Source organism: Ixodes scapularis, unplaced genomic scaffold (genome assembly GCF_016920785.2).
Source record: "Ixodes scapularis isolate PalLabHiFi unplaced genomic scaffold, ASM1692078v2 PGA_scaffold4__175_contigs__length_147842914, whole genome shotgun sequence".
Lineage (NCBI taxonomy): Eukaryota > Metazoa > Arthropoda > Arachnida > Ixodida > Ixodidae > Ixodes > Ixodes scapularis.
This window is the reverse complement of record NW_024609879.1, coordinates 65023497-65311854: the sequence shown is the minus strand read 5'-3', so window position 1 is coordinate 65311854 and position 288358 is coordinate 65023497. Positions and strand designations below refer to the sequence as shown.

The following is a 288358-nucleotide window of genomic DNA, read 5'->3' as shown; positions in this document are numbered from 1 at the left end:
CTACTTGAGTGCCCCAAATATGACCAAGATAATTTTAAAGAAACTTTTCGCAAATATCTAAAGAAATATTTAAATCCACTGGATTTAATCAATTTATTTGGCAATCAGCCGCTGATTTCGGATGTTGGACTGTTTATTTCCTTAATGACGTCTGCCTTATACACCGACTATGATTTTAATTAATAATCGGAACTCATTTTTGATCTTCAATACACTTATACAATCTCATATACATAGTTTCATCCCATCAACTACTATAGCTCTTTCTTCTTCCAAACCTTCACCTATATAATAGTTTCAACACTCGGCGCATTTTGGCCTTAGAAATCCTTTCGCCGAAAAAAAAAACACAATCAATCAGTCAATCAATTAAATAATTAATCAATCAATTTCTCTTAACTTGTGACTTTTTTGTGCGTGTGTAAATCTTTGAACCTGGCACACGTGACAGCGATTGGCTGACCTCGAATTGTCTTTTTAGTCTGGGGTCGAAATCTCTACGTTGAATACAAATCGTCTTGTTCCCCCAGCCCAATGGTGGACATTGATCGCCGCTCATCGTTTGCTTTGGCATCTTTTCTTAAACCTTTTTTGTTTGCGTATCAAAGAACTTAAGATACAAGCGCGCAATTCCGCAATCTAGGGTCGTCATCCTTAAACGCATGAACGGTAATTGTTCCCTACATCGAGCCAATACGGGGTTGTGCTCTTAACTCCCGGCTTCCTAAAACAAACAAACAAAAATATCCTGAAATGTATATATATATACAAAGTGGGGGTACCTTTTAGTCGCTCATTCACTCGATGCCCTTTTTATGTCTATGCATATGTTCCGCTCTGTGCCTATGTGTCTGGTCTTTTGCGAGATGAGTACACACGGATATAAACAAAGGTCACGGCAAGACAAGATCTTGGTTTGTTAGAGTATAAAACAAAATGATCATTCAGAGTTTCGCTATAAGAAGAAGACTCTCCGGGAGAAGTTAATTCTTTGCGTTTCTTGTTAATTGGCAAGGCCAGAAGTCGAAAACTGGTGCGTGCATATCCGATGAAGAGTCATTTATTGTTGCTCGGGACTGGTAAGTAAAAAATCCCGCACGAGGTGAGAACGACGGGGCGTCTCTTTTGAATGTCTGGCTTCCAGATCAATCTGGTTTCCTTACGCCGCTCGTTGGCTTTCCGTCAAGCCGAAGCATTGTATAAGGTAGTGAGAGCGCATTGAAGGCGGGACACTTAAAGCTTTTCCATGATTTTCTCATATTGTGAGTGGCTACTGCTGCTTTTCATGAGCAGTTGCGTAGGAACGGCCCGGGGGGGGGGGGGGGGGTGCATTCACTTTCCCGCAGGTATTTCATACCTTTATTGTAAAAAATACGGGGGAAGCGACGTAATACTACTCTACCACTCTATCACCATTACTCTATGACCCTAACACCACCGTCGTCACCTCCCCACCCCCTCCCCCCCCCCTCCGACGGCATATTGTTTGACGGTATTCAGAACGCATGCTCAGTTGCTGTCCAAACAAGATACTTCAGAACGCGTGAAGCGGCACTTCAACGCCGTATAAAGTGAAAGTTGAAGTTCGGCCGTCCGTCTTCTTTTTGATGATTCTCTAGGCAATCCTCCCGGGTTTCCTACTTGCCTTAACTTTTTTTTTTATGACGTCGGTGATCGTCAGATTTGACGCATCAAGCAGCCTGCTAATTGTGTGTTTTGATCATGTCTTCTGTTGTGACCAATGCCGCCGTTGCCACGGGACTAAGTTGAAAACAGTCCGGCCGTTTTGGTTCTACTCGCGCGAAGAGACTTCGCCTTCTCAGAAAAGTGTCCTAACCTTTTCCCTCTCGCGAGGTTCAGCTTAGCTCGGCTTTGGACAAAGGTGGAGTCCTTCACTAACAGGCAACAGAGCGTGTGAGTGGCTGCCCGGACCCACGTCATGAGCACGCTCTAGGCCTCGGTGAAGGAGAAAAGGGTACGTTGGCGGAGGGAATCTTTCCCCCGGCAGAAAACGCGGACGGTAGCGGACTGCCGCACGGAGTTGCACGACGTCACGCATTCTGAAGTCTACTGATCGGGAAGATTTGGGGAAATAGGTCCTTTTTTTTGTCTTTCAAGGACAACGATCTTCAATGCGTGGAAAGTATGTTGGACCTGCATACCCATCTGTTCCTCACAGGCATAGAAGACGAGAACACTCTGGGTTCCCATGCTCCCCAGACGTTTGAACGCCGATCAAAGCTCTAGACTTGCACTCTTCACTCTTGAAAAGCAAAGCAAATGTCCCCGTGTATGGTTCTGAGAATGCAGTGCGATCGCTCAACAATATGGTGAACCTTGAATATCCCCTATAGCACAACATACACTTACATGTTACAAGTGGCCGCATCCAGTTACTATAGTTCACATTGAATTGAGCAACTGTGTTTTGTTTTTTCGAATCGAATCAACCACAACGCCTCCAGCTTTCAGGGAGATATGGTGAAGTTCAGCAACGTCGTCCTGAACGTGACCGCTGTGCCGGTAAGTAATACCACTACGGTGCATAGAACGCGCCTCTGACTGTTGTGTTTACCGCGTCAAAACAAAAAGTGCTCTCTAGATTCTTCCTGATGACGTCATAAAATATTCATGCTGCCACCATCCGCAATCCCGGCGGTGTCAGAGCAGCGGTAGTGGATGTGGCAGGCGTCTGTTCCTGCTGCAGGTTGCTATCCATCGTGACAGTCCATGGAAACTTCGAGAGCCAAAAGTTGGAACGCCATAATGCAACGACACTCGGGTTCTCTAGTGCTCTTTTATGTAAAATCTACGCCCAACGACAGGATCACTACAATCTTGCGGTTGGACGTGTTTATGGTATGAGAGTGCGGCTTTTGTGACGCTAATTGTTTCCACTTCGGGACCATTTTGGTGCATCGGCTGAATAAGGCGCTAAAGACAGCAGTAGAAAACACGTTTCGGGCACCATAAGAGCAAAAGCGGATTGGAATAGGGTGCAGTTAATTCAACTCAAGTTCGCTGTTTTCTTCAATTTCGTAGTTCATGCCATACGCTATGTTGTATGAGAAGAATGGAAAGATGCAACTGCACGGTTTCACCGGCTCAGTCTTTGACAACATCAGTGCAGCATTAAATATCACGTAAGACTGGTTCTCCTTGTATTCTCCGCGCACGCCTCTACTGAGTTTCTTGACTACATTAGGATCTTGAGTGACCATCGTGGCAGTAGTAACTTGACCGAACGCCATTCGGTGTGCAGAGACTATGTGCTTAAAGCAGATGTGAGAACTATTATGATTCATCGTGCGTGAATCACATTTTAAATATTAAGGCCGGCGCGAGTGACACGCGAAAGCGCCCTAGCGGGCGGTTTCAGCCTCTATAGGGTAAAAGAAGCGCGACGTCCACCCAGCTCAAACACACGCCGGACACTAGGTTTTTTTAACTTTCCCTTTACGGTCTTGTATGCACGAAGGCAGCGTTTTTCAGTTCGCTCGAGTTCTTTATTATGATCAATTGCGCCAGACCCTACTGAAAAAAAAACATTTGAAATTCAAACGGGTCGCAAACTGGTCGACCAGGTTTAAATCAAACGTGATTATGGGATACGGGTAGCCGTTTGAGACGGTACCCGCTCGAAACGGTACCCGTTTGATACGGGTGCCCGTTTGATACGGGTGCCCGTTTGATACGGGTGCCCGTTTGATACGGGAGCCCGTTTGATGCGGGTGCCCGTTCGACCTTGCACGTGACCACACGTTTGAACGTGATTCGAATCGGGAAATTATGCGCTAGCCCTAAATGGGGATCGTCTGGTAGGTTGGTTCTCTTAAACTTATTTAGGACGTTCCGAAACTCATAAACCTATTTATAACGTGGAGGAAACACGTAGAACAAATGTGCTCACGTAGGTGCTTGCAAATGGACAGGAAAAAATACACAAAAGATTGATTTCAATTCTCCTCATAGTTTATTACGTCTTCTGTAAACAAGTACAAACGTGCAAGCGATCTGTGAAATGTGAGAGGCACTATAAGTTTTTATACAACTGAGAAGATACCAAAGCAAAAAAGAACCGAGGTAATTCTAGACTATGAAGGTAGACTTTCGGGAAATTATTCGCCCGGCTGCCGCGAGAATAGTGGCTGCATAAGAGTACGAGTAGAAGAGCGGTCAATCGTTGCCAAGAAGTAGGTTGCAGTGCGCTTACCATAAAAATAGCGGACTTGAAAGATGTAATCCGTGATATTTGTCGACACGGTCAAAGCAGGACAACCACACAAACACAAACGAGAGGGAACGGCTCCTTGGAAGTTTCAGCACGATGTGGCGCACAAGCTGTCATTTGCCGAACCCAACCAAACCGCAAGTATTCCTGACTTCTTTGAAGAATCGCCTGTTGCCGATATAGGCGGAGGACGTTTCGAACACTGATAGCTTTGGTGTACATCCAATACGTTGTCGAGAGACATCCTAATAAGACCACAGGGTTAGACGTCAGATCGAAGCAGGTGGACGAGCGAAGTTCGAGCTGGAACTGACAACAAGCAGACAAAAAAAAAATGAAAGCCGTTTACAAATCCCTGTAATGCCGAATTGGAGCGCAGCTCTTGAGGAGGAGTAGGGAAGGGTACTGAGGGGGGTCACGTCACCTGCGGGTAGTCACGTGATCTCGGGGGGGGGGGGTCACGTGACCTTGGGGGGGGGGGGTCACGTGACCTCGGGGGGGTCACGCGACCCCCCCCCCCCCCCCCGGTTACGACGACGCCGACGGCGACGCCGTTCAGGCTGGAAACGGGCCCCCAAGAGCTGCGTTCTAAAAGCGGCTGCCAGGCGCACCCTTCAGCGCGATCCAAACCAACGCTTCTTTTTGTGGCTGTAGGTTGTGCGCGCCCCGGATGTGACGTATCGATGTTTATCAGCGTGTAGCTCGCGCGTTGCTGCGGGTCACGTGACAGGGGTGACAAGAGAGGAGGGAGGGGTATTGGGTCAAGGCGCCGGGACCACCGGGACAGCCCCTCTCCCTCTCCCCAGGCATTACAATGAGATGTGTTTTTGCAGCCTCGAAAAACAAACGCACGCATTTTAGCACGCTCAAACCTTGGAAATGGCGGCGGGGCGGCCAAAAGCTCGGCTTGCACCCGAGCGAAGAAAGTAATCAGCGCGAGCTCGTAGTTTGACTGCTGCAACGGCGGGCGTGCTCTCGCAATGCTCGATGTTCTTGCAGCCGCGTGTACGCGTGCTACCTTCGCTGCGTCTTGAATTAAAGTGAAACGAAGTCTAGACGTACATTCTTTCGCGCGGTCGCGTCTTCTGCGAGAGAGATTCGAGCTGAATAAGTAAATTGAGGCAACAAAGATGGACAAACTTTTAAAGTTTGTCAAAAATATCGTCTCACCAACGTCGTGCGTTTACGTAAAACAACAACAAAAAAGGTGTTAGTTTTAGTTGCAGTATAAGCGAACATCAGCGCAATTGAAATATAAATATAACTACTTGCATTACGCGGACGATCTGAAATCGATGAACCGGCGCTCCCAGCGTTCCGGAAAAATTGGCTGCCACGGCTGAAACGCTAGGCGTGCCCACGCCGCCGATCTGTACGTTCAATATCAAACGGGCTCCGGAGAGCCGTTTGATTAAACCGGTACAGTTTGCAACATGGTCACCGGTTTGAGCAAACGTGCGACAACTTTGCTCAAACGAGTCGCCCATTTGCCCAGACGAGCGACCCGTTTGCCAAAGGAGTGATGACCTGTTTGTTCAAATAGGTGACCGTTATGGCTCATACGGGGTACCCCTTTGAGCCATACGGGCGACCCCTTTGACAAACTGGTGACCGGTATGGACCCGTTTTTTTTTCATATAGGCGCCAAATGGTCTTTTTTCAGTAGGGGAGTAGTAGGGAACATAAAGGAGCACAGGGTGCTACTATGGTTTTGTACATACCGGTTTTATACGAACTTTAGGCGAGCGTGCCATCGTCAAATCTACACATGTGTGGCCAAAGTAGCCCCAATGCATGCCGACAGAGTGTCTTCGTGGAAAGAAACAGCGATTTAAACATGATGTATGCCACGTAAATACTATCCCGGTCGTGCATACTGAGATCTGTCGTCGACTGAGCTACTCTACATGTTAGCACGCTACGCAAACACCAAAAAACGACGCAAACAACTAATCGTTTGCGTACACAAGATCGGTAAAAGAAGGGTGCGCTCTTCATAAACAGGGGGAGCTGAAAGGTGTTTCGTAAAACCGCCATAGAGCCCAGAGCAGCCGAATGATGATACTTCTTGCAGGTTAGCTAAAGATAAGTGATCGAAATAATTTCCTCCGAGACATGTGCGCACAACCAAGTTAGAATTCGCTTTAAAAAAATAGTGTCTTACGGAATTGATGCACAAAGTGAGCGCGCAGATTTGATTGCAAGCTTTTGCCTTCTAGCTACGACGTGGTTTTCCCGGAGGATTCGGCTTGGGGAGCCATATTAGAAGACGGCAGCTACACGGGTATGCTCAAGGCTGTTCACGAAAAGGTGAGGCGTTACATATGCCAGTTCTGCAAAGCTGGGGTTAATTTTGTGCAAAGGCAGCGGTAACACTGTGTATTAGGTGGTGCTTCGCGGTTTTGTTACAAGGTGAACTTGGTGCGCTATTGATGCCTCGACCACGCGATCGTCTTAGTGCGTATCATCCAGGATAGAAAGTTTTTTCAATACCAGCGTTGCGATGGAAATGAAAAGCGAAGTTTCTCCCGTGCAGTCGTATATCATGACCAGCTATCCGTTCTCCGTTCTCTATGAAGCAAGTGCCTGTTCTCTTTCCTCTCACCCCCTGCGCACTCTGCCATCATATGAGCGAGCGCGCTCGATGAACACATGGTAAATAAGTCCAATTTCCTACAGTACTGTTTTGGCTACGTTTAACCAGGTTATGACGGATCAGGTCAAGGTATACGCGAAGAAACAGAAGGAAGGAAGGAGATCGAAGTGTACGGCGACGTCAGAGCGTCCAGCTCTGATTGGAAGGATAGTGGGTAGGCACAAACGCCTCTATATTCTTCGGGGAAGCGATTCATGAACCGCGGTGCAGATGATTGATAATAAATCCACAGAGGCTGGCTCACACAGTAGCGGAGGTTGTGTTCTGGGCTACCCGAAAACATGCTTATGCGACAGTAATAACAGAGTCATCGAAACGACTGTCCCATCGCGCCAACCTGCGGCAACATGTAATCACAGAGGCTACAAGGGAGGAGCAGAAGTTGGAAAAGTACCGGTCTCTTTCTTTTTTTTCTAGTTACCGGCTTTCCCGTTAGGCGCGGTCCGTCTTGCTGGAGGCGCGAATAGTCCCTGACAAGGTGAAAACGGCAGAGAGGAGCTTCGGTTGTTCCGCCTCCAGAGCGAGCTTCTCTCGGCAACTCTGTAACGGTGCTGACCATAGCGCTCTGGCAACCTGCAGCACCGTTGGAAACGAAGCCGCGCAATCAAAGGGTATTAAAGCACATCACATGAAACTTGGTCCCCTATTTCCGATCCAACTGTCTGGCTTCTGTCATTTTTCGATACATGATTTACGACAAAACCGCGAGCACCTGTACGTTTGCCACTCCATTTGGGCGGTACCGGTACATGCATGCGACTTCCATTTGGAACGGCGTCAGCTCCGGAACTTTTTTCAAAAACAAACGCCAGAACTACTCGAAGGTCTATCGATAGTCAAACTGTATATTCACGACATACTTGTCTGGCATAGAACAGAAGGGGAAGGCAAGTGTCACCACCATGAAGAATAATTTTATGTGCCAATCACTAGTTGAACGCAGAAAAACGTTTAGGTTGAAATGTTTACATAATATATATGTAGCGGTCACCTTTTAATCAGTCGAGAAATGTTTTTACACGAATCTTTATATATATCACGAAGGGCGGACCACCAGAACAAAATCCGACACTACCTTTGCCTTACTGATGTTTTAGCGTTTTCTGTTTTTCCAAAAACTATAGAAGAATAGAATAGGTTGGCTCTTGAAGAATGTGTTTAACGTATAAACAAGCTTGTTTGTGTTTTGATGTTATTATTAGAATTTAATGTATTTCATGTACTCACCCCTGTTACAATGCCGAAAGACGACGCAGGTGTCTATGTAAATGAAAACAAAGAAGCCGTATATAACGAGCATCTTTCAGACGACTCCAAGCCTAGTGCAGGATGTCCACGACTTTCTGACCTCAGATTACAAGAAAGAGGCACAGTGCTGGCTAGTGATTATTACCTATTGTGCCAAGTACAGGGTGTCACCAAAGAAAATTTATACGTTTTTTTTTTTTTTTTTTTTTTTTTTACCGTAAAAATAAACTAGGCATCGCCGAACGCTCATTTTCCGCCCAAAGGTAGAGCTAGAGGTCACAACCAGATGCCAAATTTTCAGCCCGATCCGATAACTTAATCAACAGTTGTGAGTGATTTTCTGAAAATTTAAATAGGAAAATAAAGCCAATTTTTGGTCCGTTTTCGGTTTCTGGTGCCATAAAACCCCATGCACTTGAAAACTCCGTCGGCCACCATTTTCCCATTGAGATTTTCAGAAACTCACTTATAACTTTTGATAAAGTTATCGGATCGGGCTCAAACTTTGGCATCTGGTTGTGACCTATAGCGCTACCTTCGGGCGGAAAATGAGCGTTCGGCGATGCCTAGTTTATTTTCCCGGTAAAAAAGGCAATGTAAAGTTTCTTTTGTGACAGCGTGTACATTCCAAGTTGGCCGTCAATGAATAAGCTACCACTTGGTCTCAGAAAACGAAAATAATGTGCGTGAGTGGACTGGCTTGAATAAAACATTGTGGAAGGTTTTGAAGACTCTTCGAGCATCCAACCCCAAACTTGCAACTAGAAGCGACTGGGTGGCGACCAGTTGCTTACGTATCGCGAGCCCTTTCAGGAACCAAATCAAGGTAGTGCGAAATTGAAAAGGAAACTGAGAGTCACTTATCGATTGGAGAGATACCATGCGTTGGTAGATAGAAAGAGCGCTTTAGTTAAAACTGATAAGAAATGTAGTCTTTTAACGCGAAAAAAAATCTGTAGGAGACAAGCCACCTGAATTTAAGTGTCTTTTTTTACTGGTGAGGTACGCCTTTGAATTAAAGTTTCTTCCTGAAAATGACCCCATGCAAAATGGGGTCATTTCCCCATTATGGAATGTAAAAAGGAAGGCTATTCAGATTGAGACGTTGATATACATTCTATAGGGATTCAATAGAGCATGGCCACTCTAAACACCTAAGAATGGCTACTAGCCCAGATGGCTAAAGATGGAAGTTTCACACAGGTGATCCTTATTGTCGAAAATCAGCATTCTGTACAAAGTCTTTATGGGCCTTTGCGGGAAAGCTAACTGTAGTTAATGAAATTCTATCTAATGGCATGAAAAGTGTCATTCTTTACACCATGAGGAATAACATTCCCTTGAGACTTGCGAACACCTCGGAGTATATAAATTCAATGCAAAATCAAGAAATATAGTGTCTTGGCCTGGTTTCAATTAAGGCATGAAATCCTTTGTTCAGCGATGTCAAATATTTTAGCAATACCCGTATAACCTGCCAAGTGAGCCACTTGTTAAGCTACCGGCTTCCCACCTCACATGGAGTGAAATTCGTGTTGACATTTTCAAGCACACTGGTTGCTCTTACCTCCTAGCCTATTGCGTACCCTCGAACTTTCCGGAAGTCGAAACGCTTTGGGAACAAAGTCACCGGCTGTGGTGGATAAGTTTAGCAGTACGCTCTCTGGACATGGAGTACCACTTGAGGCATGCAGCTGATGTGCCACGGTTTCCAACGCGCGAATTTCAGCAATGTGTTGACAAGTACGACTTTGCTTCACTCTACGTACGACTTTACGTCACTCTACGTACGACTTTACGTCACTCGACTTTACGCCACTCTACGTCAAGACCACAATTTCCACATTTTTACAATTCAAAAAGCGGTTAAATTAGTCTTAAAAAGATTGGAAGGACATTTTTTAAGCAAATAGTTATTCATGGCTGTGATTTTAAATTACAGATCTACACCCCTACACCCCAGAAGTCAGAACCAGCTTCTAATGGGTCAAAAGTGAAGGTCTCTCATTGCCAGATTTTCAGCAGAAGCTCCACTACCACATCTCAAGCGTACTTATGGCGCCCATGCAGGAGCTACAAAATTTTCTCTCGGTGAAGGTAAAGTCCTAAGAATCCCGGAAAGTGGGGAGTGGGAGGCTTACGCGGAACAACGCGTAACGCATCGTTCTTATATGGCCGGTAAAGAAGGTAGAAAAGAGTTGCGACGAAACCGGACGCAACTTTGTCCCTCCCACGAGGATTTAGCGCCGAGGGATAATCATTTTGAAGCACATAACACAACACACACTTCACCTTCCTCTGGCACTGCACGTGAACATGAAGGAACTGACGCTCCAGAGCCTTCCTCTGGAAGCGTCATTAGAGGCCGACCCGTGAATACAGAGTAATCGTCTACCTCCACGAACATTCCTGTCGCATAATCAACACGTGTTTGAGCGCCAGCACACTGGCTATGTAGGCAACAATTCAAAACAACAGTATTGAATTCAATTGTTTCACCCTCACCTTTAGCGAAAAGGAAACGTGACAGTCCCGGCTAATGCTTTGGCAACTTGCGCGATCGTTTCAATTGCCCCCGCGCACTTACAGAGTACTAGAGCAACAACACACAGCAACGTAATCCTATTTCTTCAATCCAACTTCCTGCCCCTTGTCATTATTAGATACGAACTCTTCAGCGTAGCGTGCGCCTCGAGCGCGTGCCGCAGCCAAAGAACGACGGGGGTGTGGAGCACGCCCTCGAGGCTACGGGTTCAAAGGACTGGCCCTGCCGTTCTTATTTACCCACTGTGTCCATCGAGTCACGGAAGACTATAACGTTTTCACATCTCCGCATTAGGTACCCCGTTCGTAGTTCGAACGTCAGACCCTACGTCGCCAGACGCTGTGCTAAAAGCAGACGACACCCCTGCTGGCTCTGATTGAAGAGAGACAGTGGATAGATAAATTCGGCAAGCCTTTACGGCTTCCCATTATCCATCTAATCAAAACTCGTTGCTATGACGTCGCCTCAACCTTCCATCTGTCCCTCTTCTTGAGTTTATATCCGTAAAACGGCTATGTAGAATTTTTGAACGTATTGTATTAGAATACTCGATTATTCAGTTTTTTTTATTTATCGCATACTGCAGATCATTATCGTCCACGCAGGTGTGAATACAACGGAATATGTTGTCCGCATCACAACAAAATATACACCCCAAACTCTTCTACAAAATGCAACAAAGTGAAAATTATACCGAAACACAAGAAACAACCAGCAGCAAAACGTGAAATATCAATAAGAAACCAATGCAGTTATGAAATACAGCAAAAAGAAATTATTCTAAATAATATAGAAAACAAACTCTTAACGTTGGGGATATTTATCGATTTTTCAAAAGCTTTCGACCGGATAAATCATAAAATTCTATTTAAAAAAATTAAATTTCTATGGCATTCGAGTGCATTCTCTTGTTTTAATTGAAAATTACTTAAGCGGTCGGATGCAAACAGTTGAAATTAATGGTTTTTCTTCTATGCTGAAAGCAGTCCGAACAGGGGTACCTCAAGGTAGTGTTTTGGGGCCACTGCTTTTTAATTTATTTATAAATGATGTAGTCGCTATTGCAAGTAACGCCTCATTTGTCATGTATGCCGACGATACTAGTATATTTTTTTCAGGGAACAATATTGATATAATGATAGCCGATGCAAACACATGTCTGCAAAAGCTTAGTTCATGGACTGTCTCAAATTCCTTAAAATAAATGAAACCAAAACAAAAGCCGTTATCTTTAAATCAAAAGGTAGAGTGTGCAATCCTAACGTAAAGTTAATGTTGAATTCTGCGGAAATGGAATTTGCAAGCACTGTTAAAACTTTAGGCATAATTTTTCATGAACATATGTTATGGGACTCCTGTATTCAAAATCTTACACTTAAGCTTTCAAATATCGTAGGAATTCTATATAAACATCGCCATACATTACCATTTAGTATTAAGCTCTTAATTTATAATGCATTGTTCGATTCTGGTATATCCTACTGTAACCTGGTGTGGGCAACCACGACCAGTACAAACCTTAATAAACTTTTTTTATTGCAGAAGAAAGCAATTCGAGTCGTAGCCAATGCGTCGTATTAGGCACACACCGATCCACGTTTCTGTGAGCGTAAAGTAATAAAAATACAAGAATATTACAAATATAAGCTTGCGACAGTATACGCGGCATCCCTTAAGTATTTTAACCACCCATTACTGCGGTTTTCTAGACTAAGTGTTAAAAATACGGTATACGGACTACGTAGCGCCGGGTCCCTGAGAGTACCTCGTCCTAGAACAAATTATGTGCTTCAAATGTTACAGCATACATTGCCAACATTACTGAACTTTTTAAGAGACCACCATGTCTGTCTTGATGCACTAAATAAGAAAACAATACGCACAATATTCACTTAAAACTTTTAAACTTTTTTCTCCTGCATAGAACTGTCTGTTTTGTTTTTTCGCCTTTAAAATGTTTCTGTTAACGTTTCCTGTCTGCCGATCTGCCGATAGGGGGCAGGGGCTTTGTCAAGCTGCACATTTTGCAGCTTTTTTCCCTGTCTCCGTCACCCATAATGTACAAATGAGAGTAAATAAATGAATTGAATTGAATTGAAATGAAAAGAGAAAATTTCCTCATTAGGACGAGAATTTAAGTTATTTTAATCGACCTTGGAAAAAAAATTTAGAAAGGTTGGTGCCAGCGAAGTATGGAGTACGTGAATATGTCTGGTCTGTCTAGTAGTGGTGCGTATTAGATATGCGTTGCGATTAATAGGGAGCTTATGATCTAGAAGAACAAACAAAACACTTCAGCCTTGCTTTTTTCCTTCGTTCCTGCAGCAATCTAATTTTATTAGTTTGCTTCTGGGAGAAAAGTGAGTCCAACCACTTGATCTTACTTTAAGTAAACATAACTGGCCAACATTGAACTCTTTCTATACTCCGCGACAACTTTTCTTGGCAATGCAGAGGAAGGTACGTCCCGCGTCCCCTCTCCCATTTTGAGTGTACGCAGGCTCTCCTCCTCTCCCATTTCCGGGGAGAGGAGGAGAGCCTTCGTACACTCAAAATGGGAGAGGGGACGCGGGACCTACCTTCCACTGCATTGCCAAGAAAAGTTGTCGCGGAGTAAAGTTTATCTATATGTTTTTGTTTAGTGAAAGGATCCTGCTCTATGCTTCCATATGCAAATTTAGGACTGACAATCGTATTGTAGACTAATAATTTTGCGTTACTGGGTATGTTTTGTGGAGCGTCCCTACTATAACCAAGCTCTCCAAAAGCAGCAGATGTAATGTTAGTTATGCATCTTGACCAGTTCAAACGCTTGTCGTTGCTCAGCCCAAGCTACTTGTAGTGATCTACCTCAGCGGCATTATAATACTTAATATCATACTGCAAAGAAAGACGCTTCTTATTCATGATTCAAAAAAAAAAACAGTTTTATTCCAAGACTCAAGGATATCTTTTAATGTTCGCACAATTGCTGTATAAAGTGCAAACTCTTATGTAGTGGAATATGATCGTCAGTACATGTTATATCCTTAAATGCTACGCAATCATTCGCAAATAGTCGCCTCCTTACAGCGGGGACATCACTAAAGGTAATATTATTGACGTAGATTAAAAACAATAGTGGCCCCGGGACACTTCCTTCAGGTATTTTAGAAGCCACATATACGTGGCTTGCACATGACGTCATTTCCGATGCCCTCCAGAGAAAAGGGGAAGAAGGATCTCCCTTCTTATCTGTAACCTCCCGGATTTGCACAGGCGTCACTATTGTCCTCCCAGAAGATTATAGAAGATTAACCTGTCACTCAAAATTCTTACAAAAGATAGCTTCCCTCTCATCCTTTTATATGGTGTTCAAAAGTATGCGATGTGACGTCAGTGCAAGGAGACTGTAGGGGGTATTCACTGGACTCCATATTTGAGGTAACTGCTCACAGCGCATGTCCGGAAAGAGTTTCTGGTCAGCTCTCGGACAACCGCTTGAGAAGAGGGGAAGATGAAATCCTCTTATCACCGGGACTCTCCTTTCTGGGTCCCAGGCTTCTCCAAACGTCGCTATTCTTCCTCTAGAAGGTTATAGAAGATTAACTTGCCGCTCAAAATTCGCACAAAAGCATCTTTCCCCCTCTCTCTCTTCCCCCGTGGTCAGGAAGCAGCAGCGAGCTCAGCTATGATGGCCAGTGAATACTCCCTATAGCATCTTTGAGCAGCCAGCGCCAGCCTTGGCTTATTGGTTACGGCCATGCCATTATGAGGCGATCTTTTTTACTATGACCGCGTCAAGACCAAGAATTTCCAGTTTAAATATCATTCTCAGGTGAGGTACTTTATCGAAAGCCTTGTTGAAGTTAAGTAAAACAAGCTCTACTTGGCCGGATTTATCCAAAGTGGCTGCAATTTTAAGTACTGTGCTAACTAGTTGAGTCAATGTCGAATGAACTTGTTGAAATCCATGTCGAAACTCTGTGATCTTATTATTTTTGAAGAGAACGTCACTGATCAAATTATAAGTAACATGTTCCAGTAGCTTCAATGATGTACGTGTCAGCGAAATTGGCCTGCAGCTGCTCAGAGACCATTGGTCACCCCTTTTGAACAGCGGCACACTTCGTGCCAGGGTCCAATCAATCGGGAGAACACCGGACAAAAATGAAGCTGGGAAAATCCCAGTTAAAAAGTTAGCTAAGGACTCTGCAAAAAAAACAACGAAAATGCATAGGGTATCCTATCAGGACCAAACTATTTTTTGTAATGTTTAATAGCATTAAAAAATTCCACAGCGAGATATATAATCAGCGTCAAGTAATGACGAAACAGTTTCCACGCTCATATCTTCAGTGTCAGAAAAAAGAGTGAAAGAAATGATTAAAATGACGACCGATTTATTTTTCATCAACAACCACGATATTGTCAACATATATTTTGTTCATTGGTTTACTTTTTTTTGTTGCTGAAATGGCAGTAAGCGCATAAAAAGAAAAACAATAATAACAGGCTTGTTGAACAGGTATTTCCAACTCGTCCCGCGTGTTCTCACACGACCGTTATTATAACGTCTTGTCTCTTTCAAACATTTTATCGATTATTTTAAGGGTTAGACTTCCTTCCACGCTTATTGTTGCTCGGGATAAAATGATCAATACAATGGTGGTGAATTGTCGTAAACTTGTTCAATAAACCATTTATGTCTAAATATTTAAAACTATCACATTTTAAATAAAGGTAGTTCAAAATACTTTCGTCTTTAGATTTTCCGAAGTCTTTAGCGGTTTTAACTGCGCTTTATGTTCAGCATCTTCTTTCGCTGAAGTACTACAGAATAAAGAAGCTTATAGTAAGAAATCCTAACTAGTATACTGACCTTATAATAACATATACGTCTATACGTCTGCTAAGAAAACAATATCTGAAAGTGAGCACCTTGAACCCTGCTCCCGCGTGTTTTCGATTACAACTTGCCGCAGATTATGAGTAAGCTTAGCGTCAAAATAATCTCACTGTGCTGACATGAATCTGCTGACAAACGAGCCAAAACTATGATTGGGAAGTTGAAATCTCCAATAACTGCAAATTTATTGGGCCGTTTCAGAGACATATGGTTGTACAGCTGGTTTAGGACGCCGGTTTGTGAGTCGGAAGCTTTGTCAACACTGTATAAAGCAATGGTGGTGCCCTAACATTTCAGCTTCATTCACGAACTCTCATAATCCTCATTTTGATCTAAAGGCTCGGTATGGACCTTGCTTTTCTATATCACAGCCAGAGGTCGGCATTTTAGGTCGCCCTCACTCACCCTCACCCTCACAGCCACACTCACCTAAGCCCCTCACTCACCCTCACCCTCACAGCTACACTCACCTTCAGCCCCTCACTCACCCTCACCCTCACAGTCACACTCACCTTCAGCCCTTCACTCACCCTCACTGAACCTCACGGCCCTCACGCACTCACCGCCCTCACGGCCCTCATGCCCCTCACTCACTCATGGCCCTCACGCCACTCACCGCCCTCACCGCCCTCACGGCCCTCACCGCCCTCACCGCCCTCATGGCCCTCACCGCCCTCACCGCCCTCACGGCCCTCACGCACTCATAGCCCTCACGCCACTCACCGCCCTCACGGCCCTCACCGCCCTCACGGCCCTCACGCCACTCACCGCCCTCACGCCACTCACCGCACTCACGCGCCTCACCGCACTTGCGGCCCTCACACCCCTCACGCCCCTCACGCACTGATGGCCCTCACGCCACTCAGGCCAGCTTCAGATGGGGCAATTTCGCCCAGAAACTTTACGTCGCAACACCAGCAACACGGGCCGCCCGCGATCACACGCAGCAACCAATTGCTGCAATTTGCCATCGTCATAATAAAATTTTATTTTTCTTGTACTATTTAGACACAATTACGCGTTATAAACGTCTTTTTATGTATTTAAATCTCGTTAAGAATACTAATGCACCTTTCTGAAACAGTTTATTTCCAAAAAAACGATCGATTTCAAACCAGAACCAAGTCTTTCGGTGTCATCATCGCCGGCACGAGGTATCACGTGAAAATTTTGCGTCCCTGATTGGATGCAGCCACTTCAAACGCATTCGAATTGCTCCGAGTTGCTTGCTTATTTCGAGCCGGACACGATCTCAGCAATTCGTGTCGATCTGGGGAAAGCTAGAGAACAACCCGCCATTACCACCAAAATTGCTGAGAAAGATGCTCGATCTGAAGGGGGCCTCACGTACTCACCGCCCCACGCACTCATGGCCCTCACACCACCTCATGTACTCACCGCCCTCACGGCCCTCACGTCTCTCATGCCACTCACTGCCCTCACGCACTTATGGCCCTCACACTCCTCACGCACTCACCGCCCTCACACCACTCACGCACTCATGGCCCTCACGCCACTCACCGCCCTCACGCCCCTCACGCACTCATACCCCTCACCGCCCTCATGGCCCTCATGGCCCTCACGGCCCTCACGGCCCTCACGCCCTCACGGCCCTCACGGCCCTCACCGCCCTCACGGCCCTCACCGCCCTCACAGCCCTCACGGCCCTCACCGCCCTCACAGCCCTCACGGCCCTCACTCAGCCTCACACTCATGAATTTTCCTGGTTCAAAAACTCACTCACCCTCACCTCACCTGTGAAAATGAGGGTGAGTGAGGGTGAGTGAGGGCCCTCATGAGTGAGGTTTGCCGAGGTATGATCACAGCAACCTTGCCACCCCGTGATCGACAGCCTCTGCGGAATATTATGTAAAATGGGGAAACGATACTGTCATCACTTATGTTATCATGCGGCCGTGTTTAGTTTACCACAGGGATATGTGTATAGTAATTTAATAAAACAAGTTCAAGTTTTTAAGTTTTGTTCACGATGCTCTGGGCATTTAAGTTTACAAAAGGCGAATCTGTTTATGTTCGAGAGCACATGAGGATCATTCATCATAACGTGGCTGCAATGGTGGCAGCCAAGCACACCAGTCAGTAACGCCGTCCCACAATACCCTACTTCGTTTATGCGAAGCTTATCGTGTACCAAAAAATACATTCTTCCCCCGCTCCCCACGAGTCTTGGCGCTTAACCGAAGTGACCGACATTTCAGTACGGTGTGCTGGGAATGTTTTCGCGAGTATATATGCGTGTATTTTTCTGTTGCATTATTAGAGGAACGTAAATATTTAACAAGAATGTAAATGGTGAAAACTTGAGAAAATAACCGCTACATTTTTAATTACTTCACCTTTTCAAAAACGAAAGATGTTGCTTGCGGTTTAAAAACGGACTTTACGTACCGCTCAATATTGTATTAGAATCAACGAATGCTAAATTGTGTTCTTAATTCAACTTTATTCGTAAATCATCCTCCTGGCGGAGACTTGGTTCGAGGATTGTATGGTAGAAAACTTGCGCAAATGTCGCAATTAGAAAGGGGAGGGTAAATAGAAACTGTTAAAATATATATTAGTGCTGCCAAAATTAACCAAATTACTTTTGTGATTATGTCCTCTGGAATGTAATCGAATAATTAACAAATTGCTCCAAAATGTCATTCATTACAAGTAATTTAAATAAACGATTTGATCACAGTACAAGGCCTCGAGTCACCGGGGTTGTCCGCGCTTCACACGAAGTTTTTCAACCAATTTAGGACTTAATTAGACGCCTATGCTCTTATACTTAAGACAACAGCGTTGTGTGTTTGGCTCCCGGTCCCTTGTTTCACACCTGAGCCTCTGAGCTGCGGTAGTGGTGGGTGCAGATTTTTACAAACATGGGACCTCGGCTCAAAAGATGTACGTTTTTACTGGCTGGAATCGCCTTCCCTAGAGTTGCGAGTGTGGTTGACAATAGGTGCTCAGAAACAAGTTCATCGCCGTTCCGGACTTAGGTTTGGTTTGTCCACAGTCAAGATTTGGGATTACCTTCATCGATAAAAAGGCAGCCAGACTCGTTTGTCTCTCTTTCTGTGTGAGAGTGTGCGGTTGTGCACACTACTCTAAAAGACTAAAGTTTCGCGAGGACCTAATTTTTGCGAGTTTCGCCAATCGCCTACATTTCGCGAAAAATACGTCCCGAAAACAATTCGGGCAATATGTGAACGCTACGGAAGCTACACTTGATTCGCGAAAATTAGAACCCGCGAATAATTTCAAATTTTCAGCTTTGGCCCAATGCGCGAAAATTTGAGCCCGCGAAAATTGAGTCGTTTACAGTATATGTCAATTACATCGTTTACGGATTACTTATACTGATATCTGTTTGACACGCCTATTCGCCCAGCTTGTTGTGTCTATAACCAAATGTGATTTGCAAGCACCATTATTGCGAGAGTACGTCGCACAAAATTAACTCAAGGAACAGAGCAGCTTCAATGGCCTAAAAAAAAATTATTCAAAAAGCTTTTTTTTTGCATTTGGTGAGGGAAAACAGTTAAAAAAAGGAACATAACAGTTGCTTGACAGGTCTCCATCTCCGCTCAGTAGCAGCCGAGACAGCACATAAAACAGTTAACACAGAAAAAAATGGTTTAAGTACTTGTTCGTTTGATATAGAACAAAAGCAATTAAAAATGAAAATCACCACACGTCATGTAGCTATGCAATCACTGAAAGGTCAACAAGATATGAAAGCAACTATTTGTTTACCAAAGTCAAAAGTTGTATGTTTAATTCACCCAAACGATTTCAAAGTCGAGGAAGAGTATTTCGCAACATCTGAATTCCATAATTTGTTCTGGAATGCGGCACTAGCCACGTATCCGCGCTGCGTGTATGATCAATCGTGTCTCTAATTGTAATCTGTGAGATAAACAGAAATACGTTTTTTTGTGATGAAAAGCCTTTTTGTGTGTAATACGTATAATTATAGAAATTTTGAATATGCACAATATTAAGTTTTTTAAACAATGTTATTGTATGGGGATCGTATGCAGCAAAGCACATAATACGGGCCACGTTTTTTTTTTCAGAATTTCTAGCTGTTTAAGAATTGCGGACGTTGAACTCCCCCAAGCCAAAGCGCAGTAATTATAATGAACATCAAATAAAGAGTGACATATGAGAAGCATTGCTGACATGGGAGTGTATGACGATGTTTGTACATGATATCTTCGACCTTTGAGAGTTTTCGACATGTATAATATACGATTTCATTCCATAGCATGTATTGAATAAATATTACACCCAAAACTCTAGCACCTTCAACGGTATCTATCTTATGGATACCGAGGGAGAGAGCAGAGGTATGTTAGTAATTTTTATTTCTTGCCCTAAGATGAACGGCTTTAGTTTTACTACAATTAATTTGCGAGGAATTAGACACGGTCCAAGTACTTAATTAATCTAGAAATTTATTTGCTGTACTTTTAATCAGCTCAGTTTCCGTACCTAAAACAATACGCTGGTGCTATTCGCGTAAATAATAAACTGTACATATTTACTATATGTCATTGACGTATAAGTTAAAGAGGGTGATCCCGAAATACTAACTTGTGGCAATCCAGCTGGTTATGGTTGCAATTGAGATCGCTTTTTATCTATTTCAACGCACTGGTACGACTTTCAAGATAATGTTAACTATACATAGGGATCTAGCACGCACACCATTCTTATAAAGCTTTTGTAGCAAAGTATTATGATTGAGGCGGTCAACAGCCTTTGAAAAGTTTATGAATACTCCAAATATTGCTTAAGACTAACTCCGTTTGCTTCAATAATGCAAGTTCTGTAGATCTACCTTTTCTAAATCCATATTGACAATCGGTAAAAATAGAATAGTTGTCACAAAAAACTATACAACCTGTTATGTATAATCCTTTCTAGTCCTTTAGAAAATACAGGTGAAACGGACACTGGCCTAAAATTTCCCAAGTTGTCCCCCCCCCCCCTTTGTACAGTACCGTTACCTTTGCCACCGGCATGTTTTTTCGGAAACGTTCCATTCTCTAGTGCCTTATTAAAAGTATACGTCGGACATGGAGCAATCCATCGCAATGCATATTTTACAGGTTTAATTTGAAGGTCATATATATCAGTGCTTTTACTCTTCTTTAAATTTTGGAAAACTGAGTAAACTTCATCTTCGTCCGTTGTGAAGAAAAAGAAATTAGGAGAAATACTCTGCACCTCTCTAGAATCATCCGCATAGTGTACACTTTGAACAAGGTTAACAAAATACTCATTGAATGTTTAAGTGTATCCCGTAAAGTTAACACCTCTTATTTCCATTTCTGTTATCCGACGCCCATACGATCCTTGCTTAATTATGCCATTCAACATTTTCCACATAGCACCTGGTCGCCTAGTATCTAAAAAAAAAAAAAAATTAAAATAAGCACGTTTAGCTTGCCTGAAGTTTTTCCTTAGCTAATTTCGATCCTTTTTGAATTTAGACAATATGCTTGCGTCTCCAGTGCGCATAAATTAGTGGTAACGAGCATTTTTTTATCGTTCTTAATATTTCTGTCGTGACCCAGGGTTTACTAGATCTTCGGGAAACATTCATCAATTTGTAAGGAAAGCAGTGGTCGTACACGATACTAAAATGTTCAACAAAACAATCAAACGCCTCATCTGCCAACGGGCTGTACAGTACCGCACTCCAGTTTACAGAATTCATATGGTGTTCAAAAATTTCAATGTTTTTATCGCTTATATTCCTGAAGTATACTTCAGGACCACGAGTTTCTTTTAAGTTATAGTAGAAAGTAGATATATCGGAAGGTGATCACTAATTGTTTCTGCAACCACTCCGGCAATTGCTTCCGACGTAGAAAGGTTTGTTCAAAATAAGTCTAGTAATGCCTGCTGCTCAGGTGTTACACTAGTTGGCTGAAGGATAACATTGGACAACCCATATGATGGATATAAAGACATCAGTTCTTGTTTATGATAAGAGGGAGCACACATGCCTATGCTTAAGTCGCCGCCAAAGTATAGAGTAAAGCCGTTTTCCCCAATAAACAGAAAGAACACTACAAGGATTAAAAAAAAAGAGAAGAAATATTCCCACAAAGCGGACGATGAACTACTGAATATATAGATTTTTCATGTTGTAAAGTTAACATTTTGTAGTGATTTGAAATTATAGTGAAATTAGTAATAACAGAACATTTAACGTGTTTTTTACATACATAGCTATAGCCCCTCCTACCTTATCACTACAGTTTAAATCGAATATATTGTAACCCTCCAATCTATCCAGCTCATCAGTATTTTAAACCACGTATCTGTAAGCATGTTCACATCAAATTTAAAAATGAAACTGTCCAAAAATATGTTTTGTTCATCAAATGGATTCCGAACTGATTGTAAATTGAAGTGAAATAAAGAAAAAGGCACTTTTGTTTGCTCCGTAAAGAGGAGTCCAAGTTCTTTAGGTAACAAATAATCGTCGTCACTCATGGTATAAAACTAAAAAACGAGCCTTTAAATACAAAAAAAAACTACTCAAATTTTTCCATATCATCCTTCGAGTTCACCATACGTACTTGGGCCCCCTCTTTCTTTTTTACGAAAACTTTTCCATGTTTGTACCAAACATACTGGAATCTTTTCTTTTTCGTCCATTCCTTCACTTCTCAGAGTAGCGTCTTATCTTGCAGCGTCAGGCTTTTCGATATGTAAGCTTTGCTCCGAGCATTCCTTAGTTTAGAGCGTTTATCAAGCCATTGGGCTCGGGCCGCATGGTTGGCAAAGCGAACAATAATCCCAGGTATCTTGTCAGGACGGGAGCCAAGTCTATGCGCTACAATGATCTGGTCTGCTGTCAAAACAAGGACGTCCAATTTGCTTGCTACTTCGTTTATTCGTGCCATTAAATCTTCGTTTTTGGACTTAGGGATGGTATGTATTTCTAGATTTTGTTTACGACTCATGTATTCAAGGTCGTTCACCTTTTTTTTTTTTGGTTAAGCCTCCTAATTTCAACATCGGCTGCCGTCTTTTCTAGGTTGGCAATTTTTTTTAAGTTTTTAAGTTCCTCATAATGTTTACACATGCGCTTTAGTACCTAGTCATAGTTCGCTGAGATGTGCTGGAGAGACTCTTTCATGGGATCAACCTTTTCTTTTAGGTTGAGAAGGGTGTCCAGCTTAGAATTCATTGAGATTAGCATTGTGGCTACCTCAATGTCTTTGTTTCGCTTTGAGCTTTGGCTTCCCTGTGATTCAGCATTTTTACAGGTCTGACAGTGCCATGTCTTACGTGAGACAACACGCTAATCTTCGGAAACACTAGAGCATGTTCCTATGGGGTAAGGGTAGTCACATTCAGCACAAGAAATCGGGGAATCTTTTTCCTCTATTTCCTGGTTATATGAAATACATTTATCCTCTTAGCCCATGCCATATTTAGGTTTCAAGAATGTACAGTAACAATAAAGTATCCCAGTAGCAGCAACAGCAGCAGTAGCAACAGTTGGAAAAATAAAAAAAAATAATGGTTATACAGAACAAAACTTTACCAACCTGCATTAGGGAAAGGATGTTGTTTAGTTGTCAGCAACGCATGCCGCCGCTACCGCTGCTGCTGTGTAGCTGAACAGAGGACCGCTGGCTTTTATAACAGCGAGGATGAGGACGTAGGTTTGCAGGCATCCAATCGTCGCTGGAGGCTCTGGGCACGTGCTGGTGCCAGCTGATTCCAGGAAGTCGCCCTGTCACGCCTCCTCAGCACAATGGCAACTGGCAGTCAATAGTACATATCGATGAAAAAAAGACTCGATAAAGCTCTTAGTGCACGTTGATGCCTGGTGCTCTGCACTAGCGAAAGAACGTTGTTCAGTTGCCAGCAACGCATGCCGCCACTGCCGCGGCTGCTTTTCGGACTACAAAGTTACTAGTTCCAAACTACGACGTTTATTCGATTCGGGCATTCCTTTGCTAGGGCTCGTGAAAAGATCATAAAAGGTACTCAATGAAATGGCCACTAAGGTTTAATTACGGATTCTTTTGCAAAAAGTAAAAAAATAAGTCATAATTATTCATGATAAGGACTCACTATATTCGCGCTTTCACGTGCGTTTTATATCACGCAATTCAATCTTCGCTGCAATTTTGAATAAAATATCAACCATAAAAGATTCCATCTACACACTCTTTGAATTCAGAACTGCATTCTTACTAAACAAAACCCTGATTTCTTCAGGAAACGCTGTGCGCGTCCAGTGTTAAGGTTCAAGAGAGTCGGCCGGGTACAAAATACCTGCGTCACGAGCTCCACCGGTCAGGTGCACAACAGGGGGAGGAGGGAAGGGGGCGCGCAATGAACCACCGGAGAGTCCGCCGAGAGAACTACGAAACCCATCGCGAATAATTTTCACACAGTTTGCAGCTTTAAAAAGAGCAATATTAGAACACGAAAGAGAGAACGTGGTGACTATAAGTACGACGCCGCGTGCCTGGAACGCCGAGACTGAACTTGGCGTTAGCTACTCTCATCATAAAACAGAATTATGCTTATAACGATTTGATCGAAAGAATGGAATACACCTCAACACTTCTTCTTTCTTCCACCAGAAAGCTCATCTTGGTCTGGGCCCCTTCGCAATGGACGAGTCCCTCAGAACTCATTTCTTGACAACATCCATTTTTGGCTTCATCGAAATTGGCATTACCAGTGGAATCAAAGAACTGTCAGCGGCTAACGCTATGGGGCTACTCAACACCTTCGATCTGGCGGTAAGTACCTAAACCTCTTGAGGGGCCGCTCCTATTTGAGTTGTCAAAGCAATGATTTTCCTCTCATTCTTTTTTTTGTCTCTCTTTCTCTTTTTCTCTGCCTCAAAGGGAATATAATATTTTTTTACAAAAAAAAATTGGAACGAATTAAGCAAACAATGGTCGTGCAGACACCTATCACACAATTGAAGATACGGGTGATGCGCGAAAAAGAATGACCATGACCAAATTTAAGTGGACCTAGGATCGACAAATTGGCATAATTAAAGCCTTCCGGAATCATACTCTGAAAATATTTTCTAATGCTTAGAGTCCTATCCATTACAGGGATGAAAATGAAGTAGAGGGTGAAATGAGAGCGCGCGGGGGCTTTACAACTCCTAGCTCTGGTTGGAATGGCTAGTGGGCAGGCACAAATGTAGCTGCCCTTGTCTCTACTGGCTGTTCGAAATTCGAACGCCGGTCTGCGCCGCTCAGTGTTCGCTGTCGAACAGCGAGTAGAGAAGTCAAAAGATTGCTAGCTTTGCGTTTGTCCACTAATCATTCCAAACATAGATCGGTGTTCTTCAGTCCCCGAGCGATCTCATCTTTTCCTTTAACCCAGTTTGTATCATTATATTGGCGAAAGGTTCAGAGTCTAACAGACGTTGCGTCTCGAGCTACAGCTCTCTGCCTTGGATAACGTGCAGCCAAAGCGCGCTGGAAGGCAACGAGTGGCTATCGGAGGTGGAGCATCTACCGGGATCTCATCCTGTCGCCGACTATAGTGTCCTACAATTCTTTATTACCAAATGTATACGTGTGAGAATACGAAGGGTGAGAAACATATGAAGGTACCGCGCCACATAATGTGATGGGGATGACTGTTGAAAAACTTAATGGGTGCTGCAGTGTCCTGTGTTCGGGAGCCAGCCGTCACTTGCTACTTACGACCAGCCGCAGTCCTATACTCTGAGCAGAAAATGGATTTGCTTTGTTTCAGACGTTTCCAGATATATATTTTGTATGCCTGGTAGTCAGAAGACACTGACGAAAACAATGACAAAAACCAAGTTTTTTAGTTCGCCCTTTACTCCACGGCGGGCAGAATTTTAGTGGTTAAAGTTGGGCGGATCGTTATTTTGTATGCGAATTTTGATATTTGAAAGAGCTGGTGAGGTGCCTTATCATGCTCTCTAAATTTTGTATTGAAGCTTATTCTGTGTACCAGTTTATTCATTTGTTTTCTACATCATTATTAAATATCATAAATTTTCTTCGTTACAAAAAATATAGTTTCCCGCAAAAGTAGCATCCGTTACTGGAAATGAGCGCCAACGAAACGGGGAGAGGTGAAGAAGTGCACGACAACACGGGGCGCACTCGCAGGATTAACTTGTCGTCCACTTCTTCACCTGTCCCCGTTCCTTTGGCGCTCATTTCTAGTCGTGAACCAATAAGCTCAGCTAAACATTTTGTAACATCCGCTACTTTGACGCCGTCCTAATCCCGTGTAACGGCCGTCTACGGCACTTGCACTCGTACAGATGCCGAATATCAAGCTTTACGGGTAATGTAATGTATGGTACCGAATATGCATGCGCCATTTGATTACAGGATGAACTTGTGGAACACTGAACATATGAAAGTTATAGGGGAATTCAGTGTGCAGGGACAGCGATCGCTGTGACAACTTATGAGATCTAATGCATGCTTATGTTGTCTTGCACCTTACGTAGAAAGATGAAAGGTCTTCCCCTATCTCTGCTCCAGGGTGTCATACTCACCTGAACTACAGAACTGTCCACATGAGTGATGTAAGCTACCTACTAGTGTACGTCACAACGTGGACTCACAGGACAGCTTGACGTTCGGTGACTCCATAACGTTATGTGAGGCTATAAAGTCACATAACCCGGTGCGGTCACGTCACACCAGGAAGTTACGTGCCACCCTGACGTCACGTGACAATGCGACGTCACGTGACAGTCTGATGTCATGTGACAACGTGACGCCGCATGAAATGTCGTCACGGGACTCTAACGTCACGATATCACGTGACAATATCGACGACCGATGCCCTACGTAATTTCGAGGGGGTTGGAAGAGCCCATAACAAGCGCCGCCGCTAAAAGATTTCTTTAAGCGAACTACTGCCTTCGGGGCTGTCTCAAGCAGAAGCGCGTTAGTGCAAACCTTTAGCTGTAACACGTTACATTTTTTTTATGTGTAACTGGTAACCGTAGCTTTTTTAGGAACCAACGATAAACGTAACGACTTTATTTCTGGCGGTACGTTTTTAATTTTTTTTTATTAGGATATTATCTTTAGAGCATAATCTAGCCATTGATGTAATCTAACATTTCGAGTGTCACGTTCGCCCTGCACCAATTGAAACACATTGTTTATAAGAAGTCACGACGTGACTGTGGACAGGTGCGCAGGTGATGCAAAAAACCTAGTTATATTTAAGCCCGATTCACATCTGCGATTTTACTTTAAATTATAAAGCTGTGGTGTTAAACACCCCAGTCTGCACCGCGGTTTTTCTGGCAAGCGAGCGACGTGGCAACTGCAATATAGCAGGTACAATCGCACTATATGAATCGATATTACGCGCGCGCTTGTGTATTGGGACTGAACACTTGCCCGTTGCAGCTTGAGGCAGCATATTTGCTGACATTTTGCTATTCTTTCTGGGGAATTGTTAATCAGTCTTTATTTCTAAGTTAAGTAAAAGGCAGTAAAAAGTAACGCCATTACTTTTTACAGATAACTTTAACGAGTTACACTTTCATTCTAGTAACTCTAACGGTCCCTTCTATATTTTTCTTAAGTAACCATAACAGTAACGAATTTCTTTATTAAAGAAACTAACCCCAGAATGCTTAACGCAGTGTCCCCATTTTCTTGTTTTTTTGTCTCATCTAGACTTGGATCATGCTTGGTGTGTCTATCGTCACTCTGGCTGTGCTTTCTTTGGCCTTGCAAGTTTTCTACGGGAAAAGTACTAACACGGATGGAAACCTTGGCTGGAAAGTTGTAGATCTCCTATGGAATTACGTCTCGGCCCTTCTGAAACAGGGTAATGGCTTTTTTTTTTTTTTTTTTTTTGCAATATACTGACCGTTGGGGAAACGCTGAAACGCATGAAAGGACTCTTAACGTTAATAAAATAATCAACTGCCGTTCACTAATTGTACGCCAATGCTTATCTCTCGTTTAGCGCTAAGAAGCATTAAACAACTAACCGCATTGTTTCTGGATAGTAAATATCGGCAAATTTAATATCTAATGTCAAATGTTGTCGTCCAACGTACAAAAAATGTATCAAAGTCTACATTTTCCTGAACAGAAGAATATTTTTTTAAAAACCTTTCCACTGGTACGCGGCACTCTTCACACTGTAACAGTCCTCGGGAGTATAATCGGATCCTTAAGTCTCCACGTTACTTCCAGGAACGAGGGCTTTCCGTTCTGCGCACCGCAGCAAGTTCCTCGTGTGTGCTTGGCTCCTCGGCACTCTGATCCCGACGACGTACTTTACTAGCCTGATTGTGGCCTCACTCACCGTGAAAATCCCCAATCCGAGGATAAATTACATTGAAGACCTTGTTCGAGTCCCTGATGTGACGCCACTGCTGGCCAGAGGAAACCAATTCTTCACGTTGTTAGAGGTCAGTCAGATAACATGACTAGACGTGCGTCAAATATTTTGCTCCGGGGTACCGGTGGCTGTGTATGTTTGCGCTGCAAAACTCAGGGACCATGGGTTTAATCCCCACCCCTGCTCCTGTCGATTCGCACCATCATTAAACCGGCGTTCGGTCGGGTATCACTCTTGTGCGAAGCACGTGAAAGACCTCGGGCTAGCCATGGTAGTGCGGTGGCTAAATTTCTAATGTACAGCGGAGATATTAAAGGCCCATTGCACTCTTAGAAAAAAAGGTATGATAGTCCTCCCTTAGGGGAGGAACGGTCTTGTAACCTATGTTCCTTTGGAAAGGGAGAAACGTTCGTCCCTGAAGCAGGGGAGCAAAGTTCCTCCGTCGCTTGCATCTCAATATGCCGGCCCCGAATCGAGCAAATCGAGCCCAATAAGGCTTGACGAGGATGCTACGTCTCTTCTACGGGACGAGAGCAGGAGCAAATAAACGCGTAACACGAGCTTTCCGCAAACTGTGTTTATTTCCGAAACCAGATTTCCCCAGCAATGTCATACCTCTGAGAGTATTTTGAATGGCTCAGGGGATTAATCTCTTATTAAAACGTAAACGCTCGATCATGCCGTAATTATTTGAAAGCCAATAAATCAAGCCGCTCCAATGCGGTTCGAAACCAATAGTTTCTTTCCCCACACGGCACGTCGTAGCCTGTATTTCTATTGGTTTTTCTATTTGTGCTGTTCGCGCAAAGCTGCAATTGCCGTCTTGAATTAATCTCTGTAGAGCGGATATTCACTCAGCTGGAAGTGATGCTTCACGGGCTGAGAAATCGCTTTTCGATCAACTTGAATGCAGTCAAAGCCGCGACTTGCGGCAGCTGTTAAGTGTACGGAGCTACGCCGTGGCGAGCCCGAAACCTTCTAGCGCTCATCCCAGCGCGCCACTTGGAGGGCGGTTTCTCCAGGAGATATTTAAACAGCAAAATAAAGGGTAGCTTTTTTTTCAATTTTACCTACTATTGTTTTATTGCCGAAATTCCATGCTGAAAATATAAGTACTTTCCGTCACGATTTCGTACTGTTCAGTCCTTGCCCCAGAGCGCAATCGCTCTCGGGGACGAGACAATTCCGAGAGTCACATAGGCCACTGTACGATAGCGATAGGAGCTTCTACTGTTCAGACCAGCGTTTCAACAAGACTATCCGCAGGTTTCGATTCCACGTAATTCCTCAAGTGGTATTAAACTTTTTTAAAGTAAAGCGGAATGTCAACCTGCGACACCCCGCCCCCTCCGATCACGGCCCGACCAACGGCATCAATGCCCGACAATTTACGATCTCATCTTGTTGTTACACCACTGATACGCGAACACACGGTCACATCGGCGATAATTCCAGTCTTCTGTTCACAACCCACAACACTGTTATCACGATGATGCAGCTATGTTACTGACATGCACAAATACAGAAGCACGTTGAACGCCGGTTGCACTCGGCATCGGAAAACAGAACCGAACTCAGGACGGAAGGCACCCAGGCAGCCGGCAGCAAAACCTGCCTGTCTTGGACGCAGTTCCTGCTGTTTCCACAACGTCAAAAACGTCGACACAGTTCTGCGTGGTTTCGCTACTGTAGTGACGGTAGTGACTGTAGTTCCGTGCCGCGCGAGGCTCGCAATCCGGAGATGGCCATCCCCCAGTGTACGTGGCGCTGCTGGCACTGCTCCGGAACTTCGCTGTTTCTAGCGGCTTCGTTTGCTCGTTTGATAAAATTAGTAATAAAAACGTCAATGCAACCGAGATGTTCTGCACGTTTAGACTAGAAGATGGAATTATAGGCGGCCTTCGCTGCCGCTGAAGCTCAATCAACTCAACAGCATTTATTAAACAACGTGCGCGACCTGCTCGAAAAACGAAACCGAAAGAAGATCAGTCGGGAGGGCGAAAGCTTTCTCCCGCCTGCCTGGAGAAGGAAAAAAACGTTTCGTTCCTCCACTTTTCTCGTGTCCGCTTGGGGGCGCGTCAGTAGAAGGGAGGAAGACGCGCCGTTGCTACTTTTTTCCTCCATTTTTTCTTAGAGTGTGGGAATGACTACGTTCTCGCGGTCAAAGAGACTCGTATAGCATCTGTTTCCACCTAGAACGCATAACAGTTCTCTATCTAAAATGTAATACTCCATAAAGATCTGTGCCTCCTGTATTAAGCCGTTGCTCTCTACCCGGCTGTAGGAATTGCAAGGAGTCGAGGCCAGGGTCCTTTTTTTTTGCATAACAATTAAAATAGAATTGTGGCGCTTTTGCTCTTCATAACACAGAGCTTTCCCTCACGCTTGTGCCCCACATAGTATTGTCCAGCAATAGTTGCATAAAGTTCTTGTAATTCTTAAATTACTCATAAACAAGAAATTATACTTTTCTAAAAAAAGAAAATGCTTATTCATTGTTCCGGTTTTGTAGCAAACGAAATGCTCGGAAATGCCCCATTTCAGTTAATCCGACGAACTCATAGACATGCTACAAATTACCCCTGCAGAGTTCAGAGACAGATATGTACAGCAAGCTTCGGAAGATGATTACTCGCAACCGTGGCGAGCGAGACATATCCGAGCTGTACAATCCCGACGACATCAGCCTCGTAATGCAAGAAAAGGCGGTCATGCTCCAGGACAAGTACTCGCCGAAGATGCACCTGTCGCACATGTGTCCCTCGTTGAAAGGGCGATTCTACATAGGAAAAGGCTACCTCTACCTGTGGAACTCTGTCTCGGTCACACACAAAGACTTCCCCAAGGACGTCATGTTGGAAATTAACAAAAGGTTTGTATGCCTTCGTCATCAATTTAAATATGATGTAGACTGGCAAAAGGCTAATTCAGCTATTAGCAGTGTATATATATCTAATTCAAACGTGCCTTATTTCCCGGTGAATAGTCCTCAGGGTAACATTTCCGAGGAAGAAGAAATTTTTCTTTTGAGATATTCCGGGCGAAGAGCAAAGTCAGCACCTGTTACATGCCACGCCCATAAACATTTACATAACCACCAGGCCTTGAAAAATGTCAGCTGTCCTAACCTGCAGAAAAGATTGTATGATACATAAATCATCATCAACTTTTAGTGGCAATCACATAATCTTTCACATTCGTCATAATGAATCATCTTGAAAAATGCGGATGCGTGCGCAGTTCTCAACACGTAAAAGTTCAGTCTTTAAGGTCTATATTGCGTGCTATAGTCTTTAACATACGGATTGCTTATAATTAAGTGTAAAAATAATATCATTTTGGCAGCGACACGTACAATGCAAGACACTTTCCTCTTTTACACTTTAACCTTGTTTCGACCCAGCCGTGCGAATGTTATTTCCGCCTTCGTATGCAGCCTTCAATAGACTTTCCTTTCGCGCTTTCTCTTCGGAGGATGGATTCGCAGGATGTAACTTTCTTGCAGGATGACGTGGTGCCTGGAAAGTGGTGTGCCGTCAATGCACCCCTACGAACTGGACCCACCTCAAGCGACTTGCTTCGTTGAAAGCCACAAAGAAAGTTCTTACGTGTTTGGCACACTGCGTTTTCAAGATTTAACTACTGTGTTTCTCTTGTATCTCATGATGAGCGGAATCGCAATTGTAATTTTTTTCTTAGAAACTGCAGTGGGACATTGCAGTCGTGGCGAAAATTTCACCGCAGGCTAGTCATTTGCGTTAGGAAAGTCATTTAAAGAATGCACAACTTATAAATTCTCACTTTACACTTTCCTGCCGAACAGTGGGACCTATCCTAGCTGCATGGCCATACTTGTCCAGTGTCGTGGCAATGTCGGCCGAAAACAGCCTCCAAGATCAGCCGAATCTGCTCTTTCGCACTGCTTCCCGATTTCTGGCAGGTATTGGCGTACCGCAGTTTCGACACCGGCCTGAATCGGCGGAATATCATGCGAGTTTTGTTCAGCTCGCACTGTTGGTCAGGTATTGGTGAGACGTCGCAAATTCATCTGCTCGGTTTCAAATGGAGGTCGCCTATGCACTCGCTTGTATCGGCAATATCGGAATTACTGGCTCGCAGGTTAATCGTAGATACAGGGCTCCGCATAAGTGCAATGTAGCATTCTGTTTCAACAGGGAGTGCAACTGTTTCATGTCCTTTCATTAGAAGCGCAATATTATGATTCTCAGTACTGCAGAGTCACAGCAATGTGTGATATCATTGGACGTTTCCTAGCACTGCACTAATATGTACTCTGAGATAGAAAGTGTCTCTCCTTACACGGAGGTTTGTATTTTTTTACTTACTCTTGTATACCATGTTCAATCTCGTCCCCTTCAAGAAAACAGTTTCTTCATATTTGTCATATTCAAAGCCTCACTTGGTATTATATATGATATGCAGCAATATTGTGGGTATAAAGTCAAAACCGTACGGTTTTTCTGAAAAGTGTGGTTGGTGTGGGGCGTTTCATCTCAACAAGGTGCTGGCGTGAATTTTAGAGCGAGAATTAAAGTTGATGCATAAGGATTAGTTTAACATACTTACAAAATAAATAGTGAATGAACAGAAAAGGTTAAGTTTGTTCTAGAAAGGCAAAATTGAGATTACTTCTGGGGTCTCTGCTACACGGTGCGACCAAGAGGAACCAAGGAACCGGAAAAACGTCGTCTCCTGCGAATGGTCAGCGCCGCGCCGCCGACCAATCACAGTAGATGGCGTTGTTCCGATTCCTTGATTTCGTTTGGTCCCGTCGTCTATAATGGGACCCCTGGTTGCAATTTCTGGGTAGCCCAGCATTTAATCATATCCAGTCTTTATTTTATGTAAAGCAAAACAATTACAGGAACTGAACACTTCCTAACTAACAAAAATTGAAATTTTCACTGTTCAGTGGCCTTTTGTTTTATCGAAAATACCACAACTAAGAGGTCGAAGTAACACTCGGAGCAATGCATTGCTGGTGGAGTTTCTTCCTATGAAAAATGTACGCCCAAAACATTGCTTCGGTACCACAAGCTGCAACAGGAATCTCGATGCAGAGGCTTTAACAGCAAGCTCAGCTCTTTGAATGTTGTTTAGCATGTGGACGGCGTGCAGTGCAAGTGCCGTTCAGGGCAACATGCTCGTACTTGGGGTTTCAATTTTGTTTTGCCCTGAAGGGAAAACGGAGTGTGACAGTGACGGGATGATTTGTTGTGTCAGCCGGAGTTGCCTACCATTTCTATTGTAGGGTAATGAAGGCTACAGGGCATGCGAGAGCGACCTTGCGAAGTGCTTTCCCAGAACAAGAGCTTGCGGTAGAGCGTGTACTAGTTCTCACTTGCCTCAATCGACTGTGCTGCAACTCTGTCAAGCCATGGGCAACACCTTCTGAATGCTCATGCTCTTCAAGAAAGCCGCTATGTTGCGAATATACCACAATGCCTGGCTTGTATTTAAAAAAAGAATTACGGAAATTTTGAAAATACGATATACCCTAAGGGAGCTATAGTCTGTCGCAACAGAAGAACAGCAGTAGCAGCTCCGCCTCCAGTCCACGCCCATTACCCTCCGTACTGCTTAGTACGCGCTTGCTGATTCTGACTTTATCCAGGCTAAAAAGCTGGTGCTCGGACGGGTCTTATAGACTATAGATCTCTATCGAATTGTTTTAAATTGCCATCTCAGTTTCTTCTTATTCTTTCGATTCTTTATAGGTTTATTGCGACAAACGTTACCGTAACCTTAAACTGCCAACGTCCCAAATTTCAAAAGATCACACAAGGTTAGTGTATATTCAGCATGGGGTGGGGACATTTCACATGGCGGTACTACCGAAAACAAGAATGTAAAGGCAACCATTGGTTATTTGCTATATATTGATTTTTCAGATGTGTTGTACAATTTTGCATCGCCCTTTTCCCTCGAAGAAAGGAAGCAGTACATTTAAACAGGAAATTTTTAAAAGAGTCTTAAATGGATAGCCGAAGAGGGAATTGTATATATAGCATTGTACTGATCAAAATGCGCAACCGAAGCAGTTAACTTACATGTAAATATTGAACACAGGTGGTGGATTTTGATGAAACTAATATGCAAAGTATAAACAGGAGCGATAAATAGACATACCATTTAATGCCAGCCATCTCCGTTTATGTCAACATTTAATGTCAGTCATGCTGAGGTACTTTCTTGGGAATGTACCTCAACATAAGACAATTGACATTTTGTAGTAAGCTGAATTCCAGACATGGCGACAGAAACAATTTCGACAAAAGCAGTAAAAAGATTATATTACTCCAAACAGGTGCCTAAAAGTTTTCTCAATAAGGAAAACAAATACGGCTAGAGTAATTGATGAATATAAATTAATAAAGCTGGTAATGAATTGCACCATGCTTAGAGACACACACAACCTGCAGCCACCATCTCAAGAGAAACATCAAAGCCTTTTGAAATTTCTAAACGCGAAACAATCATGGCACAACTTCGGCGACAGCACTATGTGATCAGCAATTAGGCTACATAAGGGTTCTTGAATGTATTATTCGCCTTGCTTGCAACTGGCCGTAGCTAAGGGTAGGTTACAATAAGACAAAACCTCTTCAGAAGGCAGTTCTTATTGTATGTCTTCTGGCCATGGGCGAAGCCAAAAAGCCAGTAGGCCGCCATGACCGCAGTCAAGCCACCCTCCGCATCTCGGACTTCGCAAAGCCGAACTGTATCGATATGCAAAACCTTCTCTTCGCTGCTTCCACGTCGTACCTTGACAAGAAAACGCGGGATGTCGGGATGGTTCCCTCCTGCATATAAAAGCCGAATTTATGGAGTCAGAAAATTATGAAGGCTGCGCTGATAAGTATTATATTAAGGTGGGACGCTGCGCTTCACCTTGCTTTTGATGTTTGATTTATCGTGATGACATTTAGTGTGCTGATGTATTTCTAACTGGTGATTCCTAATATCAAAGTAGTTTTCAGATAGCGTTACAGATCCTGAGTTATCAATAAATGTGTAATTTAAGTAGGTCCTCCTTTATGCTTAAAAATATATCAAAAATGTTTATAGAATTGTCTTCACCAAGACAGGCTTGGTGCAATGACACTATTGATGTTGCTTTATGTGTTATCCAATAATTTAATTAATTAGTGTAAAAAATTAGCCTCCTGTTTTGTGCAACTTGATTGCAAATATTTTTACCATTATAAATATCATCAAATCAAGCTTAAAATAGCATCAACCCACAAAACATGTCTTGGTGAAGGCAATTCTATAAAACATTCCGATATATAGTATAGACTTTGACGCTAACGACCCATAAGAACAGCCTGAATAAAATTACAAATTTATTGATATCTCAGAATCTAGTGAAGCTATCTGAAAAATAATTGCAAATGTGAAATTACAACTAAGAAATATATCGCAATACTAAATATCAGTACGGTAAGCAGTAAATAATTAAAAAAGTTGGAGCAGCATTTTATCCCCCTTAAAGGGAGGCTGAAGCGAAATTTGAATTTCACAAAATGAGGTAGCACGAGTGTTCAACGGGGCGCAACAAAACTTGCAGCGCCACCCACAAAGCGATATCTTGAACAGATGGCCGTATTTTTGTAAAGTAAGGATGCGATTGAATGAGAATTGCGACGTCCCGTTTCCTCCAGAATTGTTGATGAGGAGGGGAAAGGGCCTTGCCTCCTCTCTTTGCGTCCTCGCGGAGTCAAAGCGAGAAGAGGAGGAAACGAGAATCGCTACGTCACGGGCTTTTCTGGCCTTGTTCAAGCGCGCCCTTCTTTCACAAATACACGACCCTCTGTTGGAGATATCGCTTTATGAGTGATATGCTATCAGGGTTGTAGCGCCCAGCTTAATGCTTCCCCGTTGTTTTCATAATTCAAAATTTATGTTCAGCATCTCTTTAAGCATAACATAATTTTATCTCCCGTTCTCGCCAAAGCGATTAAGTATCCCTTCGGAAACCGACTCCAAAAAACACTTCGAAACCTCCCAGGTTTTTTTAAATTGACTTTCGAGTTGGTTTTCTAAATCCAAACCCACTTTAAAACCTACTGGGTCTCTGAGTCAGTTTTGTATCAGAAAGGTTTGGACTAGCAAGGTTCAAAACTTGCTGGAGCCGAGCAAGCAGATTGCCTGACACCACAGCTCTCGACCATTAGCGCACGCTGTGTGGCGCGGTTAGATTTTCTGCAAAATACTGTGCGAGCGAGTGTGCCCAGGGGCCTTAACAGGGAGAGAGCCGCTGGTAATGTGCAAATTTCTACAAAGAGCGCGCTCACCCGCCTGTAATTGCTACCCCCTCTGGTGGCAAGAGAAAAAAACGTTATGCAATCGAATAAGTTTATGCGATCATGGTATGTATACTTAATCATGCGTCGCGTAAACATGAACTCTCATTTTGTGAAATACTGTGAAACCGTTAATGTTCGTGAGCCCATAAGTTTCGCGAATTGGAAAATTTTCAAAATTTAAGGACACGCTAAAATTAAAGCTCTTAATAGTTTCAATGAAGGCCTCTAGAATTCGCGAAATTTACTGACTGCGATTATGTCCTCTGGGACAGATTCTCGAAATATAGAGGCCGCGAAAAATAAACGGTTTCAGAGTAATGATTTTAGTTGCGATTTACTAGGAATGAATTAGTGCTGTTAATAATAGGTTCTATTTTGTCCGCTCCCGAGGTGTTCTTTCTGTCATTGCTGCATCCGCGCAGCGTGAGAGTGCCCTGCTCTATGCGACTTGTGGCATGCACACACCGTGACGCTCTACTTCACAGATTTGCGTGCGACAAAAGTCTGCACCAAACTTTGCTTAACTACTCCCTGCAGAGCATTTGTGGCGGCAGAAAAGATAGAAGGCAATTGGCTTGTCTTCGAGAGTATAGCATGTTGCTGGTAAGGGCGGTACTCTTAGGGGAAGAAGCTTTAGCCTAAACTATTTACACTTCAACAAAAATTATGCTGGAGAGGAGAGAAGAAAACCGCCAATAATGGCAAGGAAACCATTTTTGGAAGGCGGAAGTGGTGGGGAACACCTCGCAGAATGAAGAAGAAGGGGGGGGGGGGGCACTGCGAAATTCTTTACCAAGATTAGAATGGGGAAAAATGTGAAAGAGGTATTCGTTTGTAGATTTATTTTGCTCCCAGAGTTGTGAATAAGTACTGGCTGGTCTGGGCTCGACTCACAGTGCCGCAAATTATCACGAAAAAAAATAGTAATTGCCCGCCAGAGCTCTTTGGATTCCAAAAATGCCGTCACGGGCAGGTTCCGTTAACTGCAGAAAATGGTTTGTTCACCATTGTACTCTCTTCCCCTTCTTTAAAAGCCGAGAGCTCGAGATGCTTTCCAAGCACGTATGCAGTACAACCACCGTCCAGAAATACCAGCTTATGCTCAGAGTCGCTTTGGCTCGCTCAGAACAACGCAGAAGAGCTAGAATTAAACAGCTATAACTGGTCTTAAACAGTGAAGTTGGGGACAGTTCATGCCTTCATCATCCAGGGTTGTAGTGGACCTGATGACTGGTGCACAGCTGACAGCATGAAACAACTTCAGCAAAACCCCTACATGGCTTGCATGTAGTGTCATGTCAGTAAAAGAGACGGCTTTTGGGTTCTTTTAAGGGCGCCGCGCCGTGCAGGTGGACACTAGTTAGCACATGTCACGTACGGTTAATGGCAAAGGCTACTTATATGTGGTAGTGCTGGAATTTGTGCTCCTGCAGGCACATAGACTGCTATCATTGTCTTGTAGTAGCCTAGGAAGAAGTTTAAACCCTCAATTGATTGCGACAAAATATGCCCGTGTCTGTCCAATTCAGTACCCAGAAAATAGTGCACTGTGAGGTGGTAAAAATCGTCTGCTACTTACTGTTAACTGGACAATGATAGACATGAAAGGCGGTGGGCTTGAAAACCGGAGTGCAGAAAATTAAGAAAAATATGCTAAACTGCAGGCCGACAATTCCACCATATTCAACGTGTAATACCCAGCTAGGTGCGTCCTGTTGCCACAGCCAATCGCATCAAATGCATTCTGAAGTGGACGTTCCATATAAATTGCAGGCCTCCATTTTAGAATTGGTTAGCCAGTTTTGTCTTAGTATGATTCCCTTGTCAAGTTTAGAAGGGCGGGTGGCTGTGGTGTTGCCGAGAAAGTTTGGTGAAAGCTGGCTGCTGTTGGGAAACGGGACCGCAGACACATTCTTTTCGCAAACTCACACTTTGCCTAATTAATAACGTCTGTGGTCTTATGTGACACAAAACTCGCGTAACGACGTGTGGATGGCCTTTGCACTACATGGACACTTACGTTTTTGTGTGTCTCACTGAGATATCATCTAGCTAGAAACATCAAAGCGGTCGGACCTAGAACGCCCATGTTGGGAGCTAGCGACCAAGCACAACAATGTTTATCACAGCTTCTTCAACCGTCCTCATAGTTATGCACAGTAAAAATAGCGTTCTCAGTTTTATGGAATTGTTGAGACTGGCACAAATGCTGTCACTTTGGGCCACTGTAGATAGCATAGTTCACCATGATCAAAGCGTAGCAAAGCTGCAACCACAGACCATCAGTTGTCAACTGCATTTCTGTATTGACAGCACTCATGCGTAATACATGTCGATGACCTGACCTAGGAGCAAACCATTTATTATGGAGATGAATCCATAGTGTTTTTATACCTTTCATATGATGGGGGTGCAGCTGCCGCTTGTGTTGGATCCTCACTAGCACCTTTGTCCATGGCAAATGAGTCCGGGATAGTCCAATTAAACACGAGTTAATGTATAACAAATAGACAGCCTTTCTGGTTATGCATTTATGCAAGGCACCACTTCCTGCACCTTAGAGTCGACACATTTTTAAATTTTCTTTTACAGTTCAGGTGTCGGAGTTTCTTATGCGCAGGTTTGAAGAAAAATTACCCATGAGCTTCAGCGCTACGATTCAAACCTTTCAAAGAAACATTACGAGGCAGCATACTTGTTCAAAGTCCTTAAAATGAAATACACCGTCTCTATTCATAAACTATAGGCATATTCACTCTGAAAAAACGGGTGTAATCATTGCACCCCAAACCTTCAATTCTACGTACTATGCGGTAACGTCGAACTGGCGGGACCAACAGCTAAAATACGCATCAAAGAGTACAGAAAAAAAACACTGAGGTTTGGCTGCGTTACTTGAAAGGCAGCAGAGTGTCCCACTAAGTGCCGTGCGGTCGCAGGCGGATATTTCGTTCGTTCTTTTCTTTCTCCTGCAAGTTACGATGTAATTAGACTTCGGTCGCAGAGTTTGCGGGGGGGGGGGGGGGGGGGGGGTGAGATTGTATAACCTTTTGGCGAGTCACCACATTCTTCTGGCAAAGTCGTGGCCCCGTAAATGTGAACGCGGCCCCAATAGTAGCTTAGTACTTGATTTAGATAGATGAATTAGCTGCCAGGTACGGCGGTGTCACAACAACAATACCTTACGTCTACGCCTCTGTAGAAGTTTTTTTTATTGCTGTCCATCAGGTATCCGCCATGTTCCGGACAGCTGATGCAGAGACTCGCAGCTCCGGAGTGCTCTTCGCAAAAAGTTGGCTCGGCACTTCATTGTTTTTTGTGCTTTTTACAGCACTCTATGTTGACCTACAATAATTATCTTGTAACGAGGAACTTTTTTGCGTTTGAAGTTTGTTTTAAGATAGATGGGACAGGACTGTCGAGCTCGCACGAGATTGACTGCCCTTGCTCCGCTAACAAGAGGAATGCTCCTCCGGTTGCCGGAGTAACGGACGCTCACGTAGGGAGTGGGTTCCACGTAATAAGTACCACCTGAAAAGCATAGGTACGACAGGGTGACACAAAAGCTCCTTTCGCTCTACAAGGATTGACTCCTGATGTCTGTCAAAAGAGTGACAGACGCCAATCTTGGCAAGTACTCATGGCGTCAAAGATGTTGGTTTCGCAGTGAACGCTTTTGCTTGGTTAAGCTCTTTCTACCCCTACGTCACTTCTGGTTCTAGTTCCTTGAAAGTCGGACAGAGCTATCCAGGATTCTGCCCTGCTCCTCAAGTTCAGCGACGACACTCGGTTAACGTTTTCCACCGGACTGTCGTGTTGCCGCCGAGACGTAACAACCTTTTCGAAAGCCCGAGTGGACATCAAAAATTCCAAACTGAAATCAAATTTCCGTACAGGCACACAAGGACTTTATCCGTGACATTGCCGTCGGCCGTGACGATTCCCGTGATCTCAATGCAGTTTATCCAGCGCACGCGTTGCGATGACCTAAATTGTGTCACCTATATAAAAATACAAAATTCATTGCAAAAAATGTGGCGTGCTGGGCTAGTTGCGTTGAGGTGAACACCGTTGAAAAAAACAGCGGCAAAGAAACTTGGACAAGACTTAAGAAACATACACGACAGGATGGCGCTGAACAAACAAATGTGGTTTATTACACAAAAGTCTTTCAGCTTTTCCGCTCTCGTGAAGAGAGAATACGAGCGGAGCTGGTACTCGATACACTGTCTGCTTCTTCTTCGTCGTCGTCTTTTTTTCGCGCTGTTTCATACGATCAATTCCTACCAACGCGCCAAACTATCCATTCTTTTATTATAGCTGGAAAGGTTGCCGCCATCTGCGAACAACGGCGGAAACCATACTGGTTGTGTGCTGGCAGCCGTCGCTTATAGATGGTTGTAGCTGTCCAGGTAGGTTTGTGTCGACATACACGGACACGATACTGGGAAACCTATAGCCCTTAACAGCTCCGCCGTGAAAGGCGAAGGAAGAAAACTAGAAGCATCTTAATTAAAAAAAATGCACACACACACGCGCCGACCCAGCAGCATATTATGTCAAGATAGGCTAAACCAGCGGCTATGTAATACCCGTTATAGTCGATCGCAGGTACCCGAATTCTTTTTCAGATAACGCCACTGACGGTCGCTGACAGCGGACCGTCAGTGCAGTGATGGCGTCTAACACTTGGTTGACGTCATCACCGCGCCGGGATGGAGTTCCCTGCCAATTTAGTTCGCCGGCGATTGAAACTAGGCTCCTCCAACATCGACGTCTCGATGAAGTTTTCCCATCGGGTTTCCCAACATAGACACACTGTCGTAAATTATTTTCGACAGCTAAGCGTTTTGTTGATTGGCACGACTGAGCGGACGGCGCTGTTCTATCTCATCGTAAGACAAATCAAAACGTTTTAGTCGCATTCGCCCTGTCGCGCACGTACCTCTCGAAAACAATGCGCGGCGATCACACGACGTGATGCATTTAGGCAGCGACAGCTGCGTTAGTTTTTCAACAATATGATGATGGCGATCTATTGACATTGCGCCAATTGTGCGTCATACGGTGATCTGATGTCGAAAAGACGTTGCGTTGGTTTAGCGTCGATGCGTTGTTGATCAATAAAGGATTTTAAGGTCGAGATGTGTTTTCCTGCTAAATTGAGCTGGGTAACTGAATTGGTGCAAAGGTCACGCGATGTCAATATTTCCGCTAAATTTAGCGGCGAAAGTTTTCGTTTGAGCTCAAGCGGTCGCAAACCTGAGGGACGGGCTACTAACAGCTGCCGCAGCAGTACAGCTGTCGCTCGTTTTCCTTGCTTGGTGTGTTATGTTCTCAATGTCCTCGGGGAAGTACATACACCATGAAACGTAAACAACAGCTGGAAAATCCTGAAATGTAGCCGCGAGCAGTGTTTGATATTGTGCCTACGCAGGCCGCACCCATCTTAAACAACACTCTATTAGGTTAGGGTTTCCTACTGGAAAAAGTTAGCGGAAACAAACAAGCAGCTTATATACTTCTAACAAGTGTCAAACTAATCGCAATACATACAACCAACATGATTCCTAAATTTTGCCGTCTTTCTCATAAAATGCAAAAATCAAGATTCCACTAAGATGGCGTCACACATATATTCGTTATACATGCACCCATTATGATCCCACTAACGTGCCACTCTCAGTTGACCACTGCGAAGAAGCGACCACTATGTTTAATGAAGCACCGGTATGTTGTGGGACAAGCTTCTTTTATACTGACAAAGCCTGTCAAATCGCCGTGCGACGCGGCCGACAAAAGTGAAAAGGTAGAGTGGCAGGCAATGAATGAGACGAGAGGCATGTAACGGGCGCCCCGCTGTGGCGAGACGCCTAAACACACTTCTCCCGAGCGATGGAATATCCGCTCGGGCTCCTCGCGTTCCCGCTTCTTTTCTTGTCGAGATTGAAAACCACGTTTCGGGTACTCGCCGTTGCGAAAGCTGTGCGCTGAATACCAGGTTCCCCGAGAAAGGCTCTCTGCTACCAGATCCTCGCGCTCCAAATCTTCGACCGGGCACTCTATGGCTCCGTCGTCGAACTGCCAGGCTTTGTGAGTATAGAGGAGGCTATGGTTTTGGCCTCCTTTTAGCGTTCTATTACTGCGTCAGACATTCCCGATCATTCTACCTCCGAAGAGCATAGGTCAGCTTTGCGAATTTTCGCATTGTGGATGCTTGGGTATACCCCATCTCCACGATACGTCTTCGGCAATCAACGTGCTTCAGCCATTTGAACTACAATTATCAGCAAGAATCTCCGCCTAAGTTTACCTTCAGGAGGCGCTGTCGAGTTGAAATTCAAAGTCGTAGAAAGTTGGAACTGTTCTTTTTCTACTCAACCGAGCTAGCGAGAGCAGACGAGAGGTATCAAATTGTCTTTTGTTGAACTTATCTTCATAGCCGGTTTTGCTCAGTCTGTTCAACAGTCTTTCCAACGAATGAGGCATAAAAGGAATACAAGGCCTGTCTATTGCATTCCTGGGTAATAATTTAACTACCCCCGTCTTCATAGTTTCTCGGTGGCAACTCAATTTTTAACTATGACCCGATCGTTGGAAAGACAGTGGTAGCGATTGAACAAAACCGGTTATTAACAAAACCGGTAATTTGTTAATCCAAAGACATTTATGCCCACCAGTCACAGACAAAAGTGAAGGAGAACAGAAATAAAAAAACAAGTTTGCTGTAATATCATATTAGCACAAAAGATCACATAATCTGAACTCGATTGCAAAACAGTTCGGAGCAGACACCGTTTTCAGTTCAGATCTTTAGTCACTAGACTCACGCCATTTCACAAAGGTTAGAGAGAATGCAAAAAAGGCCCAAATGAGAGGTCGGTCTGCAAAAATGGAGTGGTCTATGAGATACCGTTGGCTTCTGGTTTTAAGTACGTGGAGCAAACTTCAAGGTGTATGATTGAGAGGTTAACGGAACACAAAAGAAAGGTCAACAATAATGCTGCAAATTTGAAGTTAGCTAAACACGTGAATGAATTCAATCATTGTAGGGCAAAATGGTCAGGAACAGAAAGTATGCACCTAGAGGTAAATAATATGAAGAGAGTTGTAAGAGAAACAATTCGAATAAAAACCGTAGGCAACTGTATTAGTCAGGCCTTTATGCAGCTTGGTGGCTCTTGAGAGAAAATTTTTCAACTCTAGTTGCCCATTGCTTTAGTTGCTCATTATTTGAAAATGTTTTGTTCGTTCTCTTGATGGTTGCTCCTCTACACTCTAAGACAAAAAGTGAGTGCGATTTAGTCGCTACGAGGACCAAATGCGCTGCCTACACCATAAGTCCCCTGAGGGACTAACGGGGAGGGAAGCGACTTTGGCGCGCTTCCCGTTAGTCCCTCAAAGTTTAAGCGTCAGGGCTAACTTTTGCACCAGTGCATTTAGGCCACTGGTACTGAATGTTGTGCCCTTACCTACTTTATTACTAAATTGCTTTGACATTGACCAGCGAAACCTCGGTGTCGCTGGTCAACGTCAAATTCAAAGTCGATAAAAGATATGTTAGCACTGGGGTAGATCTTTTCCAAGCTCATTACACTCACATATGAACAGCGGTTCTTTTACGACTGCATACGTGTTATACGTTTTAACATAGACAGGACATTTGAACACAGGTGACATGCGCACAACACACACACGACGACCTATTAATTCAATCGTCACGTCAAAAGGCTACCCACGCGACTTTTATGCTGACCATTTGAATAAGTCGTTTGGTCAGGGACTATCTAAACCGTGAACAATGTTACTAATATGGTGCTGCTTTCACACCAATATTGTTCTCCAATATTATTGCTAAACGTTCCAAGGATCGTCTTTAGTCCTTAGGCTCGATCAGCGTCGTCCTCGCTAAATATTTCGGTTCAGTCAGTGTTCTGACCGATCAAGAGTATGCTTTGAAATAATATCGGGTGTGTAAGGGCGCAATGTAGTAATATATTAGGTCAGGGCGCAACATTCAGTCCCAGTAGCCTAAATGCAAGGGCGCAAAAGTTTGTCCTGGGGGCCCAGCTTTGAGCGACTAACGGGATGGACTAAGGCGTGTCCCTCTCCTCCTGGCTGGAGAGATTGGTCGCTTTAAAGGTTCGGCTTTTGCTCGTTCTTTTCTTTGTTTTTTTTTTTTTTTGCTCTTAGTATTCATTTTTTGTGTGTTTCACTCGCTCACATTTTTGGTTTTTGTTTACCTACGTTCCCATTTTTTTTTCTTTTTTTTTTTTTGGGGGGGGGGGGGGGGGGAATTGCTACACTCGGACTCTGACGTATACAAATTGAGCATTTATTCGGAACACCATAAAATGCTTCGCGTGCATTATATCACTTTAACGCGGGTGGATGTAGCAGTTTTCAATTATCCGAATCAAGTTTCTAATTGAAATCGTACTTTTAAAGTTATTAATTAAAAATGTGATTTCTAAGTTAACTTTTTATTCAATTATACTAAACAATAGCACTCTTTATTAATACATACTTTGGCAGAGGCCATGCACTGTGCATCACCTTTTTTACTCCACGATGTGTATTTTTGCGTTTCATAATCACCTCGTATATTCGCGTAATTAGAAGCCAATTTAGTACGTAAGGTGGTTTCATTTATCTGAAAAAAGCGATTGTTTTCGGTGTCAAAGTTGATGCACTCTAAGGCAAGTCTCGCGAGAATCGAGAAAACGTTATTTGCGACGTTGAGGTTCGGATAAGCCTGTTTGTAAGCTTCGATCAGCGCCATGAGCCCGTCCTGGTGACGGATGTTATTATAAAGCGAAATCACATCCATGGAGACGAGAAACGCATTATCGAGAGTGTCTAGTGATGGGAGTTGAAATAAAACTATACTAGTATCCTAGACATTGGAGGAAAATGTTTTTAATTAACGTAGGCACGATACTTGAGATGCGTTCGGTTACTGTGCCAATTTTAGATTCTCCGGGACACCATACACGTATGGTTCTCGTCAATCGCAAATCGAATGAACGTTCGTAAATCAATATTATTTCATTAATTTCGTGGGAGTAAGCGTGACTCTCCCGGTGGGTAAACGTGACATATTGCTTAACATTTAGTTTGCGCGTACCCTGAAGAATGGGTACAAATAGAGGAGGTTTAATCTCACGCGAAGTGGGACGAGAATTGCGCTACATGGTGATGCCTCGGCAAAACAGAGTAGCGGTTCATGGGCTGCAACAGCTTGTGCGTGCGTGTAACCGCTCTAGATAGTCATTTGAGTTCTGCTTGGTACGGCTTCGTCGGATCTCGTGATCCAATGCGAAAATTCTCGATACTGCTTTATTTCATGCAGATGCAAATTACACCAAAGCGAATTGGTGCCTCATCGTGCTGATAAAAAATCGTCGATAACCCCCCCCCTCCCCCCCCCCCCCCCCCCCCGGTTCGCTCTTTTTTAAAACGTGTATCTCGTTGAGTTCGCCCCTTGAGCTAACACTTTTTCCCGTTCTCTGCTTCACGCATACTCTACTTCGTTTCACCGTAACTTGGTAAAGAGAGAACGGAACGCACCGTTGAGCCAATCATAGCAACGAAGGTGAGGCGCGTGTCACCTCTTACCAAAAGTACAGGTGTGAGAGGTAACCTAAACATTTTGAGAAGAGGAAAAGGAGGAAATATCTTCTCTTTTGTCTTTCTCAGACGTCGCTTTTCAACTTCTAAAAGATTATTCTGTCACTCCAGGTACGTACAAAAGCGACTTTCTTCTTTCTTTCGCCCGTGGTTTTGACAGCACTGCACGTAACTGGTGATATGGAGTATAGTAATCTCTTCCCCTTCGGAAGCGCTGATTGGCTGACTGCGACAGTAGCTGTAGCCATTTGCCAAGTTATTTTGAGAGGGAATATAGCAGCTGTTGGAGAAGGCTGCAGCAGAACTAAAACGTGACATATTTTTACCACTTGCGCCATCTGTTCGCCTGCTTCGTTTACTGAACAGTAAAACGTGCCACCACCACCCATTCTTTTCTTTTTTTTTTCTATATAATAACTTCCAAAAGAACACGTATAATCAAAAAATAGCTACGGGGCTTCTAAGAATAGTTGCAGTTAGTGCCGACACCATTTAGCGTAGCGCACACACGCGTGCGATCCCGACTCCACGGCACGAGCAACGCAAAAGGAGACTATGAACCACGAACAGCTTCGGAATGAGTACAGGCGCAAGTTTGTGGCTGCCAAGTTTGCGGACTTGGTCACCGAGAACAGCTTCCTGAGATACTTCTACCAGAGGGAACTGCACTTCATTTTTGAATCTCGTAAGCAAATATATTTCTGTTTGGTTTTAGACTTTGATATATTTATTTTCTAGAGGTCTGCGACTAAAATGCACTTGTAGGCTCTCTAAAAATGCGATTTGATCTTCATTGAGCGTAAATGCCACGTTTGTAACTTATGCTTGCTCAGTTGAGGCTTGACGTATAAAGCGGCGTTAATTATTATGATGTTCTCTTTGGTTAGTGAAATCCTTTAGGAGATACCAGGATTTTGCTGCGGTAATTCTAGCCTGCGTGATCACCAATTAAGGATAAGATCGAACTCAAAAAAGGACGCGCTTCTACAATAGAAAGCACGGATAAAATTTGTAAGAATTGTAGGTTGAAACTTTGAAACCATAGGTATTAACAATGGCAACTTTAAGCCGCCTTATATTAATTTCCCACTGTACCAGAGAGCGTTGGCTTGAAATGCACGCATTAAAGTGGGTAACAATTAAAGCAAAAATGTAAATAAAAAAAGAAAATAGTATAAAAGGATCGTGGCAAGGGGTGATGTCACGCTATCTAATGCAGCACCTGTCTAACCTCAAACTAAATGATCCATTACTGATCCCCAATCCTGAGGTGGTTGCACATGCATCACCTACAACTGAGTGATGCAACAGTACAATACGGGTTTTTACTTGATGTGGAGGACATTTTTTACTCAATCCCACACAACAAGCTGTTTACAGCTGTTAACGATTGTATCGAAGCCAAACGAATTACGTCGTTTCAAAATGAAAGTGGAGTACAGGCAGAATCCTTCCTAGAATTTTTACGGTTCTACCGATCTGCCACCGTGGTAACGTGCGAAGATACGTTTTACGTACAAGGGAAGGCATATGTATAGGGTATAGTGCGGCACACGTCCTCTGCGACATCTTCCTTCCAAATGTGATCGGTCCATCGCTAATGCACTCTCCAAAGGGCAAGTTTCACGCGTTTTCAAATACATGGATGATTATCTAGTGCTTCTTTCAAAGAGACCCATAAAAAATGAAGCTCAGACATGTCCACACCATAAACACCACTATCGTGAGCGATGGGCAAGGGCTCAATTTCACCAATGAGCCTCCATCGAATTTAAGCCTTCAATTTTTAGATCTTCGTCTGATGTTCAAAGACAAGCACACTTGCTGGAAATATTCACCGAGCACCAAAAAAAGGCCTGCTTCAATTCGACTCAGCCCACTCAAAAATCATCAAGAGAAGAATTGTCAAAACCACAATGAGTGCTGCCTTAAAAAAGTCGTGCACACATTTCGCGGCTGAGTGTTTTCAAGCTCAAGTGCAGCGCCTCAAAACTTCTGGGTTCCCGAGTTTGATTGGGTTTGAAGTCGCCGAATCATTACTCCACAACAGTGGAGATCGAGAACGCACACGGGAGAAGAACCAATGACCAGCAGTGCTGCCATACATTCATCAAATTACACACAACTTAATAAGTATTGCTTCTAATAATAAGTTCAAGTGGCACTCTCTGCACAAGTAAAACTTAGGCGGTTGTGTCCGAAAATTAACCACATCCAACCACAGCAATCTGAGTGCAAAGTAAAACATCAGTAGTAATTTCACCTGCGGCAAAATATATGTGGGAAAAACAGGCCGATTCACCAATGACCGCTTACGAGAACATCCCTTACCCTTGAGATCGTCACCAGCCGGCCATCTTGCAATACATGCAAGGGACTGTATGTGCTCAGCAATATCTAGCCAAACCAAAACTTCTAAGACGTTTCAGGTCCCAAAGGACACGCAAGTTGTACGAAGCTCAAACAATTGTGTCTCGTGGGGTTGTGTCCATCAGGGCCGCATCGATCGCCTTATCTCAAAAGGAACTTTACAACCTCAATCTTATGACTCGATGACAAGTATTCAGCCCACAAATTTATGTTCCTTTCTGGTCTCAAACTTCACATTTTTCTTTCTTTTTATCATCTATAATTTCAGATCTTGTACCTAGGCAATTTTATAATTTTTGTTTCAAAAATTGTTGCTTTGAGCTTTCTCTATTTTTTCTTACTGTTTTTTTTTTCTTTTTTTTACTCGAAGATATCATCAGCAATTCTCCTTTTTCATGTATTTTATTTTATGTTTCTCACATATAACAACTTTGAGGGTGTACTTTTCTTTCTTTTAGACAAGAACATCAGTATCTTCTTTCTTCTCCTTCTTTATAGGCAGTATTAAATGCCAGTTGTCAGTTAGCTGCCTTCCTGTCTACCTCGGCCTTCCTTCGTTAATGTTTTGCGTTATTTTATTCATGATGAATAAAATGGTGAATTCGTGGTGAATAAAAGAGGCATTTTGTTTTCATACCCTCTAAGTCAATCTGTATCCTCAGCTACTGTCACTCCCCCTCAATGATCGCGGGCCGGAAAGCTAACCGGATCGATGATTTCTATAACCGGAACTTCAAGTGCCTGGAATGCGTCTCCGATTGCTGCATTTCGGCGCACGGCACATGGCCAAAAAGATGTCTGGCACTATACGTCTAGTATAGTGAGATGTACATAAGTCAATTCTTATTCCAGTTTTGGCTTATTGTATGACGACTTCTATGCTTCGCGGTTTCGACAATAGATAATATTAGTAGATTTTCCGGCGACTCTGATAGTGATACCTGATACTACGCCTCTGCCCTTGCGCATGCGTCATATCGTTATCAGGTATCCTTATCGGGGGAATCGTAGGTATCGAAACTATCTACTAAAACTCGTATATCAGGCAACGGCTGCAACGACGAAGCTTTGCTGTATCTTCGAGGTAAATAGTATTTCCATTTAGTATTTCCATTGCTTCGCTGAAGAAGCTCCGGGCAGAGCGTGAAACATTCGTGAGGTACAGAATTGCACTCCCATCCAGTGCCTCAGTTCAGAGGGTGTTCAGCGTAGCAGTCAACATTTTCAGTAAGAAATTAGGCAAAATGTCTGACGAGACTTTCGAGAGCCAGCTGTAGCTCAAAATAATCTGTCACCATTTAAATAATCATCTTTTTTTTTAAAAATTCAGGACAGTAATGTTAGAAGAAACGCCACGAAAGTAACAGATTACTTTTTGGAGTAACAGTCACTTACTTTGATAGAAGGGTAGTTTTAATTGTAATTAATTACGATTTGCCCTTGAGTGATTGTGAACATAAATCCTTCCTACTTTTCAGTAACGTGTGCAAGTCTGGGCCTATAGGATAGGGCACCAACATAGGGACTTTGAACAGCTACAGCACGCTGTGTACGTTTCTACTTTAACTTACCGCACTCCGTTCGTAAAAACGGTTGATAACACAAATTTTTGATCCCCTGATGTTTGTGCTAAACTTTTATCGTCACTCAATTGACGCTGCGCAGGCCAAGTAAAATACGTTCACAATTTTGTTTTGTGCAGAACACAGCCTTTCTTGCATGCTTTAGGGATGTTATAAAAACCTACATACTTAGCTCCTTCTAGAGGCTGCATTCAGATAGAAAGCCTTTATCTAGTCTTGATGTGCTCTTCGATAGCTGAAAAAGGCTATGAAACATTAATGTCGGAGACCCTCTCACCTCTGTGTGACGGTGACAGGGACTAACCCCTGAACTATGGTTGCACACTGCTTCCTTGCAACGTCACTGGGTGGTGTGCTGTCCCGAGACCAGGCTTAACGAAAAGCATTGCTTAAGATGACGTTGAGTACGGATGACTTGGTATGCTCAAGAGCAGGCTCTGGTGGCTGCAAAGGTACTGGCCCCAGCAGCATCATTTGCCTTTCTGCACAATTCAATTTCGTATAGCACTAGCTTGCCACCGCCCTCCCCCTCCCCCCATGAGCCCTTCGCGTCTGGACAGTCCGACCCCGACGCCGGTGTGAGCTTTTACAGCAGAGGTCAGACTGCGTAGGGTTTAAAATAAGAGAGGTGGCCACCTCGGCAACCGAGGTGTACGCTGCCTAAAGGGGACGCCCAGCTGAAACTTGAAGCCTCGCAGCTGTCGAGTCACGAGTTTCGTCTTTCAGGTCATAACGTCTGTGAAATACACTCATGCACATCCGCCTGCAATTTTAGGTCATATTCTGTAACTTGACCAGTTTCTCATACACGCCAACTTAATTTTGACTGCGGAGTGGACTACCCAGCAGATATTTCAAACGGAATTCAATTATGTCGGATCCTTTTACCGACTACCTATTATGGATTAAGATGCAGTTTGATACGAGCATACGTTTTTGTCTGAAGCAATTGCATACGCATCATAACAACATGCAGCAAGTCTATGGCGGGCAAGTCTGGTATTTCACAAAATTCTTTGTTATGTTAGATAAAGATAAACATGACAAGTACGTCTTTTATGGTGTACCATCGCTAAAAAAACACCACACCAAGCATGTGCCGTCAATCAAAATATTTTGCAAGGCACCTAAAATTAGAACACTCTACTTTTATGTTTGTAGTAACCTGGTGCTTCGGACAATTTTTTTTAAGACAGAATGATTTTTTGGCAAGGGTATCCTTGCAAAATGTAAACCGCAAAAGCAAGACACTGAAGCATTACCTCTGAGAGAACAAAAGCAGGGCCCCCTCACGGGTGGCATCCATTATCTCATTGGCTGAGTAAGCATTCCGGCCACGGTGTGAGATAGTACTCTTCAGGTGAGGACAGCGCGCTCCTCACGCCGTGCCGATAAAGTCCGCTTTTCACTCCCTCTTTCTCTGTCTCACTATGGTTTCGAGCGGCGCCGGCAGATCACTCGTCGACCCCTGGGCACGGTGTAAGACACAGGAGGCAGGCAGCAGTGCAGAAGACGGCTTGTGCCGCTCCATGCTCCAGACGCGCAGAGCTCCAGCGAGGTTGTCGCACATACAGAAAGACCACGGTGTACCGGGGTGTCATTCCAACGAGATAATTGTTTTCGCTCTCACACAGTTTCGCCGTTTGGCTGCTGGCGACACTGTCAGCCGCGGGCACGGTGGCCGCGGAATGATGCAGCCTTTCGGATGCCCGTCGAACGAACGCTATCTGATTCCTCACGCCGCGCATTCAGCCCCGCCGTGCCCTCACCTAAAGGGTGTATCTTACACCGTGATTCCGGGTCGAACAGTATATTGTTCATAGAAGAAGAAAAGGTGGAGAATTAACTTTGGTTGCTGGTATCTTAACGATTGAAGTCCCACCGCTGTACCACCTTTTGTTGTGTGATTGCTGGTTTCTTGTGTATGAAATGCACAATGACATCAAAAGTTGCGGTACGGGTCTCGGTGCATAAAGAATTGCCCCAAGATTGACTGACTCAAAAAATATTTTCGATATATTAAAATTTTGTGGGCTGTGACCAAGGTAGCCCCGCCAATCTTTTTCCCCATGCTATACAGGAATTATGAGAGAAGCAAAATGAATGCCTAGGTAGCAGGTTTTATAGCTAATGAAAATTCTGCACCCCGATGAGGTGCAGTACGAATGTGGTCAGTAAAGATGACTACTGGGCATGTGAAGCTGCTTGTCCCTCCACAGCCTGCAGACAAAATACATGAAAAGGGGCTACCGCTTATAAAGACGTGCAGTCTCGAACAGCATCTTAGAGAAATTGCATAGAACAAAGTAATACAAGTGGTGTGGTGAGCAGTAATGTATTGCATGCCACTGCTTTTTCCCTGTCTGAAAACTCTCATGCAGTTGTGGAAATAGCAAGAATGCGAGACTCCGGAAAGACATTTTGTTTATGCAGGCGCCTTCCTAATTAAGGAAGTTCTCAAACCAGCGTACTCATGCTGTGGATTTTCCAGTGCAGCACTCATTCAATGAAACAGGCAGCCCTCAGCAACGTGCATCTAGCGTAATATAGGGTGGCTAAAGTCGCCAGGCTCGATCTAAAATGGACCGTAAAAATCGACGCCTGCCCGTAGCCCCTCAAACTTTTCGTCAAAGGTGTATTTCATAGGTCGGTTTTTTCTTGTAGAATTACAAAGTGTAGTTCTCTTTCTGTAAAAAATAAGGCCAAGAAACTTGCCTGGGTCAACGGCGGGAGGCGACGCAGACGACCAAGTCAAGGTGCGGGGTGTGTTTGACACTCCTATTGATAGATGGCGCTACCTCCTTGTTTCCGTCAGAGTTCTGGTTTCGGTTTGCTTTCAATGAAATATCGAAAGTGCCCGCGTCGACCGTGGTTTATTGACACCAACATAATCGGTTTTGTAATCTACCTTTGGCGTGAAAATAAATGCAGACAATGATAGAAAAACTTCAAGTAACAAAAATAAAAGAAAACGCGGTTGCATAACGACAACGCTGACGGCGCTCTTGCTGCCGGCGGATTTCGTCTGCGTGTCGTCTGCTTTCTTTCGCTGGTCGGTTGCATCCTTGGACGCTGCTTCCGAGACCTTTTCTGTCGTGGTTGGGGAGAAAACAGCCACAATGCGTCACCTGACCGTCGAAGAGAGGGCAAAAGTAGTCCTTTGGTTTACAGAATCCAGGAGTATGAGGCAAGTGAGATCGAAGTTTCGAGCCACTTTTCGCAGGCGTCCGCCCACCCGTCGGACTGTCCTGCGCTGGGTGCACCGATTCAACACGGAAAACACTGTGCAGACCAGGCTGCGAGTACTTGAAGAGAGGTCGCCACAGCAGAACAAACGACACGCCGTGCTTGCGGCATTTGCATTGAACCCACGCCTGTCCGTGCGGCAAGTCGCAAGACAACTTGGCATCAGTAAAAGTTTCGTCTGGATGGTGATCCGCCGACAAATGTATCCGTACAAGCCACAGGTTCTGTTCGAGCTGCAGCCAGATGACTATGAACGGCGAAAGCAGTTCTGCGTGGACGAACTTGGGCGCATCTCCACAAACAGGAACCACCTTCCGTTTCTGCTTTTCACGGACGAAGCTATTTTTCATCTGGATGGGCACGTGAACAAGCAAAACACCCGCTGCTGGTCCGAGACGAACCCCCACTGGATCATTGAAGAGGCTATCCAGTCACCAAAGGTCGTAGTATGGTGTGGACTTTGGAGGGAAGGCGTTGTCGGTCCATTCTTTTTTGAGGGCACGGTCACCGGCGACGCCTACCTTCGCATGCTCGAACAGGACGTCTTGCCGGAGCTGGAAGCTTCGCACATGCAAAGGGAGGTGTGCATCTTCCAGCAAGACGGAGCACCACCGCATTACGCCACCGCAGTGAGAGACTGGCTGGACAGAACCTTTCCCGGCAACTGGATGGGTCGAGGGTCACCGACAATGCCCTGGCCCCCACGGTCCCCTGACCTGACAATTTGTGATTTTTTTGTTTGGGGTTTTGTGAAAGCCCAGGTCTACGCAGTTCGCGTACGCTCGATGACGGAACTAAAAGAGCGGATTATATCCGCCTTCGATGCGATCACGGACAACATGCGGGAGGCAGCCTTCAGGGATTATGAGCGAAGACTGCACAAGTGCCTCCAAGTTCGAGGTGGACATGTGGACTGAAGACAACGAGAACTGAAGATCACATATCTATCCATTTTGCACATATGACCAGCGGCTTTGACAACCGCGAAAACCGCGGGCTCCTACTGACAGGCTCTTTTCAGAGCCATTAATTGCTGTTTATCTGGAGCTTGCTTTGGCAGCCTCCCGTGTCTCAAAAGTGCATGCGGTGTAAATAGCATCCAAAGTGACGCATGGTGGCTGTCTCTCCACCAACCGCGGCAAAACAAAACAAAAAAATGGTCTCGGAAGCAGCGTCCGAGGATGCAACCGACCAGCGAAAGAAAGCAGACGACACGCAGACGAAATCCGCCGGCAGCAAGAGCGCCGACAGCGTTGTCGTTATGCAACCGCGTTTTCTTTTATTTTTGTTACTTGAAGTTTTTCTATCATTGTCTGCATTTATTTTCACGCCAAAGGTAGATTACAAAACCGATTATGTTGGTGTCAATAAACCACGGTCGACGCGGGCACTTTCGATATTTCATTGAAAGCAAACCGAAACCAGAACTCTGACGGAAACAAGGAGGTAGCGCCATCTATCAATAGGAGTGTCAAACACACCCCGCACCTTGACTTGGTCGTCTGCGTCGCCTCCCGCCGTTGACCCAGGCAAGTTTCTTGGCCTTATTTTTTACAGAAAGAGAACTACGCTTTGTAATTCTACAAGAAAAAACCGACCTATGAAATACACCTTTGACGAAAAGTTTGAGGGGCTACGGGCAGGCGTCGATTTTTACGGTCCATTTTAGATCGAGCCTGGCGACTTTAGCCACCCTATATAATGACTTCTCAGTAAACAGGCTTGCTCTGCTCCGTCAATCAAATAAAAATTTTAGGGGTTTACAAGTCTTTGTTATGCGAAACTAGAGCGCAGTCCTTGAGGTAACTTGATTTTGGAATATAGCGTGCTAAACAATTTGGGGAAGAAATATGCATATGTGCAAATATGGACCTCCTAGTCCTGCGTACATAATATATATATATATATATATATATGCCATACTTGGGTAGTAATTCAATTACTGTAATATGATTACTTTTCTTGGTAATTTGTAATTGTAATAATTACTTTTGACTAAAAGGAATTGAAATTGTAATTTAATTACTTTCTAGCGTCAGGAATTGCAAAATTCCAGGTACAATTACAATTAGTTTTGCTAAACTTGGCGGCCCCGACGGAACCTCTCTGAAAGCATCAGCACTCGCATATTCGGCAAAGCTCTTTGTCAAACACTCAAACATAGACACATACTCACTCACGCACAACATAAATAGCGTCGCATTGCCTGTTGTTTCGTTGCTTTCACTGCGCGCTTCGAGACAATCCTCTTTGGAGCCTACCTCAACGGCTCCGTGTAGCGGTGTCTGCGGCACGCCAAAATATTGAAAGAAAAACAATTGAGCTTCATCTTTCAGCCGAGGTTGAGAATTTTAATTGTCTATGAAGTTATTTTCTTTTCTTTTTTGACAATTTTTTTACGTCCCTTTTCAGCACTGTCGCATATCTGTATATCCTTGTTTTATTTTCAAGTTTGTTTCCTGTTTGTTTTACTTCAAATATTATTTGCAAAAGCACTCTGGTGACAGACCTCGCACCTGTGAATATTGACACCAATGATTCGGGAGCCCCGTTCGGTACTTATATATTTCTGAACCATTATATATCAACTCAATGTAGATAATTTACAATGCTATGCCGTTTGTATATGACTGTGGTCGTATCAGAGTTTGTGGATTTGAATTTTATATTAACACTTGTAAAATATTCTTATGATACTAACTGTCACATTTTTATTTGCCTGGCTAACTAAAGTTTGGCAACCAATTTTTTTCTTTAGCGATCTGGCGTCTTCTAGCTAAGAACTAATTTAATATTATTTATTAAAAATATAAAAACATGGCACTTCATTTCCCCATACTGTTAAGTTCTATCATGCATTTAACCAGATTCATAAAGAGAAAGTACAATATGTGAACATTGGAGTAAGGAATGAACAAATACGTTGCATTCAAGTCGGGTCGCCCTCAGGAATAAGTAATTGTAAAGTAATTGCATTACTTTTTAAAAGTAATTTGTCATTGTAATTAATTACTTTTCACGTAGTAGTAATTGTAATTGTAGTTAAACTACTTTTGAACCGAAGTAATTGTAATAGTAATTAAATTACATTTTGGAAGTAATTTACCCCTTGTATGATATATGCATATATACTTATATATATATATATAAATTAAATATTTATTGCAATACTAGTTACTTAAGGAGCAGGCGAGGGCATGGAGGACCCTCCTCTCCTCGTCGTCCCACAGGTTCCCCGCTAAATTGCGCCAGGAAAATGACGTCACATGACTTTGTGTCACGTCACCCATGAGTATATTCAGTTTCTCGGCTAGATTTAGCAGAAAAATTACGTCCCATGATTTCAACACCAATTCAATTACACGTTAAATTTAGCAGGGAAACTGAATGCTCAATGTTGCATTATAGAACGTTACATACCTACACACAAGTTCAGCTCCTTCGCTAAATTTAGCGAGGAATTGAATTGCTGTATAGGCCTGTGACCTCCCATAGTGCAGCGCGCGCGATTACGCCGACGCCGCGAAACACGGGAACGTGCGCCTAAGAGCTGCGCTCTTGATATGAAAAGTTACGGGCTGGTGGAAGTCAGTCACTTCGAAGTTCAGCGCACGGTCAGAAAATAAAAAGGAGTAGAAACAAAAGAGGTTAGGAGTTCATCTTCCATTTTCACTCCTGTTCTGGTGTCTCAGGTTTTATATAGATTTTAACTGAAGCAAATGACTTAATTACCAGTGTAATCTCTTCCACTTCTCGGAAAGTCGAAAGCTTCACGTGCTTTGCAAGCACGTATGCAGTAGTAAATCCTTCCAAAAATACCAGCCTATGTACCAAGCCTTTGTAGCTTGCTCAACACACTACAGATGAGCTAGATTTTAACAGTAATGACTGGCCTTAAACAGAAAAGTTGGGGGCAGTTCAGGCCCTCATCACCCAGGGTTGTAGTGTAGTTGATGACTGGTGCACAGCTGACAGCATGAAACTACTTCAGCAGAGCCCCTTAATGGCTTGCATGAAATGTCATGTAAGTAAAAGAGTCAGGGCTTTTGGGCTTTTTCAAGGGCGCTGCGCTGTATTGGTGGCAACTAGTCAGACCATGCCACATGCAGTTAATACGAAAGGCTGCTTATATGTACTATTGCGGTCATTTGTGAAGCTGCAAGCACATAGGCTGCTACCATTGTTTTGTTGTGGCTTAGGAAGTAATTTAAACCCTCAAGTGATCGCGACAAAGTTTGCCAGTTTCAGTCCAGTTCAGTACGAACAAAATAGGGCCCTGTATGGTGGCAAGAACCATCTGCTGCATACGCTTAATTGGACCATGACAGACATAGCAGGTGAAGGACTTGAATACCAGAGTGCAGAAAATTGAGGAAAAAATACTAAACTCCACGCCAACGGCTCCACCGAGCTCAAAAAGGCAATGCACAGCTAGATGCGTCCTGCTCCCACAGCCCATTGCATCAACTGTTTTCCGAAGCGAAACTTCTATATTAATTAGAAGCCTCCATTTTAGAATTGGTGAGCCAGGTTTGTCTTATTGTCATTCCCTTGTTAATTTCAGAGTGATGGGTGGCTGTGGTGTTGCCGAGAATGTTTGGTGGAATCTGGCTGCTTTTTGGAAACGGGACCGCAGACAGTTTTTCGTAAACTCATACCGTGTCTCATTAGTTATGTCTGCTGTCTTATTCGGCACAAAACTCAAGTAACCGCATGTTAATGGTCCCTGTACTACGCGTACACTCAAGCTTTTGTGTGTCTCGCTGAGATATCACCTTGCTGGAAACATCAATGCGGTCGGACCTAGGACACCCACCTTGGAAGCTACCAACCAGAAACATCAGTGCTTGCGACAGCTTCTTCGAAATTCCTCATAGTTATGCACACTGAAGACAGCCTTTGCAGTTTTATTCAATTGCTGAGATGGGGCACGAAAGCTGCCCACTTGAGCCAGCACAGTTCATCATGATCACAGCCTAGCAGAGCTGCAACCACAGACCATCAATGGGCACCAGCATTACTGTAACGACGGCACTCATGCGAAAAGCGTGTCAATGACGCGACATAGGTGCAAGCCATTTATTACGAAGATGAATCCAGTTTGTTTTAATGCCTATCATTTAGTGGGGTGAAGGTGCCACTTGTACTGGGTGCTCAATGGCACGTTTGGCCACAGCAAATTAATCCTGCATTATCCAATTAAACACGAGTTAATGCACAACAAATGAATAGATTTTCTGGCTATGCGTTGATGTACTGCATCATTTCGTGCACTATAAACGCAACACATTTTCACGTTTTCGTTTACAATTGAAGTATTGGAGTTCCTTATGCACAGGACTAAAGGAAATAACCCATAAACTCGAGTGCTACGATCCAAGCTTTTGAGGAAACTTTATGAGGCAGCCGACTTGTGCAAAGTCAAAAGATAAAAAAAAAAAACACTGTGTCTGTTCACTACCGCTAGGCATATTCACTCTAAAAAAAAAAATACGGGTGTAGGCATTACGCCTCTTGTCACATATGGTACACCCCAAACTTTGAATTCGACGTACTTCGCAGTAACGCCGATCTAACGTCACCAAATTTCGACAGATGAGATATAACATATTAAACAGCTAAAGTGTCCATAAAAATGCAGAAAAGAAATACTGAGGTTTTACTGCGTTATATAAAAGGCAGGAGAGTGCCTCACCGAGTGCCGTGCGATAGCAGGCGTATATTTGGTAGGTTGTTCTCTTCCTCCTATAAGTATTCGGGGAGGGCGAGATTGCCTTACCTTTTAGGCGCATCGCCTCACACTTCTGGCAAAGTCGTGTCCCGGCAAGAGGTAAACGCTGCCCAATAGTAGCTTAGTACTTGATTTAGATAGGTGAAGTAGCTTCGTTATATATGGTGGTGTCACAACAGCAATATGCTACACCTACGCCTGAGTAGAAATGTTTTGATCGCTTTCTATCAGGTATCCGCCATGTTCCCGAACAGCTAATGCAGAGACTCGCAGCTTCGGAGCGTCCTTCGCAATAAGTTTTGCCCTACAATTAACTTTTATATATATAAATATATATATATATATATATATATATATATATATATATATAGCACTATACTTTGACCTCTAATATATCTCTCATAACAAGGATCGATTTGTGTTAGAAGTGTAGTTTATAATAGATGCGATGCCACTGTCGAGCTCGCACAACTCTTAGCTTCCCTTACTCCGCCAAAAAGCAGAACAGTTTAGGTAGGGCAGGTAGACAACGTAGATCCTTTCGCTTTCCGTGGGTTGGTTCTTGACGCCTCTCAGAACAGTGACAGACGCCTATCTAGCCATGTCGTCACGACGTCAAAAAGTGCTGTTTCGCAGTCCACGCCTTTGCTTGGTTATGTTCCTCCCGCCCCCACGTCACTGCGGCTTCCAGTTTCTCGGGTTCTGCCCTGCTTCTCGAGCCGAGCGACGACATTCGGTTCACGTCCGACACCGGACTGTCGTGTGGCCGCCGAGACGTGACAACACTCGCTGAAGCCCGACTGAACGGGAAACATTTCAATATAAGGCGAATTTCCGTACAGACACACGAGGACTTTAAGGGTGTAATTGCCGTAGGCCATAAGCATTCATCGCGATATCGATGCAGCTCATCCAGCTCACTCGTTGCGATGACCTTAATTGTGTCACTTATGTAAAAATACAAAATCCTGGCGACTTAAACGTAACACCGGTAACTTTATTTAACTTGTACCGAATTCTACATTTTGAAAAATTAAAAATGATGCTCTTACAAGACCCTCTGCTGTGGCGTTTTCCTGCCTCTAGATACAGTTTTCCCGATGAAGTTCCCACTCAAAGGCCACACTCGGTAGACGTCATCACCGCGCCAGGATGGAGTTCCGTGCCAATTTAGTTCGCCGGCGATTGAAACTAGGCTCCTCCAACGGCGATTTCACGATGAAGTTTTTTCATCGCTTTTCAAAGCATAGACACTGTTGTAAATTATTTTCGACAGCTAAGTGTTTTGTAGATTGACACGACTAAGCGGGTGGCGCCGTCTTAGCTCATCGTAAAATAAAGCAAAACATTTCAGTCGCATTCGCCCTGTCGCGCTCGTACGTCCCGAAACCAATGCGCGACGATCACACGACGTAATGCGTTTAGAAAGTGTCAGCTCTGGTGATTATTCGGTGATATAAGAATGGCGATCAATTCACGTTGCGCCAATCGTGGGTCATACGGTGATCTGATGTTGAAAACACCAGGCTTGTATACACGCTTCTAAAAAAATGTAAAGAATTACATTTGCTATTACTCATGCTTGCATGTAACAAACTACAGTTACAATTGCACATTTTTAAAAGTTTGTGACCGTTATTTCGAAAAGTAATCCGTTACTTTCGCGGCGTTACTTTCGACCTTACTTTCCTAGGGTAAGATTCAAGACACAAGTGTTACGGAAGCGTTTATTGTTGCGGCCACTCACACTTTGTTGACCTTGAATAATGTCTGGCTCTCAAAAAGTCTCATTGTACATCTTGCCTCGTTTATATGTGAAGATGTCTTGCGCCGCACTAAACACCTTTTCACTCCACCTTTTCTTAATTGGTGCTGTCACGTGGACAGCTGACTGAGCGGTTAGAAATAAACGCGTGCGCAAGACCTCCCCTATCCGCCCTTTGAGAGCCTGCGTCCTCACTACGGCTCCACCAAACTTCGCTTTTCTCCACAGTGCACATTATCTTGGTCCCTGAATTTGATGCAAAGAAGTAATCTCTCTCTCTCTACGGCCACAAGGAAGCAATGAAAGAGTGAAGAGACAAAGGGAAAAGACGCGCAGATATCCGTTACAATAGTTCGCGTGCCCCTTGACTTTTTTGTATTTGTTTTTTGTTTGAAGGAAAGATTTTGAACTCGGGAGTTTGCCTAACATTGCTTGCATGGAGGGTCCGGTTCTTTGTATGAGCTTTCTTCCCACTTAATTGTGGGCGAGCAAGCTGACGAGCTACAATTTGCAAACAACCAAACAAAACAAATATATATATATATATATATATATATATATATATATATATATATATATATATATATATATATATATATATATATGACTGTTTCGTCAGTAAATCAACTTACTCGCAAAAACACATCAACTCGAAATTGGCGCCTCTTATTTTTTTATACATACCTCTGAACACACTTATTTTCTGATAAATAATTTTAACCCGATTATATATATGAAATATATTTTAGAAAATTTGCCAATATGACGTTTTGGGACGATTTTTGTCAAAGTTTACCAGCTCTTTCGTGTGACCTATATGAGGTGTCTTAACATATTTAGTATTTTCAGAAAGTTTAGAGTATACTCCGTCTAATGATAGCAAATTTGATGTTGTGTATAAAGGAGAAAGGGCAGTATCTCCTCGTAAAGCAAGAACTATTAAAATAAAATTACGAATTGAAGATCGATTTTTTAAAAAGCTTACCTTTTATTTGGCTAATCGTTTTTGTTCACTGTCGCCCAAAAACTTACAAAAATACACTAACTCATAGTTAACTCGTCTGAAATTTTTTGTAGCTCCCTGTCAATTCCTTTAATAAAAGAAGATTCATACATCATGTTATGCCAATAAAGCCACTAGGTCATATCTTTAATGTTTGTTTTCTAATTGTCAGACCACTTCTCTGCAATAATGTTTGACGAAGTTTAGAAAGCTGTGCTGTGTGACGCAATCAATATATGGTTATGATCTTACATCACCGTAAAGCTCCAATTAAACTCTTTCAATCGAGTATATTAGGTAATATAGTAGTCTGTCAGGAACTATCAACAGAACTTGTAATATATTGTTTGTATGGCCACTATTAGGAGTCGAATCCCGTGCTATGAGAGTTTTGAATGGGACTTCGCATAGACTATCAGCTGAACAGAATTTTGACGTACTTAAGGTTTCCTATTTGATTTTAGTACTTCCCTCACTAACTGAGCGTAAAGGCCAGTTAAGCAACAATATTTATCCTAAAAAATATTTATTTACTTGGCACTTAGGGTGATTTGCAAGGTGTGTGATCTTTGCCCTATGTATTAACGGAGAAGATGCGTAACATCTAGACTCCGGGACACATCTAACTCAAGAGGAAAAAGTCTGAGTAACCCGGCATAAATAACTGAATTTATAAATGGAACCTAAGCACAAGACTGACACATTTAAAACCTTACACGCTAGGAAATACTCGTTATTTTAGGAAAGAGTCCGTATGTGCACAATATAAACTGTACGCCATAAGCGTCAGATACTAAATCGTACATATGCATACGCACCAAATATCTGTTTGACATAAGAAAATATGACAATTACATGTCAAGTTTGGTATTTCAAACTCAAAGCAGAAAGCAAAAGGCCCCAGAGGAATTCTCTAACGATCTGCATTCCCCAGAGTCGGGAGGAGGTAAGCGCTGTGCCCGCACTTGTGGATACGCACTTCTTAACTTTTTATAAGTGCACTATTCCAACTTTTATTAATGTTTATGGTTTTATATTGAGATAACGGCTAACGATAAATTGAAAACCTTACATAGGCCAAAATTCTGCTGAGCAAAGCGCCAGTTTGAAGTCCTGTTCAACACGGTCGTAGCACGAGGTTCAAGTCTTAATAGCGGCCATACAAATAATATATTACAACTTATGTTGGTAGTTCGCGATAGACTACTATATTACCTAACTGTGAATCAAAAAATAAAAGCGGGTTTAGAAAATTGACTCCAAAGCTGCTCGTTTTTGGAAATATTTGTTTTTCAGGCGCATGTTGCGAATTATATACATAGCGCAAAGTATTCAAATTATATTCAAAAGAGAGAGCTTAATTGCAGCTTTGCGGTGATGTGAATATTATAAAAAATATGTGGATTAGGTCAAACAACACAGCTCGCTGAAGCTTCGTCAAATATCGTCGCAGAGAGGCGGTTTGGCAATTAAAACAAAAATATTGAGGATCTTATGACCTAGACGCGTACTTAGCACAACAAAGACATATCTCGAGAGCGTTCCTAGCAAGGTATATTGATGTAGCCTAAAGAGTAGGGAAAAGGGATGGACAGAAATATGGCATCACCGATAAGCTAGAAAAACGTCAGTTTCCAACTTGGCCGCTTCAGCGGTCCATAACTCAAGAACATAACATCCGATGAGCTCGCCATTCGCGTCTTATTTTATTATAGGAATTGCCCGAGGACATGTATTTTGTGGACAAAAATTAGACATTCGACCCGAAATTCGAGTCTGAGTTGAGATGAAATAACCCATATATATATATATATATATATATATATTTGAGTTGAGGTTTTAGGTCACGTGAAGAAAGGCTTCGGGCATCTAAAAAATTCCAAACCTTGCGTTTTGTAAATGCAGGTGACAGCGTGATTCCTGTAAAGCTTGCCTTAAAGAAAAAAAAAAATTACGATTTTTTTGTCAATATCTACGTTTCCTAAGTTGTTCCTTCCCGAATGAAAACAAACAAGTAACGGATTTACAACCATTCCCTTACGCAAAAAAGTAACGAAATTGCTTTACAATTACTTCCTGAAATATGTAATTATTCCCTTACAAAATTACTGACAAATGTAAGGTATTACAAGTAATTTCGGTACTTGTAACGGATTATGTACAAGTCGGGAAAAGACGCTGCGTTGATACGATGCATTCTTGGTCAATATATGATTGCAAGGTCGTAATGTGTCTTCGCGCCAAATTATGCAGGGTAATTGGTGCGTAGGTCACGTGACGTCAATTTTTTAGCTGAATTTAGCGGGCAACATGAATTTTTTTGTAGGTCCCGTGACGCCAGGTTACGTGAAATTAATTTCCCCGCCAAATTTCGCCGCAAAAACATTTCGTTTACGCTCACGCCGTCGCAAAACCGGAGAACGGGCCACTAACAGGTGCCGCAGCAATACAGCTGTTTTTGTGGCTGCGTGTATTTAAAATTTGGTGAATATTTTCTCATAATCCTCAGGAAAGTACATACTCCATGAAACGTAACTGTAGGGAACGAGAATGTAGCCGCGAGCAGGGTCTGAAACTGCGACTACGCAGGCCGCACCCTTCGAAAACAACACTGTACTCGGTTGGGGTTCCCTATTTAAAAAAAAAAAAAAAAAAAAGCTAACGGAAACAAACAAGAAGCTTATGGACTTAAATCAAGATCCATCATAATCGTTATACACGCCACCATCCTGATTTCTGCATTTTTGCGTCGTGCTTATAAAAAGCAAGAATCAAGATTCTACTAATGTGCCATCATATATACAATGTTATATATGCAGCCACAGTGATTCCACTAACGTGCCTTTATCGCTTGACCACTGCCAAGAAGCAATCACTATGTTTAATGAAGCACCGGTATGTTGCGACCGCCTTTTAGCGTTCTATTCCTGCGTCAGACGTTCCCGGTCATCCTTCCTCCTAAGACCAGAACCCAGCTTTGCGAATTTTCGCCTTGTGGATGCTTCGGTATACCCCACCTCCACGATTCGTCTTCGGCAGTCAACGTGCTTTGGCCATTTCAACTACAATTATCAGCAAGAATCTTCTTCTATAGTTGAACTTCAGGAGGCGCGGTCGAGTTGAAATTCAAAATCGGAGAAAAATGAAACTGTTCCTTATCAACGTCATCGCGCTACCGACAGTAGACGACCGGCATCACATTGTCTTTTAATGAATTTATCTTTCATAACCGGCTTTGTTAAACTTTTTCCACTGTCTTTCCGACAATTGAGGCGTAAAAGGAACACAAGGCCTGTCAAGTGCATTCCAGGTGAATGATTTAACTAACCCCGCCTTCACAATCTCTGAGTTCTAACTTATTTTTATCTATGACTCAATTGTTGGAAACACAGTGGAAAAGATCGACCGAAACCGGTTATGAGAATCAGTTCATCAATATACTATTATATCTACCAATCGCCGACAAACGTGAAGTAGAACAGAAATCAAAGAACAAGTTGTCTGTAATCTCGTATTACCATAAAATATCGCATAATACCAAAGCACTTCAAAATCAGTTCGGAGTATACAGCGTTTTCAGTTCAGATTTTCAGTGAGCAGACACACAAGTTCAGGCAGTTTTGAGTGGACGAAAAAATGCCCACCGTGAGAGGTCGGTCCCCTGCGAAAATGGAGTGGTCTATGAGGTACCTTTGGCTTGACGTTTTAAGTACAACCCCCGGCAATATGAAGGGGAACGCCGGACCTTCGACCGTTCAGTGCTATCAGCGCCATGACGTGGCTGCTACGGCAGCCGCGTCCTGGCGCTGATATCACGGAGCGGTCGACGGCCCGGCGTTCACCTTCGTATCGCACAAGACTGTACGTAGGGCAAACTTCAAGATGTATCATTGAGAGGCTAACGGAACACAAAAGAAACGTAAAGAATAATGCTCCAAATTCAATATCAACTGAACACGCGAATGAATGCAATAATTGTAGTGTAGAATAGTCAGGAAAAAAATAGTTCACCAAGAAAGTACATAACATGAAGAGAGTTCTAAGAGAGATAATTCGGATAAAAATAATAGGAAACTGTATTATCCAGGCCTATTTACAGCTTGGTAGTACTTCGAGGAACTTTTTGCAACTCTTGTTGTGCATTGTCTTCCCTAGTGAAAAAGCCATTTGTATGATAAATTGTTTGTGTCCAATAAATGCACATGAATTATGCAAGATAAATAAGAACATATCAGAGCCATATGAGAGCTATATAAGATATATAAGAACATATATTAATTATATCAGAACCTTGTGAAAAAATTCTCACAAGGTTCTTATATCTTCTTATTTATATTATAAAGTTCTTATATGTTCTCTTACATCTTGTATGGTTCATAAGTGTTTATTGGACTCGGAGTAGTAGTAGTAGTAAGAGAATGCGTTTTTTTTTTTTTCTTGGGGGGGGGGGGGGGGGGTAGGCTTAGAAATGTCTCATACCAATGAGACTTTTGAATAGGTCGGTTGTTTATTATATGTATAGGTTTCATTCATCTCCCTGATGGTCGTTCCTGTATACTAGAAGTTGGGGTGCGAGGTGTAGGTCATACATGGAACTTTATGTTTCCCTTATGAATGATTTTTTTTTATAAAGTTGGGTTCAATGTCGTTTTTTTTATTGGTCGACTTCCTCATTTTTTGTTCTACAAAGAGAATTTATGATCAGTCAAGACCATATTAAAATATTACTTTGAAGATGATGCGTCAGGGGCTAGGTGTAACGGTAAAAAAATTAATTTTAATTTTTTTAGTTTTGTGTTTTTTTTAGATAGGAGTTTAAGGGCTTACCGTCTAAACCAACCGAAGGTAAGTAGGTATGTGTGTGTGTGTGTGTGCGCGTGCGTGCGTGTGCGTGGTGCGCGTGTGCGTGTGCGTTTTCCTGTGCTTGTGCGTGCGTGTGTGTGCGTGCGTGTGTGTGTGTGTGTGTGTGTGTGTGTGTTCGTAGTTCATAATGTTTGTATATTTTTGTTACCTGTAGCTGTCCAGAAGGTTTTTGTCTAAACTGAAAGGTGGTTATGCTGGGATCTGGTGAATTCGTCGACGGCCAACTTGTCGACGGCCAATACGTCGAATAGACCAATTCGTAATAGGGCGATTCTTCGAAGGGCAACTTGTCGAAAGGAGGCAATTTGTAAAAGGACGATTCTTCGAACAGGTTGAATGACGGTCCGAGGTTAAGGTTTGTGGTTCCTTGTTATCTTCTGACCTAAATTTGTAATTGAGTATGTACTAGGGACAGCGCCCTTCTTAGTTTACAAGACGGAAAGAAAAATTTCAAAACACCGAAGACAGAACAGCAGCTTAACACGGGCGGCGGAGGAAAGCTCACCGGAGAAAAGCGCACAGGAGATAACCTCACCGGAGATAAGATCACCGGAAAAAAGCTTACCGAAAAACCGGCATATGCGAAGAAAAGCCCACCGGCCTTTAAGTGAAGGCGGAGAAAAACTCAGTGTTTTTTTTTTATCTTAGGGGATTCTGCGTCAAACATGGCAATTTAACGGGGTTCGCATTCGTAACTTCATTAAAAAATGTTTCCTCTTTTTTTCAATATTCTTGAAGTTAATTCGGCACATTCACTAACTTCTCAGAAACAAATAATCATCCATTTTGTATATTAATGAACTGGCAAGGGGGGGGGGGGGGGGGTATAAAATCAGAACATCGGACGCCGGTAAAAAAAGACAACAATTAATTGGCAGCTGACAGTGCGCCGTCGGTAGCTCTGCCAGATAAAGAGGTTGGTTCTTTGCGAGCTAATATAAATAACGGTGTGTGAACCGTTTCGGCCTCAAATATTGTGTAGTGCCCAATAGATAAGTACATGTTTGTTGATGTAATCAGTGACGGCTACGCTGTTTTCTTTCTGTTAATTTCACTAACAAAACTTTAGTTGCGAGGACAGCGTCGTCCTGTCATGGTTGTTGTCTTCACTCCGTCGTCGTCGTTTGAGCGATTTTCATCATGTATATCGTTTACCAACTCGCCCTATTCGCTACCTTACAGAAGACTACTTCTTATATAGGTCACGAGTAACAACGGTGCCCGCGTGTGCAGCTCTGAAGGTCATGGGAGGCTCTCCGTAGAAGGACACTATCACACGAAGACAACGTATAGAAACACCAGCACGAGCTGCTTGAAAACTTCCATGTCCCTAGAAGAAAAAAACCTTGATATCCAACTGTCTGTTTTATCATGTTTTCAAAGGTTAACAAAAGCTTCAAAGAAAATTGAGGCACCGCGTTGTTGAGCATGCACTTTCAGATTTTTGACAGCTAAAGTATTGATTTTTAGGTCTTAGGCAGACATTATAAGGTTTTCGAACTTTTTCCTGATCTTCCAAGCTCATAAAGTTTTCAGATAAGGTTTCGTTGCCTAGAGAGTAAGCCGCAGAAAATAATCGCCCGCAATTATTAATTTGGGAGCAAAAAATACAAAACGGGTATTTTCTTTTTTACCTAGCTGACAAATTTTAATGAGAATAAATTGATATATGTTACGCATGACCCAACAGCCTTCATATAAAAAGAAAAAAAAAAACTCGGTGAGCTTTTCTCCGCATACGCTCAATGGCTGGTGAGCTATTTCTCCGCATCCACCGTTTTTGTGGTGAGCTTTTCTCCGGTGGGCTTATCTCCGGAGCGGTTTACTGCGCGATTCCTTGAGACAAGTTGAGAAATTTTCGGGTTTTTTTGTTTTCTTTATTACATTTTCCGATGAGCCATCTAAGACCGTTGAAGCGAAGCGACATGGCTGCTGAGCCAGGTTGGTTAGCATCTTTGTTATGATCCGCCACAGACTGTCGCCGCGAAGCGGCGTAAACGGAGGGAGGGGGGGGGGGGGGGGGGGGCGAGGGCGGGTAGGTTAACACGCGCCCCAGTGATGCACCTGCGACGTACTGATCGTCCCCCACTACACCGTCAAAGCGGAGAAAGCTGCAAGTTGTTATCTTCGACAAGAAACAACACACTGAAGGTCTTTTAGCGTGCGGCGATATTTCGCATTATTATAGGGCAGGATTTGTTTTAAAATTTCAGGGCAGAATTATAGATTATAGCATTGAAACAGCGACAACCAGTTGGCCTCTTCGACGAGTTTTTCTACCACAAGCTGCTCCATGACGAATTGGCCTTTTCGACGAATGGGCCACCGACGAGTTGGCCGTCGACGAGTTGTCTGACGATGAGTTGGCCTAGACCCGGTTGTGCTTTGTAGGTGGCCTCGCTTATGGGGAATTCCACTGTTAGATCCGGAGCGCTTTCCAAAATCTGCGAAAGTGGCAAAATTCCACTCGGTTGGACCCGCTCCAAATAGGCTACCGGAAGATAGCCTCGGGTTTTTGGAGCGACACGTCCGAGACGATCAACCGTTCAAGATGGCTGCTGCTCGAGCTTAACTAGCCGACCAACGCCTCAGCCGACTGATCCTTCCGACCACCAGTCGCAACTATGACTTCTTATCTCCCGAAATAACACCTGACAAAGGCCGGGCGAAAATATCAGTACTACGGAGCCCATGTCACAAATAACGAGGACGACGTCCGGATTCGCCACCGTCAGATACTTTTCGGCCGCCTCAAAGCCGCGGGCACGGACAACAATTGCCATCGGTGAAGTTCAGATTGCTGGTGAGACTTTAATAAACACTAAGAGGTAACAAACCATCACGTGCACGTTCGTTGCCTAATCGGATCTTGCTTTAATGAATGAGAAAACGCCGGCGGCATGCAGTGTAAAAATCTAAACAGTCAATGGCCGCTAAATGAACGGGCTTAACCTTGCGTCTGCCTGCTTCGGTTTTCTCTCGTTCTTTTTCTCGTTCTTGCTTTCACGATCACAAATGTCAGCACTTACGATTTGCTACTCTCCAGTCCCGGCGTTACATCCCTGATATACGCGAGGTAGAAGAGCTCGAACCGACACAATCCCGCGTAAACAAGCGACGCATCCGAACACATCCAACTCGACGGCGCAGCCGGTTTGGGGACCTCGCCGCGCATGCGCACCGCCTAATTAAAGGAAATGGCGTAGCGCGCTTCACTCAACTTCCGCCATGCTCATGGAAATTCCACGGGACGGGTTCGGTGGGGTTGGAGGCGCTCCACGGGGCGGGCGCTGCCACAATTCTACGAGTGAAAGATGAAAAACTTGAGCAGGATCTGGCAACGGAAAATGCTCACTAAATTCACAGACAAATTCACCATTAGTTTTTTCTTTTTTTTCGTGGATGAGAATTGTGCGCGCTACCTTGAAAAACAAGTTGTTCGGTGGTTTTGTGGTGGTTGTAGTTTTGTATATAAGGCAGTTCTTTGAATGAAATTATTAGCTGAGTAAGAGACGCTTTCTGTTTCTGTTGCTTTCTCTTATTGCACCGTAAAAATGTTGCTTCTTCCTCAATCTCGGGTTAATATTGTCACGAATGACAATTGATGCGGCAAAGATAACTGAAGAAACTAAACGTTTAATGAGGCGAACTTGTACCCAAAACAAAAGGAAACCGAAAAAAAAACCAGTAGAGCGTCGCGGGCGTTGATATCGGCGAAACCGCATGATCGAGCGCAGGGGCGAGACGTGACTCCGGCTTGCCACGCGGAGCCGCTTTTGCACACGCGTGGGCTTCAGCAGCATTCGGCGTAGAAGGTTAGGCGCGCAGAACATTCTAACCTCGATCAGCAAGACGGTTCTCGAACTCACCAGAACATCACATTACAGTGTCAATAAAAATGTGTCGCCGCGGCCAGGACTCCAACCGTGGCCTTCTGCGTGGAAGGCAAGCGCGATAACCATTAGGCCACGGGCACTCTGCCTGTTGTATTCAGCTGCGCTCGCGGCATTATTCTCCCCTTTAAAGAAGGGCATCGTCTCGATGCAGCACAAAACGAAAAAACAAACATAAAACAAATCCACAACAAAAGGACATCAGAACAGCGAGCCACAGTTCACAGTTCACAGTTCACAGTTCACAGTTCACAGTTCACAGTTCACAGTTCACAGTTCACAGTTCACAGTTCACAGTTCACAGTTCACAGTTCACAGTTCACAGTTCACAGTTCACAGTTCACAGTTCACAGTTCACAGTTCACAGTTCACAGTTCACAGTTCACAGTTCACAGTTCACAGTTCACAGTTCACAGTTCACAGTTCACAGTTCACAGTTCACAGTTCACAGTTCACAGTTCACAGTTCACAGTTCACAGTTCACAGTTCACAGTTCACAGTTCACTCGTCGACGAGAGTGGAAAGTTCTATCGTTCGTAATACGGCTACAGCTGGGCGACGTGCACCACATCGGGTCGCGGCTGACGTCTTGCAGATGGGTGCGTTCCGTCGGGAAGGACTTCGTAGTTCAGATCGCCGAGGCGTCGGATGATCTTGTAGGGTCCAAAATAGCGTTTCAGAAGCTTCTCGCTGTGATCGCGGCGCCGTATTGGTGTCCAAACCCATACCCGGTTTCCGGGTTGAAAGTGGGCGTCCCCGCGACGAAGGCTATAGCGGCGTGCGTCGACTGTCTGTTTGTCATGAATCTTGATTCTTGCCAGTTGCCGAGCTTCTTCCGCGCGCTGCGAGATCGGTTGAGCATCGTCGTTACCATCGTCGGCCGGCACGTGAGGCAGCATGGCGTCGAGCATTGTGGTAACCGTCCGGCCGTGTACCAGTTGGAACGGTGTCATTGCCATGGTTACTTGAACCGCTGTGTTGTACGCAAACGTGACGTACGGCAACACCTCGTCCCATGTCTTGTGCTCTACGTCGACGTACATGGAAATCATGTCGGCGATCGTCTTGTTGAGCCGCTCCGTTAGCCCGTTGGTCTGCGGATGATAAGCGGTCGTTCGGCTATGGCTGGTATGACTGAGCCGAAGAACTTCTTGAGTCAGCTGTGCTATGAAGGATGACTCGCGATATGTAATCGGCACATCAGGTGCGCCGTGTCTAAGGAAAATGGACTCGACAAAAAATTTGGCGACTTCCACGGCTGTTCCTGATGACAGGGCTTTCGTCTCGGCGTATCGTGTAAGATAATCGGTCGCGAAGATAGTCCACCGATTTCCTTGCGTCGATGTTGGGAACGGCCCAAGTAAATTCATTCCGACCCGCTGGAAGGGCGGAGTCGGGGAAGAGATCGGCTGCAGGAGTCCTGCTGGCTTCGTCGGAGGCCTCTTACGTCGCTGGCACTCATGGCACGACCGTGTGTACAGGTGGACTGTCTTCGGGAGCCTTGGCCAGTAGAACTTGTCACGAATCCGGGCGAGCGTCCGGCTGTAGCCAAGGTGTCCAGCCGTCGGGTCGTCATTGCATGCTTGAAAGATTTTTTTCTCGCAGGCTGGCCGGAACAACCAGCAGCGAGGCGGGGTTGCTCGTTCCGAAGTTCTTTTTGAAGAGCACGCCTCGCCGCAGAACGAAGCGTACGAAGTCTCGGGCCAAGACTCGCGGAACTGAACTTCCTTGACTTTCGAGGTGGTCGATCACGGCGCGACGTTCCGGGTCGTCTCGTTGAAGTGCTCCCATGCCGATATCTGTAATTGCTCCGAAAAAACGGGCGTCATCGTCGTCGTTGGTGATTTGACTGGGGCCCTAGACAAACAATCGGCGTCATTATGCTTGCGGCCAGACTTGTGCGCAATGGTCAAGTCGAATTCTTCCAGTCGAAGGCTCCAGCGAGCGAGGCGTCCTGACGGGTCCTCTAGGTTGGCGAGCCAACAGAGAGCGTGCTGGTCCGTGACAACGCGAAACGGGATCCCGTATAGGTATGGGCGGAACTAGGTTAACGCCCACACGACAGCGAGACATTCCTTGTAGGTCGTTGAGTGATTTTTCTCTGCCTTGGACAGTGCCCGGCTTGCGTAAGCGATCACCCTCTCTGCTCCGTCTTGTCTTTGGACGAGCACCGCGCCTAGCCCGGCGTTGCTGGCGTCTGTGTGAACTACCGTTTCCGCTCATGGATCGAAGTGTCCGAGGAATGGGGGCGACTGGAGTCTTTCCTTCAGTTCGTTGAACACTTGTTCTTGCTCGTCCCCCCACTGAAAGTTCACGTCGTCCTTCGTCAGATGCGTGAGCGGTGCAGAAATCTTGGCAAAATCGCGAACGAAACGTCTACTGTATTTGCACAGCCCAAGAAATCTTCGTACGGCTTTCTTGTCTGATGGCTTCATAAATTCGGCAATAGCGGATGTCTTAGCAGGGTCAGGACTTACACATTGAGCACTCACGACATGGCCCAGGAATTTGAGCTCGCCGTAAGCGAACCGGCATTTTGACGGCTTCAGTGTCAGTCCGGCATTCTAGATAGCCTGTAGCACGGCTCGCAAACGTCTCAGGTGCTCGTCCAAGTCGCTGGCGAATGCCACGACGTCGTCGAGATAGACGAGACAAATTTGCCATTTCAAGCCGGAAAGAACGTTTTCCATTACGCGCTGGAACGTCGCCGGTGCTGTGCATAGTCCGAACGGCATTACTTTGAATTCGTACAGCCCGTCCGGCGTGACGAAGGCAGTCTTTTTACGATCTCGTTCGTCGACCTCGATCTGCCGGTACCCACTCTTCAGGTCTATCGACGAAAAGTATCGGGAGTGGCGCAGCCGGTACAGAGTGTCGTCGATGCGTGGGAGTGGGTAGACGTCCCTTTTTGTTACGGCGTTTAGTCGGCGAAAGTCCACGCGGAACCGAAGAGTCCCGTCTTTCTTTTTCATCAAGACTACCGGTGAAGCCCACGGACTGCTTGAGGGCTGGACAATGTCGTCATCGAGCATTTTTTGGACCTGCCTCTGGATGACATCTCTCTCTTTCACAGAGACACGGTACGGCGACCGATGAACAGGAAGCGCGTTGTCTTCAGTGACAGTTCGGTGTTTTGCAACGATCGTTGGGCGCACCTTTGACGACGTGGAGAGGCACTCATTGAACTGGGCGAGGAGGTCACTGAGTTGTCGTCGTTGTGGGGTAGGCAGGGTTGGGTCGATGTCAAACTGCGAAGGCGGCGTTGTCCTGGGTGGCCACGAGGAGAGGTCATCTGATATTCCGGCGATTGCTGCTGAGTCCGGGAGTTCCTCGGTGTGACCCACGGCGGTGCCTTTCGTAATGTGCTGGTCCTCTTGTCGGAAGTTTGTTACGAGTGCGACAGTGTGTCCGTCTTGGAGCTCCGCGACGCCTCTTGCGATGCCGATCCCTCTTCCTAGAAGCAACTGGAGGCTTCCTTCGTGCAAAACGTCGCCGCAGAAAGTCTCAACACCGACGGGTACGAAAACACCTGACCGCGGCGGTGGGTCCACGTGGTTTGCGAGGACCCGTACCGCGGATGACGTCGCTTTGAGGTCCTCCAGTGGTGGAGCGGGTTTTCGTAGCGTCAGCCGGTTTGCTCCGAGGTCGATGACGGCGCCATACTCGCAGAGAAAGTCCATTTCGAGGATAACGTCCCTCGAACAGTCTTGCAGAACGACGAATTTGGCAGGGCATGTTTAACCGTGGATTTTAACTCGAGCAATGCATCTCCCGACCGGTGTGATGAGGTGCCCTCCGGCGGTTCGTATTTGAGGTCCATCCCACGGCGTCGTGACTTTTCGAAGGCGGTGGGAGAGCCTCCCACTCATGACTAAGTAGTCTGCTCCGGTGTCCACGAGTGCTGATGCGTCGTGGCCGTCGATGACGACGTCTAGGTTATTGGACACCGTTGCAGGGGCGTCGTTTCGATCTCTGGTAGCGTTCGAGTGGGGCCCCTCCGACGTTCGTGGAGGATCTTGGCGCCGGTCGTCTTCGGCAACTCCACCTCCAGAGGTTGCAGCGCCTAGTTTCCCCGGCGACGAGCGATTGGTGACAGGCTTTCACGTCGGGGTGGGAGCATCGGCGAAGCTGGACGTTGTGGCGACGGCGATCGGAACTCTCGGCGGGACGCAGGCTCGGGGGACTGAGGTAATCGCAGGTACTCGTCGATCTCCCGAGGGCGTTCACCATAGCGGGGGCGTGGGTCATTCGGGTGGAACCCCGGCAGCCCGAATCGTCGGTATGGGCATTGGCGGTAGGTGTGCTTTGCTTCCCCGCAATGGAAGCTCACAGGGCGTCGGTCGGGCGTTCGGCACACGTCGGTCTTCCGAGGTGCGCGGGGCTCTTGGGCGGCGTAGTGAACCTGGTCGTTTCGACGGCGGTCGTGCTGCGGCGCAGGAGACTGACGTCGGGGCGGCGCAACATAGGCTCGAGGAGGAGGTGGTGGCCGTCGGGCCACTGCGGCGTAGGTCAGGGTGGGCTCCTCGGGTACAGCTACGCTGGCAGGAGCCTCCGGTTGAATAGCCCGCTGAACTTCGCGCACCACTTCGGCTACCGACAGCGAAACCGGCTGGTTGGCAGCAGGCAGCAGCTTCCGGAGCTCCCCCCGGTCAACGTCTCGAATGACCTCAAGGATGCACGGTATACTGGAGGCAATATCGCAGCTAGACGGCGCGAGGGCAGCGAGGCCGGGTGTTCGATGGTAGTGGCTGGCTCGGGCTTGCATGGCACGCTCGGTGTTCGTAGCCTCAGTGACCAAATCTTCGACTGTTGTCGGAGGGCTACAAACAAGGCCGCCGAAAATGTTGTCTCATGAGGATTCGAAGCTTCTTTTCTTCCGTAGCCTGAGGGTCGGCGCGGGGTCTCAGACGCAGAACATCCTCCACGAAGCCGGTGACGCTCTCATTTGGGCCCTGGGTTCGGGTTTGAAGTAGGTTTTCGGCTCTCTCTCGGCGGTGTTGGTTGAGAAATGTTGCCTTCAGCTGGCTCTTGAAAACATCGCACGATGTCAAAGAAGGCTCGTGATTTTCGTACCAGTACCTGGCAGTCCCTTCGAGTGAAAAATACGTGTTTTGCAGACGCTGCTCGTCGGTCCAGCCATTGTGGCGGGCGACACCTTCGTACTGGTCAATCCAATCGTCGACGTCTTCGTAGAGTTCACCGTGGAAGGGGGCAGCCGTCCGTGGTGCGACGGGCATGAAGATGACGGGAGAAGAGGCGGGGGCTTGTGACTGGTTGGCCATCGTCGTCTTCTTAGGTTGGGCTTGTCCAGCAGCAAACCGTACTCAGGATCCTCTCCCTTGGTGCGGCGGCTGGTCCGAGTTTCAGGTTCCGCGTTGAGTGGTCTTCTCACCGAGCACGGAATCGGACTTGCACTGCGGGCCCTTGGGGGGGAACGCTGCACGGGCATGCAGTACCCCGCACCTCCGCCAAAATGTCACGAATCACAATTGATGAGGCAAGGAAAACTGAAGAAACTAAACGTTTAATGGGGCGAACTTGTGCCCAAAACAAAAGGAAACAGAAGAAAACAGTAGAGCGTCGTGGGCGTCGATGTCGGCGAAACCGCAGGATTGAGCGCAGGGGCGAGACTGACTCCGGCCTGCCACGCGGAGCCGCTTTTGTACACGCGTGGGCATCTGGAGCATTTGGCGTACAAGGTTCGGCGCGTAGAACATTCTAACCTCGAATCGGCCAAGACGGTTCTCGAATTAACCAGAACATCACATTACAGTGTCAATCAAAATGTGTAGCCGCGGCCAGGACTCGAACACTGGCCTTCTGCGTGGAAGGCAAGCGCGATAACCGTTAGGCCACGGGCGCTCTGCCTGTTTGGTCAGTTGCGCTCGCGGCAATATCATCATGGTGAACTTCCACGATTTCACATGCGCAGTGACCATAATATCGAAAAATGTGTACCAATCAAGACCCAGGTCTCTGCATGTCCGGTTCCCAAGTATTCCGGGTTGGGTTACAAATAGCCCAACTGGGCTACTTGTTTTAGTGGTTGGCGGGAAAATCTAGTAGTTGGCTCTTTGACTATTATCGGTTCATTTCGTAACCGAGATTCAACCAATAGACCACTCGCCATAGGTACAGCGCCACAAACGAGAATCATGGGAACATTCGGTACAGATCACGCGCTTTCTCGTTGTGTCGTCGCGACTGCGTGTGAGTCGCGGCAGATATCGCCAGCAGCAACCGTCGCGTCCATCCGCCATCCCGGCCATCCGCAGGAACGTCATACGTCGCTTGGTGGCGACCGGTACGTATGCTGCCTGCTGTACCCGGGTCGACTTTTGTCCGCGTTGTACCATTTACTTATTCGACTACGTAATGCGTCTCAACTTACTTTAACGTCTTGCAGTGTCACCGAATCCACTTATTTTGCGCCGCAACAGTGGCAGGGTTCGACTTGTTTCCACAAAAGCAGGGGTGTAGCGGACAACATAGCCGGTAAAGAAGACAATGGGTGAGAAAGGGGCATCGTCGCAATCTACCCAACGCTATACCCTCACCCCCCCCCCCCCCCCCACACACACACACACTTTCCATGCGCTCGTCAACTCGGCTGCTCGAACGTTCTTGCCTTGGTTACCTGCGCCTGCTTTCGTATGCAACCTGGTAGCGCAGGAAACACGATGGGAGGGGCGTACCGAGGACTCCCATAACTCGTCGCGCTAGCGCGCTGGCTTTTTAGGATTTCTGCAAAGGTCTTTTTAAAAGCTGTTTCAAAGCCACAAATATGACATTTCTCAACCCAGTAGGAAACAACGGTCAACTTAAGAATTTAGGAAAGAAAAATATCAAAATCAGAAGCGAGAAAATAAAATACGTAGGTCTTCATCGGTGTTGCCATAGACTCCTCCATACTCACAAAGCCTGGCAGTTTGACCACGGAGCCATAGGGTCCACGGTCGCAGATTTAGAGCGCGACTATCCGGTAACAGAGAGAATCAAAGAGCCATTTCTCGGGGAACCTGGACGTCAGCGCGCAGTTTTTGCAGCGGTGAGGACCCGAAAAACACTTGTTCTTTCGGGAGAAGTGTGTTTTGGCATTTCGCCACAGCGGGGCGCCAGTCACGTGGCCGTCCTGTGATCCTTTGCTTGCCGCTCCACCTTTTTCATTTCTTCGGCCGCTCGTGGTAATGATCTGCCAGACATTGTCACCATATAGGAGGCTCTGTTTGTTGGTCGCAGAGCTACGATAACCTCTTTGTAAACTTTTTTTGATGCAATTTAAATTATACCGCAATCCCGCCCCCCCCCCCCCCCCCGTCCCAGTGTTTTTCCTCAGGAAGAAGGGGGGGGGGGGGGGGGAGGTACGAAGGGGCGTTAGGACATCCGGACTCCTCTGAATCCGACACTAACCGCAATAACCGTCTCTTACTTCATTTTAGAATTGTTTCGTAAGTAGCTGTCTTATGCCATATTATGCACCAGCGTTGTAAAGAGACGTTTTAAATAACTTGTATCTATTGTTATGTATTGGGCTATTTGCGCTATTTTTATAGCCCGACATTTTCCTATTTGTGGACTATATCTCACAAAAATGTGCCCTGTTAATCTGCGAGCACCTGGCGACCCTTCCGCAAGCGCGAAAGTGGCGCATATGACCCTTCCACGTTAGTGAGGAGTTGACGGCAAAAGGAAGGCGATACTCTGGCTGCTCCAACAGACCGTTTTCAAAAGTGCGTCGAGCAACATTGTTCGGTCACTATAAAGGCCCGACCACACCAGCGTGAACGGCGCCACCGGGCGGCGCCGCCGGGCGGCACCGCCGTCCGGCCTCCCAACGCGAGGAGTCCACATTGGCCTCCGTTTTGCAGGGGTCACGTGACAGCACTGGTTCCAGCAACCGCGCCTCACGTCGGATTTCCCGCTCTTTCGTCGTCTGCTCTTCGTTACATTCTTCCGTTCCGCACTCGCTGCCTACATGGTAGGAGTCCATAATGACCTGGTGATCAGCGTGAATGTGATTATCCTAGCCTGCTCGTTGATCTTGCGACATCGCCGCGCTCTGAAGGGAAGAAGGCGCAAGTTTTGGGTCCGACCGACTTGGATCTACCGAAACACCGCAGGGCAGGACAGGTCTGGCGCGCCGCCGAGGTTTTGCTGCCCCGGCGGCGCGCCAGAGATGAAGGCTACTTTCGAAAGCGTCACCAAATCAACATGACATCCGTCACAACACAGACGACGCGTGCAACAAGTGCTACGGAGAAACTCACTTGTAATTCCGAATTCCTCTCCTTTAATTTCCCAGCGGTTGTTCTTAGCGTCCTTATCTAGGTAGTCTGGCTGCGTCTTGTCATATAAAAAGGGAAACAGTCGCACAGTTTCAAGGAACCTCTCCGTTGGGGAAGGCATCGGGGGAAAATAGGAAGAGCAGAAAACGCGAAAAAGGTCCTTCGGAACGTGAAGGACGCGCCGAGGACCGGCTTGAGCGTTGCCATGGCATCGCGACGTCACTATCTACGCCACTTCCCATTGGCTCCTCTCTTCTGCGGCGTGCGGCGCCCGGCTCTGAACCGCGCACGGAGCGGTTGACTCTGCGGCGCCGTACGTCGCGCCGTTGAAACCGAAAACTGGTTTGGGTCGGCAAACGGCAGCGCCGACCGCCGCGCCGCAGGCCTCCGCGACGCCAATGTGGTCGTGCCTTTACTTGTTCACGAAGAACGTGGTTTGCCCCAAAGTCCTCGCCGAACGGTGACGTCATCGCTCGTTATCAACACAACCTGAGCCGAGTTGACGCTGAACGCTGACTTCATCCTCGTGTCCAATACGTGCTCAGAGTCCGTGAGCAAGGAATAGCGGACAGTCGTTGGTGCAGACGTTTGAACACTTTGAAATGTGCTGAATACGAAACAGCGTACAGTGCAGGGGCACGTGAAAGTTCGGCCGAAGAAACACCACTTCAATTTCTATATGAAAAATAAAAATGCTTTTGGACACTTTGAAATGTGCTGAATACGAAACAGCCTACAGTGCAGGATCACGTGATAGTTCGGCCGACCCTCATTGGGCGCGAGCAGCTTCGACGCTTCGGCGCGCGCGTCTTGTTCTGGGTCGGCTGGAAACCAACGCTCCCGCAAAAACGCGCGCCCGCGCCCAGGAAATGTCGTCAGTTTGACGCCGACGCGCGTGAATCGCGACCAAAAATGCGCCATGCGGTCTGCACTTAAAATGCTTTCTGGCATTTTTGATTTGGGAGAATTTTGCGGCTGTACTAGGAAATTGACTCAAGTAAATGACTCCAGATTTTAGCAACAAGACGCGTTAGGTAAGGTTTTCTTTTTTTTACCGGCCGGATATGTAGCCTAGCGCCGTAATTGCCTCCCGCTAAAAAAGGCTCAACCGAGAAAATGCACCGACGGCTAGGCCTTTACGGTGCAGGTCCCGTGTTACGAAATTTGACTGGCATCTTAGAGATCCTATATTTGTTGAAAGCGATTCTTTTTCTATCGCTGCTGCGTCGGAGGTGGTCTACATTTGAATGACGCCTCCATACAAGACATACGTTTTAGAGACAAAAAATAGTCAAATGACACTTCCGTTCTGTGAACTGTGTACTTCGTTTCAGTGCCGAAGAGGAGGCGAAGCCTCCTGGACGTTGGCTGCGGACCCACCACCTACAACGTCTTCCCAGTCACGAAGAGCGTACCAGAGGTCGTACTGAGCGATTTAGTCCTCGGTAACAGGTTGGAAGTGGAGAAGTGGCTGAAGGGCACGCCTGACGCCATGGACTGGTCCTGTTACACCGAGTCTTTGGCAAGGCTGGAAGGATTCAGGTAACCACTTTCACAATTTGAAGCCCCACTGGGCTTTTTGGTCGGCGACGAAAAAGTCGCTTATAAGTTGTCACCCTATTTTCGTTATTTATATTCATACTCCGTTTCGCTTTAAATCCGACCAAAGCAGACGACACTGTCCGATGTTAACAAAGAAGCAGCGACAAAGGTACATCGTCAAGGCGCTCGTTGTGTTTGAGGCTCGGCTATCGCCAGTGGAATCAAGCAAGCACACATATTCAGTCCGTGCAATTAAGAACAATACGAAATTAATTAGGCTGCGTCGTTTTTAACCGGTTACCGTGAAAATTTGTTACGGTTCAATTCCAAGATAAAGGTTACAATGTCGTTTCGCTTCGGTTTCGGTTTGACTCAAGAAACGTTCAAACGACACCTAAGCACTTTTTATGAGTTGTGAGTGCGAGAGCACGAATGCCGTTCTTACGCTCCCTTAATTAAGTACTTGAGGGGTCTTTTGACAGTCCGATTTAGGCCTAGTATGATATTACTATTTATTGTCCCTGCTAAAGTACTCATTAGCAGCATATTACAATTATGGACTTTTGAAATACTCTCTATCATATGGACATGTGTCTTCTGGCAAATTGGCCAAACAAAATCAAAGGGCAAGTTTGGCTGAAGTTTAACGCTTTGCCTATCATTATGAACCTGTTTCAACATATCTTAATCTAATTGAACAGATGAGTTCTGTAATTTCTGCGTCGCCAACCACTAAAATAATCTTTATGTGCCATCGACAACGCTGGACATGTTTGGTTTCTACGCAGAAGGCCTTTTCTCAACATCGTATATTGCGGACCCCAGGCACTGGCAAGTCTCAAAATAGCGTACGCGAAATCTTTGCGCACACGTCACTTCCGGCTCCCAGAGCTCAAGCGCGAACGTTTGGCGGGGTGGTTTGGACTGCCCTTTACCGCTGTCTCGCGCGAAACAACCGCCGTCGTCGTCTCGCCGGTTGTAATTATTCTTTCTCGGAGCTTCGTTCACAGTGCGTGCGCAGAGTGATGCCGCAGTTGTGCTGTAATTGTCGGATACTGTACACACCAAATCGCGCTGAAGACTACGGTGCGGACGACACCTGAGCCGTGCACCCGCCCGCACTAATGGTGGCCCACCCCGATCCCGCCCATCGTCGCGTAGAGGATTACGTGACCGCTCGTACCACGTGGTAGCCATGTTTGGATGGATGAATGGATGGATGGTAATAGCTATACCCTTCTTAACGGGCGGCAGCTTGCGCCACTAGCCTAACATTTCGTCATCCCATCTTTTAATCTTTTTTTCTTAATTTGTATACACATTGTTATAACAGAACCATCCAAGTGATTCGATTGCTTATTTTATCTGTATTTCTTTTACCCTTCCCTAGATCTCTTCCACCAATCTTCCAATCTCCTCTTAATTACCGCAATTCTTTCCCTATTCATTCGTCCATCCATGTCCGGAAAACCCCAGTGCCCCCCTCCATGTCCGTAGTCATCCCGTCATCCTCCCAAGAGGGTGAGGCGAAGCTCCGTGAACCTTTAAATTACATGTTCTATAGTTTCCCTTTCGCGGTTGCATACGTCGCACAGAGTGTCTGCTCCCTGGAATTTAGCCCTATACGTTTTCGTTCTTAGCACCCCCGTTCTAGATTCAAACAGCGAAAAGCTCCCCAGTGAATTATCATACAGCTGTTATTTTTTTGTTCTTGTTTTTCTGCTCAGTATATTGTTAAAGCTGATTTACCCTGCATTCTCGCCTCCCACAATTTCTTCTCAGTGATCTTTACTCCCTTTTCTACTGGCATGCTCTGATCAGCTCTATCTCGTTGAATGCATTTAAATCTCAACTTGTGGGTTCGGTTTGTCCATTTAACGTTAAGACTCTTCATATATAGATACTTGTACGCTTTCGCTGCCCACCATGTATCGCCAACTTCAACTAGTCTTTGTTCAAATTTTACTTTACTGATCGCTTCTCTACTCTCGAAAAATTCCTAACCCACATCCCCCTGCACTCCCTCATATGTTGCATTCCCATGTGCCCCTAATGCCAACCTACCCTCACTTCTTTGACGTATCTATAAACCTGCCTCTATTTTAGACCTCACACACACTACCGCATTCCCAAATGGCAGTCCTGGCACCATGACTCCCACGACTTCATATATATTACTGTTAAATAGTACCCTGTGTTTCACGATAGCTGAATCTTGTTTCCATTTCTTTATTACAATATCTTCATGGTCTTTTAGATAAAGACTTCCGTTACTTAACCATACTCCCAGATATTTGTACTTTTCTACGTCAAAATCAAATGAAATTGGACGTTTTATTGATTTATACAACGTAAGGTCGGTCTGCCAGTAGGGGCGACACTGGTTTACACTGTAGATGAGCATTTTCGGCAGTGCAGTACGACTGCTAACCTGGGGTCTTTAACGTACTCACGCAGTAGTGATACACGACCGCACGCCGGTACGATGCTCATCCAGATAAAAACGGGCAGGGGTGGGGCTCGAACGCAGAATTCATGGGTTCTGCAGCTGTTCAATTCAGCTCATTCGAAACTCGTAAAAAGGAGTATTGCCAATATGTTCGTATTGAACGCCCTCAAAAAATCATGCCACCATGTGATGTCAGAAGGCCTGGGCACGCAGTATAGGCGGTTGTTGGCAGCTGGCTTCCCGAAGAATGTAGTGCTGTCAGCTGCAGAGATCGTATTAAAAAGAGCGTAGTGAAGATTGCCCCCGTCGAACGGTTCTCACAGGTAAACAAAAGGCGCGGTGATACAGTACATACACAAAATGGGGCATGGCCTGAAAAAAGTGGCCAATAGATCGAACGTAAAAGTAGTGTTTTCCGCACCAAACAAACTTAGCAGATTATGTAGGATGACAGATACTTTTCGTAAGGTTCCTTCTGGGTGTGCGGTGAAGCACAGGGAACCCTTCGTTGAACGTGCGGAGGAAGTAGTGTATCAGATCCCCTTATCATGCGGAAACAAGCATATAGGTGAGACCGGTAGGTCTGTTAATGATAGGATAAGGGAACACAAACTTAAGGTAAGAAATTATCGGGACGGTCATCTATCTGATCATTGTCAAAGCTGCAAGTGTGCGCCGTTGTATGCGAGCGCAATATTTTGGCGACGCACAAGGAAAAAACTGTGAGGGAGATAGTCGAGGCGGATGAGGTTAAGAAGGACGGGGCAGAATGTGTCAGCGTGGCCTCAATTGATTTACTTGAGAAAGAACGTGCGTTCCTCAATGACGCGGCCTGGCATCGGGTTGGCTAGTGATCGGCGATATCAGAGACTCAGATGGTATATAAGTGTCGTTTCATGTAATAAAATCAGTTGTTAGTAACGCACTCTGTTGTCTGATTCCCACCTTTTGTCCTTGTTATTGAGCGCTAAAATGTATTCGAAGATCAAAGGAGCAGAAAAGGAATTGTGTCAAGACCTGGAAATTACCAGCTTGGCGAAAAAGGTCCAACAGGCCAAGACGCTGAGCTTGAGTGTATTTTTCACCGCTAACGGCCGGTTGCACCAACGCCGCTTAGCGCAAAGCGGAGCTTAGCCGGGAACCTAAGCTAAGTTTCGGTTTCGTTCGGTTGCACCAAAATCGCTTATCGCTAAACCTAGCACTAAACTACGCTTAACTTAAGCGCTCAACATTGAGCGCTTTGCTTTTGGTTGTTTCTTAATCCTGGATTTAAAACATGGCGGCTGGTTTGTCGCGGTCGACGCGGTAGACGAAATTGGTTGTCCAAAGTGTTTTAGGCTACATCAGCGTGAAAGTTTCGACAGAATGACCTTCGATTGTGACAAGGATGGAAAATATTGTCGCGTGAAGTGTTTATCGACCCCTGTTTTCAAGTCGGCTCTCCACTCTCAGCTTGTGTTAGCCCTAACCGAGATATGTACGGAGCTGTGGGTCTGGGCTCACGGGGCTCACGTCTGTCTTCCCGTTGGTTCTTCTGTCAACGAGCTTATTCGTATCTACTTACTAATTTTCGCATAACCGTAACGTATTGTTTTTTACCACCTTGTTTATTTAAACTTGCAGCGCGTATCCTTCAATTCGATCAGCGCGTTAAATAGTGGCAGTACATGATCTCGGCGATCAGCTGATTGTCGACACCTCTGCCGTTCGCATTAGATTGCTCCGCTTTTAAGTAATAAAACAACGAAAATTCAATTTCTTTCGTTTTCTGAGTTTTGAGACAATCTTCAAAAATTTTTCTAATCTCGCGAGTAGAATCTTGGCTTCAGAAAACTGTATCGTTCCATAACCGTAACTTTTTCGGTGATCGCGATTTTTTAGGAATATTTTGCTTTATATCTTTCATTCGTGGCGACGACAAATCGTAACGACTACTATGCTAGATTCGTTCATTGCTGTATCGGGGCAGGCTGGGGCAGGCGATGCGAAGAGACGACCGTTCTTATCGGCACGATGTGATGTACTAGTGGGAGTTTTTTTTCTGAACTCGACAGTGTGAAACTGAAGTCCGTTTGAGGCTGCAGCGGACGTTCAACGACGGTACAGTGCAGTTCTGTCACCTTGCTGATAGCAACGAGTACCGTCGATGCAAGGTCTCGTGACCTGACGTCTCGACGACTTCTATTCGATGATTTCCGGGCATTTTTGCAGCTTCCGTGGCGAGTTCGTCACTGTTTTGAACTTCATCGGTCTCAGGCTTGACTTGATTTTAGTAGTCATCTTACCTGCATACTTATATTGATGATGTTTTGTCTTCAGCGATGTAGCGAGTAGAGTGTCCTTCTCGCGTTCGGTGAGATTTGGGGCCCTCGATGGCTCCTTCACCTCAAAATGTGAGCACGAAAACTACTACCACTCTCAAAATATCGTGTTATCAACCGATATTAAACACACGATCACAGATGTAAAGAGCATTCGTGTTTATTTGAAGCTTTGACTTCTGTTATTGAAAGTTAAACGAAAAAATGATTGAATTTGGAGACCTTTAATTTATTTGTTACTCACCGAAGAAATACAGCGAAAAGCAGACGCCGACGACGACTACTACGGCAGTTCTTTTTTTTTTTTTTTTTTCTTTGTTTACATTACGTGATTCCTCTCCGCCAATCGTATTCGTCCCTCTGAGCTTTCCCTAGTTCGCTCTGTTTGTCCCTAGATTCCCTACGCAAATCTAGCGTTTAGCTAGGGGCGCGTCTGTAAAGACGGCTTAACGTTGGTGCAACCGGAATTTAAACCCGTGCTTACCTGAGCTCGGTTTAGGGCGCTAAGCCGGCTTAGGAAAGTGCCGCTTTGGGTTAAGGTAAGCGGCGTTGGTGCAACCGGCCCTTAGACGCACAAAGTGGGATGTCCGCTCAGGGCCATCGTGACCGAGAGAGACTCATCGCTGAGGGAAGTGCGGCATTACCTGATGGTGAATTGCGCTTTTAGTTTTGGAGCGTTCCCTAAGCGCACCTTTTGGAGTGAGCATCTTGCGCTGGCAGATCCGGCTCAAGTTGGTCATCTTCCACACGGAGAATTGGTGCAGCGCACGGCCCTTTGGAGCTCTTCCTATTTCGCGGAGCTTGACCCGTGTGATTTGAAGGAGCTTGGCGGAAGTTGACAGAAGCGTGCTCCGTCATTTCCTTAACTCGGCGTTGCACATGCGCTTTGAGGTTGCCGGACAGGCCGGGCCGTCGAGTTGAATCCGTTCGGACGCGTCAGTTGTTTGCGCGGGATTGTGACGGCTCGAACGCTTCTACATCGCGTAGAAAGAAAGCCGGGACCGGAGCGAGGCAAAACGTGAGTGCCGACATCTGTATTTTGAAAACAAAAAAAAAAGAAAAGAGAAAAAGAAAAAAATGACGAAAAACCGAAAGAGGCAGACGTAAGGTTAGGCCTATTAATTTTGCCGCCACTGATTGTTTATGTTTTACACTGCATGCCGTGGGCCTTTTGTCGTGCAATACAGCAAGAACATATTAGGCAACGACCGTGCTGTTCATTACCTCTGCGTGTTTATTAAAGTATTATCAGCAATCTGCACCCCACCGATGCGATCGCTGTGCGTGCGCCATTCATTGTGATAGTTGCCCCTGTCCGCGCCTAATCTTGAAGATAGGAAAGTTGTAGGAAACTTTAAACAGTAAAACTGACACAGAGTTACTTGAGGCCTACAGCACAAGACTGAATGGCGAGTATAGCTGCGTAAGTGCGCCGTCGTTGCACTTAACCGAGACAGAGTTTGTATTTTTTGTCGGGAGCCTGATTCCGAGCATAAATTGTGAGCGCGCCTTCAATAAACGTTAAGTTGTAAGTAGCATTCGATCCTGTCCACGTATTTTTAAGGCGCTTTTTTAGTTAAACCTTGCAAGGCCTTCCGACCCACGTTGCTAGGCCTACCGACCGACTAGAGCTTCTGGTAAAGTCGTAGGGATTGTTCCCACTGCTTCCGGAACCTTTGGATTGAGCGGTCTTTACCGGAAATCGCGGTTTCGAGTACGTATTCCTTTCCTTTCCTGCTTGAGGTCGAGAAGCGCCCGAAGAACACGTAGAAGTGTGCTCGTTGGTCTCCACGGCGAAGTATCCAAACGATGTTGGCTGTCATAAAGTTATGGTGGGATCCAATCGTATCTTGCCCATAAAGTCCGATTGTTTTACTAAAACTTGGGATTTTGCTCTTTGGTTCATTACTAAATCAAAGGTTTTAAAGCGCGGACAAACGAAGACAATGAAGAAACACGGACGAGAGAGTAGGCGCTTCAGAAGAGGCGCTCGTTCGGTTTTGCGTGTTTCTTCATTGTCTCCTTGTGTTCGCGCTTTTTAACCTTTCATTCCGAGCGTTTCGCTTGCAGTGTTCAGATTTGGCTTTGGGTTTTGTCCTGCGCACATTTTGCGCGATAGCAACAGCAAAATACACCTAGCGATCAGTTTCTGCTGCTACGCCCTAAAGCACACGACCTAAGCAAAGCAAAGCGGAGAAAACGCCTAACCTTGTCACACGATGATTGTCACTACGTCACCATCGAGCGATTGCAGCGCTCCTATTGGTCGCGCTAGGGGGAAACGCTATGACCCCCTGGACGTATGACTAACCTGCACAAACTCCATTAAATGTAGCTTTCACTGTTTTGTATGAAACGAATCCGAAAACCTTAAAAATAAAAGACGTTAACAAATCGTTGTGACGCGAAATCAGAGCGCAGCTTTTAAGGAGGAGGAGGGGAGGGTACGGAGGGGAAGGTATGCCCTTCCTTCTCCTCCGCACCGTCGTTTCCTCCCCTCTTTCTCCTTCTCCTCTCCCTTCCTCATACCCTCCTTCTTCCTCCTCTTCCTCCATACCCTCCTCTCCAACCACAGTTTTCCCGCTAAATTTAACTGAAAAATTAACACCACGTGACCTCCAACACAATTCAGTTTTCCCGCTAAAGGTAGCGGGGAAAATGACGTCACATGACTCGGTGTCGCGTTACTGTGACAGTGTCTAAGTGGCGCTTGGGCGCAGCCATAATCATCATCATGATTATCGGCCGTCGCAAACACCTGACGGCCAATAATGCTGGAATGTTAGAATCGCGAGCCCAACGCGTTTTGCGTGCCGGCCCCTCACGCGCAATCTGCAGAAGCAGGAACGAACCAGGAACGATTTGGCCCGCGTTTGTGGAACACTGCTTTCGCGTCACACTGGACTGCTGGTCGTCTACATACACCTTGGTTTCTGTACTCCGCAAACATTACGCTGGCGACGAGGATGTTTGCGTACTGAAGTTGCTGCCGCCGACACGTACGGCTGTCCCAGATTGCCATCGGTCGGCAAGCTCAAACCTTTCGACGCGGAATCTAGCTGGGAGGAGTACCGGAAACGAGTCGAGCAATACTTCATCGCGAACGATGTCAACGAGGACAAACGGCGAGCCGTGTTCCACATTTGTTGTGGCCAGGCCACGTATTCAGTGCCCCGATAAATTTAGCTGAAAAATTAACACAACGTGACCTCTACCCCAATTCAGGTTCCCCGCTAGATGTAGCGGAGAAAATGACGTCACAAGACTCGGTGTCGCGTTACCTATGAACAAATTAAGACGCTCCGCTAGATTTAGCGGAGAAAGTCAGTTTTTCTGCTAGATTCAGAGGGAAAATTACCATCACGTGACTTCAAAACCACTTCGATTCCCCGAATTTAGCGAAAAATTTCTAAATCTAGAGAAGAAACTGAATTCTCTCACCAATTTTATGGGATAATTGAATTGGCGTTGAGGTCACGACACGTAAATGTTTCTGCTATATTCAGCGCGGTTACGCCGATGCCGCGAAACAATGAAACAGGGGCGCCTAAGAACTGCGCACTAAAAAACACCTTGCATATTCAACTCCTTCCCCTTATCGGCCTCCGGCATCGTCCGTGTGCGGGGGAAATATCACCATATTCAACTATCACCCCAAATGCGGGACGCGGAGAACGTTACCGCTGACGTTACCATCGATGCCACTCGTCTTTCCCGAAATTTTCCGGGAGACGTTTTACAGCTTGGTTTTCACCGTTCTTTACTCGGTTTCGGGGAGACCGGTGGCCGATTTTTTTAAGTTAGTGCAACACGGAGCACGAGGAGCGATAGCGTGTGCCACAGACTACAACTATCCTGGATTCAATCCCCATCCCTGCCCGTTTCGATCTGGATGAGCATTCTACCGGTGCGAGGTCGAGTATCACCACTGCGTGATGAGCACTAACCCTTTCATTGCCAATCCCAAGATAATTCGCGTCTCGCTGACCCGCACCCCCTGTATTAAGCTTAATCCCTGCAACTCCTGAGATATCTAGTGTAAAAAAAGCAATGCGGACTTCTCGCGCCATGTATGGTAAGTTCACCTAAACATATAGGACATGCAGGCTAATTATTAGTCAACAAGTCGCGTAAGCGTGGCACGCTCGTCCGTTCTATTGGACGGACGAAACAAATTATGAAGCTTTGAGAAAACCTGACTCCGATAAAGACGATAACAACGAAGAAACTTATCTTTGTTTACGCGGAATGTCGTGAATTCAATTGTTGAAGAGACGAACTTCTTCTAGCGCGAAGTACTTGCTGCGTTCATAAAGCAGCAAAGTAATCAGCAATGGGAGAGCCACAATCACGTTGAATTCACGTGCAGTCACGTCTTTAAGCTGGTGCATAAGGGATCTTTCCGGGGACCTAATGTCAACAAGTATTTCAGTTCAAACTGAAGTGAACTGAAGTACTTGCTTCGTTTACGTTGGTGGACCGATTAAGTGCACTCAGTTGAAAAACGTGACTGTGGCTCCCATATTAAGGATGCCGCATGCAAAAAAGAGCACATTGCCGATTTGCTAGGATAAAGTATCCACTGAACCAAACCGCAAAAATAAAAACTAACGCGGATTGATGAGCAGTCAGGGAAAACAAAAACGCAGTTAAAGTGTTAAAGACCTTAGGCTAGCAGACGTACTGCACTAGCAAAAGTCCTTATAAACAGCAAACACATATAACATCATGTTGATTAAGCCGGAGACTGGGGCAGAAATGACGAGAAAAGTCGAAGGAATAGAAAGGGACAGGACGACGTCTCAAACTCAGCTGCCGGGTTTATTTACTCGTCCTCCTTGTATAGCCTACAATCAGCCACCACCAACACAAAGAGGCAACTCTAACCAGTCCAAACGCCAAACTCTGCAATACACAAAGTAGCGCTGTGGACGGCCTTCATGCCGATTCACAAATATAAGTCTACAATCTCCACCAAAGTTTAACAAAAGGATCAGTACCTACAGTGTAATCCACTTATAACGATACCAGATATAACGATATATCGCTTATAGCGATCAAATTTTTTAGATTTGTCAATTCTCCCATCGCCCCTATGTAAAAATAAACCATATATAACGATAGAATTATCGGCGACATATCGGATACAACGATAGAATTCTGGCCGCCCGGAAGGTGCTTATCACGAAAAATTCGCCTGGAAATTTGAGAAAAATTAAAATACTTGAAGCGAACGACATGAAAACTAGTAAAAATATCAAAAACCGGTCGGCGTGGAAAGATCCGCTAGGTGACGCGAGGCGCCGCCCGATTTAAAAAGTTCAGCCTCATCCTTCGGAACTAAGTGCTATCGTCATCGCAATCGCTGAAGGGAGGAGAGAAAGAGCTTGCTTGGCCGCCGCCGCGCAACGCTTCCTAGTTTTCCCCCGTTTCCGCACGTTCGTACGTTCGTGAGGTAAAAATGGCGCCGACTAAGCGCAAAGCGATATCTCTGGAGGTGAAGCAGCGAATTCACCGGGATTTCCGACAAGGATTCAAGGTTGGTAGCCTCGCAAAAAGATACGAGCTGTCTCAATCAACGATTTCTACAATCATCAAGGCTGGAGATGTCTTGAAGAAGGCTGGCACCAGCGGTCACGACGACCAGCGAAAGCGGGTTAGGGATCCTTTGTACGGCGACGTTGAAGACTCCCTGTACCAGTGGTTCTTGACCACTCGCAACCGGAACGTGCCCATAAGTGGACCTATTCTTGCCGCAAAGGCGAAGAAATTTGCTTCCCTTCTGGGACGGGAAAACTTCGAACCCGGCGGAGGATGGATTCAGCGGTTCAAGGATCGCCACGGCGTCGTTTATAAAAACGTCGTCGGGGAGGCTGCCTCGCTGGACGTAAATGCGAAAGACGAATGGCTGGCGACGAAATTACCCGAGCTGTTGGAGCGCTTCCAAGAAAGTGACATTTTCAACGGCGATGAAACAGCACTCTTTTATGAGATGCTGCCTACAAAGACGCACGCGCTGAAAGGTGACCCGTGCGTTGGTGGCAAACATAGCAAGGTCCGGGTGACGGTGTTTGTGTGCGCAAACATGGACGGTACCGAGCGTCTCAAGCCCTTTGTGATCGGGAAATCGAAAAGGCCTCACTGCTTTAGGAATCAATGCATTCCAGTCCGCTATCGAAATAACAAGAAAGCGTGGATGACGCGAGATCTCTTTGAGGAATGGCTCCTCGAGTTTGACGGCGCTATGGAGAAGCAGAAGAGGAAAGTGGTGCTGCTCCTCGACAACTGCAGCGCACACAACGTCAGCCCGAAGCTAACGTCCGTTGAGGTAATGTTTCTGCCTCCGAACACCACGGCAGGTCTGCAGCCCATGGATGCCGGCGTAATCGCCAATTTCAAGGCCCTCTACAGACGTCGCATGCTGGAATGGCTCATCATGAAACTAGACTGCTCAGGATTGTCTCAATACGCCGGCGGACCTCCTGACCTGAAGGTGAGCTTGTTAGAAGCGGTGCGGTTCGTGCATGGTGCGTGGTATGAGGTGAAGCAGGTTACACTCAAGAACTGTTTTAAAAAGGCAGGCTTCGTGCGCCACAACGCCACGGTCTCGGAAGAGACAAATGACTTGCTCATCGAACCTGCCGATGTGGGTGAACTTTGGGACCACATAGCAGCTTCCGAGGAGAACATCGGCGGAGCTCTCTTGGGAGACTTTTTGAACGCGGACAACGCTGCCGCTTCATGCGAGGAGTCTACTGATGAGGCCATTGCCGAGGAACAGCAATCGCGACGAAAAATCACATCGAGCGACTGCGAAAGTAGTGACGACGACGGCGGCGACGAGAACACCCCGCCTCCAATGTCTTCACAAAATGCCCTGCTCTCCATCCAGTCGCTGGTCGGTTTTGTGCACGCAAAAGGACTGCCGCCAGCGTACGCGCAACAACTGGAAGCAATGCACACGGCAATTGTCAAACTTCAGCTCAAGCAAGCGCAAATTTCCGACTTTTTTAAGCATGCTTAAATTATTTTATAGTCATTTTCGTACCTTTTAATAAAGCCTTCGGTTTTCTTTGCCTCGGCTCGCGTTGTACGACCTGATTCACTCATCGCCCGTAAGTAACTTCTCTTTGTGTTTTTTTTTGTCGGTCCAGATATAACGATAATCGGCTATAACGATTGGATTTTGCGGTTTTCTCAATATCGTTATAAGTGGACTGCACTGTATATCAATCTAACAAAGATTCACAAAGAAACAAAAAAAAAACAAGGAAAAAACAGAGCTTTTTTCACTTAAGATGTTTCCTTTTCTTTCTCATTTCCCTTTCCCCTTTCTTTTTTCCTCTTCTTTCCCTTTTCTTCTCTAGCGATGAAGAAATGACACACGCTGAACCTAAAACGGTGCAAAGGTGTCAGTACACACATCCCCCCTCAAAAAAAAAATTACATATTAAAAAAAAACAAAAAAAAAAACGTTTGGAATTTTTGCCGAACTGTAACGAAGCCTGACTTATGCATTTACATAGAGGTTTTTTTCGCACCGTCTCCATTACTAGTCTTTTTGCATCATTCCCCTCCTTGTGAATGATTTTTGTTTGCGACCAAATAGCAGTGCAGTTGTTACACTCGTGGACATGTTTTGCAAATTCTGAGTTCGGTGCTTTGTTCTTCACGTTTCTTTTGTATTCACTTAATCTGTCGTTGATGCATCATGATATCTGTTCTACATACTTAAACCCGCATTCCAGTGGTATCTCATACACAACACCGTTCTCGCAATTTACCGATTTTTCTCGATGGTTCTTTTTGCAGGTGTTCGCACCTGTTCGAAATGGCGTCAATCTACTGAGTTTAAAATCTAAGCTGAAGACCGTGTCTACACCAAACTTTTTCTCACATGCCTTGAAGTTGTGCGAAATTTCATGAAAATAGGAAATCACAACAAATCTAGTCCTTTCACCTTGTTCCTTTTCTCTCCTCTTTGATAACTATTTCTAACTGCCGTTTGATAAAACTGTCTTTATACACTACACTGATCAACTTTTCGCATTGTCTTTCAACCAAATCCGTGATGAAATGAAGACACGATCCGTCTAGCGCGTTTGTGACCATCGACTTTACAACCCCAGCTTTTCCGGTCTTCGAATGACAGCTAATCCTTGGCAACAGCGTTTTAGAATATTCGTTTCCGTATTCCCAACATATCACTTGATTTCCATGAATGCGTAAGTCTAGAAACTTCAGGATCCCTCTTTCTTGTTTTTCCATGCTAAACTTCAATTCCGGAGCCGCTGATCTTATCTCACGTTCCAGACTGCCCGTTAGATCATTCGTTACCGTGCAAACTATGAGGTCGTCCACATATCATCTTACAAACGCCATACCCGGCGACTTCTCCTGCAGTCTATTATGCACTACTCGATCCAAGGAGTTTAATTAAACTTCCGCTAAAATCGGTGCCACCGAGGCACCGACGAACCTATAAAAACACAGTCTTTTTGAACGTACTTCCTTCCTTCGTATTTGATTACCGTCGACTTCAGACAAACCTCAAGGATCGTTAGGAAACTCTCTACCGAAATACCTGAACCTGCTTGGAAGTTTACGAGATTCAACTCCAATGCCTCGCTCACTCTCTGCATCAACCGAGTTTTTTCTAGGGAGCAATAAAGGTCCTTAATAAGTTAATATCGATGGACAAAACAGAACATTGCTGCCCATGAAGTTTTCCCAACATGTCGATCAGTTCATTTACATTTCTTAGAGACAATGAATTATCTAGGCTTGCACAGATAAACCCTCGCTGGAGAGACTTTGAGACTACTTTCTGCCAAGTTCTGTTCTCGTCGATGACGGCACGAAGAGGCATTTCAGGTTTATGGTCCTTGAGAAAAAACTTGATACTTAACGTCGATTTTGTAGCACTCGCGATACTTTTTGCTACATTGTTAAGTCGTCTTCATTCAGGGTTGCACATATGCTCCCTCGCCATTTTCCTACATTGCCCGCCCACTCAGAAAACAAAGATTTCATTGCAACTTCTCTTTTTTTCTTGAATACTGCCATTGGCAAGACGGCAAACTTTCCGGAATTATTTGTTTCCAATAGTTTTAAGGACTTAGTTTCTAACCCCCTCTTAACCGCATTAACTTCTCTGAAATTTCTTTTGTCCTTCGGGTACGCCTCTCCCATGACTGTCTCCATGCTACTAATGGGGTGATCTATAAAAGCGACCTTTTTTTCAGGGATAACCTTTCTGGCCACAGTATGAATGGTAGACAACATGTCAAGTCTCGAAGGCTTTCCATCTTAACAACACTTCGGTCCCTTAGCTAACACTTGCTCTGTCTCGCGTGTTAACGCTTTCCCACATGGATTAATAGCAGACTGTCGGGACTTAGCCAATGCATCAACCCCAAACCACGCTTTCCGAGCCCCATTACTAACAATTTTCTAGTTTTAGAGCGCAGCTCTTAGGGGCCCGTTTCCGGCTTGAGCGGCGTCGCCGTCGGCGTCGCCGTCGCCGTCGCCGTCGCCGTCGGCGTCGGCGTAACCGCGCGGTGCATCATGGGAAATGTCCCATAATGCACCGCGCGAGCCCCCCACCAAGGTCACGTGACCTCGTGGGGGGTCACGTGACCCCCCAAAGTCACGTGATTCCCCTGAGGTCACGTGGCCCCCTCCTCGAGGTCACGTGACCCCCGCCGATGTCGCGTGACCCCCCGATGACGTCATCGTCACTGATGACGTCACCGGCATCCACATCGTCATCGTCATCATCACTGATGACGTCACCGGCATCCACATCGTCATCGTCATCACTGATGACGTCACCGGCATCCGCATCGTCATCGTCATCATCACTGATGACGTCACCGGCATCCACATCGTCATCGTCATCATCACTGATGACGTCACCGGCATCCACATCGTCATCGTCATCATCACTGATGACGTCACCGGCATCCGCATCGTCATCGTCATCATCACTGATGACGTCACCGGCATCCACATCGTCATCGTCATCATCACTGCTGACGTCACCGGCATCCACATCGTCATCGTCATCATCACTGATGACGTCACCGGCATCCACATCGTCATCGTCATCATCACTGATGACGTCACCGACATCCGCATTGTCATCGTCATCATCACTGATGACGTCATCAGTGACGTCACTGATGTCGTCACCGGCATCCGCATCGTCATCGTCATCATCACTGATGACGTCATCAGCGACGTCACTGATGACGTCACCGACATTTGCATCGTCATCGTCATCATCACTGGTGAAGTCATCAGTGACGTCACTAATGACGTCATCGGTACCCGCATCGTCATCGTCACTGATGACGTAATCAGTGACGTCAGTGATGACATCATCGGCATTGGGGGTCACGTGACCCTCAAGGTAACGTGACCCCCCCTGGTTAGTTTAACCCCCCCCCCCCCAGTGCCCTTCCCTCCTCCTCCTCAAGAGCTGCGCTCTAATTCGGCGTTACAGGGAGTTGTAAGCGGCTTTCATTTTTTTTAGACTGTCCAATACATGTCTGCGCTTCACCTACCATAATCTGTTGAACAGGGTTTTTTGGGTGCTGGTCCATTGATGGTACTCCCGGTGGTACTTCAAATCATATCCCAGGAGAAGCGTCCAAAGTCTGTCGCAGGATCCTTTGATGTTCTGGATCCTTTTGCTGGCTCCGTCCGGGTAGGCCTTGATGACCCATTTCCTTGGCGTACCAAGGAACCTGGTTGAGGATCGATGCTTGAAATTTTCCGGGTCCACGAACTTTTTCCGAACACGGTTGCCAGGTTGGGCTATAAATAGCCAAATTGGGCTAGTTTTATTTGCAGTTGGCGGGAAAAAATGGCAGTTGGCTATTTGGCTAGTATTGGGCTATTTCTAACCTGTACATTGGGTAATTTCTGACCTGTGCTGGAACCAAAATGCCTGAAAGCACTTGGGTTTATAGGTTCGAATGTATTTTTAGAGTAAGTTACGTCAACATTTGGTGCTTCAGTCCCTTAACCCAAATAAGTTTGCGACACCGAACAAATTCGTCTTCTTTTTGCGCGCCTTGTGCAATTGTTTACCTCCGAATGCAAGCATGTGCTGTTATTCCTCCATCCCAACAAGTGACGGCGCGATTCCTTGTGGCCTTAACAGCACCTGTTCTGCGTATTCTTTAGGTTGTCTGAATTCTGCATAGTTCTCCCGTGACGTCATTCTGGTCACTCGTCCCAATACACTGGAAGGTATGTTGTCATGCGCTTGTAAGAGCGTTTCAGGAAGTTCGCCGAACGTGCAAGGGACGCCATTTATGGGGCATTTAATGGATAAAAATGTATTATGTGTCTTTTCTGCTCAAAATAAACGTTTCAAATGATAAGTTCTTTTTGGGCTATTTTTGGGCGATTTTTCTGGATCGACGTTTGGCTATTTTTGGGCTAGATCTTGTGGACGTTTGGCGGGTTGGAGTTCAAACACCTGGCAACCCTGTTTCCGAAGACAGAAGCCGAAGAACGCCATATCCGCTTCCAGCTCGGCGAGGCGACGGCCTAGGTTGTCCAAAACCGTAATAGCTTGGAGGATTAACGTGTTGGGTGGAGGTGCGAATGTTCATCCATAAGAAAAGGGGACTAAGCCTGCCTCTGGGACGATTAGAGATAAAATAGTAAGAGTGCAGGCGAGCTGGTGAATGTTAACCATGTTGAATAAACCTGAGACTGGGACAGAAAGGAACATAAAAGTCGAAGGAACACATAGGGACAGGACGACGTCTCAAACTCAGTTACCAGGTTTATATAGTGCTCCTCCTTATATACCCACAATCAGCCACCACCAACACAGAAATGACTCTAACCAGTTCAAATGCCAAGCCCTGCAATCAGTCACTATTAACACAAAGGGACTACCTCTAAACAGTCCAAACTCCAAACCCTCCAATACACAAAGTAGCGTTATGAACGGCCTTCATGCCGATTCACGAAGATAACTCTAAAATCTCCCCAAAATTTAACTAAAGGATCAGTACCTATTCCATTCTAACAAAAATTCAGAAAAAAAAGAAAAAAAAAAAAAGAAAAAAAAACGGCTTTTTTCGTTTAATATGTTTCCTTTTCTTTCTCGTTTCCCTTTCCCCCTTTTCTTTTTTTTCCTTTTCTTTTCCTTTGTATTTTTTTTATTTTTTTGCTTTGTAGAGCTCAGCTTTAAGGCGCCCGTTGCCGTCGGCGTCGGCGTAACTGCGCGGTGCATTATGCGTAAATTGCCCGCTAAATCTAGCGGAAAAATTTCCCCGCAAAATCTAGCGGAAAACTTTCCCGCTAGATCTAGCAGAAAAATTTCCCCGCTAGATCTAGCGGAACAATTTCCCCGCTAACACTAGCGGAGAAATTTCCCCGCTAGATTTAGGGGGAAAATTTCCCCGCTACATCTAGCGGAAAAATTTCTCCGCTAAATCTAGCGGGAAAATTTCCCCCCTAAATCTAGCGGAAAAATTTCCCCACTAAATCTAGCGGAAATATTTTCCCGCTGAATTTAGCGGAACTTTTCCCCGCTAAATTTCCCCTTTTATTTTTTTTTTCCTTTTCGTTTCCCCTGCTTTTTTTTTTTGCTTTTTTTTTGTGAATTTTTGCTAGAATTGAATAGGTACTGATCCTTTTGTTAACTTTTGGGGGAGATTGTAGAGTTTTTATTGTGAATCGGCATGAAGGCCGTCCATAGCGCAACTTTGCGGATTGGAGGGTTTGGAGTTTGGATTGTTTAGAGTTGCCTCTTTGTGTTGGTGGTGGCTGATTGTGAGCTAAATAAGAAGGAGGACTAAATAAACCTGGTAGCTGAGTTTGAGACGTCGTCGTGTCCCTTTCTGTTCCTTCGACGTTTAGGTTCATTTCTGCCCCAGTCTCAAGTTTAGTCAACATGATCAACATTCACCAGCTAGTCAGCACCCTTACTACTTTAATACACAACATACATTGCGGCTGACTAATTTCCCGCTTTTTTTAAGGACACAGTTAGAATATTTAGTTGTCTTTGAATTGTAAAAATATTATTTGCTAATTAGATGTTCAAATTTTTTATTACTCCGTCTTCATGGTCCCCCTTGTCTAAGGGGGTGGAAGCGACCAGGGGGGTTTGATTCCTACCTTTCCAACGAGTGCTATCGTTTTTCTTACACTTCATGCCTTAGATATAAGCGCAAACATATTCTTTAAAAAATATGCAGTCTGTTTTCTTTACTTAGCCTCATATATAAAAATCACCATCTTGTGTGAGTCTTCCACGTGACCGGAAGTATGGACAATATATTTCCAATACCAATGTCGCGACAAGAAAAAATAAACAAAATGATCGTCCAATCTCACTGTCGAGTACAAATTGTAAAATCATGGAACACGTTATCGCTAAACACATTATATAATTTTGTTAAAAATTTTTGTTTAAAAAATAATTCTACCAAACTATCGGTAATGTTTTGGGCGAGGTCCTTCAAGCCACACACAACTAATAGAAGTAACAGAAGTTTATGCCTCGACAAGGGTGGACAAATAGATGTTGTGTTCCTAGATTTTTCCAAGGCATTTGATAGTATTTTCACCCAGAGCTACTTCATAAACTACAATATATTTTTAACAATTATAGAAGTCTGACCTGGCTTACAGCTTATTAATTTGGTACAAAACAGTCAGCGCAGTTGATTAGTACAGTGTCAGACAACTTGTCCTTTATATCAGGAGTGCCTAAAGGGTCTGTGCTTGGGCAGCTTATAATTATTTTTGATATTATCACAAAGGAACCGGCGAGGGAACGAAGATTAACTGGGGAAAGTGGGACGTTTAATGGGGCGAACTTCTGCCCCAAAACAAAAAGGGAACAGAAAAAAGTAGAGCGTCGCGGGCACCGAAGTTCGCGTGAGAGCAGAGTCGAACGCTGAGGCGAAACTGACTGAGGATCGCCATGCACTCCCTTATGTACACGCGTTGGCATCTGGAATAATCCGGCTAAAAGGTTCAGCGACGGGAACATTCGCACCTAGAACAGCAACGGGATTCTTGAATTTAGAAGAATCTAAATTCAAGAATTTAGATTGCAAGGACAAACAAAAGGTGCGTCGCTCCCAGGAATCGAACCCTGGCACTTCGCGTGTGAGGCAGGCATGATAACCGTTAGGCCACGGCCGCGCTTCCTACTTGGCTAGCTGCGAACGCGGCAATATCACTGACTTAAGCGAGGATTTCAAGCAGGCGTTAAAATGAAACATTTCGCCCATGGCATAATTACATTTTCAAAAATACAAACACACGATAAGCCGAAGAAATTGGATGAGCTTTTAAAGAAATTGATCAACTTTAGTGACGAATGGCAAATGAAAATATACAAAAACTAAACGGCATACACGAACATAATGCAAATACAGCACAGCTCGCCAGGTGTTGGGGTGATTTCTTTAAAGTGTGTACAGCAGTACAAATACATAGGCGTTATTTAAGTTTGAATATGAACCAGAATGCGCATATAAAATTTTTGTAACAAAGCGCTATACAAACTAAGGACACTTGAAAGTTAGAATCTGCCGGCCCAGTGCACAAATTAACAGCATAAGTTACGAATATTACGAACGATTGAATATACAGGCTTAGTTTGGGAACCAATCACGCAACAAAACATTCACAAAATAAAACGCATACAAGATAAAGCAGTCCGATTTATTTTCAATTGCTATCGATCTACACACTGCCTCCCAACTGAAGTACGATGTAAACCTTGTACTTGTAAGTACCAGGATAATGTTGACTCGATTGATTTTTTTTGTTTTTATATGGTGATTACTTTATTGATGTTCAAAATTGTGTTACATATGTAAAATGAACAACGCAATACTTTGTTTCACCTTATGTCAAGACGCAGCTGATGCTACAAACTGATGGGGTCTATCAAACAGCGTCAAAAGCACACCATCATGGTGTTCGGCATGTTTCCCGATGTTTTCTGTCACCTCTGAACCAATCATAAGCAGTAAAGACCCAGTGACGCGCTCTTGACGCTGCTTGCTTGGGCCCATTAGGTCCTAGCGTAGGCTGCGTTCGCCCTTAAGCTGAAACGAAATATAGAACGAAACATAAAAAATATATTGTGCCTGATCACTTCAGCACTGCCTCTTTTGGAAACTCATTTTTGTCAAATATATACAAAAATAGAACTGCCTATTCACAGATGCAGTTAGCAGTGAAAATGTGTGAGGTTATTTTGTTAACATTTCTAATGCTTAAGTGTGTATATAGTTTTAAAACGCCTACCCAAGAATGAGAAGATTAAATAAAGTTTATTAAGAGTTTTAAGCAGCCCAATTCCTGTACAGGAAATACACACAAACTAAGAGGAGATCCTTGCGTGTTTTCTGTGGTTTGAACAGTGACATCAAGCGAGGAGCGGAAGAAATTACGGCGAGAACGCGCAAAGCCATCAGAAAAGTGGTTCCTGGTGATGTCTTGGTCCCCGGAGTCCTTCCAGAAGAGCACCAGGAGAAGTTCGACGTGGTCCTGTCCTGCCTCTGCCTGGAGGCAGCTTCCCCGGACGAAGCCACGTTCCGCACGGCCTTTCAGAACGTCGGCGACCTCGTTCTCGAGGGAGGCCTCCTTATACTATGTGGTGTCCTCGGCTGCCGCGAATACAGTGTGGGGGGAGTCAAATTTCCTTGCCTCTGCTTGAAGCCAGATACCGTGAAAGACGCTCTGGTGCGAGCTGGCTTCAAAGTCAATCTATGGCGTTGCTTAGACGAGCCTTCCCCTTTGACACCGACTATCGACTCGGCGTATGTCGTCGCAGCCGAGAAGCTTGGAATCACTCCCTGGCCTTGATCCCAATCGTCGCATCCCTTGACGATAAAAGAGTAATACCCTCGGTGTCTTTACACTGGAGTTCGCTATTAAAGCTTATTTTATATATGACGCACCAACAAAACGGGAGCTAATGGAAACCTTGGAGTACTTCAACCTAGTTCCAAGGATAAATTCCCGCTTATACTTCGAGTGTTTTCTCAATATATTACGTAAGCATATACCAGCCCCCCTTCCCTGAGTCCTTTTCCTTGCGGTAAAATTGCAGTGGCAAAACGTGCGTTCGCCGTTGCAGGTTACCTCAGACATTTTGACCATGACTTTTGAACATATGATAGAACCAGAGGCCATTATTAGAGAAACATGTCCAATTCACTTGTGAACTTACCCTTTAGTTCTGTCTTTAAAAACTCTTTCGCTAAGTCTAACCGTGCTTTCTTTGGCGCTTTTCGGTCGAAGTCGAAAAGCAAGCTTTTCGACTTCGATCAGTGGGCCGTTTACGTCAACGACAACCCGCCGCATATAACCGTACTCCAAGAACACGATCAACGTACCTGTGCGGAAGAAGGTTGCGAAGTTTCTGGTGTGCACGCTCAGTTTTGGGTGGTTTGTGTTTTTTGGGTGGTTTGAGTATATAGGGTATTTTGGGTGGTAGTGAGGTTTGGGTGTTGTTAACATTTTCGGTTTTTATTTCCTTTTTGTTAAAAGTGATAAATGACGCGTCGGCCATGTGGTCGTCTCCGTAAAAGTGGTTCTAACGATGTCAACACGCTGACACAAGAGCACCGGATGAGTACTTTTGTCCTAACGACATTTTAGGTATTCAGCTGTAACGTGCAATATAAACTTTTGTGACAAAATAGTGCCTAACCCAACATCAAATGGTCATCGAAGATCGTGCGAGTTCCCAGAACCCGATGTTTGCTTTTACAATCGGGAAATCCGATAACTTTTCACGGAATGATTTACAGCATCAACAGTGGATCAATGTATCTCATATTATATTGTGAAAAATACTAAATGTAATTCGTTGACATCAAATGCAATCGACAATAAAAAAATTGTTCCACAATTCATTTGCTAGATTGCGTCTCACGATTTTCTGTTCAAAGAAACGAAACTTGACTGTTCCTAGTTCGGCAGCAAAACGTTTTTCGCTTCAATTCCCAATAGAGAGTAGTCCCTGGCGGCCATAGCCTTGTGTGCCAATGTTCAGCACGTGCAGATGGCAAGCATCCACACTTCTTTTGCAACGGACATTCCACAACGTCAAGATTGCCTGTCTTGGCAACTTAATAATGTCAGCTCGTTCTTAGCATGCTTTTTTTTTTAAAGAGCGCCCTCGAATGTGGCGTCCAGTAAATAGTTCATTCCTGGTCCATAGTCGAAGAATTCAGATCGCAGCGTTTTGTATTCTTTATGGCGGCGTTCAAAATAACAATGCAGATTAAAAAAAAAACACGCGGAAATGGGATCACATTGCTTGTCCTCTATGAGGTCTATATTCCGCTAGTCAAACGTCGCTCTCTCTGCTCCGCCGTGTATTTGGCACGCCGAGCACGGTCACGCTCAGGCCATCACCGCTTCTGTTCAGGTATCTTCTCGTTAGTGCGCACCTTCCTTTTGCTAGACGTTTTGAAGGCTGCGGCAAATCGATTGAACGCCTCGTCCCGCGAATCGCGCTAGAGAAGAGAAGAGCCACATGTGTAATATCTTACCAAGTTCTCTTCAGTGATATTCAGAAGTAAAGTGTTACTTTCAGTGTTACTCTGTTAATTTTCAAACAAAACTCTCTTTATATTGAATGGCGGTCGCGACAACATTTATAAATTTGAATGGTACTGGTGCCACTTAGCAGAACATACAACCCCGTAGACGATATGAGCGGAACCACTAAAACCGTCCCTTTTCTGCGGCTGAAATCCCCACAACATTCAAATATATGGCTTTTACATCGAGTTAAAGGAATAAGACCTAAGCTTCGCGTTCCATCAAACAGTTGGGATCCAAGTTGTTTAGAAACAGGCAAGTACTTTAAAAAAGAATGAATGATCGTTGCAGCTCATATTGCCTGCGATAGTAAATCACTCTCCCACGATACTTCTTTCCGCGTGATAAGGGAAAGAAGAGGGCACATGTAACTCCCTCTTCCACCCGCGCGCACGACTTTCAATAAGACGTACGACAGTTTTCAGGAAAATAGCCACAAAAAATACGTTGTATGGCATCGGAATGATGTAGCAGACATCCATTTTCTAAAAGCAATAAATACCTTGTTATGCGCCTTACTTTGGTACTTTGCTTCCACCATTCGTGTAGTATCTTAGCGGATATGAGCTAAAACACCGTTCTGCAAGGCTCGCGCTAATATCAGTGCCACTTGCCGCACTTTTCAGCGAAGTGTTATCCACGTTAAGCAATTCTTCGCCCGCGTCGAAGTATATGTTTTGCCGTTTGTATGACGTCGGTCTTGCCATCGCTAGTAAGTTTAACGAAATAAAATCTTACCCATGGCGCCTAGCGAAACAACGGAAAAATCTGCCAAGCAAACAACTCCAACTTGGAGTACTGGTCATAGTACTGGTAGCCAGCTGGTGCAGCAGACGGTTCCTTTCATGGATATGAATATGGATATGGATATGTGACTAACCCCTTTGTATCGCTTTGTATCGGGGGTTGGGAGATCTAGACAATTTATCCGTTAGTACATTATAAAAGTAGGCTGATAAGATTTACTTGACACAAAAGTTTTATTATCTGCACCCCCTGCGCTACCTTACATTAAGTAGCCGAAGGAAGCCTATCCTAAAATCCCTAGTTGTTCAACCAATCCAATCAAATCCGGACGGCTTGGTGGTTTGTTTTGCTTTAAGTGAAGCTTACGCTGGGGCTTTTGTGCTTGGTCCTTTTCTTTCGTGACTCGAGGACTCTAATTCTGAGCTCTGTGTGCACCTACGTGAGCATCATGTCTACATATGTGCGGTAAGAGCAGGATAGCCAGCGCGCTATCCTGGCTGTATCGCTCATAAAAACTTCTTCCCGAAGAACGTCGGTGAGTTCAACAGGACTGTGCGTGTGCAGGCCTACAGAAGGGGCGAGAAAAGCAAGGATGAAAGGTACTATCCGGCCTTTGTGAACGATATAGAAGGTAAGTGATTGCATTGATACAGCAATGTGTTACTGTGGTAGACTTTTTGAAGTACGTTACCATATTAAATCACCACTTTAGCGAGATCGCACAACGTCTTCTTCCGCATTTATGTCTTGTTAAAAACAAAACGACAAGAACCATTTGAGAACAAACCCGCTATTACTTCTGCGGAATTGGTGATACGATGCTGCCAGGGGCACATCATTTTGCTTCGATTCCCTTCGACAAGTCGGAATGACGAAAGTTCGACTTGGGTGCGAGCAGTTGGACGCGCGTTCCCCGATGGAAGCCTGTGGGATCTAATCAAGCGTGCTCGATTATGCGGCACCTATTTCATATCAGGGTAAACAAAGTCGCCCACCACTCTGCTTTGTCTTTACGACGGAGCCGGCGGGGAAGCTTGTTTGCGGTTATAGGTCGGGTTCTGCGTTTTGGAAGTTTATATTTCAGCAAGACTAAGTCTATACGGACGGCGTCGTACACTTCGACCCGAAAGAGCTATACGCGCGACGCGAAACTTTTTAGTTCTCATATAAAACCAACTGTAAAAACCAAATTTTCGAAGCTGTACGCACATGCATGTAAACGTGGTGAAAAAAAAAAGCAAAATGCGCATGCATGTAAACGTGGTGGAAAAAATATGGATAACGGTTCTGGAACAAACTGTTTTGGTACCGCGTGACATGAGTGCCTTGTCATGTGCAACACGGTGGTCCGATCGCTTGTGATTTGATCGCTCGTGATTAGATATATAACGTTTTTTTTTTAATATAACAGTATAGTAGAGCGCGTGGATTAAAAAATAGTGTGGTGTGAGCAACTTCAGACAGTCGTGTATCCAAGTACTGACGGGAGTCGTTTTTGTTTAACTAAAACTTGACCATGAACAAAGTTTTTTACCAACACTCGGACAGATCACACTTACAGACACAGAAACCTAATAAAAACAAGAACCAGAACTATGTATGGCGCACTTTGTAAATGGGAAATTCAAGATACGTAAAAATTTATCCTAGCCTAATATGTGTAATAGAACATCCTTCCTCTTTGAAGACAGTCAGGCAACAATCAAGAATGTAGTTCCAGCTTCGTTTTTTTTGTCTGCTGTTTTAGAACCTTACTTTCTCGTTGTTGGGTTTTCATATTATGAGTTGCATATATAATATAGTTCAAATTTCCGAGCCAATAATATTTGTGTTGCTCAGCTGTTGTTGGCTGTGTTCCAAGAGTAGTGAAGCTAGGGGTATATACAGGCGACTTCTGCTTCGGCCTTCTAATCCAAGCCATTTTGTGTAATATTTTCACAAATAGCCGACGATAAGGCAAGAGAAAACAAAATGAACTAAAAATTTACTAGAGGGCAAACTTGTGCCAGAAACGATAGTGAAAAACACGCGTCGGGAAAGGAGCAGAGAGCGTCGACGGCGACAGCTGCAATCGACACTGTGTCGGCGTAACAACTGGGTATCGCGAGAGAATCAGCGAATGAATCGGCGATACGGCGCTCGGCTTTTTAACTACCGTAATTGTCATCTTGAACATTTGACCTAGAACGTTCGGGCTAGCGCTACGCCGACGATGACTAGGCAAGGTCGTTCTGGTCTTCTTATTTTTCACGCTCGGGGTAAGTGTAAACACCACTCTTCTATACTTCGTTTCACCTAAGGTCCAAACACGGCCGACTTTATTAGTCGAAGGGTCAATAAACAGCGCAAAAAGCGCAACGTCATGGCGTGCTCTCTGCACTTGACAGGATTAGCCGGCGGAGGAGCACGCACAGAGAGGCGACAAATACCGGCTCGTCCTATCAATTGCAGAGAGCACGCCAGGACGTTGTGCCCCTTTCGCTGGTTGATTGGCCCTTCGGCTCATAACATCGGCCGCGCTCGAGCCTAAAGGCCCGTTCACACAGTTGCGTTCGGAGCGACCACTATGCTTACGAACGAATGCAACCGGTTGGAACGACGAGTTACCATAGCAACGAAGCGCCAAACGGTCGTTTCGTTCGTGTTCGTTCGCAACGCAAGGAGTTGAGCCGGGCTGAACTTTTTCGTTACGTTCGGGAACGACGGGAGCGACAGACCAATCACAGGTCGAGGAGAGCTCGGTCGCGCGCGTTGCATGCCGGTCGTGCCAGGCTTCTTCTATTTGCAAGCATGGCGTCGGTGGGGATCGTCGACATGGACGGCGTGGTGAACGCTCATCGCTCCCCGTAAAAGCGCTATCCTCGACTGTGAATTTTCGTCGTGTGTCGCTATGATAACCCAGCACGTACTAGAAGGGAAGATCCACCTACTTGTGCGGCGATCTCGTGGCGGCACTCTCAAGACAGCAGAAACGTCCGTGCCGTCGTGTTTGTTTACTTCGACTACAGTGGTGCTTTTTTAGCATTTGTGTCCTCGAACATCGCCCGGATTTTTTTTTTGGCGCATGCGTGTGCTCAAGTTCAAGGTATTACTGGTGCGTACCGTATAAAGGATGTGAGTTTTCACGCGTTTTCATCACCGAGAAAGGTGATTAGTGTTAGCTATCCTGAACGCTCGCAACGCCTATGTGATCAAGAAATTATATTTCTGCGTTGCTATTTTGCTGCTAAAATTACATCGTATTTTATGATCGTAGAAAAGGCGTGTGGTGAGATTTTTACTGTTGACAAAGTTGTGTATTAAAGTCGTGATCGCGCAAGACGGCGTACTGCATCGTTTCCTTTTTTTAATGCGCTACCCTGCAAGCGTATGCTGAAAAAATAAATAAATAAACTTGAGGTCATAAAAGACGGTCTGTCTATTTTCTTTTACGTAAGTGAGTGGCAGGGCGTCCCCTTCTTTCTAGAGGCACCGCTGAAACAGCTGACGGCGGCGGAGAGGCGGTCGCCGTGCTGCCGACCCGCAGCGCTAGTGGCAGTGGTTGCAGGAGTGTACACGCGGCACAGAGCGGTCGTTCCGGTCGCTCTGGTCGGACGCAGTCGTGGATAACGCGTTCCTTGCAGATGTCAGAACCAGCCTTTACACAGCTATTGTAGGCGCAGAGTAGATCTTCGTGACTCTCCACCGTAGCCAAAATCTCCGGCTGCTCCGGTGAGGAGTCTGAGGAGCTCGCGTCGGGCACGAAACCGTCCGTCATGTTTGTAAGCGTAGCTGGGTTGCTTGCTTTTGGCTAGGAGCAAGAGCTGAAGCTCCTTTCTCATTGGCGGTTGCCTCGTATGGTTGCATGCGGTTGCATGTGTGTGTACACGTCGCGCAAAGTTGTCGTTGAAGTCGCAGCGGTTGCATTCGTTTGTAAGCATAGTGGTCGCTCCGAACGCAAGTGTGTGAACGGGCCTTAAGCTGAAACAAAGTATAGGTTGTGGGGGCCCGCTCTGGCCGCCGCCTGATTGCTACCAGACGCCGGCGGCCGAGGGTGGCTCAAGAATGAGCCGTCGGCACCCTCGGTGGCCGATCGGAGCTGGTCATGGCCGGCTGGTGGCGGAGGCGGACGTCCTTGGCCTCCCTTCAAAGGAGCCCGACCCCCGATGGCCTGGACGGCGTGGATAGGGAGCCGGCAGGACACCCACGTCGGGATGAAGGCACCCGTCGGCCTGGCGCCGGGAAAAGAGGGGTGCGAAGGAAAGACCGGCGGTGCTCGGAGGGTCGGGGGGGGGGGGGGGGGGGGGGGGACGCGGTGGTGATGCGACGGACGGGAGAGGGGACGGACGTGGGAATACCGTGAGGTGCAACCGACGGAGAACTCATCAATGTGAGTGATTAAATGTTTATATCGAGAGTGGTGTTGTGTCACTCGGGGTGGGGGAGAGCTGGACGGGGATAACGCCACACACTGGCGCCCTACGTGGGGCCCTATTGATTGTCTTTGTTTAGTTCCTCTTCCCGGGTGTCACCACTCTACTTGTGTTTAATTTTGGAGCGGAGGCCAATTCGGAAAGGGTTTTTGATTAGGCAGAGAGCTTTGACTTAAGTCGAGATGCCGAAGTCCAGGCGCGAGGGAAACGGATTTTCAAACGGCGCGAACGCGCCGAGCAGACGGGAACCCACAGCCGCCGTTCCCCCTGAGGCTAACCCCGCAGGAGCGACTGCGTCGCTGGCTGAGAGTCCGACCATCGCGCAACCGCAGGCGCCTTCGGATGCGGCTGAGCTCATGGAGCAAATGACAGCTCTGTTCGCTACACTCACGCGGCAGTTAGCTGCTTCCCAGAGCCCGACCGCTCCCGCGCCAGTGACACTTCCGCGTCCGCGGCTTACGATGGAGTTGCCCACGTATTCCGGTTACGCAGACGAGAGGTCTGTTCATGACTTTCTGTTGCGCCTGGGCACCTACCAAACGGCCGTTGGCGCGTCAGATGAAACCGTCATACGTCAGATCCTGCCAATCGCCCTCGTCGGGGATGCCGCCCGCTGGTGGAGGCTTCAGGAGCCTCCCTCATTGATGGCCGCGTTCCATGAGCGCTTCCGAAGCGAGTTTCTGCCGCCGGACTATGGGAGGCGCTTCCGCGAGGAATTAGACACGCGCACGCGGCATCCTGACGAGAGCCTTTTGGAGTACGTGCGCGCACTTCAGGAACTTTATTCGCGAGCAGACCCCGCGGCGAGTCACGCGGACCAAGTTTCGCGAGTACTCCGCCAGTGCCACCCATCCTTCAAGCCGTACCTTCGTGGGCGCAGCTTCGACACCCTGGAGGCTCTTGCTCGAGAGGCGCGCGTCGTTCATGCGGACTTGCTTGCTGAGCTCAGCTACGCGCCGCTGCCTGGGCCAGAGGAATCGTTTGAGCCCAGTTGCACGTGGGCGGGGTCCCAAAGCCCGAACTCCCTTGTCGAGGCAGCGTTGGAGTCCGCGGTTGTTAGGCGCGAGGCGCGAGAAGTCGTTTCAGCTCGCGCGCTAGACCCTTTCTCGTACGAGCAGAGACGCCGCGCCCGCCGCGAGAATCGGCCTTCGAGTTCGGTCGGGGCCATCGCTGCCGGGGCGCGTGTTGTCGCGAGGCGGGGACATAACGCGTCCCGTTTTGGTCGAGATGGAAGGGACGGGCGTCGCCAGAGTCCGGACCCTTGCGTTGTTTCCCGTGTGACCAGCCTGGCCACAGCATACGTAACTGTCCGCAGCTCGAGCGCGACGGTCAGCGCCAGGGAAACGCCCGGGGCCAGCGGCGTTAACCGGATCATCCAAGTTCCCGCCGCTGGCCAGTGGCGAAAGGGAGGGGCGACGCGGTACCGGGGGAAGCCCCACGAAGACGTGTTGCCGACATGTCCCACTGATGTCGCGGATGCGTTTGCCCCACTGGCATGTAAAGCCCAGACGGGACTCTCTGCCTTTGGACCCCGCGTGACGATTAAGGTTGCTGGGTGGGAGTTCTCAGCATTGATAGATACCGGAGCTACCCTTTGTTTGATTGGTGACGACGTCTACGAAGCATGCCGCGGGAGGAGGAGTTTAAGACCGGTCGACATCTGCATGCGTTTGGCAACGGGCATGGCGAGGGCAGAGGGGTCTCTGCGCCTTCTGGTCGAGTTTGACGGTCGACGTAAGAGGCCACGTTTTGTGTAACTTCGGGGTTTCAGATCTCCGGTCGTACTGGGGCGAGATTTCCTTTCTCGAGAAGGCATCATCTTTGACCTGCGGAACAATGGTGCCGTTGCGACCCGTCTACTCCGCTTATACCTTTCGCCGGCCCACTACCCCGTGTTCCTTGCGCTCCACGTACGACGGCTCTCGCTGGTTGCCCCAAGCTCCAGCCAGAGGCGCTCGTAACCCAGGTTGGAACGGCGGAATTGGAGGCCGTGCTCGCGTCTTTCGACGGCCCGACCGAGCAGAGGCATGCACTCGCGGTCGTTTTGCGCCCCTTTTCGGCGACATTCACCGAACAGCCGGGCATGACTAACGTCCTTCAGCACCGGATCGACACCGGCGAAGCTAAGCCCTGGGGTTGCAATCTTCGGCCGCTTAGCGTTCACAAAAGAAACCTCCTTGACGCCGCCCTTGACGAGATGATTGAGACGGTGCTGTCAGGAGATCGAAGAGTCCTTGGGCTTTTCCGGTAGTTCTAGCTCCAAAAAAGGACGGGACAGCCAGGCTTTGCGTTGAGTACCGCCAACTCAATTCTCTGACAACGAGGGATGCGTAACCTTTTCCGTCGATCGAATGCATCATATATTCCTTGGGAAACGCTCGAGTGTTCACAACACTAGACTGCAGAAGGGGGTTTTAGCAGATTCAAATCGTTCCTGCCGATATTGAGAAGACTGCTTTCACTTGCTATCGTGTGTTATTTGAGCTTACTCGCCTTCCCTTCGGACTGTCCAACCCGCCGGCAAGCTTCCAGCGACTTTTGGACATCATTTTGGGAGACGCCTGATTTAATTTTGCAATGGCCTACATGGATGATGTTGTGGTCTTCTCCAAGTCATTCAGCGAACATCTCGTTCACCTGAGGATCATCCTCGGACGAATGAGGGACGCGGGGTTGACGATTAACCCGAAGAAGGCACAGCTCGCTTCTCCGAAAAACGTTCCCCTGGGATTTGTTGTCGACGAGGAAAAATTGAAACCGAACGACGAGAAGTTAAGGGCCATCCTTGATTTCCCTCGGCCGCATGACGTGAAGAGCCTCCAAAGGTTTCTAGGAATGAGTGGGTTTTATCGCCATTTTATTCCCAAATGTGCCGAGCTAGCCCGCCCGCTTAACCAGCTGCTGCGCAAAGGCTCGAAGTACGTCTGGCAACGAGAACAGGAGGTGTCATTCATCTCTCTCACTCGCGCGATCGCGGCGACTGCCGGTTTGCTACTGCCGGATTTAAACATGATGTTCCTGGTACAAACGGACGCCAGCGATTACGGCGTGAGAGCGGTCTTGTTGCAAGAGCACGACGGCCAATTAAGGCCCGTCGCCTTTGCGAGCCGCACACTCATGACGGCGGAACGCAACCACAGCACCACCGAGCGAGAGGGAGTGGCAATTATGTGTGCCCTGTATAAGTTCGATCTCTACCTGAATGGCGCTGTCTTTACCATCCAAACTGATCACAACGCTCTCGCCTGGATTCAGAGGCTGAAGCAACCAGCCGGTAGACTGGCCCGCTGGGTGCTCACTCCGCAGCGCTACGCCTACAAGGTAGAGTATCGCAGAGGCACTGCGAACCAGGTCGCGGACGCATTGTCGCGCGCACCCGTGGAGGCTGACCCGGGGGAACTGCCCCGGGCAACCCTCCACCCACGAGAGCAAGCTTGCGGCAATGCAAAGGAAACGGGCGAGAAGGAGAGAGCGCCCGGTCACGCGCCGGAAACTGGTTCCAGGGGAGCCATCCACGCGGGGAAAAAGACTCGCGGGAAGGCGAGCGGTGGCGGAAAAGGTGATACCCCGCCTTGTACGGCTGTATGTGATGCCAAAAATGAACAGATGAACGGTTGGGGTACTGTTGTGAGCAGGGAAGAGTTGTTGGACGCCCAGAGAACAGATGGATTCTGGCAGCGAGTGTCGGAAAAGCTAGCGGATAACGCAGCAGACGCTGGAAACGCTGGCACGTGACAGCGGGTGTCAGAAACGCGGGTGGGCAATGCAGCGGACACCGCAAATGCGGGTGCGAGGGTCGATAGAGAGATCGATTCCTATCTGTTGGGTGAAAACAACTTGTTGCTCAGGTACATCCCCGAGATGGACGAACACGAGGGAGACCCATCCCCCTTCGAAATCGTCATTCCGCGGAAGCTGCGGCGGAAACTTATGAGGTATTTTCATGACTCGGCCCTGGCAGGCCACGGGAGCGGCAAGAAGACTTACGAAAAGTTGTGTCGTGTCGTGACCTGGCCAGGAAGTAGGAGGGAGGTACTTCGGTATGCCCGCAGTTGTCCAGCGTGCCAAGTGGCGAAGCCCCGGGGAGGGAAGCCCCCCCGCCTGATGCAACCTGTCATCAGCCAGCGCCCTTGGGAGACGGTCGCGTGTGACATTATCGGACCACTGCCCCGAAGTCCACGCGGAAACTAGTATCCACTCGTCGTCACGGACCATTTCTCGAAGTGGATCGAGCTTTTCCCTCTCAGAAAGCTAGTGTCTGCAAGAATCTAGGAAAGACTGTTAGAGACATTTTGTCGTTACGGTTTCCCTGCTTCTCTGATCACAGATAACGCGTCGGTGTTCACAAGTAAGGTCTTTGTGGACTCGGGCCGGTCACTCAATACCCATCACAAGCGAACAACGCTTTACCACCCACAGGCGAACATCACCGAGCGGGTGAACCGGAACTTGAAGGCGATGGTGGTGACACTCACCGGTAAGCATAAGGATTGGGACGCGAACATGTCCGAGCTCGGTTTTGCAACCCGAACGACGGTAAATCGATCAACTGGACTGACACCCGCGTACCTGAACTTGGGAAATGAGCTGACGTATCCCTTGCAAAATGAATTCCGAGTGTCTGGGCAGGCTGACCCCCGCCCCATCTCTTGCTACGCATTGGAACTTCGTGGCTGACTCGGGGACGCCCTCCGCACGGCCAGGGAGACCCTAGACGCTGCCCGGCTGGAGCAGGCCGCCCAGTACGGCGAAACGCGCCGCCACCTGGTTTACGCCGTTAGGGATCTGGTCCTTGGGCGAACACATCCTCAGCAACGTGGCGCAAGGTTTTGCGGCGTCTTTGGCACACACGTGGGAAGGGTCGTACCGGGTCGCGGCGCGACTGTCACGTTTGACCTACCGACTTGCTTGCCTAGACAAGGGCGAAGTGTCCGGCTCGGTGCACGTGGGCGACTTGAAGACCTACTGCCTCCGCGATCCTGACGATACTGATGGGGAGGCAGGCGGAACAAACAACGCTGGGGAAAATCCCCGGAGATACAATCTCAGGGCCAAAAGGCACTAGTGTATCGCATCCATTAACCACCTCTTTTTCCCCCACAGAATGTTTGCCACCGGCGGTGCACGGGGCCGACCCCACCGCAGCGAACGCCAAATTCAGCCCTGGACGACAGAGCGGGTTTATTACCCCCGCTCGCGGTCCAGGGCTAGTCGCGGGTCCTGGAACCGGAGGGACGACAATCGGACGCCTGAGTACTTCAGGCGCGTCCGGTCGGGCCCGGGAGGGCGCTCAAGCTCCCACTCCGCGCAACCGCCTCCGGCTGGGCCTAAACCCCTGGAGGAGCCCAAGAAGAAGACGCGGTCAGCTGCCACGTGGACAGTGGTCTCCGGGAGGGGGGCAGTGGGTTACGCGTCCCACGCACGATGGAGAGACCAGTACCGCCCCTCCCGCGGGGCCAACCCGTCCGAGGTGAGGCCACCTTTCCGTGGCTTGACCCTGGCGGACCGCGACGACGAGCCGCCGGCCGTCTACACGGCAGAGGAGGAGGCGGCCCTCTGTCCGGTCTGCCACGTCTTGGTGGTGTGCCAGGAGGCCCACACCAGGGGCAAGCTCCACACGGAGAGGGATCAGCGGAAGGGAGACGCAGCGGCTGCGGCCGCTGCCACCGAGGGGGACATCGAGGCGGCCCTAAAGCTGCTACGGAGGGAATGGCAAGAGCTCCTGACTCCGGCCCCAGTCTTGGTCCCCCCTGCCACGCCGATCCCGCGGGCCCTGGAGCTCCCGCCGCTGAGCCAGTCCGAGCCAGACCGGCCTGCCGAGTTCATCGGCCCCTCCCCGGCGGACTCATCTGCCACCGGGCCCGGAGGGCCTATCACTCGGACCCCGCCGTCGCCGTCCTTGATGGACGTTCACCTGGACTCTTTCTTGGCGGCGTCGGGGTCTGAGGATTGAGGGGGGGGGGGGTGGTGTGGGGGCCCGCCCTGCCGCCGCCTGATTGCTACCAGACGCCGGCGGCCGAGGGCGGCTCAAGAACGAGCCGTCGGCACCCTCGGTGGCCCATCGGAGCTGGTCATGGCCGGCTGGGGGCGGCGGCGGACGTCCTCGGCCCCCCCTTCAAAGGAGCCCGACCCCCGAGGGCCTGGACGGCGTGAATAGGGAGCCGGCAGGCCATTCACGTCGGGATGAAGGCACCCGTCGGCCTGGCGCTGTGGAACAAGGGGGTGCGAGGGAAAGACCGGCGGTGCTCGGAGGGTCGGTGGGGACGCGGGAGTGGTGCGACGGACGGCAGAGGGGACGGACGTGGGAATACCGTGTGGTGCAACCGACGGAGAACTCATCAATAAGAGTGATTAAATGTTTATATCGAGAGTGGTGTTGTGTCAATCGGGGCGGGGGGAGGTGAAAGTAAACACGTATCTTCTCGATCATGCAGCCGGTATTACTCCCCCCTTTCAAAGCGCATCGCCCCCAGTGCAAGACGAAAAAATAATAATAACGGTAAAATAAAGAAAAGGTCATCCGGAACACGAAAAGTCCACAGTCCTACCGAGTGTAGAGCGGCTTGAGTCGAACGACGTGAAGCCCCTTGGGTCGTGGTCGGTATCGTGATAATGTTTGCATTCTGTCGGGCACCAATTCGTAGTTGAACTCCCCGAGGCAATAAAATATTTTGTACTGTCCGAAGTACCATTTCAACAGTTTTTCACTGAGGCAGCGGCGACGAATGGGTGTCCACACCAACACCCTATATCCTGGCTAGAAGTGAGCGTCCCGACGACGAAGGTTGTAGCGGCCAGCGCCGACACGCTGCTGGTCTTCAACCAGGAGTCGGGTGAGCTGGAGGATTTCTTCGGCCCGTTGAGCAACCCCCTGGATGTCATCGCTGCGACCGTTAGCAGGCTCGTGGGGCAGCATCGCGTCCAACATGATCATTACTTTCCGACTATGTCGCAGGTCTTGTGCACCATTTCGACGTACATGGCGATCGTGTTGGTGATGGCCTTGTTTAGCCTATCCGCCAACCCGTTCGTCTCCGACCGGTACGCCGTCGTTCGACGATGGTTCGTGTGGCTGAACCACAACCCTCGGTCTGTAATCAGTACTTCCGAGGGCACCGTTCCTGAGGACGATGGTTTGGACGAAGAACTTGGCGGCTTCCACTGCAGTGCATGATGGAAGAGCTTTGAAATCGGAAAACATTGTAAAGTAATCGGTCGGGATCATTATCAACCGGTTTCCTTGCGTGAATGTTCGGAACGGTCCAAGCAAGTCCATTCCGATCTGCTGGAACGTTGTAGTCGGAAGAGTGATCAGCTACAAAGCCCTGCCGGCTTCGTTGGTGGTTTCTTCTCTCGTTGGCACTCGCGGCACAATCGGATGTAGAGGTGGACATTCTACGGGAGCTTGGGCAATTATACTTTTCTTGAATACATGCAAGTGTTCTGCTATAGCCCAGCTGCCCCTCCGGCAGAACGTCATGGCACGCTTGCATGACTGCCGCTCAAAGACTCGGAAATAATCATCAGCCACGCCCAGTTGGTTGCGTCGAAGTTTTCTCTGTAGAGTATACTTCCTCGAACAGTTAAGGTCGTCAGGGCTAATGTTAGGGCACGTAAAACTGCACTCCCTCGTCCCTCCAGATGCTCGACGACTGCAGGCATCTCAGGATCATCTCGTTGAAGTGCTGCCATGTTCACTGTCACCGCGCTGACAAAAATGTCGTTGATGTCGCTTTCGTCAGTGCGCTCAGACGCCAACTCGACGGGTGCCCTCGACAAACAGTCGGAATCGCTGCGCGTGTGACCAGATTGTAGACCACACGCATGTCGAATGTTTGAGTTGGAAAACTCCATATCACGGGATGTCCTGAGAGATACTTCAAGTTCGCGAGCCAACCAAGAGTGTGATGTTTCGTGACCACGCCAAAAGAGCTTTCGCCCCGGAACGGGTGGAATTTGCTTATTGCCAAGACGACGGAAAGGCATTTCTTCTCGGTCGTTCAGTATTTTCTCTCTGCCTTGGAGACCGTCCGACTGGTGTAGGCCGTTGCTCTTTCTGTGCCGTCCTGAATTGGGACGAGCACCGCGCCAAGTCCTGTATTAGGTGTATCCGCGTGAATTCTGGTGGCTGCAAGTCGGTCGAAGTGGCGGAGAATCAGAGGCTTCTAGAGTTTTCGTTTGAGCTTGTCGAATGCCCGCTACTTGGTCTTTTGTCCACTTGACCTCTACGGCATCCTTCGAAAGGTATGTCATCGCCGCGGAGAGTTTAGCGAAGTCTCGAGCGAAGCGTCTATAGTAGGCGCAAAGACCATTGTATCCTTGGACGTCCTTCTTGTGCGTTGGGCGTGTCAGTGCGGCTACGGCGGACGTCTGCGCAGGGTCAGGCCTACTCCTTTGCTACTCAGGACGTGGCCAAAAATTTCAGTTCACAGCAGGTGAGCCGGCATTTCGTCTTCTTGAGCATCAGTCCGGTAGTTTTCATGGCTTGAAGCACGGCCCTAAGTCGCCTCAAGTGTCGTCAAAGTCGCCTGAAAAAAAACACGACGTCGTCCAGGTAAACGAGGCAGCTTTTTTATTTGTGACCATCCAGCACGGTGTCCACAACGCGTTGCAACGCATTCGGACTGCGGTGCGCAGTCCAAATGGCATTACTTTAAATTCGTTCGCTTCATCCGGCAGACGGAGTGAACGAATTTTATTTAAGAATGACCGACGATGAGGCAGGAGAAAACTGAATTAACTAAATATTTAATAGACGAAATTTAATCGACGAAAGCCCAACCGCCGATGCAATAAAAACACACCCATGATCTACTTAATTCACTTTGATTCCTCTTAATTTGCTTTGCCATCTTTCTTAATTTCCTTGCCTCTAATTCGCCTGAAGGGTAACATAAACGTGAAAGCGAACCTCCGAAGGCAGCTCGCTCTCTGACGACACACTTTTGGCGGCATTTGATTGGCTCACAGGGATCATGGCGTGGGCTGTGGTCCCAGTGAGAGTGAAGCTGCGAAGACAGCGCACTCTCTGACGACACACTTTTGGCGGCATTTGATTGGCTCACAGGGATCATGGCGTGGGCTGTGGTCCCAGTGAGAGTGAAGCTGCGAAGACAGCGCACTCTCTGACGACACACTTTTGGCGCCATTTCATTGGCTCACAGGGATCATGGCGTGGGCTGTGGTCCCGGTGAGAGTGAAGCTGCGAAGACAGCGCACTCTCTGACGACGCACTTTTGGCGCCATTTCATTGGTACTTTTCGTTTTGGTACCTTTCGTGTCTCCGACGTGTTTTTTGATGGTCGACTGAACGATGAGACAAGGCTTTCGCTTGAAAGAACACGCGTCGGGAAAGCAGCAGCGATCGTTCGATAGGCAGCTGGCAACGGCCAGGCGGCTCCAGCAGGGTGAGAGGGCACGGTTTTACCCTATCTCGTTCTAACTTGGCAAACGGCGAACGATAAGCCCCACATTGCGTGCCGACGGCTTCGAAATGCGCCACGTATACGAGCGCAACGCACACATATTGGAGCATGACGCAGCGAAAAGCCGGATATTTCTTCGTAGTTGAGGCGCGCTCCGGTGATACGCATTCACGTTCTGATTGGCCCGCCAGGGCCGTAGCTTTCGGTCTACTGGCACGTTACGCGATCACGGCTTCGTGGGATACCCAGTATTTCTTGCTTCAGACACTAGGCTCAGCGGCGCCACCAGAGTAACAGCTCACGTTTGAACAATCCAGCCGCCACTCCCAGGGGTACCCAATGTCTCTTGCTTCAGTCGCTAGATGGCGCCAAACCAAACAGCATTGCAGGTTGCCTATGGTGGCAGCCGAAAGTGACGGTGCTTTGGCGTAAGAGCTGCCTATCGAGGGAAAAAATCATAGAATGAATTGGCGATACAGCACTCGGCTTTTTGTCTTATAGGCTCCTCACCTCGAATATTCGAACTAGAACGTTCGGGAAAGAGGTGAGGCGAGACTTATCAGCAAAGGTCGTTCTGGCCTTCTTATCTTTTACGCTCCTGGGAAGAGTACGTACGAATCTTTTTGATAAGCCGAGAAGCGTATTTTCTCGCGCATGCACGCGGCAGTATGAAGCTCGATATAAAAAAAAAAAACAAAAAAAAAACATGCACTTCGAATTGGTAATTACTATACAACGGGATTTCAATATATACATACCCACAAGCCAGTAGTAACTTACCTGTGAGAATTGAAGGTTGTCCTGACCGCTCGAGGGGGAATTTTGTTCAGTTAAGAATTTAATATATTTCTCCTTTGAATAGAACTAAGCTTTGTTGTATGTCAATTTTCGACAAGTAAATACATGCTAAAAATTTACTGCGCGAATGTATTAGTGCACTGCTATTTTTGCTCTAGGAGGACCCCGGAAGAAGTATACTGGTGTGCTGATAACGCTCTTGTTCCAAACATTACGCTGATACAAAAAAGACTCGCCGTTATCGAGCGCTTTATATTACGATCTGGCCGTGATGAAGGCATAAGAAAGTCGTCATGAATCTGCCATAAATTCATTATGCATACGACATAACTACTTTATGACACCATTGTGAATTTAATACGCTGACGTCACTCATATCGTTATAACTTGTTCCATCATACGTTATGCGGCTTTTGCCACCATGATTCCTTTAGCAAGTCTTTCCAACCGGGACATTTAATTTTTTTTTACTATTACAACCTAGTCTGATTGACACGATTACCTCCTCGCGCACCTCGTTCATTTCTTTCTAGAAACCTCGAAACCATGACAGAAATGATAGGCAAATAAATCAATGACTGAGTAGATAAGAAAACCTTTCAGCTTTTTCACTCTGGTGACGAAGGAAGACCAGCGAAGCTGTACTATGGTGGGAATGAAGTAATGGCCGGCCGCAAGTCGGCAAGCCAGAGTGAAAAGGCTGGAAAGGTTGCCGCCATCTACGACCGACGGCGGCGACAAGACAACCGACAAGCCGGTTGTCTGCTTGCCGCCGTCGCTCATAGACGGCGGTAGCTGACCAGAGTCTTGTGTTGACATTTGTTTGCTGGCGGACACAACCTTGGGGAAACTAGCCCTTAACAGCTCCGCTGTAAAAACTTGAACAAGTGGGATCACGACAGAAGGCGGCACGCACGGTCATATGAGATTCTGGAAAAAATCAAACCAATTTATTTTAACCCAATTTTTTGCGTCAGCCAACTTTTTGTAATTCATGACGCGCACCTTTTATTGTTTGCCTAATTTTTTTATCAGACTAATCTTATGAACGTCCTCTGACCGAACACACTGAATCTCCAACGCTCTGATAGCGTTCTAGAACACAAAGGGGCACTGTAGACGCAAGGAAATGAGAGGACAGGGAATGGGCACAAGAGACGAAACAAATAGAAATAAAAAGGTTGGAACTGCAATGCAGTGCTTCAAACTGTCATTCTGTAAGTGTCATCCAACCCATGAAGAGAACCCAGGGCGAAATAATTATTAGTGAGGAGACTACATTTAAATTAACAACAAAAATTACCGGACGTCTTTATTGTGTTTTGTTAAACACGCCTGGACACTTGGAGTACCATCCTGCAATTTTCAAATGTTTCAGAAAGCAGTTCTTGCTATCGATGGCTTATTCCTTCCAGTGAGGAACCGTTTCCGCCTGAGTGAATAAATTTTGTTGCTTACAAAGCATACACTTTATTTTTTGTATGCACTCCTATCTCTCACACTTGTTGTGTTTTAGAGGTTGAAGAGTTTGACGCTCTGCTCCCGCATCTTGTGCTTTTGAACTTTTCCAGTCTGAGTCCTCGGGAAGGAGTCTACGAACAGCACGTGTTCCGGTATCCAGTACGACTGCAGCTGCAATTAAAACGTTTGTATCAATTGCGGGCAAGCTAATAAAAAACAAAAGCTTTTTTTTTATTACTGCCTCGTTATGTTTAGTGAAACGGGAATTGAATAAATATATTTGCTGTCCTCAAACGATATACAATTTTAGCCATCTCCCAGCCTCTATCGGCAAAATCCTTGCACACATTTCAAATCCCATAAAATTGAGGTGTGAATACAATTTAGCAAAACTGGAGGTGCCTGGCAACCTTGTAGGACGTGTAACTATATATCAGAGAAATGTCACTCCGAGATAAAAAAAAATATCTCAAAATGGAAGCTCAATACACTCTCTAGGTGTTTTCATCTACATTATAAGGCACGGGTGTGGCGTCGAATATATATTTTTGACAAAACAAATATATATGTTTTAGGAGCTTTCTTGAAATGAAGGACAGCATGAACGATAAGCATGGGGGATTTTTTTATTCTTAAGGCATTGACCATTGAATCCGCAAAAAGGCGAAAAGCTAACGTGGCAAAAAGCTAACGTGGCTTACGGAATCACATCTTCGACCGCTCGCTATTTTGTCACTGATCACTAAACTGCACTAGAACGCATCTGTGAAAATCTCTAAATAAAGTTAAATATAATTATTGAGTAAAAATATACATTGTATTGTTTTTCGCCCGACTATATTTTTTGGTAAAATCTGAGAAGCTCTCCCGTGTGACCTACTTCAGATAATTTTATTGCTCTAGATTTTAGAATAAAGCTCGGAATTAGTTATTTTTATTGACTACAAATGATGTATTATATGTAAACATTAAACTGTGTTGCATAAATTTAAGAAAACACGTGTTTCAAAAATTAAAAAAAAAATTAAAACCAATTGTTTCAGATTAGTTGGCTATTTTTTTTCTCATGTTTTATTAGTTGTAGGGTATGTTTGTGGTTTATCAAAAATAGAAGTTGAGAGTATAGTATTTTGTTTGTGTGACCGCAATTTAAGCTTCATGTAAGTTGTGCGTTTTGACTGCGTCCTCACATGGGTGATATTCTGCTGAATATTGTGGCATGAATTATATTCATAGCCCAACAGCAATACTTCCCTTATCATGACAGTTTAAAATGAGTAAAATTGAGCCTAGTACGAAGCAACATGTATTTTCTGCTTAATCAATTTTGCCGCTTACGGTGCAAATCCATCGAGATTAAAGTTTTCTTTCCGGTCCTTTCAAGAAAATACTATATCTTTTGTTTATATTTTTTATGGATCACTATTGTTCCCTGCTACTATATATAATTAGGCAAAAATATTAGCGTATTTGGACACGGTTTCAAATTTGCTAGATTTTCAAAACATTCGCTGATTCCACTTTATATAACAGATTTCAATTTGTACTTACAGTATTTAAACAGTGTGCAATAAAGAAGGCTAAGTTTTAGCTTTAGGGTGATTTCAAAACGCATTTAATATTTTTTGTCCTAAATACGTCAAACGCGAGAACTTACCAAACTTCGGATAAAATCATCAAATTGAGACAGTTGGAAATTGTAGAGGTGTGTCGATCACGCGGGTCACAGCTGACCCGTGCGTTAAGCTGAGAGAGCTCAGCGTATTTGGCATGCGAGCTCCAGAGCTAGACGAGACGGTGAATAATAGAGAGCTACAGCCTTTATCATATTCAGTGGTGGTATTATAGAGCCATAAACGTAAATACAAATCCTTATATTTTATACAGTTTTTGCCTGCCGCGTTTGACTGAGCGCAATTTTACAAAACTTAATTTATGCACATTTTAGATAGGATACTGATAGATTGCTGACGGTACCATGGTGATAGCGACAAACGAGCCATGAAGCGGAATACTGCTCACGGCCGCAGGGGCACGCGAGCAAATGCCTCAGCTAACCTACCTGGCTACCATATCACTGCGGGACAAGGTTCTAGCGCTCTTTCTGAGAACACTTTCGCCAAGTGTCGACAAATATGTGAACATTTCGATGAAACTCTCGAAGCTATCGGTTATTTCAGGCAAGTCTGGGTAAAAGGCTTTGCATTTTTTTTTCTGTGTACGAGCACTTAGGCATACAAAGACCTCTCGGAAATTTGCGGTCGCAACAGGGCGGCAGCCAGTGTCCAGAACAACTTGGGAGAAAGAGTGTGGAGAATGCTGAGCCCAGTAGACGAAAACCAAAGACAGCTTCAACGTAACAATCATCCCGGGTTTTCAAATATTCTGCATCAATTAAAAGCGATCATCATTCACATAACCATTTTATATTTTGAAAAAATATGTGCCTTCTATATCTCCTTTTTACCCGCGCGATTAGGAACAACGGAGCCCTACAATGATTCATACTTTAATTATTAAATATCTAATTACTTGTGAATTCGCGATATGGACATAGCACAGGTAATATGGCACTTTCAGAATTGCAGTTTCAAGAGTATTATATTTTCATTATAAAAATGGGTACCGAAACATTTGATGAAGGAGGCCGTCAGGAGGCCTTCGCCTGAATATTGATTTTCACTTTTTTTTTGGTTCTGGTTTGGCTCATGAAAGTAATCCTATATGAAATTGTAGCCGGTGTACCTCTTGAACTACAGCACATACCTTGTCTTTACAAAAGGCTTTGATGTCTTCTTGAGTTAAGGTTTTATCTGCTTTCAGTTTGATCCACGCACATATTTTCTCGCCCGCCCTTTCGTCCGGTACTCCAATCACCTGTGTAGGAGGTGAAAAACATTTAAACAATTTTTAATTAAGTTCAAAAGATTTATGAAAGCACCAAATTAGCTCTTATCTGTGCAGCAAAATGTCTGAAAGAAAAGCTGCTTAAGGAGATTGGATACTGGATTCGTACATCCTTAAAAAGATCAGGCGGAAGCGCCTGACCTTTTGAAGAGTGTGTCCCAAAATGCTCTAACAAAGCCTGTTATTGGAGCAACAAATATTGTAATCATGCACTTGAAGAGAAAACAAAACCTCTAAATTATCAAAAACACACCTAGAAGGTTCTCAGAGACCTTAGCGGCGGTCTTCTGGAATATTAACTACTCACAGACTTGTTATTTTGTCACCTGTCTGAGGCGCAAGCTGTAAAAATAAGTTCTCTGCTTGCTTTTGTGTAACTATTCCAGTCGGAAAACAAAACGAAAAAAAAAAAAATGCCGAAGTAACTCTGGTACCAAGTGTAGAAAGAATGAGTGGGCGAAAACCGAAATGGTAGTGACATGAATGCGCTCCATGTGTTTTTGCGTACTAATGTGCTGTTGTTGAGTTTAACTCAGTCTGTAGCATAAACATTGATCAAATAGATGCGTCTTTTTGGTGCCGACACGCCATGTACCTGCACACCAAAAAAAAAGGGGCGTCAGAAACAAACAAGGACTGAAGAAAGGGGGCAAAACTGGGCGAACTAACAACAAACAATTATTGAAAAACCAATAATTTAAATAGCCTTGACAAAATATAGAGTCATCACTATTCTCGGTGCAACCTTCGTTTCAAGAAGGTGTACTTCTTAACCTACGCACCGGACGGTAAGTCGACGAAAGATTGACTACACAAAGCTTGAAGTCGGACATCGGAGAATCCAGCCAGCGTGGCCTAACGACGCTACCATAGATAAACACAGACGGAAAGGTAAGGCCCAGCGTGAACAAATGACATCAGCCGGCTCGCAGATAGACTCGGCTTTTGTAGTCAAAGTACTGGTAGTAGAGGAGCTTCACATCCTTCTAGCCTGTCTCAACGTTAGGCACGGCCAAATGAATGAGAACGACGATACATCCGTTCCTTTATTGACAGATGGTGAAGCAAAACATGTGTACGCGCGGACTAAAAACAACAGCGACCGCATCGTAACTTATTCCGCCAGACTGAGTTTCAAAGATAAACATGAGTAGTCAAAACGTCTTTATAATATCCTATCTAACACGCCGGAGCTGTAACAAATTATTTAAGTTGGCGATGAAGTTAAAACTTTTGGAGCTCGAGCTTTAGAAGTTTAATAGAGATCGTCGATAGTGGCAGCCCTTTTGGAACAGTTTCTACAGGTAATCCACCTTCTCAGCAAGAGTAACGAGAGTATCTACAATAAAACTGGAACGAAAAGTCATCTACTCTCAGAGCAACAGTGTTCAGGAACGGACAACCAAGACAGACAGTGAAAAAGAAAAGAGGTTGATCTCTTATTGCACCCCTCAAGACCGACCACCAACAACAAACAACGTACGAAAAGAAAAGTAATACTGACGAAAACGACTAAATATTTAGTGTCTGTTTCAAGACATAACCTCATTCCTTCCAATCTCAAAAAAAAGAAAGATTAATAGCAACACATGATAAGAATACAGGCTGCAAACATGAAGTTTTATAAGTGTGATCCTTCTCCTTCGGGGGAAAATGTAAATATGTAAATAGGTAAATACTAGGGTATGTATAGCTATAATAATAATCTCTTGCTGTAAAATATAATCATTAAAAAAAATCAAAAACAACGAAAAATTACAATGCTCTCTGCTCCCTCCTCCCCCCCCCCCCCTCAAAAAATAATCAAGGCGACAGACAAATAAGAAATAAAATGAAAACATACATGAGAATGCCAAGATACGTAGAAATACATAACTAATTTTAAAATGAAATCATTAAAAGAGAATAAAATGAAAACATACATGCTAACGCCAACATACGTAGAAATACATAACTAATTTTAAAATAAAATCATTAAAAGAGAATAAAATTTTAACATGTTTCCAATCCATTTTCTTATATATTCCAGTACGAAAATTTTAAAGAAGACAACTTCCTCGTCGTCAAGAACACAGAAGACAAGAGGCAGGACCAAGCGGAACAACAATTAATAACTTAATACCAAAGGAAAAAAACGAAACACAAATACTCATAATTGCTCGCAAGATTCTCCAAGTTCGTTCCAATGCCAATGTTCAGCTGTCTCCCTGTTTTTCTTTTTAATTGGCTTTAAGGACTAAAGAAACGTTTGGTCAATTACGGCCCTCATTTTTTATATTATATTGAATCAAACCTGTTATACCGTCAGGTGGTGCAGGTCGAGAGGAACAGTTTATTTCCTTTTTTTTATCTCTCACTTAGAAATTGAGTAATTGAGGTAATCCACCACAATCAAGGTATATTAACAGTGAACAAGTTTAATCTTATGAAAACTCTGTTCTCTGGAAAAGCCTCTCGGATAATAGCGGAATTCCCAGGCGAAGCTCGATGACACGATGACGCCTTAGAAATTTTCAATATGCACTTCGGCTAAAAAATGTTCTAACCAACGATATAAAAAGGAAATTAACGGAGAGGCTGTCAATTCGATTACCACAAAATGTCCCGAGACTCAGACGGCTAAACGACGACGTAGCCGGGCATACACGTGGGCTAATGCCCTTGAAGATGAGCCAGGATTATTAACTGCTACTTTCAGATTTTAACAATATGTTCCTCCCGTTAGGCGTTGTGCATACTTAGCACAAAAGCATTGTACGCGATGAGAAATATAAACATTTCGAAACACACTCAGCTGGTTCACCGAAAGACCTCTGTGACCAAAGCCTAGATGAAGATTAAAAAAAAACAAAAAACGTCAACTGCCGGCTTTATTACGCTTTCTGTGAGTGGAAGTAGAAAGAATAGAAAAACCTTCCATAAAACGAAAACGAATTTTTCCATGTGTGGTAAATCTAGAAGAGAACAGGTATCCACGCCTCATGCGACCATGTAGGCTGGTAGATCGTAAATGACCAGTGGACGGCAACGGCATTATTGCAACAAATTCTTAACCAGAAATGTGCCCTCTGTAAGTTTTCAAAACACGACATCAAATCAAGATGTGTTTCGAAACCTATCTCTTTTTGACAAAGAATAGATCCTTCACAAAGCGGGACGGTGTTTCAAACGCACAAAACATTATCATCTCGCCAATATGTGCCGGTGTAAGGACCTGTGTGCAACGCGCTAAGGTCGGCATGCCACTACTTTGTGCGATCCGAGGTTCCACGGAATACCTAGTTACCAAACCAAGCGACCGAAAAAAGAAAACAATGAAGGCGACACCAGCCCGTCACATGTATTGCAATAGTCACAGCAAACGTGCAGAAGACGGTGCTTTAGCAAACGACCACAGTGTAGTGCTCTCAAAATAAGCAACCACTTTTATCGACAAAGAATGTCAAGGGACATTCATCACCAAAAGCATGTCTTAAAAAACAGATGGCGGCATCTAGGCAGTAGAAACATTTTGAAGATATAAAACAGTAAGAATTGTAGTTCGAGTGATGATGACTTATAAAAATAAAATCAAAGGACAGGCTTTTCATCTAGAAGCACTCCATGTAGGTGAGAACGCGAACAAAAAAGACAACAAACCAGTAAGCCACAAGCCAGCATGGCGTCAAAACAGCTGATCTACAGAAGAACACGTGCGAAAACCGCCCGCGCGCGCCTGAATTAAGTATTTGCTTTTAACCTGTTCAGTAGAACATATGTATTGCCGTTACATTATATTATCCGCCGTTATATGAATATATTATTAGCTGCGCCGTTAGATTTTATTACCTGAATCCAGTTTTTTTTTTTTGCATGTTCAGCAATTTAAAACCGTCGAACCGCCAGCCAGTGACGCTAATGCTTTGTTGCATTTTAAATTAATGATCGATTGTTGATTCGGAAATGTTTTATATCGATATAAGCACGACACCCTAGTCACCGATAGGAGAATGAAGATCGCAATAGACAGGTTTAATAGAACTGCCAAAGAAATAGTGTATTTTACATATACTCTTGTTTCACATATAGCTTACATGCAGTCAGAGAAACAACAGCCCATAAGCGTGTCATTGCAGAGCTGTGTGTAATACTGGGACGAGATGTTCCGTAGCTTTTGTGAGATTCTCGCGTATGGCCTTGAACACTATGGAGTGCAATCTCTTTGGTCGTTGATCATCATCTGGGTGGGGCTTTGCTCGGTGTTTAAGACCTCGATGAGCCGGCACCGGGCAGGATGCTGCCGGGCTGTTTTCGCTCAACACTCATTCCCCATGAGGCAGTATAGAGTTGTCCCTATGGTGAAACCTCTAGAAGAATCATCTGACTCTAGCGCTCAGCAGAGTCAGTGGATTCTAACCTCAATAGAGTCTGGTGAGTCTAATACTCAACGGCTTCAGGTGACCATTTTCCTGCCTGGAGTCAGTGAGTATCCTTCACAAAGGACAGCGGACTCTCCTCAATAGAATCATGTGGCTCCGGTTTCACCAAAATCACACGACTCGTCCATCAGAGTTACCCTATTCAACATCTGACGGAGTGCGACGACTGTTCTATAGGACTCAATGGGTTTTTTTCAACTAAAACCACTTGACTCCCCCTCCCCCCCCCCCCCCCCCCCCCCGCCTAGAGTGACTGAATTCTCTCGGATAGAATTAGGACTTGACTCCGCCACCGGAGCCAACAGAGTCCGAGTCTTGGATAAGTTACTGTCAAAAATGCATTTAAGTTACAATTACAGTTGCGTCGCCTTAGTAGCTTAGTTACCTTCAAGATATGTTTTTCTTAATCTACCTTTGCAGACATTGATGACCGCAGGAATTACTGCGATTTATACTTATTTAGAACTCTCAGAAAACTCTCATTTCACGTATTGAGATAGATAATATCACCGTAGCACGACATTATTGAATCAAAGCATATGCGGCATCAAAACAAGATGGATTAAATAATAAATTATTCAGTTAATGCTCTAACGCAGCTGCAACTGCTTATCGAAGATTACTTCAATTTTCCTTTTTGACGCAGAACACATCCTTGCTAAAAAGGCGCTCAACGGTTGCGCTGGATGGCAGTGCAGTATTGAGGCGCAAAACTAAACTTTCCTAATATCGGGACGCTGAAAATGGAGAGCGCTGACGAGGTTTCAGCCTTCTATCACTCCGTCTCCATTCCTTGCGGTAGTGCCCTCAAATTATTGTCGAAACTCACCCCGAAGTGTTTGAGAAGGCCAGAAGAAGAGTACCTCCAGGATGCGTAAACCTTTTTTGCAGTACTTGCAGCAAGCAGTGAAGTTATCACCACTAAATTCGATATAGTCAAAAGGCAATTCATAGCCAGACCACAGTAACAACTTCCTTTCGTCACTCTGGACAGCTTCTCGTTTGAACGATAACGGTTAATAACCGTCAACCTATTTCATGATTATAACGAAATTAATGCGAAGGTGCAAGGGAGCTGGACAGGAATGACAATATTAATCCCTAGAGAAGGGGAAGAGAGGGGACAAAGAACAATCACAAATCTCCAAACAAAGCTAGGTAAATGGTTCCCGAACGAAAATATCCTCCTGGTCTTGATATCGAACCAGGGAGCTTTTAATTTTCAGTGGAACCAGGTTCCGCTTGAACCAAGCTCCACTGGAAATGGCTCAACTGAAAATCTGACCTCTAATATCAATCGAACCAGGGAGGTCCTTGGTTAGATACCAGGACCTGGCGCATTATTTCGGTCGCCCTCCAGTCACCTGGATGTGTTTGGAGATATGCATTTTCCCTTGTCCCCCTTCTTCCCCTTCTCCAGGGATTATTACTGTCATTCTGGTCCAGCTCGCTTGCACCTTTTCATTATTTGCGTTATAATCAAAACCTTAAAATGCAGGCCGTTTATTTTTCTTGGTGTTAGACTTCTGGCAGCCGATAAAACCCTTTCGCTCGACTGACGTCCAACTCCTGGTTAGCTCAGTTGGTAGAGCGCATCACTGTTTATAGTGAGATCTCTGGTTCAATACAAGGAGCAGCCGGAGTTCTTCGGTTGGGCACCAGTCACCTAAATATGTTTGAGATTTCTGTTTATCTTATTTCCCCTTTGCTCCCCTTCTCTAGGTATTATTATTGTCATTCTTGTCCAGCTCGCTGGCACCTTTGCATTAATTTCATTATCATCATAAACATAAATAGCAGGCCGTTTATCATTGTTGGTGTTCGACTGGTGGCAGCTGACAAAACCAATTTGCTCTACTGACGTCGAACTCCAGGTTAGCTCGGTTGGTAGAGCGCTCCACTGGAAAAGGAGAGGTTTCTGGTTAGATACCAGGACGAGGCGGAAGTTTTCGGTCCCGCACCAGTCACATAGCTGTGTTTGGAGATTTGTGTTTGTCCTTTGTCTCCTTTGTTCCCCTTCTCCAGGGATTATTTCTGTCAAACTATTTTTTTTTCTTTTCTGCGGATTGCTTAATGGCCTTTCTAAGTTGACAGGAAAGGGAGGTGAACATACGGGTCCATTACAATAATAACGAAGGGAGGAGAAAGCTAAACCATTTGGAACTGGATAAATTGGAAAATACCGTTAGCATTCAAAAGGTAACGAACAAGATGTCATGGGATTGTCTCGGAGATAATCACGGAACGACGGCTTTACTAGAGTCCCGCGACCGTTTTATGACATCTCCGCATTCCAATATTTAATGCAATTTTGTCTGCAACTAGACAATACTTGCCGCATATGACACATCAGCGAATATTTCCTTACACGTCGTTATTAAACCCATCGAAAGACACGCCGCTATGGTTATCGAAGTCCAGTTGCAGCGCTTCGCCCACGATTCTTTTCCAAAATTTGTGTCCCATCATCGGTTCGCTGCTTAGAAAAACCAGGCGGTGGTTTGATTCCCCGTCTTCAAAGCCGTTGAGGTGTGTCGAGATGCCAACGCGTTTAAATAACGCCATAACGGCATCCTCCGACAGAGACGCCCAAGCTTTAAACACGAAGCTTACAACATCTTGACACGACGGTTTCTTACGGTTATCCTTAGCCTTAAGGTGAGACTCCGGTGAAAACCCCCTTCCGCGAGAACGTGGACCAACGATTCCGGAGAACATCCTTGAACGGATTCATCGAACACACGTCTGCCAGCCTGGAGAATGCACCTGCACCCGCCACAAATGAAGAAGCCGTCGGTTCCTATTCCGTGATGGGCATCCAATGCTGCATTAGTTTTCTTAGTGGGCTTCTGGTCCATGATAAGCAGCCGCCTCATGTCGTCCTTATTGACCCAGCACACCCTCCGCGCCCATTCAAGTGAGACCGGCACAGTCATCCACCCGTTCTTCAAACAGATTATTCGTACGCTTTCTGAGAAGAGCCGAGATTCAGTTTCATTTAAAACTCTACCAAGGTCGACTGTACTAACAGCACAGGCTTCCACCAACACTAAAGCATCACAGCATAGTATCAATGGCAAAAAGAAACGTTCTCTACTGAAAAGCCACCAATACACGCGGAAGGCGTTTTCCCTAGTGGCCATAAAACGGTGCCGCAATACGAGTTGTGTTTTTTTAAGGAGTAGTTGCGTGCTGACGATTTTGTAATGGTGGGATTGTGCAAAACAGTAGTAACGCGGCAAGTGAGCAGAAGTTTAGAAAATAACTGGCATTTATAGTACGATTGTACTATAAATGCCAGTTATTTTCTAAACTTCTGCTCACTTGCCGCGTTACTACTCTAGGGGAATCCCCCCGTTGGTTCCTTCAGCACGACCAGAGCCAGGAGTTGTTTTACGCCCGCAGCTGTTGCACAGAGTGCGACCATCAGTCCACGGCTAGAGAGCCTGCGTTGACAATGCGAATGCTGGATTCGCCGGCAACGTTGCTTGTCCTCTCGGCTGGGAAAATATAGTGTACCATGGTTTTGTCGATGTTGCCGATGCTAAAGTTTGGGTAATTATGCTCCAGGCACACGCTTCCCGCAGTCTTCCTAAAGACGGAGATAGCCCCGACCTAGTCACGCAGCAATTTCACGCTCTCATTTGTTGAAACTCGCATCGACACTTCGAAGCGAGATTTCCAGGGGGCGAGGTAGTGCTTTGAAGTCTTGAAGTTGCCCACGTGAATTTGAACCGTCAGCTTTCGCGCGTGTTCTTGAAGGAGGTGGATGCTCACCGCTTGCCCCGCGCCCGCTCGATGTGCAATAAGCCCATGATCGCTTCGCCGAGCTCTTCGCTTATTCTGCCGCGGCGACAAACAGGAGGCGTTTACATCGGTTCCCGTAAGTAGCGGCCGTTCCCTCGTTGGCTATGGAAGCGTCGCGTTTATGACAGACAGCGCGTGAATTCTTTTTCTGTTAGTTGCTCTCGGAAACCTCGGCAAGCTTTCCGTGTACGTTTGCGACAAATAGGCTTGGTTACGGTTATTCATGTTTTGCGTTGTCACCGCTAAATCGTCAACGCCAGCCTTTTCGAAAATGAGAAGAGATTCGAGAAAGATGAAAAAACAAAAAGAACACCCTGATCCTGAATTCTAGTTCAGGATGTATTGAAGGTATTTAGTGCACGGGGTAGAGAGAAGAAGAGCAGGACACTAAACTCGACAATTGGGAACTTCATTTCTTTTCGGGTAAATAGCGTGCCGCCATTACCTTGTGCGCTAAATACCTTACCTCTACCTTGTGCGCTAAATACCTTCATGATGTTAGACTACCAACTAGCCCAAATGTCAACTTTACTGGAGCTCAGGATGTACTGACGGGAAGAATATTTTTCGAACATAAAAACAGAAGGCGGAGCGCTCTGGCCCCTTACTTTCACCAGGGCGTGCCTAGATGGACATTGCAACAAGATGGGTGCGATAGGATCTACCTGTTGCAAAAATATCAGATTGACAGGAAAGTAAACCGTTACCCTTTGACTCTTGGTGCTGGCAGAGCAGAAAGTGATGTGGTGCGGAAGATAATCTAGAATGGAGAAAAACACATGTTTCGGGGAAGGCTTTTCTAGGTCATCGAATCACGATGAGCCAACAGGATAAATTTGACGTGTTATACGGCCCAGAGATGCTCGTTTTCGCACCAGGTATCCTCCAACCTATCTTTCTGCAAAAAGGTTCGTAGTCGGTGTGCATATTCTTGATCTTTGCTTTCGTGACTAGACCAAACACAACTATTCCTCACGATCGATGCTGGATGCGACTGCGGATGAACAGTTGCTTGGCATGCGAGGAATGACTGTTTACTGGTTTATGTTGCTCACTTGTGTTGTTTGTTTTTGGTGCTTTTGTTTCCAGTGAAGCTGTTTATGGCTGGTGGGTTCCGTGGATTTTTTATGTGCGTCCACAAAAGCTCGCAGCACCCTATCTTCGTCGTCGTTCCAAGCGCTTGCGTGCCTAGTTCCATTACGCTCTCCCGGGGTCATTTCCGCCTGCTTTCCGCCGGAAGGCGGTCCCGTCCCGCGTGTCTAGCTTCCTCCGGCTTCTCGGGCTGCGATAGTCGTCCACGCGAATATATATAAAAAAACTGGAAAGACAGGTTGCCGTTCTCAATTTTCAATTTCACTTCTCTTGCCTGGTCGTAATGGGGAGGCCACGTATAGTCCGAATTACCGAAGAGCAATGGGCCTACGAAGAGCGGCGACAGGAACGGCAACCAGAATGTCAGTGGCGTCGGCGGGCGGCAAATCACCACCGGTGAAGATCGTGAACGAAACGCGATGCGCATGTGGCAAACCAGACAAGACGACGAACGTCGTGGGGCGGAGAACGCATCACAAAGACGGAAGGTGCCACGCTGCTCAAATAGACAACTTTAAGGGAGTATAGGCATAATTCAGAAGGAACTTTCTGGACAGGCAGCTTGACTGCAGTTGTAGGGTGTGCGATCGGCTGTGGTTTGACAACGACTTGACCAACATCTGCAATATGCGGGATCCTGCAAAGCGGACTCGTTCACTTCAAGTGATGTCGGTGACAACTTGCATTTAATCGATGACCACCGATCAAGACAATGATTGTGTTCGCACTTTTTTTGAAAATGCTGTGTCACGTCTGTGTCGTACGCTAGACAACTTCAGGGGTCATCCACTCAGTGAGTGGAATTGCTCATGATTTCTTACATGACATAAATACTTCGCGCTACAAAAAATGGCCAAATGGCATAGTGTTATTATATTGAAAATATCTCTAACAAAGCGTAAATAAATATTGATAATTGTCCTTTTTTCAAATATTGAAAGCTTTTTGATGTCCCGTGCGTCCCAGCAACATAGTACAACACCAGCCATCTTCATAAAATGTAGTAATATATAGCAGCGCCTGTGACGCCAGCCATAAAGATCGAATCTTCCACTTCTAGGAATTCTGCCAAAAGAGTTATCGCGGCGAGTACTAGAATTCTTTAAGGTGAGATACATTGCCGGCTTGCATATCTGCTCCCCAATATTATGTTTCTAATAATTATTCAAAACAACAACCCTTTTTTAAAAGCAGCATGTGTGTGGTTTAATAATCTTTTGAAACAGTTCAACGATCGTTCTAAATTTTTTTTCCGGAATTTCAGGGTTCTGCACTGCCAGCCGTGCTATTCATCGCGAGTGCACTTCAGCTTGCAGCCCATCGGGATCAAGCCCATACTCGAGAAGATCTCCAAGACAAAGGAACATCCTCTCTCAGTATGATGCTCAGCCCCTCATTGACACTCTTTCGGGTTGTCGCTTTTTTACCGCATATAATCTATTCGCAGAACAAGAGTGTATGCCAAATAAACCACTTTTTTATCAATTCCACTAATCGCGTCAATTGTGAACTAAATCTTTCTTCGGGTAAATAGGGTGCCGCAATTCTATGGATAAAAACCGGCAACGGATTAACAATTAATCAGTCATTAAAATACTGTAAGAAATATCTCTTCACTGGTCTTCGGCGAAAACGTTTTATATTCTGAACATGCACGAAATGCTATAAATCGGTAATAAAATATAAAGCCACAGGTAATATTATAAAGCCATATAGCGGTACATAATAAAATGTAAAGACAATACATATCTTCTGTTGAACATGTTAAAAGCAAGTACTTAAGGTAATAATAATATGTACAACAGCGAAAAAAACTTAGAGCAGTTACGCGCGTGCTATTTTGTCACGTGTTCTCTGCCGCTCTTTTGTTTATAGGCCGTGCTGTTTTGTCGCGTGCTGTTTTGAGGCGTGCTGTTTCGTCGCTCTACTATATTGAGGCGGTGCTGATTTTACCACGCTGAATTGTCACGTGCTGTTTTGTCGTGTGGTGTTCTTTCGTGATGCCGAGGTGAGCCAAATATATGTACTGCGAGTGCCTTATCCCTCTGAAGAAATTCGGCGGGGGCTGGAAACATTGTAAGGACCGCGGAGCTCCGGATGAAAGGTTGTTCAGAGTTAGTCAAAATCCTGGTGGGAACTGACTATTATTAGGTGTATGTCACTCGCCAAGCTTCAAAACTAGATCTGATACTTCCACCTATAGATGCCTGTATTGGTTGGACAGTGCGAGGTTTATTGCAAGTTCCATCAACAGCAGTCCACTACACCAAGTTGGTTGTAAAGGTCACAGTTTTGGAATGTCACGAGAGGAGTCCAACTCTTCTAGTGAAGACACTGTACAGACGAGTCGCGGTTACCGCGCTGCTAGGAAGTGGATGATGTGGTCTGGACCCAGATGGGTACCCCATCATTCCAACTGGCCACAAAACTCTTAACGAGAAGACCCTAGTGTGAAATTAACAGAAGAGGGAAAAGTGACAACATTGTCAACTAGCTTGAACGTGTTTGTAACGCCAAAATTCAGAAGGCTCAGATTTTCGCTTCGACCGCTGCTGTACAATATGATTCGTCAATAAGAGAGGAAGAATGAGTAATAAAAGTGGAGCATTAACCGGGGAAGGGCTAAACATTGCTGAGAAGTTCTTGGTGCAAAAGTGCAACGAGCAGTTATTCCCGATGAGATTCAGAGTTTCAGACAGCGCAAAGCACTCACAACAAACTAAGAACTCATAAGTGTTCCTTTTCTCTTAAAAAAATGCAGACTGCTACTAGTGGCAAGGGAACTTCAGTTTTGGGGAAAATCGTGAGACGGACAATATCCCCTTACCCTGTCGAAACATCACTGCTTTAGCAGGTTGTTGATCAATCAAGATTACCGACAGTACTTTTTGCTGGAGTTAGTCATATGTTAGTAAATCTCAAGGAGTGGTTATGAATTTTTTGGGCTAGACAATAAACAAAAAACGAAATTGGGAAGTGCATACTATGCCGGTGCCTGAATGCACGGCTACTGTTTGAGGTGAAGGCGCCACCTCCTTCGAACCAAGTTACTGAGCCGGACGCCTTCGGGAATGGGGGAGTGAATTTCGCAGAAACCCTTGAACTTTCAGCGGAGACGTCCAATAGGAATGCAGATGTTACGTTGCTCTTTGGTGCCAAGATGAGACTCATTCAATTACAGATGGTGCCAGATCTGACAGCGGAGGCATTCTTACGAGCGTTCAGGCGCGTTGCGTCACTAAGAGGTTTTTTATGAGTAGTTTACTCGAATCTTGAGCTGATATTCAAAAGAACCAACAAGAAACAGAAAGAAATTCGAAATATCCTCGCCAAAAAACTTAACGATCAAATCAACGCTTGTTTTTTGTGGTTCGTGAAAATTATTACGTTTTTTTTTTTTGCTCAGTTTAAATAGCGAACTGATCGAAAGCGCACAGTTCGTGAGAGAATCTTGGTGATCGGTCGAGGTGAATGAGGTAGGGAACGTAGTTTTGGATCTGTTAAAAGAAAATACCAAAGACGTTGAGCTGAATAAATTAAGTTGGAAGCAAGGCACCCTGCGACGTTGACCTGCCCTGTCTATCCACCTATTTTCAATATCATCGAGGGTATGAACATATTATCGGAAGATGTACATAAAGCAAGGACTGAACATTGTTCTGAACGCGTCGGACAAAGTGTCCACCTTTCTCAAAATTTTCGACGTCATCGCTATAAAGCACAATACGTAATTGGGGTTCCTTGATGAATGGTCCTGGTAGTGTAGGCATTAAAATCACGTGCATTCGAGATAGAAAACCAATAACACAAGGTTATTCCTAAATATTTGTTTATGTAACCCGAAGATGTTAGGCATTACTTCGAATAAATAAAGCAAGTGGAGGCCCCACCGTACAAAACTAAAGCGTTGCAACACAGCGGATCTACGCATGCACATGTGACATCGTCTCCCGTACTTTAGAAAACATACCTGCGCCTCCTCCACGTCGGTGTGCGTGTTGAGAACATTTTCGACCTTCAATGGCGGCACTTTAAAGCCCCTGTAGTTGATCAGCTCTTTGACGCGTCCAACAAATGTGATCCGACCGTCCTCGCTCATCGTAGCCTCGTCCCTGCGAATGCGCGGTGAGACAGAGGAACGTTTTTAAAAACTACAATTATATTTAGTTTTATTTAATATTTTATGAAGTCACGAAGTCATCTCATGGAGGACTGCATTTTTCCGGAAAAAAGGTAAACGAAAAACAGATAATTATCAAATCCATGATTGCGAATTTGCTCTGATGGACCTCGTAAGCAACACTGAACTCCCAAAAAGCATTTAATTTTAGGTCAAGGGTTAACACATTTACGTGTAAACTAATAAGCTTTCCACCGAAAATAGTTTCTTACCACAGTATTTAGATAACCAGATACATCTTAAATAAGAAATATTTTCAAATATACTTTTGTATATCAAGATGTTGGCCACGGAATGGAAGGGTGGTTTGGAATCGCTCAATAAGAACCGCGAGGTGATTGTTACGGTAAACATTTTATTTACTTCAATAGTTCTTTTATACGTCACAGAATTGTTACTTTATTTTGAGCTATACCTGTTCTCTCCAAGCAAGTAAAACAGTTTATTAGGAGTTCCGTCTCCTTTTAAGAAATTAGTGATTACAAGTTTCTGAAGCGTGAGCTGCAGAGACTGAGTGATGTAAGGCGATTTCACTCGACTGTGTTCGGGGACCGAAAAACGTAATGAAAATAAGAGATGCTGCACTGGGGGATCCAAAATTTTAGCTCTCATTGCATTCTTTTTTTACAGAACATTATCACCATCTTATCAAGATGTTCATAACTGAGCACATGAAATATTTCTCCTGAATAAACAGCGGAAAGTAGCAAACAGTAGAGGTAAGCCTTTTCAGCCGACCTCACTCAAACTCACAAATACGATTTATTCAATACAGGTTCATCATACACACTCATCATCACGATTTAACGAAACCAGAGCACACGCCCACTCATTATCAAGATTTATTCAAAACAATATCATAACACACTCGCCATCACGATTGAACTAAAACAAAACGAACTCCCAAACACAATCAGGTTTCCTTGAATACAAGGTCATTACATACATTTACCATCAAAAATAAACACAAAACCAAAAGTCACTCACCCTCATAGTAACGGTCATCACGAACCCAGGTCATTCCGCACAGCTCATCACGAGCATTACACACGCAGGTCATCAGGGTAATCACACTCACAGCTCATCACTCTCATCCCATTCACATCTTATCAGGTCACCACACTCATAACTCCTTACGGTCATCACACTCACAGCTTATCATGGTCATCACACTCACAGTCATCACGCTCATCACGCTCACTCACTCGGAAATAGATCTCTTTCTCACCGCGGTCGCGGCGCTGGCGCTCGTGTCGCGCACAGGGTTGGCGTATTTTACAGCTGCGCCATGGTCGCCGCCGCCTTTCGCTACTCCGGTGCCATCCGTCACGTCGCCAAGTGAAAAGATTGTTTTGTCTTTTTACTTGTTTCGATTCGGCTACTTCGGTGCGTTGGTTATGCGCTTGAGAAAGGCGCTATTTTGGGGGTACAAAGGCTCATCATCGGGAGTGTCGTGAAAAAGTATTCCTTTTACAGTATATATTGTATCGTAAGGTGTAAGGTTCAATCATAGCTGTCGAAACTGAGGCCGACAGAAATGCATTCCTCACCCCGTGTGATACCAGCCGTTTCGGATGGCTTCTTTTGTCTTCGCGTCATCGTTGAGGTAGCCCTTGAAAACATGGGGGCCTCGGGTGCACAGCTCTCCACTCGTGTTCACGGGAACAATATTCCCTTCGGCGTCCACAACCTTCACCTGCAGCAATGAAAGGCGCATTTTATTTTATGACTGTTTTCATTTTAAAATTTTTGAGCGCCTTTGCGCATAATTCAACTAGGTTTGAGTAACATGCTATAATTTGAGTTATCTGTTTAGTTTGGTTAGAAGCATATTAGTTAAAAAAGAAGCTTTTTGGAGTCACTCTCAACATACAACTTTATGAATCTAACGGCATGTTTGCTCATCACTAAAATACGTTCGCGCCAGAAAAGAAAAAAAAAACTTAGTGAGAAAACCACTTTATATCTGTCAGAAAAGGGAGCACTCAAATACAAAATGTCATATACAAAGTTATGTTTTCAGAGCCTCAATAATATTTTATATCTGTGTCTTGCTGCTATCGGGCAGCTTTTCCCTCGGCGTTACCCGGAACTTGACAGGAACACGAAAGGGTGTATAGAAATGCGCTTTCAAGTGAAGTTGAATAATCGCGCGAAAAAGCTAGGCGGCGCCACTCCTACCTTCTCGAAACTGCGGGAAACAAACAGCACGTGTAGGATCCCTAAAGTATACGGACGAAGGCGTCTACGTCTCTTTAAAATCCAAGACACATCCCCTTTCGGCCTTTAAAAAACGGCCTCCCTCCCCTCTTCCCACTCCTTCTCTTAGGAACTCTTGTTTATTAAGCGTGCACATCCTTGCCAAGGCGGTAACAAAATGCAGCTGCCGCATTGACGATGGTCATTATTTTCTCTTTTGCTAGTTGATTCTGAGGATTTGTTTTTAGTGGGGGAAAACCGAAAAAAGACAGATTAGGGACTTTTAGTGAATCAGCTGTCAAAGAAACTAGTGCAGTGGCGGGAAGATAAGGTGAACTAGAGAAAACAAGCCCCAACAGCCGCGTTGGGGAGCAAGCTCTATCTGTCGCGTCATCTTCCTAGATAAGCACGTCCAATAATGTATATTAATGTTTATTTTCCATCCAAACAGTGAATGACAGAACGCGACCGAGAAAAAAGAAGCATAATGCAGCTTGGCAAGCCCCCCTCTCCCCCCCCCCCCCCCCGCCATTCCTTGCATTTGGCAGCAGTGGAACAAAGTAATAAACACATAACACACATGAAAACGGAGCAATAAAAAATAAACCATTAAAAGTCCAAAAATATATATAAAGACAAAAAGTACTGCTTACAACAAGAATATATAAAGGTCCATTATAGTTCAACGCTGACGAAAAATAGTGACACGTTTATTACGAAAACATTTCTACGGTTGTCACCATACATTTGCTGTAGAGTCATATTTAAAGAAACCTATGATCGGAGATATTGTACTGATATAGTAGGGCGATATATGCTTTGGGTTACGAAGTAGTTAAATTATTTAGGAAGTGCGTTTGGCAACATTTTCTCACCGTAGGTTGCTTTATAATTTTCAAGCTTCCAGTACACCGTTTTTTAGGTGGGATATGCTGTCATCCTTGGTGTTAGAAACGCAAGTTTAAAAAAAACTAGGATAATGTTTTGCAGGTATCATTTACAGGTTACGCACAGTCGATATTTACACACATAATTCACAGGCATGATACTAAATTCCTTAAGAAGAGGCTTGCTAGGATGGCCACACGAAACATTACAGATGGTTATTAGGGTGTTTTTCAGTAAGATAATAAATTTTTTTTAAACTGGCATTTTGTGGCATTCCCACGGAATAGATGCTAATAATTCATGTGAGAAGGAAATGATGAATTAAAAATATGTAATTTAAGATTTTGTCGTAAGATTTGTCGGTGACGGTCCATTGCGCAATCAACGCTTGGCAGTTTTACCAAAATATATTTTACCCGTTCATCCTATCTTGTTCGATCTATGGGAATAACACCAAGCGACTTAAAGCTATAAATAACACCTAGTTTTGTTGAATTTAAAATATTAAGAGTAGCCATATCGTATTTCTTGTTTTTAGGGTGAAATGAAATTGATTTTCCATTGTTATATTTACTTTGCAAGGCATTAGAGCAACTCCAAGTAACAAGGTCTTTGATAGATTTTTTCACATTAATTACTAAATGGAGACCAGCAGTTGCTTGAAAAAATAAATCTGTATCATCAGCATAAACTATATCTGTAATATTTTCGTTCAGGTTTACAATATCGTTTACATGTCAGTTCAACAGAAACTGTTCTAAAGTACTCTCTTACAACAGGACAGTAGCCGTTAATATGAACGAATTATGTACAATGAGCAAGATATGATGCCTTAAGTGCTATCTTGAGATTTTCAAGTCCTATAAGATCCGAAGCGTTAACGAAACAATAGGAATTCTTCCAACCTTTGACGACAAATACGTACAAGAATGAGGCAAGCACTATGTCTGCAAACAGGACTGAAAGAGGGCGGACGTTCGAAGTAGAAACGGTACGTCCGTGATGTATGCCCCCAAAAACTCAGCCATAAACCGTGTGTGTTTTCAAGTACAACATGGCCGTTCCGTCCAATGCCTCTTTCGAACGCGCTTTTATCCTGGCTGGAAATGTTATCAGCAGGACAAAAGGTAAGCTGCCAGACAAACCCTTCGAAAGCCAATTGTTGCTCTTCATGATAACAAAGACTTTTGGTAAAAACACAAACTATAATTGTTTTTGTGTGTGTAGTGAATGCACAAAACATAATTATTGTAAGTGAAGCATATATGCTGTAGGTCCCGGAAGAAAATTCCCGCACAAAAAGGAAAAGTGAACCTCGCGTAGTAGCGTCTATGAAAACGTTTTCTTTTTGATAGTGCCACAGAACTCTGGCGGATGGGACGCGCTCCCAAGAATGTACGACAGAATGTCTTTGGGCAAAAAGGTACTGACAAAAAATATACCAGTAAAATCGGTATCCACTTCTCAACAAGATAAGCTGGCTCCATGTGAATAGAAATAAGGCATTAGCCAATAACGACGCCAAATGACAAATGACAAAGCAAGAAGCACAAACATAGCAGTCGACGCCCTGATTTTTCTTGGATGGCAGCAATAATAGTGCCGGTTTCTCCTCAAGTGACCCTTTCATGTCAGCTTCCTGGCTTAAAAGCAAGCCAACGGTACTCTTTGCGAATTCCGAATAGATAGAAATAGCATCAATGATTCACAAATTTACCGCACGTTAATACTGTGGTATGCCTGAATATTAAATATTCTAATTAAATGATTAAAGTTGGCGGGGGGGGGGGGAGGGGCGAGGAGCGCAGACGAAGTGCAATCCAAGCAATGTTTCGCGGTTTATCAGGGGCAATCAGCATCAGTCGATTGGACAAACAAATAAATGAATATTACTCCATCACAGTCTCCGTTTCATTGCTGAATTTACTGACCAATCGAAAAAATTACATCTGAAAATGGGAAGCGCCTGTATTTAGTAAGATGTAATTGATACACATAACGCATTTATTTGTTCTATTTATATGTTGACTGAAGTACGCTTTAAATACTACTAAAGAAGGTCTAAAATTACGAATGTCGATAAGGAGTGCTTATGAAACATTTACTTTTGTACAGGTTATATCTTAACAAATACCAGCAATTGAGAAATTTGCAAGGAACAAATGATGAACACCAAAAGCTTCATTGCGACCATTTTATCCGTATGTCCGCTTGGAAAAAATTGCTCCAGGACCGATTCCTTCAAGACCATGTTGATGGGACTGTTTGCTCTGAACCTTCTCGTCTGGGATAGTTTTGTTCGGATCTCCTCTCCCCTTTCCTAGGGTAACACAGTTCTATATTTCTTACATCTACCTGGTGTCGTGATCAAAACATAGGGACGGTAAAAAGGACCATGTTGTACAACCGAAAGGCAGGTGACGCCCCATCATGAATTTGAGAAATGTATTATGCCCTGGGAGCCGATTGTCCACACAACCTGCAGTTCATCGCACGTAAACTTTATTACAAGATGAACAACATTAAGCGCCAGCCAAAATATTTGCTTTACTAAAGAATAAAAAAGGTCACATATCCTTAGATGCAAAATGCTCTGAAAGCACATTAGTTTCCATGCGAGTGGTGATCACTATGTTTTGCCGCCTAGACTGTCCCTTTTCTATTCAGTAATAAAATTGAAAGAAATCACATGCGGATGGATGATAGCTTCAAATAGCCTCTTTCTCATGAGCGCATAACGTTTCCATATAGTCCCCACCCGCGGCGATGCAGTTCGTCTGACTGTGCACTACTCTTGGTATGCGGTCATAGATGACTGAGGGGCGACTGATGACGACACTAACGGCTTACTGAATAAATAACCCCACCCCCGTCTTTTGACGCAAACCGTGTACCATTCTGATATTCCTTTATTTTGGAGAACATTAAAAGGTCTGATGGCGCTAGGGCCGGGCTCTGAGGTGTCTGAGGCAAAACATTTTGTAACTACAGCTCCTCCAGCGTGGTGTTGGTCTCATCAACCGCCGCCCTCAATCATCTGCGAGGGCATACGGAGAGAAGTGCACCGAGAGCGGAAGTCCATCGCCGCCTGTGGGGGCTATATTTAAATGTTTTGTGCTCCTGTGAAAGAGAAAATTCCGAACTTCTTTATTTAACATATTTCAATTCTATTACTGAATAAATTATTTACAACCTAGGAGGAAAAACGTATTGATCATCTCTCGTATTTAATCCCCTGTAATATTCCACCCTCCTCTTGCTAAAAAAAGAAAATAGAGCTTCAGTGTGTGATGTAAGTAAAACATTTCTTCGAAAATTGCAGGAAAGTATAACAGCCCATGAGATGGTGGCACTACCACGAAAATACGCGATAATGTATTCAGGTACAGAAATAAAATACCTCAGAAAAACATTTTCGCGATAAAGAAATACCCTCCAAGATATTATCAAGACACATTTTTGTGGCGATAGTGCCCAACCATGCATAATCAAAATTCCTTCAAAAACCTAAAATCTAAAAACTAGAAATTTAAAAACTCTTTACCAAGCAGTTCATTATGCGTGGGACCTGGAAGCTACTTGATGCCAAATGCGATGTACGTTGTTGCAGTTTGTCTGCGATATGTGGAATTTAAGCTTCAATCTGGTGTTGCTTTTCTTTCATTTCAACCAAAGACGTCGCGTAATTGGGTAGCTTTGAACGTGCTCACATCGCGCGTTCGCAATGTGCCGTTTGTAAAAGAACTTAATCACGTGTTGGCTATAAATAATGTACACATAGAGCATAAAAAAGGAATAACACAAGTACTTCCTTTACAACAAAAAAAAATTACCTTGTCTCTTTTCAGTTTTTTATATTATTACTATTCTACATAGCTTGTTGAGATTTTTTTTTTAATTTGTGTTCTTTGTTAAGGTTCTGAGCTGCCGTTGTCGTGGTTACAATAGATAGAAATCTTGCAACATTTACAGTTCGTAAAAGTTCCACAGATTATCTTTGAAGGTGAGACACATCCGCGAGGAATTTGACTTGAGACGGGGACCACACTGCGTCTTGCCAAACTCAGCAATTCCTCTGACGCGTTGTACAACACTTCAGACGTTTTATCGCTAATGTGTCTCACCCTTCAGGCAGGCTACAGCCTGACAGTTTCATAGATTATTAATATCACAGGTAGAAATCCGTATTAAAAAAAACGACGATTCCTGTTATCCTTCGCTGAGAGTGACCAGCGACCGGTGTATACAGACCTCGACGTGATCCAGCGGCTTTCCAACCGTTCGAATCCACCGATCCGTTGGTTCATCCGGATTCGTGCACGTGATGACCGGACTGGTCTCGCCTCCCCCGTAAACTATCTGAAATGTCACACCGTTGAGAGGCATAAATAAGGGACCCAATGAAACAGGAATGTGTGTCGTAAAGAAGGACCCAATTCAGGATAGCTTACGTACATATAAACTTCGGGCATTCATCCTTGTCCTTGCCTTTTCCACAATGGCAGGATTAGTTAAGGTTCCGCCCATGATTGCTGCGAATAAAATTGTAAACGACAAAGGGTATTCAGTGGCCAAGGGAGCAGACGTAATAGGCCCACATCTCTCCACCCAGGGCGCGCGCAAGCACCTGCGTAAAAGCCGGTCCACACATCTGCGTTGGTTGCGCTCGCATGCAACAGGAACGACCGGAACGGCAAAGTCACCGGTGCAAGTTTTTTGCCGTATACAGCATGCCAAGCGATTGAAGGGGTAGCTAGCTGCGCGAAACATTCCCTGAGTCATGGTTGTTGCGGATTTTTGGTCGTTACGGTTCTTTCAGTTGCATGCGAGCACAACCGTTACAAATGTGTAAACCTAGCCTTAAGACGCGACCGTGTGTAACTCTTGCATCTAGCATAAACCGGCACTGCAGCGCTTGAGCACGCACGAGCCTTGATTGTTTAAAGGCGTGTGTCACCACTTGTCTACGCGCGGTTACAGAGCGCCGGAAAGAACCACAAAAACTTAAGCCATAAAAGAAAAAATAAGCAGCTAGCGCTTTTAGTGCTTATCAAACCGGTAAGGTTACTTCCCTCTTAGTTTTTTTTTTTTTTTTTTGCTCTCACTTTTTAATATTTTTTTCACAAATCGATATGCAAAAATAGAATTTTGCCAGCTTAGCATACGCGAACAAGATGAAAGAGCAAATTGACGCACATGCGAAACTGAAAAGAAAAACACCTGCTCTTTCTCGTCAGAGACGCTGCTAAGCTTGACGGCTAGAGGCTCATTCCAAGCAAGACAGAGGCAAGTTCAAAATTTTTAAAAATGAGCATAAGAGACAAAAAAAAGAAGTCCTGTGTTAACCCACAGTACAGTGACAGTGATAGATGCAACACATCACGACTAAGTAGTTGGGCCTCGCCGTCGCGTTCACGCACCCTGAAATACGTGAACAAACAGGTTCTGGAAAACATCGACAACTGTTCTGTTGCGGACCTTTATGGTTCGTCTCACTTTGTTCCAAATGCTGTTATTTTTTTATTTTTTTAGACGGCACTTTTTGTCTGTAATAGTGGGCATCGGGTACTACAAAACGCCTAAGTTTAAAGCGGGTTTTAACACTATGGCCTGGTTCAGTGGTTACGCCTTCGCTTCGCGTGCAGCCGACGCAGGTATGATACCAGCGGGCGGCGGGTGATATTTTTCAATGATTTGACATCAACAACGGACGTCTACAACACCAACTACAACATCTACGAAAACACCTAACCCCACCCCTCCTTTCCAGATGGTGGGAAGACCCCATAACGGCCATCGCTGTAAAACGAGTAAAGACATCTCCAGAGAATTCACACCATATTCAAAGTTTTCAAGTATGCGCCGTAGCAGTGGAGCAGTTGGATATTCTTTGTACCTCCATTAGAGTGCTAAGACCGAGCCAATCATTTTATAACAGTCAATAAAGCAAACCGCATAGAAACAGGTTTCGCTGTCTTCGCTTTCTTTATAAAATCTAGTACATCAATGCTGTGATAGCACTCTCTGTGTAAAGCATCTGTTAAGCAGAAAGATACTTTACCTTTCTTCGGGTGATGGTCATTTGAGGGTATGCTGGTTGAGGCATACGAGTTTTCAATAAGGAAGGGGGAGTTTGCCTTGCGCATGGCTGGACGCCGATTCGCGTGATATTGTTACGACGAATATAGATATATACAATGCTTTAATTTACATTAGGTGAAGATTGAAAATGGCGGTTACAATCATCCCAATCTCGTTGCCTCTGCTTCTTCTTCTTTTCTTGTCTCCTCACGAAAACGTCCCTTCTTTTTCTTAATATCACTCCCCCTTGGGTGGAAACGGCGTCCCGCCGTTTGAATGGGGAATGTATGGTTTGAGCCGGAGGACGTGAACTGTTTGTACTTGACGATGGCGGTTATTTTGGGGAGGTTCGACGGGTTCCACTGTATAATTGACGTCACTTGTTCGGTTGAAGATCCTATAGGGACCGCGATATCGAGGTAGTGGCTTCTGAGCAAGGCCGACTTGTCGCTGTGGGGTCCAGATCAGAACCAGGTCACCTGGTGAATAGGCGACGAAAGTGTGGATGCTGTCATAACGGGCGCATTGCCGTTCCTGAGAATCAAGAGTTCGCGGGCGTGCAAGTTGTCGTGCCTCTTCAGCACGGCCTGTGGCGTCCGATGCATAGTCGGAAAGCGAGGCTTCGGGGTGTAGCGGAAGCAGTGAGTCCAACATGAGAAGGGGTTCATGACCGAAAAGAAGATAGAAGGGAGAGTAGCCGTTTGTTTTATGAGGCAAGGAATTATATGCGAAAGTTACGTAAGGGGGTGCAACGTCCCAATTTTTGTGCTCGTGGGTAACGTACATTGCGAGCATGTCGGCAAGGGTCCGCTAAGCCGTTCTACGAGGCCGTTCGTCTGTGGATGGTAGGCTCTCGTTGTTTTGTGAAGAATGGAGCAGAGGTTCAAGATTTCACTCACGACGCGAGATATGAAGGGCCGTCCACGGTCGGACAAAAGTTCACGAGGTGCTCCGTGCTTAAGATGATGTCTTCGAGCAGGAATTGGGCAACGTCAACTGCCGTTCCGGTCAGGAGGGACCTTGTGACTGCGTAGCGTGTGGTGTGATCGATCGCGACCGCTATCCAGCGATTACCAATTGAGGAAGTAGAGAAGAGACCAAGAAGGTCAACTCCTACGCGGTGAAAGGGCTGTTCAGGAGGATTCAGAGGTTGCAGAAATCCTGGAGGACGGGAGGAGGGTGTTTTTCGGCGCTGGCAGGAGTCACACGAGGTGACATATCGCTTCACTGTTCTGTACATATTTGTCCAGTAAAATCGTTCCTTCGCTCGGGCGTAGGTTCTGATCACACCCAGGTGACCGGACGATGGTGCGTCATGCAGCTCGGCGAGAATAGACGTTTGTAAGTGCTTGGGTATGACCAGAAGCCAAGAACAACCGTCGGGTCGAAATTTTTGTCGATAGAGAACGCCATTTTGGAGAGAGTGGAGACTTGAAGAGGGTGTATTGGTGTTACCTCTCAGATCTGAAATGATAGAGTGCAGCAGTGGATCAAGGTTCTGCTCCTGGGCAATGTCCAGAAGGTTCGAGATAGAAAGAACGGGAATATCGGTGTCTTCATTGATGTGGGTAGTAGAGTCCACGGGGTAACGGCATAGGCAGTCGGCGTCTTGATGGAGCTTCCCTGATTTATAGGTTATGGTGAAATCGTGCTCTTGGAGTCGAAGAACCCATCGTCCAAGGCGGCCGACAGGATCTTTTATAGACGATAGCCAGCACAGGGCGTGAGGGTCAGTGATTACAAGAAACTGGCGGCCAAACAGGTATGGCCGAAATTTTGTTATTGCCCACACAACCACTAGACACTCCCGCTCGGTGATCGTGTAATTTTTTTCGACTGAAGAAAGCGTGCGGCTAGCGTAAGCAATTACTCGGTTGTGTCCGGATTGAATTTGAGCCAAAATAGCACCGATCCCATGGCCACTGGCATCTTTGCGAAGCTCAGTGGGTGCGGAGTCATCAAAATGACCTAGAATGGGGCTGGTTGTTAGAGCGGTCTTTAAGCATGTAAACGGTCGTTCTTCGTCCGATTGCCATAAAAAAGGCGTGCCTTTTTTCAGAAGGTTGTTAAGTTGGCCGGGCAGTATGTGCGAAGTGGTGTATAAAACGGCGGAAGTATGAAGAGAATCCCAGAAAGCTACGGACATCCTTAGTGCAGCGCGGTGTTGGAAAGTGCTGAACAGCTGCTACTTTGTCAGGGTCTGGTTGAACGCCGGTTTTATCCACCAAATGGCCCAACATTTTTATTTGACGACTGCCGAAGTGGCACTTGGACGAGTTTAATTGAAGGCCGGCGTTACAGAAAAGGTCGAGTACTTGGGCCAGGCGCGTGAGATGAGAGGAAAATGTGCTTGAAAAAATAATTACGTCGTCGAGATAGCATAGGCAGGTTGTCCATTTTAAACCTTTAAACAGGCGATCCATCATCCTCTCGAATGTCGCGGGGGCATTGCAAAGGCCGAATGGTAGAACTTTGAATTCGTACAGGCCATCTGGTGTAATAAATGCTGTTTTTTCTCGATCTGAATCGTCAACTGTAATTTGACAATTCACCGAGCGGAGGTCCATAGTGGAAAAGTACTCGGCACCGTGCAAACAATCCAACGTGTCATCAATACGTGGGAGTCGGTAAGCGTCCTTTTTTGTGATTTTGTTCAAACGACGGAAGTCGACGCAGAACCTCCATGATCCATCTTTTTTCTTAAAACAACGCGCGATGACCAGGGGCTAGAGGAAAGTCGAACAATGTCCTTCGAAAGCATGGTGTCAACTTCTTGTTGAATGACTCGGCGTTCGCTGGCTGACACTCGGTAAGGTCTGTGGTGAACGGGAGTTGCGTGGCCGGTGTTGATGCGGTGTGTAGCAAGGGTCGTTTGCCCAAGGGGGCGGTTGTCAAAATCAAAGATGTCATGGAACTCCCATAGAAGATCTTGACGGCGCTGTTGTTCGGAAGGGTCTAACGTGGAGTCTACCATAGTGAGTATGTTGAAAGGGTCCAGAGGAGCTGGGCGGGTTGAATTAGAAGGGGTTGAATGGTCTGCTGCAATAGTGGAGACGGTGGCCGTGTCTAGCGATGAGCTTGTTGCTAAGGAAGCACCTTTTGGCAATACTTGTGTACTGTAACTAAAGTTAGCTATCCCTACGCGGGTGCGGCCATTGGCAATTGGAACAATGCAGTGCGGGAGGGCAAGCTGTTTCGAGAGAAATACGTCCTTGTTAGGCATAAGAACGTAGTCTCCATTGGCAACAAAGTGATTTGAGTGAAGTTCGACGGTAATGGCGGCAAGCGGCGGAATCTGATGACTTCCAGTGGTGCACAATCTTAAAACGATTGATTCAGACGTGTGTGCTGAGGTAGGAATGTTGAGGGTAGTGGTTCTTGTGGCGCAATCAATGAGGGCGGCGTGCGTTGACAAAAAATCTCATCCTAGAATCATAGCATGGGGGCAATTGGAAATCACGCACGGTGAAGAGAACGCGAGTGGTTTCATTGTTTATGGTAATTTGAGCGCTGCACATTCCGATAGGTGAGATCGCCGTGCCGTCTGCACCCCGGGGGAGCTTAGAATCCGGGGGCGTCAAAACCTGGTGAAGCTGGCGTCTAAGATCTTCTCTCATAATGGAGATGGTGGCACCGGTATCTACAAGCATCAATATAGGAACGTGGTCTATTGAAACTAAAAGTTCGTTTTGTGTGTTGCTTATAGCATCCTGCAGAGGATTAATGGGCACGAGTTTTGATGCAACCTCACTTCGCGAGGCCTGCACGGTTTAGTTTTCCGAAATGCGGTGGTCGTGGGTGGGGGATGTTGAGCGACGGGGCATGGGTGAGGGTGAGCGGCGAAGATAGGGGGAGGGGGAGCGGCTGTATCGTGTGGGCAAAGGGGGCTCGTGATCTTCATGAGGGTAGAGGTTGGTTGATGGGCTGGAGTGACGTTGAAAGGACCGACCGTAGGCAGTCGATGAGAAAATACGCGGTCCATCGTTGAATCGGCGGCGACAATACCGAGCAATATGCCTGATTCCATGAGAGTGAAAACAGACGGGTCGGTCATCTGACGTCCTCCATGCGTTAGGATCACGTTGTGGACTCATAGAATTGGTGGATGGCAAGTGGTGGAGAGGACGAGGAGGCAGACGTCGGCTGTCTGGTCGTTCCGAAGGGAGGAGCCGGTGGATTTCTGGTTGAACCAGCGCTTGAAAAGCAGGTACTGGAACTGCTGCACTACCTGTATCAGCAGGGAGAGCAGAGGTTTCTGTTGGCAGCATCGCTTCCAATTCACGGCGTACTATCCGGATGATTTGCCTCTCAGATATAGGCGGATCCTCACAGGCGGACTTTGGTGTCGTGTTGGGCAGGCGTGTGAAGTTTGCTGTGATCCGGCGTTTTTTAGCCTCTTCAAAGCGCCTGCACTCTTGTATAACAGCATCCACTGTGGCACAATCTTTAAATGCAATCAACTGGAATGCATCGTCGGCAATACCCTTAAGAATGTGAGTTACTTTGTCAGCGTTGGTCATGACAGGATCAGCCTTCTGACAAAGGGAAAGAATATCTTGAATGTACGTAATGTAGGATTCTGTGGGCGTTTGGACACGTGAAGCAAGCTTGCGCTTCGCGGAGAGCCTTCGACCAGTAGGATCGCCAAAGAGATGTTGCAGCTGTTCCTTACACATGTCCCAAGACGTAATAGTTTCCTCGTGGGTGAGGAACCAGGTTCGGGCTGTGTCTTGTAGATAGAAAATGACGTTTGCAAGCATGATAGTTGGATCCCACCTGTTATAGACGCTGATTCTTTCGTATAGGTGGTTCCATTGTTCTACATCTTGATCCCCGGATCCGGTGAAGTTTCCAGGGTCACGAGGGTGGGCGATGATAAGAGGGGAGGTGGGTTGCGACGGTGTGCCCTCCGGTGGGGTACTGCCGGATGCCGTGCTGCCGGAGGCCATTATGATAGATGAGACGGGAAGCTGTCGACTCCGGAGTTCCAGGTTGGTGGCGACGGAGAGGTAGATGGACGGATCGCACCTCCACCAAGATGTTACGACGAATATAGATATATACAATGATTTAATTTACATTAGGTGAAGATTGAAAATAGCGGTTACAATCATCCAAAGCGCGTTGCCTCTGTCTCTTCTTCTTTTCTTGTCTCCTCACGAAAACGTCCCTTCTTTTTCTTCTTAGCAATATTATCGAGGGAATGCCTATTTTGAACCGGCGAGGAAACCTTTCCTGAATTGGAATAGCCTGTATCAACTCCCCAGGAAGTGCCTCACCAAATGTTGCTGCTATACTAGCATCGTGCATAGTGTCGTATGCCCGTAAGTTGTCATCGCTACATATTTTATAATGCTCAATCGCACATTCTCTTAGCGTCCACATGCTCGTCTCCTTTTGCGCAAATTTTATACTCGCTTGTAAATCATTTGCCGTTACACCGCATCACCCAGGTTCGGACAGGGCACCTGATGTCCCTGGTAGAACACGGCTTATTCTGGCCGAAAGAAGTTTTTTATATATATATATGTATTTATTCGCTTAATGTGCCCACAAACAGCTCGAGGACTTAATAGTGTGCACATATTACAGCCTATGAAATAACAGATAAAAAGAAATTTTGAAAAGCAAAAGTAAATAAACGAAACTACATAAAACAACAGACCACTTTTTTTCCATGCGGCCAAAAAGCCTCGTTAAAAACTTATAAGGGGAAAAGCAAGTCGAAATTACTCCTATCGTTAATATAAAGGAGCTCTAGGCGCGTCATTGGGGACTGGACGCCAACGTCCTGCGGGTAAAAAAATTAATGAAATTCATATACGCTTTTCGAGGACCCAAATGGAAATCGCACTTAAATGCAAGGGCCCCCCCGCATCAAGCATAGCGTTCACTATCTTATACAAAAAATACGAAGTCTGGTGTTAATCTGGTTTAGTACAAGGGTACAAGATAAAACAGATTAAGTAGGTATTCCTTATCAAAATAGATGGGCCTCTCAAGCCGCCTGTCATGAACAATACGTACGAGACGACGCTGCACTTTTTCTAAAATACATGTATTATCATTCAAATGGTGTTCCATAAGACTGAGTAAAGCTTGGAGGACGCTTTCTAGAGACTATGAAGGCAATTTAGAAATTTTATTTGACGATTGAATTGGGCGACAGGCACGTCTAAGACACTGTCGACCAAGTTTCAGCCCGAACAGATGTTTGGGTGCCGCACCAATCAATTAAACAGTTGTGCTAATATAATATTCACGCCGGGAGCGATGCCTGAGACCCCCTTGAGACGGCGGCAGAAAATTGAACTAAAGTGCGCCGTCGAAGCGTGACGGCAACGGGCTCCTCGTCAGGCGATTGTTTTAAACGATTAAAAGGAATGACGTGCTTTTAGTTTCAAATTCGGTTGTGAGATCTGATCAAAAAGTAATTCGAACGTTTCGACGTTTTCTTAAAATGTAGTTCGGAAATATTATGTTTCATTGGATGTTTAAAAGCATAATCTGAAGCAATTGCTCTGTTTGCCACTAGCTCAACGCATCCCGCACTTCTGCCGCGGCTACCTTGGGCGGGTAGCATTAAGCAACCATGGGGGAAAAAAAAGAGAGGTACAAGTGGGGGGCCTTTGGTTTTAGTTTCCTGTGTCATCTCGTGTTCGCTTCGCAACAAGGAAACAAAAATGGACATACACACCACCATCTTAAAACCAACCACAACATACAGCGGTCATTTACTTCTACAAGTCTTCTTCTTTGTCATCATGCATCCAAATTATACACATTCAACAACATGGACACTCACTATACTAAGGAAGCCTCGAGCACGCAAACTAAATATTCTTCCTTTCCATTTTTTTTGTCGTATTTTTATTAATACATGTTCTAACGGCGGCACACAGAATGTTGAATGTGTATCATTTAGATGGAGTATTCTAAAGAAGAAGACTGTTGTAGAAGTAAATGACAGCTCTACGCTGTGCTGGTTTTCAGACAATGGTGTGTATGCCCTTATTGTTTCCTTGTCTCAAAGTTTTATTTCTTAATTATGATTGTTCACCAGCTCGCCCGCGTTTTGACTCTGATTTAACTTTGCGAACTGGCGTCTCTTCAACCATGCCGCGTTTATGTGCTGTAGTTTCTGCCCATTGTGTTCCCGTAACGGCGTTGCGGTGGCGGCGGCGAGTAGGGCGGAGGGTCGTTCTGAGCCGGCAGCCGAGGAGTCGGTGGCAGGTCTGGGGCGCCCTCGTAAACTCGCCAATCCAGAGTGTTGCGTTCTGAGCAGCATCTTCCGTTCAGTAGGCGTGAGGGCGCTGAACGGGAGGTCGAACTCTTTTGCAAGCGCGGCGTTGTCGTTCATTTCCTCCAGGTTCCCTTCACAACCGTCATACACCATAAGCGACCACAGGAACCGCGCTGAGCGGCCACTATATCCTAACGTTACCGACAGTGCTTCTCGACATCACTTCTTTTTCCGCAGGCAAAAAAGGAAAGACATCTGAATGTTTGTTTTGGTTTTGCAATTTTATTTGCAGGCACAAAATTAAGAGTTACAAAGTTCTAAATAAAATTAAGCCGAATGCCGGGACACTAATGCGTCCGAAAACACCTTATTTTAAATACAAATCAAATTGCCTTTATGGTCCCTTTAGGAGTAGACCGCGAGAGCGAAACATGCCAGCATATAAGCTCCCGCTCATTCTCTAGCCAAATACCGTTGAGAATAATACAGGAACTCCTGGTTAAATGGGAGACGGAAGTAGAAAGCGATCCTGGCGATGTGGAGTGGACAACTCGCCACTTTTTCCGGAAATGAATCAAGTGGGTCTGACTCACTAGGGAAATTGATAGTCTATAAAATATTCCTATTTTCGAGGGAGCATAGGCAGCATAAGCTCGTGATATTGGACCTCTTGGTATTTTGATGTCAAAATGCAGTGTGTTGTATAGACCAGTCAGGATTTGTATAGCGATTTTGTACAATCTAAATAATTATTAACCTTTTCTGAGCTTGTTGATTTATTTGTTTTATTCCTACCGAAACATGTCTTATTTGATGCCCTTGGCTCCAAGTGACCATAATTGGTAATATGCATAAATTTTTTATGAGACCGACCTTAAATGACTCCAAGCGAATAGAATTGATAATTATGTGATTTTTCTGTGTGCTTACTCTTATGAACGGCTTCAAGTAGCTTTTGTTCGCTATTAGCATCTTCTTTGACCAGATTAACCTTAAATGGCTGCCAATAGCTATTGATGAGATGATTGACAATTACCCATTTCGGCGATGGTGAATGCACATGGTTTCAACTGGCTATTATTGGCTATCAGCCTCCACTTTTATATATATTTGATAGATATGGCTACAAATATTAATGAGTAATGAAAACTGAGCTATTTCTGTTTACAAACTGGAATGACTTCAGGTAGCTATTCTTGGCGATTAGAATATATTTCTGACCAGATTGGCTCAATGGCTACTAATGGCTGTTAGACAGTATAATAGCAATTATCTGCTGTCTGAGTGTTTACGAATGAAAATGGCTTCAAGCGGCTATTATTGCCTATAAGCACCTATTTTCGAATAGATTGGCTGCAAATGGTTACAAACCGCCATTAGTGGATAACTATTGCTTGAGCTATTTTCATATTTACGAAATGGAATGGCTTGAAGTGGATCATGTTGGCTATTCGTAATCATTTTTGACCAGATTGAATTGAAATGGCTGCTGATGGGTATTGATGAGATCATTACACAATTACGTGCTATTTCGGTACTTAAAAATGAGTATGGCTTCAAGCGGCTATTATTGGCTTATGCATCAAATTTTAGATACATTTGATTGAAATGGCTACAAATGGCTATTAGTGACTAGTGTTGATATTTATGGGTGTTTTAGTGTTTACTAACTGGAATGACTTTAAGGGGCTATTGTTGGCTATTAGCATATATTTCTGACCAGACTGGCTTCAAATGGCTAGCAATGGCTATTTGTAAGTATAATTGACAATTATGGGCTATTTCAGTGTTTATGGATGAAAATGGCCACAAGTGGCTATTACTGGCTATAAACATTTATTTTATTGCAATGGCTTAATTTGGCTACAAATGGCTATTAATGACTACTGTTGATAGTTATGAGTGATTTTTGTGTTCACCAACTGGACTGGCTTTCAGTGGCTATTGTTGGCTTTTATCATCTATTTCTGACCAGGTTGGCTTCAAATGGCTAGCAATTGCTATTCGTGAGTATATAATTGACAATTATGTGCTATTTCAGTATTTTTGGATGAAACTGGCTATAAGTGGCTATTACTGGCTATAAGCATTTAGATTGGCTTAAAATTGCTACAAATGGCTAGTAGTGACTAGTGTTCATATTTATAAGAAGGTTTTATGTTTACTAACTGGATTGGCTTTTATTGGCTATTGTTGGCTATTAGCATCTATTTCTGGCCAGATTTTCCTCACGTGGCTTGCAATGGCTATTATTAAGTATAATTGACAATTCTGTGGTATTTCACTGTGTATGGACGAAACTGGCTTCAAGTGGCTATTATTGACTATAAGCATTTATTATATATCAAATTCGCTTGAAATAGCTACAAATGGCTATTAGTGGCTAGTCTTGATGGTTATGAGCAATTTTAGTGTTAACTAACCGGACTTGCTTTTAGTAGCTGTTGTTGTCTATTATCATTCATTTTTAACCAGATTGGCTTCAATGGGCTAGCAATGGCTATAACAAGTATAATTCCGGATATTCATGAATAGCCATTCATAGTCATTCAATGGATATTCATGAATAGCCGTGCATAGCCATTCAATACATATTCACGAATAGCCATTCATAGCGATTTGAAGTCATTCTGGTAAAAAATAGATGGTAATAGCCAAAACTAGCCAGATGAAGCCATTTCAGTTTGTAGACAAAGAAATAGCTGCTAATTATAAATGCTAGTCACTTTAAGCCATTTGTAGCCAATTCAAGCCGCCCAGGTTAGGAACAGATGATTATAGCCAATAATAGCCAATCCAAGCCAACCAAGTCAAGAATAGATGCCTATAGCCCATAATATCCAATTGAAGTCATTCGAATCTATATAGACTCCAATTGCATAAATTGTAAATAATAGTTGCTGATAGCCATGTATAGCCATTTTAAGCCAATCTAACAATAATACAAGCTAATAGCCAATAATAGCCATTTGAAGTCATTTTCAGTCATAATCACTGAAATAGCATAGAATTGTCAACTATATCCACGAATAGTCATTCATAGCCATTTGAAGCCAGTTTGGTAAAAATATATGGTAATAGCCAAAACTACCCACATGAAGCCATTTCAGTTTGTAGACAAAAAAATAGCTGCTAATTATAAATACTAGTCACATTAAGCCATTTGTAGCCAATTCAAGCCACCCAAGTCGGGAACAGGTGATTATAGCCAATAATAGCCAATTCAAGCCAACCAAGTCAAGAACAGATGCCTATAGCCAATACTATCCAGCTGAAGTCATTCAAATCTATACACACTCCAATTGCATAAATTGCCAATAATAGTTGCTGATAGACATGTATAGCCATTTCAAGCCTATTTGGCCAAGAACTCCTAGAGCCAATAATAGTAGACATTTGAATCCATTCATATTCAAAACATCATGAAAACCATGTCACTAAATGTCACTAATGTTCATTCTGAAGCGATTTCAGGTGATATTGTTATGATATGCAATTGCTAACAATAGCCACTTGAAGCCATTTTCATTTATAAGTATAGAATAGCAGAATATTGCAACCAATAAGCACTAATAGCCATTTTTTGGCAATTCGAGCCAGCCAGGTCAATAACAGAGGCCTATAGCCAATAATAGCCATTGGAAGCCAACTCAGCCTGCAAAAAATCAAATAAGTCGAAATAGTGACTGATCATCATTGATAGTCAGTAGAAGTCATTTGGACCCCAAATCCGCCATATAATTTATAAACATGATCATATAGCCAATAATAGCCATATAAAGCCAAATCAGTCTGCACACAATCAGGTAAGTCGAAATAGTGACTAATAGCCATTGAAAGAATCCAGAAGTCATTTAGACCCCGAATCTGCCATATAAATAAAAAATTTGATTGTATAGCCAATAGTAGCCATTGGAAGCCAACTGAGCCTGCATAAAATCAAATAAGTCGAATTAGGGATTGATAGTGATTGATAGTCACTACAAGCCATTTGGACCCCAAGCGATAGTGATTGATAGTCACTACAAGTCATTTGGACCCCATAATTTATAAACATAATCATATAGCCAATGATAGCCATATTAGGCCAACTCAGTCTGCACACAATCAGGTAAGTCGAAATAGTGACTAATAGCCAATGATAGTCACTAGAAGTTATTTGAACCACGAATCTTTCATATAAATAAAAAAATATTATTGTATGGCTAATAATAGCCATTGGCAGCCAACTCAGCCCGCACACAATTAAACAACTCAAAAATGTGACCAATAGTCATTAATAGTCAGTATAAGTCATTTGAACTCCGAATCTGCCATATAATTTATAAATATAATCATATAGTCAATTATAGCCTTATGAAGCCAATCAGTCTTCACACAATCAAATAACTCGAAATAAGGACTGATAATCATGGACAATCACTAGAAGTCATTTGGACCCTAAATCTGCCATATAATTATAAATATGATTGTATAGCCAATAGTAGCCATTGGAAGCCAACTCAGTCTGCACACAACAAATAAGTTGAAAAAGTGACCGATAGCGATTGATAGTCACGAAAGTAATTTGGACCCCAAATCTGCCATATAATTTCTAAACATGATCACATAGCCAATAATAGCCATATGAAGCCAGCTCAGTCTGCACACAATCAAATAACTCAATATAGTGGCCAAAAGTCATTAGAAGTAACTAGAAGTCATTTGAACTACATATCTAACGGGTCAAATTTTGATCAAAAAGCCAAAATTAGCCATTGAAAGCCCACTCAGGCCGCGCGCAATCAAATGACTTAAAATAGTTACTAATAGTCATTGATTGTCATTAAAAGTCATTTGGAACCGAAATCCGCCATATAATTGGGAAATAAAATCAAATATCAAATAATAGTCATTCAAATCCAATCTGAGACATAACATTACAAAAATCACGAAATGGTCACCAATGGTCATTAAAGTCTATCACATATGGAACTACCTAATAAACAGCTGCTTGGTCTATATGCCCCGAAATAGCTTAGGATATTGGCCCAGAGCCATTAATAGCCCTTGGAAGGCAATCTAGTTTATACTCGTTCAAATAACCGAGAAATATAATCCAATAGTAATTGCAGTCATTCGAGGCTAACCAGGCCCCCAAAATGACAGGAAAAAAAGAACCGGACACTATTTCTACTTCCTTATAAATACTGACTCTTCGTTAAACAGCCAGTGTAGCATTTACTGGCTGTAATTACTACGTCGTGTAGCATTTCCAGACTCATTGGAAGTGAATCTCAAACAATTTAAAATAATTACCCATGGAGCAATTACATATTTGAATTGCTGTGCTTTATTTCTAACTGCAAAGAGCCAGTCACTACAGCTAGTAACAGCCATAAACTTTAGAATGGTCCATAAACTGTCAATTTACTAGAAAGTCACTAATTGCCAGTAGGTCATTTGTACCAGGTGTAATACATAGGTCTATATAATCTAAATACTTAGTGCTAATATGAAGCGCACCTCATTATCAGAAATACAGTATATCAGCTTTTGCTCAATTGAAATCGGCACACCGATTTGCCATATATTCACAATTCCTGATAGTGTGAAGAGAAGAAATAGTGTAGTGAATGACAGTTTTACTTTTAATTTCGAGCGCATAGTTTACCATCCCACACCGAGAGATGGCAGCACTTCTGTGTCTCCGACAACCCCATGTATTTTGGCTCGAGTTTCCAGTATTGGTAGTCAATGGTATTTGCTCTAGCCGTGCAAGCGTGCCTTGCGTCGCCGAGTCATTAACATGTTCCTGCCTGGGTCGCAACCGAAGGGTCGTGGGTTCGAATCCCGCCTGAAATTCTTCCAAATTTTCTTTAAGGCAAATGAATTAATTTATCAAGTGAAATCATTTAAGAAATGCGGCGAGCTTTGAATCGGATAACATGTCACATTTTTTAACCACCTTCAATCCGCGCTTGACGTCGCGTTTCACGTAGACGTTTTGGGTTGTTTGAAATTCCCGCGCGTGGTCATGGGACTGTGACGTCATGAACCTATTGACCAGTCCTGAATTTCAGAGCACGCGACGGACGTCTGGTTTTTCTACAATTCAAGCTCCTTAACGCTATCGCGTCAAGGATCTTATCGAGCTGCTTAACGCTATCGCGTTAAGGAGTTCGCTAGTTTTAACGCTATCACGCAAGCTTTAACAGTATCGCGTTAAAACTAGCATGCTCGCGTGAGTACAAAAATTCAGCGTCATTTGGGAAATAACGCTTACCTTCTCATAGGGGTTATTCACAATCTTTGAAACGTGCTTAGTAAACAAGAAGAGGATATAAAGTGCACTCCCAGGGCGCGAACAGTATCCGACCTCCGATAGCTGAACCTAACCTGGTATACGGGTATTTAGTGCGGCTTGTCTGACGGGTTTAGGAAGCAGCCTCGGTCTTACACGAATTTATAACCAAATTATATTTTAAACACCAATTTAGAACTGCTTGAACATCGTATCGCATCATCTGGCAGTCAGTAGTTGCATTAACTTCGCGATAAATTTTTACGCCATCTTCAAACTCCAGCCTTTCTTAATGCTACACACATTTAGGCACCAAAGACAAGAGCATGACTTTGGGCGACCAAAGCTGAACCAGAGTGCAATGAAAAGGCGAGGGGCATCAATGCATTACCACTGAGAAGACTAGGCCCGCGGCTTTTGCCCCCAGACGTCATCACTCGTGGTTCCAGGCAACACCACCTAGCTTGTCTCAGCATCGCAGGCGACGCGTCTAGCAGCGTAGCATAACGAGCGCGACGCTAGCGCCTGGCGACGCCAAGACCGAGGCGTCTGATGTTTTCTGTCGACTCTCTCTATGCTTCCGCGTGTTTTTCGCTTGCGACGAGTCGAGAATCCACTCACGAATGCGTCATGCCGAGGCCTTCTCTACTAGTTTGTATTTGCCCAGTTGAGTCTCTGACAAAAGCTAGCATTCCGTTTCCATGGTCCTCCCGGCACTCACTATTAAGGTGAGCCGACGCAGAGTCCATGTCAAAATATTTGACGCTACTGATTTATGCAATCAATGCTTGTACCTTTTCTAATTGAAGAAACGTCGTAGTCTCCTTTTTCAAGCTCACGCAGCACATCGAAGAACACAGTGGATGGACCATAGGCGACGGTGCATCTGGAATATTGAGTTTATTGTTTTAAAGATTGTCTAGCACATAATAAGCAGCCAATTTTTAGCATTTTGTTAATGAGCACGTTTTAGAATACTCTCTCTTATCTAAGGTTAGTGTCAGAACCGACGCTGAACATAAATCTAGTGCTATTGACGAAAACTGACACCTTAGTCAAGCCGCCAGGCTGTCTTTGAGGTCCGGTCTGAGACAGCCACAGAGCACGTCAGCACACTAAGTCAAAGTAGACCTCTGAACAGAAGAGAGGGTCATGAGAAAAGAAAACGCGAGAAACGTTCGAGTTTAACAAGCTGAAATACTGGAAGACATAAGAAGGCTCCAATGTGCTTAACTAACTCCTTAAAAAGGCCCTGCAAAAACTTTTTGACTGTTTTTTTTTAATTTACACCGAACTTGAGGGCGCTGAACGTAGTAGCTCAATTAAATATTTCTTTTCTCGAATTTCGCTTCATTTTAAAAGTTATAGGCGAAATAAAGTTACAAAAACAAGCAAAAAGTAACCTCCTTCATGACGACCTTGGTTGCTTGAGCGGCCGTGAACTTGAGGAGGGGTAGCGAGCTCAGCGAGCGCTCACGGCTGCTGCACTCCGTGTCGACGGCTGAATAGAGCGCCACTAAAGCATGTTCTGGATAGGCTGTATGAAGCGGGCAGCTTGGGCAGCTCGCATTGCATTTGCTGCGCGATTAAACACTAATTCTGCACGACACTTCATTGGCCACAAAGGACAGCAAACACAAAATAAAGATCCGTTCAGAACGGGAGCCACTTCGCGCTGCCATACCGCCAAAGGGCCAAACCGCAAGCCAAAGCTGTTTGCGAAGGCCTTCGGAACGCTCGGAAAAGGTCGGATCTTCGACTGAAGCGCCGCCGCGTACATCCGGGACCTTTCTACGCTCGCCACTGGTCGGTGCCTGATACCACTACACCTTTCTACTATGCGCCGCCTTTTCCATCGCATGATGGCGAGTATGTCCGACGGGTCATTTCTTATTTCCGTAATTTATAAACTCCATTTGTTTCTTTCCTGATCTATAATACTGAAGAAAAAAAACTACTTTCATAAATAACTAAAACGGCTTGCGCCACTTATATTTTGTATTTCGACTAAAAAGAAGCTTTTAGCAGCTCTGACCAGTAGAAAGGCAAGGACCTAAAACGACACGATGTCGCCACATATTGCGCGCTTTAGGCACCGCGGGTCGCCTCCATAGGTGGAGGAGGTTTTCACGTCGTCCGGTTAAAATATGACGCACAGATATTTACTTAATCTCTCCGTGCCCGCTGGCTTGCCCGAACCACAAGAGTCGTGGAAACCGCAAAAAAAGGCAGACGCTTAAAAATAATTGCAGGGCACCTTTAACAAACCTAAAACCAGGAAACATTGTTTATTCGTCTCAGTGCGTCAAGGGGGAAGGAGGTGGGGGTGGGGGGCAGGGGTGGATGGCCGAGCGGGCTAGCGCACACCAGCTCGGAGCACGTGCAGCTAAAGCTCGCGCTGCAGAGCCCAGGGATCCTGGGTTCCCTGCCCGTTCCGATTTGAAAGAGCATCGTACCGGCGTGCGGTGGTGTATCACACATGCGTGGTGCACGTTAAAGGCCCCAGGCAGCGGTTGTACTGCACTGGCTAAATTGCTCATCTACAGCGAGTGACCCGTCGCAACTTTGAAGTGACTAACCAACTACACGCTGTATAAATATCTACACAACCCCCCAATTATTAGCACGTCATGGGCGCGCTTCGCTGGTTGGGTTCGGTTTTCACACCAAGTACAAGGCTGACATTTTCCCTCGTGGCGACCTTTGCTAATTTTTTATCAACATTTCACGTCACGGCGAATCAATAACGAGGGTTGTCTGATTACATTTGGCCTCGCAATTATAAGCAAAAGGACTAAAGCGTTTTAATTATTTGTTTGAATAATGAACCAAAATAGTACTTTTCCTAATAGCCCCCAGCACTCTCAATGTAGCACCGGAGTTAAAAGAACCCTACACAAGCTATATCTTTTTTTTTTTTTTTATTGTGGCACGCTAATAATACACCCAGTGTTCGCACTATAAGAAATGCTGAAATCACAATAATTATAGTTGGAGCATTGCTTATCCGAAGTAAACTGTGGGATACGGATAAGAATGAATCAGACTTGGCGGATTACGTATCAGATGCGAATGCCAGGGCCTGCGGATGTGGATCGAAGGCGGATATCTGCGAGTATGGATCAACATTTTTTTCCGAGGCGGCCCACAAACCTGTGACAGCATAAATTATAGTGAATAGGTAAAGGATACAATGAAATGCATCACCGAATGTACTGCGGAAGAAAACTACTCTCTTTGATAGAAAGGCACAAATAGGGGAGAAAATTGTTCTTTACGTCAAGAAACATTGGATTATCATCAAATATCGCTTTAGAACATTATGTATCGCAAAAAATGCGGTCCATAGAAAAAGTAAAAAATGCAGGAGCATCAGTCCAACTGGAAAAGCATGTTCTTGGTTGGCAGTGAAAGAGCAGAAAATGTTCTTTGATAAAAACACACACACACACACACACACACACACACACACACACACACACACACACACACGCAAAACGTACAAGCCATTAGAAAGTAGAAGAAACCTCAAGTGCCTTTTTTCTGGTAGATCGACGACACAGTGCAATCCTTCGGAGTGGTTGAACTCGCGCCAGTTCGACTTTCCGCACTTCATTGTTGCAGCGCCGTTAGTGTATGCCATTCCAGCATTAAGTGCAAAAACGGAGATAAATTTCTAGTTGGCGGAAATTAATTTTAGAAAGTCGAGCCAGTGCGAACCCGTCTGCGCTGACGGTATTCCTATATTCTTCTGGACAGTCAAATCGACAACGGAAACGCTACGTGTGTGTGCATTTTCTCTTCCTCAGTAAATACAATCAAAAATTTTAAGAGAGCTCAAAATAATAGAAATAAACTGTTTCTTTCTGCACCAACTGATGGTATAAAGCTTTAATCGAATTTGAAATAACTGAAACCGACACTAAATATTTATTCGTTTACATCATCATTACTTTTTGTTTCGTACGTTCTTGGTTGTTTGTGATTGGACTTGAAAAGCTGCAAAACGAGATGAACCACTTCTTTTTTTTTTCACTGTCTATTTTTGTAGTCCATTTGCATCGTGTGCAAATATATGGAGACTTTAATTTACCAGGTGTTGACTGGGTACTTCAAAATGTGAATAGCAACAGCATCACAACTAACAAAGCATCTTCGTTATTATCTTTTATAAACTTCTGCGGGCTCGAACAGCACAATACGATAAAAAATAGCGTAGGAAATATTCTTGATCTTGCTCTTTCGAATATACCGATTTTAAACTTGAGTCCTGCCTTTGATCCCCTTGTACAGATCGATGTTTTTCATCCACCTTTTATTGTCCAGTTTTATCTTCCCTTCAGGTCACGAGTATCGTGTATGCCATCAAATTATTGCTTTTCGAAAGGTGATTATATGAGTGTTTATAGATCTATCGAGAATTTTGACTGGAGCAATGTTCTTGCTATGTCGGATGTCGATCGCGTTAGCGAGACGCTTACCTCAGTTACTAAAGATGCTATCGATAGCTTTGTGCCTAAAAACATAAACAAAATTTCCATCTATCCTAACTGGTTTTCGCAAGAACTTAAAGTATACCTCCGCAAAAAAGAACATTTTCACAGACTCTTCAAAAATACTGGTTATACACTTTGGTACCCCAAATTTAGCATATATCGTGCTTTAGCAAAAAAATTGTTCAAGCGTGATAAACGTTTTCACCTCGATAGCGTTGAGAATAGCTTGATTCGTCGACCAAAAAAGTTCTGGCAGTTTGTAAAACACCACACGCGCGATGCAAGTCGAGGCATCTGTTTACGTGATGATGTGGTGCACACACCGGCCTATCATTCGTCGCCTGATGACGTTGCAAATATTTTTGCCGATTATTTTAGCAAATGTTACACTAGCTGCCACGGGTCTTTCCAGCCTGGTGACGATAAGATAAGCTGTCATGTCTTCTTGCATTCCGTACAAGTGGATCATGTCGAAATTGCGGAAGCGATAAGAAAATTAAAACCAAAGTTTTCAAGTGGTGTTGATGGTATACCGAGTTTTATAATCAAGGGATGCGGTGATTTGTTTACTCCCATTTTAAAGCACATATTTAATCTTTCGCTTAGTTCTGGGGTCTTTCCATCTCTTTGGAAGAAATCAGTTATTGTTCCGATTTTAAAGAGTGGTGATGCCTCGGTTGTTACGAATTATCGTCCTGTTTCTCTGCTCTGTGGGTTTTCTAAGGTTTGCGAGATTGTTGTACATACCCGGATGCTCTTTTATTTCCGTCAAAAATTAACACCTTTGCAGCATGGGTTCCTGTCCAGACTAATTTGTGTACTTTTCTTGATTTTTGCGCTCCATTTGTTACAAATAGGGGGCAGGTAGACACAATATACTTTGATATGACTAAAGCTTTTGATAAGGTCAGTCACAAATTACTCTTGCATAAATTATTTTTATATGGTCTATCCCCAGAGTTATGTCAGTGGTTCCAGAGTTACCTGTCACTCCGCTCGAACTCTGTTCGCGTTGTTGATAGTTATTCCCATAGTTACTTTTCAACGTCAGGTGTTCCACAGGGGTCAATCCTGGGCCCTCTCTTGTTTTTAATATTTATAAATGATATAGTATCTTGCGTCCAGAGTTCCCAGTTGTTACTTTTTGCTGATGATATCAAGTTGTTTAGAATGATTCACTCTCCTGTGGACTGCGAGATGCTACAGCGTGATGTGTCCCTCATTTTTCAGTGGTGTGAACAAAATCTATTATTGCTCAATCCTGCAAAAACAAAGGTCCTATCCTTGTGCCGACGCCATGTGCCTTTCAGTTTTACTTATCATCTTGATATCATGCCAATTGAACGTGTACTGTGTGTGAAGGATCTTGGCGTGTACATTGATAGTGCCTTGTCTTTTAGAAATCATGTATCTTTTGTGGTAGGAAGTTCTATGAGAGTTCTGGGAATCATATCACGTTTGTCGAAGAATTTCAGGAGGCCTCATTGTTTGTTACATCTTTACGAATCTTTAGTTAGGTCACGTTTGGAATTTGCCTCGGTAATATGGAACTCAATATCTAGGGCACAGGCCTTGACCATCGAAAATGTTAAAAAAAGATTGATTCGTATTGTTTACGATAGGTACTTTGAAAGGCGCTGTTATTATGACTATGAATACATACTTAGGTCATTTTCGCTTACACTCTTGTCTGAAAGGCGAACGATTCATGATTTTGTATTTTTGCATAAGGTTGTGAATAGTGTAATTGATTCGCCATCAATGCTCAGCAAAGTTAATTTTCATGTTAACTTACGCCATACTAGACATCCCGTATGCTTTGATGTACGTTCACCTTGTTGTACTTCACCGCTTTCTCGGATTCAGACATTATACAACAGCATTGCTCCTAAGCACTTCGATTTCTGTACATCCATTTCATTGTACCGCCATCAGTTGAATAACCTTGCAATTTACTGATAACATTTTGTTTGTTTATTTGTTTTTGGGTGATGGTAATATACCAACGTGTTTCTAGGATTGAACAGGTGCACCAAAGTGAAGACCGCTGTGGTTGTTTTTGGGCACTGAAAATAAAGTCATTATTATTATTATTATTATTATTCTTGAAGACTTTATTTCAGAATTGATGCTTATTAATTCCAGTTTTGCTGTTGACATTCTCAGTATATTTCTTAAGAAGCCCAGACCCTGGAACTGGTCTTACGTCCTCCTAACGTGTTGTTTGGGGTCTTCTTTATCGGTGGCTTCTCGTCATGGCTGGTTAAAGGAAGTCCGAGGAATGAAACTGGCTCAGTTGCCCCGATCCTGTTGTGGGTCTTGCAATTACCATTGAATGTGGTGTTGGTTCAGGATGGTAAGCTAAGTGAAGCTCCGAGCCAGGAACTAGTCCACAGCTCTCCAAACCAAAGAGAGTATTTTCATAAGGCGGCATTTTTTTTTTAAATTTTGACCTAAGAAGCTAAGAAAGCCCGCAGAATGAAGCTGGTACAAAACCCCCTATCCACCACTTTTGGGTCTTTCAAAGCCATCGACAGTGCGCATTTTGGCAGTCTGGTCTGGAAAAGTGACGCTGGTTGTCTTTTTCTTGGATTCCGTTCTTCTTTGGGGTAAAAGTTAATTTGTCAAAGAATTCCTTTAAACTATTTTTTTAGATTGATATTTTCCCTTTGCTAGTTTCTTTAATATTCTATGTTATTTTTATTTCGCTTCTTATGATATGTTGCCGGATATATGCTTTACCAGTACCTCCAGGGTATTTTTGTGAGTTTTAGTGTTGAGTGGTTATTTGAGAAATAATCAAGTTTACGTTTACATTTGAGTTTTTTTTTAATTTATGGACTTGTTAGATGGCATGTAGTAAAGTAGAAAAAAAAAGAAGTGTCCTTTAGCGTCCAGAACGATTTTACTGCTTCTCAATATTTCTATAATTAATCCTATATAACAGAAGTCGCGACCTCTGAGGTTCCGATACCTGCACCTGCCGCTGCGGCTTGTCCTCGGCAGACGGGGATCGACCACCTGCACAACCACAGGCTGCACAAGAAATTAACCCAACTCCGTCTCGACCGGCGCCTTGTTTTCTCCCGGCAACGCCGCCACCTAAAGGCGAGGGTACGAAAATCCCTACTTCCTCATCTTGAACTTTGGAAATCAGCATGGACACAGAATATATGACCCCTGGGCAACGCCTTCATAATTTTAGCAACTCAGACAGTATGGGCACGAGTGAGGAGGAGGTCTTTATTATGCAGCTGTCCAAGAAAGCCAAGAAACGTCGTCATGGGGCCCAATCAACACCATCGAGCAGCTGTACCATCATTTCCATCAAGAACAAATCTCGAGCACTTACTCTTATTTCTATGCCCATAGACCAAACAAAGGAAATAACAAAGCTGGACGAACTGAAACTCACCGAGCAGTTCAAATCACAAGCGCCAGCGTCAGTAAGTGAAATCCGTCCGAACTACCGACTCAACTTATTTTCTCTTGACGCTCGAACATGGCTGCATCCTCCTCGTCTCTGAAGGTGTCGTCACTACTAGGGATTCCAACTAGAGCATTCAAGCCACGGTCACCCGCTAAAGCAACAGGAGTTATCAACGGAATAGACGCAACTATCAAGATCTACTCAAAATACACCGTAGCTCAGCTTAGATTGAGTGACAACACGCCGGTGATATCTACACGTCGGCTCGGTACGGCTGCATCTGTCGCAATAACATACGCATCTCCAAGACTTCCACACTACAAATTCCTAGGGCTTGTCCGGCACAAGGTGGAACTTTTCGTGGAAAAGCCGATACAGTGCCATATATGTTCTCGCTTCGGTAATATTGCATATACATGCCAAGAAGCACTAACATGTTCAAGATGCTCTGGGCCACAATAGCGAACTCATTGCAACGCTAATGAGAGAACTACACGATGTTGTAACCGTGGCAAAAACCAGGAGGCCCTATCCCACCGGTGCGTTATATGGAAAGATGAACTTGAAATACATCGCATACGTCAAGTCAACAATCTCGACTACAGAACAGTTCGCAGCTCGGTCAAAAATGCCACTAACTTTCCGGCCCTAGAACAAGCTATCCCCTCAAGGAACCCGACAGCCTCTTGTTTCACCACTGCTGGAACTTCAAGCACTACACAAAAGGCGGACCCCACTAAAATAATGGACAGCAAAAGATATCAGCAGGAACACCAAAGCGAAGAGGCACTTCCCCAAAACCAGACTTCTGTCAAAACACCGCCCAGAACGAAACCCTGGAACAACATTTCTCACAAGGACAAGAACGCATGGGACCATCCTACAGCCAGATACTGACAACAAAGAGGTACAATGAACAACATCCTCTCCGTGTTGACCAACCATCTGACTCAAGCTCTGGAGTTTGGTCAGCAATAATCCTTGTGGCAGAGAAGCACTTATGTGGTTTTCATGCCCAGTTTTCGTGCCCAGTGGCTCCATTTGCGCAACAGGCATTTGATTTTATTTTTCCTCTTTTAGCTGCTCTTTTCAAGGGATTCATGGTACGGAACCCATCCACCTCTTCAACACGGGAGGTGGGTGAGCCGGCTCGTTCATATACCTTTTCTACACTTTCACCGTCCTTTTCTCCTTTACAATTTACACGTCCCGTCAGGCGCGTTCCAACTTTGCATACATCATACGCCCAAAGGAATTAGCGCCCCGATGCATCCAGCAAAGCAGGGTTCGCATTGGAACTCACAAATATACAGCGCTTTGAACGCGCCCTCGATATGCTAACGGTTAGAGGAGATAGCCCAGTGAATGAGGTCGCGATCATTCGTACCATACAATCCGAAATGCACTACATGAAACACAAATTCGTACGCACCGATGTAGTACTTCAAAAATTACTAGCCAATATGCAAATGATGGCTCGCGCGCAAGAACCCACACTTATTAACATTGAGGAACCTTCATCTCCTAGGTTATCTCAACATGGCATCCTCCAATGTTTCACTAAAGATTTGGCAATGGAACTGCCGGGGTCTCCGCACAAATAAAGGGCTTCTCCAACAATTTCATTATAAACAGACAAACCTGACATCATCCTGGTTCACGAAGCCAACAGTTTTATTACATTATCTGTATACGATCACTTTATGCAAGGCAGAATCACAAAAAAAGAAAAGATAAACGAACCCCACAAGAAACCAACATACCAATTGCCATCATCACGTACGTAACTAGGCATATCCCAGCTATTCAAATCGACATTGCCTCTTTAAAAAACTCAACCCAGGAGCTGGTTATAGCACAATGTCCCCTCAACAATCGAGAGGTTATCATCGCCAACGTGTACTGGTTTCCAGGACTCGATTGTCCATCTGTGAGGTCGATAGACGCGTAGACACAGCAACATAAGCACATGGACATCATCCTAGCTTGTGATTTTATTGCGCATAACACATCCTGGGGCTATACACGCACCACCAAAACCGGGATGCGTCTCGATCGCAAAACTCAGGAAAACAGATATACGCTCCTTAACGACACAACAAACCCCACGCGACAGGGCACCAGCGTTGAGCGGATACTAACCCAGACCTCAGCTGGCACCGCGGTATGGAAAACATCACGTGGACGAATCTTTACAAAAACCTAGGCAGTGATCATCACATCGTCGAAATCACCCTAGCTGATCCTCACATCAAGCCCCGGTCCACCTCACTCACGCCCAAAAACACAACTCATTAGGCGAGTTAATTCCGTTCTCCGGAGCGCGAGAGTTTGGCGCTCCTTTCAATAAACGAACAAGAGTGCCACGGGAGACTGACACTCGCGCGCGCTCTTCGTGCACCGAGAACTTCTAGGAGTGCTAGTGACTTCTTCGCGTTCCGTGACGTCACGTGAACACACAAGATGGCTGCTCTGCTGTTGAGACCGCTGAGACGAGTACCAAAAGGATTCATAGTCCTTTCGAACTCGAGTCGAGTAACGAATGGACTCAAAAGATGAAGTTGCGGACGCTTTCTCTCGGGCAACCCAAAATAGCGGTTGAGAGCAGGTGATGCAACGGGGAGGTTACGAGGAGTGCGGGTATGATGTAAGTCGTGTTCGGAGTCGGAGGAGAGGCATCGCATGTACGATGGAAGGCAGGACAACGACTGGCAGGAGGGGAAACAGCCAGAACTTATTCCAGATTTAGGACGCTGCACGAGGAGACCAAAGATTGTGGCTTGTGGTGAAGTGATGAGCGAGGAATAGCTTTTCGAGGCCCGATAATCAGATAGGAGTTCGGCAGCGGGTGTCGGAAAAATTGCGAAAATATCAGTTGACACCATGAACGCTGGCGGACGAGTTTATCAGCGGGTCTAGGAAAAGTGCGGAAATTTCAGTTTACACAGAGAACACTGGTAGGCGAGTTAATGAGCACAACGATTCGTACATTTTGTGCCAATACCGCTTGTTGCTTTGCGTCATCCCAACCAACGACGAAAGGGAGAGGGACGACCCTCCTTTCAGGGTGGGGGTTCCTAGAAGTCTACGGAGGTGATCTTTAGAATCCCCTTTCGACTTCACTCTGGCTGGTTGTGACAGTGGCAGCCAGATTTTTATAATTTATGTCGAGTCATGAACTGCCCGGGGATGATGCTGGAGGCATTACGGTGGGCTTGTAACTCTCCTGCTTGCTTTGAGGCGCGAACGGATTAAATGGGCTTGCACGCTAAGTTGCCGCCCTCTCCAAGGGTCGATGAGTCCCTATAGCACGGACGCACGTGAACGGGACGGAACGCGTACACGCCCTGGCAATATGAAGGTGGACACTTTACCTGGTTTCTTGCCAGTTTTACGGCTCCTTAAGGCCGCATTAACTCTCAATGCCTCAAATGGTACGTGGTTTGAGGGTCTAAACTTTGCTTTCTAGCCCTCTTCTGAAACAGAGCATGTTCCGGAAATTGCAGGAGCCCCAAAAACAAGAAGAGGGCTGTTCACCTTTATATCGCTTATGGGTGTACATCTGGTCGCACAGGATATACGCGGCCATTTCGGAATTCGGGTATGGTATGGCCATCCCGCCACGGGCTTTGGATCCCTTCATTTTCTCAAAAGTTCGACTGCGTTTACGTCATCGTTACCTAGTCTTGAGGGAAACTCACCCTCTGAGCAACGGAGCTAGTGGTTATGCCGCATCGCTTGCTCCGAGGTGTGATGGCCCCTACGAGCCAGCGACGCGAGCGTCGTGTCTTCTACGCTTTCTCGGAAAGATAGAAACGCGGAGTCTGTCCCTGTTCACATGCCTGACTTCAAGAGATACTTCCATCGCTATGGGGAAGATGAGTAACATAAGGTTGCGGTAGGACACAGGAAATCCCCTGTTCCTAGCAACTCAGGAGCGAGCTCCGGAATGCGGACTTGCTGAGTTAGGCGCACGGTACACGTATCCCTCGGCAAGCAATTTTGCAGTAGGGGCTGTGGCCGCTGCAACAATCTGCTGCAGAGTGTTTGTTTATTGTGTGTTGTTTTAACACTATGTTCAGTGCAGAATGACTTTGTGGAAAAACCACCATAGACGGCGTCACCCAAGAAGTCCACCGGGTGGGAAACAAGGGCCTATCTGTTTCTCTAAGTGCTCAGGGTGACGGACACCTGTTCGGCCCGGCGAACGGTTCGAAAGGGCAATTCTACTCCCACGGCGACCTCCAAGCGGAACGGGGCAGGTCCGTTGGTGTTGGGAAAAACAGCTTAGTGCAGGCGCTCTGCTGCATCGTGGTGAAGAAACAGCAAGCGATGGACAGGTAAACATTATCTCCCGGCTTCACTAGAAGTGCCAGCTGGGGCCGGCATTAAGAAAGACGGACGCCGACGGTCCCACCATCCGCTACGACGCTTTCTGACGCTACAACATGGTACTCCGGTAACACCCCAAAAAGCAGCCGTCTCTTTCGACACCTCAGACGTCCCCGACCAGAGCGCTCACCTCTCTTTCCACAATCCATCGACGAACACATCATGGCTGACGTGAAAGTACTCCTCTCTGAGGACCATGAGATCCCGAGTACCAGAAGTCCTCCGAATGCCGGGTCTTGAGACAGGAAGAGTGTGGGAGACGAGGGTGGAAGACGACGGGACGGAGGGCACGTAACAAGCGGTCGGCCGAGGAGACACGGGGTGGGGCGTGGCAGAGCGTGCTGCGCGAACCTGGGGTCGGGCAAGAACGATCGAGACGGTCTAGGCTATGGCGAACCCTGGAGCGGTCCACCAGCCAGGTTCGGCCCAGGACCGGCGGGAATGGCGAGCTCTGGCCATTCCGGCTTATGCCATGACCATCCCGGAGTGGTTCCGCAGCGACGCTTTGGTAGACCAAAACAGCTAACCTACGGAGCACTGACGTGAGAAGGACGATCCACAGGCCTGCACACGGATTCCGCCCTGGCTGGTGATGGCAACGGCATCAAGACTTTTCAGAAGTTATGTCGCGCCGCGACCTGGCCGGGGTTGAGAAAGGACAATCCACAGGCCTGTACACGAACTATGACTGCGAGCTCTGCACGACGGGTGATAACCAGGGTCGGCGGGCTAGGACTGCCGGCTCTCCAGGACGGGCAACCGGGAAGTACAGTAAACCCATTCGCTGTGTTCTCGTTACGTTATGTCACTCTTCGGGAGACGAGCGAAGCACAGACCGATCTGGCGGCGATTTTTATAGAGCGACCCCACACTTCTTGATGAGGAGGTTCCAAGACCGCAAACATGCGATTGTGTACTCCCGCACGATAAACTGGAATCGAGCATTATTTTAAGGATGGGCTTGTCAACTTTATGGCGGTATTGAACACGAAACAATCATAAACTCCACCTCTGACGGGGTGAACCTGTGTTCAAGACGGGTCTAGGGAAGCTGAGGTGCCACTTAAATATGGGTACTGACACAAGAGAAAATTAGTGCCGTGTTCTCAGAGTTGACAATTGGGTCCAATCTTAAGAGCATTGGCTTGTAGCTTGGCTAAGGAAAGTTCCCCAATAAACCAAATGTTTCTAATACAAACAAATATATACAAGGAAAGTGTCTAAAAGCAATAAAAGGCTCGTGTCACCTGTGCCTTGAGATGGCTTCCAGCGTCGTTTTTGGCGAGAAGTTAGGTCCCGGCAATACTATGGTGGAGCCGAAAATTGTGACAGCTAGCACGCCTATTGTTCTGCCGAATCCAAAAACCAGTTCTGCGTTCAGGCAGATAGATTCCCGCTGAAAAAAAAGGAGCAATTGTTTGTTTTCGAAGAGCAACAATACAAACTTTATTTTCGTACAGATTCCCGATTGCCTAAGCCTTACAGAACAAACAACGTAACACAATGTTTAAAGTCAAACACTGCATCAAAATATTTCTCCGCACTGAAATTTTAGAAAGTGTACTGAAAGTAAACAGGTCTCGTAATACTTGAACTACTGTAATAGTTGGCTATAAGACATACTAAAATTGTGAAAGAAAAGCAACACACTCCTCATAAGGAGGTTCCCCCGGAAAGAGTCCCTACCGAAAGTTAATTAATACTCGTACATGCCACAAGCACATCTGTTCTCTAGTTATGCTATTTTTGTAAGGAGCCTTAAGGGGTTTTATTCGGGTTAAGTCACAAAAAATATGCGCCAACGTAATATAACGCGATATTCATTTTAAGTTCTCTAGAATTAAGGGGTTCGCAGGTGTGAAACAAATGACCTTTCGTCGCGGCCACGTGCATCATAGCGCAACACTATTCGATGCGTACTTTCTTGAGAACAGGCCTTCATATCGGTTGAATGCAGAGCTCTCCAAGCCGGTAACCATATAACTGACAGGACGAGGTTTTCTCTGGCAACAAAGAAGTGGCTGAGAAAACATTTTAGGTTGCGTCTTTTGTCAGCACCGCAGAAATGTTTCTGACGAAAGCATGCCTTCTTGGGTTTTACGATGTGACATGCCTTGACACCACGTCGCCTTAACCTATATCAGAAATATTGAGTAGTGTTGTGATTCTCCACTTTTTAATGGCACTCTTTGTGCATTACAAACATTAAATAAATAATGGCAATATGCTACGTTTAAAATGTGCCTATGTTTATTCCGATATTCCTTGGCTGTAGGTTCTTGGAACATCAATAAGCCTACGTCGCATACGAGGACAGCTCCGTAGGCAGTCAATAAATAAAAGTTTAAAATCGATACAATTTACCTCTTTTTGACGTAAAATAAGGTTGCAAGGAACAGCTTATTAATCATTCGTTTTGCATCTCGTATGTTTTTTTGTTTTGTTTTGTTTCCTTGGGTAGCTCGACAAAGAATACGTGAAACGAAATGAACAAGTAACTGCGTGTTCATGGCAAAGTTGCACCCTTCATATTAAAAGAGTGGTTATCTGATGTACGGTTATTCTAGGTATTTCCTTCTGCCAACTGCTGTTTCTCACGGCTATTTGATTGCCTTGCAGGATATCTTTCGGCAGGGTGAGGAGGCCAAATATTTAAACTCTTCGATAACTCAGAGGCTGAGAAGGTAGCAATATTAACTCGAATAAAAAAGCTCTGTTCTGCACTTCACACTGAGTTCGACCGACTGGCAGGCCTCTTAGTCCATCGGACAGATGAGTCCTCAGTTTCCCGCTATATGGCGCCTAGTGCTGTCCTTCGTGCGTTGACACGGCTGCGCTATGTGAAGGGCTTTAAAATAAGTAGGTTCTAGATGGTCGGTAGAAAATATCGCATAAATTGCGGAGAGTTGCGCTCACAGCGTGTCGTTTAATGTTCGAGCGTAGCAAAAATAGATAGAGGAAAATGAAGAATGACTCATTGATTACACATTCAGCAGTGTTAAAATGACGCCAGTTATTATAGTCGTGAAAATTTATGCTCAACTTGCCACTGCAACATACATCTTGAAATTGGTTATCATCCACACAATAAAAAGGCATGGTTGCTTGTCATATCCTGCCATAGAATGTTGTCCACGAATATATACCGCCTAAGTTAGCCAGTGAATAGCACACAAATAAATTAAGTTTTGTAACTTATAATACCATTTTAAAAGTATTTTGATAACAGGTAGAACAATATTCAATCTGAATGTTTCACATAAAATACGATGAGTTTTTAGTAACTTTGAAGCTAATTTTCAGTTTTTATTTGTTCTCTTGCGTTCACCTTGGTCAAAAATTTGAATTAGAATTAAACATTTATTTCGTTTCAGTTTCTCGTTGCTATAATATTTGCAGCGCTTAGTAAAACAACCTGTACGTTATTAACCGAATATCACTCATATCATTTACTTTATTTCCTAGAAAATTGTTAAAATTTAATATTTTAATTGTATTATCAAAAGCACTGGACGTAAAAGCAGTAGCGATACCTGTCGATGGTATCCGACGAAGCGGCCCACCAGGTTGGCGTTATTGACAACGTTGAAGTGAGACAGTCGGCCTGGTTTGGGTTGCCCGGTTGTACCCTACGTTTATAAAAAAAAACACATAATTTTTATTATTGGTTACTTCTTAAGAGAGGGGGCACCGAAAGGAGCAATTTCAAGTCGCTAACACTGGTAGCATCTCCACACGAAGAGAGTTGACGAATTGTTCGCATATCTCTAATAACTGGGATTATATAAATGTATCATTAATGTACATTTGCATTATAAAATGTCATTAGAATCATAACAGTACAATGTATGGCTACTTTCCGGCTAACCAGAACTCTTGTGGCCACATTAAGTGGGCACCCTGGCGGCTCCCATATTTCTGGTTGGCTAGGTTGCCAAACGCGGAGACAAGCCAGCAATATCTTTACCGCATTTTGACTGAGAGTCCTAGGCAACGCGCGCCTCACGCGCGCCACCTTCATAAGGCAAAGCTGAGGCGGCGTACGGATACGCGGTTGCTGACGGACAAACCTTAATTTAACGTTGCTCCTTGTCCCCCCTACGTCCACTTATATGTAGTTCGTTGTAGTTGAAACCCGAGGCTTTTTGTTATTTACCGGGTTGGAAATACAAGAAGGCAAGGAGACCCAATGGCGCGCAATGTGGGGCAGCCGGTTGGAACAGCGGTGGAGGCCGACCCTAAGTGGTTCCCTATCCAACCGCTGGAGACACTCCGAAGGGAACCTGGGTACGGGTGACTCTAGCATGAAACTGTCTTCAAACCACTGTCACACGTCTGAGCTGCCCGGTCATCACCGAATTCAGTTCCCCAGACTGGTGGATAATAACAAAAACGAGACATGACAAAAGACGGCAACAAACAGCCGGGATGACACCGTGTGAAACTGCTACGGCCAGCCACGCTGACCAAGACAGGCGGTCGCCTACGGCTGTATGGGATTCTGTAAATCTGAAAATAACGAATAACGATAGCAATCGAAATAGAATATTGAATCCAGCGCACGAATAAGATCATGGAATCTCTGTTCACACTTTCACAGCTCCACATTCATATTGCCGCATCTCTGGATACCGGGGCCACTATCTCGCTGTAGTGGATACCCTCTTCAAACTTTGCAAGTAAAAAAGATGAGCCTCCCTCCGAGTAAAGTGCTTTTTCAGTTAATTTCTGGTAAAACTACGGCAACTGAAGAAGGGAGCTGTGAAGCTGCAAACGGTGTAGATTGCAAAGAACCGCATTTATGACATCGTTTATCGACGCGGTATTAGTGCCCGCCAACGTCGACCGGCATTGCATGGCACGGGAAATGACACTTAATTAATCTGGAGCAAATGCTAGCTAGAACAAAAACCAGAGCTTGCTCTGTTTAGCATACGAGAGGACCGGCATCTGCAATTCGCCCATTCCAGTACACTTCATTTTGGCACCAGCTGCCTCGCCTGTCGGCGTTAAGGGCTCGCTGTGAAGGTGCCCGGCAAGTAGCAAGAATAAACAGAAGCTCGAATATGTCCTGCAGACCTTCACGACATTGTTTAAAAAGACACAATTGGACCAGTGACGTCCTAATGCACCACAATGCAACCGGTAGCCAAACACCATGCGGGTTGAACCATTGACAGATCTGCGTCCACAAGAGAACGCTCCTGTATGGGGCGCTTGAAGCGATGATTGACACCAATTTGTATGTGAGTCAACGAGCCTTCGGGCACTTCCTCTTGTTCCAGCTCTAAAATACAATGAAACAGGCCGACTGGTTGTATACTATCGGCGGCTTAGTGACGTGTTCGTACGGCAAGCTATCTTCTCCCAGCAATTTTTTTTTGTGATAAACGTACTCGGTAACGCTAAAGCATTCACAAAACAGAACACCCGCCTCAGTTTCTTCACACTGAGATTCAATCGCCGGGCGCACAGACATTTAAATTCATCTCCTACGAAAGGTAGTTTGATTCGGCCCGCTTGTCACATGTTTTTCCAAATTAACTTCCGAGTTTCCAGCGTGGGATGGACAGTGCACTCGTCAAAGGTTTAGCGATTTATCTTGGGAATGTTCAGTTGGTCACACCCAAGGTTGAAATCCTTCGATTCGTGGAGCATAATGATACAGTCTGTCAAAAACCAAAATTTTTGCGAGCTAGTGAACTCTCCTTTCCCACATGACGTCATAACTTGAAAAAAAAATCTCTGAACGATTGCTTTGTACTGGAATTTTATCTCCCATTATTTCGAGATTTTTCAGCTACGCAACGTTCAAACTGTTCGCATTCACAGCCCCCTCGAAAGCAGTCATTGGCTGCTTCTTTACAGCCTAAGAAGTTGAAGAAGCTCTTTATTTTGAGACAAATCCAGGCGAGTGGAACATAACAAGGCACAAAGGACGAGGTCAGAGGAGAGGACCACACAAGACTCAACAGACGCAAAAGTGCTGACTCGCAACTAAAATATTATAAAAAACAAAAAGAATATGGGGAAAGCATCAGAAAGGCTCGAACTAGAAGAGCGCGCAAAAGACGGCCTGGAAACAAAATTCGCCGGGTGCCCGTCGGTATCTCGGTGGCGAAGGATTTCGCGCACCCAGAAAGCACTTCTGGACGTTAAGTCGTCCACACACACATAGACTAATGGCGTATGTAACAGCATTTGTCGCGTTACTATTTTAGCGTCCCACATGTCCACCATGATGCTACTGATGCAAACCCAACCACAGGAATCGGAACCGTAGTGCACGTGCTAATCCGCAGCTGTGACCGCAGAACAAGAAGCGCTAACATGGCGCTACTGAAGCGCGTTTACAAGGCGCTGCTAAAGCGCTAACAAGGCGCTACAGAAGAGCTAAGCGCGCGTTAGAACCGTTTGTACAAAAATTTCGTTACTACAAGGGACCCGAGTAAATTGATAGTATTCAAAAAGTATCGCAATGTTCTGACGTCGGAACTCAAGAAGGCCAAACATGATTACTACAAAGCTTTATTCAGTGAATGTGCAAAAAAACGTCCAGATGTCGTCTGGAAATCAATAAATGAAATTCTCCAACCCGGCAGACAACATAATTTTTTAGGAGAGCTCCAGGTAAATGGAAAATTGCTGTCTGGAACCTCACTTGCTCAATGTTTTAACTCTCATTTTGTCAACCTGGCCTCGAGTTCATACTGCGAGGATGCAGTAGAAGGCATTTATCAAAGGGTTAGTGAAACCCTGTTTCTTGATCCAACAAGCGAACATGAAGTGTTTCGGGTATTTATGGGCCTAAAAAACAGCAAAACGTGTGATATTGACGACCTTCAAATAAAACCAATTAAATTTGTTCTTGATATAATTACACCATGCCTTGTACATATTTTTAATCTGTGTTTATCGTGCGGAAAATTCCCGCAAAAAATGAAGCTTGCAAAAGTGTCCGTGATATATACGGGTGGAGATAAGAATGTTCTGTCAAATTATAGACCCATATCTGTTCTGCCTGTTTTTTCAAAGGGACTCGAAAAAATCATTTTTTGTCGTCTGAATAGTTTTTTGTGCAAACACTCTGTAATCACAGAATCTCAGTTTGGCTTTAGAAAAGGAAGATCTACCGAATCTGCGCTTCTTTTGCAAAAAGAAATCATATTACAAAATATAGAAAGCAAACTCTTGACACTTGGCATCTTCATTGATTTTAGTAAAGCCTTCGACTGTCTCAATCATGGCATACTCATTGACAAACTAAGTAGGTATGGTATACGCGGTCCATCACTTTCACTTCTGTATTCTTACTTATATGAACGTAGGCAATCTGTAATCATCGATGGTCACTTCTCATCACTGTTGCAGATTAAGTATGGCGTGCCACAAGGTAGCATTTTGGGTCCGTTGCTCTTTAATATTCATATCAATGATCTTGTGAATATTTCCGAAAATGTCAAATTTGTCTTGTATGCCGACGACACCAGTCTGTTCCTCAGTGACGCGGATGCGGATAACCTAATAACCAAAGGAAATTTAATTTTGTCTAGATTTTTTTTGTGGTCGCGAATAAATGGCCTATATATTAATGATACAAAAACAAAGGCAATTTTATTTAAACCGTCCAATAAACAGGTAAATATAAATGAAACTCTCCATTTTCAATCCACGCCGATTGAATTAGTGAAAGAACATAAAACATTAGGTATTATATTTTCAGATAACTTACAGTGGGATAAACACATAAACCAGGTCGTCAGCAAATTATGCAAAATTGTAGGTGTGCTTGCACGTTGTCGAGCCATTCTCCCCGAAAAAATAAAACTACAAATATATCATGCATTATTTAAATCCCAAATTTCCTATTGCCATCTCGTTTGGGGCACGACCACAAGGACAAATCTGAACAGAATATTATTACTACAAAAAAAAGTTTTGCGCTTTGTTGGAAACGTTCATTTCTTAGCCCACACAGAGGCTCTATTTTCACAATACAAAATTATAAATATACATCGTTTTTATGAGTACCTTTTGACTCGATCATTTCTTTTTTCTTCCCCTGAATCTATTAATTTTCTGAAACAGACATCGGGATTAATCAAAAACATACCCACCATCTGCACCCGCTACTCCGAGGAATGGAAAGTGTTTCCGTTTCGCACGAACTACAGTTACCAGTCTTTAAAACATAATCTACCCTCATTGATAAACAAATATTGCGTAGATGACGTGGACATCTACAATATAAACCCTAAGTCATTGTACTTACTTTTTGTATAGAGCTGTTTTCGTTAACCTGTGAAACCTAGGTCTCTTTTATATATGTATTTTACGTATTGCTGTAATCTCTGCAGTTATTTTTGTATCGCCATAGCTGTCTGCCAAGTGCACGGGGCCCGGACCCCGTCAAGTCAACATTTGTTGACTTTTTGTCCGTGGCTCCGGCGTCTGTAACCCATACGGATGCAAAAATAAAAATTATTATTATTAATTATTATTATTATATTAGAACTAAGTCGTGCGCTAGGAAGCACCACTTGATCACTCTTTTGAGCGCTCATGTGGCGCTGACTTAGCAATTCGCTGTATGTGTGAAAAGGCCTTGAAGTTCCCTCGAAGCATTGCGGCAGCGGTATAGTAGTCAAACTCGCTCGTGAGATCGGTCTATTCTTCACAACACTTACCGAGGAAAACTGGACAAAAGCATCTTGGTCGAACTGCACTTTGGCCGACAAAGAGCTCATGGTCGCGTAGTCTTCAGCCGTCACTGAGTTCACCAGGTCATCAAACGTCAGGGTGCCGCTGCAGGAGATAAAAGTGTCGATTGATTCCGACATTTACATGGTGGCATCAACTGCCTCTGTGCGCTGCATAGAATTACTATCACGGCGTTTACTCAGTTCCACGATGACAATCCCGTTTAGTCGACAGGACATCCATTTTGATAAATATCAATTCAGAGGAAACGAGATTGACTGTTGCAATGGTAAACCATATAACTCAGATAACCCTGGTGCAATTTGTTCCGACGTTGTTTAAGTGAACATGACCTCCACTTCAGAAATTGACCACAGCTTTACGCGCGAACCTTGCCTAGTGGCACACAAGAGAAACGCCTTATTTGGCGTTTCTCTCGTGTGCTACTTAGTGCCAGAGTACCTTTCGTTTGCATTTCTATGACTTTTCTCTGGTTCGCCACACAATCGCCAATGTGACAGACTTCAACCAAACGTGACACGTACGAAACGAAATACCAACAGAGAAGCATAAACCTGGCACTTGTTGGCAGTTTAGGTCCGAAATCGCCACATCAAAATCGAACGACCAGAAATGAAGCCAAACTCTGGCACTCGTCTGGCAAACTTATGCTCAAAGATCCCAGATGACAGTCCAACTACCAGCAGTAAGCCTAACTTTCGCACTCCCTTGGGCATATTAGGGCCAAGATACCCAGGCTCTGGCATAAAAAAGTCACGTTTAAACTACCTCGGCTTCTTAGTGCATTTTGCGCCCTAAATTCCCTCCCCCTTTCCTGAAACCAGTCAGAACTACTCCACCCGCCCCCCTCACACACACACACACACATACCTCGGCTTCTGCCAAAACGGTCGGGACATGTATTCTCCTCCCGGTCGGGACGGCGCCCGCCAACCCACCCAAGAGGAGTAACGGGAGAAACCAGGAGAGCGAGCTGGAATTCTCTCCACCCCCCCCCCCCCCTCCTCCCACTCCTCCCGAACCGGCCGGGAAATTCGCCCACGGCCCCGACCGCGCCATACTGTCTCTGTGAGACGATGTCTACTTATCACATATGTCCCCGTAAATGTCCGTCAGGAAGCCACGGCTTTTCACACGGATGGGTCACGACGAATGAACCATGATTCAAGTAACTTCCTTGGGCCCCACCGCTGGGCTCGACCCAACGTCGCCGCATTGTCCAGGTCAAACGTGTGCCCCATCGTGCAGCAATGGTCGACAAGTTCAGTCTTTGATCGAGTCGCGTGCCTGGCCGTGGCCACGTTTCTTTTGTGCTCCTTCAGTCTCGTTGTCCCCTTCCTTCCTGTCTTGCGAATGCACGTAGCCTCACAATCGCCGCACAGCACTTTGTACGCCACCCCACTGTGGACGCCCACAGGGGTGCGGTCTTTTGGCTTCGGGAACACATTCGCCAGAGTGTAATGAGGTTTAAACACAGTTTGAAGGCCCAACGGACGTAAGTTTGTTATGTTAAGCCAGAGTAAACGTTTTTAAATCCGAATTCATCTGGCTTTCGGAACATTCTTGATTTTATGGACTACCAGGAAATAATTGAAAATCAAAAGATTAGCTGCGGCATTTCACTAAACTCCGTTCACCCTTGAGCTACGGAGGGAGCTACGTGCCCATCGGACCAATTAGCAGCCTCTCTCTTATCATTTTATCCGACATTCAGCGCAGTGGTGAACGGTGTATAGCGAATTACCTATCTACAAAAAAAAAAGACTTAGTAAGTCTGAAGGGGAGACCATCATATCATTTAATTAACAAGTAAAAGTATAATCTGCAATAAGGTATTGGTAAAGAGGGCCGACAAACATATTTAAATATACATTTCCTTGAAACTCCTATTGTGTGTCTAAATACGATTGGCACTACAACCCGTACATCGTAATTAGATGCGAAATGTGAACTACTCAAGGAATTTAGAATATGCTTATGTTGACTTCTTTTATTCTAAACAGCATATCTCTGCGTGAGCGCCTTCGCGAATGTCGTGGTTACGCAACGCTGGTGCAGCCGAGGTCCGTATTGCGTAACTCGAGAATAAAGAAACCAGTTAAAGATTCGCCATATAAAGTCCAAAACAAATTTTAAAAAATCATGCTTAATTAATGCACGTAGACATTATTTAATGGGTTCACGTCGATGTCTACATGACGACCACAGCGTCTTGCTCTAGTTTACAATCACGCTATATGAGGATGGGATTTCACCTTAAAAATGTCACCGTCATATCGCGCTCACCGAAAATATGGAGGACGATTCAGCTTTACCTTTAAGAGTAGAACGTTGTAGCTAAGCATATAAACTCCCGCTCTTTCCCAAGCTGTAAAAGCGTGTTTTGTGTAGCTTAGTAGTGTTTGGTTTGCAACCGAATGGTCACCTAAACTTCCACGTTTTCTTTAAGGCAAATGAAATTACTTTATGGCGTGAAAGGATTTCAGACATGCGGCAACCTTTATTTCGCACCACAAATCCTGCTTTGATTACTTTCATTCCACGCGTGACGTCATGTTTCAGGTGAGCGTTGTGGGTTTGAATTTTTCGCAGGTTCATGAAAGTTTATGTGGCTGTGACGTCATAACCCTTTCCACCAATCAAGATTTTCCCGTCACAACGCCACCGACGCCGGATTTTTTGTGACGCGAGGTCCTTAATGCTGTCGTGTAAAAATTTATTTTTATGTAACTCGGGGCGCATATTGCAGAATGAAAGCTTCTCTTTGCGCAAAATACAGGGTGTTTTTTTCTTTCTATTCTTACACATTTGTTAAAAAAAAAACGTGAAAGCTGCACTAATGCGGTTTGTGTAGGTGGGTTATACGGTCAGGCGGACATAATGTGGGCGGCTAATCTCTGCAATAAGTCTGCTAAATAATTAAAATTCGTTAATTAAATTTTTAATTACTGGAAATAAACATATGGTTTCAATTAGAAACTTGCTGAGCATCATCGAAAACCCCTAAATCAACTATTTTTAGCAGGATATAACGCCGGGGCAGCATTTTACGGCGTTCTGTAAAAACGCTTCATATGGATGCGTTTCTAGATTTCGGTTTTTTATCGGAGCGCATCTACGCGCCCGCGATCCTGCTCCCCGGTGGTCGTGGCGCAAAGCCACCTCTTCGCCTCATTCGTAGAATGGAGGGAAGTACGGCGCACATCTGTTGCGCGTCTCAGCCACTGGGGAGCAGGACCGCGGGCGCGGTGATGCGCTCCGATAAGAAACCGAAATTTAGAAATGCGTCCAAGTGGAGCGCTCTTACAGAACGCCGTAAAATGCTTCCCCGGCGTTATATCCTTGCAGAAAAGGATGATTTTGTGGTTTTCGATGATGCTCTACAAGTTTCTAATTGAAACTACATGTCTATTTCCACTAATTAAAAAGTTAATTAACGAATCTTAATTAATTAGCCGACTTATCGCAAAGATTAGTCACCCACATAATGTCCGTCTGGTCGTATAACTCACCTGCAGAAACCTCATTACTGTAGCTTTCACGAATTTTTTTTAAACAAATGTGTAAGAATAAAAAAAAACACCCTGTATATCTTATTCGTTCAGTACAGACCAAATCTTCAAGACAAGGACTGATTAAATGCGGCTCTTAGGGGCCAATATTGCGATGTTTAATGCTTTGACTCCATTAATTTCTTGAATAACCAGGAAGTTTAAGACTAATAAAAAAGTATGATTTGCTTCGAGCCGATATCTGCATTAATTCTTATTGATGTCTGAAAATTATCCGGACTTCAAGAGAACGTAAACATATGTAAGGTACTAAATTCGTAACACAGCAACATATACGCATTTCCTGCAAGTTTAATTCAAAGGTCTTATGTGGCAACAAAAAAGTGCACATTTGAATCTATGCTCCACCTTCTTCCTCCGCTGTCGATTATGCGGAGGGCAAGTTCGTCTGCTTCTTGCGCAGGGGGTAGCGGTGACGTCAGAACGCCGAGCCCTGATTGGCTGATCGCGACCCCCTATCTGAGCGTCGTCTGCTCCTTTGCAACGTCGTCCGCTCGCAACGTCGTCTGCGTCTGTCTTACCTTTCCTGCGACTTTCGGAAGTGCAGAGGCCAGATTCACGAAACGATCTTACGCCAAAAATGTGCGTAAGACAAAACTTAAGAACAAATTCGTATTCTCGATACGAAATTTTCGTAAGTTTTGCGCAGGTTACGACGAAATCCTACCACAGCTCCGAAACTGTCTTATGCACTTCTTATTATCGAATCAGCATGGCCGACAGCGTCACGGTCGCGACGACCCACGGACGTTTATTTTTCTACGTGCGCTTCTCACGCGTCCCGACTTCAAGCAGCAAGAAAAAAGTAAAAAGTACTTGAAACAGACCACGACGAACAGGAACGCTGGATCCACAAACACTCGGGAAAAGCTCCAACGGCCACGATTCTACCAAACGCGACCAAGTGAGCACGGCAGTTAGGCCTAGCACTCCGCGACTCGGCGACCGTCTGCCCACGACCGGCTGGTGTGCTGAATGAAATATGCCCGCGCGACCCTTGTGAACCCTTCCCGTATTATACTTTAATCGCTGACCTCAGTTTTAGATTAAAAGGTCAATTTCTTCCTCTTGTTATCTCCTTGTTTCCCGAGGCAACGGTGACTCTCGCCGGTGAAAAAGCGGTGAATCTCCGACAGACGCAGGAAAGGTAAAGCAGCCATCGCTTTGACTGGCAGACGTAAAGCAGACGACGTTTACTGCGCCAACCCGCGGACGCCGTTAAAGAATGAGGGGTCTCGCCGCACACGAAAGGAGGGAAAAAGTGTTTGGGAGGGAACTTGTGGTCTAACCACCCTCACTCTCGGTTCTTAGCAAATAAACCTCGGCGCCTCGGGACACCTCGCCAGTGAGTCCTTTGATTTCCCTCCTCGATGCGCGTCTGCTAGTTGTTAGACAAAAACAACGTACCGCTCGAGTTATTTCGTCTGCCCTCTCTGAAAGGCCAAGTCGAGCTCGCTCGTAAAGACCTACAGTTTGCAGGAAAGGTAAGACAGACGCAGACGATGTTGCGAGCAGAAAACGTTGCAAAGGAGCAGACGACGCTGAGATAGGGGGTCGCGCTGACGCCACCGCTACTTCCTTTCTCATGCGCAGAAGACAAAAATGAGCCCACTTGCGAGGCGTATACATTTCTTAACATCATGTTTGTGTTCATACACAGTGCTTTGTTTTGTTTTTTTATGGAAAGTCTATAGAAGTTGTCATTCAGGCGATGTTCTTCTGTGTTTCACATTACCTCGTATAACATTAGAGAATCCGCATACATGTGGAACGGAATCTGCAGTTGCCGATGCTTTAAGCTTGGCTATTTATTTATTTATTTATTTATTTATTCAATACTGCAACCTCATTAAAGTTTTAGCAGGGTGGACACTGTGGTACAACGAAATACACCAATCTTCACGAAAAAGTACATGACAGTATAAAGACACGCTGCAAACTATGTCCCGATCACCAGGCCGTTTCACACAAGTCATTGCGATACACTTAGAGAACAAAATTCAAAACGCCATTCAGTAGTTGAAAATATACATTTCCATCACACTAACAAAAGGAAAAACAAACAGGTGTAAAAGCCATATTCATCCCTGCCCTTAGTGACATGATCGCCTATCAATGGCCAAAAAGGGGAAGGAAAAGTAAGAATGCGATCGTCATCAACACACAACGCTTCAAAAACCTTATTTGCTTTATTGTAAGCTCGGGGAGATAAATGTGATGCTTATTTTTTATTCTTAGTCTGCTTTATCAAGTAGCGATAGGAAGGTCGCCAGAGAATCACTGCCTACAACTTCCGGGCCGAGGCAGTTCCATTCGCGAATTGTCCTCGGAAAGTATGATTGCGCGAAAACGTGGTTATGGCTGGAATATTCTTTCAATGAAAGCGAATGAGAGCGTCTTGTAACGCGCGGTTGGAAAAATGAAATATAGTCACTTTTATTTATTTTTAGCTGGTTATTTACTAGTAGAAAAAGAAATTTAAGTCGCTCCCGTTGATGTCTCAAACTGAGGCTTTTAAGATTGGCCGCTGCCATTAGGGCGGTTGGTGATACCGACCAGCTATACGAACTGTATACAAATCGTGCTGCCTTTCGCTGAATACGCTCCAGTTTATCTTTCGCTGTTGCAGTGTAAGGGTCCCAGACTATTGCCGCGTACTCGAGGATGGGCCGTACATACGTTTTAAACGTGAGAAGTCTTACTTCTGAAGATGGACAGTCTCTAAGAAATCGCCTTAAGTATCCCAGTTTCTTAAATGCTTTCTTGGTAATATAGTCTATGTGGTGGTTCCGCCTCACGTCGCTTGTAAGCATAACTCCTAAGTATTTAAATGAATCTACGCTATTAATTTGGGTGTCCTATAAAACGTATGTGTTATCTAGGCGCTCTTTTTTTTCTAGCGAACGTCATAGTTACCGTCTTTTCAAGGTTCAGTGACGTTTGCCAATTCTCACACCATTTAGGAATTTTCGCCAGGGCTGTGGTTAATAGTACTTGGTCTTCGGTGCTACGTATTTCATGGAATAGTACGCAGTCGTCCGCAGAGAGCTTAATTTGTACCGTACTATTGAGGAAAATGTCGTTAATAAAAACTAAAAAGAAAAGTGGCCCGAGGACGGACCCCTGGGGCACCCCTGAGTCGACCAAGACCGGACTTGACCGGATCCCACCCATACACACTGACTGTTCTCTTAAGGAAAGATAATCCTGGATCCAGTCGCATAGCATGTCGTTTTTTAAAAGCATCCTCAGTTTTAAGAGTAGTTTGGAGTGTGAGACCCGGTCAAACGCCTTTGCGAGGTCTAAGAATATTGCGTCGACTTGGCCTCGCCTATTGAGTACTTCTGTAATGTAATGGACTGTTTCTAGTAACTGTGTACTTGTCGATAAACCCTGTCTAAACCCGTGCTGTCTATTGTCCAATAATTTGTTGCTTTCAAGAAAATATGCGATGTGTTTGAAAATGACGTGTTCCAGGATTTTTCCAGACACACACAAGAGCGATATTGGTCTGTAGTTCGGTACAAGCTGGCTATCTCCTGATTTTGATACTGGGGTAATTTTGGCACGTTTCCACTCCCGTGGTACTTTACACGTCGAGATAGACTTCTCATATATTATACAGAGGTACTTAGCACACCATTGTGCGTACCTCTGCAAGAAAGCATTTGGAATGTCGTCAATGCCTGGGGATGTTTTGGTATCCAAATTGAGTAACAGAGACAGAACACCTGATTCTGTTATGGACAAGTTGGTTAGGGATGGAGTAGAAGTTTGGGGCTCACTAATTTCGGTGTTATTACCGTTATCGACCGTGAATACTGATTTAAAATATCGGTTGAAGCAGTCAACCAAGGCGGACGGATCACTAATAATGCCTCCATCCACTGACAGACTAGAAACGGATTCTGTCCTTTTTGACGACGAAAGGTATCTCCATAACTTAAGTGGTGAAGAACGCAAAAATGAGACCAAGGTTTTGTTGTGGTATCTTTCTTTCGCTTGTTTTCTATGGCTAGTCAGTTCTACGCGTAATTTATTTCGTCTCTCAATGGCCGGAGAGGACGATGCCCGCTTACAGGATTTTTGTAATCTTTTAGCTTTCCTTTGCAGTTGAAGTATTTGCCTTGTAATCCAAGGGTTTTTCTAATTTACAATCTTGCTTCTGGTGGGGACACATTGCCTAATACTTTCATGAACAATTAATTTGAAGAATTCCCACAGTTCGTTCACGCTATTACAGTCTAGCTCACTCATTGTTTCGAACTCAGAAAAATGAAGATCTAACCTGTCAAGAACACCTTCGTCATCAACTTGCAGAAAATTAAGTACACGAGTTGTTTTGCGTGGTTTGTGGGGACAGAGTTCGACAGTTATTGTGAACAAAACTACCTTGTGGTCATATATGCCTGGGAGCAACGTAGTGTGCGTAGCATGACTTACAAGCCTATCACTGATAAAAACCAAATCCAGCGTTGATGCTGACTCGCCACTTTCTCGTGTCGGATCTTTAACCAATTGCGTAAGGTTATAGAAAACTGCTATGTCAACCAGTGGTTCTGCTGAAGGCGCAGGAAAGATTGGGACCGGGCTTTTCCAGTCGATGTCGGGGACGTTGAACTATGAGGTTACGATTACTTAGACAATGGCGGCAGAGGTACTCATTTAGTTTGAAGAAAAAATCGAGATCCGTTTGAGGGGGCGGTAAACCGCACCGATAACAACGTTTTTTTTTTTTTTTTCTAAGGGCCACCGATGCCCAGACACATTCTAATCCCACGATATCTTCCAATCTTCTCAGTACTAGCAATTCGTCGTATACAATAGCGACACCCCCACCTCGACCTTCTCTGTCTTTGTGTAAAATTCGATAGCCTGGTGGACCAATTTTGTGATCGCCGATCTCTGGACGGAGCCATGATTCTGTTATTACGATTATATGCGGCGAGTAAGTTACTATTAGGCTTTCAAGGAGTGCGATCTTGTTCACAACACTTCGAGCGTTAACATTGATACAACGTAGTTCTTCGTTATGGTATGCTTGTCATGTTTGGGAATCGCGTTCCCTTATACGGGGAGGAAGCTTCACCCTGGTATTTTGTCGCATCCCACGCGAATAATTCTTTGCCGATCCTCAGTTTGTCATGTACCAGGGATACCTTAACTCCGTCCCGTCTAAGGTTGGAACTACTGTCCCACAATAACTTTCTTATCTGTCTAGTTTCCATCGAGTAATCCTCACGAATCGAGAAGTCAGACCCTTTGAGTCTATAGCAGTATTTCAGGATATTCATCTTTTCGTAAAGTTCATGAAGTTTTATTATCACGGGTCTTGGGCGGTCCGAACCTCCTCCTTCTAATCGGTGCAGCCTTTCAATAGATTTTACTTTGACGTTAGGTATTTCCTCAAATATATTTGTCACCGTTGCGGTGTACAGTGAATCCTTTGTTTCTTCTGCTGTCTCGGACTGTGCTCCTTTTAATATTTAGTCAACGTTTGCACTAACATAATTTTTATATTCAAGTAACTCACCTAATGGTAGTTAGAAAAATGTGATTAGAGGCTTCAGTATTTTTCAGATTTCCTTTTATTATATACGTGATTGTCGTTTCTCAATTACGTACATTTCAGTAGAATCACCACGCGGTGCATTATGCATACCTTAACTACTCACACGCTTCGCCATTGATGTTACGATGAAAACCGTATGATGGTCTATAAAATACAATATATATTATGCTAAACTTTAAGTTTATCTACGAATGTTATAAGAAGCTATCAAGTGCAAGAGGTTTATATCTTGTTTGCGACTAAACTAATCATCTGCGGTGTGTTTGTCTAAAGAGCGATAAAACAAACTCGATGTACGTCAATAACTCACAATAATATTAGGAAAAGGCGGACCACGAGACCCTAGAAAGCAATCGTGGCACTCGCACTGGCATCAGGGATTTTAGGTTACTTACGGCTTGCGGCTATTGCCTATGGTGACGACGTGTTTCAAGAATGGTAGCCTGGAAGGAGTCAGAAAAGTTTACGGAACTTCAAAGCCAGCCAGCTGCGACGTTTCGCGGCATTATCGAAGTAAACGTGCGGATCGTCACCTGTGGCTCTTCAACTCTCCCGGTGCCGTCTTCTCAAGTTCCGGTGCAATTTGAAGCAACATCTCGTAGTACTTCTTATCGGTAAATTTTTCTCCAATTATCAGAGCCGCACACTCTGTCTGAAAACAATAAAAGTTTTGATCATATAAAGGCAACACCACACGGCAAAAGCTTCAATTATTGTTGGCGTCCGGACTCGGAGTTGTGCTACCCCTCCTCAGCAACTCATGAAGTCGCGGAAGAGGGTAGCTCAACTCGTCTCCCGGACGACAGCCTTAGTTTGAGCTTTTGCCTTAGCTTGAGTAGTGCCTGTACGTGCTCAGAGTTCGTTCTGAAAGAGAACCAATTATGCTCATTTTGGGAGCTGCTTTGTAGTATGACAATCTGAGAGCCAAAAAAATCTGGCATTCCCACTGAAAACCCGTCTGAATGTTTTTACGCACCCTTCAAAAATGTTTGAGGGATTGAAATGTTCGTGCAAGTTCTTTAGAGGTCTGACACGCCTTTAAAGTACTCCTAAAGGGTATAATTGTGACCCGTTGTAGTTCTTTTAAGGGCTTGTGTGCTCTGTCTCTATCCTTTTCGCCAAATGACAGCCCCCATTAAAATCGTGTCAACGGGTCTGTGGGAGAGATCACGTGATCCTTCAGGATAAATCGATTGGTGAAGCCGCTTGGCCATTTTCTATCAGGTTACCCCAACGCGTGTGAAAATTGAGGACATGTTCCACCGTCCCTACCATGTCGTGGGCTTAGTTAACACGGCCCCATTGCTGTATGTGTGTCCAGTGTATATGGTTCACGGGCTGGACTAGGGACACCCAAGGACGCCGAGTCCCCGCTCAAAAAAAAACTTGTTTTTTTTGTTCTGTTTTTTTATAGTCAGCTATGTATAAAGGGAATATCGATTGTAGTTAAACGATGCGAGGGAGAGAGGGTGTGTATGGAAAACGGGAGGTGATTTTTTTTTGTTTGTTCGAGGAGAACCTGTTTTATTCAGTCGAAATACAGCCTTCGTCAGAACAAAGACCCACCTTATTTTCTCCGTCCAAGAACGCAAACTAGGTCCGCAACAACAACCGGACTCTTAGTGTCGGCTTCCCGTTCCATTCATGGGACCGTTATGCTAGATCAGTTGGGAGTGCGGATCATGAAGAACGTTCCCCAGTCAGAAAAGTGGAAAGTTAGGCTAGTTGGTAGCTATTTATCCTGATTAAAAAATACACAAAAGACGAGTACAGAGTAAGAAAACCGGTACGACGTACAAGCGCTCACTCGAAACTGGTATGTTTGTTAAAGCCTAAAAGAACACAAAAAAACATCCCGCGCTCCAGATCACTCATGCGCACTCCCTTTCTTGTTGTCAAGAGTTGTTAAAACTACACATCTTAAAAATAGCAAGATCACGGTGTTAACGTGATGACACCGGTCGTTACCTTTGGAAACGCCAAGTCAACCTCACTCAGTGCAAGGGAAGGGCGGCTTATGCATCCCTCTCCTCGGGAAACTATCTGGAAGGCGTCCAAGATATTCCCCGCCCTCTATTCTGTATACATGCCCAAGATATTTGTGTCATCGAGCACTGTAGAGCAGCCGCACCTATCACAGTGGACCGCCAGGAGGCCCGATGAACTCGCTCCAAGAGACGCACGGTGCTCCCTTAGCCTTTCGTTTGCGCAGCGTCCAGTTTGGCACACGTACATCTCGCCACAGGATAGAGGAATGCAATAAAATACGCCCATTCAACATCGGATGAAACGGTTGACATGCCTTTTGCCACAGACACCTTCAACTCTTTTCTTCCCCTCCCATGACTCTCGGACGCTCTTACACAATTAAAGTAATTTCTAGGGAGCTTTGAACATAACCCGTATTTCATACCGCTTCGAAACATTCTTAGCATTGTGCGAAACACCGTGTAGGTACAGGAGCAACACCATTCAAACCCTTAATCGGCTCCACGTACACATCCCCGCTTACTCGTAAAGAAAACCCTGCTTCCGTCAATTTTTTTTTTCTTTGATCATTGAAACTTATTTCCACCACGTGAAAGCATATTTTCTTGAGTGCCGAACCAACGCAGTACGCCGCGATGCCTTTCTTGACTCTTTTCGAGTGCGCCGACTCGTACAGGAGGAGCCCTTTTCTTGAGCGCGGACTAAAATCGCAACAAACATGGTTGCTCGACCAGCGGAGAGACGAATTCAAAAACTGGAGGCAACCGTCCGATGATGTCTCGAAGGTGACACCTTCGGACGGTTTCCTTCACTTTTTGTCTTCGAAAAACTTGGAAAAGGATTGAAGTTCGCTATCGAAACAACGTCGGATGGTTGCTTCCAGTTTTTTAGACGTGCCTCTCCGTTTATCGAGCAACCATATTTGTTTTTCTTTTAGTCCGCGCTCAAAAAAGTGCTCCTGGCGTACAAGTCGGCGCACTCTAAAAGAGTCAAGACAAGCGTCCTGGGTCGCTAAACTCGTCAAGCACGACTTTGTGCCCGAAGTTTGCGGAACGCGCTAATTGGACTCTCGCGACGCTGACGTCGCGCCGAGCGAGGTGTCAATCATTCGAACGCTCATTTTTTTGAGTGAGGCAGAATGTAGCAAAGTTCATCGAGGCGCGCGTGCGGCGCGTGAGGGGCGCAAGGAGCCCGCTGATTGAACGGCTTCGCCGATGACGTAGCGCCCCTTTGTCCCTACATCCCTACGCCAAGCTAAAATTAATGCTTTGCAGATTGTCCCTAGGCGACCTGCTGACGCTAAAAAATCCCTCCGAAGTTTGTGTAAAAAAGAAACCTCGTTTGACGAAGTTGTCGCTGACGTCAAAGTGACGTTTCCGAACTTTGCGAGAGCCGTGGTTTGAGCTCGAGATCTTCGCTTCGGAGCGAGGCGAAGTTAAACTTTGTCAACATCGCGGTGCCGTACGCTGCGGCCGAGCTCCTCTTCCGCCACCGTGGGCGACGCTACTGAGACCCCCGAGGACGCCTTTCAATTCCCCGACGGCGACTTTCGGCGACAGTACCGGCTATCGAAAGCCGTTGTGCGTTGACTCTGCGACGAGCATCGTTCGCCGCCTCGGACCGTGGAACAACAAGTTCTCTGCGCGCTCCGGTTCTTCGGAACCGGTAGCTTTCAAGGCATGGTGGCGACTGACCAGCACCTGTCAGCCTCCCACATGACTGTGAGCCGGGCTGTTAAAGTTTTTGCGGCTACCATCGTTTTTTTTTGTTTTTTTTTTCTGTAATATTCGAAGGGTATAAATAAGCTGGTATATAATTCAGAATGTTGGAAAACACACAAGAACCGGGGTAATTCTTGAGTAGGGTCGAGTCTCCCGGCAGCTGGCAGAATTATTTCCCCGAAATTCTACTGGCAGTCGTCACTCATTGGCGGTCAAATCAGTTCATTGAACGACGTGTCATCGAAAGATCGTTTTATCGGCACGCGATGTAATCACATGAAAGAGATATCCTTACGTTAGAGGTATATACACATTAAACATTTTCACACCTTTATACATGTAAGTGGGGTGCCCCATAACTACCACCCCAAATAAGTGTAGCAATAGACCTTATAAAAAAATGTAAACCTCACACCTTTAAAAATGTGTGATTTTAAAACACGTTTCTTAAAACGCGTGATAGTGCACTAGATCATTTTATAAAGATGTAAAACTACAATACACCTTCTCGTCAGGCACGTAGCCAGGGGGGGAGGGGCATAAGGCCCCCCCCCCCCCCCCGAAACCTTCCATTTTGCTGGGGCGTCCTCTCCCCCCTCCCCCTCATAGAGCACTTTGTCATGGGCGCCCCCCCCCCCCCCTTAAACAAAATTCTGGCTACGTGCCTGCTTCTCGTCAAGGTGTAATTACCACAGTACATTTCTTTTTCGGGGTGTACACAGTGGCCCGGGACCCAATAATATGACTGAAAAATAAATTACACAAACGAGTCGCCGAAAGAGCACGTTGCTTCTTGGCGAGTGTCGAGGCAATCGGCCGAAAACCGGCTTCAATATTGGCCGGATGTACGGTTTTGCAACTCGCCCTGACATCCGGCAGGTATGGGTGTACCGATGCGAATAAACGATTTATGTCTAATAGCACTGGCACCACTAATTTCTTAAGAGGCTAGATCGCGGATAGAGGCCTGTATTGCTGGGGTCGAGCAGTACCACCGGCAGTCATCGCTTGACACGATCTTATGCATGCTATAGGAGAAACGGGAAAACTCAATTTTATTACGTTAGTAGGTTGTTCTCTACCATGAAACTTCTATCGTGTTTCCGGAAATAACAGTTAATATTGTGGGCAAGAATATTAAACGCGTTAGAATACCAATCTTGTTTAAGTAAATGTGTGGTTAAGGGTCGAGGGCGACTTTGTTGGGCGTTAACTGTGATGTGTTTAATGAGACAAGGGTTACTGAGAGTTATTGTGGTGTCATACGTGATCTCGGAGTCATCACAGCTCAGCAAACGATAAGTTAGAAGGCCTTTACTGGGGACATTCGCATCGTTTAACCGCTTGTCATAGTACTTCAGGGTGAAAGTTTTTTCTTTGAACTGCTGTGGAGGGCTTCCGTGACAAACTGAAACTCGAAGCATGCCGTTCAGTCGCTGAACGTGCCATTCATTTAGCAACCGAAGCAAGCAACGTCGGTAAAGTCAATGGTGCTCCGGCCGATTTTTTTTAATCGATGTTCAAATGCTTGACGAATGTCTATTTGATCTCCAAGAACCCGACATGATCATCGTAGCACGTCATAAAATGCTCGCCCTCGAGCACCGCGTACAAGCTTCCAATTTTTGCGTGTTTCTCCCTTAGACTTGCGTGTATTGCCTCATGGTTTAATAGGCCAAAACAACAAGGACGAAAACGAAGGGAGAACTAGACAGGACGCGGCGTATTGCCTGTCGTCAAGCAATGGCCGCCCGTGAGGCCAGTGACAGGCTCCCGATTCGCGATCCAGACTTGCACTGTGAGAGTTCCAATACATTACACCCGCGGAGTGCTGCACGGAAAACAGGCCCCGAACGAACTTGCCGAATGCGCCGAGTGCAGACTGATGCTGTTGCCATAGATGTTGTAGAAAAGTACCGACCACAAACCAAAACTAGCGCCTTTTTGTTCGACGTGATGGGTGGGAATGCGAGAGTGCAGTCGCTGCCATCGTTTATCTAAACTTTGGCTGCTGCAACGCGGAACTTACATTTGCGGTGACTTCCAATTAAGCAACTCGGCTGTCAGAGATATCTACAGGCGGCCTAAGTTTCCGAAACCAGCTGGCTACAAAACACCATACACTTGAGAAACTTGATGGTCCTGTACGCGCAAGAGCTTGCTTCGTTTTAAGCATAGAATTATGAGTGAACCATTAAAAGGATACGGCTTGAATCTAGTTCTTTAGAACATCTAGCAGTACGTTTCGTAAGACTTTTTTTTTCCTGGTGAGGGCATTGAGAACGAGAGCTTTCTCAAAACAAAATATGACGGGGCAAGATAGCTGCCGTTCAAATATGACTTTGCATGAGTCTCGTGCAACGTTTCCATGTTTAGCCTTCCCGGAAGCTGAGTGAATGCGTCACAGGTTTCTGCTGTGGGAGCTTTGTCGAAAAATTTTCCACTTTTCACCCATACACACATGATGCTAGATATCGCGGCATCTGTGGTTGTCCTAGGCCTTTCATTACACACTGGTAGGTTTCAGCATCTGTACGGCTACAAAACGACTCAAATTTTGCAAATAAAACACGGGCCGCCGATTCCTCCCTTCGTGAAATATCAGAGGCTTACAACTCAAGCTCGCGTTTGGGTTTCTGGGCCGCGGGACGCGATTACGAGCAGAAAAACAACTTTTTCTTTCAGTTCCGCTGTGCGAACGCCGCCTCGTAGCAGACGAACTCTCCTCGTATGCTCTCGCTTCTTGCCAGGGCGAGGCAGGACGGGATTGTCGGCACTAAAGAGCTCAAAGACAACGTACAATAAGCGGCGTGAAGGCTCGCCTCCCCGCGCTGTCTTGTGCTCTCGTGCACCGCCTAGGGATCGCGGGGGATTTTTCGTCAAAAGTTGTGAAGTTGAGCGCGCGCACGGAGGAGGAAACTTTGCGACGTTCTTTTGGTCACTCCCCCCGCTACGTCAAAAAGCGAAGAATGTTTTGCTCCACGAGTTGAGCTACCCTGCCGTCCTGCCTTGGTTTGGCCCCAAAGAAATCATGCATCCACGTGGTGGGAAAAAGTTTCAATGATCAAGTGAAGAATTTGACGGAAACAGGTTTTTGTTTCCGGTAATCAGGGAAGTGTCGGCGGGGTTGAATAAGGGTTTGAAAAGTCCTGTCAGCCGGGCACCGCGAAAGAAATCGAGTAGACCGGGGGTGCTTTTGTACCTACACGGTGTTTCGCAAAGTGTATAGAATATTGCGGGGCGGTATGATGTCGAGATTGTGTTTCAGGCTCCCAACGAATTGCTTCAAATTTATAAGAGGGTCCGAGGGTTGGGGGAGGGGAAGAAGAATGGTGAATATTTGTGTGCAAAAAGGAATGTGAACCGTTTCGTTCGATGTTGGGTGGGCGTGTTGTATTGCATTCGTCTATCCTGTGGCGAGGTGTACGTGTGCCAAACTGGGCGGTGCGCTAATGAATGGCTTAAGGAGCACCGTGCGTCTCTTGGAGCGAATGCATCGGGCCACCTGGCGGTCCACTGTGAGAGGTGCGGCTGCTCTCCAATGCTCAGTGACACAAATATTTTGGGCACGTATAAAAAAACAGTATGTCTCCCAGCGCCCAGTTGCTCAAACCTCGTTGTTTGTTTGGATTCGGAAACATCCAGCGGGCCAAAGAGACACCGTAGACGCCGCCGCTACGGCACAAGGGACGACACTGTGACTGTGCTCAGGATTCCTTAACAGTGGGGACGTTAGTAGCACAGTTGTGGTTATCGCTAAGGGTGCTACAGACTGTGTGTATGTGCGAATATGGTGCAACTGCTGGCTTTTAATTTTTGAACTACCGTACATCTGAGGAATATACCAAGGAGCATTGAGAGTGCCACAAAATCTACTTTCGCCATAAAGAACACGGCTGTCCTTTGGTTTGATCGCTTTTTTCTACACCTACTTGCCCCCCGGGGTTCAGTGAACGCTGGTCTTTATCGTATTTTTGAGCGCAGCTCTTAGGCGCTCGTTCTCATGTTTTGCGCCGTCGCCGTCGCCGTAACCGGAGGAGGAAGGGACAGAATAGAGGAGGAGTGGAGGGTACGGAGGAGGAAGAGGGGAAGGTTCAGAGGAGGAGGAGGAGAGGGCACGCAAAAGGAGGGAAGGATACGGAGGAGGAGGAGGAGAGGGTACGCAAAATGAGGGAAGGATACGGAGGAGGAGGAGGAGAGCATACGGAGAAGGAGGGTACGGTGAGGGCCCCCCTCCCCTCCTCCCAGAAAGGTCACCGGCAGCCACATTTGTGCATATATATATTTCTCAAACTCTTTAGCACGGTATATCGCAACATCGAAATACATCAAGAGCTGCGCTCTAATTTCGCATTACAAAGATTTGTAAACGTTTTTAATTTTTTTAGTTACAGCATGCATGTAATACTGAATGTCTGAAATAAAATTTTAGTAATATTTTAAATTGCATTTTTGGTGCATGGTTCAGTTTATTTGGCATTCTGAAAAGTTGACTCGTGAAGGGAGTCCGAAAGCCTGAAGGGTGTGAAAGACTGAAGGGGTTTGAAGAGTGGATGAAATTTGAAGGGTTGAAGGGGTTTGAAAAGCAGTGGGGTTATATGGGCCGAAGGGGTAGAAAAGATTGAGAGGGTTCCATGACAGATCAGGGCTCACATTCTATTTTAATGGGGACAGTAAATACCTGCAGATTAAGCCGAAAGCACAAAACTGGAACTGTTTAATCGTTACCCTTCGCCCATACCTTATCGAAAAAAATTAGCAATTGATTGTGCTTCTTATACTAGAGCGCATGACTTCACAAGAATATTCTTGGCCAACTAAAGTGCTTAAAAAGCACGCTATCGAATAATGAAATTTTAGTTTACACAAAGCTCAATATGCCGTTATGCACTGATATTTTGAATAAAAAAAAAGCCACGATGGAGCACACGTTTCTTCAGTACCCCTCGCTAGTACCTCTGTGCTATTCGAACAAACCCTACATGGCGAGAGTCCAGCGTAGATGACGAATGAAGTGGCCCCACTCTCGGTTGACAATACGCACGCTTACGGCTGAGTCAAGCTCACAAAAAGTACCATAGTTGGACAATACAATTGAACACGAAAAACACCCAAGTGCCGTGGTATGACCATGCCACAACCTATGTAGAACCACCTTTCTGAATAGCTCCTGTTGCCATGACCTCTGCCACGTATTTCACTTTTTTTCAATGCGTTCACATGTGATGTTAACTTAATTAAACATTTAGGATGTAACTAGTTTATCCAAATATTTTGGGGATGTATGTTGAACCTCTCAACGGAAATTCACGGACGTTTTTCACATTGTTCACCTTATTAAAAATAACACTTCAGTCCTGATCTATAATCGGACACTCCCGGTGCTTCAAGCATCTTAAAGGGACACTGACACCCCCAAAATTTTTTTTTTTTTGCCAGGCGATTTATTGTGCTGTCGGAATACTACCCAATTAATATTTTGCTACAGAGTCGCGTATTGTTTTAATAAGGCAAAAAAAAAAGCGCAACTGCTCGAAACTGAAACCGATTCCCACACACCGCACGGAGATATGGAGAGGAGAGAGTGAGTGGCGGAAGTCACGTGGCTACATCCGACCGTGCGGCTTTTTTTTTTCCTTTTTGTTTTTCGGGTGGAGCTGACGAAATGCGTTCGGGATTTCTTTCGCCGTGCGATTTCTTTGCAGTTATGTTTGTTCCGCTCGTTTTTCTGGACTTTAAGATGAGCTGTTTTGTACATTTAAGTGGTGGCAATTAGTAGAGAGTGCCCGTGGGAAATTCCCGTGATCGGCTCCAAAAAGAATTCTCCCAAGATGTTGCGTGAAGAGCTGCCTCACATCTGAAAGTGGCATTGTGCGGCAGTGGAGTCAAAAATGAAATGCAATACCATTTAGTTCAGCTACGTATCGTCCACAACAATCGTTTTTTAGAGCGCAGCCCTTAGGGGCCCGTTTCCAGCCTGAGCGGCGTCGGCGTCGGCGTCGCCGTCGGCGTAACCGGGGGGGCTGATCCCCCGGGGTCACGTGACTACCCGCAGGTGACGTGACCCCCTCAGTACCCTTCCCTACTCCTCCTCCAATCGCGCGTTACAGGGATTTGTAAACGGCTTTCATTTTTAGTGATAATTGTAAAAAAAAATGATATGTAAACATCGAAAAATGTTCGAAACAAAATGGTAAGGCCACACTAGGGGTCGAACCCGTGACCGTTGCGTGTGAAGCGGACGTCTTTCCAATGAGCTACTGAAGGAACTCTTCTATCCCTAGTTATGCCAGTTATGCATCCAATCGACTGTATGTCGGAAAGTTTGCTGCCAATTTCCAACCAGTACATGCACTCCCGGCTTGAAGTCGGGCAGCACTACGCATTGACCACATTCGCGCCAACTAAGGAAACAGTACTCGTGCGTATTCAACTCTATGTACGCACTTCGTGCTTGAGGTTTCAGCGAGCGATGTCTTCAGCCACAAGAAGGGACGACAGCTCGACGAGGTCTTCGTGCAATCGGCTTGCTGGTCGGGCGTGTCGTACGGTATGAATATCAGTTCTTTTGATCTGTCCGAAATTTCTCTTTTGAAGGGAGACAGAATTCGCCAGTACCGTGAATGACAGTTCTGAAGTAGAACCCAACGCCTGTCGTCCGCTGCCATCTGCTAGTCCCACGATACGCGAAACGACGCCATGTTGGGAATTATGCATTGAACGTACAGAATGCTTCCGGTTGTCTGTGCTACCTTTGTTTCCCAATGAACGTCTTGGAAGCTTTTTGGAAACTGCAACAAAATGTTTTTAGAGCGCAGCTCTTAGGCGCCCGTTTCCGGCTTGAGCGGCGTCGGCGTCGCCGTCGCCGTCGTCGTCGCCGTCGGCGTAACCGCGCGGTGCATTATGGGTAAATTTTTCCGAAGGGACCCGAGGACTCCCGAAGGAACCCGAGGTCGTCCCGAAGGAACCCGAGGTCCTTCGGAAGGACCTCGGGTCCCTTCGGGAGGACTTCGGGTTTCTTCGGTAGTACCTCGGGAGGACCTCGGGTTCCTTCGAGAGTTGCATGCAACAGGTTGCATGCAACCTGTTGCATGCAAGTGGCATACAACGAGTTGTATGTAACCTGTTGCATGCAATCCAGGTTTCATGCAACCTCATGACGTCATCGTCATCCGCATCGTCATCGTCATCATCACTGGTGACGTCATCAGTGACGTCACTGATGACGTCATTGGCATCCGCATCGTCATCGTCATCACTTATGACGTCATCAGTGACGTCACTGATGACGTCATCAAATCGTCATCGTCAAGGTCACGTGACCCCCAAGGTCACGTGACCTCAGTGGGGTCACGTGACCTTAGGGGGTCATGTGACCCCAAAGGTCACGTGACTCCTGAGGTCACGTGACCCTCTAAGGTCACGTGACCCCCTGGAGTCACGTGACCCCCCTGGAGTCACGTGAACCCCCTGAGGTCACGTGACCCCCTGAGGTCACGTAACCGCCTGAGGTCACGTGATTCTCCTGAGGTCACGTGACCCTCTGAGGTCACGTGACCCCCCTCCCCCGAAGTCACGTGACCCTCTTGACGTCACCCGACCTCCCATGAGATCACGTGACCTTAAGGAGTCACCTGTCGCTCAGTACGCTTCCATCCTCCTCCTTAAGAGCTGCGCTCCAACCAGCATTACAGGGACTTGTAAACGGCTTTCATTTTTTTGTTTTTTTTATTTTTAGTATTGGGTGTGTGCCTTCAATGACCCACGAATTTGATTAACTTTGGTGGTCGCGTCAAAACCTTAGAAAACAGCCCGTGACAACGGAAGAAAGAGGGAGCGCGGCTCAAACTGGACAGTTCTTGATCGGCTGTTTTCGGGCGGAAAAAAAACGAATTTCGAGACGCAAATTCTGTTCTGGGTAGTCGGGCTCTCATATGTCGCGTACAAAAAAAAACAACCTCGGCGAGCAAAAATACCCTGTCAGTGTCCCTTGAAGGCCATCAAACCCCTCATTCCTTCAGGCCCCTTCAGCCCTTCAGAACCTTCAGCCTTTCAGACCCTCTCAGCCCCTGAACAATTTTGCCGCCCAAATGACTGTGAGCGATAATACAGAAATGCAGTTTACAATATTATTTGAAATTTATTTCACACATTCAGCTTGATATGCATGTTGTAAATAAAAAAAAAACGATAATAAACTACATTTGCTCAAACACGTGCGCAAGCAGCTGTATGATAAATGTTTGTGAGGTATGTCGAAAATTTATGTTTGATATACCTCATTAATCATGAGTAAGTGTATCCATACTATGACTTGTATGCTTATGCATTTCCTGCTATCAGCTATGTGCGCTTAATGCTGCATTGACCTGAGCCCAACTGTTTATCGCTACCCTACTGAAAAAACCCATTTGGCGCCTATATGAAAATAAACGGGTTCATACCGGTAACAGTTTAACCATACCGGTCACCAGTTTGTCAAAGGGGTCGCCCGTACGGCTCTAAGGGGTCCCCCGTATAAGTCATAACGGTCACCTATTTGGACAAACAGGTCACTCCTTTGGCAAACGGGTCGCTCGTCTAGGCAAATGGGTCGCTCGTTTGGGCAAATGGGCGACTCGTTTGGGCAAAGTTGTCGCACGTTTGCTCAAACCGGTGACCATGTTGGAAACTGCACCGGTTTAATCAAACGGCTCTCCGGAGCCCGTTTGATATTGAACGTACAGATCGGCGGTGTGGGCACGCCTAGCGTTTCAGCCGTGGCAGCCAATGTTTCCGGAAAGCTGGTAGCGCCGGTTCATCGATTTCAGATCGTCAGCGTAATGCAAGTAATTATATTTATATTTCAATTGCGCTGATGTTCGCTTATACTGCAACTAAAACTAACATCTTTTTTTTGTTGTTGTTGTTTTACGTAAACACGCGACGTTGGTGAGCCGATATTTTTGACAGAACTTTAAAATTTTGTCCATCTTTGTTGCCTCAATTTACTTATTCAGCTCGAATCTCTCTCGCAGAAGACGCGACCATGTGAAAGAATGTACGTCTAGACTCCGTTTCACTTTAATTCAAGACGCAGCAAAGGTAGCACGCGTACACGCGGCTGCAAGAACATCGAGCATTGCGAGAGCACGCCCGCCGTTGCAGCAGGCAAACTACAAGCTCGCACTGAGTACTTTTTTCGCTCGGGCGCAAGCCGAGCTTCTGGCCGCCCCGCCGCCATTTCCAAGGTTCGAACGTGCTAAAATGCGAGCGCGTTTTTTCTTTTTTTTCGAGGTTACAAAAACACATCTCTCTGGAATGCCTGCTGAGAGGGAGAGGGGCTGTCCCTGTGGTTTTCGCCCCCTCCCTCCTTTCTTGTCACCCGTCACCTGACCCGCACCCGCGCGCGAGCTATACGCTGATAAGCATCGAGATCCGGAAGGGTGCGCCTAGCAGCCGCTTTTTTCTTTGTCTGCTTGTTGTCAGCTCCAGCTCAAACTTAGCGCGTCCACCTGCTTCGATTTGTCTCGATCCTAACCCTGCGGTCTTATTAGGATGTCTCTCGACAACGTATTGGATGTGCACCAAAGCTATCAGTGTTCGAAAAGTCCTACGTCTATATCGGCAACAAGCGATTCTTCGAAGAAGTCAGGAATTCTTGCGGTTTGGTTGGGTTCGGCAACTGACAGCTTGTGCGCCACATCGTGTTGAAACTTCCAAGAAGCCGTTCCCTCTCATTTGTGTTTGTGTGGTTGTCCTGCTTTGACCGTGTCGACAAATATCACGGAGTACATCTTTCAAGTCCGCTATTTTTATGGTAAGTGCACTGCAACGTACTTCTTGGCAACGATTGACTGTTCTTCTACTCGTACTCTTCCAGATTATCTATATAATTATGCAGCCACTATTCTCGCGGCAGCCGCGCGAATAATTTCCCGAAAGGGCTACCTTCATAGTCTAGAATTACCTCGGTTCTTGTTTGGTTTGCTATCTTCTCAGTTGTATAAAAGCTCAAAGTGCCTCTCACATTTCACAGATCGCTTGCACGTTTGTACTTGTCTACAGAAGACGTAATAAACTTTGAGGAGAATTGAAAACAATCTTTTGTGTCTGTTTTCCTGTCCATTTGCAAACACCTATGTGAGCACATTTATTCTACGTGTTTCCTCCATGTTATAAATAGGTTTATGAGCTTCAGAACGTCTTAAATAACTTTCAGATAACCAACCTATTAGACAATCCCCGTTTAGGGCGAGAGCATAGTTTCCCGATTCGAATGGCACGTTCAAACGTGTGGTAACGTGCAAGGTCGAACGGGCACCTGTATCAAATGGGTACCGTTTCGAGCGGGTACCGTTTCAAACGGCTACCCGTATCCCATAATCACGTTTGATCCAAACGGGTCGACAAGTTTGCACCCGTTTGATTTACCAGTTTGCCACCCGTTTGAATTTCAAATGGTTTTTTTCAGTAGGATATGCACAAACAGGATGTGCTTCGCATAAAAATCAGCTAAAGCCAACTGTCAATTCAACGAACGAGGAGAAGGACTTCCCCTCATGGCCACCATGCCTGGAGGAATATTACTTCAAGGGCACCGGATGAGGCGTTCCCTTACGCTTACGATGGCATGGAATTAAAGTTTTATTTCGAAATGTTCTTTTTTTTCATTGCTCTTCAAATTGATTGCTCAGAAATTTATTTTCGATTAGGGTTGTAGCTGTACACGTACCTAAAAATGAATAAGTTGTCTGTGAGCCTTAGGTGGCTTACCTTATTCAAGGAAGTCTCAAGCTCAGAAGCTGTACAGAGTGTGGGGATGCCAACCTGTTGAACATTACAGACGTGAGCCAGTATTATTTGCTGCATACACTGATTATGCAATACGCATGAGCAGCTAGATAACCGAATTGTATTTACCATAACAAGACCCGCCTTAGGAGCCGCATAAAGTAGCAGTGCCCCTTCATAAACTCTTGGACAGAGTAGGGCAACCCTGGAGCCCATTGGAAGTTTGAGAGACACCAGGCTCGCAGCTAGTTGATCTACCTATAATTAAAATAACACAGTTCTAACAGAATAAAAATAATACAGAGTATGCTAATAACGTATAAACAGGCGTATATTTAGTGCATCCTGCGTATGTTTATTAACTTTTAATTTAATTACCCGACACAATTTTTTGTCATTCCGCATGTGTACAAACATCACGCAAACGAAAAGATATTCCAAATCCTGGGTCACCTAGTTAGGCGTTTCGTACTGTATATTTAAATTGCAGCAACGGGGCATAACGTGAATAAATATTCGAAGTGTACACTCACGTCTTTTTTGTACTCCGTGTACGTCTTCCGTATGTCCTGATGATGGGACACCATGGCTACGGCGTCCCCGAAGACGTCGGCTGATCTGTCAATCACTTGTCCCACGGTCCAGGTCACAAGCGGCTCTTTTCCCGGAACGTGATGGTAGCTGAGTTTGGAGAGGTGCCTATCTCGACATGCAGAGACAGAGATTTCCGGTCAGAGAAATGCACGCAGAGACAAGAATATTCATGCAACGTTGATGTATGATTAACGTATGTAATACATTTCTTTTGTTTTGATACAGCCGCCACAGAGTGTGCTAATACCGCTTGGTTTCTCTTGGGAAAAACACCTCAAGTCTTGGTTTGCAATCATTTTTAATTTATTAAATTTAGTTTTTAGGCTTTTGAAATTTATAAACAAAAAGTAGTTGCAATTTTTGCTCGAAATTGTTTTGGTAATATATTGATAGAGCCCTCCAAAAGAAAAATGTACTTGCAACTTTGATACCACACGATATGTTAGAGAGTAGTCCTTATAAGAAAACATTGTTTGAGAAGTACTCCAAGTTTGTTTTTCTACTAAGAGTTTGCTCGTAGCGGGCACCATGTCCTGATGTATGTTCACAAAAGCAGGGCAAGCTACTCTCGCAAAGCCTTTGTGAGGAAGTTCGCCAACAAAATAGTAATTGTGAAAAACAATGATGAGGACACGGGCATTGGCACGCGGAGAACGAATCGAGCGTTAACGTAGTACCTCTTTTAGCTCTATGATTTCGCTCTACATAGGTATCTAAATATATTGGACGTTTACTCAGTCCTTACATTATTGGTGACCCGGACCTCAATCAAACGCTGTGTGGCATCCGGGAAAAATGAAAATTGCGCAATAGTATCACGTTGAACTTCAGATATTCGACATTCAAGGCAGCTTCTGGACAAGGATAGTACATCTTTGTTTACGCTCGACCAAAGAGACCGTTCAGTCACCGAGTGTTGAGTAGCCTGGATGCCGCGATGAGCGATGTTTTACAGTAAATATAATACCTTATTAAAATCGAAATATGGAATAGTTGCAATATCGTTGGACGGAAGTGCTGAACAAAAAGGGAAGAAGAAATAAACAAACACATGGAGCTGTAAACAAAAAATACAGGCACAATGACTCCAGCTTGAAAAAAAATAAAACAAAAAGACCGGTGGTAATTCTTTACCTTCATAATCTGTCTCACAATAAGAAAAGGAAAATGTGACTTCACTTTTCAAGGTGCCGGAAGTGGTTGCTGCACCAAACAGGCTGTCCAATCTATGTTCAAAAATAAAGAGAAAACGAAACAGGCCAAGGTGTCCCACAAGAAGCACGGAAAGCAGTTCGAAGATTGGAGTTTATCTGTGGTGTAAAACATACCCTTGAGCTGTGGAAAATCTTATGTCGGGCAGAGGGGTCGATGGTTCAACGAATGGGTAAGATAACGTGCATGGTCATTAAGACAGTCCCCGTCGGGCAATCTGGTATACTTTGTTTCAGCTTCAGTCCGAGCGCGGTCGATGTTATGAGCCGATCAAACAGCGAAAGAGGCACAACGTCATGGCCTGCTCTCCGCAGTTGATAGGAACAGCCGGTATTCGCCGTCTCTTTGTGCGCGCTCCTCCACCGGCTAGTCCTATCAAGCGCAGAGAGCACGCCATGACGCTGCGCTTTTTGCGCTGTTTGATTGGCCTTTTGGCTCATAACATCGGCCGCGCTCGGACCGAAGCTGAAACAAAGTATAGTGCACTGGATAGATGCCCTTGCAACCCTGAATTGGACTGAACATTTTTCGGCAGTTACGCAGAAAGCAACTCCCGGAAAATGTCTGACGCTTTTTTACATTAGACAGAGAGTGGAGAGCGTGTGTCAGTGCGCTGTCACTACACCTAACGCATAAATAGTTTTTTTTCTTTGTTTTTGTATGCGAGCAGCCAGATAGGGTATAGTATATCTTTATACTAAACTTTCAGTTGGCGAGAGCTACGTATTGTTCTACTTCTTCGTGCCAGATTGTTTAGAATTTCCGTCCAATCGAAAGCAAACCTGCAAAACTGAGGAGAGTAGAATTTACTTTTAATAAACCCCTTTACAAAGTCACGTGCCGTTTATTAGAAGGTCAGAACCACTGCACAATGGTAGAACAACTGTAACGAGGAACGTGCAAGTCATTTGATAAGATAGCGAACATCCGAGCACGGCCAATACGAGAAGCGCGCGAGCCAATCACACAGCGTCGAAGGGGCAACGTCACTGCGCTCATAATCTTTTTTGTGTTTTTTTTTCTTCCAGTCCAACCAAACCCATAAAGAGTACCGTGACGTTTCAGTCTTAGTCTGCCATTCTGCAGGAATTTGACAGCTGCCAACAGTGGGGAGTCTTTCTGAAGAAGGTGTCCCAAGTCACCAGGCTCGATCTAAAATGAACCGTAAATATTGTCGCCTGCACGTAGCCATCTGAACTTGTCGTCAAATATTTAGTTCGCAGGTCGGTTTTTCTTGTAAAATTACTAAGTGCAGCTCCCTTTCTGAAAAAAATATGGCGAAGAAACTTGCCCTTGTCAACGGAGGATGGCAACGCAGACGACCATGTCGAGTTGCGGGACGTGTTTTGTGCGCGTATGAATAAATGGCGTCGGCAGCAGCGTCCGAAGGTATAACCGATTAGCGAAAGAAAGCAGATGACACGTAGACAAAATCCATTGGCAGCAAAAACGCCGTAATTATACAAACGCGTTTTTTTTTATTTTTACTTTAAACTGTGGTTTTACTCTCCGCGTTGACTTTTAAACCAGAGGTACTTTAAAAACTATTTTGTGGTTTAAATTAACCACGGCGGTTGCGAGCAGTCTAGATAGGAAGGTAGCACCGTCTATCAATACGAGCGCCAAACGCGCCCCGCCAGTCGTCTTCGTCGTCTGCGTCGCAGCCCGCCGTTCACCCTGGCAAGTTCCTTGGCCCATTATTTACAAAAAGGGAGCTACGCTTTATAATTGAACAAGAAAAAACTGAAGCGTAAAATACACTTTTGTTGAAAAGTTTAGATTGCTACGTGCAAGCGTTCATTTTTATGGTCAATTTAAGATCGAGCCTGGTGACTTGGGGCACCCTATATAATTTCTGGAAGATCGAAAAGATTTATTAATGACCCTAACCACCGTAAGGAAACCGTTTCCATCGATCGGCTCAAGCCGCCCTATTATGAAGCTATTTCCGGTTATAGCAACGCTCACCATTTTCCTACTAGTGCTGAGCAAATGAATGACCACCAAACAGCAACCGGCACAACCGCACTCTCTACCGATATGACTTGATTGAAGCCCCCTCCAGCCGTCACTACTAACGCTAAACTGTCACCGCTCGACTCAACCCGACGCTGATCCCAAGGACACGAACAGGCAGTCAAACGAGTTATCACCATCCGCGTCGAGAAGTCTTTTGGTGCTTTCCATAATTGATAATCTACGCAACTTGCCATTTAAACGTGATTAGACCTGCAAATGTAGGAGCGAGAGGGAAGCATTCGTGCCACAGTTTACCTACGAAATAGGAGAACGGATCGACCGTTAACGCCGCATCTCTTTCAACTCTACGGTTTCGTTGTATATATGCATGTTATTATATCGGACTCCACACGGTCCCTACACCCACTTCTTGTCCCACTTTAGCAGAGCGATCGCCGAAAAAGAGGCGGATGGATTCGCCACCTCTCTCGCCTCCTCCACAGCATTCGCTCAGCAAAGTGTAGAGTGGAGTGCTCTGTGGAAGGAATTCGTCCATGTTTTGTTAACATGTGGCAGTGTGTAATTCCAAGGATAATTGTAGTCCAAAATTATGTAATTAACTCAAATTCAACAATATACTTTAATATAGTTAGGGTAGGTGTTTGTATTCTAACCCTCTAGGCGGCCATATTTCAAGACCATTCCATCCCGTCAAATTCTCCTAACAAGCTCGTGCTTATAGAGAGCCGTTTCCAAATTTGCCACTCAATCCTGCTAACTAGGCGCACAAAATCGCAAAGATAGTCGGGAAAGCTCTCCTTGATGCGATGGAAGGCGTTACTTGTGATTTTCTGTATGACAACCGGCCGGACCGGATTTCCAGTTCCTCTCTCGTGCTCCACAAAAAACGTTTCTTGTTCGCCAGCCGAGATCGAGAAATAAGCTTTGAAGTTGGCATGCAACGCTATGAACTGCGTAAATACGGTATGTACCCGAACGGATTAAAGTTTCTTTTGTGTAAAAAACATGAAACGCTATTCAGTTTACCTTTGTTGTGAGATGGAATTTTTTTTTTTTTTTAATTTCTTGGACATTGGCTGTTGAGAGCAAGCAAACGAGTCTGGGGGGCGATAACCGAGAACAATAATATTCCCAGCATTGCCTTTTGACCAGATAGGGTGCATTCTATGCCTTCAAAGTTCCAAAAAATGTTAAAGTGAAGGGGCACAAGAACAAGGTATATAAATGAAAGTAAAGGACGTATAAAGTCCTATGCCATCTTCTTGTGATATGCTTTCTTCTCATTATCGACTAAAGCTCTGTTGACACTGCCTGCGCGACATTTGCCTGCGCAGTAACGACTCTTCTTTTTATGGCGTGATTTCACATCAGTTCCTGGAATGGTAAGACAAAACTTTACGGTATGACGAACTTAACTTTCTTCTTTAGTGGTGAAACAAAAAGGACCTTTTTACAAATTATTTTACGACGTATATCAGGAAGATAAATATGTGAACAAATCCTGCTTTTTAGAGTGCTGCTCTTAGGCGCCCGTTTCGCCTTGAGCGGTGTCGCCGTCGACGTCAGAGTAACCATGCGTTGTAATATGAAACCTTTAGCTGAAAAATTTCCCCACTAAATTTAGCGGAAAAAAAATCCCCGCTAAATTTAGCGGGAAAAATTTCCCCGCTAAATTTTGTGGAAAAAATTCGCCGCTGAATTTAGCGGAAAAATTCCGCGCTATATTTAGAGCAACAACTTTTCGATAAATTTACCGGAAAAATTTCCCCGCTAATTCAGCGGAAAAAGCTACCCGATAAATATAGCGGAAGAAATTCCCCCCTAAATTTAGCGTAAACGTTTCCCCGCTAAATTAAGAAAAAATATTTTCCCGCTAAATTTAGTGAAAAAAATTCCCCGCTAAATTTAGCGGGAAAATTTCCTCGCTAAATGGGAGGGGAGCAGGAGAGGAGGAGGGGAGGGTAAGGATGAGGAGGAGGGGCACACCAACCTCTCGTCTTTCATTTTTTGTTTAGTATACGTAAGATATGCAGATAATAAATTTGCTATCTCATAGTGCAGATTCCCATAAAAAATAATTAGATATTTAAACGGCTTCCGTTAACATATTCACTTAATTGATTTGATGCGTCCTGTCGTGTCGCCCGCGCAAGATTCAAAAAAAGGTTAGCTTGAAATTAATCCCCGGAGAAGGGGAAACAAGAGAGACAAAGGACAAACACAAATCTGCAAACGCAGCTAGGTGACTGGAGTGCGACTGAAAAAGGGCGCCAGGTCCTGGTATCGAACCAGGGACCTCTTCATTTCCACTGAAGTGCTCTACCGACAGTGCTAACCAGGAGTTAGACGTACGTCAGTTGAGCAAACGGGTATTATCAGCTGCCACCAGTCTAACACCAACATTGGAGAACGGCATGCATTTTAAGGTTATTTTGATAATGCAATTATGCAAAGGTGCAAGCGAGCTGGACGAGAACGACGAATCTCCGAAAAGGCAGCGCACTCAAAACTGACCATGGCCAAACTAATTACGGATTCAACAGCAGCACATATTGTCGTTTACATGCCCGTCGCCCCCCGGACACCGGCTCCTTTCCGCGGTGAAATCTGCTCGGACGTCAACGACTGGGTCCAGCTGTGCGACCGAATTGTCCGCCACAACGGGTGGACACCAGAGCTCTGTCTTCAGTACGTTTGCTTCTCCCTCGAGGCAACAGAACGGAACTGGTTTGAGAACCATGAAGCGTCGATCACCTCTTGGGACCAACTGAAGGCTGAGTTCCGAAGTGCGTTCACCAACCAACAGCGAAGATAACACGCCGAAGAGCTTCTCCAAGCGAGGGATCAAGGCCCGAACGTAAGCGTCATTAGCTTTGTCGAAGATGTTCTTCGTCTCAGCAAACTCTCGGGTCCTGACGCGCCTCGGGAAAAAAAAGCTAACGATTTCAATCTGGGATGTGAAGGACAGAATCTTCAGAGGCCTTGACTGAAACCCACCTACGACCATCGAGGGCTTCATCACGGAAGCCACGAACATCGAGCGGGCTCTTCTTGCCAGAGCCAGCCATTACCAGAGGCTACCGGGCGCGGCTCCGCAGCCTTCTTGCGACCTTGGCAACCGGCTTCCGGGTATCCGTGTGCTCATCCGCGACGTCGTCCTAGAGTAGATTAAGAAGCATCTGCCGACTGCCAAGCGCCCGGCCTTAATCTCAATCGCCTAGCTTGTTCGAGACGAGAATCAGCGAACGTACCTGTCAGATGCCCCTGTTACCGTCACCGCACCCAAAGAACCGACGTTGAGGTAAGCCAGACATCCACCGAAAGCTCCTCGCCAAGCCCCGGCGTAACTCCGACGAGACATTACAATGCCGAAGTATTCCCGACGCGAGAAAAAACGAGCCTTGTACTTCCGACCGGAACTTCCCTCACTGAGGAAGACCGATGTGTCGCGAACGGCCAAGCGAAGCCCGCTCTGCTACCACTGTGAGGAAGCCGACCACATCTACAGTGGAGGCCCCTACCGACAACTGAGGCTGCGCTGATACCACCCGAACGACCCGTGCCCAACGGAACGGTGAACGCCCTCGCGACATCGAGGAGTACCTCCGACGCTCGTCATTTCCGGCTCCGTCTCCACACCGAGAATCCCTCTCACCATCGCCGGTTACGTTCCTAACCCCGGCCGACGCCGTGCTCAGGCTGCGTCACACTTACAGGGACTGCCCATAACTCCATCGTTCCAATTGCAGCAGGATCCCGCCGGTGAATGCAAAATCGTCACATCATCGTGTCAATAAAAGGGGGACCCGCGGACCCACGCGTGGGAGATAGAATGGGACTCAGCATCCGACGCTGCCATCAAATCATGCCACATTAAATCATCGTCTTCTATATAGCCGAAACCCGGTCTCGTGTTTGTACGTCCCTCAGCCACTAAAAACTGGTGACTTGCGGTGGGATTCTTCCTGTCCCGTCATCTGGCTGGTAAAACGGGCGGAAGGACAGAGATCGGGCTGCCGAGTTTTATGGGTGTTTGGCTCGCGGATTTCGGGGAACTGTCGAGTTTTTATGATCATTTTAAGTTCTGCAAAGGTGTGCTTGGCTCTAACAATTTGGATAGATTCTAACGCCCGCAATTCGAAGTTTAATTCAGAAGTTAAGAGTTTCAATAGGTTTGAATGCTTCTAAACAGCCGACCGTGTACGCCTCGGACGAAGAGCCAATTATTTAGAAACTGGTTTTTACGTATTCTGCGAATTTTGTGCAGTCTGGTACCTACCGTGATTACTTTTTGGTGGAAAAGCAGTCCGGCATCCGTTAAATGAAAATTTAAAGGAAGTCTAAATCTTGTTTCAGATACTAGCATTTTTTGCCTTTGTTTAGTTCTCCCTGAAATTCCTTTGAGCCAAAGGTGTGCTCAACATTAAAATATGTTTAGGGGAAGATTTTGCAGAGGTTTTTAGAAGTATATTTAAAGTGTGACATAACACGCCTGGAGCGCAGGTTTTACGGAGAGCTTGTTTCACGGTATCATTATATTTCCTTTTAAAGTTTTCAAGTCTCTTCGTATATATGCGAATATCAAGATTGAACTGCCGATGCTATGAAAATAAGAACTCCCGTAGCTTGCTAGAGAACTTACGATCAATATTCCCAGAGTTGTTAGAAAACCCCATTTAACTTCAAAAATATAAAAACACCAATAAAAACAAAATTTAAAACATTTGGCAAACCATTGTTAAACAAAAGACTCGCGATGCTAAGGAGCGACAGTAACAAAATACTCGAGAGAAAGAGGAGCAAAGAAATTAAGGAAGAGAGAGAGAGAGAAAGAAATTAGACTAACAAGCAGGTTGTGAGGCCACAGAACAAGAAAGACAGTCAGACCTTAGACGACATGAATTAAAGCACAGAAGTTTTGAACTTGAGCGCGGAGTTTTCAGAATTAACACAATAATTTTGTCAGGAATGAAATAATTTCAGATACGCTAGTTAACGCAGCCATTTAAGGTTAAAAACTCCATCGGATCGTTTCTAGTTCATTTTCAGCGAGTCTCTCAACACATGTCTTTTCCAAAGGTGTCATGGAGATTTGGTCTCCTGGCGCTGCTGCCTCGCAAAGTTGCAGAAGTTACGGCTAGATTCACGAATGAAAAATTGTAAGGCTACGACTGAGTGAAGGCGAGTCAACTTCAACGGCACAGGTTGTCCGCAGAGGCCTTGCGAGAGAAGTTCAGGAGTGGAAAGAAAGAGCCAAGCCAGTACTATGTGGACATCGCTTACACACTGCGTGCCAACATGGTTGAATGGCTGAAAAGCACCGAAGATTCGGATATGACGATAAGGTTATAGAGATCTTTTGTCTGGGACACTTTTTCCTGAGTATTCCGTTATCTATGATTGATTGGGTTAAACACCAATCAGATGAAACAACTGCTCAGAAAGCCGCAGGGCTGGCCGACGCATATGCGTTCCCACATCAGGAATGCCACGAAGTTAAGCTTTCTGTAGTACAAAACCCGAAGAGCAGATGTAGTAAGGCGAAAACTAGGAAAAGAAAGCCGAAGCGTAAATTAGCAAAGCTCAAAAAGAGAGAATGCAAATATCAATGAAACGGCTACTAGTCATAAGCAAAGAAACCACATCATATGTCGCATCTGTCATTGGCCAGGCCACATTTCACTAACGTGCCAACAAAGAAAAAGCGCAGCTTCAAGCTTTGATTCCTCAATACATGATACAAAACCAAAAGCGTACTCGCTTTCGTTTTATAAGTATGACTTCCTCGACCAAATAAAAGAAACTTTGATTAAGATAGACGCAGTGAGGCAGTATGAAGCTAGAAGTAGTTCTATCTCAACATCGACTGAAGTCGCCACAAAAGATCCTCGCTAACGTGTCACGTATCTAAAGGTATATCCTTCTGCGTTGGACAAAAGATATCAGATTCCTGCAGGTTGCGTGTGCCACTAAAACTAATATTGTAGTTGCAAACAAAGTTTCGTTCACGATGCTTAAGAACATAATCGGCGCGTCCTCGCACATTCAAAGTACTTCCAGATGCTTTGCATAAATGGTCTTCGAACTTGTTCAACGAGACATTTTTTTTGTCGCTGTATGTATGGTACTATCGGGGAAAAATGAAATGCGAACAGAGGAGCGCGTGGCTCGCGGTACGGGCTGCGCCGCCTGGAAGTGAGCCTAGGAGCGAGGGTGCGTGGCCTACTTCGATGTGTTCACGCCCCCCGATTGGCGCTCTACCAGCTTCGGCAGTGCACCTCTCAGTGCGCTGAAAGCTGTCACCGCTATCCTTGCCTGCTCGGCGAGTGCGGCGAGCTTCTTTGCACCGCACGAGCTGAGCCAGCAAAGATAGCGGTGATAGCTTTTAGCGCACCAAGAGGCGCACTGCTGAAGCTTGGGGAGCGCAGAGGAAGGGGCGTGAACACGTCGGAGTAGGCCACGCACCCTCGCTTCTAGGCTCACTTCTAGGCGGCGCAGCCTGTACCGCGAGCCATGCGCTCCTCTGTTCGCATTTCATTTTTCCCCGATAGTACATGCGAATCGTTCTTTTAAAAACAAAATCCTCAACTGTTTTGTTCCACAATTGTCCACCCCTGTCAGTACGAAGCAATTTGCATTTTTTTTTTATTTTTTAAACTTGAGTTTAAATGCTCGCATAATTTCATCCCCGTTTTTTTCTTTCGAAGTGGAAGATTAGCTAGCTTGCGAGAGAAGAAATTGATGATTAATATTAAATGTCAAAACTGGTTTAACCCATTGTTGTATTTGCCAATCGTTTCTAATTCTACAAGGTCAGCCGGATAGAAATCATGCGCGCCATCCGCAATGGTTTTACGAAAAGATCGAGGTCGCTTTATTTTTCTATTCTATGTGTAAGCGTCCGAACCTTCTAGAAAATCCTCGGCTTCTTTTCGACCTTAAACGCTGCCTCCTGCAAGTCTCTTGAGTCCTCCGAAGGACTTTAGGTGACCAACCTTGTAGTACACGGGGGTGGCGAACGACGCCGATATGAGCGCTTCCTTTTTATTTGATGACACTTGACTCTACTTGTTCCGATCGAGATGTGTGTTAATCACCGATGGAATGTCCCCTCTTCTCCAGGTATGCTGACGATTGCAAAGGTTGTAACTTGAACTTGAACAGATCGATTATATTCGATGCCTTGATGGGTTTCGATGCGCAATGCTGCAAGCATCCGCATCATAAGCGATAACAGTTCTCAGTGTCTTGAGAAGTTCAAAAACCTTTCTGTGTTGCCTTCGATGGAAGGCAGCGACAATCTCGTTGTTGTTAAAATAATCCACTTGCTCGTTTAAAACGGGAACCATCCCTTCTCGACGACGCGCTTGGAAGCTCGAGTTTGGATAGCTGCTGGTGGGAATTCGGACGCGAACGAGTCAGACCATTAGGGGAGCATCGTCGGAAGGTGCTCTTGGCTTTTTGCGACCAATCGCTTAATATGATCGTAGTTGACGACATTTTTGGGAAGGTTCTGGGGAGCCAATAGGGGAGTAACCAATTCCAAATGGTCGGGAAGTTCTGCATGTTTGGCTTTTGAAATTAAATAAATCATGAGGTAGAGAATCTTTGATACGGGGATCGGTGTGTTATCCAAAATGATCTGTAATGTTGTTGCGTCCCACAACAACGCGGTTCCTATGAGTTCGAATAGTAAGAGCTTTTTGCCTATATGTTTCTTAGAGATATTTCACCATGATGTTAATGTTTTGGTCAAAGTCGTCAGTTTGGGACCGTTGATGGTGTGATTTAACCTCCTTTAAAAATTGAGGGGGGTCGTTGTTTCATCGAGAAGAAGAAGCGGACCTTAACTTGAAGCGAAGCGCCGCTATTGTCTGCGTTAGTTTCACGTCGTCGGCTTCCGAATGTTTCAGGATGTTGGCGAGTGGGACTTCAGTCGTTGCTATGAGACGCGGCTGCATAATTGCTTGCAGTTTTGCGTCTTTCGTCCTAAACGGACGGGAGTGGTACTTTTTGAGTGACATTTAAACTCCTACGGCGTTAGCGATAGTTCTCCATCTAGAGTAAACATCAGACCTAATATGGCAGGCAGCAGCAACTGTAAGATGCCACCGCGCATAACTAACGTACGTTTTATATTTTTATGGGATCTCCTTCGATTTGTTAGGTTTCTTGTATCCCTAGGAAACTTTTTCATGCGTTTTGTTCATACAGTCGCTTACAGCAACTTTTTTAGCGCATAAATTTAGCTTATCTTTGCGAAGAATATCTGGCTGCTCTTTTTTGCGTGCTTCAGTATGACGCACCTTTTTCTGACCGTTTTTGCTTTTCCGAGGAAGTGCAGAAACCGATCGTGCTTCTTGAGATATTTCATTAGGTTTCTTAGACAATTTTTGGGTCTTCGTCAGGCAAAACGTACGTCCTCACACGAAAGTTGTCGGGACAACCTTGCGACAAATCGATGAATTTATGTGAAGAGATTTCCAGAAGGCTCCGAATAAATAGCAGGGAGAAGTTGGCATTTATTCATGCCCAAAAGCTGTCTTGAGAGGATATGAAATTGGTCTGTGATCATCACAGACCTAAATATAATCAGCGACCTGGAATTTGAACTTATGGTGCGATATAAACGATCGTTAAGAAACATGCTTTGCGTAAAACCAATTACGCTAGAAGTTTAATGATGTGAAGCTTCAACGAAATACGACGACATTTCATTAAGTTTCGAGGGGTTCGCCAGGAAATTATCGAAAATAACCAAATAACTTTTATTGGGGTGAAAATTATGGGGAATGTTCTGAGGAAACGCACTGTCAGGGCGATCTCTGAAACACGTTTCTTCGTACACCTTTACATACAATATATCTTCTGGTGGATTTTCGAACATCTCCGTTTCGGAAACCTATTAGCTTTCTCACCATAGTCGATTTGCTAGATTGAGACGGCCCACTTGTAATTATCTTCCCCGCAGGGGGCACCTGTGAAAGCAAGTGTTTGGAGAGTGGCGTCTCCACGGACCCCGAGCCCTGCAGGGGGCGCCTGCACCTTAGGTGCTAGGCGCTTGGTGAGTAGCGTCACAGCGGACCCCAGCCACGTGGGCCACCATACCCGCACGCAGGGGGCACCTACTTTTGTAGGTGCTTGGTGAGTGGTGTCACTACGAACCCCGAGCCATGTGGGTTCGCCCACCAACGTCTGGCTGTGCGTGGCGTACCCGTGTCCGGGGAAAAGGGGACCCTGGTGGTTGAGCTGAGCCCGGGGTATGTTTCGACCCTTCGGGGCCCCCCGGGCGAGGCAATACACCGCTTTGACCCTTGCTTCTCGCAGACGGGTGTCCTGGCTTGGCCCGACCAGGATGATTCAGTCAGTCGACTCTTCTACCCTCTTCTTCCTTCTTTCACTTTTCCTCCCACCTCTTTCTCTTTTCTTCTGCACTCTCTTCCTTCCTTTTTCACCTTCTTAGGCGGCAAGGGCTAACCTTGAGTGGAAACAGGTTCTGTCCCTGCAACCACACTAGGGTATAGTGCCCGGGCAGCACTGGTAGAGTAATCGTGTCAGCCAAGCCTTTCTTGCTATGGTACATTACCTACCCCCTTGTTGGGCTCCGTGGTGGGCGGTGCACCCGGGCACTGAATTTCCTTCCCATCTATATGGGTTCTCAAACTAAAAAACTTCCTGATCGGGCCCTGAAAAGGGTCCGCACCGAAGTACCGTTTCAATTTGAAATGTCCCCTCTTTCCGAAAAGTTACCGAGATTTCTAGTTTTACAATCTGAAAGTGAAAAGCCACTGTGCAAACTGTCCCCCTTCCTTGTAGCCAAGGTACTAGAAGGCGTTGTTGGTCAGAACTTTCATGCGAAGAAAATGGCATCCGGAGACCTCCTTGTAGGGATCAGTACAAAACAGCAGAGTGATGCCCTCCTGGCTCTCAACTCGGTTTCGGACTACAAAGTCACTGTTTCTCTGCACCGCGAACTGAACACTGTCCAAGGAGTTATCTCCGAGGGCGACCTGCTAGACACATCAGACGCAGAGTTATTGGAGGGCCTCTCTAGCCAAGGAGTTGTCGCTGCGCGACGAATCAATATTTGTCGTGATGGCAACGAACGAAAAACAAAGCACATCATCCTAACCTTTGACAGCACCACTCTCCCTGCGGCTGCAAAGGCAGGCTACCTACAGTGCAGAGTCCGACCCTACGTGCCGAACCCCCAACGGTGCTTCAAATGCCAGCGGTTCGGCCATGGGTCGCGTAGCTGTCGGGGGGCCGACACATGTGCTAAGTGCTCAAGCAAAGAACGTGTAGCCGACAACTGTGACAATGAGCCAAAATGTGCTAACTGCGAAGGTAACCACCCTTCATACTCGCGTTCCTGCCCTCTCTGGAAACAAGAGATAGAAATTCTGACGCTGAAAAGCAAAGAGAACATACCATACGTAGAAGCAAAGAAACGATTTTCTTTCTTATCGAAGGGTGGATATGCCGAGGTTGTGCGCAGGGGTCCGGCACGACCAGTGACGGCGTCGACGGGAACCCAGACGTCTCCGGATGATCTGCGGCTCTCGTTGAAGTCCCCTCCTAAACCCACAGGGGCGGTGCCAGTGGCACCGGGTCCCAAGCCCAGGGTGGATGCTGGCTCACTAGCATCCACCTCAGAGCAGGGGAAGGCCCCCCTGGTCGGGGCCGGCCACCCCGCACCTCTGATCCGAATAGACCTGGTGAGCCGTCGCGGCAGTCGACCCCCCAGGGGCGGCCGTCGGCGACGCATGAGGAGCCCATGGACGAGAGTGGGCCAGGATACGACGAGGAGGCTCCCTCCTCAGGATCGGTGTTTTCTTCTTCTGCCCCCAGTGACTCCCCTGGGAGGCAGGCAAATACGTCGAAAAAGAAAAACGCTCCACGGGTAAATATTGATTTTAAACCGTAGTGATGTCATCTTATGTTTCGTTCTGTTTTTTAGTGTATTTTTTTATTTTTACCTTTTTATTGCTATGAGTAAACATATGGGCGTCATGCAATGGAACTGTCGCGGCCTTCTTCGTAATATTGATGACGTGAACACGTTTCTTGATGAGCTCCATCCCGTGGCGCTCTGTATACAGGAAACTCATCTCAATGACAACCATACACAGACCTTACGTCATCACCAAGTTTTTAGAAAGGATCGCCTTTCCCCCACTCCTTCCGGTGGTGTTGCAGTAGTAGCGCAGAATGGGGTGGTGTGTGCTCAAGCACCTCTTCAAACACCACTTGAGGCAGTGGCAGTTCGTGTCCTCTTTGATCGCCTCATCACCATTGTATCGCTCTACCTTCCACCTAACAGTCCATTGCATCTCCATGAACTCCAAGGCCTCGTAGATCAGCTGCCCAAACCTTTTTTAATCTTAGGTGATTTTAATTCCAACCATCCTTTGTGGGGAAGCTCTCGTCAAGATTCCCGCGGTGGAGTTATTGAACGGCTCTTATCGCTATCTGGACTCTGTCTTTTGAATAAGAGAGAACCAACCTTTTTTAGCTCTGTTCATAACACAACCACATCAATATATCTTTCCATATTATCACCATCTTTATTTCCATGTTTTTCAAGGCAGGTTTTAAATAATCCTTTTGGAAGTGATCACTTCCCCATAATTTTAGAAACAGTTATACCTCTTCCTTCGCTTTCGACCCACCTTCCAAGGTGGAAGTTTGAGAAAGCCGACTGGGCTCTGTTTGGTTCAGAAGCTGTGTTTGACCCCTCTTTATTTACTAGTATGTCTGCAGGGGAGGCGACAACTTATGTCACTGAATGCTTAATTAATGCTGCTGCTTCGTCTATCCCACAAACCTCTGGTAAGCTCCCCAGGAGATGCAAACCCTGATCGAACGATGAGTCTACAGCCACTCGAAAAAAATAAAATAGGGCTTGGGGAATCTTCCGCCGATATTCGACGCCTCTTAACTTGATAGAATTTAAAAAAAGCAGAGCCAAGGCTCGATGGACGAGAAAACAGGCCAAAAAGAAATCGTGGGTTAAATATATTTCAACCCTAAATAGCTTTGTACCCTTAAAAGAAGTGTGGGACCGCCTGCGAAAGGTAAGAGGAGATTACCAATCCTTTCGAACTCCTGTCTTTTCCTCCTCCTCTGTATCACTCAAAGATGAAGCAAACATCCTTGGCGAACATTTTCAGCTTATGAGTAGTTGCTCAAATTTCAGCGCAAAGTTTAAGCAATTCCAGGCTATTGCTGAAAAGCAGTCAATCTCCATGTTAGGGTCGGCCACTGTTTCATACAACAAACCATTCACTATGGGTGAACTCAAAGTAGCACTGGCTACAAAAAAGCAGGCTGCACCAGGCCCAGATAAAATTCATTATGAAATTCTTAGACACCTGTCCCCTGAATCACTTTGCCATTTGCTGACGTTTTTTAATCACCTATGGAAACAAGCTGCATTCCCTCAGTGCTGGAAATGTGGTCATGTTATACCTCTCTTGAAACATGGGAAAGATCCCTCTGTCCCCACAAGCTACCGCCCCATCGCACTCACTAGTTGCCTGGGGAAGACATATGAAAGGCTCATTAATCGGCGTCTTTATTTTTTGGATGCTGAGAACTTTTTTTATGTTAACCAGTGTGGATTTCGAGAGGGACGATCAACCACAGATCACTTGGTTCGTTTAGAAACCCTTATTCGTGAGGCATTTGTGCCCCGACAACATTGTGTTTCGGTATTTTTTTGATATGCATAAAGCATATGATACCGCATGGAGGTATGGAATCCTTCGAGATCTGTACAACTGCGGTGTGCGTGGTCGATTGCTTCAATGCATACAAAACTTCCTAACCAAGCGAACCTTTCAGGTTCGCTTGGGTGGCACACTGTCAGATGTTTTTAGCCAAGAAAGTGGGGTCTCTGAAGGAGGAGTTTTAAGCGTTACCCTTTTTGCTGTTAAAATCAACAGTCTTGGAAGGGTGATACCGCCATCGGTATCTTATTCTCTTTATGTAGACGACGTGCAGATCTCCTTCTCTTCATGTAACCTCTCCAGTTGTGAACGGCAACTACAACTCACTATCAACAATATCAGCAAATGGGCGGATGAAAACGGTTTTAAGTTTTCTCCCGAAAAAACTGTTTGTGTTCCCTTTTCATTGCGCCGGGGTTTGTCGTTGGACCCCACTTTGCATCTCAATAATATAGACATATCTGTTCAACAGGAACACAAATTTCTTGGTGTAATGTTTGCAGGAAGCTTTCGTTTGTGCCACATTTGAAAAAGTTGAAACGCAAATGCTTAAGTTCTTTAAATGTTTTCAAGATGTTGTCCCACATTTCATGGGGATCGGGCAGGCGATGCCTCTTACGATTATACAACTCCCTGGTTCGGTCTCGCCTTGACTACGGTGCAGCCGTGTATGATTCGGCACGATCCTCTACTTTGAAGATGCTAGATCCCGTTCACCACTTAAGGCTCAGACTTGCCTCCGGTGCATTTCGCACATCACCTGTGTTAAGCATATATGCCTATACACATCAGATGTCGCTTGAGAAACGCAGACAGTACCTGAAAAGGTACTGTCTGCGTTTCAGCATTCCGCCGGTACGCAGGCAGACCGGCGGAATGCTTTACCTCGGCAACTTAATCTGACACGCTGCTTCTGATTTTGTAGGGCGACATCGTCGGTACTTGGGAGCAAGCCGTGCTGTACGGGTTTTCGGCTGGAACGTTTCGGCCAGTGCATCGCTGCCGTGTCATCCTGTCGTCGTCGCGTCCGGCCAGTGCATCGCTACCGTGTCATTTTGTCGTCGCTGCACGCGCTCAGTACTACTACTACGTGTGAGTGATTGATAGGCTTGTTATCAGTCGACCAAAGGACTGGCAGTGCCATCAAGCGTCCAGTACAGCGCTCTACAAAAGCGTGGGAGGCGGAGCGATTCATCGCAGACCGGCGGAATGCTTTACCTCGGCAACTTAATCTGACACGCTGCTTCTGATTTTGTAGGGCGACATCGTCGGTACTTGGGAGCAAGCCGTGCTGTACGGGTTTTCGGCTGGAACGTTTCGGCCAGTGCATCGCTGCCGTGTCATCCTGTCGTCGTCGCGTCCGGCCAGTGCATCGCTACAGTGTCATTTTGTCGTCGCTGCACGCGCTCAGTACTACTACTACGTGTGAGTGATTGATAGGCTTGTTATCAGTCGACCAAAGGACTGGCAGTACCATCAAGCGTCCAGTACAGCGCTCTACAAAAGCGTGGGAGGCGGAGCGATTCATCGCAGACCGGCGGAATGCTTTACCTCGGCAACTTAATCTGACACGCTGCTTCTGATTTTGTAGGTAAGCACTGTTTTCGCTGGCTCTTCACCGCGTTTTTGACTGCTCGCATTCCGCTGGTCTGCTGCCGTGTTGCGTTGTGTTGCTTCCTCGTTTAGTATCTTTTTTTCAAAATGAGTGACTGCATCTCATGCCAGAAACCGGTGGCATCTGAAAGTTCTTCCATTACATGCTCAGAGTGTGAGCACTGTTATCACGTTGGGAAGTGCTCTGGAGTTACAAAAACGTTACTTAAGTCAATGCCACAGGAGAGTCTCGATCACTGGGTATGCAACACTTGCAAATTGCACGCTCGACGTTCGTCTACTTCTTCGCTAGAATCTCAGTCTGCACGGGAGGGTCCTCTGACCTCGTACGTCCAGACAGCTAAATCGTCGGTGCCTCCAGCTGCAATTGCGGTTAGCCAAAACCAAACACAAAGCACCGAACTGAATGTGGCAAACATGCTGGTGGCTATGAATGCAAAGCTGGACACGCTCCTAAATTTGAAAGCAACGGTGGATGGTATGGAACACTCCCTTCAGCATATGTCGGAGAATTATGACGATGTGTTGAAACGTGTGGGTGAGCAGCACGAGGAAATAAAAGGCTTAAAGAAAAGGGTCACAAACTTGGAGAAATCAGGGGCCGGAGCAGAAATTGACCAACTAAAGCAGAAAGTCCACGACCTGAAACGGAGGAACCGCAAACAAAACTTAGAAATACACGGGATCCCCTCAAGTGCAAATGAAGACCTCATGGCCAAACTAAATGAGCTGGCAGGGCAACTTGATGTTCCCGACTTGACCTTAGATCAAGTTGTTGTAGCACACAGACTTGCTTCACGTCTAGATAAAACACCCGGAATCATTGTTCGATTTGCTAGCCAGGCAACGCGAGACCTGTGGCTAGATAAGCGGGCAAACCTGAAACGTGCTCGAAGCAAGGTTTATAGCTCGGAAAACCTGACACAGCAAGAAAAATCGCTTCTCTGGGAAACGAAAGAATGGGCAAAGGCGAAGAGGTGTCAGTTTGTCTGGAATAGGAATGGAAAGGTGTTCGTAAGAGAGAAGGATGGGGCTCGGTCGTATCTAATAGTAACGAAGGATGACTTGTCAAAACTAGACTAATTTCGTTGCTCTTTCAGTTGGTTACTCTAAATTTGTTTTTTGTTTCTAAACATGAATGACAAGCCATATTTATCGTCACGTGAGGTTGGGCTTATTTTTAAACATAAACATAATGTACCGGTTAGTCTGTTTCACCTTAATGTACATTCGGTAAGAAATAAAATCGAGGAACTAGGCATCTTTTTGGGGAGTTTTGATTTTATGTACGATGTAACTATGTTGACCGAAACATGGTATAGGTCAAGGGATGAAGTTGACGCGTTAGAAAATTATGAACATTTCAATTTATGTCGTGATGTTAAACAAGGAGGCGGTGTATGCATGTACGTAAAAAAATGTTTTGAGTGTGTCATGATTGATGAGTTTACGATTACCAAAAATGACTACGAGATGCTGACGTTAAAACACCATAAATCTGTATTTTGTGTTGTTTATCGACCGCCAAGTGGAAATATTACTGCTTTTCTTGAATATATTGATTTGTTTTTGAGGTTTATTTGTGAAAATGAGTATATGGTTTTCTGTGGTGGCGATTTCAACATAGATATGCTTACGTCTTCACCACGTCAACTAGAGTTCCTTTCTTTATTTCAGTCTTACGGTTTGCTTAATGTTATTGTTCAGCCTACTCGTATTACACCTAATCACGAAACATTGCTCGATCTTCTCTTAACAAATGTGTGCGAGTCCGATGTAATCTCGGGAGTATGGGAGAAACCATCAGTGACCATCTGCCAATTTTTATGCTTGCTGACATAGGCTTTAAGAGAAAAAAAATTAGTTCACAAGATGTCTATTTTAGAAATGTAAGCGCAAAAAACCTCGAAAAATTTGAACAACAAGTGAACTCTGAGGACTGGGGAGTGGTTCTATCTAGCGTGTCGGCAAATGAAGCCTTCAACTTTTTTTTAGAAAAATTTAGTATAATATATGATCGTTGCTTTCCATATCAATTGCATAAATTTCACAAAAAATCCCGTAAACCTTGGGTTACGTCTCGGGTATTAAACATGATAAAAAAGAAAAATGTTCTTTATCATAAATTTGTACTTAGCAAACATGTTTCCATTTTGTCTGCCTTCCGAAAACAGCGGAACGCGGTAACTAAAGCCCTAAGACAAGCTAAACACGCATACTTCAACAATTTGTTTAATGGGGATATGCGGTCCGATGTGGTTTGGAAAAAGTTGAATAGTTTAAAGAAAAATGGATTGCATATAGATAAGATAACAACACTTAAAATTGATGGTATTGATATAAGTGGTGTGGCTTTAGCAGAAAAATTTAATGAATATCTTGTTGAACATCTTCATAGTACACATAGTGAGCATGCCTCCAAATATATGATCAGCGTGCATGACAGTTTGTTTCTTCATCCAACTGATGAAGATGAAGTATACTCAGTTTTTCAAGACCTAAAAAATAGCAGGAGCAGTGATTTTTATCAGCTTCAAATTAAACCTATTAAGCATGTACTACGGTCTATTGTTCCGTGTTTGACACATATTTTTAACCTAGCGTTGCAAACAGGGGTTTTTCCTAAGAAAATGCAGGTGGCAAAAGTTTCAGTTTTACATAAAGCTGGAGATAAAAATAACTTAGGAAATTACAGGCCTATTTCCGTATTACCAATATTTTCGAAAGGTCTAGAAAAAATTTTACATAAACGATTATACTGTTTTTGTGACAAATTTTCAATCCTGACACCCTGTCAGTTCGGGTTCAGAAAAGGTCACTCCACTGAACTCGCGCTGTTAAAGCAAAAAGAATTAATTTTAAACAATATTGAAAATAAACTGGTTACACTCGGAGTGTTTATAGATTTTTCGAAAGCATTCGATCGCCTTAATCACGTAACGTTAATTCAAAAGTTATACATGTTAGGTGTTCGCGGTGTCGCTCTTGAAATGATTAAAAGTTACTTTGAAAACCGCTATCAATGTCTAGAAATCAATAAAAATAGATCCGATCTCAGGAAATTAACAGCAGGCGTGCCTCAAGGCAGTATACTCGGGCCACTTCTTTTTGATTTATATATCAATGATATAGTACGTATTGATGATACAGTTAGTTACATCATATATGCAGATGACACCTCTCTCTTTTTCTCAGGGAACGACGCTGACCAAATTATTCAAAAGGCAAATCGATATCTTGAAAAGCTAAATGCTTGGACGATATTAAATTCCTTAGAAATAAATGTAAATAAAACCAAAGCCATTCTATTCAGGTCACGTAATACAATATGTACCTTCATGACTACCCCTTCGCTTGGTGGAAATGAAATAGATATAGCAGAAAATGTAAAAGTACTAGGAATAATATTTAACGAATACCTGTGTTGGGACGAAACTGTGCAACAGATAAGTAAAAAGCTATCGAAAGTTGTTGGGGTTATATATAAATACCGAAATATGATTCCCACCTCTGTTATGCTACTTATATACAAGTCTCTTTTTTACACATACTACAACTATTGCTTTCTAGTATGGGGTAATACGACTGCTACGAATCTCAAAATAATACATACTCTTAAAAAAAAAAGCAATTCAAGGTTTATGTCATGCAGCATACGATAGTCATACCGAGCCATTATTTCATAAATTTAATATAGTGCAAATTCCAAATCACTATAGTTATAAACTTTCACTTTCCTACAAAAGGTCTATTAGACAGAGCGAAAATATGTATCTATCAATTTCCCAACTTGCACTTAGACAAGCAAATTATCCAACTCGTAATGCTGAGATATGGATAGTGCCACAATCAAGAACAAACTATGGGGATCAGATGTTAAAATGTACCCTCCACCGTCTTCTTAATCGTTTTTATGAACTTGATATAGATATCTTCAGTATGTCCGACAAACAAATATGTTCACTTTTTGTCTAATGGTTACTCCCATGTAAGAAAAAAAAAAGTTCAGTATAACACGATTGTATGCGTTTTGCGCGTGTTGTTATTTTTTTTTTACATACTTTTTCGTTTCTTTTTCTCCCCCTTTTGTTTACATTCTCTGTTTCGCAATATAGATGATGTCTTTTCCATGCTATAATGAATATGTCAAATGCTAGTGTCTTTACGTTTATGTTTGTTCTTCCCTGGGCTGCTATGGGGGCAGAGGCTAGTCAAGCAGCGTGTCAGTTGCTTTTTTCTCTGCCTCCTTTCTCTGTTTCAGGGATCAATAAAGAATTTGAATTTGAATTTGAGTCTTTGTTATGCTTATCGGGTCTATTCTAATCCACAACACCCAGCTTACAGTGCCATTCGTACCTGTCGTTTCTTTTGACTTTTTGAAAACAAGCCGAGCATTGTACGGCCACTCAACTTTCGCATTCAAAATTTCAGTGCTTCCCTTCATGTCCCACTTCATGATGTTGCCGTGCTAAATTACAGGGACAGAGTTGCTCCTTAAGACGAAGTCCCAATCGTTTGCGACTGGACACTTACAAAATACAGTAAGTGGGTTACCTCCCCACAAGTTCTTCAGCAAAATTCCTTTCATTGCAGGAGACATATAGAGGTTACACTGAATTCTATACCGATGGGTCGAAATCCTCGTCTTTTGTTGGCTGCGCAGTATATTCTGGTTCCGTCATGAAATCTCTTCAACTTAACTGTGTGGCAAACATGTTTTCTGCAGAGCTTTATGGCATTTTACTATCTGTTGATCACATACTAAAAACAATATAAGGAAAGCTATTCTCTTTGTTGATTCTCAAAGCGCATTACTCGCTGTGTCTTCACTGCTCCCTACAAAGAATCTGCTTACCCTACATGTACGAGGTACATTATATGGAGCCCTCCGACTCGGAGATGACATAAAATTTTGTTGGGTGCCGAGTCATGTCGGGATTCCAAGGAATGAGAAAGCCGATAGCTTGACTGCATCTGCCAAGGATATAGTAGCAACTTGGGGATTACCTCATCAAGATTTGAAGCCGTTTTTGAAGAAATCACTCTTGATGTCATGGCAGTTGGAGTGGGACAGAGAGTATGACAATAAGCTTCATGTTATAAAACCCATTTTGGCCCTGTGGGAGAGCTCGTTTCACAGGGAACGGCGTGTAGAGGTTCTGCTCTGCCGCCTAAGAATTGGCCACACACGCTTGACGCACTTGCACCTTCTTCGTGACGAAACTGTAAAGCTTTGTGCCCATTATGGGAAAGGCCTTACAATGTTACACATTTTATGGCATTGCCCTTTGCACAATCAGTTGCGCCGGTCTAGCTTCCCTGAACTTTTTAGAGGTTATCTTCCCTTTCATCCAATGTTTTTACTTAGTGACTGCCCTTTGTGCCTTTTCACCGTGTTCTCGACTACCTAAAGAAAACTGGCTACCTACACCAGTTGTAATTTTTTATACTGTTATCTCAAACCGTATTGTTTAGTGCCAGCTAAACAACATTGAATTGACGCAATATGGTCTCCGTTGTCAATGCCCCACTAAAACCCTAATCATCATCACTTGTGATTATCTTGCTGCAGGGTGAAAAGTAAAACTTATGTACTAGATCCATTGCATGTGGTTGCAACTATAACAATCAAAGAGTCACGTGACGCCCGTCAATATATATCACACAGAAGGAATGGGTGTCCATGGACGGGCGCGTTAGTGATGAGCGCCTACCACACATTTGTCTACATCCGATGCAGTCCTTTAAAAGGGACACAAAACTCAGGTATGCTGTTTTCATGCCTCTTTATTCAAAAGCTTTGAGAACCTCAACGCGGCTTCGTGACCAAACATGTTCCCTACAGTGAGGCCTTTCCTCCAACCAACCACCTAATTTGGTAGACGTTGAGAGAACATCGTAGCAAGTAAAGCGCTTTACCTATGATGCAGGTGTCGTCACACTCGAGGTCGTACTCCCGTGATGCAAAGACATCTGCCTCGTTTGAACAGTGTTTCGAATTCAGAACTTGTTTTCTCTCCGAGCTCACACCCACCTTTTTTGGGTAATTCACTTCGGACCAAACACGTATTGCAAGCGCCGACTGGGGACAACGATATACTCTAATATCCTAGAAGAGGTACACATCTCGCGTGCAATTTCCATACGAATCCAACTGCGTCATGTTCAGATTGGCGACAAGCCTCGTTACGCAAAGAAAAAAGACCAATATTCCAATTGCGTGAAACCTGGTTTGTGTTGACGTCATGATGAACTTCGGCGTGCACTCGGGCCTGTACGTGTATAAAAAGAACTTGCCAGTGGAAGGAGACTTTTATTACCCCTTTTCCAGTATTTTGTAATGTCACGACGAGTATTTTGTTTTTCGCGGCCTGTCTTGTTTTATCGTTCCTGTCCAGACATGGAAGAACTTGCCGCATATGTTCAATGGTAGTGAGAAACTTTTTTTTTTTTTTTGTATAGAAGAACATGTCGTTAATTTTACTGCTCGACATCTGCTGCAGCATCATCGACTCTAGTTTGATAGAGAGGTCCAGTTTTTTTTTACTGCGGTCTTTTTTTTTTGTTTCTTTCGACACGTGAACGAACATGTTACTTGTTTCTCGCTAGCGACACAACTGCTGCAGGTATCGTCGGCTCTTGAATCGAGCTCTGTTTCCTGCACAGTGACAACAAAACGAGACAGGCCTCGTTTTGTGTTTTTACTCTCTAGACGAGTAAAGGTGCGCTAATTTATTTCATAGCGCAAGTGCAGATTCATTCCTGTCATTACGTAAAGAAGAAGAAAATGTATGCGTTAAGCTAATGCGTATGTCTGACCTGCACCTGGAGCGTTGACGTCACGGCGAATGAACAGGATGACTACGATTCCTGCAAGTGAGCACACTCCAGTGTTTTTTTTTTTATTCAACACCGTCCTATTGAAAAAAAACGAGTTTAAGCTGGTCCCAGCTTCAAGCTCGGTTATTGCTCCAGCATGCAGTTTGGCATGCTGGTCATGCTGGTTGATCTGGTCCCAGCTTCAAGCTCGGTTATTGCTCCAGCATGCAGTTTGGCATGCTGGTCATGCTGGTTGATCTGGTCCCAGCTTCAAGCTTGGTTATTGCTCCAGCATGCCCAGTTTGGCATGCTGGTCATGCTGGTTGATCTTGTGCCAGCTTCAATCTTGGTTATATTTCCAGCATGCCCAGTTTGGCATGGTGGTTGATATGGTCATACTGGTTATGCTGGTTGATCTGGTCCCAGCTTCAGGTTGAGTTGTTGCCCCAGCAGCCCGGTTTGGCATGCTGGTTAAGCCGGTGGATTTGCCCACCAGTTTAACCAGTTTAACATGATACACAGGATAAACAAGACAGACGCTTCAGAGAAGCCAGCACCGCATTCAATTTATTATTTTCGTACCCGCGGCCTGCTCACACGAGGTTATCTCTCAGCACGAAAAATACTAGCCGCACGCCAAAAATATGTAATAACAATAAAAACTGCTACACGGATGAGAGAAGCGAACCTGGGTCCCGCCAGTAATGGGGGCGAAGCGCCCTCTTGCGTAGTCGGCAAAGGCGAGGACATCCGTGTGCCTTGGATGGCATTGGCGATAACCGCGGCACCACCGCCATTCACGTGCACACACATGTTCGAAGACATGAAACGACACCTCAGACGGGGCGTCCAACTTCTTTCCGCGCTGAAGGGACTGCCGCTCGCTGTCTCCTCAAATCCCGTTTCGCGTGCACAGCCGTCCCTTTGCAAACCTGTTCAAGATAGCCAAACGTGTCTCAAATGCTCCGTTCCTTCTACTCTCTCTCTCTCTCTCTCTTTTCGCACACAAGGGAAGCCCGCAACGCGCCTGAAGCGCCCGGTCGTCTACCAAAAACGAGAGGACAAAGAACAGCACGTGGCCTCGCCCCAGCCTAAGCCGACCTTGGCTCGCGCGCTCCCAGCAATGGCAGCTCCACCGCCTCTAGCCGACCTTGGCGTACACTCTCCCAGCAAGACCAGCTTGACCAGCTCGAACCAGTTTGGGCCACCTTCAGCACCAGCTCAAACATGGGCGTACCAACCGGGGGGGGCAAAGGGGCGCTTGCTCCCCCCCCCCAATTCTCAGAGTGATGGGGGGCAAGGCAAGTGTCCCCCCCCCTTGGATCAGCCGCCACTGGGCAGGGCAAACACTGGCCGGCGGCGCCCAAGGAATACAAGGGACACCACCCCCCGACCCGCGGGGGCATATTTTTAAAGCGCAGGCGATACAAACCCTAGACACGGCGCTCACGCCGGATTGGCTGGTTCGTGTAGATCGATTTTTTTTATCGAATAAACGTTGAGTCTAACGGGATTAGCCAGCTTATCCTCAACCTCGCTCAATCTTCTAGTCCAGGAGCTGATGGCATTAGGCCTTAACTACAGAAGCTTACTCTGCTATATTCTAGTTATTCGTTCCAGCTTTTGTTTCAACAGAGTTTAGGTCAGGGATCATTACCGAAAGACTGGAAACGCGCGAAGATTATTACGGTATTTAAGTCTGGAGACGTTTCACTTGCTAATAACTACCGTCCAATTCCTCTAACAAGCATACCCTGCAAACTGCTGGAACATGAGATTTACACCCACCTGGCTAATTACCTTTCAGACGCTAAATTCTTTTTCCCGAACCAGCACGGTTTACGAAAAGGACGGTCTTGCGAAACTCAACTATTTGAATTCATTACTTATATACATGAAAACGTTCACCCACGGGTGCAGACGGACGCTATTTTCGTCGATCTCACAAACACGTTTGACCGAGTCTTGCACGAACGCCTACTAGAAAAAATTGAAACTTCAAACATTCACCAGTCTCTTGGTAACTAGAACAGGGAATTGCTCTCCCTTAAAATTACATCAGTTTCAATATCTAACGTCTCTTCTCGCAAAATTTCGGTAAAATCTGGAGTCCCTCAGTGATCGGTCCTTGGTCCGCTGCTTTTCTTAATTTATGTAAATGATCTTCCAACTCCATTTGTTCAGAAGGCAGACTTTTTGCGGATGAGTGCGTAATATATAGGAATATCGTCTCAACGGTCGACAGCCTCACCCTGCGGCGTGATCTAGATCATCTATCACCATGGTGTGAGAAATGACAAATGACCATCAATATCTTGAAAACTACATTTCTTACTGTTTTTACGAAAAAAAGATGATTACCAACAACTACGAAATTAGCGGCTATAACCTCGAAAAAGTTACAAATTATAAATACCACGGCATAACACTAACTTAAAATCTAGATTGGAAATTGCATATTGGTTCTATGGTTAGTAAAGCAAATCGTACCTTGGGTTATTTCAGAGGGAATTCGTATGGCATCCTCTGATGTACGTTTGCTGGACTGCAAGTCTTTTATCCGTTTGACTGTCGAAAATGCTGAAATAAATCGGAATCCCTGGCAAGACTACTTAATTAATAAACTCGAATCTGTGCAAGATAGAACCGTTCGTTTTATTTTTAGAAACTATCCTTTTCCGTCGAGTGTGACAGCTCTCAAGTCCAAAGCTTGCCTTACATCACTATGCTCTAGGCGTAAAGTATCATGCCTCTCATTTCTCCACCAAGTTTTCTACCATAATCCGGATCTTAAAAATGTGATTCTACTACCTCCCTACCAAATTTATTCTCGACTCGATCACCAGCAGAAAATTGGGTTGCCATCAAGTCGCAGAAAAATGTATTTCGAATTTCCTTTAAACCTAGCTATTGGTGAGTGGAATAATCTACCTGAAAGCGTGGTGAGCACTCCTGATTTCGTGTTGTTTAGAAAAGCTTGCGAAGAATAATTTTGCTAAACTTGTTTTATACATGCAATTTGAATGAGTAGATCCCCATTACTTTTTAGTTTTGTGTAATCTCAATTTTGTTTATGCATTTTATGTACTGCAAATGTGTTTCGCACTCCTGAGCAGTCCTGTTTGCGTTTTTTTTTTAGAAATGCTTGCGAAGAACTATTTTGCTAGTTTTGTTTGTATACATGCAATTGGAATGAGAACTTTTTATAGTTTTGTTTAATCCCAATTTTTTTTAATTTTTTATTCTTACGTATTTTGTGTAATACAACCTGTTTGCACCTTTTTCTTCCCCCTCTAGTAATGCCCTCGGGCGATTCGAGGTAATTAAATGAAATGAAATAGGCGCTGCCGCCGTCAACATAGGCAGTGGTTACAAGGCAAGTTTCCGAAGCGGTTGCGAAACTTAGTTGTAAGACGAAACACTGCTGAACTAAATCATCTGGGACTCCATTTACGGATGGGCATGCGGGACAGCGGGGCTTGGGTTGCCGGCTGCGAAGCGGCGTGTACGTGGGTAGAAGGGGGGGGGGGGGGGGGGGGGGCTAAGTGAGTTAATAGTTTCCAATTAGCAGCCGCACACTGTTGCCACAAAGCGGCGTGAACGCAGGCGCGGGGCGGGGGGGGGGGGGGAGTTAACCGTTTTGAGTGATACACGCGCCGTCCAAATCTGAAATAGAAGCTCCTGCGCGTTGCCAACCAGCCAATCCGGTGTGAACGTCGTTGCTGGGGGCTCTATCACCTGCGCCGTAAACGTTAGTGATGGAGCGAATCTGCCGAACCTCAGATCCGGCAAAGTTTTTTACATGCCGAAATTTAGAAAAAAAGTTCGGCAAAGATTCGGCAAAAATTCTGCAATGTCTGCGCACGCGCACGAAGGCGACGGGGCCATGGGTCGCAAATGGACGCCGCGCAGTCGCGCGATTACCATCGTACAGTTTAGTACAGCCAGCGGTTACGGCAAGGTGTGGAGTAGGCGACACGGTAACTGTGCGTTTGTGAGCTTTTGCGTGTATGGTCCTCTTCAATATTTTCTGCCTCGAGAACAGAAGGTCGACCAGTAATTCACGCAGTCCACTGCGTAAGTGACAAATGATTCGGTACCTTCTTTATAACGTGATTTTCATTTCACCTTTTCATTGACAAAACGAGGTAGTTGAAACATTGACTAACAGCTTACAATTACCCTCAGTGCTCGCAGCCCACTGCCGCCAAACGGGCAGAGTCACAAGAGCTTGCCAGAATGTATGGGATGCAGCTGGCATCCTCGACATAAAGTGATACATCTTTTCCCCCTTCTTTTTTTCCTTTTTACAGACTTTCTGTAGTGTGCATGGTTTTGTTTTTTCACATGTGGCGGCGGGCTGGCAGGCGCTCTGCGTGAGGGCTTTCACCTATCCGCCTAGCTGCGCAAACCACTACATGAACCCCTTCCAGTATGTGCAAATAAAAATTATTATTATTATACATAAAAGAACACGCATTTACCTTGTTAAATTCGTGTTCAAATAAAAATGTATTATTATTATTATTATTATTATTATTATTATTATTATTATTACTATTATTATTATTATTATAACAATCCTATTTTCGCTCACAAGTAGTTTTGCCAAAACAGAATAATATTGCTTTTTAGTTCGCGTTATTTCGCGATTTTCATGTATCTGCATAAAACTAAACGCAGGACTATCATGCTCAACGTTGCAAGCCGACATTCCTAACTCTCTCCGTCTTTCTAAACGTCCGTGTGTGTCGTAACACCAGAAACCGGAATTTTAAAGGTTAAAAACGGCAGGTTGCGAATATCGAACGCACACTTTTATGCAAAGCTAACGTCCAGTGACTGAAATCGGAAAACATGCATATTTACAGTAATATTACTATCGGTTCTGGGGAAGGCTCAGCGACCGTTGCATTTGTTTTTGCGCACGAAACGGCGATTCCCAGAGAGAGTACGGACGCAGTGATTGCCTTTATTTTAACAATGTAAACACACTTGCAGGCGTGCGCTGATGAAGTTTCAAAATCAAAGCACTCGTAGCGTGATTCGTGACTGCGCCGGCTACTACCCAACCTCATTGTAACGGCACTTTCTGGAAGCAGACACTACAATTGCAAGTAAACACACAAGAGCGACACCGATACAATTATCTTGCAGAGTATCACCTTATTCAGTAATAACTGTGTCAGTAGGCGCAACATGTATTTAAGTGCTTGACTTTTTCCTGTCTAGCTCACCTACGTACAGTGTCTCGTCGGCTCTTCAGAGATTAGTGAGTGTTGATGAGTTCGACCCCTCATTTACCGTCTCTTGTCGGTTGTCCCCACGCCTTCAGTCTTCAATATTCGCAAGGGTGGTTATCTGAGTCTGTATCTGGACGACTATTGCGCAAAAACTTTGCGTTCAGACAGCAGTTCAAAACCTTACTTTAATTATTCGTAACGCGTTAGACCTATATATTCCGAAAAAAGTCAATCGCACATCAAAATATCCTCCTTTGTTTTATTCCGAATTAAATTGTATTTACAAAAAAGCAGCGATGTCATAAACAGTATAAGAAATCGGGACTAGAGGTTTCCTTTAAGAAGTTTGCTATTTATCGTGCTTTGGTAAATATGCTCTACGCGCGCGACAAAGCGATTCATTTGGAATCTGTTGAACGCAGTCTGAGCGTGATAATTTTGGAAGTTTACAAAAGAGCATGTACGTGCAAAAATAGGGGAAATACTTTGCATAACAATTCCGTTTACTATTCCTCAAGTCAGAAGGTTGCAGATATTTTTGCAGGTCACTTTAGTTCATGTTTTTTCCTTGAATTCACCTTCGGTGCGACTATGACAATCATGATAGTTTTCCTTTTTATGATATAAATGATGAGAAAGTATTGCGAGCGATAGGGGGCCTCCAACCTAAACGGTCCTCGGGTGCTGACTCAGTCTCGTGTTTTATTATCAAGGGTTGCGCGGACATACTGACTCCTATTTTACGGCACAACTTTAATTCATTGTTTCAGTCTGGTATTTTCCCCAAGCAATGGAAAGAAGCTGTTATAGTTCCGAATTCAAGGCGGGAGATGCTTGCCTCGTGAACAACGACAGGCCTGTGTCTCCACTGTGTGGGTTTTCGAAAGTTTTTTTTGGAATTATTGCGCAAAGACGACTTTCTTTTTATTTTCGCCAAAAAATGAATCCTGCGCAGCATGGATTCCTTCAGGGGAGATCAGTTGAGACTAACATATGCACATTCTTCAAATACTCGTCTCCAGTCGTTTTTGACCAGGGGCAAGTTGATACTGTGTACTTTGATATGTCGAAGGCAATCGATACGGTGAATTATGTTTTGCTATTGTCGAAACTGCGGTTGTATGGTTTATGTACTTTGTATCTTGCTTGGTTTGAATCATACCTTTTTTGGCGTACAAACGCGGTTCAGATTTCGAATATTTTATCGGATCATATCATCTCTACGTCAGGCGTTCCACAGGGTTCAAAATTAGGCCCTCTCCTTTTTCTGTTTTTTTTATAAATGATATTGTTTCCGCTGTCAAGAGTGCTAAAATCTGTTTCGTCGTCTGTCGCAGACGTCGCCTGTTCGCAGACGACATCAAACTTAATATCTTGGTGCGTGGCTTTGAAGATTGTTTATTACTAAACCAGGATATTGACCGTGTGTCAGTGTTGTGCTCATCTAATCTGTTGTTCCTTAACTCACTAAAAACAAAAGTTATTTCTCTGTCCAGAAAGCGTCACCCGATTGTTTTTCAATACACCCTACCGAATGCGACAATGATTCAGCGTGTGACCACCATGCGTGTAACCTTCACGTTATCTTTGATAGCAGTCTTTCATTCAAGGAGCACGTCATTTCATGACGTGCTCCTTGCACTGGGCGAGTTCTCGAGTTACAGATACTTGGTTCATTTGTTTTGTTCATTGGTTCGACCAAGACTTAAATTCAGTTCCTTAGTGTGGAACTCCTTTTCTGTGAATCACTGCAACGAAATTCAAAGAGTTCAGGAGCGTCTGGTTCTAAATGCATACGATAGATACTTATATCGTCGTTGGTATTATAGTTACGAATCACTACTTAAATACTTTAACTTACGAGAGCTTAGTAAACGGCGTACCATTCGTGATTTGTCGTTTTTGCATAAAGTCATTTGTGGTAGAATTGATAGTATTTCACTTTTATCATCAGTCAACTTTCATGCACCTTTTCGTACTCGTAGACTTCATTTGCAATTTCACCCAAATACACCATACCATGCCTCGCCAATGTCTAGGATCCAGCACCTTTGTAACGAGCTTTCTTTTCCTGATCTTGACATCTACGCAGATACGTTTTTTTAATGGCGAAGCATTTATAGAGTGTGAAAGTTTATTAGCGTTTCTAGCATTGTGTTTGCTTTTGATTTTAGCGCGATGTGTTACCTGTAGCGTCTTCATATATGTGCATATTGTGTTTGTTATTTTTGTAGCTCGTATTGATTAACCTGTGCCTTAACCTGTGCCTTAACAGACAGATGCATCTTTAATGTGATGGTTATTGTGTTTATAATGTACCAATAAGTAGGCCTTCCTGGCCGTTTTTGGACACTACCAGAAAATAAATTATATTATTATTATTATTACTATTAAGTTGAGAAAAAACACATAAACCTTTTCTGTGAGAAAAAACTAAATGTCATCGTTAAGTCTGGTAACAGTGTATTTTTCCGAATCTTTAGAAAAGTTTGGGAAAGGTTCGGCCCATCACTAGTAAAAATATACGACACGGGGGGGGGGGGGGGGGGAGGGGGCGGGGGTTGGTTTGCTACCCACTCAGAAACAAGTTGGCACGCCACTGAGCTCGAACCAGCTTGACAAGCTTGAACAGGCTTCAGTACTTGCTCCAACCAGCTCAAGTACCAAAATTTGGGGTTTTACGTGCCAAACCAACGACGGGCATCTGGCACGCCTCAGCGGATAACTGAGGATTACTTTGGACCACTTGGGGATCTTTTGACGTGCAACCGAAAGCTCGGTTACACGGGCCTTCTCCGCAATAAGCCTCCGTCAGATTGTGGGCACCTCGGCCGGGATTAGAACCCGCCACATGGGAATCCGTAGGCCAGCGCTCTCGCCTCAGAGCCACCGACCAGCTCAAGCACCGGCTTGCCCAGCTGCACTACCAGCTCTTACCAGCTTGAACCAACTTGACCAGCTTGAACCAGTTTGACAAGCTTGAACCAGCTTCAGTACCAACTCACTCTAACCAGCTCAAGTACCAGCTTGCCCAGCTGCAGTTCAAGTTTGAACCAACTTGACCAGCTCGATCCAGCTTGATCATCGCCTAGACCAGTAGGAACCTGGTCGAACCAGCTTTAAAACAAGTTAAATCATCTTGACCAGCTTGATTTTCTTGTTGGTTTTTTCACTAGGGTGGGTTTTATAAAGACTCAATGGCCCCGCACTTGAATTAAAAAAAAACAGTCTCGCTCATCTTTCTTTTTTCAAGGTAAACAGACTAATCTGGAAGTCTTGCGTGTTCTTTGATAATGAAACTTTAGTTTCAGCATTTGGATGAATAGGGCGAGCACAGATCACCTACTCACACATCTGGGAGTTCCATCTATTGTCATCACCCATCTCTTCTAAAACCAAACAAATAAGTACGCAGTCAAATGAAGGCCTAGCGGTTTCCTTGCTAATAGCACCTTTGTTCCATCACTTTAGGAGTCTACACTGCAACGATGGCTATCTACAGGACCAGACCGTAAAAACCGCCTCCTAAAGGACGAATATCGTCTAGTCCCCGCAGTCTTCTTCCATTCCCTGACCGACGTCGCTGTTGCCTCTCTTCAGAACAAGTCCATCGCGGTAACAGTCATTATATAATTTCCGATTTAAGTAACAAACTTGCAGCTATTTCAAAATGTCGATCGAGTATTATCAAAATGCAAGAGCTTCTTTCGAACGTTAACCTTAATGTTCTAAACGTTGCATGAACGAAGGCGAAGTACGGAGAGTCAACATATGTAACGTAAATTATTTCAAGAATAAAAGCGCTAAAAAACGAGGACCAGTTAAAAGAAGACACACACACAGTAGAGCGCACTTTCAACTGAGGTTTAATCTGATTTAAATCAAAGCAGAAACATATATGCCTTGTCAGCAACCATCCACGTCATGTAAACACATGGTTCACTAATCTACATATAATATTTCTAGCTCGAGCTAACAAAGGACCGAAGATACGCCACCTCCGAATCGTACAATGCTATCGATCGGGCGGTGATGCACGTGTCGCCGTCGCACTTCCTTATGAAAAACGGCTCGGAAATTTCCCTACTCATTTTGTTACAATTCCTGCTCAGGATACCAGTTTCTTGAAACTTTGGGCACAATTGCAGCGCTTTTAATTCTGAAATGTACCACCAACTAGCCCAAGTGATTACCCTTTTAACGTTCCTTTTTTCTGCATGGGTACCTGTTCATCGTTCGCCATGTTATCAACCAGACATATACTTCATCAACGCCATTGCTATTACGGAGGTCAAGGCTAGACATTGTGCCTACGCCATCAAGAATGCAGTGTACCCAGCGAAGGTCATGAACCTGTTCCGGATTCCACCGTTGATAGGACACGCTAAAAGGATCATCAAGATTCTGCGTGCTGAATTGACACCTGGAGGCAGGCGAGACTTCTTCAAGACGGCCTCGAGGTATGGTGCTATTCCATCTACAAGGACGAGAAGGTGGCGGAGTGGAAGTTCAGAAATGTCGCCGACAAGCTGCAAGAAGCACAGAATTTTTATCCCATGCGATTACGGCCGAAAGTTTCAGGGAACTGTTATCCTGAGCAGGAATCGTAACAAAATGACTAGGGAAATTTCGGAGGTGTTTTTCATTAGGAAGTGCGACGGCGACACGTTCATCAGCGCCCTAACGATAGCATTGTACCATTCGGAGGTTGCCTATCTTCAGTCCTTTGTTAGATCAAGCTAGAAAGGTTATATGTAGGTTATTGAACAATGTGTTTACATGACGTGGATGGTTGTTGACAAGGCATATGTTTCTTCTTTGTTTTAAATCAGATTAAACCTCAGTTGCAAGTGCGCTCTACTGTGTGTGTGTGTGTCATCATTTACTGGTCCTCGTTTTTTAGCGCTTTTAATCCTGAAGTGTGCCACCAACTAGCCCAAGTGAATACTCTTTTAACATAGATTATATAAAGAGAAGAAAAAACTGTTTTTCTTCCAAAAATATTTCGAAAGCTGATTGAGGAAGACATCGACCAGGATCTTGAAGAACAATAATCGGTTTCTCCAAAAAGGATACCGACGGGAATTTCACCAGAAGTACTATTCTAATAGACGGTTAAAAAGTGAACTCTTCAATATCATGGCTACTTCTCACCTGTGCTCTCCCGAGAACCGATAGCATTATTTCAGTGCAGATGTTTTTTAAGTCCACCTAGCATTGGTTCACGATGTACCTCCCTCACCTTGCATAGTTTTTTACGAAAGAGTGTGTGCTCTTCGCAATCATGTGGCTCAATACGAGTTATACTTACACGAAAGAGACGTAGAGTCGTACGACGTGCACATGTTTGAGGCAGCATGCACAATCCATGTCAAATATGCTCAGACATTTAGGAGTACTGCTGCAATTTTGTTTTGACGCTCACTGTAAAACTCGGACGTCTCATTCCTGACCACGAGATTAAATTAACTGTGCACTTCTTTCATAATCAGGTGCATACAGTGTTTGTGGTAGGAAACATCGTGAGGAACATACAAGTCGGCGTTCATTTAGCTGCCCGGTTAAAGCGTTATCAGGAACGAGGCTCGGGGTTCTTTCTTGTCGGCATCAGAGTTTCTCACAGTCAGTTTGCGACGACTTCTTCCTCAAACCGTTAACTGCGGCCGTATTTCGCTACCAAAAGAGCTTATTCCAAAGTAGTGCCTCATTAATGTCATTGAGGATTTTGACCAATGTGAAAGGGACATGTACTTTGTGTTTGCCGTGTTTGCCGTTTTGCATCCTGTGAAAGGAGCTTATAGAAGAGCATCCCTCTACCGCGAACATAGATGCGAGTATGTGATCGCGAAAATGTTTCCTGTAACCTTTTCTCAAGATGTAGAGACCTTTGATTGAAAAAATGGCGTATCAATCAACGTGTTTCCTAATGCCAGTGAAAAAAAAAAGTTTAAACACTGAAGGAAGTTGCTGAGGAATTAGAGTAGCATGTTGATCTTCTCCTTATTGAAAACCACTTCGCTAGCATAGCAAACTTTGCGAGGACTTTTTATATGGCAATAGCTTACGCGTTCGCTGCAAAATGTGTCTGACTGGGTTTAGAAAGCAAGAATCTCTGTTGATTCATCTATCGATGGTAGGAACAAGAGGTCGGGCAAAACAGTCTTCCCGCGCAAGGGTGAGATATTGTATTTCCGGATCACGCATGTTATGGAAGAGTTTCCATTTTATTGCGTTTACGACTTTGAAGCGATTTTCGAACCGGCTCAGTCGACGGGGAATGTATACGAGAATCACGTTCCAAGCTCGTTCTGTATACTCTTCAGTCGGTCAAAAGAAACCCTTATTGTTGAGGAATACCTTTATTGCGGACCCGACTATGAAGAAAGATTCATTTCGATTATTAAGTTCCTTGCGAAGGAAATTCCCGTTTAATTAGGTCGAGTGAAGTGCCTCCTCAAACGAGTCTAGATAATGAGGCTGTCCACGCAGTCTTCCCACTGCGGCATTAGCTTTGAAAGCATTAACAAGAAAATGAAAGCTCGCGACGATGACCATATGACGGGAAAGTATAGACTTTCGCTTTGTTCATAATACAACCTAAGCCCCCGGATCGACTAATATACCGTCCCACTCGTTGCACATAACCATTCCTACGACCACAGTTTTATTCTAAGAAAGCTTTACTTGGTTGTCTCAGATGACATTAACATCATTGGAACTTGCCAGAGTTGTAAGCTGCTAGAAGTAGGCAACATCCGCTTTATCGACAGTCTTGCGTTTCTTCATGCATGGCTGGACACACTTATGCAAGGTCTCCACTCTAATAGGATAGAGCATTTTTGTTGCTTTCGACAATCCTTTACCGAACACATTGACCTCCTTGCCCACAAAGGTGTTTTCTTATAATTACATAACAAGCTTTAAAGGTTACGAGGAGCAGAGTCTTCCAACGCGAGAGGACTTTTTTAACAAGTTGAGTGGAAGTGATGTGAGTCAAGAAGACTGCAGACATGCTCAGATTGTTTTCAAGACTTTTGGTTTAAAGACCCTTAGGAAATATATCGACCTTTATCTACGAATGGATTGTCTACTCTTGGCCGATGTTTTCCATAACTTTAAAACTTGGACTCTGGAAACTTACGAAATCGAAGCTTTACATATTGTATCATTACCGTCGGTAAGCATGTCGTGTGCGCTGAAACAGACCAAAATAAAAGTGCAGCTAATTGATGATCCTAACACCTATCTTATGCTGGAGCAGGTTAATCGCGTTGGGATTAGCTAGTGCGAGACCCGTGATGCTCTCGCACATTTTCCGGGAACGAATACATTTAATTCGCAGCAGGAACCGTCTCAAAGTATAGACTTGGATGTATATGGGTTGTATGCGTGCCAAAATGAGAGAAGCTCTGCCAGTTCTAAACTTTGAATGATTGACAGATGACGAGATTCCGTGCCTGAGGATCGAATATGTTCCAGACGACGCGTCGACGGGATACATCTTGTTGGTAGATCTGAAGTACTCTCATAAACTGCATGATTCCCATTCTGACTTTCTCTTAGCCTCAGTGAAACAAAGCGTTCAGTTCAAGTGGTTATCGGACTACCAGAAGGAATTGGTTGAAACTTTTGAAATGCCGAAAAGAGAATCCGATAAGAAGCTACTGTTAAAATTGCACGACAAAACCAAATACGTTTTACACTACAGGAGCTTGAAACTATACGTTCAAATATGGATAAAGGTCACAAAAATTCACCAAGTACTGAAGTTCTCCCAACGAGTTTTCATGAGGGAGTTTATTGATTTTAACCGCAACTTGAGAAAGCAGGCCACTAAAGCGTTCCAGAAGAGTCTTTCAAAGCTCTTTATGAGCTCCATCTATGCAAAAACGATATAAAATGCACGCAAACATGGACACATTAAGCTACGTGTTAAAGAGGATGGTCACCCTTGCGCAATTTTTAGCAGTCAGCTCCGAAGTTGTAATATTCCAGTTTACACCAGCAGTCATCAAACTCAGACAGCTAGTCTACTGAGGGTTTTCAATTCTTGAGATATAAAAGACAGTAATGTATAATTTCTTTTATAGTCAGCCACGCCGGGCGATTTCCACGGCTAGAGTTCTTTATGGAGACACGGATTCCCTCTGTCTGTTTCTTGGACGAATCAGTTGTAGACGACAAGCTGCTCGAACTCCGACACCCATGCTTGGATATATCTGGATATCCGAAAAGCCACAAGCTATTTCAAGCCAAAATACAATGAAGCTCAAAGTGTTCAAGAACGAATATCCCACTACCCACCTGCTGGTTTTTGTTGTTTAAAACCAAGGCTATAGTGCTTCAAAACCAGTAACAACGCTTGTTGCATAAGGACTAATCGAATTAACAAATGTGAATATCGCAAACTGAGCTACGACATGTATAAGCACGCCCTAAAAGAGAAACATTTGTACAAAGTAGAGTAGCAGTTGATTGGTCGTAAATTTAACGAACATAAGAGCATCTTGGTTGAAAAGATTGCTCTAAACCCCTTTGACAGCAAGCGCTACATTTGCAGCAATGAGGTTACGAGATTTCCTTTTGGCCATAAGAACCTTGACGACATGAGTGTTTGCGAAGATGACTGATATCGGCTTTCTCCCGTGACGCTTTCTCTGTTTGTCATCATGATATCAACGAACTATATAAATTGTCACGCGCCTTTTTTGTGTTATGTATAGAGTGATTCGAATGGTCTGTGAAATTGGCACATGCGAAAAATCTATATTTATTGTATTCTTTGGGCATTTGTGTTTGATCGAAATAAAAAGCGAACCACACTGCATTCTGGTCTTGAAATAAAATAAAAGTAAATTACCATTTCTGTTTTGTATTTTTGTCCATGTCTAGAACAGTGGTTCTCAATCATTGATGTTTCGCGGACCCCGTTTAGGTTGGCGGAGATGATGAAGGACCTCGTTCGGAATAAAATGTATAGGTTAATTATGATATGGTTTAATAAGCGGATATAACAACGGGATAGTGTGGAGTAGAATTCTCTTATTGACATAAACACGAGACAATTTGCTCGAAAACTGGAACGTTTCTTCTCAGTCTGAAAAAACGATAACCTTTATTGCCGGGCTTGGGTGGTGAGGCAGGGCTTTGCGGACCCTTATAATGCCTTTTCGGACCCCAAAGGGTCCGCGGACCTCCATTTGAGAACCACTGGTCTAGAACATGGATCCGGATGTCGCACTTCAACATAAGATAGCGTAAGGTTCACCGTCTCCTGCCGAACTTCGACGTTTTACTCAGAGACGGTACACGGGTCGCCGACAGATGCCACTCCTTCCATGGCAATGTTTAGCAACCAATTCAGCGTTTTACCGAGGACGTTGAAGTTAATCAGTTTCAATTTGAAATTGATAACCTTGAATAGAGAAGCCGGCGTTCTTACCACGAGTTTTATCAAATAAAGATTACTAAAAAGGAAAATTTTGCTAAACAAACTAAGCGCACTTGACGCGCAGCCCAAACTGCCACAGCTTTTTGTTATGGACGTGGTGTCTATCAAGGAAATAAAAAATGTCGGCCACAATCTGCCGCTTGACGTGAAAGGCTGATAGAGACGGGTGGTGGGAGCAGAAAGAAATTATGTGATTCGGATGACACTCTGCTTGTACTTGAAAACTTGACAAAACAAACCCGCTTTTGCTCTTCGAAACGAAAGCCTAAGCCAAAAAGAAAATCACAAATAGGCGTGGCACAGCAATGGCCCAGTCCTTGTACGGAAATTTGACAGAAACCGCACTGTAGAAATCTCTAGTATTGCCAACCTAGATAAGCTTCGATCAGAAATGAGCGTCAACAATCAATGACAACTACAGCCAGCACATCATAATTACTTTCGAATTCTTTTGAAAAGCATTTAGAAAAAAACGTTGCTGCAATCACTTAAATGTTTTCACCTGAATTTGCGCTCAATCAAAGATAAAAAATCCGATCTCTGTCTTTTGCTTGATCATTTTGGGCTGTCATTTGATGCTACATTGCCAACCGAGACATCGTCTACTGATTAAACAATCGTATTTCGTCTCCTGTTGCATATTACCTTTCATTTAAATCGCCTTGGTAGCCGTGGCGGCACGGTATGCATTTTAGTTTAAAAAATAATATAACTATGAAATATTCTCAGACTTTACTATAAGTACAAGTGTTTGTGAACTTTTGTCAATTAAAATACAAAACACGGTGATTTCCGTTAGCTAGCGCAGTTCCAGTGTCATCGTAACTGCACTCTTGAATTGTTTAGAAGCAAGCTTTGACTTTATCACAAAAATCGTTTCAATATCATCTGGGGCGAGAACATCAAAATTAATAAGATAAAAAGTTATTACACGAGGTCCAACCAGATATTTTACTAATGTTGCCTAATTTGCGTAATTTTATTACGCTACCCACAATAGTGACAGAGCACTAGACTTCATCTATAGTTAATCTCTATTAACAAAATAATGCTTGGCCGTAGTAAAAAAAGGTGTTCGTTTGTGGCCTAATTGACCATCTACCAATGCTTATCTGTACGAAGCGGCATGTTAAAAAATACCATATTGCGGCCTGCACGCCAAATAAAGAAAATAACAGAAACATGCCTTACCATCTTTCTTGATAAACGGGCACAAACAACTTGAGAAATTGTACAGAAAACAGATGACGCAAATGATGCATATGTTGAATTTCTGAGCATTTTAAGACCGATATACGTATCAAGTATTCTTGTGCTCGTATTTGAAAAAGCGTAAATATTCGTAAGGCATGGGTTCACTCCGAGCTTCTCGCAAGTATAGAAAGGAAGAACAAGCTCTACATCCAGTGCATTAATACTAAATACCGAAAATTATTACGTGACTTTTAAACTTGTCGTAATCGTCTAAATAATGTACTAAAAAAGAGACGCGATTACTCTGCAAATCAATTCATTTTTGCGGCACGGTGTTTTGAACAAATGTGAAAAAGATTAAATACCGTCTTGAATCATAATGTTTCTCCAGACAGAGTGAATGAGGTAAACAGAAATAATGGTGAATTATTTGGGAAATAACTGAGAGGTGCTTTCTGTAAATATTTTATGAGAATTGTCAATAAAACCGTAACGAACCTTGCGAACATTTTGTCCAATCGAAATTCTATTTTTTTTAACCCTGTAAATGAGTGAGAAATTATTACTACAATTATAAATTTAAGCAGCAGCATGGCTAAAGACGCTGATGAATTTCACATAAAACCAATTAAGCACGCTGCTGACCTTCTTGAACTTTACATAACGCATATATTTATCCTTTGCCTTTGTCAGGCTCTTTTTTATCGAAGAGTTCATTTTGTCCGTTTAGATTAGTTGCACACGAAAGGTGATAAAAATAACGTGGGAAATTACCGCCCTGTGTTAATGCTTCAAATTTTTATTAAACGCTGGAAGTATATACTTTATACCGGTTTATTCACTTTGAGCAGAACCATAACCTCCCAATTTGGTTTCCGTAAATGGCTCGGTACGGAGTATGCCTTGCTCGCGCTGAAAGAAGTAATCTTGACTGCACTTGAGGAAGACAAATTGGCTCTTGGTATCTCTGTCGAATTAACTGAAGCATTTCATCATGTAAGTCATACAGCACTAGTTCAAAAACCTCAACGTCATGGTCTCCGCGGCAAGGCTGCATCCTTAATTACGTCTTACTTAAATCATCACATACAAACGGTCCGTATCGACGATCATTTCTCCGGTCCATTTCCTGTTTCTTGCGGCATACCACAGTGGAGTATTCTGGGTCCCTGCCTTTTCAATATGTACACAAATGACATCGTCTTTGTCAGATCAGACGTTAAAATTATCATTTACGCCGACGATACTAGTATATTTATAGCCGGAAAGCTATCTGATTAAAGAGTCGATAAAGCAAATTTCAATCACTTGATGGATGGAGGTGCCAAAATAGCGTAAAAATGAATACAAACAAAACATAAGCAGTCTCATTTCGTAACAAAAATTTAACATGTCCTGTTAAATCAGCCAAAAGTGCTAAATTCGACTCCCATGAAGTTGTATCTAGTTTCAAGGTACTAGGGGTGGTTTTGCAAGAAACTTCGTCGTGGGATACACATATTGCTTACGTAGCCACTAAGCTGTCCCAAATAGTCGGACCTGTATATAGTTATCCAAATGTAAACTGCAAACTTTATAGTATGTTGATTCTTTTACAGCCGCAGAAATGCAAATTTAAGGGCCTGTGCCTTTGTCAAGCTGGCCTTTTTACACTTCTTCCGCAAGCCTACAGTATCCGGTACGTTGCACTTCATGCAATGAAACTGGATCAACATTATCATTACACATGACCATCGCCGACAGTATCTTGATGTACGATGAGGTGGAACAGAAGACGTGGGATGAGGTGTTGCCCTGCGTCACGTTTGCGTACAAAACGGCGGTTCGAGAAACAACTGGGAGTGTAACTTTTCAGCTGGTGCACGGCAGAAAGGTGACGACGATGCTCGACGCCATACTGCCCCACGACCTGACGGACGGTGGCACCGACAACACCCAGCTGGTCACCCAATGGCCACAAATGGTACGCCAGCTAGCCGCTTCGTATATAATGACCAACAACGGGTCGACGCTGGCCGGTAGAAACCTTCGTCGCCGCGACGTGGAGTTTCACTCCGGAGACACGGTGTGGGTGTGGACGCCCATTCGCCGCCACGGCCTCAGTCAGAAACTATTAAAACGCTACTTCGGACACCATAGTTAAGTCGCCGCTTTGGGGACTTGAATAACGAAGTGCTCCCTGTCGGAAACCGATTATCAGGATGCCCCCTTGCACGACCCGAAGTGTGCCACGTTGTTCGAATCAAGCCGTTCTACGCGCGTTAGGGCTGTGACACTGCAAGTTCAGCACAAGACATGGAATGAAGTGTTGTCGTACGTCCCTTGCTGGTCGACGCTATGCAACCCACGACCCAGAAGACGACGGAATCGACGGCGCCCACTTGGTAACTCAAAGATTACTGTCGTGATGTAGGCGAGTTGGTTCATGGTAAACGGAAATAAACAGCGCGCAAAAATAGACAAGGACGAAGGGAAGATGCGAACAACACAAGCGCTGGACGCACAACTCAATATATATTGAAAATACACCAACGACGTAAACCGAACAATCGCTTCAGAACGTGTCAAGATAAATAATTTCTTTCTTGTGAAGAAAAACCGATGTTTGGCTGACCCATGCTTCTTACCCCTTTTTTGTTATTGCATACGCTTCCAATAGTTCTTTAGGGATCTATCTGTGCTCATAACGATGATAGTGATGTTGTTGATTTTGGGCTGACATTTACAGGCAGCGCAATGCAGATGCAAGTGACCCCTGCGGTCAACCGGAGTGACCAGTCCTGTTCATTTGCCCTGTCAATAATACACTCTTTCGCAGCTCAGTGGGATCTTGTATACCACACTAACCACACAATCAACATACTTGTTCCTTTGCTTTACGGCACACTGGCTCTTGCTCTCCACCTTTTCCGCAATTCTTAGGCAGAGTTGCACCAACTTTCGGGGTACCGAAAAAACAACAGGGACGTCAAATCGCCCAGCTAGCCTTTTCAAAATGTGCGAGATTTTATATATGTAAGGTCTCGTTGTGGGTCTTTCTTTTTTCTGAGTTAACCCTCCCTTAATCTTTCTTAATAACGTCTGCGCCACTGCCAGAATTACTGGCGCTGTGAAGCCCGCATCTGTCAGCCGATGTACCTCTATCCTAAAACTTACTGACATTGAATGGTAGCAAGAATTTTCCAGGAGGTCTGGAGGCAAGAGGACGCAATCCTCCTTTTTACGAGTTTAGAGTGGGCGGAATCATAAGGCAGAGGTCCCTTCTAGAGCGTGATTGGTAAGGCCAACACACATGACTCTTCAAAATCTAGTCTCAGGCTTAAAAATTGAAGGTGTGCCCCATACTGTTGTTCATGGGTGAACCTTAGTCCCCCAGAATACTGAGTTAAAACATCCAACACTGATTTTACAGTCCTGTCCTCAGAAGCACCTTCAGACCTTTTTGTAACCACTAGATAATCTCGAACGTATTTAAACACTTTGTTAACACAAACCTCGTCTAAGTTTTCGTTGATTGCCTGGTCACATTTAGCAAGAAAATGTCACAAAGTGCCGGTGCTACACAAGAAACAAGGCAAATCCCCCTTTTTTTCACATAGTAACCATCGTCAGGCTTGAATAATGTCGACTTCAAATGAAACTTGAGTAGTTTCAAAAACTACCGACTCCTACGCCACTCTCCTTATGAAACTCAGTGATTCCAACTTTTACACCTTAGACTAGATTTTGAAGAAAGTCACGTGTGTTGGCTTTACCAACCATGCTCTAAGAAGGGACTTCTCCTTTCTGTTTCCGCCCACTCTAAACTCGTAAAAATTAGCATTGCGTCCTCTTGCCTCCAGACCGCCTTAGAAACGTCCTGCTACCTTTCAATGTCAGTAAGTCTTAGGATACAGGTACATCGGCTCACAGATGCTGGCTTCCCAGCGTCACTCATTCTGGAAGTGGCGCAGACGTTCTTAAAAAAGATTAAGGGAGGATTAACTCAGGAAGAAGGGAGAACCACAACGAGACCCCATATGCTGCCTTACATACATATAATCTCGGAATTTTGAAAAGGCTAGCTGGGCGGTTTGACGATCCTGTCGCTTTTCGGCGCCCGAAAGTTGGCTCAACTCTGCCTTAGAATTGCGGAAAAGGCGGGGGGCAAGAATCAATGTGCCGTAAAGCACAGGAACAAGTGTGTTGATTGTGTGGTTGGCCTGGTGTACAAAACCCCACTAAGGTGCGAAAGAGAGTATTATTGACCGGGCAAGTGAACAGGACTGGTCACTCCGATCGACCGCAGGGGGTCACTTGCCTCTGCATTGTGCTGCCTGTAAATGCCAGCCTAAAATCAACAACATCACCATCATCGGTAGAAGCACAGATAGACCCTTAAAGAATTAGTGGAAGCGTATGCAAAAAGAAAAAAGGGGCAAGAAGCATGGGTCAGCCTAACATCGTTTTTTCTTCACAAAAAAAATTGCTTATCTTGACACGTGCAGAAGCGATAGTGTGGTTTACTTCGTTGGTATTTCTTTCAATAAATGTTAAATTGTGAGTCCAGCGCCTGTGTTGTTCGCATCTGCCCTTCGTCCTTGTCTATTTTTGCGCGCTGTTTATTTCCGTTAACTCAAAGAGCAGAGGAGGGACGCCTGCTCGCCCTCCTGCGGATTCATGATCAACAACGTGTCGACGCCAGAGCGTAAAACCTTCATTGTTGTCGCGACGTCCACTTTCAGCCCGGAAACAGAGTGGGGTGTGGACACCAGTTCGCAGCCGCGGTCTCAGCGAGAAGCTGTTGAAATGGTACTTCGGACCGCACAAGCTCCTTCGTCGACTCGGAGATCTGAACTACGAGGTTGATGACCGATGGAAGAACAAGAAAACCATCATGCGGCCTCCACTACCTGTAGTCGTCCACGTCGTGGGCCTCAAGCCATACTGCGCTTGATAAGACTGTGAACTGCGATCCCGTGCTACACCTGATAGGACTGTGTTTTACTAGCCATTGTATTTCACCATTACTTTGCTTGTTTTGCTTTGTTTAGTTTTCCCACACGTTTCACCGAAACTGTGCTCTTTTTAAACGGGGAAGTAATACCATGCTCGACTCCGAGCAAGCGCGCCCGTGGCCGATTCGGTATCGTGCTCGGCTCCCACGTGCACCTGACCGAAGCGTTATCGTGACTGGCTCCTGCGAAAAGGGCGAATGTTTGATGCCTGATAGCGCCCGCACCCTTTTGTTATTTCTTTCAATGTCGCGTTCTGGTAAATTCCAGAACCCTGCTGTTTATTCGTGGTTAGAATGTTCTACGCGCCGAACCTTTTACTCCGATTATTCCAGAAGCCCACGCGTGTTGTACCAAAGGGGCTCCGCGTGGCGAGCCGTTGACAGTCTCGCCCTAAGCTCGATCCTGCTCTCACGCTGCTATCGATGCCTACGACGCTAGCCTTTTGCTATTCTGTGTTTGCTAGAAATTTGCCATAGTAAACTTTTAGCTTATTTTTACTTACTGTTTTTTTAATTGTCATTCGTGACAGCATGCCACAAAACAGCAACGGCCCTCGTCGAGGTTTTTCAAACAGCCAGGTTTTGCCTTTTTGAAAAAGACTGAAGCATGCCCTATTTCTGGCAGATAACCTGTACATTTTGAAAGTATATAAGCTGAGTTTTGGCAAACGTAATCTTAGAAAATGAACTATTGAAAGCAGTGAAAATGTTAACAAAAATAAGCTAACTCGTGTCCATTTATTCTGCTCAAAATATTGGATTTTCTGCTTCTACTAGGTTCTTAAGCCTATCACATTCATACGTATAGTACATAAAATACGCAGTCACTTTTTTAATATATTAAATTGCATTGCTTTAGCGTTTGTTTAATTTAAGTAATAATGGGGGAAATATTTTTTTTAAATATTGTTTAGCGTTTCACTTAAAGAAACTATTTTTATTCTTTATCTTCTTACTTGGCACTGCCTTTTTGTCGTTTCGCATTCACCAAAACGTTTATAACAACTAAAACGTGCTTTCAGTATCGGGCATCTAAACATACCTTAAAACAGTACTTCCGACTACTGGATCCCTACTAAAAAAGAAAAACATGTGGCGCCTCTATGAATGCAAACGGGTTCATACCGGTAAAAGTTTAGCCATACCGGTCACCAGTTTTTAAAAAGGGTCACCCGTATGGCTCAAGAGGGTTCCGCGTATGAGCCATAACGGTCACCTATTTGGGAAAACAGGTCACTCCTTTGGCAAACGGGTCACTCGTCTGGGCAAATGGGCCACTCGTTTGGGCAAAGTTGTCACACGTTTGCTCAAACCGGTGACCATGTGGCACAGACGGGTGACCGGTGACCGCCCAATTGTACCAGTTTAATCAAACGGCTCTCCGGAGCCCGTTCGATAGTGAACGTACAAATCGGCGGCATGCGCATGCCTAATTCAGCCGTGGGAGACTTTTTCCGGAAAGCCAGGAGCGCCGGTTTTGCGGAAACGTAGTATATGGCAAACGTACGTCCGATTTTAGAATATGCTTGCTTCGGGTGGAACCCATACTCACCAGGTCAAGTATGGTGAGCTAAAGCGCATACTGAAACGAGCAGCGCGGTCCGTGTCGGGTAAATTTGATTTCGCTAAAAACTCCTCTGCTATATGTAGGAAATTAGGGTGGCCATTGTTTGCTGACCGGCGGAAGTATCTAAGATTTTCCTTGTTTTACACGGCATTTAATGGCCGAATTGATATTTCTAACGAATATTCCTTGAAAGCCTTAACTTATCTGTCACCCCGTACCGATCACCATCTAAACGTCTGCAAGTACGAGAGCAGAAGAAATATTATTAATTACGCATTTTTTTTAAATTTAAGTTTAAATTTAAATCTAAATATTTCAAATACGCAATAAATACGCATAAATACGCAACCGTAACGAACGGACATAGCCTACAGGATGAAATTGCCTCCTCGCCAGTTTTGTCTTTGGCTAAGTGTCAATTCGATATTGACGTGTGTCACCGAGTTCCCATATTTAACCCTCTCGAAAAGAACATAATCGTCCGCTTTCTGCAGAGCACAAAGCGAGACAAAATCCTGCAGAAATGCAAAAAACAGAGGATTACAACTAAAGACCTTGATTACAGTGGGCATGGCAGCCCTGTTTTTGTGAACGAACACCTAACAAATTCGAACAAGAGGCTACTGGGTGCTGCCATTGCCAAGAAAAAGGGCGTGGGGTGGAAGTTCGTCTGGACTGCCGGAGGGAAAATCTTCGCCCGAAAGAATGAAACGGCAAGTGTTCTTAGAATCGCTGGCATGGCTGATGTGGAAAAAACAACAAACTGAAACGTAACTAATCCCTCAAATAACACACAAAGACATGATAATGGAAGAATTTCAACCAGAGTGTGACTACTTTGACTGTCAAGCATTCAATAAAAAGTATAAAAGAGCGGATGGACAGTTTTCAACAATACATCTAAACGTGAGAAGTATTAAAAATAAGGTTGACAGTCTCGAAATATTTTTGCAGTCTCTGAGTGTGGAATTTCGTGTTATTGTACTAACAGAAGCCTGGTTAACGAAAGATGACAAACCACCATATCTACACGGATACAAGTGTAACAGTGTGTGCCGAGAAAACAAAAGGGGTGGCGGTATAGCTATGTACCTCAAAGATAACTTGCGGTACCGGGTTATGGACAATCTAACGAGAATAAATGAAGGTATAGAAAGCTTACTTGTTGAAGTCTCAAACACCATAGTTGGTGCTTTGTACAGGCCACAGTCTGGCATTGTGTATGAATTTATGGCTTTTATTGAAACCACGCTGTGTTTTCTGGGAATGGAATCCGCCTCATTTATAATTCTCTGGGACATAAATATTAATACGCTATCGATCGATCACCACTCGAGAGAATTCCAAGACGTCATCCATCAGTATGCATGTGGAAATATAATAAACGTACCAACCAGAGTCACTCCAGACACTGCAACAGCCCTTGGCATCTTGCTCACGAACGTTGATATAAATCATGTTACGGCCGGTGCTATTTTATACGACATCAGTGACCATCTACCCATATTCTGCATAAGGTATTTTACAAATTGGAAACAAAATCGTTGTATGGAAAAGTTCTGGTACCGCATAATAAACGACGAAACGCTTAGTACTTTTGCACATGGTTGAAAAAACCCCGAGACTGCGGGTAAACGACAGAACACTAAAATGTCTTCAACCATGTGCAATGTACACCAGCTCGTTTGCGCCCTTACTTTTTGGTCATTAGTACTTTTGGCTACCTAATAGAGCGAGAAAGTTGGGTCGACGTCTTTAGAGAATGCAATCCTATAGTTGCCTATAAAAGCTTCTTGACGAAATTTAAACACTGTTATGATGCTGCTTTTCCTCAACGGGTAAGTAAGCAAGAGCCTAGAAAAATGAGAAAACCGTGGATAACTGCAAACTGCATAAAAGAATACGAAAAAAAAAAACTGCATGTATCATGCTTTTATAAAAAAATCGTGATTCCGCTCTATTGGATGACTTCAAAAAGTTTAGAAATAAATTCAACTTCGACCTAAAAAAAAGCAAAGTGTGAATATTATCAAAATAAACTTCTGCATATTCACAATGACCGCAAGTAGTGTGGGAGACGATTAACTATCTAACGGGCAGGAAGCAAACACGCAGCAGCATCAAGGAAATATTGATAAATCACAAGACTGTTGTCGGTACAGAACTTGTTGACGAAATGAATGGGCACTTTACTAGATATAGGCACGTGCGCGGGAAAAAATGCAAGCTCAGATAATTGCATGCTGGCAGGAAATTAGATGGAATCTATCATGCATTTTCCAACGACGTCAACTCAGATTGATGTCTGAGTTGATGTCGTCAGTCAAAAAAATGATGTTGCAGCTGGCGACGATGAAATAAAAGTGCAACCAATTATGTACACCGCGAACATAATAGGTCCTATATTATCCCACATAATAAATATGATGCTTGAATGCGGTAATTTTCCTGATGAATTAAAAATCTCGAAAGTAACTCCTGTCTACAAGGGTGGCGGAGAGACCTTAATTAATAATTATAGGCCCATTTCAGTACTCCCGGTTTTCTCCAGAATTTTTGAGCGTGTAATCAACGACAGGATAACAGTTTTTTTTAAAATATCATATAATAACTCCTGCTCAGTATGGTTTCCAGAAGGAAAAGTCTGCAGAATCAGCGCTAATCGACATAAAAGATAAAATTGCGGAAAACATTGAAAACAGATTGGTCACACTGGGATTGTTTTTGGATTTAAAAAAGGCGTTCGACACTGTGCAACACGATATTTTACTTAAAAAAACTTAATATATATGGTATACGAGGAATAGCGCTAAAATTAATTAAAAGCTATCTAAATGAACGCTACCAATATGTATGCTTAAATAATGGGTCATCCAGCAAAATGAAAATAAAACATGGCGTTCCCCAAGGCTCTATTCTAGGGCCTCTGCTATTCCTTGTCTATATAAACGATATAACGGAAATACCTGGCTCCCCTCAGTTAATGATGTACGCAGACGACACAAATGTATTTTTTGCTGGTGAGACAAAACAGATCGTAGAAAAATTAGCCAATGAATATCTTTTAAAACTCTCAAAATGGTTAGAAACGAATCGCTTGGGTCTAAATACCAGTAAAACAAAATATGTTATTTTTAAGCCGATAAACAAACGCGATCACAGTACTATCAACAGAATATTTGAAGGTACGTTGCTGGAGCAAGCTACAGAGCAAAAATTTTTGGGGGTGTGGTTTACTGAGGACCTTTCTTGGTCAACTCATGTTAATATGCTCAAGGCTGAACTGTCCCGAGTTACTGGTAGCATATACAAAGTGCACAGTTTACTACCAACCTGGCTTAAACAAACATTATACTACTCTCTATTGTACTCAAAAATGAACTATGGCATCATGGTGTGGGGAAGTACGACAGAAACTAATTACAACAAACTAATTATCTTCCAGAAAAAAATCTTGCGTATGTATGAAAATTATAAAGGAGACAGAAGAAATTTAAGCACGCAACCACTTTTTAATAAATATAATATGCTAATAGCAGATCAAGTATTTTATTTCAAATTATTACAATTGATACACAGAAACAAGCTCCACACTACACCAACATACAATCTGAGCACATACAATATTCGAAACCCAATAAGGAAGATGCCGGCAATAAGAACTAACTATGGCCGACAAAGGCTAAATTTACAGATAAATAAAACTCTGAATAGAAAAGATATGTCCGTAGATTTCCACCAATCTTTTAATAGCTTTATATCTGCTTGTAGAAGAATGCTCGTGGCAAGTGAAATTGCTTTTTCGTCTTTGTTAGCGCCGTAAACTTCATGAGTGTTATAAATAAGTCTTTGATTTTTGTGCATAATTTCATTCCTTGTTTCTTGATGTTTAAGTGTGAGAGAAAAACCTTTTATTGATTTTTTAGTAATACCACTGTGTTGCGGCAAATCTTAATGTGATGTATTGTATACTTGTATTTTTTGCAGTCTACAACGAAAGCCTGTCTTTGTTCCTGGTCGTTTTCGATGATCACTGTCTTTTCTTTTTTTAATTTTATTTCTCAAGGTATATGAAACTCTAATTTTGTTTATATATTTTTAGAATGTTGCACAAATGCTTCGGTCTATTTACTACTAACAGATCGGTTTGGCAAATGGCGCATTTTGTTTCTCTGATGTATTTTCCCCTGTGTTTTTCTACTGCACTGCTGAACTGTACGGGGGGGCAGACGCCCTGTCAGGCACCAAGCCTTTATCTCTGCCCCCCACGCGGAACTTCCCGCGAAACAAATGATAATAAAAAAAAATTGTAAATTTGATTGCTAGTGTGCTTGCCGATTTGTTTGTTTTTGTTTTGTTTTAAATTTTATATTACTACACGTCATTATTGCCGTACCTTATGTCCTTGAAACTTTCCTCTACATTGCACGCATATTTTCGATGCGTAACTTCATATTTTACGTCAATTTATCCTTCTATTTTCTTCTTTTATAATAATTCCCTGCTAAGGACGATGTAGGTAACTGAATGAATAACTAAATAAATACATTTTTGAAAACATGCCAGGTTTAGGCTTCATTTTTGTTGTTTTGATTTTCATGTGGTAACTTTGGGTCAAAACTGCCAGACAAGTGTGATTTCCGCTTCATTACTGATAGTGCTGGTGCTTCGGTTCATACTCGGAATGTTTGGCTCAAATCTGACCATCCGTCAATTATGTGGTGAGCCAGATAAAACCCATTGCAATGAAGAAAAAAAAGTCATCTGGCACTAACACCTTGGAGTAAAATCGTATTAGGCCTATTATGCCCTTAGGATTATCAAGCTTATGCAAAGTTTTAGGTTTCTCTGACGTGCTACCTTTCTAGTGATTGTGATTGTGCATTTACCTCCATCATATCGGAATAAGATGTAATTATGTTTTCGTTTAACAGCACTTAATACAGCTTGTCGATGACAGTAGAGTAGATTGTTGGGCTAGTTGGTTTTCGATGACATACGTGTTTGTTGTCTTTAGTGTATACGCTAAACTGCTTCAAACATGTTATTTGACATCGAGCGTTATTGTCGGAAGGACAGCCCAAGCATGGACTGAAGATGGAAACTTATTATTGGACATAATGTCAACAAGTCCCTAAGGAATTCAGGAAGAGCTATTCAAATTCCTTCTGACTTTCCTTTAGACAATCGCATCTAAAGACCTTCATTATGCAAACAATAGGAATTACTGAAAGTACGAAGAATTCGCACACTCCTTGGTGACACCGGCGAAACAATCCCCCAGGCAAAACTAGAAAATTTGAAAAATTGTTAGCCCTTTCTTATGCGTGTACTAGCGGCACAACCGATCCTATGAATATTCTTTCTAATTTAAAATTTGCCAATGAGACGGAAAATGCATATAACTTCAAAGGCATTTGGTCGTAAAGGTATTGCCGTCAGCGAGACAAAACAATATTTTTACTACTTCAACCATGACGAAGGCTACATCCGTCGGAAACATGTCACGGGGAGTATCGTCCTCTCGTATACATAAAAACATGACATTATGAATGCACGTCTCAGTTCTAAACATCTGTAAGGTGATAAAATGACTCAAAAAGACAATGCCAGGTAAAACAAAAACTACAAATAGTTTTTTATGTGTCGAAAGAACATACTGTTTTCAATTGGGAATCTAGGTACATGGTCAGATTAAAATCAAAACAGCGGAAAGACACAGGGACAAGTGGAAGAGCTATGTTTGTTACCTCTTCCACTTGTCCTTCTGTCTTTGCGCTGTTCATATTTTATTTAAAGACCTCCAGTTTTTTTAATAATTGCAGAATTTAAACAAACACTATACAAGTGCAATTGCAGTTGTTAAAGGGTGCGTAGTACCATATTCTTTATGTGCGCTAACTTTAAAGACACTAGTTTTCGAAACCTAGACGAAACAGTCGTATGTTTTATGCATAATTTTCTCCGAAGGCGTGTTTGCATATATTCGTTGAAATTTCCGCCGCCAAAACTAAACTTATTTTATTTTACATTTGACAAAACTATACTTACCTAAAAAAACATAGGTTAGGCATAGCTAATAGTTTAGGCTTCCAAACCTGTTCAAACATTGCAGAGACAGCAATCCCAAAAACAAAAATGCCGACGGCCGCTGCTCGTTTATGAAATACTTGGATGCGATATAAAAGAGACGCCATAATAATGCGAGGCAAGAAAATAAATATAAGACCTTTTCTTAAATTGTGCTTATTTTGAACAAAACCTGAAAATGTTTCGATTTACGGAATTTACTTCTCAATATAAACAAGTAATACAACCAACAGCATCATATTCTTCAAAAGTCACTAAAATGTGTAGTATATGGCATATATTGGATGTGCTAATCTAAAACGTCTACTTGTCGGAGTACTTCACGCTCAGGTGAAAGAGCCTTTGAATAATGCACGTTAACATGTCGGCGTTTCGCGAGCAAGCCGAATGACTTCCTACCGCACGTTTCCGCACGGCCATGCACGTATGTCTAACAACGTCACACATTTTTGGCAATATTGCTTACAGCGAGGCATGTTTGGAATTGTTTTCGAAATACAAAACTACACTTCTCAACTCTCTTGTTAAATTACACATTAATTACCTTATCAAAGTATAGAGGACCTGTTACTTATAGTTTTGAAACAATCGTAAATAAAATCTATCATTGACGACAATCGTCAAAGCCTCGTTTTCCTTGACGGCTGATTTGGGATTTTATTTCTTTAAAACTAAATATGTCTTAACTTTTTTATATATAACTCGTTGTCTTCCGCAAGGCATGCTGCATAATAAGTAAAAACGCAAAGAAGCATTTAAAAAATATACGAATGTACTTTTTGCTTGAATCCAAATGAAACCACCCAATCATATTTCACATACTACGTTTGCAGAAAAATATGTATTTAAATATTAAAAGGAAAAGCTGCGTGATTAAAATCAGGCAGCTTTTCGCACGTAGAACGTCTCGGAAAAGAACGAATATTTAGTTTACCGTGGCTGTCAGCTACACAACTGAAGTAATTAACTAACCTTTGTTCTGCGTTTTTGTGGCTAAAAGATATATGCAGTATTGTGCCGACATCGTGAGACTTACCGTTGGCCTTGGTGTATTTTGTTCACTCTTCTAGTCACGCATCGGAGAGGATTTAACACGGCTCGAGCGCAATTTAAGAACATCTTGATTGTAAGCTCTACAAAGAAAGACGCTTCAAAAGGACGAGTGTTGTCCGGGTATATTATGCGAGAAAACAAGGTATGAGCTTTTCACGTAGTCCTCCAATATGTATCCTAGCCTGGAGAGAGAATGTAGGGCACTGAAATTCAGCGAATTTTGTTGAAGCTTAATGATTACACAGTCCTAACTCAAGCCTACCACCTGTGCACAAAATGGGAGACATGTGCATACCATCCGGGGCAAGCCTTTTTTTTTTTAGCTTTGAGAGGTTTGTACTTTAATTAATGAAAGGTACCGGTGGTCAGCAGGAAATTCATACATGGCTTTTACACTCCACCGAATGATATTGTTGCGTGGAGTCTTTATTTGTTTTTTTGTTTTCTAAGTGACGGGGCATCACTTTACTCCGTTTCAGGATATTTTGGCAAATTGTGGAGGCTGCAGCCTCCGCGACCTAATAAGAGCGTCGGAGCGAGGCACATGACACCGCGTCACGGGAGCGTTTGTGTCACTGCGCCGAGTGCGAGGCCCAGAGGTACCGACTGTCGTCTGGTGGCCCGAAAAAGTCGTGTGCTGAAAAACAAACCAACACCAGATGAACGCCCACCGCAACAACATTGCCGTTCACCAGAGAAACGCGCTGTTCGGGAGCAGTTCAAGAGACAACCATACGCTCAATTTACCGGCGAATCTGTGGCGGGTGCGACGTTTAGAGGAGAAGCGGTCGATTACAGGGCGGCGATGGTTTCAACCGTCGTTCAAAAGCCACGTTGTACTAGGAACATGTTGATCCGAATTAAGTATCGTTGAAATTAACATGTCTTCGTTTTTCTGCCGTGTCGTACAGTGAATTTTTGATAGAAATGCAATCGCGAAAATTCAACTGCCGTTAACGACAAAAAAGAAACAAAAAAAAAGAAGCCTAGCATTATTTTTGTAGCGGACGGTGCTGTTTCTGTGACGCTGACGGGGCCTCCGCGGCTTTGCACATGGAGTGTCGTCAGGTTCCTTGTCCCCATGCCCTTATTGGGCCGCGGGGGCAGCAGCTTCCACAGTTGGCCAAGCTATAGTGAAACGGAGTATAAAAAAACTCGCATTATTGCGTAGGAGCCCCGAGTCCGCAATCCACACGGGGTGACGCTTGCAATGTCTTTATGATAGGGCTGGGCGTCGACTTAAAATTTTAACCCGATTAATCGACACATTTCAATCGATGAATTAATCAATCAATCGGTCTTGTTTGTGTGCATAATATTAAAATATTTCAATTAATATTTTTAGCGTGCATTCGTACAATATTTCATAAATGGCGAAATGTACAATATTGGATTTAAATCAACTCTGATGTATCGTTGAAAACAATACATCAGAGTTTATTTATTCGAAAGACACCCACACTTACAAATAATTACTTTAGATGCAGAGGTAAAAAGGTTCGCTGATATTCTCCGGCATTAGTGAACTCCTCTGATTGTTTAGAATAGTACCTGCGCTAAACGGACACTCCCACGGCGTTCAAGTGACCGGGACACGTATACCCTTCTCGAAGTGTTTGGAGTTACAAATCTCGCCTCCCTAGTCTATAAACTACAGCCCATCGGAAGTTTATAAAAACGCGCCAGTAAGAATTTCAAAATTATCCTGTTCACTCAGTCAACACGCTTTTCCTACAGACGCAATCGGGACCGAGCTTGTCGGAGTACTTCACGCTCGGGTGAAAGAGGCTTCTAATAATGCACGTTAGCATATCGGCGTTTCGCGAGAAAGCCGAATGGCTTCCTACCGCACGTTTGCGCGCGGTCATGCACGTATGTCTGCTAGGAGACGTCACATCCTGGATGAGTGCGGTAAGAGTATTTCTGTTCCAAAGGCACTAAAAGTATGAAGTTCGCACAAAGTAGGCGAGGAGCTCTTGCCGCTTGTGAGCATGCTAGCAGAGTGGCGATCGATTCCAGTTGGGGGTCACGTGTGTGGTACATTCGAATTATACAAATTCTTGCCAAAGTTCTTGATAGTCCTGTATCTTTCAAGTTTGTACAGTCTTTCTGGCGAGAAAATCATACATATCTTCGGACCCGTTCAGGCTGGCACATTTTCATTGGTAGATATAAATTTGTAAAAGAAAATAACAAGAAAAAAGGTATACGATAAAAAGTTCCTGTTGTTTTGACAACACAGCGTAAACGCGAGCTCTATTATTTTATTTTATCTGCTTAATCTTCTTTTGGTCTTCTTAAAAGAGTCAATGAGTACGCAGATGCAATTCATTTTGTCTGAATGACCAGCTACTTCACGTTTTCTTCTAGAGAAGAATGACAATTTTTAATCCTAAAGACAGACCTATGGATGGCGGACAGTCAGAACAAGGTTCAGATTCGTCCCGCGGAGATTGTGGATGGCGCAATGCGCCGCCCAATGAAAAAAGGTTGTGTCGTACGTATATCCATTAAGGCATCCAACCCCACCGGACGGGTTCTCCACGTCCACCACTTGGCGTTGCCTTTCTGTCGAAAAGGTCATTTGGTGCTGGTTAAGAATAACCAACACTGTGGTTGCTAACAGCCGTAATAAAAACCATGCCAGAGGCACGTGGCAAGTCACGTTCAGGATCGTACTCACTGTTAGGCAACGTTACTAGAACCACTCAGTTGGGAAACTGGCTTAGAACCTGCTCTAAAAAAGTGGCGCCGATCCTTATTTCAGTACCGAGCTAATGGCGGCGCAACTCTGCCATTTCTCCCGCAGCGGCCACTTCGTGAACTGCACGGTTGCACTTACTGGTTCCGTCATGTCACAGAAGGGTCGGTGGCGCCATCTCGCATGGCCATCTTGCAGTAGCCATATAAAGTAACTTTCATACTTCAACTCGTCGCTAAAGGGTGGCGCTGTAATCGTATTTAGCTCGGTCTCAGTGGACTGCAGTGGCCCTGATTTCAAGGGCAAGTTTCCCAACAGAGTGTTTTAGTAACGTTGCTGTGAGGGTCCCATAAACAATCGCTGCAAATATACATCGCCTTGGAACTACATTTGTTTCCCACCACCCCAAAATACCGGGGAACATAAATTTTTCCTTCGTTACTTCATTGCGCATTCCCCGTGCCACATCACATCCCACTGAACATGGAAGAACGCGACCATCCCAATAAATAAACACGGCGCAGATCTGCAATTTAGGGTCTGTCGACCATTGTGCTCCTAATGGGGCTTGTATGTCGTTATAACGGTAAGAATAATTCACACGGTGTATTTTCCGTAGACGTTTTCTGTGGCATTCTTGAAAAACCATACGCACCCTTGCAGCCCATATCCCGCATTACCACTTGGAAGAACCGCATGATGCTTAACCATGGTTGCTAACATACTTTTTCAGTTACATTGAACGTAAAAGGCATTGTTTTCTTCCAAATGTCTGTTTTAGTGATCCTTTACTTCTGCACCTCGATTATTTCGGCCTTTTTGAAACTGGGGCCGTGCACCCGCTCAATAAACCTAATATGCCGGATGGACGTCCCTGTCTGAACACGTCCCTGCCGTCGTTCTAGATCAGCACACTCAACCCTTTTGGCTAAGAGGACCCTGCTGCACAAGTTCATCAAAAGCCTGGCCCCGCTTCTCCTGGTCCGCCAACTTATTGTGCCGCTAAGTTCAGTCTTGCTAGTAAGCCTGTTGCATTTGTAGGTCGGACACAGGGTAAGCCCGACCGAAGAATTAAAAAAAAGTGAACCATTTTACCCTCCACCGTTTCAGGACTTTTTTTAAATAAATATGTTGTTTTATTAATAGTTATAATTCAGGTTTAGCGCCGTAACTAAAATCCCGAAGAAATCAGCTGACAGCCAACATTTAGACGTCAATCAGCCTATCAACACCTACGTCATTAAAAAAATTAAAGAAAAACTTGTTTAACAGACAATGTGAAACAAGCGAATATGTTGTTACCTCTAGATGCCTCGGATTTAAACTTACCTTGCCAATTTCTTCCAAAAGAAAAACGAAAATGCGGTTTACGTGCAAAATCAAAGAAGGGTACCTGCCACGCCCCAGGAAAGGGCTGAGGAGCCATTTAGATTAAATGGGTATTTATGGACGTCCAACCGACATCTTCGTCACGCATAACCTCCTCGTTTCAGATTTGAACTTCTCTAACAATCCGTATAGTAGTGTCACGGCCACTCGATCCCCCCTGTTGGTGCGGCCTGCCGATGTTTTTCCGAAAACAAAAGAGCGCGCGTGAGAGGAGAACTTCTCCCATTTTCCGTGGGGGCGCTGCACATCGGTGAGCGGTCTTGTGAGCTGAAAGCTATACTCTGTTTCACCTTATGTTGTACCGCAGGAAAGGCTGTGCAAGCTCGTCTGCACCTTTGTCAAGAGGGCTCTACAGTCGGCAGAGATTCGTGGTTGTGGAAGGATTTGCAAGGTCCTCTCGAGCGCCGTGTTTCCACACCTTATGGACTGGCCGTTGTGTTGGTGTGTTAACTGCCGAGGCCCCTACCACAGCGAAGACCTCTGCGAGCTCTTTCTCAGAAAACTCCTCAGACCTTTTTTGGCAAGCTGGGCTGGTGACCTTGTAGGTTTCCCTGCCCACAGCCTGGAAGCCCCGGGTTCTCGTCCGTGCGGTCTACCCCGGAAGAACACGTAACAACAAGGAAGGATTTCTTACGTCTTCTTTATTCCTCGTCTCGACCCCGAATGCCCTGCGCCTCCCCCCCCCCCCTCCCCCCCAGCTGCGCCCTGCCGGCGCGGTCAGTGTGGCGGCAGCCACCACAACCTAAACAGCCCACTAGAGAATATATTGAATCTTTTGCGGAAGCCTCTTTCCCGAAAGGTACTTCGCTTGTGAACTATATGACTCCCTTGGTCTGTTTTTTGTGAACAATGAAGTTTATATTTGCTGAAGTTATGCACTCGAAACCCGATTTTATATTGTCCTTCACAGATGAATAAATGGCACAGCTCGCGCGTCCTCGAGCGTCGGTTAAAACCGGAAATCATACGGCCTAGCTATATCCAACTATAAATCCTATATTACAGTGATAATATAAACGGGGCAACAGTTAGAGGAACAAGTCGACGACAATTCGCTCATACTGCCAGCAGAATGCAGCTTTAACGCGCAGCCTGCAGCTGAGTGACCTTTTCGTAGAAAGAATCATGTGCTTTTGTTCTACACAGATTTGTCACATCATTCATGCAATCTGGCACTCGTTTCAATTGAGACTTGCGGCTTCAAGAAAAGAAAAATCTAAATAGCCACACCGGGCCGGGCGCACTTCTCCTCTCTCACTATATTTTGTCTTACCTTCGCATGGACTAAGTGCGAACGCTGTGCTAGCGCCAGCGGCTAGCCTTTACTGCCTCGACTGGAGCACTCGCTGCACGAGCGCTCATGCAGCGGCCGAGGCTTCCTTCGAAGCAACTATCTCGCGCTTTTAGCACGCGCGGCTAACAAGTACATACTAACGTGAAACGAAATATAGAGTTCCTTGATATGCTTCCCCGAAAGGAACTCTATCTCCCACTAGAGTGCCTTCATACACACTATCTCTCACCGATAACGAGCGGCACAGCTGACGCTCCGGGGTAAAGTAGAACTATCGCTCTCACCGGCGGAATGAGGCATGCTGCAGGCCGCTCCCAAGGGGAGTCCTACTCGAGTGGTCGTGGTAGTGTCATCAAACTTATCCAGACTCCTATGTTGGAATGGATGCTTAGGCCAGTTGGACATTCATATTCTAGGAGAAATACCAAAGCAAACTCACTCACACTGAAAATACACGCACACCAGAAAAACGGTCGCTCACGTCGCGCTGACTTACAACTTAAATTGTATATGCCATCTTGTAAACCCTGAGATGGAGAACGATAAAGAAACGGACGAACACAACAAAATCTCAAACGCAGCTGAAGTTTTATTGATAGGAGCATACCAATAAATAGACCTTTACACAAAAGGAAAAGAGAAAGGGCAAAAAAACTCAAGAGCAAAAACAAGACGACCAACGCGTTCACCCCAGACGGCGTAAGCCACTCCCCGGCTACAACAACCTTCGGAAAGGGAGCCGACCACTGGAACAACAACAACAAACAGAATGAACAGCGGCGGTATAAGAATAGGAAAAAATCGGCAGTGGTGCAGCTCGACGATGCACCTGCCCCCTAATTTTAGTAACTAGTAGAGAGAAAACAAATTATGCTGCGTTTTCTTTCTTTTTTTATGAAGGTCATTTTTTGCCGATTAATTTGAGACAAACGTCACTATTTTCGTTGGCCCTTGGTAGAACAATGAGCACAGCTTGGTTCCCTATCCCTAGCGAATCACTGTTTTCTTTTTTTCGGGGTCCGATAAGTGAAAAATTATTTATTTGCAAAGGAACGGCTACATCCCTGGCGGCGTGCCAGGCAAAGCAGTAAGCTGAAATTTATTAGCCGCATGCGTCTGCCAGCCTGCTGCCGTGTACGTTAAGATAAAACAGCATGAGAACATTTAAAACAGGATAGGGATGACGAATGATTGGTGATTGATGATTTGCACGACGAACACGCTGAGCCTCAGTGGGTCGCCAATTCTGTTCAGCGATGTCGCATTTGGCCTCCTCTCTCTTTCAAGGCGTTTTAGACGACAGGATAACCTCATGCACGCCTATGACTTCTACCGTCGACCCCTTTCAAAAGTGTGCCATTTGTCGACAGCTGCGGAGTTTCTGCACAATTCGCAGCTTTCAGCGATATTGGTACCGCGGTGTGAGAATCGCGCTGCCTAGTGCCTGGGTGGTCGGCTTCAGAATGAAGGTGCTTGCTTACACCTTCCTGATGTGGAAGTCTGAAGTAAGGATCTCATATTGCTCGCTTTTACAACATTAAAGTTACATAGGCCTCACAGGCCCAATTTCGAATACTGCTGTTGTACGAGCACCATCCAACGTATTGGTGTTGTGTGTATGTTTCTACGGTCGGACGTTAGTCAGTCCCAATGGGCGTCTGGTGTCGCAGGTATAAATAAGAAATTTAGCCAGTGCGGTACAACCGCTAGATTGGGTCTTTAACGTACGCCACGCAGTAGTGATACACAAGCGCACGCCGGTAAGATTCTCACCCAGACGTAAAGGGCAAGGGTGGGGACTGAAGCCAGGTTCCCTCTGTACTGCAGCGCGAGCCTTCGCTCCACGGGCGCCAACGATCATCCAGATGGTAGCCATTTTGATAGAAACGTTTACCTGTCCTACTTGGATCGATAGCCAAATTGGCTTGAAGGGAAGAGTTCTTTAGTTTATCCATGGTTCTCCATGAGGCACGTGGTGATTCCCTCTTACCACAATGCGGGTGGAAAAGAGATTACAGTGTGCAGGGAGTGGCGTCCGTATGCTTCATGCATGGAGCAAAGTGTAACGGAGGTAAACGAGGCCACGAAATGTCCTCTTAGTCACTCGGCTATTGAGACGATCCTTTTCCTGTGTGCATTTGCATGTAGTAAGTTCCCCATCTTTTAGCACAGTCTTGGGTAATTTTTCATCGGAATCAGGAAACTAAGTTAATGAACGTCGCTATAAGAATATAGGGAAAACCACAACGTTGCCATGGCATTGCCATGGCATCGCGGTTGTTTGCCCTATGTTTACATAGCGGACGTCCACGGGATCGGTGTCGAACAAGTGAGGTTTGGAGCCCTGCACATTAATGGCGCGTCATGGGCTCTGCGTGATATAAATCAGATGGATTCACAAAGAATAAATCGATAGGCCCACAAGGAACTCGCAAATAGACGTTACTTAGCGGCGCTGGTGAAACAACTATAGAATTTGCGATCTTTTAGGGATACATCATTCCACGGATCCTTTCCTGTTGCGCAACATGTACGATTTCACGAGATTACAAATCCTTTTCTAGCTAAAGAAATAATTTGGTTGAAAATAATGGTAAAACAATACACAAATGTATTTACGTTGAACTCGCTCAATTACACTTGTATAAATCGCTACAATACAGTTTCATACAGTTCAGGCATATTCGACACGACTACACCAGTAAAGAAAACAAACGTAAAAGGACATTTTATTAAAAACTGTGTTATTAGCGCAATGGAACCCAGAACTCTATAGGAAGTGCTCATAATTGTAGTTACGTGATCAGTGAAATTGACCGCAGAACCCACAAAAACTTCCAGATCACGAGTGACCTAAACACTAATAATATTGATGGAATGTAATGTATCAGAAAATTTCGATTTTCATGCTATCTAGAAAATGACAACTTTCGTCTTTGACTCATTTAAGAATAGGCCATTTGAAAGACACACGGCCGTAATTAAATCTATATCACGCTGAAGACCTTCAAAATCTTCAACCACTAAAACCACCGTAAAAAAAAAAAAAAAAAAAACTCAATATTATCAGCAAATAACAACAACTGCGTGTGTTAGTCGTCAAATACGCAGTTGTCAAAAGGTAGCAAGAATTTTATATGTACAGAGCTTTTAAAGTTCGTATCGTTGAACGTTTCGCGAATGCTGATCGTCGTCCTCGTCTCTCTTTGATCTCTCCTGCTCAGCAGGATGCTAACACTCGGCCATCCGGTGAAAAATTGACTCAATTGTCTTCTTCGTCTTCGCGGTCGCCATGATCGGGTTCGTTGTCTAAGTCGAAGGCATAGTAACACTTCATCTTGTCAATCGGGGCCGTAGACGTGTAGAAACGCTACGTAACTGATCGGCCCGGAATGCCTTCTCTACGATATGTGTCATTTGGAAGCTTCTCCGTTACTACATAGGGATCTTGAAACTTTTTTAAAAGCTTCCTTGAATGTCCTATTGGAAGTGATTCTCTCTCCGCCACGACGACGTCTCCGGGCTCAAAGGTCGAAGAGCTGCACCGCTTCTTATTGCAGCGACGTTGCTGTTTTTCGTGATCTGTACGAATGGCGTGTATGGCCGCCTGTCGGCTTGTCGCCATCTCAGTTTTAATTACGTTGGTTTTGTCCCGTAGTGCATCTTTGAGAGAATCTCCCATAAAATGTCTAGACTCGTAATCGAACAGCAGAGGGAAGGGCGTCGTACGTGTTGAGACTCCACTGAACTTGTTCCAACAACTCGTCCCAATCCCTGCTTTCAACGTTGGTGGTCAAGGTGGCGATTGATGTAGTAACAACTCTATTGTACCGCTCCACTTGTCCATTCGCTCGCTGGTTTGCAGTAGAGTACAGCACATGAACAATGTTTAGTGCACGGCAACACCTCCGGAAAGCATTGCTTGTGTAAGCTCCACCTCTGTCTGTAATAACCCTTGCCGGAGGGCCGAAAGGGCCAACGATGTTCTTCAGGAACGAAACAGTTGGTTGTGCGCTAGTGTTTCTTGCGGGTCTCAGCAGAACAAACTAGGTAAATTTTGTCCACAGCCACGATCAAATAAGTGTTCCCATGCCTGCTTCGTGAAAATGGTCCCAGTTGATCAATATGAATCGTGTGAAAAGGCAGGCCAACTTTCTCAATGGAATGCAACATTCCAGGCTTTCTGCCTGTAGGGGTCTTGTGATGAATACATTCTAGACACGATGCGATGTACCTGCGAACATATCGTTTCATTCTAGGAAACCAATACTTCTCCTGCATCTTCTTTAACGTTTTTTTCTAATCCCAGGTATCCGAGATCGTCGTGGCAGCGCCGAACGGCCCGCCAACGCATATTGTGCGGTGCTACCCACGGCACCACATTCTGTGTTTCGTTTTTTCTGAAAACAACGTCGGCTCCGTAGCTCGTACTGTTCTTGAACACGTTGGTGCTTTTTCAACTTCGCCGGCTTTCGTAATAAAAGAGATGGACCTTGTAGACCTTAGGGTCCTGACGTTGTGCTGCTACCAGTCAGTCGTAAAAATCAATCACGTTAGCTGGCAGGAGGTGTAGACCATCACAAATAGCGACGTCGTCAGGTTGACCGCTACTAGACCGGCTCAAAGCGTCCACGTGAGTCATAGAGGTACCAAATCGATGATCAACACTAAACGTGAACTCCTGCAATCGTAACCATCAGCGAGCAATCCGCGGCAACATATCGCGCTTACTCAACGTGCCTCGCAGGGCGTTGCAGTCCGTGACTACAGTGAAGTCGACACCGGAGAGGTAAACTTTCAGCCGCTCAAGAGTCCAAACGACTGCGAGGGCCTCAAGCTCGTACGAATGGTACATTCGTTCCGCCTTGGACGTCTGTCGGCTCACATAAATTACGGGATGAAATTGTCCGTCTAACTGGTGCCCGCAGCAACATTCCCCCCAAACCACGTTTGCTTGCATTGGTGTGCACTTCCGTTTGGGCTTCGTGGTTCTATGGGCCAGAATTGGTCTCTCCTGCAAACACACTTTCAGGAAAGAAAATGCTGAATCTTGCTCCTCGGTCCATCGCCAAGAGGTATTGTTCTTCAAAAGCCTTGTCAGAGGTTCGGCTAGCGCTGCGAAGTTCTTCAGGAAACGCCTAAAATAGCTTGCAAGGCCAATAAATTGCCTTATTTCGTGGACGTTTCTTTGTGTTGGGAAGTCAATCACTGCCTTTACTTTACATACACCTGGCCTGAGTCCTGTGGTTCGGATTTCGAATCCCAGGTAGTTTATTGTTTCAGCCATCAACACGCATTTGCTCAGGCGAAGTGTCAGTCTCGCTTCTCGAAGAACTTGGAACACTTTTCGCAAATGATCAAGACCTTCATTGAAGTCCTGCGACGGGATGAGAATATCATCCATGTATACGCTAGAACCGCTCCGCAACGAAAGGATCCCAGTACCACGTTCATCATTTTTTGAAACACCGCTGGGGCGTTGGTCAGTCCGAACGGCATTTGAATAAGCTCGTAGTGTCCATCGAGAGTTACAAACACCGTCTTCGCTTGTGATTCTTTGGACATTGAAATTTGATAATACCCTGACGTCAAGTCAAGAGTCGTAAAATAGCGCTTGTCATGTAGTCGCTCCAACTGGTCTTCGATCAAGGGAAGCGGGTATTTGTACTTCTTAGTGACCCTGTTGAGTGCTCCGTAATCAATGCACAAATGTTCCTTGCGTGTCTTTTTCTTCACAACAAGCAACGGACCGGCGTACTCGGACGAGGAGTCGCAAACTATGCCCGCCTTTTTCAGCTCTTCAATAGCTTTGTTTACCCTCAGTCGCTGATTGTACGGTAGACGATACGGTCAAAAAGATACCGGATTCGGATCTTCTGCGATATCAATTTTCTTTTTGGCCTTGTTTGTGGTTCCCAACTCAAAGACACTAGCCGCAAAACAATTACGATGCTCGTTGATCAACTAGAGAAGTCGTATGAGTTCATCAGGTGTTAATGCGGTTCCCGTGCGCACATTTTCTGGCCTAAAAAGTATTAGGCATTTCGAAGATACAATGTGGTCGTAAGACGTTTTCGATTCCTCCTGACACCGAGACCCCCGTGCAGTCACCTTTCCTTGCGTAACATGAATAGCAGAAATCGAATCATTTAGGACTTGCAAGAACGAAGTCCCATTTTCGTCTACATGAATAATGCAGGAGGGCAAGCAATGCTTCTTACCCTCCTGCATGCGAAGTTGGGCATCGACGTAAACATCGCCGTCTTTTCGCCTCCCGCTGATAAGGTGACAATGCCAATGTACCCAAGGGGTATGACCGTTGACTCTTTTGCCTATAACGTGGCACGACGTGGTGGAAGGTTTGGGACGTTGATGCCTCTAAGTCAGTCGTCCTCATCATCAGCACTCTCGTTCTCTTCTAAAATTCTTAGAACGTTCTTACGTCTTACAACGGTAATGTGGGGCCGATCCGTAAACGCTTGGCCAACAAGTAGTAGGATTGCCTGGACATCACGTGGAACGATGTAGATGGGCACTTCTGCACTGGCCTGGTCGACGGTGAGATCGGCTTGGGTGATTTCGCAAGGAATCACGTGACGACAACCGTAGCCTCCAATTTTGCACGTATCTGTAGGCTTCGTATATTTAATACCGAGGTGGTCGGCGTCCGCCTGACGAAACGTAATGCATTGGCCGCCAAGGTTCAAGTATGCTTTAACTGGCTTCCCGTCGATCAGTGCCTCTTGAAAGTATTTCTCACTTCGTGCGCCAACTATTTCTTTATTTTCCAGGCAGTGTGTCTTGGGAAAAGTTTCCTTGATATTAAATCTGCAGTTGGCGACCGCATGACCAACATGCTGGCCTTTTTCCCATCGTTTCCACTTTTGCGGTTCAGGACAGTGAATTGCAAAATATCCGTAGTCGTTGCAGTTAAAGCATAGTGACTCTCTGTTGTGGTTATAAAAAAGCTTTCATCCGTTATTATCACCTGACGGGCCTGCTGCCCGGGCGCCGATTTGGTTCCGCGCTTCGACTTGGTCATGCGATCCACCTGATGGAGGCTGACGTTCGTTACGGGAGGGTGTTGCCTTGATTACGGCGAGTCGGTCGTCTATACGCTTAAGGCACTCAAGCAATGACTCTGGCGTAGGGAAAGTTCCAACGCTTAAACTTCGCACCATCGCCTCGTCATCAAGACCAATGACGACGTACTAAACAATTTGATCTTCAGGGAGTTGACAGAGACGGGGGAGGCTAACCTTTTCAAGAAAGTACAATTGGATTTTCTCACCGTTTCGTCGTTTTCGAGCCACCATCTCCTGATGGCAACGCTGACAGCTTTTCACATCTGGAAACGATCTCTGCAATCCGTCTTTCCACTCTTGCCATGATCGCTGTACGCTCGAAAGTCTATCATACCACGTCTTTGCAACCCCTTCCAGTTTCGTGATGGCAAAGCACGACGTCTGTCGATCACTCCAGGCGTAGATTGTGGTAAGTTCAACTTTTGTAATCCATTGTTCTACTGTCTGCGATGGAAATGCCACAGGATTAAAGACAGGTACAAGCTTTCCAGAGTCTGCAGGTGGTCGCGCGTCTGGAAGTGGCTGTTGGCCGGCACGAAGAAGCGTAGCCATGCCGCTCATCGCCTCCCGCACGGCGCTCTGGATAGCGGTTTGCAGCAGTGTAGCAAAGTCTTCATTTGTTGCATGAATTTCCGTTGCCTGGTGGTTCTCCGATGCATCAGCGACTCTGTAGGTGTCGTCAATACCAGCAGTCACAGCTACAGGATTCGCTTCGTCGTGTTGCTGAAGGGATCGAGTGTTGTCTACGACAGCCACGCTAGTGATTTCTTCACCGCCTGTTCTTACGCAGGAACCTTGGCTTGCTTCCGGCGGACGGCCTCGCAAGCGCTCCTTCTTTCGTAGATTGTGCCCGGTGCTGTCAGTCATATCTAGAACGAGCTGTTCCGATGTGACACAGTTTCTACCTCTTTGAGAATCGTAGAATAAAACTTCTCACCGTGTCCAGGTCGCAAACGTGCTCATCCCACTTCTGATTTGTTAGTCGTCAAATCCGCAGTTGTCAAAAGGTAGAAAGCATTTTATATGTACAGAGCTTTTAACGTTCACATAGTTGCACGTTTCGCTAATGCTGATCGTCGCCCTCGTCTCTCTTTGATCTCTCGTGCTCAGCAGGATGCTAACACGTGTACTTAAAGGAGCTGTGCAACGATAATCAGTTGGAATGTTTTTCACTCTACACGAGCTTACTGGCACACCTGGGACTCAAGGATACTCGCACGCAACGCCACTGGCCAAGAAACTCCTTTGTTGCGGTGTAATTTCAAGGACAAAAGCGATCATTTTCATTCAATCTCTCCTTTCCAAGATTTGATGACGTAACTCGGGGATCGCAGTACACCCAAGTGACGATATTTGAATGCGGTTCACAGATTGGACCCGAGCATTGCGTGGGCACTCGATTTGGGCTCGTGATAATTACTAGCTCGAGAAGCATTCGGGTAGTGGCCCGTGTCCAATCGCTGCAACGACGACAATAGCCGAGCCATAACAATGTCTGGAACTCAGCGCGTGTCCTGTGCTTTGCCAACCCCAGCGCGCGGCTATGATCAACATTGGCGGCATATAATCGGCTCCAGATCACGTGGCCGCTTGTTCTGGCAGCGAGTTGAGGGGGTGAACGCTGCTCGTTTTTCTTTAATTTTTTTTCTGAGACTTCGATTGGGTGGGGTGAAAAACGAACGCGTGTTTCATAGGTCATTAATGTCAGGGATCCGTTCTAAGCGGTATTTGCGCAAAGTACAAAAATTGTTGCATCGCTCCTTTAAAACAAGCAAGATCATTTGCAAAAAGTAACAATATTAAAGGACCGAGGATGCTGCCTTCTGTAACACCAAAAGTAGATAAAAAAGTAACAGATAATCGACCAGGAACTTCCCGAAAGTTCACTCCATGAAATAGATAACTATCAAACACACGATAGTACTCAGTAGACATACCGTAACTAGACAGTTTACTCAAGGATGGTGGATTATTTACTTAAACAAACGCTTTGGTTAAATTAACGTACACTACATCCGCTTATTATCCGCTGTGTAGAAATGTTACTCTTGACTCAAGAAAGAACATTGGTCAGCTTTTGCAAAGCGGCCTTACATGAATCCATCTTGTTCAGAAACAATCTTCCAACAAAACTATACACCGAGACGAGTGTGCAATAAAATTTCATATTTGTTCGACAGCCTAAAAGGAGTTAGAGTGGTCGATTATCGTTAACCTTGGATTGAGCGCCAGATTTGTGCAATGGAACGACAAGAGCCTTTCCAAGCGGCAGGAAATGTTTCAGACTCAAGTGAACAGCTAAACATATGAACCATAAACCGGACAAAGTAGTTATGCAAAGCCTTTCACTATAAAACTTGAAATTTCTGCCGCTCTGTAGATAGTGTAGGGTGCTACTCACCCACAGATCCATTCTTCTTATGAAAATAAAAGAGATGGCTCGAGGCGCAGCACGCGCACGCGCCTCGGAGAGCGCGTGCAAGAGAATGCTCTGAAGCCGCCATCACAGGCAGACACGTCGTTCGCTTGTCTCGTTCTATGTCCTCACTTTAAATAACGTGGCCGGGCCTCGCGGCCCCCCACATATTTGGTGACCCGGTCGAGGACCATGGACAACGGCGAACCCCAAGGAGCGGCGGCTGGATCCCCGGCTTCCATCTCGTCGGTTGCAGTCCGACTTCCGCCGTACTACGACAGAAACCCGAGGGTCTGGTTCCTGCAGGCTGAGTCCCAGTTTCATCTCAGCGGTGTGACGAGCCAGGAGAGCAAGTATCATCATGTCGTCTCGGCGCTGTCGCTGGCAGCAGCCGACGAAGTATACGACATCCTTGCGCAACCATCGGCCACAGCTTCCTACGACCAGCTAAAGGCGGTCTCCTGCAGAAAACCGAGGCATCAGATCGCTGCCGCCTTCAAGAACTTCTTTCGGCGGAAGAACTCGGCGATCGACGTCCGTCCCAGCTGCTAAGGCGGATGACTCAGCTCCTTGGAGATGGCGCCAACAAGATTGGCGACGCTCTGCTGCAGGAGCTATTCATTCAGCGCCTGCCAACCAACGTCCAGATGGTGTTAGCCGCCGCTACGGCTGTCGACCTCACAGGTCTCCCAGCCCTGGCAGACGCCGTTATTGAAGTTGCCACTCCACCCGTCGCCAGCGTTACATCAGCGGCAGAACACCGTAGCGAAGCGATGCCCACCCTGCCAGGCACTCCATCGTCTGACGGCAACCTCGAGCACCTTTGCCAGCGGTTGGAAGAGAGTGTTACCGCAGTAACTCACCGTCGAGATCGTCCACGCACTCAACAACAACGTGGACGTTCAACATCTCGTTGGAAAAATGCTGACCGTTCCCGCTCCGCAAGTTCAGCGGACGTCTGCGTATACCATCGCCGCTTTGGCTCCGACGCCCAACACTGCCTTCGGCCTTGCTCCTGGAGCAAACCTATAGAGTCAACGAGTAGTCAAAGCCTGCCAGGAAGTCGCCTATTCTACATCGCCAAAAAGACCACGGGAACCCGTTATCTCGTCGATACCGGGGCGGAGGTAAGCGCTGTTCCTGCAAAACGCGCGGATCGATCACAAACGCCAGTCTACTACCTTCGGGCTGTTAACAACTCGTCGATTCCCGTCTACAAGCAACGGTCCAGCACCATAAATCTTGGCCTCAGACGAGTCTACCGATGGGTATTCCTGGTCGCAGACGTAGGCAACGCGATCATCGCCGCTGACTTCCTACAACACCACAGCCTCCTCGTAGACGTCAAGGAGAGACGTCTGCTTGACTCCACAACGCGACTCTCCGTGCAAGGCGTCTCAACAACTGAAACCACAGGATTCGCGTCAGTCTGCTCCAAGATCGACGGGCCATTCCAACCTCTTTTACGGGACTTTCCAAGCCTCACGCGAGCTCCTGACTGGACTGGACTAGTTTCGCACGATGTTCACCATCACATCGAAACAACGGGCGCACCGGTTCACTCCTGACCCCGTCGTCTGGCTCTAGAAAAACTCCGTATCGCTCGCGAAGAATTCGAGCATATGCTCGAGCTTGGAATCATCCGACCCTCGTCAAGCAGCTGGGCGTCTCCGCTGCATATGGTGTCTAAAAAGAACGGAGACTGGAGACCATGTGGCGATTATCGCGCACTGAATAAGAACACAGTGCCTGACAGATACCCTCTTCCGAACATCCAGGACTTTACTGTCAACCTCCAAGGCACTACCATCTTTTCGAAGGTTGACCTTACCCGCGCGTACCACCAGATACCCGTCGCTGACGAAGATGACCTGAAGACAGCCATAACTACACCGTTTGGCTTGTTTGAGTTCCTCCGTATGCCGTTTGGCCTCAGTAATGTGGCTCAAGCCTTCCAGCGGTTCATCGACGCTATCACGCGTGGGCTTCCCTTCGTATTCGCCTACGTTGACGACTTGTTGGTCGCTAGCTCAACACCGGAGGAACACTCCAACCACCTCCGTCTTTTGTTTCAAAGACTCTCAGATCACGGCATCATTATTAACGCCGCAAAAAGTGAATTTGGAAGAACATAAATTGACTTCCTTGAACACCGACTGGACCGCCGGCGGCATTAGACCTTTGCCGTCGAAAGTTCAAGTGATCAGAGACTTTCCAAGACCTACCTCGATCACCAAGCTCCGCCAGTTCCTCGGCCTGGTAAACTTTTACCGCCGGTTCATTCCGAACTGCGCGAGACTGGTTCAGCCCCTTGACTCCCTGCTGACCAAGTCTCCGCGTCCCTTATCTAACGTACCATGGAGTGAAGACGCGGAGCAAGCCTTCTGCGCAGTGAAGAACGTACTTGCCGATGCCGTACTTTTGCGACATCCAGAGCACTCCGCCCAAACCTCGATTATGACCGATGCCTCAGCCACTGCTGTAGGTGCCGTCTTGCAACAATACGTCGATGGCGAGTGGCAACCCCTGGCTTCCTTCTCCAAGAAGTTAAAGGTCGCCCAGACCCGCTACAGTGTTTCTCGGAGGGAGCTGCTAGCTGCGTACTTGGCAGTCCGGCACTTTCGACATTTTATCGAAGGTCGCTCCTTTGTCATCTGGACGGACCACAAGCCACTGACGTACGCCATCCGAAATTCCGGTTCCACCTACACGCCTCGAGAAATTCGGCCACTTTCGTTCTTGTCAGAGTTCACGACCGACATTCGGCACGTCAAAGGTACATCCAACATCCCCGATGATGTACTGAGCCGAATTGACGCCGTGCCATCATCTTCTCCACAAGTCGACATCAGGTTGCTGGCTCAACATCAGGCATCCGACCAGGAGCTGCAGCGGCTACGGACAACAAGCACAGCTTTACAATTGCAGGACGTCCAATTTCCTGGAGACATCACCATCGTCTGCGACACATCTACAGAAACGCATCGCCCATTCGTTCCGGTTGCTCTACGAAGGCAGCTTTTTGATGCCATTCATTCGTTGTCGCACCCCGGCGTGAAGGCGAGGCAGAAGCTAGTGGCCAATCGCTATGTGTGGCCACGGCTCAAGTCCGACGTGCGAAACTGGTACGGACCTGTTTGGCATGTCAACGCTCCAAGATACACCGACATCCAGTCCCTCCACACACGAGCTTCCTGCAGCCCGATTCCCATTTCGACAAGGTTCACCTTGACCTTGTCGGACCCCTTCCGACATCCCAAGGGCAACGATACATCCTGACGTGTATCGACCGCTTCACAAGGTGGCCGGAGGCTATACCGTTGCCTGATATGACTGCAGCCACCGTCGCCGAGGCTTTCGTGTCCTCTTGGGTGGCGCGCTTCGGAGGCCCTTCTGAAATCGTCACCGATAGAGGGCGACAATTCGAGTCCAGCTTGTTCACCGAGTTGTCCCGAATCCTAGGCATGACGAGATCCCGGACAACGGCATACCACCCGCAGTCTAACGGCCTGGTGGAACGTTTCCAACGACACCTCAAGTCCGCGCTCATGGCCCACGCGAACTCCAAGGAGTGGGTACAACAGCTTCCACTCGTCTTACTCGGAGTTCGAACGGCGTTGAAGCAGGACCTCGGCTGTGCAACCTCTGAACTCGTCTATGGGACGACCCTCCGATTACCATAGGACTTTTTCGAGGTCGACCCGTCTCCAAACACGAGGCCAGAAGAATACGCCACAAAGCTGAAGGAGATTTTTGCAGACCTATGACCAGCTCCTACGCGCGCGGTATCTGCGAAGACTCCTTACGTCTTTCAAGACTTGTACAGTGCAACGCATGTGTTCGTGCGCCAAACCGCCCGACGGAAACCGCTCCAACCACACTATATGGGACCGTTCCCGGTTCTGGAAAATAAGCCAAGTGGTTTCGTTGTACATATCAATGGACGACGAGACACCATCGCTCCCGAACTTCTAAAGCCAGCCCATCTGGAACACGCACCAGTGAACCTCATCACATGTGAGACGCGCGAAGAAAATCCGAAGTCTCGAAGGAAGTCTGCTCAAGTTCATTGGACAAACTCATGACCAGAGCTAGCGCTCTAACTGTGTGTTGTCGTTGTTCTTTTCGTTTTCTTAAATCGCTCGTTGGGGCTCCTCGCAAAGGGGGGCCTATCTGTAGGGTGCAACGCACCCACAGATCCATTCTTCCCATGAAAATAAAAGAGATGGTTCAAGGCGCAGCACGCGCACGCGCCTCGGAGAGCGCGTGCAAGAGAATGCTCTGAAGCCGCCATCACAGACAGACACGTCGTTCACTTGTCTTGTTCTATGTCCTCACTTTAAATAACGTGGCAGGGCCTCGCGGCCCCCCACAATAGCTTTGATTCCAATTTTGTTAAATGCCTCCAAAATTTTAGGTTCACTAACTGGAGTAAGAGTAAGAAAATTAACGCAGTTCATATTAGTGCTTCGCGATTCGTACTAACGCAAACACAAAAATGGCTCTTCAAGCTATTAGTTACATCTACATGGTCAATGGCGTAATTCTCGTTATCTTCAAATTTCATCGTGTTTAAATGTATTTTGTTGCTTTCTTTGACAAACTTCAACATAGACTGCGGGTGCGTGCTCAATGAGCTTTCCGGAATGTCAGCGTAATGCTGCGTATCCTGCTAATACAATCGTTTTCCCAATGTACGGCATTAACTAAATCTCGTTTACCAATCGGAATGCCTTGTTTTTATGTAGAGACGATGATACCGTAGTTTTGGCCTTAATCAATGTCTTAGTTCCTTCGAAAACCAAAAGGGCAAAGTCACTTTTCCGAGATACCTTTTTTGGTATGAATAATTGCATGCTTTCCTGAACAATAGTGTGTGTAAGTTCATGATTCAACAGCGAAAAATCTGACAATCCTCCAGTCACAGTCCCGAAGATACTGACATAAGGGATAGTAATCACCGTTTGAGTATGCCAGAGTATGGCAACATTTTTATGTTAGATAAACTATGTAGCCAGTGCACTACGCTGCATCTAGCAGGTGCTCCTGGAGCCCGACATTCGCCTAGTGTTTTCGAACTCAGATCCGTTTAAGTAAACACAACATTTCGCGAGATTAAATCGAGGTAGAGCTAGCAACATATGGCGGGAGCAACGAACGGCAACTGTACCCACACCGGCGGACGGAAAAAGCGCCCGTTGCCATTCTGCTATGGCCAGTGAACTGAAAACAAAAATCAGTCAAACGTGCAGTTGGCATATCCGTTCATTTTAAAAACACCCCAAAGCAGGTGTCCTTCCTTTGATTTTTTTTTTGTTTTTTTTTAGTTTAAAGATGTGGTTTAGACATGCCGAACTGAAGATAGGAACAAGCGGTAAAAAGATTAAAGACGCTCACAATTTTCTGTTGTGACGAATCAGAGTGCAGCTCTTGAGGAGGAGGTGAGGGTATGCCCCTCCTCTCTTGGTCCCCTCTCACGTAGCGGAAAAGTTTGCGAAACTTTTCCCTCTAAATTTAGCGCGGAAATTTTGCGAACATTTTCCCACTAAATTTAGCGGGGAAACTAATTAATCTTGAGTTCTAGGGACATCAATTTCCCCTCTAAATTTAGCTGGTTAAGTTACTCTTCTAAATTTAGCGTGGAAGTTTCACTACTAAATATAGCGAAAAAATCCCCGCTGAATTTAGCGAAAAATCTTCTCCGCTAAATTTAGCGGGAAGATTGTTCTGCTAAATTTGGCGGAAAAGTTCACCCCCTAAGTTTAGCGGGAAACTTTAGCGAAAATTATTTTGTTAAATATAGCGGGGAAACTAAATTGGTGTTGACGTCACGTGACGTCAATTTACCCGCTAAATTTAGCGGGTTAATGTTTCCCGCGAAATTTAGCGAAAAAATGACCCGCGAAATTCAGCCGTACATTTTTTTTTTTCCGCTAAATGTGGAGGGAAAAAAACACAGGCTGTATTTAGCAGACAAATATTTCAGAATGAAACGCGCGCGTTCCCGGGTTGAGCGGCGTCGCCGACGGCCACGCCGACGCCGACGCCGACGCCAACGCCGACGCCGACGCCAACGCCAAAGGCAATGGCGACGCCGATGAATCCGGAAACGGGCGCCAAAGAGCAGCGCTCTAAAAAGAAACTTGTAAATATCCCTACACAACTGGCCCAAATGCGCGGTTCTGGTGAACTTCTGTCAGAGTGGACAGTTTTGCTTGCGTTGATCTGGGTGCACTAACTTATACAAGACCTTCCGAACCTCTGACGCAGCTTTCAAGTGACTTCAGTTCATTAAACCCTGGAATTCAATTTAACGGAACTGCCCATCCCAAAATCATTGTTGTACTGAACGGCATTCTAATGAACAAAGTTCCTTGAACGCGTTCTTTTCAGGAGGAACGCCGCCGTTCGATTCTGCATTAGTGAAACGGGAATGGAGACTCCTTAAGTTTTAGACGGAACGGAGAAAGGAACGGCCTTTATGTCTTTGTCTCACGCAGAATAATTTTTATTTTATTTCTAAGTGGAAGTCTAAAAGGTGTAAAAACAATATTTACGAAAAGCAGGACAACGATAACGTTTTGTTACTTATCTGAGGGTTTATTCTTTGGGTTCTTCACTTGGTAGCAGTGGGGTGCAGGTGAGCTGCTGGATATTGACCTATTTTTAGGGTCCAAAACTGTGCACCAAAAAACTTAACTTTTAGTTGTTCGAAAAGACAGAAAAAGCAGTGAGTCTAAAACTCAACTGTTTTCTTTATTTTCACGAATACTCATAAAATTAGTAAACTGATACCGACCACTAAAATTCCACAGAGAAACCTACAGTAAAATAAAATAGGATATCAGACATCCAACGCACCTTTTTTCCCCAAAACATTCGTAATTTAAAAAAAAAACACACACACACACAAATAAACCTTTAGTATTGTCCCCATTCTCCCCCACCTTCAGACTGGACAACGAATCGTACCTTCACCAAAAAGGACTGGTAGTCTTTTTTTTTTTTTAAGACTGAGGTGCCAGGAGCTTTACCTTCTCTACTTCCTCACCACCGTAAAAAGGTGGGAATAAGTCATGTAGGAAGTGAGTACATATCTTTGTGCTAAACAGAAACGAGTGTCGTTTAGCCATTGGTGCAAGATGTGGGACAGAACTCGTGCCCGGTGGCCGGGGTGAGAACGTCCATTCTTCGGAGGCCATCATCGGACCTCTTCTTGTCTCTTAGGGTAGCTGCCACAATGAGTGTCGACGTTCAAAAGGACTGTCCCTTGCCTTGACTGTCACCGAAGTTCACACCTATTGAACTTGGAGGCAATGGCAAGATAACATAACTATACCTGACTTGCGTACCGTCAATCAAGACGGTCGGAACATCAAATGCATCTGCGGCCAGATGAAAGAAACATGTCCAGGAAAGTTTTACCTATTGTACCCGCATGCTCGACAATTCACGTAAGTTTCGTATTCCGTGTTTAGTTCTATGGTTTGTTAAGTTTCGTTCATTTTAAGCATCATTTCCACCAGTTCTAGTTTTCCAAACGCGTGCGTTTTGTAGCGTGAGCGACACTGGCCGAGGTTGAGCAGTTTCGCGTGGCTCCCAAAGAGCCGTGCTGCGCAAGCGAGAGGAGCAGTGACGTCACACGGCGCACAGCTGGAGCGCCGGAGCCACCGCCGCCGCGCACTCCGCCGCCGTCGCGCGCGCCTGGCCGGTCTGCGCATACCAGAGGCGTGACTTCATAGCCGCGGCAGACGCACTGGCTTCGCCGCGTTCCCACTGTGCGCCTCCGTTGCGCAGTAGCCAAGTCTGATGCTGCACCGGAGCCGCTTCAAAGCGCCTCTTATTTTGTGCGCATAATCTCACGCTACGTATATCCTGCCGTAGCCGAGATAAGCCACCGCAATTTTTTTTTTACATTGCTAATGTGGAAGTGGTGTTGCTTGGGCTGTGCACAGCTTCTTTTTACTTTTAAAGCAGCAGGTGTTTCTCGATAACGTCAATTGTTGCGGATTCAGGAATTTATTTACGATCACATCTACTCAAATCATGATGATCCAAAGCGTGAAACGAAACGTCCGTGCAGCTAACATTTGCACGGAATGACGAGGCTAACTTTTTACTAATATTCAGTGATTTTGCATTTTTCGATGGTTTCATGGACGAGCCTGATTGAAGCTTTCTGATCCCGAACGCTATTTACCTTTTTGTATACTTAATTTTGCAGAGGCAGATAGATCACTAACTTTTTCTGTGCGGTGCTTCATTTTGGCCGGTGCTCAAAAATAAATAGCCTTTATAATTACAGCAGTTATCCAATAGCATCATGTCTAACTCTTTTTTACGAGAACTCAACTTTACAAGCTCGAGGAATATGATAACCTAATGAAAAATGGGGGCTCAAACGTCTCGTTGATGAGACATCCACGGGTAGAGAACCTCAAAAACAGCCGCGTTAGAGTACTACGTAAACCAGTCTGTCTCTCAAAAGAAGCTGGACTACTTGCCGCAACGATTGTTGTGAAGGGGCCGTACGCACTTTTCCATTAACGAAGAAAATGCTTTGAAAGGGCCACTCCGCTCAATCCAAAGACTTTCTAAGTTATCAGTGATTTCACATTAAAAAGCCCAAATGATATAGACTCCACGTTATTTGCTTCGCGAAAAACAGAATATATATTTAATGAAGTCATACTGTAAACATGAGCCGAAAACGAAACTTGGGCTCCGTCGGGCAACATACGCTCCACTAGATTATGGTGTTAGGAATGCACCCCCAATAATCGTAGAACACTCCGTGTCAGGACCTACGTTGCTTTCGTTTATAAATGTGTGCCTTAAATGGTCTAGAATTTTTTAAATATTGCCGTGTACTGTCGTCACTGCATGGGACTATAGGAAAGAAAGTAAAAGCACCCCCGAATACTCGATCGTAGACTTGCCATTTATGGGGCCGAAAAAACTTGCTTTCCAGCTGAAGTTGTTTTGTCTAGGTTGTGGGTCTTACAATACCGCATATTTGCAGATATTAGTATTTTATTTGTATTTTGTATGTTTTTCTTTTATTGTCCGAGAATACATTCCTCCACTTTTCGTCGTGCAAGAAGGTCACAAAGCCCCTTTCTTGTTCACTGGAGGACCTTCAGCGGCAGGAGCACATGTTTATTGGTCACCTGCTTACTACCCCCGTCATGCTTCAAAACGAATCAAGTACGAAGCCGTGAAAGGACTCATATTTCTCGGTTCCCTGGCATATTCGGTCCTTGCCGGTACTGAGAAGAGTTAAGCAATATCACAATTTGTTTCCAATATGTTGCCCGTTTAATTGAATGACCGTGGGAATTTAAGGTTTGGACACCTGAAAGAAAAAATAGGGCTGGTGATCTCCAGCTTTTTAATACAAGGCTCAATCTCTCGTAAACTGAAGATGACTCTATGAGTGACCAGGCGTTCAAATGCCTCAAGACAGAGCTTTATTCAGCAATCCCAGCAGCCATGGTAGATATTGCCGTATTTTCAACACCAAAAGACATCTCATATTGCCGCGAGGGCAGCTGACCAAGCTGGCAGCGCCGCTTGTGGCCTGATTCTTCTTCCGGCCGCGATAGCGGACGGACGTCGAGTCATACGCTCCGCAGGGGTGGTTACATCGGCCGCTTTTGGCCGTGGTACTTCTGCTGCAGATAGCGCGAAGAAAACTGTAACATATTATCAGGTTATGCTGCTATCCCTGCCCGCTGGATACATCGCGACGAACGCGGTGTTTTCACACTGCGATGTAAAGAAACGCCCCTACCGCATACAGGACTTCAGACACGAGCTGGAAAAACTGAACATCATGAAAGACTTGGCATTAGCAGGTGAGTACCAGATGAACAATGTGTGGATGTTGAGACTGCATTTCTTAGTTGCGAAGCAAAAGCTGGTGAACGCGAAAGAACTCGTGGTGAAGGGAGGGCGGTGCCTCGTGCTAGACCCGGCGAGCAATGAAGTCAAGCTAAAACTTCACTGGGTGCCATATGATGTAGCGAACTTCAAAGTACAAAAGAAGCAGGAAAACTTCGGGAAGGTGTCTAGTATAACCAGGGAGCGCTTCAGAGAACAAGGTTTCGAAAATGTCGAGTCAAACACGCGTCTTGTGCAAATGACTCTCTATGAGGGTATGACGGTCGACAAAATTCCCCACGATGTGCGACTAGAGGGATGCAGAGTCCTGGTCCTGGTGCTAGGGAGAGCACCTCTGTGCCTGCGCTGCAGACGAACCGGGCACATCCGGCGAGAATGTCGCGTTCCTTGATGCACCGACTGCAACCATTTTGGACATGCGACGGAGGAATGCGTGACAACCTATGCTTCCATCACTCGGGACCGCAAGGAGCAGGATGAGTCGGAGATGTTCATGGACGCAACCGAGGCAGAGGAAGCTGTAGGGACCGCTGCACCGGAGGCGCCAGACGACACGTCAAAAAGGCCGGACACTGGAGCGGGAAACGACGATGGAGCACGACGGAACCTCCGAGTTCACAAAGCACCGGAATGAGAACAATGACATCCGTGAATACCCTCACGCAGAAAAGACAGCGTCGAAGGAAAGCTCCATCTGTGCAGGGGTCGACGGCGACCAGCGCCAGCAGTTCTATCCAAGCACCGGGCATCATGAGCCTATGAACGAGACTGGCCCGACAAAGGAAAGTCAGCTGGACCGACCTCCCTTCCCGGACGCGCCTGGCGAAGAGGAGCAAAGTTCAACGTCGTGGACAACTCAAGGACCTAAGAAAGCTCGCCTTGTTTTCAAACCTTGGATGCCCCCAGACGATTGCAGTGAGAAAAACTCACAGTGAGTGACGCGAAGCGAATTGCGCATGAGAAAGTGCAACGGTTGTTGACCCTTGTAGAGGGAAACCCTTGCCTATGAGTTTAAGAACAAACGTGTAAGAGCATGTTTGCACTTCTTGAGCCTCTCCGTTTTGCGACTTTAAATGTGCGTGGACTTAACTCGAAAAAGAAACAGTACCATCTCCAGCGTCTAGTATGGGAGCAAGAGCTAGATATTCTGGCATTGCAGGAAAAAAAAATGGAAAACAGCGACCACATTGAACAAGCACTGAAACCTTTCCTTCGCTGCTACAAGGTTTGCGTAAGTCACTTTGTTGGAGCGTCCGCTGGGTGTTTCTTATTTCTTAAAAAGTCCAAACAGCTCAACGTTTCCAGCGTTATCACAGATGATCAAGGCAGACTGATTATCTGTGATTTGAAGTGTCTGAACCAAGAAGTGCGGGTAATATGTTTGTACGCGCCTAATAATGTCAGCGAAAGAGTCTTACTTTTTTCAGTTTTTGGAGCAGTATCTACAGTGCGACAAGGTTATTGTGTTTTGGGGGGATTTTAATTGTCTATGTAGCGACGAGGACAGGGTATGTGCCAAGGATAATTTCGATCGGAGTGCTACAGTTTTGAATGACCTGATAAATGAATATAAATTAGAAGACGTAGCCCATCTCGAGAATTCGGGAAAAGAATTTCGTTTTGCCCATTCCCAGCAGTCGTCCCACGCGCGTTTGGATAGGATTTATGTTTGGGCAGAGATATGCAATGTCGTCTCAGACTATCACGTGAAACCGCTCTTTTTTAGCGATCACTCTCTCGTCACGGTTACGTTGGGGTGCGGAAGGAAGAGGGCATCGAATTTCAAATGGGAACTATGGAAATTAAATGGGTGATTTCAGATAAGATCGAACAGGGGGTGGCTGCTCGACCTTTTTAATTTGCCTCATAATTTTATATGGTATTTCCCGATGTCTAAAATAAACAAAATCAGAATTATTTTCGCCAAGAAAAAAAAGTGTCGGACGCAAAAATTCGTACATCACGTAGAGGTGGAATGTCGCATTTGCTTGCATAGCCGGAGGGGGCAACTTTGGTGATTAATAACTGAAGTTATGCTTCTTAGGTGAGTTTTATGATATTTTAGCACAATTTATATGTACTTAGAAATACGAAACAAAATATTGTTATTGTTTAGTATGTTTTAAAAAATAAATGAAAAACATCAATTTTGGCTCCTTGACCATTTTTTTCCCAAATTTGCAGGCCTGTATCTCATGAAATAATTTAGTCAGAAACGTCATATTTTAAGTAAATACACCACTTATAAATGGACGTAAATTCACTAAAATGCACATTTATTTAAGCGCGGGTTGGGGAGATTTTGGCAAGCAAACACGAGACAAGCACCAAAATAAAAATATTTTAAGGGCGATTAAAGAAAAAAACCCCTTCTCGATTTTTTTTAAACTCCGACCAGTCATTCTACTCTATTTGGGGGTTAGTATCCATTAAAAACATGTTGCATTATATTGATGGTGTAATAGATACAGCACCTCTACCGAGCCCCTTCCGCGAAGATCGGCACGGTGTACCCCTGTGGTGCAACGCAGTTATTGCGACTTCTTACTTTGAGAGAAAAGTATTCTTTTATTCATTCGAGTATAGCAAGTAATAGTTTGTCACATCTTTGGCACGTTATAATAAATTGAGCATTAAATATAATAAATTACACATCATATACAACGCAGTTCTGCCTTCATAGGTTTCAAAATGGACAGATTTTGACGCAAACATTTTCTGACAGTGTGCACTTAGAGTTTCTTCCAAGGGGACCGACAGTCCGTGCACTTCCAAGTCACAGGTCAAAGCTTCTGATGTTTTGCATAGCCACACATGCCACGACTGAATACCAGGAAAGGCGCGCACTCCCACCCACCTGTCATTCTTGCGTTCACGGAATTCAACAACCTTGTCTTCGTCCAGAATTGTGAAATTCATTTCTTTTAGTTTTTGGGAAAGACTGTTCACCATGCATTTTCCAGACTGTATGGCCTTTCCTGGGAGCTGTCTCAAGTTGTGAATCGTTGCTTGGTGTTTGACAAGCCCTCCAACTCCGTCGCAAGCGTTTTTTCCGTGCCCAGTGGCCATTGGGCCTTGGGAAAAAACATTTTTTTTTTGAATTCATGAAGTTGGAAGCGATTCTTGATGTGACTGGCGGCACCGTCACTTACATAAGTCAAATGAGAGTACACAGCAAGGTTTTCATTGACCCACTCTCTCACTTTTTGTACAGCCAGACAGGCATGAGCGGAGTCATGATGCCAGTCGTCACTGATAACGGCAAAAGTGTATGTCGACTTTCTAGTCGTCATTACACACGTAAATATTGAGACCTGTTTTTTTTTCAGTGTACGCTTGAATCTCGTCAAGAAGGATAACAGTCCAGTTTTCAGCAAAGTAGAAGTGGAAGACAATGCCACCAAGCTGCGCGCACTAATTTTCTTCATAGATGACTTTGCCTTGCGTCTGTCTGATGTGGTTGTGAATAATCCACCCTGAGACCGACACACGAAGCTCTTCCAGAAAAGTGACCGGATCTAAAGTCTTTTTCATGAGCTCGCCTGACTCCAATGCTGCCAAAACTATCTCTTCATCCTCGGAAACGTTGAGTTTTTCGAGTGTAAGAGACTGGTCTTTGGGACAATGGTCACATTCGCTTAAAAGGCACTGGCGCGATGGCGGGTTGCAAATGAATGCCATTCAATTCCGCTGCGTCAAGTTGTGAGCCAGCAGCGTTTTGTAGAAAGGCGACACAGAGGTTATAGTTTGCGCAGTACACACAGACGCACGCTTCTTGCTGGGGATTGCATTTAACCCATCGGGGTCGCAGGGAGTAAAACTTCGTCAATCCGATGCCGGAGTCGGGATGGTCACTTTTATGCTCACGAAACGCTTTTCTGATTGACCGTGTCATAAAACGTTTCGGCTTGAGCTTTTTCTGACCATCGAGCACGACGGAAATGACGTCCTTCTGATTGGGACTCAGCCTACAACACTAACTCGTCTTTCATGTAGTAGTCAACCGCTGCAGATGTATTTTCAGGGCTCACCGTACACCTTGTATAGGGATCGGGTACATACCACACGCCGTGGTCCTCCCTCAGCTTCCGGGACCTATTAATGGTGTAGATCGATGCCTCTGGGATGATCTTCTGGACTTCATTTCTTGCCAAGGTTGATGGCAAGAGGGTCAGCAATTGACAGCGTTCCCGGGGAGAGGCTGTGATCGCAAAGGCGCGGCGAATGTTGTCCGCCAACTCAGTGCATGTGGAGCACTTTTGCTCCGACGACCCCGATGCCACGTTTTCATATATATATATAAATATATATATATATATACTTTCTCTTTTCGCAAAATAACAAGTTGCAATCATTGCGTCGCAACACAGGGACACCCCGTGCCGAGCTTCGAATAAGGGGCTCGGTAGAGGAGCTGTATTCATTGCACCATCAGTATGATGCAACATGTTTTTAATGAATATTAACCGCTGGATAGAGTTGAATGACTGGGTAGTGTTAAAAAAAAATAAAGAACGTTTTTTTTTTTAAGTTGCACTTAAAATATTTTTATTTTGGTGCTTGTCTCGTGTTTGCTTGCCAAAATCTCCTCAACCCACGCGTATACAGATTTGAATTTCAGTTAATTTACTTCCATTTATAAGTAGCGTATTGAGTTAAAATATGACTCTTCTGACTAAAGTATTTTCTAAGGTACAGGCCGGCAAATTTGGGGGAAAACAGTCAAATAGCCGAATTGATGGTTATTATAATTTTTTTAAACATAATACACAATAACAATATTTCTTTCGTACTGCTAAGTACACATATATTGTGCCTAAAAATTGTGAAACTCAGCTAAGAAGTTTAATTTTCGTTATTAATCACCAAATTTTACCCCTGCGGCTACGCAAGCAAATGCGACTTTCCATTCCTACGTAATGTGCGACATTTTGCGTCGGACGATTTTTTTTCTGGGTGAAAATGATCTTGATTTTTTTATTTCGGACATCGTTAAATAACATATACAATTATGAAGCAAATTAAAAAGGTCGACCAGCCACCCTCTTTTCGATCGTATCTGAAATTACCCTGTTGTGTAATTTATTATATATAATGCGCAATTTATTATAACGTGCAAAAGATGTGGAAGAACTATTACTCGCTATACTCGAATAACAAAAAAAAATATAAAAAAACTTTTCTTTCAAAGTAAGAAGTCGCAATAACTGCGTCACACCACGGGGCGCACACCGTGCCGAGCTTCGGAGAAGGAGCTCGGTAGACGTGCTGTATCTGTTACACCATCAATATAATGCAACATGTTTTTAATCTATAGTAACCCCTAAATAGAGTAGAATGACTGGTCAGAGTTTGAAAAAAATCGAGTACGGGATTTTTTTTTTAAATCGCCATTAAAATATATTTATTTTCGTTTTTGTCTCGTGTTTGCTTGCCAAAATCTTCCCAACCCCCTCTTAAATAAATTTGAATTTCAGTGCATCTACTTACATTTATAAATAGTATATTGAATTAAAATATGACGTTTCTGACTAAATTATTTCCTAAGATACAGGCCTGCAAAGTTGGGGGAAAAGCGGTCAAGGCTTTTTATTTCGATGTTTTTTATTTATTTTCGATCGATGTTTTTTATTTATTTTCGATCGATGTTTTTTATTTATTTTTTGACACATACTAAAGAATAACAATATTTTTTTTCGTATTGCTAGGTACATATAGATTGTATTAAAAGATTATTAAACTCACCTAAAAAGTATAACTTTAGTTATTAATCACCAAAGTTGTCCCCTCCGGCTATGCAAGCAAATGCGACATTCCACCTCTACGTGATGTACGATTTTTTGCGTCCA

At 44.9% G+C, this 288358-nt stretch overlaps 3 protein-coding genes across 3 annotated transcripts; 2 read left to right on the top strand and 1 right to left on the bottom strand.

The window, feature by feature from the left end:
* Positions 1–46464: 46464 nt before the first annotated feature.
* LOC115323381 (nicotinamide N-methyltransferase) lies at positions 46465–100821 on the top strand. Its single transcript, XM_029983762.4, has 3 exons — positions 46465–46594; positions 79983–80190; positions 100377–100821. Exons 1-3 carry the CDS (start codon positions 46465–46467, stop codon positions 100819–100821), a joined length of 783 nt encoding a protein of 260 aa, XP_029839622.3.
* On the top strand, positions 90162–92043 carry LOC120843704 (tigger transposable element-derived protein 6-like). Its single transcript, XM_040215134.2, has 2 exons — positions 90162–90586; positions 90827–92043. The coding sequence occupies exons 1-2, from the start codon at positions 90422–90424 to the stop codon at positions 91982–91984; spliced, it is 1323 nt and encodes a 440-aa protein (XP_040071068.1). The 5' UTR covers positions 90162–90421; the 3' UTR covers positions 91985–92043.
* Positions 100822–119464: 18643 nt separating the features above from the next.
* Positions 119465–257787, bottom strand: LOC8026296 (medium-chain acyl-CoA ligase ACSF2, mitochondrial-like). The gene is made up of 16 exons (XM_002403062.4): positions 257705–257787; positions 203711–203876; positions 203307–203435; positions 203160–203213; positions 189228–189346; positions 189090–189137; positions 179517–179634; positions 174363–174458; positions 172077–172225; positions 159306–159397; positions 143360–143436; positions 143156–143263; positions 137368–137513; positions 135608–135749; positions 122180–122290; positions 119465–119584 (listed from the first exon to the last, which is right to left on the bottom strand). The coding sequence occupies exons 1-16, from the start codon at positions 257785–257787 to the stop codon at positions 119465–119467; spliced, it is 1758 nt and encodes a 585-aa protein (XP_002403106.4).
* Positions 257788–288358: the final 30571 nt, after the last annotated feature.

Coding starts and splice junctions, on each gene's coding strand:
- LOC115323381 (XM_029983762.4), top strand. CDS start 46,465: ATGAACCACGAACAGCTTCGGAATGAGTACAGGCGCAAGTTTGTGGCT. Junction 46,595..79,982: donor GCACTTCATTTTTGAATCTC/GTAAGCAAATAT, acceptor ACTTCGTTTCAG/TGCCGAAGAGGAGGCGAAGC. Junction 80,191..100,376: donor GCAAGGCTGGAAGGATTCAG/GTAACCACTTTC, acceptor TGGTTTGAACAG/TGACATCAAGCGAGGAGCGG.
- LOC120843704 (XM_040215134.2), top strand. CDS start 90,422: ATGGCGCCGACTAAGCGCAAAGCGATATCTCTGGAGGTGAAGCAGCGA. Junction 90,587..90,826: donor ATGTCTTGAAGAAGGCTGGC/ACCAGCGGTCAC, acceptor AAAAACGTCGTC/GGGGAGGCTGCCTCGCTGGA.
- LOC8026296 (XM_002403062.4), bottom strand. CDS start 257,787: ATGTTCTTAAATTGCGCTCGAGCCGTGTTAAATCCTCTCCGATGCGTG. Junction 203,877..257,704: donor AAAATACACCAAGGCCAACG/GTAAGTCTCACG, acceptor ATGTCGAGATAG/GCACCTCTCCAAACTCAGCT. Junction 143,437..159,305: donor CGTTTCTTCAATTAGAAAAG/GTACAAGCATTG, acceptor TTTTATTCGCAG/CAATCATGGGCGGAACCTTA.